Consider the following 288358-nt stretch of genomic DNA (forward strand, 5'->3'; position numbering starts at 1 on the left):
GTAACCTCTCACTTCCACCAATATGATCACCTCCCAGCTTCCAGCTGAGTGTGTACATGTGTGTGTCTTACAGTGTTAATACAGTGTTAATAAAAAGTCACACATATACAGCATCTTGTATATCCATACACTCAGAGATAACAGGAGAAATAATAAAGACACTGATAGCATAGATGCAAAGGTTCTCATAAATACCATGCACAGCATAGGAATGCATACAGTGCTGGGAAAAACTATCTGAATAAATTTAGTGAGACATATACACAAAAAAGAAAAAATGAGGAAGAGGGCAAATACTTTTTCACATCACTGTATATTTTGCATTTATATTTTTTTGCACATTTTTCATTTTGCACCTAAATATCTAGACCCACATTTAGCCTAAATCATTTTTTGGTAATCACACAACATAATATCATTAAGATAGTAAACTAAATAAAACTGCAAACAGCAACAAGCAGAGACCAAGGTGAAACTGGGTTAACTCATGTAATAGTATGTAAGCTTGGCTTATCATTTTGGGAGGGTGTTATATCTCAGAGATAAAACTGCAGGGACCACAGTGCCTGAGTCCTGGACAACAATAATTCTGTAAAACAGAGAAAATGTATTGAAATGTAATGAAATGAAATGCTGTAAAGTAAGAAAGAGGTATGTCATTTTAAGTATGTTATTGGCATTATTTCACATAACCAAATATAATGTGACACAGGTTTGTACCCACAGCTGTTGAAATTCATTAACACATTATCTGTTCAGAGAGCATGGTTTACATTTTTTGCATGTCCTTTGTAAAATATGTTTGAGACCCCCAACTACCTTGTTAGAAGCAATGTATTTACTTAAATACATGAATAAATGAGAGAATGAATGAAAGGCATGACTGGTGAAACACTCACTGGTTTACATCACTAAAAATTATTAATTAAAAAAAAGGCATATTTTCATTCCAGGTCTGTCCTTGGCTACACAGCAGCAGCTCACCACTGCAGAATCAGACGCAAACCTCTTCCTCTTGATCTTTTTCAACCTCTGGAAGGAGGAGTCAGTTTCTGAGCCCACCTCAGTGGAGGTTAGCCACGGTGTGAATGGGTTGGCTGTCTGAAACACAAGTCAAATAGAATTACTTCTACTTGGTGTGGGTTAAGGGAATTTGCTGTCTCTAGTTTGTCATTGCCAACCAGACTGTGGGAGGACCGTCAGCAGGCACCCTGAAATATTGGTCTGGGGTTCATTACAAGCAAACTCTTAGACTGCTACACACACTGAAGGTCTGCTTTTGCGAGTCATTGAACATTTCACATAGCTTTACATTATGTTTCATCATATCTCAATATATTACATTTAGTACTTTGACAAGTTCTTCAGCTTTTCAGTTAGATTGTAAATGTGCACTGCAAAAAGTTTCTACCATTTCGCATCATTTAAATTTAATAAAATTGTGCTTTTACTCATTAATATAGTGACAGGCTGCAGAAATGTACAACACTTTCATGTATTATTGTACATGTGTTATTTTCACACTGGGTTGACAGCAGACCTTTAATGTGATTGTCTACAGTTTAGCTGTTCATCTGGGGAAAAAATGTACAGTAATTAACGTTTCAGTAATTTTACCAACAGCAGGTCAGTGTCCAAGATTGTTACAGTTTGTTTAACACTTCATTTTGTTTTGCCACTGACAGCATTCTGTTTCCATGTGATCATATCACTTCAGAGTCAGGAAATGTGGTGGGTTCTCATGACAGCACTATTTAATTACTTAAGACACAGACTCAGGAAAACAGTTAAAGATTCTTCTAATCATCTATGTTAATGCAGTCTTATTCTACAAGGGAGGTTGAGCAACGCGTTATACGTGAGAATATGTGATTTATTTGATGCTACACCATATTCAGTAGAACTGAGCTGCCTTTAAGAAATGCCCTTTTTAACATAAATGTGATGGTAATTTCACACCAGAACACGAGTCACCTTACAACTACTAACATTTAATATAAAATTTCCTGCACGGTACGAGTCTGAATTAAATGTCGTCAGATTAAAGGCTTAAGCAGCACAAGGTTAAATATGCACCAAGAGAAATAAGAATAGTGTAATAAGTGTATTCCTTTAATTATCACTTCTTACATACAAAGTGAATTCACATTCAGAACAGTAAAACACCAATGGTTTCTTATAAGCAATCCAAACGTGTTATATATTAATTGTGTCTTATCAAAACTCATTGAACCACACACGAACATTTTTGTAACATCATAAACCTCTCATTTTTGTCTGTGAGGCTTCCTTGTATGTTACAATGTTCACCAAGTTCTTTTAACTGTACAAAATTGGTAATCACTGGTTCAGCCTGATGAATGGCACCCGTTCATGAGGCAGGTTTGTAAGTATAAAAAAAATTACTCACCATTTAAGACTACCTACACCCCTCTATTTGTGGGCAAGTTTCATTCACAATAATGTTGCAGAGTTTACTCTGGGTACTCTGGTTTCCTCCCACAGTCCAAAGAATATATGCATGTTAGGTTGACTGGTGACTCTAAATTGCCCATAGGAGTGAGTGTGAGTGTTTGTGGTTGTTTGTCTCTATGTGGCCCTGTGATGGACTGGTGACCTGTCCAGGGTGGACCCCTGCCTTCCACCCAAAGTGAGCTGGGCTAGGCTCCAGCAGATCCCTGTGACCCTGGTTAAGGATTAAGTGGGTATAGATAATGGATGGATGGATGGATGGATGGATAATGTTGCAGAAATCAAGAGAGATGGTTCAGAATGAAAAAAAAAAACATTTCACTTAAGCAAAGCGGCCCATGACTAATATGAGAGAAAGACAGTGACAGTTGGGGGGATATTATACAGAGAATTTTCCTGACTACTGAAATACAAGTTGCTGTGCTGAAATATGCCAATAAATATGATAATATGTTAAAAAAAAAAAAAAGCCAATAAAAATGATAAAATCTAAAAAAAAAAATTTCAGTGAACTAGCAAGCCATGATGATGAAAATATGGTGCGTGGAATATAAATTTTCCATTAGGTCTAGCTTATTTAAATAAAATCTATCTTATTTAAAAATACAACTTACCTAGTTGTATTTTAGTTATATCCAGTATCCTACTTAAACTCAAGATTTCAGGTCAATTGAGTGTTTAAAGAACACTGATCTGCACTATACATTAATTTTGTTTGTACTTAACAGAAAGTACAAAAAAACAACAACTGGAGAATACCACTGATTCTCCTAAGCCCTTAAAATTTATTGGTTTTTCTTGTGGAGCAGGGTAAGAAAAAACATGGAGTAATTGTAATAACCCTCCGACCACAGCTTGTGCATTATCAGACATTATACAGTAAAGTAGGCAGCAGAATTAAAGACTTAATAGGAGATTCAATAGAGAAGCGGGGGCAATAATTAAGGCTTCAATTACAAATCATCACTAATTCATCCTGTGAGAGAAGTAAACACAGTTTTCTCCTTTAATACCATTTCTTTACAACTCATGGCTGTTCTCCAGCAATGCCATCACTCCTCACACACCAGATGCCAAATATCATGCAAGTATTATGGCTCTTCCCATAAAGGTCCTGTCAAATCAGAATAAAGCAGTGAGGGACATTTACAAGTGACAGAAGCCATCACTTAAACAGATAGACAAAACAAGCAGTATTTCATATTCCATGTCTAACAAGATCTTTACAGACCTATTTGCACAAGAAAATGCATTGCATGACAGACACTGTGGCTTTTTCTCTGCCTCTATACACAACTTAAGAGCAAACACTGACATTTCTCATTCAGTGACAGACTTGTGACAGTTTGATCATCAGCTAGTTATAAGATGTGCGTCCTTAATTTCAGTATTTCAGTCAGTTAATTTTAATCACAAGAATTACAATCTGATTTGTACATAATTAACACAAATATAAGGAAATGTAAAATGAATTACACTGGTCTCATCCATAAAACCAATAAGCCAATTACCTGAAGTTTAAAAGGGATTAGTGTAAGCTCCATAAACCTTGGTTTTGGGCCATAAATGTACATAACCTAAAGTATCATTTGCCAGTAGTGCCACTAGTGCTGTGCTATAAAATGTTTTCATTTGAGTAATTGATAAGTCATTTGAAAGACACAGTTCATCACTTGTTTATAAATTACAATTTTCTGTGGTATCACTGATGCTGTTTGTATAGTTAGACATGGACATCTGCTGCAATGCACTAGAAAATACAGTATAATATGATATAACTGTGTAGCAGTGGTAAGTCACTAACTGGTTTTAAAGATTTTCAAGCAATTTTGCACTTGAACATGCCTATAGGTTAAACATTATATTGGTTTAAAACTGAAAAATGAGAGATGTTGAGTTCTAACAGCAGCTGATGTGCATCACGCCTCTGTTTGCAAGGTGCTGTAGGCCAATGAATAATTGAAACTGTGGATGTACAGCCACAAAGTGTAGCACTGGGCAGGCTGTGATAGAGCCTGGCTGAACAAACCGAGAACAGCAGGAGTGTTTTAGAAGGCTGGCTGCCACTCTGCGATGCCACCTCTAGTCTGGCAGGGACAGATCGCCATGTAACGAGCCTCATTAGAACACAACTCCATCGCCACATCAAAGGCGTCTCTTTTTGTACCAGGAGTGGGATCGCAATTCTTGGGATATTTCAGCACCTACTCCATCCCCAAACTACACACCTCCCTCTCTGAGAGCAGGTAGGAGGCAAAGTCAAAGTTTTGGGTCATTTTTAGATCTCTGCTGCTGGGTACCAAAGGTGTCAGTGATTAATACAAAATTATGATAATGATCTGGAGGATGGAAAAAAGGGCAGATGAGGCTTCTTATTATCTCCCCCTCTCAGCTGATGATGGATCTGGGCTCTGCTGTTCTCTGACACAGGGATGGGACAGACATAGACTTTTTAATTTTGTTAACTCAGCAGGCCTGAAATCAGGAGGATGTTTTTTTCTGGACTAAAGCTGCTGTCTGTTTTTTGGTCAGGGCATTCATGCTAGAATCTCTCAGTGTGAGGACAGTGTGACCTCGTTTCCACCTGGTCTTCCCCAAACACACACACGTGTATCTCCTTCACTGTTCTACATTATTCTAATAGGAGATCAGAGTATGCAGACATTGTCTGAAACCTGCCTTCTCACCCTGTCTGTGTCTCTGTCACACATTTATTTCTCTCTCCCATCTGTCAGTGTTCAGTTGAATTGAATTCATCGTAACTAGCTGTTAGCTATTTGATTTAGTTTTTTGCAGAAGTTTGATGAGGGTGTTTGAGGCAATGTTTCCCTAGGGAAAGTCAAGCAGATGGATTTTTTTCTTTGAAACAATTAGTATATTGCCAGTGACTACACTTTTTCCTGTGCCCTTGATCATTGATCAATGAAAACCCAAGTCAAGCAAACAGCTATCTCCAGCATTCAGGCATGAACACCACAGTCAGTGCAAACGTTCCTGACACAACAGTTCCATACTCACAGCAGAATCTACGAACGCTATAGAAAGCATCATATTTTTGGAATGCTATTTATAGAAACTACTACTTGCACTGTGAGAATCGTTAACAGTGCATCTACAGGATTAAACATATTTTTCACAAGTTCAGTTTGTAATGCGATAACACATTAATCATTTCCAGATGGAATACAGAATAAAAGAGTCAAAAGGCTTCTCTTGTGCAACACTAAATCAAGAGCAATTAGTTAAACATTTGTTTCTCGCCTTGAGTTCACACATCACAAACCAATCTGATGGCCTTTAAAATAATGCTGTGGGGAAATCATTTTGCAAATGGCAAATGAAACTGGCTAAACGTTGCTATAATTGGTCAACACGCATGAGTTGATTCCTTTAAAATTTACTAATCATATATGTTGTTCAAAGTAATTCACAAAATCAACCAATTACTCCTGCGTTACTGCAAAGTCTGTCTTTTTTAAAGTTTTCCATAATGCACTAGCAGTTTATTAGCTTAAGCAGATGTTTCATAATGTAGGCGCCTTGGTGCACGGGGACATCAATTAGAAGAGCACAACATCATACAAAGTAGTAGTAGGTCAGTTAGAGGCTTAGAGAAGCAGCATACATTCAGTGTCATTTGATATATTTAATGTAGGCCTAGTTGTTAATGCAAAGCACCTAAAAAAAATATTTTGATTATTTCTACAAGGTCACATATTAGTCTTTGTTCTTACATGAGTCATCAGGTAGAGGTTTAGTGACTTGTTTCGCTACACTAATTGGAGGATAGTTATGTAGGTTTAAATTCTTGGCCAACCTTCTGAACTGCATTGCACTGTGCAATGAGTCAGGCTCACTCAAGATTAAAATTTTATTGTGTATTAAAACTAGCGTCACTGTAACTGTTTTTCAAGCTACAAAAAAATTTGCATAGATGTTGGGTTTGCAAAATTAGCCATCTGCCAATTTTATATCAAAGTCACATTTTATTCTTTGCTGTGTCTTGAGATCATTACACTAACACATGAAGTTGTATTCAGAAGATGGAAAACAATCCAGTGATGGCATATGCGATATAAACTGTAATATGACTTTAACATTTAAACCATTAAAATTTATCCAAATAATTCAATTGAAGATAAAATATAAGTAATACATAAAACTACCAAAAGCAAAACAAAGTGAACTTTTTTCAACAATCAGGACGATCCTCTTCTCTCTGTCCTGCTCCCCCTGTGCTCCTCTCTCTCTTTCCAGATCAAAGTAGTTGCTGTAGTCATTCCAGTGATGTTTAATGAACATATTTCCAGTCCACCCACATGCTTATTCACAGCCACCCACATCAAAGAACCCAGGACGAACCTTGACTGTTGCTGTGATGAAGACTAGGCCTACCGCTCTGTTATTCCAGCTCTGCCTCAGGCTCCAGCAAAAGAACCTGGAAGTGCCTCAGTTCAGCGTCTTCTTTCCTGACAGTGGAGAGGTCCTCGGCCACTATTCACACGGCGTGCAAAGATTTTCAGAGGTAAAGTTGTAAGCTTCGGCAGAGCTGGGAAGCAGCAGGTGTTAGATAAACTTGTCCAAGAGACAACAGAGAAAGTTGTGGGAGGTTACAGACAGTGAGAAACAGGGCTGCAAATTAACTTCAAATCTAGGTTGGCAATTAAACAAAAAGTAGAAGGTCTTCAGAAACACATGGGAAAAAGGAACAGGCAGGGTAGTTTTTATAGGGATCTGTATACAGTAAGTCTACCAAACACAGCAGGTGAGAAGTAGCATTTTGGCTAGAACTAGAGGAAACTATAGACTTAGACAAGGACAAAGAGTTAGGTTTACACTTGGATATGTCTTCCATTGAGACAATAGATGATCCACGTTAAAGCCCCAACTTTGAAAGAGGCTGAAATTGTAATTGCGTGAGCAAGACTGGCATCAGCTTCTAGACCTAAAAGGTGTGCCCTATAGGCTGTATGAAAAGGCTCCAGGTGTGTTGTATGGAGCATGGAGGACTCAGTAGGTGGGATCTTTAGTCTCAAGGAGAAGGATTCTATGGATGTCAGACAGGTTAGGTCTATTTGCCCTCTCAGTGTAGAAGGAAATATTGGCACACAGGTTTCATGCAAGCTACATAGAAAGAGCCCAGCCTCCCATCATCTCAGTGCAGTGAGCTGGAATGCCAGGATTTTCTGGATTCCTGTAGCATACAAGCATGATCTTGCATCAAATTCACTTAGCAAAGAAGGAAAGAAGAAACCTGTGGTATTCTTAGATTTAGAAAATGCATCCAGGTCTGTACCACACTGCTTACTGTGAGAAGCTTTATTGTATTTCAAGATACCAGACATAGACAGAGGGCTAGTAAGGGAATATTTTCAGGACATCTAGATATGTGTCAGAGCTGTGGTGTTTGCTACAGTGTGGCAAGAGGCATCATTGTGAAACCCACAATCTCACCTTTAGTTTTTGTCATGGCAGTGGAGGTTATTATCAGGGCATTTATGTGGGTCGTGGGAGGAGAGTGGCTTGAGTCAGGTCAGTGCCTTGCACCCATACAGGCATACATGGACACACAACATCCATCACTACAGTACCATGTGCCAAAGGACTATTAGATTAATTGAACACCAACTTAGTGGGCTAGGATGAAAGTTATGCCAGAGAAATCACAAAGTATTTCAGTTCTAAAGGGCATTCTTCAGGTGAAAATGTTTTGTATAGATTAGTAAGCAATTCTAACAGTGTTAGAGAAGTGAGTTTAGGTAGGTAGTACAAACGAGGCCCTTGTGATAAAGAGCAGATCCAGGGCCTGAGACAGCAGGTAGCGGCTGGCATCAAGAGCATAGAGAAGTCGGGCCACCCAAGCAAAGTCACACTGTGATGCCTGCCGTTCTGTCTGCTGCCACAGTGTATGATTTGCCTGTTTCAAAGGTAGAGAAGGTGGCTGGGAGCCCCATGCTGCATCAGCCATGTGGCCCTGTATGTAAAAGGGAATTTTGAGCTCCCAGTAACCAGTTTAAGAGAGGATTTTATTTGTGCAATAGAAAAAGATTGTGCTGTCAAAGTCTAGGGATGTAGCAGTACAGCACCAACAGTCTCAGTAGGGAGGAAGTGGAACCCGAGGGAGACAGTTTTTCAGTAGCAGTCAGACGTAGAGACATTGTAGGGCAGGTACAGCATGGATGAGGTGGATTTGGTCAAAGCATATCACAGCGTACAATCAGGGAACAGCAGCTGACAGGAGGAAAGTGATTTTAAAGGAGATTCAGAGCAGGAAAAGGCTGCTAGATGCACAAAGGCAGTGAGGCAAAGCAGGGCCAGTGGCCGTGTTGGGACAATGTATAAATAAAGTAAAAACTTAGCTGGGACTTGGAAGGAGCTAGAATTAGATTAATGTTAGGAGCTACTTATGATGTACTGCCGCATTCCCAAAATCACAGATAAATCATAAATAGGCAAGGACCTAATGTCCTTTGTGTTTAGGAACAGCTTCACCTCAGCACTTTCTGTCAGGCTGTAAAACAAACCCTGCACACCTGGAGTCACAGAGACTAAGTGTTTAGATGTAAACTCACTAAGAGGAAACATGATGGGATTTTGTTTGTTCATGAAGTTGAACAAGTCAGGCAGCAAGCAACTTTACACAGGCATATGATAGGGCAGCTAAATGCAAGGAGGGGCTATGAGAACAGAGCAGAGGTCCTCAGCAGGTAACTTTTACTGATCTAAGACTAAGTCTGGTTTTCTGCTCAGAAACTGATTGGGTTGTGCATTTGTGGAGCTCAGGTGGTAGGACAGAGTGAAAACTACTTCTGAGAGGAAACAGGTTAATGTGCAGAGGGGTGTGGTTAGAAATCAAAGGTCCACTCAGTCGAGGGTGGTGGGAGTTTTGTTGCCAGATCAGTCTGTTAAATGAAATCTGTAGAAGAGAGTAAAGCTTAATGCAGGCAGCGAAAAACATGGCTGACACTGCAACCATTGTGAGTTACAACAAAACTGAGTGACCGGAGCAATAAAAGGTAAGTGTAAACCTTGTAGTGTGACCTCAAGTTAGTTTAACCTCCTATGACCTGACATCACATTTTTGGTTGTGTGCACCATAATACTTCATTCTGTCTAACTGAAACCTGTTGTACATAAATGTGGATCAACTGTTCCCACAGACAAAAAGGACATTCCTAGCTTGGAGTAGTAGTTTTGAAGTGTTACAAAAAAACAAAACAAAAACAAAAGCAATAACAAAACATTGTCAAGGATTTTGGATATGTTGTGTGTTTTGTTTTTCCATATCCATGTTCAGATGTTGAAACAGTTTTATATGCAGCAATGAAAAATGTTGGAAATAAAAGAGATTTGCACTTTGCTACACAATGGTGTCTTGATAGTGTTCTGAAAAAACTCAGACCGAGTGTGTCCCCATATGTGGACATTGTTTATTTTAAAGAAGTGCTTCATGTTGAAAGATAATATCTGGCTATTATATCTATTGGTTCCACCTAACCCCAAATAGCTACAAGAAATCTAAAATGCAAGCCAAACCAAAGCTCAGGTCTTAGGAGTGAGCATGTAGTGAGCATGGCATGTTGCTAGCCTGGCCTGCTAGCTAGCTTAATATGCTAGGTGTTTTAAATATGTTGTTTAAATAGATCTGTTGTTCTTGACTCACTGCTGAGCCTTCTTTGTGTTGTGTGCTCTTTAATACACACCTATTTGTGTAGCAGCTGTTGGTGAGAACAGTGGAGTTATACAGTGATTATGGTGGGTCTGGTTTCCTGTTGGTGCAGCCAGAGCAAATACAATGTAGATATAAGGCTGTTTTATAGGTCATGACATGGGCCTGGGGATGGATAGGATCTAAGAAAGCTACAAGAGATACACGAGCACTAGTTTTCTGAAACATTTGTAACTAGCGGTGCTAGACGATTCACTGTGCAGTGGCATTCAGATGAAAGCCAGTGCCCAAGCATGTACAGTGTAGATATGGAGCTGGTTCAAACTGACAAATATTTGCTGTTTTCCTAGGGATGGTGGACATTAAAGGCATCTTTAAAGTATGATAGGTTATTTTCAGGCAACTGTATTCAGGACTATAAAATAGTGTTGACTGTCTCAGCAGTTTTTGATGATGTGGCCTGATATCCACTATGGGACCCATCAAAACATAAATAACATGAATGGTTCCATAGTACATTCACCCACATTTTCATAGGTTTAACTGTACTGTTTTATCAGCTGGAAACCTTAAGAACCAAGTACATTATGATTAGATGTTAAGTAAAGATCATATCTGTATATCTAGTTCGTGTTTATACTCTTTATTTACTGAGACTCTAATAAACCCAGCTATTTTGCTCTTGACTAATTTAAATTTCTAGTCTGTGACATTTTATATCAATATTTCATTCATATTTGTCCTCCCAAAAAGATGTACATTCAGTATTGTACTCTTGTCTAAATGGTAACTTACTGTAGATACAGAATGCATTTAATGAGAATAAACAGGAAAAATAGAATTGTAGCTTGAAAAATGAAGAGTTTATGCAGTAGCTTCATCAATGAAAGTGCAGGAACTCTGATTTTCAATGGGGTACCATGGAAAAAGTAATGGATTAATCACAGAGAGGAAATCAAGCATGCAAAAAGGGAATGGGACTGTCTCAAAGCCAAAACTATAACATTGGTCTTCCCTTTCCGAGATGAAAACACAAATGAGAAGAGACTCAAGAAGCTGTAGATATGGCAGTCTTACTACACATTGCTATGTATAACTGTGCTCAGCTCAGTCACTAACAGCTTGAAATATTGACTTGGACGTGGCCTTGCTGGTCACGGGCCTGTCTACATTGACTTTTATTTGCTTCAAAGTAAATACTGATCTGATTAAATGATTTCTTCTACTGCAGTATTGCATGTTTAACACCTACCATGCTAGTTTCCTTGTGAGTTTTCTGTGGATATGACGGCTGTCAGAACTGTCATCAGCAGAGCTAAGGGTTTTAAGTGAGGAGGTGGTGGGAAACTCACACGTTCCTGAAGAATCTGTCATACTTAGCGCTGAATTCAGAAATAGCAAATAATGTACCGTCAGACTAAAACACCAGAGGGGCAGATGGCTTTTCTCATGAATCACCTTTCCAACATGCTCACGACCAGATGGTCCAGTGGCATCGACAATCCACAACAGCAATGGTGAAACTGAGTACAGTTCTTATGAAAATTAAATTTGACATGGCACTTTTTTGTGCCGCACCCCGTAATCCATGGTCCAGTTACATGGGTGTGTAATGTCAATCTTTCTGCTGAACAATAAGTGGAAATTTATGGTGGATCAGAGAAAGAATTCACACTCTCAAATAAGACAAAAAAATAAAAGTACAAGTCTGAAGTCTTCTGTAAGTGATAATATGCTGTTTTCAATTGATCATCACTGATACATCCAAATGTGTTGATTTCATGTAATATAAGATTTAGTTGGATAATGTTATCAGCTCAGGCACCTACGCTATATTAGATGTCACTGTCATATGGAGTGCATCTTATACAAGCAGAGTATTTCGATTCACTTCATCTGTTTTGCTGACTTAGTTTCATGAGTAGTTAGCGTGCTAATAAAGCCAACAACACAGCTCTTTGTTCATGTTAACTGAAGTAACTTTTTCAAGTTGCAAGTGGGAGTACAGACGATACCCAAAGATGAGTCAGTTCACAGTATCAGAGAGGGCTTAGCTTGGAAAACAAGTTAAGCAAACATTTTTATCCCTGTATATTTATGCACAGAAATTGTTGTATTTGATTCTCAATAAGGTTAAGCTTTATAAAACTAAAGCTGATAGAGAGATAAAGAGCTTGGTTGAAACACATACATGCAATTGTATAAATCCTGTGTCTGTCCAAGTTTGGATTACGCTGCAGGGATCTGGGGTTGTTAAACAAAAAGAGATGAAGTGCAAAATGTGTTGTTTCTTGGGTGTGCATACACTGGCCCCAAACTGTGAGTATGTGTTGAATATGGGATATGAGCTTGTGAAACTAAGCAAAAGGCTGCACTTGTGGAATAGATTTACTAAACGAATTATTAGTTATAATTCGTCTTATTAATTTTTATTAGTATTGCTTAATTGTTAGAGGGAAAGGAAACTTTCAGAATCTGTAAAACACAATTTGTCATGAAAAATGGTTAGAAGAGCATTTTAGCTTTGACATATTTTTAATATAAATATATGAATTAATGCAGCTTTAAGGTAAGAATAAGTGTCCTAGATGGACTCGTAATTGCTTTTAATTATAGGGGATTCATAGTAACCCTTGGGTTCCTGTGCTGTTTTATATATCTGCAGAAACAAAATCAGCTTTGAAACTCCATTAGTTGTCATCGTCTGGTCTGCTGGTCTGCTGGCAATTGCTTATCCTTGCAGGCAGTGCTTCACATGCCTCAGCATGGAGCATGTGTGCAGCAGACTAGCCAGAATACTCTTTCTTGCAGAGAAGAGCTGGCAGTGGTACAGATATTGTGGTTACTTCCTGGACGTGCAGTTGGAATACTGCGATAGTGACAATGTTGTTTGCCAGAAAGGATGTGTTCAACCTATCCCCTGACAAAAACAAAAAAAGATGACTCCAGTTAACCCACTGGATGATTGACAGTGACGATCTTGTCTGACTTTTCATGTAAAGTTATGCTACTCTATTACTCCAGCTTCTTGTCTGGTAAAGGGAGCTTTTTTTCTGCTAAAAGCAACTACTGATGACAGGACCTGTAGACCGTGATATAGGCACCTGCAGCTTGTTTTCCTGCCACCCTGCATGCCTCAGCTGCTCACAGAATGGGCCTAAAGACAGGTGACAGAAGTGAGGCCTGTCTATTGCTACCCCCATCATGACTGACATATGGGTTTGGCCTTCTGCCAGATTTTCAGTGGCCCCAGTGATATGTACTTGCTGTACTGGTTTTGATTTATACTCTTAGTTTGTTTATTTGCACTTTAAGATTTGACTCGTTGATGTTCATCTCAAGATTACATTGCTTTAATTTCTTCTGGCATACAGAGTGCCGATCAGTGGAAATGGATTTGGTTGATTCCTCTAATACACACAGTGCTATAGCAAGCACTGAGGATACTCAGCTCATGTCCTCGGTGTAGTTTCTGGGGCTGTGGGGGTTCCTATAACTTGAGGAGTTTAAATTCTCCTTGACTTGAAAATCAGAAACAGATTTAGTGTTTCTGTACCAAGGCTAGAGTCCTAAAGAGCTCTGTCACTACCAGCACAAAGGAGGCTCAGAGTTTTCTACAATGTGTAGTAATATATTTGAGAAGGTGCGAGGAAGTCTTTGTAAGAGGTTAGCACAACACCTCAATAAAGAGGTATAAATCCATCTTGAGGCCACTGTCAAATTCTGGTAGATGTGGCTTGGTTTTACTGCATTTTACAGTCGTATTTGTTTGTTGTAGGCAAACAATTCATTCCCTTGAAGGATGCTGAGGGTTGTGAGTAGGTGAAGGTGACCTGTGATATGTGGCATCGGGGCAGAGCTCTCATTTCTTTGGAGTCATCAGGTGAGTTTAATATCCCACAGCTCTTTAAACTTACCTTGAACTTATCAAACCCACATAATGATTCAATTAATGATTTCCTAATAAAGTTCTTTTATAATACATAAAGTATGTATTCCCCTTGGTTTGTGTGAGAGGTTTAGATAATATTGTTGATCTTAGAGAAAGATTTTCATCATATTGCCATTCTTGTCTGATTATTAAAAAATATTCTGCAAGGTAACTGTAAAAGGCCTGCTTTAATTTTGTGTAGGTGCTTCTTAATGTTTGGATTATTCCTCCTACCTCACATCTCAGAGAAACAGCATAATCAAGCAAGTCACAATGCAACTGCACCTTGTACCTGTCCACCAGTGTAATCAAATTTTAAATCTGCTTGACACAAATCAGTAGCACAAGGTAACTACTTGGATGAGTTGCCCTATTTTAAAAAAAAAAAAAACAGGCTGTTTTTTTTTTGGGGGGGGGGTTAATGAATGTGAGTTGGCAAACACTGCATAGCAGGAAAGGAGCGACATGGCAGTCACAAGGCAGTTATGCACTGGGTCTGGTTCTTTCTTTTCTACAGTATGTAATGAAGCAATGGTATTTAGAGCAACAACAAAAACCAAGATACTAGTACCTACATTGCCCACAATGCAACCTGAATGAGGTTCAATTCTCCTGAACATCTGGGTGTGTTGCGTTTGTTCCATTGCTCCCTTGTAAAAATGTGTACATACTGTTTTTTTTTTTTTTGTCAGTGCAGTTTAGATGAATAATCACTGACAAATATATTTAACTGCCTATGGCTTCACCACACAAGCCACTATGTGTCTGTCCAGTTAAATGCTTTTAATAAAAAGTAGCAGGAGTAGTAAATGTTTATATGTTTGCATTTCCATTAACTTAAGACAGCTCTGATATTGATGGTAGTAAATGGTGCCACTATTGCGTTCCTTATTTCCTGAAAGATCTCCCTTATGTTTAAAGGCATTTGAGTCCTGTACTGGAATAATCAATGAAAGCTACTGTACTGTACTAATAAGATGTTGGTATGGAGTGTATATAAATATAATGGCTATTGCTAAAAAATAAGTTCTGTCCAAAAATGGGTTTGATTTTGTGTTTGGATTACATCTTTAAGGTCCCGTGTCAATCAGTCTAGCAATGCTGCTCAGTTTGATGTGCTAGCAGGTGGCACTGACCTAAGAAGGCAGATGAATTCCAGGCAGAGGCTGAGGGAAATACAGACAATAAGTCAAGTAGGGTTAAAAAAAAAAAAAAGAAAAAAATCTGGGGCTGGGATTCCCACCACAATCAAAATGCCTAATTTTCAGCTTGGATGATGTAATCAGCTACGCCTGTATTACAACTTTTCATTTTGCACTAACCAAGGACATCTGTGTCAATCAAAGCAACATCCAGATTTGATTTAAAGTGGAAGAAAAGGTTTTGTCCCCGATTTAACCTCATAGCTGAGCAAAGTGTACATGTACAGTGAGTCCCCTCCAAACACCTGAACGTTTATCTGTATTACTAATAGCTGTGTTGTAGACGTTAAGCTATTCTCACCTTTAGAGAGATGGCATGTGATAGTATTGCAATCCTCTGGGCTGGATATTAGCAGCAGATTTAATAACATCCATCACTACAGTCACATTGACCCAAGTAATGACATTCAGAAAAAGTCAAGCCCTGTGCACTTTTCTCACACATATCAGGTGTGCATTAAAGTACTTTCCAAGTACTTTTCAGTGCAAATTGGAGTTGTGAGGTCTCTGTGTGTGAGACAGTAGTGCTGCATGCACTTTAGCCCAAGCCAGTCGGCTGCCATACAATCCTTCCTAATATAATAGAAACCAATTAACTGAGTGGGTGGCTTTACCCAAATCTTGATTTAAAATGGAGCTTTATTAAAAAGAATTACAATGTGGCAGCATGCTTAACCTGACTGGTGGCAGAGATATGATAAGGAATGTAATCCCTGAGGCGAGAGCTGATTAGCTTATCCAGTCAGTCACAGCTAGTGCAGAATGAAAATGGCTGCCCTCTTGGGGAAAAAACTGTTATTTAAAGTCTTAACAAAAAATAATTTTTTGTTTTCAGGGACTTAAAGAATGACATAGGCATAGTGTGAGACAGAGCTCAGCTGAATAATAATTCATTATTAATTCATTGTTTACCATAGTGTACCTGTTTTTATAAGAGCACAGCAGATTCCAGCCTATAAATATACGTTTGGTTTCCTTTATTTAATCTCATCTCCTTTTGTGTGCAGGTTTATGAACAGCTCAATTTGGACTTGACCACCAGCAGCAGAGTTCAACTGGGCTCCACAGGGACAATTTATTGAGGTATTTGTGAGATTGTAATATACCCAGGGTCACCGGTCAAAGGTCACAGAAAGAGCATGTGCACTCATCTGTCTATCTATATCTGTCTATGAATGAATGGGAAATAGTCGTGATATTTAATGTATAACAATCCCTCATGCCTTATTTTTGTTGCTATGAAACATGCTTGGGCTTGTATTTTATCCTTGTCAGAGCCCCTCAATGTCAGTGAAACTGTTAATGTAAAATGTAATGTAAATGGAGCAGTGGTAGTTGCTTGGCTAGCACTGTGTTTTGTAGGTACACCCATCTTTTACTCCTGCAGGCTTCCTGTTTGCTTGCTCCTTGTCAGTGTTTATCTATGGATTACACCTTGTCTGCTTGTCTGCATGTCGCACTCCAATTGCTGCCTTGTCGTCTTGCTGAACAAGCATCTCTCTTGGATGGGCACTGCAGTGCAAATGGGGATCTTTTTACACAAAACAGGGTTTATGGGAAAGGTGTTTTGGATTTAGTTTTTGTTTTTTTCCTCCTACAAATATAATTGTCTTACCAGAAAGTGGCAGTAAACCTCTTTAAAGATGGAAATGTATGCAATGCAAACATATGTGTTTATTTGTGCAGTGTATTGATTTCTTTTGCAGAGATTAGAGAGGCAGGTTGGCTTGTTCTTTGAAATGGCTGTGCTCTAACATATCTTCCCAGTATTTCAAGGAATAAGGCCTGTATTAAATGATTCCACACTTTACATTTCCCTAATTAACTTATACTTAACTGTATCTTAGCCATAGTTTTTTGTCATCATCTTTGCCTTAAACTAATCATACTGTAAATGCGAATTGCAGGTATTGCAGGAAGCAAGAATTTTGTAAACATGTCAACAGATTATTCCTGCAAAATCAATTATATTTGTCACTTTGCATTATCCCTGAAAAAGGCAAAACATTATGAAAAATAGCATGTAACGTCTTAGTATTATATTGCATTTATTATTATGTAGTACTTTAATGCTCAATTTCTTCTGAGCATGGTCGAAATTGCATACAAGCCATCAGCCATTATGCAAACACACTCTAAATACAGTCTTTGAGTTTTAAAGTAGGGACCTTTTAGCCTATGTGTTTTAATTGTAGGTATGGGATGGCTTGGGTTTGGGCAGGACCAGATTTCATCCATCCATCCATCCAACCATCCATCCATTTTCTATACCAGCTTATTCCTTAACCAGGGTCACAGGGATCTGCTGGAGCCTATCCCAGCTCTCTTTCTGGTGGAAGGCCGGGGTACACCCTGGACAGTTCACCAGTCCATCACAGGGCCACATATAGACACATGAAGACAAACAACCTCACACACTCACACTCACTATTATGGGCAATTTATAGTCACCAATCAACCTAACATGCATGTTTATGGACTGTTGGAGGAAACCAGAGTACCTGGAGAAAACCCACACAAGCACAGGGAGAACATGCAAACTCCACACAGAAAGGCTGGGTTGCGAACCCACGAACCAGATTTCATTATAGACATTATTGCAGGTAACAGGTGGGTCATAGTACTTGGCTTTGCAGGTGTGGGTTTGCAAAATTTGACATATGCCAGACTCTGCAGCAGCAGGTGCCCTTAAGCAGAAAATTCACCTATACTGTACCTTCTCATGCATTATTAGTTGCCCCCCATACAAGCTTATATTGAATAGATCACAAATGTACAACCAGTGAGGCCCTAACATCACTAAAACCATACAAGATAAACGTACAGGTTTTTGCTTCCTGAGAGACTGGAGCGAAATCCTAGAGCCAATTAAAAATGGGTGATAATTACTGTAGTTTAAAAGAAGGCAATGTAAACAACATTAACAGCCTATAGCTGTTCAGCATGTAGGAACAGCAGTGCTTTTAAATGAATGCTAAGACCAGCAGGCCAACATTTTGACAAAGGTAATGCCACTGCACTGCTAACAAGCTGATGTTTGGCTAGTGTCATATTTACCATGCTCACTTCAGTTTGACAGCAGCAGACAGTCAGACCACTAGTTATGCTATGTCTATTTTTTACAAATATTTTCAATGCAAACACATAAAAAATTAACCGAAGCACAACATCTGGCCAAAAACATGGGGAATAATGACATTTTAAAGAAGAATTACTTGTTTAACAGTGAAAATAACATATTGGCAACGGCATATGTCTTTCATTTTGCTATTGCTCCTTCAGCCATGTATTGTTGCATAAGTACTGCCTGAATGTATCGCAGCAAGCCTCTATTGGACTCTAATTTCAGTTATCGTGGTAACAAGAAGCCACCACTGACTGAATAAGGTCATGACTTTTTTTATGTCCAAGATATAATTTTTATTTATTCTCTTCATTTCATTTGGCTCTGGTTACATGTAGCCTGCCTATGCAAGATAATTGTTTAGTTGCTGCTATAGACCAGGATAATTGCAGACTGTATGATAGGAACCAGTCTACTTTATCTACAGTGGTGTGAAAAAGTGTTGGCCCCCTTCCTGATTTCTTATTTTTTTGCATGTTTGTCACACTTTAATGTTTCAGATCATCAAACTAATTTAAATATTAGTCAAAGATAACACAAGTAAATGCATCATGCAGTTTTTAAATAAAGGTTTTTATTATTAAGGGAAAAAAAAATCCAAAACTACTTGGCCCTGTGTGAAAAAGTGTTTGCCCGCTAAACCTAATAACTGGTTGGGCCACCCTTAGCAGCAACAACTGCAATCAAGCATTTGCGATAATTTGCAATGAGTCTGTTATAGCGCTGTGGAGGAATTTTGGCCCACTCGTCTTTGCAGAATTTTCCCAGTATTTTCCCAAAAGTCTTGGGGATCATCCAGATGTGTACTGGCCAAACTGAGATGAGCCTTTATGTTCTTTTTGCTCAGCAGCGGTTTTCGTCTTGGAACTCTACCATGCAGACCATTTTTGCCCAGTCTCTTTCTTATGGTGGGTCATGAACAGTGACCTTAACTGAGGCAAGTGAGGCCTGCAGTTCTTTGGATGTTGTTGTGGGGTCTTTTGCGACCTCTTGGATGAGTCGTCGCTGCGCTCTTGGGGTAATTTTGGTCGGCCGGCCACTCCTGGGAAGGTTCTCCACTGTTCCATGTTTTCGCCATTTGTAGATAATGGCTCTCACTGTGGTTCGCTGCAGTCCCAAAGCTTTAGAAAAGGCTTTATAACCTTTTCCAGACTGATAGATCTCAATTACTTTGTTTCTCAGTTGTTTTTGAATTTCTTTGGATCTTGGCATGATGTCTAGCTTTTGAGGATCTTTTGGTCTACTTCGCTTTGTCAGGCAGGTCTTGATTGTGAACAGGTGTGGCAGTAATCAGGCCTGGGTGTGGCTAGAGGAATTGAACTCAGGTGTAATAAACCACAGTTAAGTTATGTTTTAACGGTGGGGTGCAAAAACTTTTTCACACAGGGCCAAGTAGTTTTGGATTTTGTTTTCCCTTAATAATAAAAACCTTTATTTAAAAACTGCATGATGCATTTACTTGTGTTATTTTTGACTAATATTTCAGTTAGATTGATGATCTGAAACAAAGTGTGACAAACATGCAAAAAAATAAGAAATCAGGAAGGGGGCCAACACTTTTTCACACCACTGTATATCTATCTATCATCTTCTTTCTTTTTGGTACTTTGTGATAGAAATCTAGAAAGTGTCTTATTGTTGGAGATAAAACAAAAGAAAAATATACATTTCTCCCAAAGGAGAAAGAAACATTCAAAATCACAAATCACATACAAAGTCAAATTTTTGTACTGACAGGCCATTACTTAATGAAATATCTGCTTGACAGAGGCTTTATATTGCTGATGCTCACTTCAACGCACAGGGGGCTGATTGCAGGGAAGCATGGTGGAATGTTGTGTGACATCACCTGCTGCGATGCAGGTTTCACAGTACAACCAGATTTCTACCATCTGAGAGAGAACAAGGTCACTGATTTATTTTGAAACTTAAAAAAATTCTCTGTTTCCCAGAGTGGCCCTAATAGTTTATTACTCCTTTAAAAACCTTTAAGATTTAACTTTAGATTTAATCTCTATTACAAGAAGCCATCCAGCACAACAATTAAAATAATTTACAGCATGAGACTTTGGGGCCATACGGTAGAAATGTTTGATTATATGCAATAATAGTTATATATTCCTGGTATTATTGCAAACTCTGCTGTAAGAAGGGAGATTAGACATCTGTTAATACTGTTTATTCCTCAAATATGAGTCCAGTAAAATATCCTCACATAAGAACTTCATTTCACCCTCCAGCAAAACACTGGTTGTAACATAATGTGAATTAGCGGTGGTGTGGTAGCCCACGGGTGAGAAGCAGTGCTATGAATACTGACATTCTCTGACGGAGTTGCACATAGTCAACAGACTCAATAATGTTTAAAAGTGTTAAAATTGGGAAACAAATACTAAACACTTTTGTTTCAAACATCTCCTTAAAATTCTCTCCATAGATTTGACATGTTTTGGGTCTACAATATTAGTAGATCACTTCTTAGTATTGTTTAGCAATGACAAATTAAAGATAGAAAAATCAGATATTATATTTATGTTTCTCTCATGTAATAATTTCAGAAATATTATGGTCTCAGTCATCATTGCTTCTCATAGAGCTGATGTTTTTATCTGCAGCCATTTTTCACCTCTTCATTGACAAGTTATATTTAAGTAACATGGTCATGCTTCATGTACATCATAACTATTTACTTTGGTCCCATTTCAGTTAGTTGCATTTAGTTCATAGTACACCAACTGTTCCACCCCAGTCAAGCCTACGAAGTCTCTTTGCCCCCCCAATATCCAATGCACAAATTGAAAATGCATATAACACAGCTACACGGAGATGCTCATAAAGGTGGTGGACTGTACTTGCTGCTTCTGACAGGCAGGGTTCATTACACAGGCTGCGTAGACATTGTGTTAGAGCTACTACATTGGGACCTGGGTCTGGTCCCAAATGGTCCTTCTTTAAAAAACCTTTTTTTAATGGACAGGTAATGAGATAATGGGCCTCTGGGCATATATGCATTATCATTGGTGGTCAGGTGACCGTGCAGTTGTATAGTTCACATTTTTTCAGCATATTTTTAGAGCATGGTGTTAATACAGAGCTAGGTTTGAACATTGTACACGGAACCTGAGGGGATAAATGTTCACTTTGAAAGTGTCACTTATTTTTGTGACTAGTATGTTTCCTTCAGTTTGAGAAAGACTTTTTGCCCCTTTACTTTGTTATAAAAATATGCTAATTAATAAGTCTGTTTTTACAGAGGCTCTGACTTAAGGTCCCCAAAATGCCTTCGGCCCCTCTTCCTGCTCTTGGTAGGCCCATTGGGCCATTCATCCATTGGTTCTTTGAAGTCAGACCAGGACTGATGAGTGGTTGTTGGTTGCAGGAGAATTGTTTCAAGACATCAGACTTCCTCACCCACCTTGTGAGACTGGTGAATGAAACATTTCATTCTGATATGCATAGTTATTCAAGAAAACCCAGACCTGCGAACCTGTATGCATTTTGCATAGCAGGAATGCATTTTGATAATAAAGTACGCTAGTATGATTTCTTACACTGAAGTATGCAAAACGCTGGTGATGCCTTTTGAGACTGCCAGATTATGTAGTACCCAAGTCTACACCATGTTAGATCATAGACAGAACATCAGTGTATTACAAAGGTCTTCATATGTCAATGCCTTCTTCTTATGCTTTCTTAAAAGCAAAAGAAGTAGATTTGGGCCAATCACAGTACTGGATTCATAACCCCTCTGCAAGGGCAAATGAACTGAGGAGGCTGTGTAAAGAGATTGCAAAGTTAAGATAATGTTAACATTTCATTCATATACCCTTTCATGCATATCGTTCATATATCATTCATGCATTTGCAAGGTAATTTGCTTGTTCACCAGTCATTTAAGCTCTATAAGTACATAGTCCATGTGTTGCAGGTGGTTTAACATGACTTTTCATAGTATTCCAAAGTATAATATGAAAACGTTTTACAGCGCCATGTAGAAAGCATACTTTTTTAAAAAAAATCAAATCATATTTGTAAAATTGATGGATATCTCATTTTGGAAAGTGCCCTAAAATTGCACTGCTGCCAGTGCTCACCAGTTTGTCCTGTCACTATCAGTATGTTGAAGCGTGGTGAAGGTGATGGAATCCACATTCTTGCCTCACTAACTCACACACTCTGTCTCATGGATTTGACTCTAGCTGTTCTTCCTGCCTTTAGTTCCCAAGGGTGAATGTCCTTAATCATTGTCGAAGTGGCACATTTCACTTGACGTCTGCTGGATTGCTACCCCACTTTGCCTCCGAGAGGAAAAACAAAATCTTATTCACTTTTCACATGCAGAAATTTAGAAGAAATAGCCACAGGTAATATTGTTTGAGAACCTTGGGGTATTCAGTATTCAACATTCATGGGGAAATCTCTACTGTATTTGTACAAGCTATGCAGGAGCAACTCTACAAGCATGGTAATAACCTCCTGAAAAGAAAGAAGTCCATTCTGGGTCTTTGGCCATTACAGTGCTCCCTCTCATTTCTCCACCGTATTGCTTGTACTCTCAGCTGCCTCCCTGCCAGCCAGCGCTGCCTCTTCCACTCCTCTACACCTCCTGCTATTCTGGCCAAGCTGAGCCACAACTGTCCCACATGCCATTTCTGTTGGATGTGTGAACAAAGCTCGGAGGGAGCGAGGCGAAAACAGACCTCTTAAGTGAGTCGAACCTACTCAGGCGGGACGGCTGGAAATGTCTTCCCCTTTGATTCCTCAGGGAACAGAGACAGAAAACAAATGGAGTCTGACTCGCTTATTTTCTCAAGGTCCTGGTAGTGACCTGCCGCTGCTCTGGAACATGGGCTGGAGCGCTGATGTTTGCTGCCAAGCTGTCCAGTGGTCTGTCAGCTCGACACAATGGAGAAGGCCCTCAACCCTACCCCTTTCCTAATCCACATTCAATCCCAGTCACAGACCACAGCACAGCCAGTTCAGTGGCATTGCTGACAACTCAGTTGGCCTGCTCGCACTACGATGACCTGGTGGGTAATTGGTCGATAGAAGTCGGCAGGCATCGACTTGTGTGGCTTTGCAGGCGGTGATGAGTCATTGTGTGTTCATCCTCACTCACCATGTTGTGGACATAGAGTCCTGCTCCAAGAAAAATATGAGATCTGGAGGGATAAAGCAGATATTCACACAGTAGTAAAAATAGCCAATGAATAATTAATGCAACAATAACGGCACACATGCACTCACATTTATCTAATCATTCCGCAGTGGGAATGTGTACATAATAAGAATATTATCTGTCTGCAGTTTGGCTGCCAGCAGGCTCGGCCCACTTGGCTGCAAGCTAACAGGAGAGTTTGGCTACCAGTTATCACACTGCTGCATCTCAGCAACTGGATAGCTGATTCTGGCAGTTAAATACAGGATTTTCATCTTAACACATCAGAGCATTAAGGCTGAATTCAGCATTGAGTTGTTGGTCCAGATCCAGAAAGAAGACAGGTTCAAATATGGTTTCTTTATGCGCATACAAATAAACATGCACATGCTGTATGTACACATGCAGATACACACTCTTTCTCATGCTGGCACATAGACTCCCTGCAGGATGATGAAATACAGATACAGCTCTTCTGTTCTGCACGGTTTAATACAAACCATGTTACAGAGCGAGACACAATATAAGCTGCACTGTCGTTACAATACAATATTGACATCAAAACACAAAATGGTGTTTCAACAAACCAATACTTTGTTTCGGAAGAGCCTCAGTGATTAAATCGGTGGTGCTTGGACATTATACATGATTGTATTGGCACAAACTCATATTTGGCTTGTAGAAGAAGATTTTATTTCTAAACCTAATGTGACCATTACATAATCGTAACCATTTTTGATTGTTTGTATTACAATAAAGGTCTGATGAGCGTGACGCTGGAATGGTCCTATGGGATATATTTTAAGAGAGGAATGATTGTAACATATTGTCGTTTAGTTCGGACAACTTGTTGGAAGTGACCTCTTCAAAGTGCTTGTTTTGTTTAGCCATCAGTCAGAATCTTAAATACTATACTATAACAGACAAAAAATATCCTCACATTTGGTGTTACAAATTATTTGGCATCTTTGCATGAGAAGTAATTTATGAAATTATGAAAACAGTTTGCAATTAATTTTCTGTCATTTGACTAATCAATCATGTAATCATTTCTGCTATTCTTGTATTTACTGTCAGTTAAATTAAAAAAACATCCTCTTTTACAAGCTCTTGTGATGTTGTGCATGAAATAAATGCTAATTTGTGAATTCAACTTAGTGGAGTAAAAGGTTTTTCCCTCTGAAACATATGAGGATAGAAGGAGAACACTGCATTAATGAAAAGAAAATGTAACATGTGTCTCAAATTTGAACAGAGGTACAGAATTTTAATAATATCCTTAATTCACTACATTCTAATTCTAATTCATGTCTCTTAAATTGAAGTTCCAGTCTGCAGATGGTTAGCTTGTGTGGCTCTGTCAACAGGGTCCATAACAGAAGCTACTAACCAGCACCATTTCTTGGTACAGCGACTTCCTTGTGACCTTAAGACCCAATTTTTCACTTCAAAACAGCTTTTTGTAAGAATAAAAAAAGAACTTTTTAATTAAGGTGAGTGGATAGATGGATGTTGTCAGCTTGAGTTTTGGCAGAGCCTGTCACCAAACCACATCCCTGTAACTGTTACAGTGAATCTTGGAAAAGCATGGACAGTGAAATTATTCAGGAAGTAATTATATTTCCTCCAAAAAGCACGTCACCATTCTATATGATATGTCTTTTTTTGACGTGTTTGTTAGGTAAAGCATTGACAGCACTGCACCAATGAACACACATACTGTTTCAGTAAAATGTAGGCTTTATCCACAATGTATTAACCAGCATACTGTAAAAGATTGCTACTAACTACCAACCTTTTTTTTTTAAAGTAACCTCTATAATTTGCTTCATGCATGTGCTTTTGTTTTTTTGACCCAACCATGCCCGTTTCACCGACAGTTCTACAATTTCACACCTAGATCTGCCCAGTATGACCACAGTCATTTTACATGCAACTACAGAAACGATAACACTTTCACTGTTCTCTGATAGGTGAGTCATTTTAATGTTAAAGTCATTGCTTAATGTACCCTGACAGGAGACGATTCTATGATGAGGGCATTTTGTTCCCATTTTTCCAGCCTAAATTATCACAGCAGGTAACGCATTTGAATACACAACCTTTTGCTCACAAATCCAGTTGTTAGACTATTTTGAGGAGCTCTGCACTCCAATCACACAGCCAATGAGCTAATTATGAGCCATCCAGAAATCACTTATTCAGTTTTTATTTTATTTCTTCCACAGTAGCCTCCAGGAAGGATAAAGAGCAGTGTGAACCCTGCAGGCACAGGAACTGAATGTGGAGCATTTTGACTGCAGTGTCAGTAATACTCTAAGTTGTATTGGGCAAGTTGAGAGAGTATGTCAGGCATACAAATACACTGAGCTACTATGGATATGTTACAGATAATATCAGAAATGTTTCTCTGCGCTCGTGTCTCTACTGTGGAGCTCTGTCCTGTGGAGGAAAGTAGTTCTTTAGACAATTTAGCAAATCATTTTTGAAGGATGATAGTTGTGCAAAAAATGTGCATACCCTGTTTTTAAAATTTAACCAAATACATGAAAGAATCTAATCATAAAGACAGAAAAGAATGATTGAATGATCTGAATGATCATTGACTTTAATGGTCACATAAATTAAATACATATAGCACCATCATCAATGTATGAGATATAAACACAGGAATGGATTGAGAAATGTTATACACAGAGTAACACTGGTTAACAGTTAATTAATGTAGTTTCATTTATTTCCATTTCAAAAACCTGTTGAAATCATTTTTTATTCCATCAAGATGTCAGGCATCAGGCCTGGCAAGGACGTTGTTGCTGTCACCAGCTTAAACAGAGCAAATGAAGCTGCAGTGTCAGGGCTCTGCTAATTTGAAAGATCTAGAAACCTTTGTGCCTTCTTCAAATCTATCAACGCCTGTGATGTAATTACATTTTAAATAGGCTCCCGTGATAAATTGAATCGCTATACTGTTCTGCCCCTAACCAAACTTGATTAATCAATTTTTAATCATTTGGTGACAGGGAGGGGCCTTGATGTTTCATTTAACCAAGGCTGACGGCCGAGACAGTCATGCCTTTGTCAGATGAGTCCTGCTCAATGTTGGGACCACAGGTTGGAGAAAAAGGACAAGGCTGAAGCTTTTATAATGACTTGACCTTTGTTCAAAACTCATTTGACACCCAAGTGTTGTTTGTGTGGCGACAATGAATTCTTATGGCTCCCTGTGTTGGCCATATGTTTGTGTTTCCACATGCACATCTTAAAGAATGGCTGCTATAAAGCAGCCTGCATCCTTCAGTTAACTGCACAATAGGCCAGTGAGATTACAGTCTAGCTAAGGAGAATTGCTCCTAATTATAGATGATGGACTCATTCCTCCAGTGTTTTCCTCCTCCCAGTGCTGGGAAGAAAAACGCCTTTAAATATAGGAACCTTTGCCCTGCCATGTTGCAAAATAAGAAGCTAAATGCGATACAAACCCCAGTGATATACTGCAGCATGTACCAAATACAGAAAAAAAACCTTTTATTACTAAACTGTGACAAAAGGCTGTAGTTGGTCTACACTCAGTGATGGAATTCAACCAATCACATTCATTGAAGTGCTGTGCTTAAAAACAAATTTAATGTAATGTAATTTATATCTTTACTTTGCTATACTTCAAAGGAAATTTCTCCAATATCTGTGCCATTATAAGATTAGGACATAGGTAGTTACTATAGAAATTAAGGTTTAATATACAATGTTCGAATTAAGTATGATGCAACTTTTGCATTTGTAATAATTTTACAAAATGATCATCTTAAAAAGACTATAACAGTTGAACAAGTGGAGAATAAGACCTTTGCCTCCATTCTTGTCCATGGACTTGTAAAATAAGTCACAGCCCTACTCTTCCAATTCACAGTTCACATCTAGCCACATCCAAATGACTCAAAGTGTTCTTGCACTGTCCGTTTTTGGGAGCTGACTTGTGTGGACTTGAGACAGCCAAGTATCCCAGAAGGCAAGGGGAATAGAGATTTGAGCCAGGCGCAGAACTACTATAAATCTTATCCTGCTCTTATACCACTATATAAAATTTTGTCAGACAAAGTGAAGACGTACACTTCAAATTTGTGGCCGATTCATTAAAATAATCCTTATTTAGAAATATGCCTCAGTGTTCTTGGAGCTGCAGGGTCCCACAGGCTGACTAGCTGGTTCTTTTGCAGCCCTTTGAATATTCCTTCATCCCAGAGAGAACAGTCTTATCTCTGCTTGCTTCTTGGTTTGTCTGAAAGATAGTGTTATTTACTTAAGAGATTCTTGCTTCAATCTACCAACCAGTTTATAGAAAGGGCAAAATTAGCTCTACATCAACATTAAACTATAACTATTTCCAGATTTTCTGCTCAATATAACTGAATAGTTAATTCAGGGTAAAGACTGGATCTGTAAAAGTAATGCTAACTCAGTTGGTGCAGGCTGGAGTCGCAGCCAATGAAGACTGGACCCGAAACACAAATTTTACCATATATTGTACCACACAAAATCCACATCCGTACACAGTGACTTTGTAGCTAAAAACAGTGTTTAATCCATTTCTTACAGTTGTACTCCAGTGGTTTTGGTTTTAGACAGGCTAACAATTATCAAGTCGCCAGTTTCATTAATTTAAATGAGAAAGTTGATGATTCAGAAAAATATGATCCTTATTCTAGTTAAACTGCAGTGTGGTTTTCAGCTGATGATTACATACTGGCTTTGTTTCTCTGTGACCCTGGCTCTTTTGAAGAAGATGGCAGATGAGTCATGCATGGCTGATGTGCAAATCCAAGTGATTTTAAGACTACAGCTTGTCTGCATGAGTCCAGTGGTGATATAAAACCACAAAAAGAAAAATCATAAAATCACTATTCCCCACCAAGAAACATAGTGTGTCATCATTCTAGGGGGGATTACATATTCCTCCTCTGCAAGAGAGGCACTGAATGGTATAAAGCCCAGGTCATGATGACAGTGTGTAATACACCTTGACTAATTGTCTATAACGTTTTTGAATGACAGGAACTTAATGGATGTGAAAACAGAGGAACATTGACTTTATTTACTGTAGTTTGTGGACTGCTGGAGAATCACATTGGTATATGAATTGATGGAAGGCAAAAATATTCCTCCTATCCTGTTATTGTCAAGCTGTTCAGTCCAAATTTCCCGTCTTCATATCCTATTTGCTCCCATTCCCAAATTTCTGACCCCCCCACACCTTTTTTTAAACAATTATTATTACAATGACTGAATATTAAGTATTTTCAAGAACATAATACAGAAAACAGTTTATCTTTTTGTCTTTTTCTTTTCTTTCCCGTTTTTTTTTTTCAGATATGTTTTCTTCAAAAACCAGTTCATGGAACATACAGTACATTCATAATTTTACAGTTCTCTGAAATGGTACATATAATAAAACACTAGTGACTAATCAGTCCTCTTTTCTTTCATCTGGAGGCCATGGATTTGACTTTTTGAATGAAATGTTGACACAAGCTGCCCTTCAGAAATATAATAAATTGGAAAACAAAGAAATTGCGCTTCAGACATTTGACTTTAAAAGCATCTTTATACAATACTGTACAGCATGTTTGGACCGAATGAATGAACAAGAACTGAATAAACGATGTCTGTGATGACACAAAAAGGTGGGAATGAAAACTTCCTCTGAGCTCAGACATTTAAAACCAAAGGCCTTGCTTCTGTTTGCACAGATTAGACTTTTTGGTCATTAGTCGTGAGAGCACACAGGAAAATAAATTTCTTCATCTTGTTTTTTTTTTTTTTTTTTTTTTTTTTTTAATGAATTGCAGTTGTGATGAGTTGGCAGCTAGTGGTAGCTTTGTGTTTACTGTATAAACCAGAGAAAACCCCAGCAATAAAGAAAATAAATATATTTCCAAAAATGGAAAACCACATCTTTAATATTGACATATCTGCTGATACAGAGTCTGAACAAACACTGATTTTATTATGTTTTTGTTCATTTATAGCTGTGTGTGCGATGCTTTAGGCTGTAGTAATAACCAATAATGCTGGTCAAAAACGAACAACTGAGTATTTTCTACTGGTTTTTGCAAGTTCGATACAAATTGAGTTTACACAGAGATGATCTGCCTCCAGAAAATAGCCATATGCTCACACTCTACAGTTGGTTGCTGAAAAAGCTTTACCTTCTCATGTCTAACTGCCAGCCATTTAAAGTAAAGCATTTACAAGCTAAAATATTGTTACAGACTCTTGTTCCAGCCCCCCTGTGACTCTCTAGGATAAACGGTATAGATGATGGATGAATGGACACTTGAGTACTCTTTGAAAAAGTTTAGCTTGCTTTAAGCCGCGTGGTAGTTGACTCCCCTTCAGGGATTACCATAGCAGTGTGCACTCACTACTCAACCTCCTGGTATTACTGGAAGAAGTTCTGCTTGGTAAAACAGAACTTGCTATTTCCACTATTGTTTTACTGCTGTTTTACTTTTTTTTTGTTGAGTATGTGGAGAAGTGTGATATTATGGATCAGCTGTTGCAGGATGGTTTAACCAAAACGTTTTAACAACAGACTTTCAGAGTTAAAATGAACTCTTGTAAAGAACTACATACATAAATAAATAAATAACAGGATGGCCAGTACTACTGTAGCTAAAAAGGAGAGATTTTATATCTTTGTCCCAGGGGTCCATTATTTCCAAAGCTGTCCATACTCATTCGAGAGACTGTAACCTAAATATAACTTGGAAATGTGCATCAACAGCCTCCCTGCTTCCTCTTTGCAACTCACCCTGTAAGAAAAGAAAAACCAAATTCCTTTAATGTAACAGGATTAATCTGTAAGGAGGTAAATGGCACATAAATTTGTGTAATGTCTGCTGATGGAATGCTGCAGTTGGGGAAGAGAATAGCTAGATAGCTTGTCTAATATTTACAGTATTGAAAAACATTCTGTAAAGATCCATAAAAGCTTATTCTTCACTCCTGAGGTGCTTTGTGCAGCGCACAACAGAAGACCGTGAACTAAGAGCTACAGAACATTGTAACAGCCTGCATGTAATAACGAGAAGCAGTTTGCTTTTACAGTTTAACAGATTCAATTTAGAGAAAAATCACACAATGTAATGACAAAGAGGCAGGAAGTAAGGCCACCAGCTTTATATATATATATATATATATATATATATATTTATATTTAATTCCTTTGATTTTTTTTTTTTTTTGGTAGGGGCAGTATGCTTGCAGTACTTCCATAGACATTTTGACCTCTGCAGCTGTCTCATGTCATCTTAAATCATGAGCCAATTCAATTCAACATGCATCTCCTCTACTACAAGCTGAGCCTTTTATGGCATAAACAAGCACTGAGCCCTGTTACTTAATGGCAGTTGTAACTTAGCATCATCATCTGTAGTTTTTTGCACCGTGCCTCCTAGCCTGTTGGCTCTTTTGATATCTGCAGTTCATGTCATCTCTTTCTTACCAGCAAAGCTCAGCTCAGCACATTTTACAGTGTTTGATTTAAACAATAGCTTTTTTTTCCCCACTACACTGAAGATGCAGCATTTTGACAAACAAAAAAGTCCACAACAGCAGCAACAAAAAAATCTCTTAATGCTGGGAAAGCTTCAGCGCAGTAGTCAGCCAGTGGGGTCAGATGCCAAGCCGAGAGTTTGTCGCTTATTCTGCTAACAGACAGACTGAGCCACAGATTTTCAGGTTATGAGCTTTAGAAATTCCACAGACCAGTCCAGAAAACTATGTGGTCTTTCCTCCGTGGACATATTACTCTATACAGCAACACCCTTCTAACCGGTGGCATTGGTATTGTTCCAATTGTTACGCTACTGGAGAGCAGAGAAGACTCTAGAGACTTTAGGGAAATATAACTTGTAGGAATTGTTGTCAAGCCACATGAATGTTGAAATACCATCATGCGCTACTTGAATTTGGTTATCACATACAGTGCAATCCTACTGTGACTTAATTTATTCCCTGTATTGTAACTACCACATGCTGCGGTTTCAGGAATCCCATTTGAGAACTCGAGCACAAATCGGCATCTTCTATGAATTTGCAGGTTAAGAAAAGTAAAGAAACAAGTCTTGAACGATAGGTAAAGGCAAGTGTTGAGCTTTGTTCATACACTGTGGACAGCCGATGTGCACATACAGCTGTTCTTACTGCAATCCCAAAAACACTGTTGTCTCATAACATGAAGGTTTCAGGTTTAAATCCCACCTGACACTGGGTCTTTCTGTGTAGAGTTTGCATGTTCTCTCCGTGTCTTTGTGGGTTTTTTCAGGGCACTCTGGCTTCCTCACAGAGTCAAAGAAATGCAGATCGGGCTCATGTAAACAGTAAACAGAAGAATTGTCAACAAAAGTTCAACAAAATTTACTTCACACTGACCCACACAGCCAGGAGTGGAGCTCAGCCTTCCCTCCTGACATCCAGTCTGGTAGAGCCCAGCTCCATTTATTCCAGTGTCACAGCATTGGCAGTTCTCACACTTTTGCCTTGAAACATTCACTTTGTGACCAAACAAATGTGGAATGTGGGGTCTTTTCTGAGGGGGGTGCTGTGAGCGCAACACCAGTAATGCCATTGCTTATTTAAATTGTCACTGGGATCATACAGCAGCCTTACTGACCTCAGGTAACTAGGTAAACACAGGCTGGTATTTACTCACTAAAAAACAGAGAACAAAATGACTGTCCTGAGAATGAGACAAACACTGTCAAAATTGTTGCGACATTTTTATTCTAAGCAAAAGTCCAAATATTGTTTTCTCTGAAGAGTCCTAACATTTTTTTTTTTAGTTTGTTGGAATTAGTGCACACATGACATTTATGAAATCCATCCATCCATCCATCCATCTTCTATACCCGCTTTTTCCTGGTTCAGGGTCACGGGGATCTGCTGGAGCCTATCCCAGCTCTCTCTCGGGTGGAAGGCAGGGGTACACCCTGGACAGGTCATTTATGAAATCACTTAAGTAATTAAAAACAGTTAAAAGGCCTAATAATATATTAATGAAAACACAACTTATTGAATTCAACTTACACTGTATGTCAGTGCAGATAGTTGTCTTATGGAGAAGAAATGTTTATTTTTATGTATGGATGTGGAATTAATAATTTAGTGAGCCATAAATTCAAGAAGTACAACTGAGAGCAATGGAATTTAGTTTGTTACAGCATTAAAAAAAAATGCTCCCATGAAAACTGTTGAAAGTTTTGATATTTTCAAAACAAAATGTTAAGAGTAGATACTTTGTATGTCTTACAGCTCCATGTAAATACTTTTTTCCTTAAAGATGCCCCGCCACATGTTTTATGACATGTAAGAACAAATTGCTCTGAGTAATAATTTATGTCTGATCTGGTTTTTCAAGACTGAAGCTCAGTTACTGAGTGAAAAATGAAAAAGAAAATTATAGTTTTTCTCTCATTAAAAATCCAGAGTCTATGAATATGCAAATGTAAATTGCATTTGGAGCATGACTGGCTCCAAACTAGTTGTGATTCACATTTTAACTTCAGGTTTAAGGTGAACATAGAAACTTTCCCAATTCAGCAGATGCTTTTAAAAAAAGGCTTCATTTGCACATGCATCAGTCTGCACAGTGAAGCTCAAACATCTAACTCATATTTAGAAAGGGGGGTGGACTATAAAGACTCAACACCACCTAAACACCTTGTTTTCCTGACCTCTAGTGGTTTAACTTCATTGCTTTTTTTTTTTTTTTTTTTGTTTGTTTAGCCTGGCATCAAAGAACTCTTGAAATGCACAGATGCTGTTACTGCAGATTATACTGTTACTGGTCTGTTAAATAAGACTGTATCATTATAGATCCTTAATTTATGCAGAAACACATTTTAATCTGTAGCATTGTTGTCTCTACATTTGCATAAGACCCTTATGACCCTGTGCTTACCAGACCTTTGTCAATATGCTACTGTATCTATCAAAAACACACAGTTTCAATTATAGACCTATCGCACTTTTATTAGATTTAGGCACAAAAACAACTTGGTTAGGTTTTTGGGAATAATTTTAGTTGTCATGGTTAAAATAATAAACATTTGGTTAAAGTTTTGGAGTGGTCACGAATTTAAAAAACAGGTTTAACACAGGAATTCACCAACAGTTTATTATGGAAAAGTCCTGTGTTTTCTGATTCCTCCATGCCAACCTTCTAACATAGACTTTGTCACTCTGTATACATCACCCAACTTCCTCCTTTGCTTATGTTTATGTTTTAACATAACACATTACTGTTGAGGTGGTGTTCAGGTTACTGTTGGAATAACCTGAAAGCTCAAATGATTTTTACAAGAAGACAGTGTCTCTGCTAAAGTTTCAGTCTGATTTGCTGATCTGGTTCTGTAACACAAACTTGCCTATCACTCCGTTCTCTGGTGTACAAGAGATCTGAGAGGGCGTTGTCTTTTAAGTCAGTTTGGCGAGATTCCCTCCACTTAATTAGTCCTCAACAACTCCATGCTCTGTTCATGCAGCCCTTCATCTTCTTCTAGACCCTTTGAAGGGTGTACAGTTATGTTGGGTGCTCCTGATTGGTTGTAACAGACTGGCTGAGCTGCTAAAGAATGTAAGGGAGGTGCATGTCAGAGTAAACACATTTTAAATAAGGTAGACCTGTGCAAGGTTGTTCATCAACAAAGAATGGTAATTGATCGAGCTGAACAAAGTAAGATTGAGGCTCAGCATCCTTCCCCGAGAGAGGTGTAGTGAGGGGTGACAGCCACACTGATGGCAGCCTGTTTGACTGGGGAAGTGGAGACAGTATGGGAGATCGAGTGATGGCCTCAGAGATTCTGAACCCCGGTGATGACTCCTAGAGGTTAAATGGAACGAGTGACACCTTCACTCATGCCCGTTTGATCAGAGATGGAAAGCTGTCATGTCCTCAATACAGATTTTCGTGACTTTTTCAAACTTCATTATTAAAAATATTTCAAAGACAAGGACAAATAGAACTTCAGGATGGGATCAAGGGACCGGGTGGCATCTGAGAATCCAATCCCGTTTTGATAGAGCTCTGGATGACAAATGAAAAGACTGTTCTCAGAGGGCATTCATATGTGTTTAGTTTTAAAAAGATGAAACTTCAGCTCAAATTAGGTCAGAAAGACTGTGACAGGTTTTTGTTAGAGCCAGCCCTCTGCACAAAGAAGATTTTTCAACCAGAACTTTCAGGTGAAATTTAGAAACATACTTTAATACATTGTTTAATTTTTGTAAATGTTTGATAAATTATAGTAGTAAATCTAAATAATGCAATGAAATAAAGTGTAACACAATAAATAAGCCAAAGGTCTGCCACTTTAATGTATAAGGTAAAATAAATAAATTCATTGAATATACAGCACTAATGTCTTAGTTGTTAGTTGTTATTTTTGAAATGAATAAATACTTACTTTTATTTCTCGCTGCGTCCCATTATATACTGGCGAGCTGTCCAGGATGTACCATTGAACCTCCAATGAGCCTTGATAGAGAAACTCAAACCTACAGCCAGAGCCCACAGACCCAGCATAGGTATGGGACAAAGCTGGAACCAAAGGTGCAGTCATGAAAGTGTTTGCACTTCCAAATATGCAGCATTAGTTGTTAATGGGCAAGAAAAAGAGTATTAACCTTTAGTGGAAATCCAAATTGTACTGCAGAACCACTGTAGAAATGGCCTATCCTCAAAACTCAGGTATCCACTCCAACGAGTACTATCTAACGTTGCTCAACTGCTTCATATTTTATTGGTGTTCAGATCTCATTACCTTTATTTCTATTAGAAGTTGAATTAACATGCTTGGGCACATCATATAATGGTCTAGTTTCAAGAAGAAAAATTTGTCATATTAAGTTGCACATAGCCAATAGGAAGGCAATGGATAGTGGCAGTTGAAGATTTGAGGGGAAATAAAAACTGGTATAATGTTTTCCAATACATTAACAGAGAAATTTGTAAGATGCAAACAATGAGTGTCGTATTACGATCTGATAATTGTACATAGAGGCAAACAGCATCTCCTAAATGCATCCACGATTCTGTTTATTACCCGTATATTTATATAATACTATACATTTTTTAATTGAGTTTGTGTTTTAAAAAAATAAAATAAATTATGTAAATCACACTGTATTACACTATAAGAGCATCAGTAGAGTTTTTATAATGGCACTCTGCTGGACGATTAACTGTTTAATCTATAGTCTAAAAACTACCTAATTACATTTCAACATTAAACCGTTTTCATGCTGCCTCAATCTGAAACTTTGCTCTCTGTCAGAATAATCAAGTCAGGAGACAACCAAACAGATGTTCTATCTCGTTTTTCAAAAGCAGAATTTTAATCAACCCTGCATTACTTTTCATTCACAAGTTTGTCATACATCCACGATTTTATTTGCCACATCAGGTGTCACCATGGCCAGTTATACTGTGTTCCCAAACACTACACATGCAAATAGACTTTCAGAAATGTTTCATACCTTAGACTTAGTTCATTTATTAAACTTGAGATCTAGGATATTAAGAAGATCAAGGACAGAAACGATGTACTTCCCTTAATCCATTGCAAAGAACCTGATGGTTCTAATAACCATTAGATTTGCAGGGGTGTGACAGTGTAGAGGGCCCACAGAGGCTACATATGTATGAGTCCCAGATCTGTTTCAAAGGGTTCATTATTTAAACCAATAAAACATGGCAACTACATAAATATATGATTGCGTGGTTTATACTAAAGTTCATTCTTTCTTTATGTAAAAATATGTTTTAATTGCCCATTTCACAGGCGGTCTCCTTTATGAGAGCTGAGTATGAACACTCCTAAAGGGGGTGGGTTTGTTTTTAGCCCTGTGGTCTGTTTATGTTGACAACTTTAAAGAAAAAATGGCCATAACTTGTTGTTTATTTCTTGTGTTTTCTCTATAGGCACTTAGTGAAGTTTTATCAGCACAGATGCAAATACTTTCCCTGTTAACGGTATCCCAAATGATCCAGCTGAAACATCTTCATAGCACTACATGTTTGGTCCTGCATTCTTTGTTTATATTTTTATGCTATCCTTTGTATCTTGGTCCTATTTTATATTGGTGTTGCTGTTTTAACAGCAGTGCTCATATAGTTGTAATCAGGGTTGATTGCTTGCAGTTTCTGCAGGTGTCAGTATGGCTGTGGTCGGTAGGAGGGACTTGATGCTCCAACTTCTCATTTTGTGTCTCTGCTCTCCAGCCAGTCGTCCTGGTCCTGCTTGGAGAGAGACGATGACATCGGCAGTACGGTATTCTGGGGAAACACCATGCGTCTTAGGCTGAAAAGACGACTGGAGCCTCACCTTATTTCGTTTTCTTATTTTTGATTTCCGTTATTTTGTTGCGTCTTTTATTTCTCTCCCCCCACCCCCCACACCCCCTCCTTTTCACCCAATCTCTGACGCGCAAGGACACTACAGCATCCATCCACGGCAGAAACGCTCACATAGAGCATCCTCTGTACAGACGCACCACCGTCCTCCTCCTTCCTTCCTTCCTCCTACTCTCCTCCTCTGTTCTGTGCTAACCCAGAGGACATCAGGACCTCTTCTGCCCCTCTCTTTGCCCGGAGACATGGATCTATGGTTTCATTCGATCCGGATTTGTTGGTGGAGGGTTTTGTTTCTTATGAGTGTTTTCCAGGACTATCTCAGCTCCATGCTGGACTGTCCGCCGACCTGCAGCTGCTCTCAAACAGAGATCTATTGCAATAAGTCCGACAATGGCAGGTTTTTCCCTTTACTCGCCCTGCAAGATACTGGGAACAATGGGACCAGTGTTGATATAGCAGAGTTATTCAAAAACATCACCTCTATGTAAGTAGATGCGGATCATCCCGTGCGTTTTTGAATCATTAATTGATCACATCCTCAGCAAAGGCGTCTATGCTTTCAGGGTGTCTCTTGCTATTTTTTTTCTTTCTTTTTTACACTGATCTGACTTGTTGACTGGTTATTTTTTATTTCGAGACTTTTTGCACTTCAACCCGTCTGTTTAATGGCCTTTATGAAAAAGCAGTCTTTGATTATCGGTCCAGTATGGAGGGTAAATGTGCTTATTCTCTCTCCCCTGCACAGTAATGCACATCTTTTGCAACGTTGTTAGGCGTGACAACAAACGACTTAATCTCGTGCCTTGTTTATTGAATGATGGCATTTTTTTTTCTTTGTGTGTGTGTGTGTGTGTATGTGTGTGTGTATGTCCCCATAAAGTTGCTCCTCCGCAGCGGCACCGCAGGCCTACATGGCTATAAATGACAGAAGGATGTTGCGGGAAAAAAAAAAAAGAAACCACACATTACCCACTCACTTGATTCCCGTCCTCATGTAACAGCAACTGTTTGGACAGATTGTACTAAGTGGAACAGAAATAAATGGTGCATTATAGGGTCAACCAGATACATTTCAGCCTGCGTCCTCAGAGACCGACGCTACCGACAAACTTTATTATGTCCAGATGATGCGGGGGTCTGTCAGAAAACGTCACTTGTGGCTTTTTCTTCCCCCCTGTACAGATTGGCATGTAGCAGGATGCTTGGGTTCAGAGGATTCATAAAGGGTTTGTTTAAAACAGCAAAGCTATGACGGCAGGCTCTCCAAACCCCCCTCACCCACACACCCACACAGCCCAGAAGTACATTTTCATTCGGCCTCCTCTCTCTCTCTCTCTCTCTCTCTCTCTCTCTCTCTCTCTGTCTCTCTCTCTGTCTCTCTCTCTCTCTCTCTCTCTCTCTCTCTCTCTCCCTCCCTGGCATCGATCCTTCCTGCCAACATCAAAGCTTTCTTTCTTGAAAAGTCAGAAAACCAGCGGAGCTAGGGCCCTAAAATCAGACCCAGTGTCGATTAGACTCATTTGCATATAAAATAAACACCTCCTGTTAACGCACTGGAATTCCCGGCACGGTTTCCTGCGCGTCGTTTTACGCCACAAAGGTCTTTTCCTCCCGTCAGTCCTGCTATCCCGTTTACCCTTTATCCCTGTGAGGGAGACAACAACTTATTTTGTGACACGGTTCATCGCTTTCCTATGCCACTAGAGGGTAGCCTGGTACCCTCTATACACCGGGGCTCCTTCCAACGCTCCAGTCATTTACGTGACTGTTTTATCAGAGCGACTTTTTAGTTAAATCAGGCAGAGAATATTGCACCAGTTTAAAGCTCAGCAGCATTAAAAGCCAAAGGGCTGGAAAGAGATGAAGGGTCAAAGGTCACAGCACACTATTGGTGATTAGTGTGACCCTTAAGTGACCCTCTAATAAAGATATGTGTTTTTTGTTTTTTTGTTTTTTTGTAAAAACCTGCTTCATTTATATTCCAGTCATTTGTCATATGCACTGGGATCATCAGTAGAATTATCTACCTCTTGGATTTTCGCTTAAAAATGTCAGAATTTAGTTTAAATTAAGCCCTGAGCCACGCATTGATTGCCTTTTTGCCTTTGAGAACCCCTAATGCAATTGACCCAGGACTAATTGTGCATTTCATGGCGCCTCGCCAGCAGCCTGGTTGTTTTCTTGCTGCTCAGCATGGACAGCAACGTCCACCCAGCTCCACCAGCAGTTCAGTGGCAGCTTATCAGGAGCTACACGCCCAGTGTCACATCAGCTCACATATCAGATGGCAATTTATACATTCAAACCACCAACACATATACGTTCTGTAGAGTTACAAGTTAAATGTTGTAATTAAAATGACACATTAACATTAATATTTAGTAATGACAGCATTAATATCATACATAAGCTAATTACCTGTTTGGCTTAAAACAATAGTGCAGAATCTTTTAACTGTGTCTCTAAATATATAGTGTGCTAATTAAAAACAATATGTGAATAAGTCTAATGAATAAAATAAGTTAATTGCTTGCTGGCCAGAAAACATATTCTTTAAAAACATCAACCAGCATCTATAGTAATACAGAGCAGACTGAGGCCAGATACACGGCAAACTGTCCTTGGTACTCCACCTCTTTGTGAGGTTTTAGATGTGTCCATTTTGCTAACAAGAAATCCATTTCATTCTTCATGAGGGAAACATGGAGGGATGGGGACAATTTATGGAGATGGAAAACTCCTAGCAGGACCTATGGGAGGATTGGACAGCCAGAGAAAACTACCAAGTCCAGATAATAGTTTTCCAGTTCTCTCACATTAGAGATTCATCAAAAGAGGTATCACAGCTTGAAGTGGATAAGATAAGACCTTGCTGTGATACTTGAAGAAAAAACGGTTTTGTGAAAGTAGCTGGAGCATTTGACAGGTGTGTGTGTAAGTGTGGTTCTGACTGCAGGTATGCGTTTGTTTTGCTGAATCCAATCAGCGTTTCCACCTCTGGTGATGACGCTCGGCCTCATTTTTGTTTTCTTTTTTTGTACTGTCAAGAGGCTGGTTTTCAAGGAGAGCCTGAAGTATGTCTGCATCTACTGCTAAATGCCTGCAGCATGTATTTAGAGAATAATCACCTCTGCAACCACCTCCTGTCCTCTGCTTTTAGAGGCATCCAACCGTTTAGCTCATACAATTCTATATGTATTTACCTGCGTCCCTACATTCACAGTCACTTCTAAAACTGTTGCAAAGCATTAAACTTTTAAATCAATTTGTGAGAGTTTAGTAAAAGTACATATTTGAATTGTCTATTCATAATCTGTAACTTTGCCTTAATTTGTATGTTCATATAACAATAAAATGGTAATATAAAGTAATAGGCTTATAATAATCCTACAGAGACTTGTCTGTAGTCAAATTTCATCAGCTGTAATAATGGAAGGAACTGAGCTCCAAAAGTCCTGAAAGATTATATTTTTCTAATGCACACAAAGAGTAATGTCAGGATATAGAAACACCAGTCTCAACCAAGACTTTGCAGGAGTCAGAATTTTCAGAGAAGCTCAAGGTTTCCTGATGCTGCAGGTTTTATTGGTGTAACATTTTACAACTTTGTCAACAAAAAATAAGGTTAACTGTCACAATTTCCTGAGCCAGCTGAACTTTTATAGTGGCAATATGACCCTGTTTAGCACTGGATGGTAATTCACTATAGAGTAATTCCTATAACCACCTCTTCAGTTTGTCAGTACCCTCCACATATGTTTAAAGACAAAAAAAAACAAAAAACAAAACTCTGCTTTGAAAGATAAATCCCATCTGTATTGATTGTCCTCAAAAAATTTCAATGATCTTATTAAATTTTTTAAGAAAATTACATCCTCTGCTTTTCCCCCATCGGAATCAGTGTAAATATTTATTGGTTGAAATATACTAGACACAAGATGCCTCCTACTTCTCTGAAAAGTTCACTTTCAATGTATGTGCACTAGAGGTTACTCATTTTTACATCATACTTTGTAAGCTGCACACTGAGTAACGATTGGCAGTGTAGTTGTGATGCCACAAAATGACGCTCATGCGCATGTAGCATTCAGGGTTGAGGTGAGCACAGAGAAATTTTCCCCCTTCAGCAGATGGCTGCAAAATCAACCTTCTAGTGTCAAAGTCTGCACATACATCAGTCTGCAGAGTGAAATTCAAACATTCAAATGATGTAACAATATGCAAAACACATTTTGAGAGAGGAGAGAGCATTAAAGATACAATCCATGATTTAATGTACTTATAGCCCCAGTAGCACTGCAGAACCCCAGCATTTCTCAACTCAGTTCACAGATGAATTTCTAACATCCAGCTATGAGGAAATTTTGAGATTTGGCAGTACAGCGTGTAGAAGGGTACATTTAACATCCACCCATACGTATACGAGCTCTGCATGCTCCTTTAATTTCAACTCTTTCTTCAATCAAAGAGATTTATGTGGACTTGTAAAACTGCCATCTGTTTATCTGCAAACAAACAGCGTTCCACACTCTAAAATGGTTTACTGTTTATCCACTCTCCCAAATATAGCTTGAAGTTTAGCATTTAATATCTTTAAAATCTTGATGATCCAGTCTATAAAAGTCTGTGTCTTCTCATTTCCAGGGACTTAAACTATCCTTTAAAATGTGCCATAATATGATATTTACTGCAATTTAATCCTGTACTTACGGAACATGTCACGTTCAAATGTTAGAAGTCACGCTTTGGAATAAGGCTAAATCAGGTTCAGGATTTATTTCAGTGACAAAGAACCAAAAGCAGTTTTTAAAGGATAAATGAGTAGTACCCTGTAAAAGACCTTGATCTCTGACTTCAGTTATAAAATGCCATATAATTGGATTGCAGGATGGAGGGTGTGATCTAATGGGATGGAATATATAAATAAAAGCTGTCACATCCATCCATTGACTTCATTACTGATGGTATACTCCCCCTGCCATCACATTCGACAATAATCTAAAATCTTCAAATCAGTATGAGTGCACTGCTTCCTTAAAAATTGGTTAGATGTATCTTTTTCAAATCTTTTTTCTTTTTCAAATTTTAAAACAGTTCAGCTCCACTTGAGACTATTGATCTTTGGATACCTTCAGCTACACATTTTGTAGGAAACCTGCCAGCTAAACTGATGCTGCCAAAAAAGCCTGTTCCATACAGGAATGTTTCCAAGGTCTGCTTAGGTGACATATGTGGGCTGCAAATGTCTCCCAGTTCAGACACTGAGCTTACTGTGTTACATAAATTCTGTGTTTTCTCTCCCACTTCAAACTCCTGTGCAGCCCACATACTGTATGTGTGTGCCACTGCAGTCAGTAGTGCCTCCAACTCCAAATCTCTGCTTTATAATTATAATGCACGGCTTGTGAATGGAAGCAGTTAAGCAAACCTTTATAGAAATTCACCAAAATTGTCAAGAGAGGAGTATTTCCTGTTCAGCTGAACTAAAGTGTTGGAGTACTACTTGAACCCACAATAAAAAAAAAAGATCTTGTGCACATTTAGATCATGCATTTAAAGAGGCACTACAACAAATTTAATATTGCACTTCCATAAGATTGGGGGGCGCTTGCAAAAGATAAGTTTAAACAAAAAAGGTTGAAATTAAAGTAGCGCACGCTGGGCTTTGAATTTTATGCAAGATCCTACACTTCCCATAATGCAGTTCCATACTGTCATCATTATGGCCACATCTTTTAAACGCCACATCGTTTTTAAGACTTTCTACTTACTACTCAGGGTGAAATTGTCCTTTGAGTTTTTTCTGATGCTATAGAAAACAGTATACACCTTCTCCACCTTGTCTAAACCTTTGTAGGCTGTGAAGTACGCCTCTTGATGACTGTCATTTGTAACATATTGGAAAATTGCCCCTTTAACATCAGGATGCATAAATATATGCTCAAAGAAAGGCTTGGTCTTATTAATGGAAATGGAATTAGTCAGACAGTGAAACATATTTTAAAATATGTTTTTTTTTTTCTCAGCCTTGGGGCAATTTTTGAAGCTGCATTCATCATATCAATGCATAAATTGCTGAGTAGAATGAAAGTGCAGGATTTTTCTAATATCGCCAGAGATATAAAGCATTCTAAGATAGATACCCATGATACTCAATATGAGACAACAGAAAATCAAAAAACTCTTTTTGGGTATTTTATAATTAAGCTGATTTACTTGATAATAACAGATTTGCAACAGTCTATATGAATTTCAGACACAGAACAAAGATTTGATTAATTTCTTTTGGGAAAATTACCAACAGCTTCCAGGGTTTCCCAGGCACAGTGAGCTGGAAGCCAGTCAAAGGGGTTTGTTCCGCCCCCTAATCTGGGATGTCAGATGGATGTACGGAGTGGTGTACCCCCTCCATCCACATGCACTCACACACCTTCATTCTCACTGAATCACTCCTCCTCTTCCTGCCTCACTGGTGGTATATTTATTTATTTATTTTCTCACCACCTTCCTCCTGTTTTTTTTCCTTCTCTGCTCTGTGAAGTTTTGATGTCTGGGCTTCTGATGCCCAGTTTCTGTTTGCAATCTTGATTTATTTTTCTCTGCCACCTTGATGTTTCTCTTTGTTGTTTCCATTTTGCTCAGTTTTTACTTTTTTTTTTTACTCTTTTTACTCTTTGCTCTTTAGGGGGGAGATGTTTATAAGACACTGCTCGGGGTTCTTTGTGTGATCTGCAGATAGTATAATTTGAAGACACAATAAATTATACTTAAGTTTCACTTACCCCCTGTTAGCTGCTCATGAAGAATGTAGCTCAGAGCTTTACACCTGTCTGACATAAGCCCTGGGTATCTGCTTTAGCAGCTAGAAAGCAAAAATCGCACTCTGCCATATTATTACCACATTACTGCTGCACTGTTACTCCTCCACCGAGGGAAAATATTTGGAAACAGGTCAGTTCATTGGCTTTTTTAGCAGGAGTGGGTAGCGTCAATACCTGATTTTTGGCACTAGTAATAAAAAATCTTTTTTTGAATATGGATGTGCTTTTCTTCAGACTCATTTTTTTTAATTATTTAAGTCCAACTTTTGGTAAATGTCAAAACCCAAGTGGCCATACACAAAATTCACTAACGTAGTCCAAATATAGCAAGTTTGATTTGATTCAGGAACTGTATGATCCAATAAAATGAGGTTTGGTATTTGACACCAAAGGGCACTTCACAAAAATGACATGTTTTGGCGTATGCACCAAAACTACACAGTTAGTTAGCTTTGCCCAACAATCTATATGTGGTTAAATTATCAAGAGGTTAGAGAGGAAAAAGTATATGGTTAGGTTTAGGCACAGATACGACTGCATTAATTTAACTATGTTCTCCACTGGAAACAGTATTTGACTCTGTGAGAGTAAGAATGGTAGTAAAATGACCACAGATGAATGCATAGATGCAACAAGGACACTGTGATGAGTACCATTCAAATAAATGTTTGACAGATTTTTACAAGGACTGATGTTTTCAAATGTGGTTTTGAATGATGAGGAGACACACAAGGTCTTTATCTCAATAAAATAAAATAACAGGGAATTAGGAATTTTGGGATGCATTCAGTACCAGCTTTTTATGCATGATACACTGTTAAGGACCCATTGTATCTGTACAAATATATTGAGTTTCATCATAAAGGCAGAATTTTGCTCCTTTAGATCTAAAAAGGATTTTGATAATAGCAGGATAATAGATTAAGTGCTGTGGCTATCTGCTTACTCAGCTCCTCACATAACTACAGTCTCCAGTGGCTACAGGACTAGTACAAGGAGGACGTTTTTATGTCTGTCACTGTGGTTTTATAACAGAGCTATTCGGGTTCATCTATTAATGATTGGCCTGCCTTAGGCTATAAAATAACTTGGAAATGAACTGTTATGCTAATGAGCTTCAGGTGAACATAGCAAATATCAAAACCCTTGTTGCTTCTCCACTCCCACACTATCTCAGTGTCATCTCTACTAATGTTGTTTAATCATCCAAGACGGAGTTGCGAACGTACATCCTGCCACTTGGTTTTTACCATACAGACCCCTGCTGACTCCACATCGCAAGGCTCACCTCAGGCAGTGCATGACGGGCTCCTCTGTTATAAGCATATCATCAAGTTTGCATGAGCCTGTCTTTGTAGAAAGTAGGTCACGGCTGCCGTCTGAGAGTTAGGAGGAAAGAGTGGCGGTTTCGTTAAGATCCTCTTCTTGCAGGGATGCTGTGAGAAGTCCTGGCTATGTGATTGACCCAGCTTCTCCCACGCCCCCACCACCTCAATTCCTGCATCTGCAGGCAGCCCTGGCGCCTTAAAAGATGCATACTAATGAAGCACCTTCCCCCCCTTTAACAATCAAAAGATGCATTGAGGATAGAGGGGTGAAAAATACTGAAGGCTCTGCTGTTTCAGCCAGGATTAGAAAAAACCCTTTAAAGCCTTGCAGCAACATTCCAGGGGCTCTCTTCTGACATTTAGTTGAGCTTCAGTTTTTATACAGCAGATTATGAGTCAGTGTCGCCGTTGTATGCAACACTTTATCATGTCAAATTTAGGAGATTGAAGAGAGCAGAAAAAATCATGTATCCACCTATTTATACTGCGGTTCGTTTCATGCTGGCATGAAAAAATATAAAATAGACCTGACTGAATTTTTTTTTCCTTGTGTATAGTCAATCAATTTACATCTGTTTACATGCGTTGCCTTTTGCTGGGTTTGGTTATTTATGCTGTGCTATGTGATTGCTCAATAGTAAGCAACAATTATCAAGTACCTGCTGCTGTTAGATATCTACCGGTGAACACAAGGGAGGCAGTTTTTTGTCTAACCAGCTAGCATGAGCTTTTCTGAAGGTTTATTACAGTTAATCATGTTTAAACATGGTATCTGTAGGCTTAGTGCAGCCACACTGAAAGCAGCATTATAGCTAATTCCTCCTCCTGTATGATATTGATGGATGATTCATAGCGTGAGGCGTTGATGTGTGATGGTGGTGGCTCTTTCTCTCTCCTCTGTTTCTGTGACTTCGTATCTCTCACACACACCGTTAATTTCCTCTGAGATAACCTGTTCACAGTTGAGGATGTACCTGTACATCTGACCCTCACAGTGTCCATCACTGCGTGTCAACTCCCACCAGACATCACCGTAAACCCCACCTTCCTCGCTCCTCTCCAGCCTCCAAACAAAGCTCCTGCTTATTATTCATGTGGGATGTTTTGTATTTCAAAAAACATCAATCATCATGTATTATCAAGTAGGATGAGTCACCCCACTGTCCTCCATGTCAGCGCTGACTGGCAGAGCCGTGTGAATAATGCAGCTCTCTCAGTTGCAGCCATGCTCTCCTGTGCTGTATGCATGTTTATGGATGCTATTCAACAGCGTTCTGTCTTTTCTTTCATGGAAAAGGGGCTGCATATTTTTTTTTCAACAAAGTTCTGCTTTAGAAATGAATTGTTCGTCCCTGTGCATTTTGCATTCATCAGCAGTCCTGTGTTGTTTGTAATTGCCTGCATCAAAGTGTCTCAGTATGACCTCAGATGGCCTTTGTTCTGGGTCATTTTAAGCCTGGAGCTTATCCCAGCCTCCTACGATTCTTATAATTTTTGTTATTAATTTGATTGTTTTTAAGGCCACAGCCACTGCAAACATACTTTCTTTGAAAGCCTGAAAAACTAGTTGCTTTTGTGTTTTTGGCATTTCCTTGTTCTGACAAAGTAAATCAGTACATCATCCAGATAAGAGTGGAGTGAGCTGTCCTCCCCTGCTCTCAGCGCTCCATCGGTTTTCCATCTGTACAAGCGCCTGAGATCTGTTTGAGGCAATATGTGCACTGATGTTTGGATGGTAAACCCTCATAATGAATTAATGGCTCTAAAATCCTGGCTTTTTAGATTTGACCAGCAACATTATCAGAGGTGAGGACAGTATAAAACATTGCAGCACAAATGTACCTTCATATTACTGATATATATAGATATGTATTGGCCCTGAGCACCATAACAGCCTCTATTTATTTATCACCTTAAAGGGCCTGATATCTGTATTTGCTCTGTTCTATGGACTATTGGTATATTGCACTACATCAAAACATTATGGACCTGGCAGACCATTCAGCCGTACTCACCGATCATTCTCAGTGAACCGAGGACTCTCGGTGGCCGTACAGGAATCGAGAGCACCAGGAGGCTTTTTAAGACCCTGTCAGAGCTTTGTGTCGAGTCAGATGAGAACACATTAAAAGTAAATGGTCCACAGGGACTCAGCTCTCCTTCCTACTGGCTCCCTATTGGTACAATGACCTTGGTTCTCCAGTCTGAATATCACATTCGCTCTCCATCTTCCTTAATAGGGTAAAAAACTAATCTTTTTAAGGGGTTCCTGACATCGGACTCTTTGTGCTGAATCACAACCTCCTCTTTCATATTTCTCTCCTTTAATTTGTGCTCTTCTAAAACTTAAAAAACCCAGTCGTTGTTTCTTTTAGTCCATTCCTGCAGTTGTGACTTCACACAGGTCAAGATGTTTTAAATGTTTTAAAGCCATGGCATCCTCCTTCATGGTTATGTTCTTCCATGCACACATGTGCGTCACATATATCACATGACACATATGGACTAATATCAACAATAAGTCAAATATAATCAGATTTGCAGGAAAAATTTGAATTTAATTAAGGTAATTAGCTTTCATTCTGAGAGTGGCCTGTTTTGAATCTATATCGTACCAGCTGTTTTAACAGATGAGAGAGGCATCAAAGCAAATAAGTGAAAAATGACATCAGGCTATCAGAAATGCACTCATCTTGTCCTGTAGGATATTCAGAAGTTAAATTTGCTTACATTTTAGGTGTTCAATGGCAAAAAGCACACACAGTATACTTTGAGTCTGCTTTTCACTTGACTTACAGTCACTCAAAATATCTGACATTTTTTCCATGCTGACATCCTTGTGTGATAAAGTACCTTCCCCTCTCCACCAATACCTATGAGCAAAGTATCTTTCACTCTGGTTCAAGTTTTTTTGGTCAGCTCAGGTTCAGACATCTGCGCTTATATTTATATAAACTAATCTTCTATTGGTTGCTCAGGCAGTTTCTGGCTATTTTTGGTTCAAAATGTGTGTTTGAAAGCATGTTGGATTATTATGCCAACCAGCAACCATGAACTGCTTTAGATGTTTTAGCTGCGTCATGACAGCATACCATATGGATTTTTTTTTTATCTGCAGTGTCACATTTTTTCTTAGTAATCTGGGTATTACTGTGATCAGATAAAATAAATTAAGCTAAATGGACAAATGTTTGTGGCTGCTACTGTGACTCAGATGTCCTTTAGGGACTAAGGAGGTTATGAGAGGCTTCACTGCAAAGATGTTTGTTGAAATTGGAATATTTGCTAAAACAAATTTTAATACATACATTTTAAAGTGAAAATGACAGAACAAATGACCTTCCATGCTGGGGTCTCTGATTTGGTGCCAATTAAACTATCATAACATGCTTTAGCACTGATTAGCTTTTTAAATGTATTTTTGTATAATTCAATATTTTTATATTTTAATATATTTATTTATGATGATAATCATGCTGATTATATATTATATTGCTTACTATTTTCAGTGCACAATTTAGCAAAGTAAATAAATAACAAACCTTTGACAATTTTTGACCTTGTCAGGTATATTCGAGACACAGAAGATTTCTGCAGATTTCATCATCCTATATTTCATGCATGAAACACTGAGATCAATGTATAATTTATTAGTAACACAAGGTCCTTGCATTATATGGGTCAATGTCAACAGAGTGAACAGCTCAAGAACAACAATCACAAGTTTACATTTTAATAGCAGGCATGAGGCATGACAGCTATAAGTCAAAATCATTTGTTGCTTTGGTTAAATTAGCATCCAGGAGGAAAACTGGTATGTCATGTATGACAAGACTTTGATGGAGAAACTGGCTGGCATGTCACTCAAGAGAAGTGACTTGCAGTGACAGCTGTCTGCGTTTGATACTTTGAACTGTAGAGGTTTCTTATTTCCAGAGGAAGCCATCACCTGTCAAGCATCACTAATGTGTTTATTGTTACTGGAAAGATCAAGTTGTTTCCCTCTGGTTATTTTAGAGGGCAGGCAGTGGGAGTGTCTGGGATTGAATGTTTTGTGCAGATTTCTTATTGTTGAAATGCAGAGTTTTGGAGTCCTAACTTATTGTTCCTAAATAATGATTCCACTTTTTTATCTGAGTCTGATAAAATGCTTTATGGACATGGGTGGATTATGAGGTAGGCCCTCCTACATACAAGCTCAACATAACTACTGCATTTTATTTGTAGACAGTTTGTATCTCCGTATGGTCATTTCTCTGTTGTGGCCATTTTGTAGTCATTAAGGGTGTGTTTGTTGTTGTTTTGTATCTTTTTAAGATCATTTTGCATCTCTTTTCCCAGCTTTGATTTTTGTACTCATTTTGTGTCTCTTTGTAGTTTGTCTCTTCTGCTTTGTTCTGTTCACTTTGTTTAGTCATTTGATTAATTTTCCAAAAAGAAATTTTACAGTAACAGTTATTTCAGGTACAGGACCATGTCAGTGGTGGAAAGTAACAAAGTACATTTACTTATTTAATCTATTGTACTTAAAGATAATATTTAAGCCCTGCAATGGACTGGTGACCTGTCCAGGGTGTACCCCTGCCTTCCACCTGAAAGAGAGCTGGGATAGGCTTCAGCAGATCCCCGTGATCCTGGTTAAGGAATTAAGCAGGTATAGAAAATGGATGGATGGATGGATAATATTTAAGTATTCTACTTAAGTTTTTTTTTTTTTCCATTTTTTGCTACTTTATGCTTCATCTTCACTATATTTCAGAGACAAATATGACCTTTCTCTTAATAATGCATCAAGAATCGTAAGGCATTAGTGTGAAATGTGCTATTCTGCATAATGAATAATTTTACTTTTGGTATTTTAAGAATGTTTTGAAACCAAATACACATGATAGGTTCAGTAGCACTTGTAAAACATGCACAAAGGGGTGACAGCCAGCTGTCAAGCCTTTATATTTTGAGGTTGACTGATGCAATGTGTCCTCAGGTTACCCTCTCTGGCTGGATGAATTAGGAGTGAATTCACAGACCCTCATTTTGTGAGAGAGTGTGTGTGTGTGTGTGTGTGTGTGTGTGTGTGTGTGTGTGTGTGTGCGCATGTGTGTGTGTTTGTGTGTAAGTCAGGGAGTGTGTTTGTATGTGTGTGTATGTCTGAGCGAAGCAGTTACTTAAATAAAAGCAGGAAGAAAAATAGCAAACAAATCAAATATTCAACAGCCTTGAGCTCCATCTCTCCCCAGTTCCATCCTTCCTGCTGGAGGTAATTGGTTGACACTATAGACTTGTGTGAAAACTGTAGTATGTGAGGACTAGATGTTATTGCATTTCATGTCTCAGTCAAAATACAAGAAGACATATGTGCAAGGAATTTAACAAGAACCTTCTAAGATCGAAGAAAGTTGATGTTTATTGATTTGCCCAGGTAAACAGATTTTGTAAAGGTGTAGCTCTTTAGACCTTGTGTATTGTCTAATAATGAAAGGATCCTTCTGCCAAACCATGACAGTGTCAACCATATCGAATCTGCAGTCTAACTTTCTGAATCATTATTAGGACTGTACCAGTGCATGTACCAATGGAACACTGAAGCCATGAGATATGATACCCTTAAATGCTTATTTACTTTCTTGCCAAGAGTTTGATGGGAAGATTGACACCGCTTGTTTTGCTTAGCATTAAAACTGGAAACAGAGGAAAACAGGTTCTTGCAGAGATCAAATATCTAACTCCCCTCTAAATCTCATAAATTAGCATGCTTTAGTTAATTAGTTTAATCAATGCACAAACTGAAATGTAAATAAGGTTTATGTTTGAGCTTTCAAGTGAATGTTTTTCCACCTGCTGCCAGTTTTAATGCTAAACTAATTGATTCCTGGCTCCAAGTCCATCAGTCTTCTCATCTAGTCCTCTAATTCACACAAAAGCAAACAGGCCACTGAGTGACTGTTTTTAATTGTTAAACCTGATGAATTTTCAAACGATTTCACAGCTTTATTCCATTGTTGGAATTACTCCTTTGAGTGCATATATTCTTAGGGGTTTCATTTGTATAATCTGCTGTGCATTATACCTACATTATTTTATATATATATATATATATATATATATATATTTTTTTTTTTTTTTTTTTTTATATTTGAAGCACAGTTAGTACAGAAGACTTAAAAGTACGCTCACCTGTATACAACCCAGCAAATACATCGCCATATGGATTTTTAAAATTTTCAGATTTCCTTGTTCTAACTGAATGTCATCCTTTTTCAGTCTGTCCTTTGTACTCACCTCAATCTGCTCCTAAGATAAAATGACAACAACAAAAAAAGATGTAAGAGGCAACTGTAGGCTTCTGAGCACAATGCACCAGATAACTGAAGATTGCTTTCAGAGAAAAAGGAAGGAGAGGATGAAAGTAATTTGGAAGGAGCCATTTTTATATGTTTTTTATAAATAATCTGAAAATTTGAAGTGTTTTATTAAAAGCCTTGTGATAGTTCATGTTATGAAACAAAATGCAGCCCACATGTTGAGACAATTGTCACAGTCCTGCAATAAAAAAGCCAGAACAGACAGATGTGGACTGGCATGAAAATACAATTCTGAAATCTGCACAACACTTATGTGAGAGAACTGATACATATAATGTATGTTTTTAAATAGTCCATTAAATAAAAAAGGACTTTTAATTCAAGGAAAATGTACATATGGACATGCCAGGCCTGAATCCCTAGAAATGACATTCGTATTGAGATTTTCTGCAAGTCCAATATCAGTGTAGAATCATCCAATATCCATTATTTGTCTGTCAGAATGGTTCATACCTGTAATTGGCAACTTAGAGATCATATATAATAATTTATATTATTATGAAGTGTAATTCTGTTATTTTCAGGTGGCTAACCTGTATGCATGTTGTCACAGTAGAATATGAAACAGAATGTACTAATGTAAGGTACACAGTGAGAACAAGAGGATCATGAGATGTAATGAATGTACTGAGTACAGACATACTGTACCCTGCTGTAGTGGATTAGGCATGCTAGTGTAGAATCATACATATCCTGCAACTTTCGCTTCCATTGCCTGTATCATTTCATACTGCATCAGTTTCTATGCTCAGGTCAATCACGTCAGTTGAAAAACTCCAGTTCATCTACACCTACAGGTGGTGTGACTAATATGGCCTATTCAAATTCAAACCACTTTTAAGTATTTTACCCAACTACTTAAATGCCTAGGAGCCACTCAGGGCTAGAATTCATTCAATGACTGTCGGACCATTGCACCAAGTTGAAGAAGACATTAAATCATTACCACTGCATCCTAAGTGAGATGGAGGATTTACACTACTGTTCTAATTTTAACCTTGTTGTACGTCTCAGGCAAAGCATGTCATCCAAAATGCTTACATTTCCATATAATGACAAGTTTGAGTTTAGTACAAGATCATTCCATTTCAGTGTTGTTACTACAAGTGTGAGCTAATGTTGTCCGACTTAGTGCATCTCTGTAGGTCATGAATAAGTTATTCTGGTTAATTTTTGTGGTAAGTTTTCTCCTACAAGGTGAGGGTCAAAATGCTTATGTTATTTTAATGAATCTGTTAGTGCTCCACAGGGACACAAACATAACTTTGGAAAGAGCTGCAAAAGTAGCCACTAAATATAAACGATTGATGGGAAAATAAGATGATTAATCATAAATTTGGTGTCATATTTTAGTACTTAGTAGTAAAGTTTTTAAGCCAGAGTCAGGTTTGTACTTACATTTCAGACATGTAGTACTCTAAGGTGAGATAATTACAAAAGGCATCGAGTTTTTATTTTCTGGATCACAAACATAACAAACAACTAGTATTATAAAGGTCAAACTATGGAGCTTTTAGACAGCAAAGGGTGATAAAACAAAATGGGTGATAAAGAACTGCCAGATTAAGAGATAAAAATAAAAAAGAGAAGTGAAAGGATCTCTAAATGCCAGTTTCCATTGTTAACTGGAAGATAGAGACAGACTTCTTTCTGGATGCTGCAGTGAAGTGCAGCGAAGTGGATCTCAACCCAAACCTAATAATTACAGTTTTTTCTTCTCAGCTGGATAAGGAAGGTGAGAGACAGATTATAGCTTTTAAACCCATAAATGCTCAGAATTTCTATCTATCACTCCTGCATCGAAAAAAATGCAGTTAAAATGTTTAAAATTGTAGAACCTCAAATTTAACTGTACAGCAAAGCTTTTAGCAACACATAATGACAGTGGGCTTGAATGCTAAAACGTTTGCTTTTTGGCTTAGGAAGAAGATGTTAGGCATTAAGTGCTGGGTTGCATCTTAATTCTGATTATACTTCTTTCTTTGACAGGGTCTAAATGAACATTGTATAACCTGGTTAAACAAGCTGACCTGGGATAACCTGGTGCTATTACATTAAGTATATTTAACCCAAGTCATTTTTTCATAATTGTGATAATGGTTTCACCTTTGTCACGTAATCTCATAACACAGATTCTTATCAGAAGCTATTAAAGCTAATTATACTATTTATACCCGCACGATTAGGTACATCCTTGAAACTCACTTTCAAGACTCTTAACTTTGGATGAAGAATCTGGACATGAGCCGAATATATACATTATGAAACCAGTACAAACAATATTGGGACATACATTTGCTAAATGTTCAGTTTTTTGCTTTATATGACTGCTTATTTAGCAGTAATTGACACAGTCCCGTATTCTGTTTGTGCAGACACAAATCAGAGATAGGCCATTCAGACTGCATTTAATTGTTAAGGTGTGAAGTAATTACAGAGAAGAGATATCGATCAGGGATGGGATCCATCAAGTCTTGTCAGGTTTGATAAGATCATAAAGTTCCCTTAAAGGTTATTTCAGCATGTTGACAGGTGTCTGGAGTGTACAGGCACTTCATGCCCCAGCTGCCCTCAGTCCAGACCGTCACTCATATTTCAATTCAGTTCTTCAATCTTCTCCCCTCTAAAATGATGCCCAGCCTTTTGAGAGTGACTTTAAGAAGAGGATGAACTCTGAGCCTGGCTAGTCAAATCAATCGAGTCACGGTGGAGGAACGGAGCAGTTCATTACTGAGAGGGTTGAGGAGCTCTCCGATCAGCACTCTAATATCACTGTGATCCTCTTCTCTTTTCTTACCTAATTGAATTCTCCAGAAGAAATGCCCCTCAGCTGCAGATTTATCATATCCTGAAATTGGAGGAGACTAGCTCCATGAAGGACGTGTGCAGAACATTTAATCCACTCCTCATGTTGTAAGCCGAGTGCCGTAGTCTCTGCCAGGACTTGAGTTATCCCGCTTCTTCTGGTCTCAGAGAGATGTCTATATTCAGCATTGACTGAGATGCACAGGAGCAGCAGCAGTAGATGCATACATCCTATTTCAAATATGCTGCCTGTCAAATACAGTATGACCACCAATCACAACAGATGGCATTGTAATCTGTAATCAAAGCCCCTTAAATGTAGCTAAGTGCACAATAAATCAGTGTACATCAAATCTTTCTTTCTACCACTAACTTTCTCTCTCCTTGCAGTGCAACATTTAGCATATCCTTTCCTTTCTATGTTGTAGTAATAAATGTTTTTTGAAATTAAAGACAAGACAACCCGGAGGATGGTTTTGTTTAAGTCACTTCATCAGGAAGGTTTAAATTGTTGAGCATCATGTTACAATTGTAAAATGACATCTTCCCATGTCAGACTATCACTATAAGGACATTTTTTTCGTGGTATTTTTTGCTTGTAGTATTTTTACATATTGCACCCTATATGATATCCCGTCCTATTCTATTCTGTATTCTGTCATGTAATTCCCTTTTCCATCCTGTCCAATTCCTATTCATTCCTTTCCTATTCTAATCTATCCTGTCCAGTTGACATATCCTATTCTATCATATCCTCTCCTATGCTATTCTATTCCTATGCAAAACATTTTCTTATCCTATTCTGTAGCCTTTTGTTTCCTATCCGGTAGTTTCCTGTTCAGTCCTACTTTTTTATTTTATATCCTATGCTATTCTAACCTATCTTCTGTCCTTCCTTCTTGTTCCATCAAACCCTGTCCAATGCAAACCAATGGTCTTCTTTCCTGTCCTATCCTGTAGCTTATTATGTCCTACATTGTATTCTAACATATTCTATCATACCTTGTCCTACCCTGTCCTACCTCTCCTCATTGCACAATACTTTCCATAATGTAATTATAAAAATAACCGTATATGCCATAAATTTATAGTCTTAGAATTGTGTCAGAGGATGGGAAGTTTGAACAAAATCAGATTTATTGCTTGAATAATTATTCATGGCTTCAAATGGGATGTATTTTATTAGTGATATATGCTCTGCATGTACAGTAGTAGTAGTGCACTGAAGGTCTGCACACAGTACGGTTTTCTGGCAGGATTCCAGTGCTATATGATTACTTATTTGATTAAAGATTATCATACTCAGCAGGACAATGGAGCTGCAAGAAGAGTTGAGCTATAACTGCAGACAGCAGCAGAAAGCCCTGTAAATCATGCTAAGGTTTCTTTGTGGTCATCAGTGGTTTATTTTGTGTGTTTGAAGTAATTTCTTATCTTTCCTATAAGCTTTGAGGTTAGAAAACCACTAACAGCAAAAACTATCCCTACAGTTTTATAGCACTAGTTAACTTAAAGCTGCACTTACCATTGGGTTATTTTTTATATTAACAGTGGCTCAATGGGCATGTGAAGAGCTGCATTTGACAAACCCTCAGAGAAATATGTACCAACCTTCCCTTATCTCCTCAGAGCATTTTAGTGTCTTTTTCCTCATTGTTTTGGTTTTACAGTACATCAAGATTATGTTTACATTTTATTCTGCTGCCTCCCATGTGGTGAAAAAATCTGTTTATTGCTGCTTTATGTTGTTAGTTATTATGAAAACAAAACAAATTGACTCTGTTATACATACATTTTAAAATTTGTCAATGAGGCACTTAGAAGGGCGCTGCTGCCCTGTGAAAACGGCCTTTACTTAAAATTTAAAGCATTTAATAGTGTAATAACTGTGGGTTGACAGCATTGATGTACTCTGCTTATTATCCTGTGCATATGGAGGTATACAGCATTTAAAGTGGCATTTGATGATTTGCAGATCCATAGCTTTCGGAGCTCCTGCTGAATAACTCCAACAGTATGGAGTCAGCTGAATTCAGAGAGGATCATAGCCTGATGACACTTGGCAAAATGGCATACTAATTATAGTCATTTTCATTTTGGGCAGAAATGGTTGAGCTTAGTCATGTGCAAAGCGTTGATACCTTTCAAATCACGGACCAATGCTTCCACGATGTTTAGCACTGCCAAATCTCTGCTGTGGATTGGCTGAGCCTGTAGCGAGCGGTGACACTCAGAGGCTTAGGTAGTTTCCATCCAGGGCTGAATCGGCAAGGCGGTGACACAGAACAGTCTGGGGACAGCTGTGGGACAGCATCCTGGGGGGGGGGGGAATATTAGCAGTGTTAAAACATTCTGAGCTGATAGCTCTGGCATGATTTCAGAACAGCACAGCCTTGTCACACACAAGAAATGAACTGAGTGCTAAACTGGCCGTTATTCTCACTTTGTACAGAGCTGCAAGAGATTCATTTTTAGACATGGAATGAAAATAAATCACTAGAGTCTCCAAGTATTCAGTTGGGTTTCAGTTCATTATTTTCACACAATACAGTCAAGAGACTATAGTTTAGCTGATGCTGATTTCTGAAAATCAATCTCGCAGTTCTTGCCTGACCAAGCGCACACAAATGTATACACACAGAAGCAATACTACATGCTGCTACAATAGCTCAGGGCCGACGGTAGTGCCTAAAAAACCCTCTTAACAAAATGAATGGTCAAACACTGTGAGACTTCGGGTATGTGTGTTTCTCATGACTTAACAACTTGAGCTAATAATCAGATATTATACTGTGCTATTCCCTAAGACTATTACCAGAAACTCGTTAACTTCAGGATTGTTGTAGGACAAGTAGTAGAAGTGCAGAAAGCTATTAATAGAATGAAAAGCTGTAATTGTATCATGCTAAAAGAAGTTGTTAATGTGATTGTTATTGACAGGTTTACAGTTAAGAGTTGTAATGGAGAAATGTAGGTATCATTTACTACATACTAATATATAGTGTTGTAGTCTAAATAAAGGATGGTCTACAGAGATCAGTAGGCTACTTAGCAAAAGCAACTGTCTGGCTGATCAGCCCATCACTCGCTGTTTCTCGCCGAGAGGATCAGTCCCCGTGAAACCACTGATAACTAAAGCAATCAATTTAAATCTCATTCCTGCTATTTTTTTTCATTTTGCTTTGTATTGAACTGAAATCCCTTTGTTAGACTATTCTCTCTCTCTTCCTCCATTTGTCTGTCCCTATGGATTTGCAGTTGGAGATAGTTCCTTGGAAAAATTTGGCTTTATCCTGAGTGCTGAATCCATCATTCTATGCAAGACATATCATTTTTAATATTTCTGTAATTTCTGCAATTTTGCCTGTCACTTTTCTATCGATATCATATTCTCAAGCTCACGGTGTCTGCTGTTAGTATAATTGAGACAAACTATCACAATTTGCTCGTTTTCCATATTTTTCGAGTAAAAGTGCAGGAGAGAATAGCAGCGGCCCAATTTTTCCACCTGCCAATGTAGACATTGAAACATTATTTTTAATTTTAATCTTTATTTATCAAAGGAGGACCCACTCAGCATGCATGATCATTTTATGTTTTGTGACTAGATTCCTTTCTCCACCCCTATGCACAACACCTACTGTTAGAGTGCACCTGCAAAGCAGTCCCCACCTAGTTCCTCCAGTAAAGCTCCCCAGTGTCCATCAATGTGTGTTATTATATTAACATGGAGCATGCTCCCTCTTTTGAGAAATGAAGGTGAAAAATGTACACCCCCCAGCCCTGATGGCTGTTTTGGGAGGCCTTTTATAAATGAAATTTTAAACAACAGATGGACAGATATAATTTCATACTGTCATACAGTAGGAAGGGAGCTGGTACATCTGTCTACCTATGCATGTGATTGCATTTGCATAGTGGTAACAGGCGTAGGTTTGCCTCAGTGAGCGAATCCTGAGAGATTGTAATTTACAGGCTTTGAATGCCAAACGCCCTCATGATTGGTTTGGAGGATGACTTGTTCCAGCCTACCAGATGCAGAAAATATTGAGAGAAATAGCTTCCCTTCCTCTGTTTTTCATCATTGGTACTTCTTCTGTGTCCTTTTCATGTTTCCTGCCTCATCCTTACAATGAAACCTGCAAACACTTATGAGTCAAGTATAGACAAAAAAAAAAAACAGAGAAAAACAGGTTATCTGATTGATGTTAGGCGTGTGCTTTAATCTAGAGGAGTGCTACTTCACCACAGCGTCCCCAATCTGAAGTGTTTGGGTTGTAGAAGAGTGCTGCACTTCCTCTATGAAAACAGAGAAGGAGGCAGAATGTAGATCAATATCCCAGGAACACACCAGAGACATTCTATTTTATTTAACATTTTCCCATTAAGGTGGTGCTGCAAGTGTTGTAGATCATCCCAACATAGTCGTAAATCACACACAGACAGCAATATTGGAAACAATGGCCAGAATCAGAGGAGATTACCAAGGAACATAAGATATTTGGTGTTTCTGATACTGGGAGCCACGTGTATCTTGTTTCATATTCCCATGTTTTTCAATGGGGGGAACACTTTGTAGAATCAAACTCATATCATGTTCATCACATCACAACATATAGTACAAATTCACGGTACAGGTCTGGCATATGTTACTGTATCCAATACAAACTAAAGGATCTTATAAGGTACTTAAATGTATTATATGCTCATTTTATTTTATCATGATATAGGATATCAGCTCATTGTTTTGGTTTTACAGCCCGCAATTTTACTGTTTTCAGTTTAGTCTCCAGCAGACCCTTGACCCTAAATAAGAATAAGGGGGTATAGACAATGGATGGCTGGACGGATGGTTTAGTGTCAATACAGTCATTAGTCTATAGTAGGGAAATGTTTTAGCAGAAGAAAATAATAAAACTACAAAAAGCCAACCTGCACTAAAAAGGCATACATTTAAAGATAGCAAGTAGCTGGATAGTGGAACTAAAGCTTCAGATATTGCACTAAGAAGCTGAACGTACTACAGGACACTACTTCCAATGTATGCAAAGTATGCTCACCATCTGCTGGATGTGTGAGCTAACATGCTAACATGTTTGCTAACATGTTAGCCATACCAATTTTGTAGGGTGTTGAAATGTAATTGTCGTGCTTATAGTTTGTTCTGGTGCCCGCAAAGCCAGTGATTAGCCCTTTAAGGGCACACAACTATATGTTGATCTTGGGTAATATTTTTCCATAGTTACAGTCTTCTAGCCACAAATCAGCTGAGGTTGCACATACAGTGTAGACTTACACATAATGCACAGTATGCCAAGTCCTACTGTTCTCTGAAAAAATACGTCTGTCCCTATAATTCTTTCAGTAAATCAAAACATCAGTGTAATGGCTTTCTTTCAAAATTATTTGAAAGCACTGACAAATCTCTCCTGACATTTTCTCAAATCCTGAGCAGAGCAGTAATTACTCATCAGATTTAGTATTTGCTCAATAGTTTTGTCATTAATAAACCATTCACACATCATTAGCAATTGCAAAAAAGAAGAGCAGAAAGCATCTCATTGGCTTTTAATCCAGAGTTATCAAGTTAAATGTTAGAACTTCTCTTTATTCAAATTCTGTCTGTACGCCTACTCTTTTTCCCTTCTTTTTTGTGTTCCCATATTAAGAAATAGTTATATTCACGGAAGCTCAAAGCAAGAGAAAGAGCAGGTATGGGTAGTCCAAGGCCCTGGTAGCTCAGGGCCACTTCAGCACAACAGATGGTTGTTGCTGGGACTGAATCTGTTACTCTTTGGTTCCAGGGTGTTCTCCTCAAGCACTGAACCACCCTGCCACCCAATTCATATTGTACTTGGTTGGAGGCCATTTTACAAAGCAGATGGAAGGTGGATGTAATTAGACTCTTATGTTAGAGAACAAGCTGGTAGATTTGTCTGTAACAATTTGTGCATCTTGAACCTTTATGTTGTTGTTAACAGTTAATCAAGTCATGTGATGATCGATTTATTTCTAAAGCACAGGGCTGTGTGTAATATTCAACAGAGAACAAATAATATAAAGACAGATGAGAGGAGAGAGAAATAAGAGTCAGATCCATGTCGTGCTGTCAGATGAAAAAAAAAAAAACTCACATCCCCCTTTTTTAAAATCTCCTTTCTTCTGTGTTATTCATTTTGACAACGTAGCAATTTAAAATTATTGTACCGACTTCATCATTGTAAGTCTGGGTGAGAGTGTCTGCTTGAATGGCTGAAATATAAAATATTAACATCTCTATTACTTTTCAAATGATGTTGATTTTATTTTTGCAGCATGTTATCTGTGCATCCTCCAAGGATCTGGGAGGAACAGGATAGAGATTGAATGCCTCTGTATTATCATAGCATCTTTGTTATTCATATCCATCTTTTCACAGCAGTCTAATCCACATGCATATTCAATGTGCCGTGGACAATCAGAGGTTTTGAGCAGACGACATGCTCTGGTCCTCAGGGAGATGTTGCCTGCTTCCTCAGTGCTGTTTGTTGACAGCAGCTTGATGAAAATGGGGATAGTACTAAATTACACCACAGCATAAAGCAGTACTGGAAATAAAAACATTTTGCGCTTACACAAATTTAGCCTTTTTCATATCACAGTATTGCATCAGACTATACAATATTGTTGAAATTATGTCCCATTGATGCAAGGCAGTCATATTTGCTTTATAAGGTTAATCACTCTAGCTGCCACATTTCTGTAAGAACTTTCCAGTGCAGATAGAAACAATATCAAACATTCACTGCTCGTTAGATGAATAAATACAGCTAATAACAAACCTTCGGGGCGTCACATGATCCTGGCGAAGAAACCCTGGCTTTTTTAAAAATAACATAGTTATTCAGTTTTTGTTTTCTAAGGTTGCTTTTAAATTAATTTCTTAAATGTATTGTTTGAAATTTCTTTGAGAGGTGCAGTATCTTTAGACGGCAGCCAAAAGTGACTAGTCCTCATTAGATAATTGACAGGCTGATTGATTAGATTCAGCCATATTGTGGCAATTTTAGAAGCTGTGCATTTTCACTTTCTGTAAAATAGCCTGGCAAAGGAACTGTGCTGAAGTCTGTTGGCTGAATGAAGTGCACACCCTGTTCAGGATGTACCCACCATTGACACAAGTTGGCTATTTTTTCAAAAGTCCCGGTGGTCCCAGGGCCTTGATTTCCTGTGAACCAGCCCTCTCTCCTCATCTCTGGGGCATCATAGCTCAGTAGTCCTGTTTAAAAGAACTCCTTCATACTTGCTTGCAGGTTGCATTAATGACTCAACTCCCTGCCTTTAGATTCGTCCTCCTTCAGTTTAGCACTGATCTCAATCTCAGCAATGTTACTACTTCTCACACTGCTTTCCTTCTCAATTAAATCATCTGTGAGTGGGCCTGTTTACACAATACATGCACATCAGCTTCGCCCTGAACATTAGGGCTACACCAGCTTCCTTAAGCCTTCTGCTTCTGTCAACAACTTTACACACTGAAGCTACACCCCGCGTCAACTTTATAGTGTATGAATATGTCAGTGTGTGTCAGTGGGTCAGCGAATCCTCACTTTGACACCGTTCTTGTGAGCTTAGTCTACTAAAATAAAAAAATAAAAAAAAACATAAAAACATTCAGATGGCAAATTTTCATTTTAAATTCACCAATTATCCCTGATACTGGTTAAAAACAGCAACATTAGTGACAGTGGTAGGCCAAAAGGAGTGGGAGTAGAAGTTATTTGTGGCACACTCTCAAAAATGGCCAGGAACATTTAGAAAATGAGTTACATTCTTTATAATGTAATAATAAACTATATATTACCAGTTTGTTCACTGTAAGAAATAGCTAATACAACTTTATGCATTCTGATATGAAATAATATCAATAAATAACTACCACATGTATCTCCTAATAGGCATAAACAATATGAAAAGGTGGTTCTAAATTGAGATCTGAGAGCTCAGAGAACTGAGATAATTTTTTATTTAAAGTGGTGTAAAGCTCTGTCTGAATGATAGGTGTAGAAATTATTAACTACTGTGTGAATTCAGAGGAAGTTTCACCTATTTCTAGATTCACCAGTCAAGTTGTTCAATGCACAAATTTTAAAGATGTCTAATAAGATCTTCTTTCAACAATGACTATATATTACTATATTATTCCAGTAGAGAAATACAAACTGAATCTATGTGTAATAGCTTTCCAGTCTGACAGGAAAAACACACTGAAAGTGACAGATTGTTAGAGGATTGTATATGGGCTGGTTTGATTAAAAAAAAATAAAACAAAAAGCACCTTGTAATTTTAAAACACACAACACAAAATATAGAGGTTCAGTGAAACACAGATAACACACACACACACACACACACACACAGATAACACACACACACACACACACACACACACACACACTCACTCACACACACAGGATAAGGATTGTGCTCCTGAGGCAATGCCTGAGAGTTGCCATCCTTGAGTCTGTGTTTCGGTCAACAACATGATGATAGCCATGTCTGTGTTTGGTTCACAGACCCACAGTTTAACGACAAATCTAGTTTAGACCCAGTTTACAAGAGACAAGTGACTGAATGAAATGCAGATCATCCTCCAACAGGTTACACTGGTCCAGATTTAATGAACACCTTGTATTTGTACTTATATTAGTGTATTAGTTATGCTGTGATCTAAACAGACCATGTTGTTTGTTCATGTCAATGAAAGAGCAGAGATCTGTGCAAGCACTGACCAAAAACGTTGGCTCATGCTGTGACAATACAACTATATGGTTGACAGGGAAACCTTCTGTCATTGGCATGCAATGCATTTTGGGAGACTTGGCTGCCCTTAGTCCACACAAATCAGCTCCTAAAGTAAAGCAAAAGCAAGCATACTTCCTGTTTTTGATCTGTACGTGTTTAGATGTGACTTCAAATTGAAACAGTTCTTGGACTGTAACTGGTGACATTTCACAAATCTATAGACAAGAACACAGGGACAAGTCTTGATCATTTCTCACTTAAGCAGAGTGAGACATCCTCACTGGTAAAATCATCAACTTATCCCATCAATTCAGTTCAACAGCTTGAATGTTTTATTCATATCATGTCAACAAATCAAGCAGGTCAACTTTTGGTTCTGAATCAGGACCTTCGGTATTTGCAAATCTTGGAAAATAAGGTGTGTCAAAGTTGGTAATTTGTAAATGTGTAAACACAAAATCAACATTTGACATCTTGTGTTACTAGAATAAGAATCCAATGTATTTATTTTTACTCTGTATACTGAATGGAATGTTTTTTGAGGGGATGAATTAAGTTCAGTAGTATCTCATTTTCAGGTTGCAGCTACAGGTTGTGACAATTAAGTTGCCATTGAAAACAATAAGAAACAAATTCAGTACTCGATTTAGTCTGAATAAAAAAAATCTAGAATCCCAAGAATAAGTTTAAAAATACAAAAATAATACACTGGCTGTGTGGCGTCTGAAAAGAAATGCCTTCATCAACCACAGTGCATTTGTTTGGTCCCAAGTACATTTATTAATCTTTAAAATCCATTAGTGTTTTTTAGTTAAGTCAGTTTTCTCCTGTGTGTTTACACATACTTGTGTTTAATGTTAAATGTTCACTGTTGGTAAAACAGGCGCGTTTTGTTAACAAAATGTCCGTGCAAGAGGATGGAACAATTCAATTTGGACAAAATCAAACACATCCAGTTTTAAAACAGTCTCAGTTGCCAGTGCATCTGCACAAATCAAATTTTTGTTTGCACTTAGTTCGGATCTCCCAAACCATATGGCAAATCTGAGCTCAATTTCCTGTGCCTCAGCTCACATTACGATCGGAAGTGGTGATATTCTCAATGTAATCTGAGTTTTAAAACTCATTTTCTGGAAAAACATTCAGAAAGAGCATCATGTTCATGTGCTCTGATCACTAACTGCTCCCACCTGCCAACCTCCATTATAAAAAAAAACAAACAAACAACAACAAAAAAAAAAAAACTGGCAACCAGGTAGCCAACAATAAAGTCATGCACCGTGGAGTTCCAGCAGTGCTGGTTACATTTGGCAGACCTGTATCCTCCTCCCCACCAGAAGCAGGTGATACACCCGGGAGTGCAGTACACAAATAAAGAGAATGCCTCAGATGCTGTGTCATCATTGTACAGCAGATGCACAAGAGCCAAAAGATATGCTACCGGAGCCCAAGTTTTGCCAAAACCAATAACGGGAATGTAATTTTCCTGCTGTTGTCATAAAACACAACTGCTATCTGATCACAGAAGTAGTGCTGAAAGATGAAGTGTGGGAACACTTCAAATATTAGGTTTAGGCTGTACGTTTGGCATGTATGTGGGTGTATGGATGTCCCTACATACAGGTTTGCTTAATAGCAGCTTTCAAATGAACAGCCAATCAACTATCATCCTGCGATGAAGAAATCCTTGTCTCACTGATTGCTGTGTTTATGGCATTGATTTGAAATTTGACATTTAGGCTAGTTCCCTTTAGCATTTAATCATATTTTCCTCTTTGCTAAACAAAGCAATAAAGCCTTTGCCATGTCCTCTGCTACATCTCCTCATTTCCCTGGCTTAATTGAAACCGGTGTGCCCTATTTGTGTTGACTATTTCATTTCCAAACCATAACAGACAAATCATTTATAAGTGTTCTTTTTCCTCAAGCTAATTTCTTTTCTTCTTTTATCCCACCACATAGACCACAACAGTTTTCCCTGGGGGTCTGATAGTATTAGTAGACATAGAGTCATCTGCAGTATTTATTTGGTCTGTCCCCCTCACACTTCCCCTCATATAGATTAAGCTTCAGAAGCCGCCTCTTGGCAATTAAATCTATCAGAGGGCAGCAGTGAGCGCTCTGTCAGAACTGCTCAAATAATTGCAATTTAAATGAATATGGATTCAAAAACTTTGACAACACAAGTTATTTTGCAACTTGGGACTGAAATAAGAGTTTTCTTTCATGTCCCCTGGTTTGTCTTTCTTTTCCTTTGGATGAACAGGGAACTCTCATTTATTATTCTTTCGTTCTGTTTACAGACACATTGAGAACTGGACGGGATTGCAGACTCTGAGAGATGTTGATATGGAGCTCTACACTGGACTGCAAAGACTGTGAGTATCATTGTTGTTATCTGGTGGGGAGCAAGGTGAGACAAGTGACAGACACTTCACTGTCTCTCAGTCCTGCTGTGTTGCAGATGTGGAAAGGGGCAGTGGAATGTGTGCTGCTGTTAATCCTTGGTTTCCATCAGGTTGCTTGCCTGCTTACTGCAGAGGCCGATTGTTTTGCTGCAGCATCACCAGATATGTCCGATATGTCTCTGAACGTGACATAATCCAGGCTAATTCTCAGAGGAGGTGGCACGTTGTTAGCTGGGTTATGCAGCGAGAAGAGCGAGTGGTGGGCGTGTTTCACAAGCTGGTGTTTAAACAAGCTTCTAATTCTCAACAATCACATGCTGGTGGAACAGCCCCTTCGCTTTGCTTAGCCACTGATCAAATAATACTAAAAAGCAGCAGGGGAAATTGAATTAGGGGTTGTTGCTGTAGTGCTGTGATTTTTTTTTTTTTGTTTGTTTTTTTTTTTTTTTAATTTTCATCTCCTCACTTCATAAAGCCATGTTATGTTTCTTTCCTGTTTTGCTGCTCTCCACTATGATGCCACATCCTTTGCATTCCTCTCAACCTGCCATTCCTCCCTCAGCCGCTGCCACCTGACCTCCTCTTCCTCTTCATTTTTTTTCTCTGTCTCTGAGGAGAATCGTATTCTCCCTTGCCTTCTAAAGTCAGAGCTGGCCTCTCACCTGATCCTCTTGATCCCTCATCAGGGAGCCAAAGTGCAATATCTCCACCACTAAATTAGCATTTTTCTCATTACCACTGCCTGTGTTCTGTTGCCTTGAGTGGGGACGCCGGGCCCTTCCCGCCTGGAGACGCGCCTTCCAGGGAAGGCTGTTATCTTGTGTGATGCTGTCTGGTAGGAAGCGCAGCTGTAGCTGTAGTTACCCTACAGGACATTGTTTTCTGTTTGACCTCATTCATCTGTGTTTAAATAAAATACCAAAAAAGAATCAATTCATTAAAACACTTATTTAAATCTAACTACACATATCCAGAAAAAGAAGCTGACTGCACTGCTCCTACTGTTCATTGTTATATTCTATAATAATCTTATGGTATTACCTGGGTCTGAGTACTCTCTGACCTCCATAGCCTTTCTGTGGTTCTTAGCCCCAAGCTTGGTGATTCCTATTGAGGACAGGTGACAACTACTAGCAGGTCACAAATTTATACTTTCATTTTTAGACAAGGCTAGATAAAAAAAAAAAAAAAAAAAAGAAGAAAGAAAATCTGCAAACAACAGCAAAGAGTGTGTTTGTCTGGGACTATTTTCAGCTGCCGTTTAAAACACACTGGCTGCACCAGTGAGCATTTACAGCAGGTGGACACTGCGGGACTGCGGGTGTTCATAATAATGTAGGAACATGGCATCCAGTGCATGAGGGTGGGTCACTGATGTCCTTTTAATGGTTGTTCGACAACAGTGGAGCTCTGGGACACAGAGGAACAAGATATATTAATTAATTGAGAGTTTGGTAATTCAATTAGATTTACTGACATTAAGAAAAATCTATAATATAACCAGACACACCTGTGTTATTTTTGTTGCATCATTGTGCTATGTGCTAAAATGTATGCCTTTATTTTAGTTAGCTACCAGTCATTTTCCACAGTTCTATATGTTTCTGTTCATGATCAAGTAGATTTTAGATGTTTTTTTATCTATTTGTTTTTGTTTAACAAAACCAATAGTCTATATTTAAAAAAAAAAGGATAGGCAGTGTGTTAGTCTCAGAAGCATCCTTCAGGTGAGGTTTTGTGGCCTTACAGTTGGTTCGTTGTGTGGTTAGGAAAAATAAATAATCAGTGTGTTTTGGAGCAGCCTCCATAACTAAATGTGTGTGTATAGTGAAATTATTGTTCATTTTTCTACTGAAACCATAAGTTCCCAAGTACCCTGAAAACCCTCTGAAGGACCCTTGGAGATCTCAGATCACCATTTTGGGAACTTTTGGAAGATAAAATGCAACATCCAAGCCAAACACCGCAGAGGTGTGATGAAACTTCTAGACGGTAATTGGCACCAACAGCTGAGTACAATCAGCACACTGTGTTTTGATGTCAATGACTTCTTCAGAGAGAGACATCTGTGATTACACGATTAGAAGTCATCACCATTGTAGCCCAGAACACCGGTTCCCAAACTGAGGCTCTGGGAATTCCAGGACTCCATAGTTCCCCCAGAAAAATGAGGATTAGTTTAGTTTTTTTCACTCCATACCAGTTAATACAATGAAGGAATCTGTTAGAACGCTCTAATCAGAAGTTTCACTCGCTTTGCAGAGAAGACACACAACTTCACAAATCTTTTATTAAATGCTGGTTCAAAGTGAATTTCCATTTCACTGTCAGCTCCACTGCGTGTATACATGCAGAATGTAGTTCAAATAAAATGAATATCTTGTGACTTGTTCAAGTCGACTACTGAACATTTGACAAAAAGATGTAAAAAGGTTTTTAAATAGACCAGGGCTGCATTTGTGTTTCCTGATTATGAGACAATCATTTGTTGTATTTTTTTCATAGCATTTGCCATTTTGTCTTTTTACCCAAAAAAAAAGACAAAAAAAGAAGCAAACCAACAAAATATAAAACAAAATCAAGATGAAGAGCAGAAATGTACAAGCACAACGAAATAAAAAAAATGTGGAAAAGAAAAATACCTTAATATCCTTGATGCAGTTGGGCACATGACCGTAACACTGTGATACTGTGTGCATATATTTGTGTGTGTCTATGCCTGGAAGAAAATAAATGTATTTGTTTATATGGTTTCTTTAGTTAGGTAGTTTCTTTAGTCACCTGGATTTTATCATTCTTCATTTCAGAACTATCATGAATTGCAACCTGAGGGTGATCCAGGCTCGAGCATTCGCTCAGAACCCACACCTACGCTACATGTGAGTAAATATTCCTTCTCTGACAACCATGTTTCCCCTTCCTTACGAAAAAAGATTTTAAGATCTGCCATGTTTGACAGCTTGTAGAATATACCTGGAAATGTGTTGGGCAGAAGATGATGCAGTTCATAGAGACTGGCTTCAGGAAAATTGTTGCACTGCCATTTATGTAGCAACAGCCGCACTTCTTAAATGAGAGATCCATTATTTGCCTTGGATAATTGGATTCCTATCTGCTCCGGTTCTTTGTGCTTAGGTAGAGTAACATACAGAAGATGCTGCTCCATTTAATCTGCACTTGCCAAATGGTCAATTTGTCCAGGAGGCCAAGCATCAGAGTGCTGGGCAAAGAGCAAAGTAATTTCCTTAACAAAGACTGATGTGTCACCATATGACAGCCTGTTATTCCCCAATTTTCCAGGAGTAAACACAGTGAGGAACCCAGTCACAGTCTTTTACCTGAACATGTTGCCATTTGCAATTTCCAGTTGTTAACAAAGAGGCAGTTTGGTCTCTCTATTCTTCTGCAAATAACTGCTGTTAGGCTTAAGTCTGAGCACCTTGCACTGTGTGTGTGCATGTACAGAAGGAGGCAACAAATAGAAGTTCATAATGTGGATGTTAAAGCAGATACAGTGTTTGTCACCTGAGAACTTAATCTTCTTTGTTACTGAGACAGAAAAGACTAGTCTGATTATCATACTGACGTTGTCTCACAACTGGGCATCTGACTATATATGTGTGAATCCCTCGGTGCACACAGTTCTTTAAAAAAAAATGTTCGCAGTGCCTGTCTCTTTATCTCTTTAGGTGATTGGTAGAGCTAATCGAGCTCATCAACATTTAATGAAGGTTATTTAAATCCTGCCTTCTCTTTAATTTTCTCTCCAGAAGATGGATTTGCTAACACAGGCCCAAAAAACAAATAAATGAATGTAAACTTCTCATTTCTTCCTCCCTTTCACTCACTACACTTAATTGCTGTGAACTGGTGGGAGACTGTAAGAGGTATAAAAGACATATAACAAGAGCAGATGAGCAGTTGATGATGCCCTTTGTGTTTTGCCTGTTCGCCCCTGTGGTATCATGGGGAATTAGACTATGAAGTTCAGACCACAGACAGTGAGCATTAAAGCCAAAAATAAAATCTTTTGTTAATGTATTCTTTTTTTTTTCCTTTAAGCATCCCATATTGATTTTGAAATTCTCATGAGATTCAGGATAAAAGTGCAGCAAACATTATTCTACAAATAGAAAAGGTACATCAAGTGAGTTTCAGTGGATTTACCCTGTGCGAGCCCCACCTCAGACAGCACGACAGGCCTCTTTTGTGGTCATGTTAATGCAGTTGGATTGTTGCTAGGTGACACTGAGGATGATGGTGTCAAAGAAGATTAATTATTATGCCTAAGCTTAGCCTCAGAAGGCCGACCTCATTGATGTCTGTGTCAGACAGGTCTGCTCAGAGCCTAGCCCATCAGACACTCAGCTGGTTGCTCCTTTATGAGGGGAACTGGAGCAATTCTTTTCATCACATGTTCAGGCCAAAACAGGCTAAATCACACACAGTCAAAATATTACTGAGCCAATGTGTGGAAAACCTAATGGCTCTAAGCACCAATCCTGGTAATGCTCTGTTCTAATGTAATATTATTATACTACGTGTTAATTACATGTATCACATATGGTTTTCTGCACATACCTGTACTTTATATGTTGTGTTAAACACCTTAACTTCTGCTGTCTTACTATGTACAGTAGCGTCTTCCAAGGTCAGCAACTTTTCATATTCCATTATACAGTGTACAGTATATTCAGCACAGCATGTAGTTGTTGGTCTGTCTGTATTCTATCTTTATTTTATTCTATGTATCTATATTTTTTATACTTTATTTAGTCTATTTATCTGCAGGTTCCCCTTGGGAGTAATAAAGTACTATCTATCTAAAAGCTTTGTCTAGCACATCCCCTTGTAATATTTATCCGCTGTGTGGGAGCTGGTCCTGAACATTGTCAGAGTGCAGGCAAATGTTAGATGTTTTGTCCTTTTTCTAAGATTCTCATTTTGGGGATGTTTAGTCCTGCAACCCGGGTCAAACAGTGACAGTGGTATCTTTGCCAAACACATCAGTCAGTCTATATCCTTTGAGGCTTTTCTAGTGTAACGTTGAAGTTCATATATACAAAATATAATATATATTCATATATACAAAATATAATATATATTCATATATACAAAATATAAAACATACATGTAACCTCTGGCTTGTCCATGTATGCAAGGCATTTTAACACACTTCATGTATGTAGTTATAAAGCGCATGTGAAAATCAACTTACAGCCTTTTTAAGCTGGTCAATTTTTTTAAAGCAATTTTTTGTTTGAAACTGACTTCAAAAGGTGAAAGTCTATACTGTAGCTATATTTAACATCCTTTGTAGACTTCTTTATTTTCTTTGCAGCTCTTGTCAATGCATCAGTGCTATCATTTTGAAGTGACCTCTGTGGTCTTGTTATGTTTTATTTGAGCCCAAAATAAACCTAATTACAGTATATTGTACCGTAGCCTGAGAGGGTATTTTATTCTGAGCAGCTTGTTTTTCCATAAGGCAGGTGCAGAGACTGAATCCATGCATCAGCCAGCTTTTTCACTAACCCTCTATCCTGCTGATGTGTCCTTGAGCAAAGCACACGCACGCACACACACACACACACACACACACACACACACACACGCACACACACACACACACACACACACACACACACACACGTGTTTATTTATATTATATTATTTCTTAAATGAAATGTAAATAACATGAACTAAAAGTTAAACCCTTTGAAATGTTTGTTTCTAGATTATATCCATGTCCATACATAGGCCTATAACTGTATTTAAAATTCTAAAGCACTAAGGGAAAAATCTTTTTCAGAATGGGTAATGTCAGGGCTGAGAAAGCTCTGTTGCAGTTTGTTCAAACATTTGAAATTTGTCTAATTTTGGCTCAATAGAGTCAGGGAAATAGATTTGCCAACTTAACCTTTAAGTGCAAATTACTGGCCCAAGTTTGCAACTAAATTATTTTATTAAAATGAATGTGAAAACTTTTTCTACTCAGGCAATTTAAGAACATCTCTGTGGGATATCTGTCTTTAGAAAGACCACTCATCAAGGAAACATATTAGTGTATTTGTCTCAGTGGCACAAGTGACTCAGCAGCAAATCCCATCTCACCAATTGTTGTGGCTGAGAAAGTGATGAAACAGCCTTAGACCTCTTAAGTACCATAAGGGGACATTAAAGGACCGATCAGTAATATTTTGCACTGTCGCCGCAGAAAATGACCATACTCAGTGCCATTAAGTCCACAGTTACATTAATGACTGCTGAGATTTCTGGACTTGTAAACAAGAAGTCTTGTCTGTACTTCTTAATTTATTTCATGTATGTCCAGCCTGTGCTCCCAGACTGCCCTGAATATGTGTCAGCAAACAAAAATGTGTGGAAGAACATAAAACCACCAGACCACAAAGCTGGATGAAGAGACAGGTTTGCCAATGTAGTGTTTTATCTATTATGTTCCACTAAAACTCTCATTGATTGTTGCTGCAGTGGAAATGTTGGCTCAAGTGAGGCTTTTAGATAAACATAAACTCATTTTAGTGTAAGAGAAGGTGAAAAGCTCACTGAAATAAATGTTACTGTTCAATATATTCAGGTAAATGATGAATTTTTTTAATTATCTAAACTTTACTGTTAAGTGCTACCTTAACAGCAAATATGTCTTTATTTAATAGTAAGTGTATAAAAGCTTTAAACTACCTAACACACACACATGAACACACAAGTTTTTCTGTAGCATATCCAGTATTGCTACCATACCAATAATCAAACTAAAGGACATCATCATTGCTGCTATGGAGATTTATTTTACAGGAATTCATTGTGGTATCTCAGCATGGCAACGAGGCTGTACTGAGTTAACCTTATTATTATTAAATCATTATTTTTTTATTAGTCATCGCTCCACTTCAGTGTCTCCCACACTTGCAGTACTGAAGTGGTGCTAGGGACTCACTTTGCTTGGTCAGGCAGGACGAGGACGAGCAGTGTTGAAAAATGGTCACATCAAGTGGGATTGTGCCTCAGCTGCTTAAAATGCACCACTCTCACCTGGGATGTGTGAGAGAATACGCATCCACAAATAATTTTCCTGTGAAATCTGTGTGTGTACTTGACCTTTCGACCCCTCATTGGACCTCAATTTCTGTGTGCAGCTTGGACCTTGGAATACCACATTGACCAGATGGCTAATATATAAGGTCTGCACATGAGACTAGAAGTATATTTGTCATCTTTTAACATGCAAAATTGCAATGAGAAATACTTCTATACTTCTATAGGGCACTCTCCTGTCAGGCACTTGAAGTAATCACAATGTTTTTATCTTGAAAATAGCTTTTTTTAGTTTGCCTCTTTAAGTCTCTCTCCATGACATTCTGTGACAGTGGTAATTTGTCACAGTTTAGCAGATGATTTAGTCTCAGGTCAGTTTCTGCATTAAAGACGCCTGGAGACTCGTTTTCGGTCTACAGGGAATTATTTCCTCTGTGGCAGCAAAACATGTTGCATAAGATGTAAGGAACCCAAGCCTGAAGTGGGGTTACTAAACATTCCTAAGCAAGATGAACTCTAAACAGCACCTTGTAAACTGACTTTAAGACACCTGCTAACCTTAGCAACATTTAGGTTACCAATAACCCACAATGCTGTGCTCTGTTGGAGATACACTGGTACTTCCTCCATTTATAGAGATTAACTGCTGTTATTAATATGCAAGTATCAAAGCTTCATTTTATTAATACAACCCCAAATGTTTTAAATGTAATTTCTCCCAAAAATATTGTTTTTTATTTGGCTTAGTATGGTGGGTTGACATTTTGGGAAATCCACTTATACACTCTGTGGAACAGCTTTAGGAGAAGGAGAAGAAGAATAAGAAGAGAGATTAAATATGAAACTTGAGTCCAAAAGGGTTAGCTTAACATAACATTAAGCCTGGAATAATAACTAATAATAATAACTGGAGGAGAATAATTAGTCTTTCTCTGTGCAAACACACACACACACACACAAAAAACTGCAAAGTTTTGCAAGTAAAAAAAAAAAAAAATAGGTCAGTATATATAAAACCACAATTGTTTACATGTCCTTTTTTCTTTTTTGCTTTCTTCTAGTCTCTTGTACAAATTAGATATTGGAAAATATAAAATGTTGATTAGTGAGCTTTAGATTTGCAAAGTACAGTTACTGTTTCCAGTACTTGCCCTACTGTAAGTAAAGCTAACTGACTATTAGCTCTAATTCAGTACTAGTCTACATATATGAAAATGGGATTTATCTTCTTACTGTAATTAACTCTATAAAACAAAACAAATTAGCATATTTGCCAAAGTATTGGGCTATTGTGATTTACCTTCAATATTAGCATGGTGACTTGTATTTTAACTAACACTTGACAATAATCCACACTACATAGTCCACACTACATTGGGACTTGTCATTGTCTCCCATTTCCTTTGATCCATCCATGTGTGTGGGTGTTTACTGCCCAGTGTCCTGCTCTGTTATTAAGACATTCATCTCTTGCACATTTATTTTACTTATTTATTTATTTAAACACAAAGGTGAAAAAAAATGAAGTCTGTCAACAAAGGCACAACTTACAAGGTTTTGGCTTTCAACTTTCTGACATGTCCAGTTTTCTATTTGATGCTGTTGGTCAGCCAGGCGTCATACACCTGCCTGTCCCCGCCTGAGTCAGATTAAAGGTCAGTGTCTGGATGGTGAGGCGACTCTTCTCTTCTATTCCAGTGCGGCCAAGGGAGAGGCCCAATAAATCTGGAGGGAACGTTGTCACCAGGGAGTCGGAAAGGTCACTCCCTACAGGGAGAGGGAAGTGAAGAAACACTCTCTCATTAAATCTTCCTGGCTGTGTGTTTTTTTTTTTTTTTTTTTTTTTATTCTTAAATGTCACTTTCATACTCAGGTCAGCTGGCCACCTAGCCTGAGACCACCTTTAATTAGAAGTCTGATTATTCTCTGTTTACTTTGTCTAGGCTTTTAAACTCTCCACTTTCTCATTCGCGTGTCTTCAAACTAGACTCCCTTTACTTTTTCTGTCTTATTTAAAAAACTTCGTCCTTCAGGTGGGTTAGTAACATCAAGTGGTCGCTCACTGGGAGATGAAACAGTTACCCAGACACATATATTATCAGTAATGCTTCGTGATTCCACAGTCACATAAAAATAAAGTAGTGATCTTTAAGATATAAATGAATGCTAAACCCTGATGAAGCCTGCTGTCTGTGTCAAACATTCATGTTCAAGGCAGTTAGTTCACACTCTCAGTCCAGTGTAATGCTGCTTAACCCGACATAGTGCTGGCTGATGCTGAGGCTGAACTTGTGACCTTTTTTGCTGCAGCTATGATGTTACCCTGACGAGTGTATCTAGGTGAATTGTCGAATAGGAAATGTTTTTAATGTTTCCCTTTACCTGATCTCAGAAAAGACACTATTTTCCCCTTATCTAAGGAAAGGGATTTGTTGGGTTTACATGTAAAGTGGCGCGAGATGTGATTTAGCAGTATGCAAATAAAATTGAATTGAAATGATTCCAAATCAGTGTTAAAATTAAAAATTGTCATAGTTGTAAAATATAAAATTAAGGTTGAAATAGCCCAACAGTTTGAAAAGTGGGGCATATAAAAAGTTGCCAGAAAAAGTGTCATTAAAATACATTTTGTACAACTATCCATCCATGCATCAATCCATCCATCTATCCATCCATCATCTACCACTTATCCTGGCACATCTAGGGACACAGTGGGCTGGAGCCATGCCCAGCTGTCAATGGGCGAGCGACAAGATATACCCTGGACAGACTGCTAGTGTATTGTAGGGCTGACACATAGAGATGAACACTCACGCTCACATTCCTATGGGCAATTTAGAGTCACCAATTAGCCTGACTCTAACCTGCATGTCTTTGGAATATGGGACGCTGGAGTACCTGGAGCAAACTCATGCAGACACGAGGAGAACATGCAGACGCCACACAGAAAAGCCCCTTATTTGAATGAGATTCAAACCCATAACCTTCTCACAGTGAGATGACATTTCCTTCAACTACTTCTACTCTATTAAATTTACTTTCATCCATCCATTAAATATGTTAAAAAAAGATGTTTGCACAACCGTAATAGTAACTTCATTTTTTAGTCTCTATATGTCCTCTGACTTCTTTGATGCCACATCACTTCTGATTTTTTAAGAACTGCACAATGGCTGTTTATTTCTCCCTGTCCTATCGTTTTATCATTCTCAATATAGCATTGGTCTGGAGGAAGGCTTCCACCTACACTCAGACTGTACATTTTGGAGACCAACACTCCTATATATATATATACATATATATATATATATATATATATATATACACACCTGACTTAATCATGCATATGTTTTTGATAGAAATGAATGAGTATATAGTGTATACATATATATATATATATATATATATATATATATACATATACATATATATATGTATATATATATATATACATATACATATATATATAAATTCTTGCCCACCGCGTTCTGTGTGGGTGCATTCCTGCTTTTCGAGTGTGTTAAATTGGAAGTTGGCGTTGCTCCACAGGAAAAGGTTACATGGACCTGACTCCCTCCCACAGGCGGGCTTGCTACTCTGCTATGATGCCAGGACTGAGGCCATGTGGCTGAGAGAAATACCTGATGGGGAAGTGAAGGGTACTTCAGGATCTCCCTCTAATGTTAGATTTCATAGTAGGCTGCCCCTACCATTTTTCAAAAACCTCACCACCCACTTGTCTTCAGTGTAGGAAAAAGGCCTTGGGGTGCATTGCTGGACCTAGAGTAAACCTAACTGGTGGTTGATACAGTCCTTGGGTCTCTAGTTGGCTTTCTGGAGTGGGGGAAATGGATTTTACCAATATGTAAACTATAACTATCCCATGAAAAAAAAGCAAAAGTCAACAACAGGAGAACATTAGATGCACCGGTTTAACAGCGCATACAGTGAGGCTTATTTCCCAGACATGGAGGTTTGAGAAAGCAAACAAGCAGTTCAAATTGAATCAGCATGTTCATAAATTCATACTGAGTTCAAATTTACATTCGGTCCTCATGCTTGGGTGCTTGGATGTGCGTGTGGCTAATCTCACTGTAAACACAAACACATTGGCTTGCCATCCCAATAGTGGTGTCATGGAGCATGGTATCTGCTGGTTGTGTGGACTGCAGAGAGAAACGCTCCACTGCTCACCGGCTGACTATCTGCCACAGCTTGACCACTAGGATACTCGCTGGTTGTGAATGGAGTGCATGAGTCTGTGCTGTAGGTCTTTACTGGTTGTATTTATCTGTAGAATCAGCACTGTAACCACACAGAGAATGTAGCAAGCTTAAATACATGTAGGTTGATGCTGACCCAGTACGGCTCAAAATACAACAATACAGACTGTGACTGTAGTCCTCAAGAGGAAGGCTTGTCATGCATGGTGACAGGCCTGTCTGCTGTTGACCCACTAAAAGACATGCCCACTCCAGTTTCTAAGCTCATAAAGCTCCAATTCTTTTTTTTTTTTTTTGGCTACATATGCATGAGGGTCAGTGTGAGAAATCAAGACTGTCTGGCCTGTTATCTGTGCTGACAGAAATCTAGTTTAGACTACACCAGTTCCTTAGATGATGAGCAAGACAATATGCTATGATTGGTCACCGTCAACAAACCCAAATGAAAGACCAAAATGAATAATTAACTGATCTAGTAAGAGCTAGTAAGAACTAGTAAGAGCTTACTAAGAACCAAAACGTAGACACTTTATACAATAGAATTTATATAATACAATTTGCATTGTTTCAACTTGATGACTTTAAAAGTCTTACTTTACCTAGGTCTGATCATCCCTTCTATTGGTTATTATAACACCATACCCACAGGATGAGATCTGGGAACACAACATTGCTAAACGCCGTTAGTGTTCAGACGACAGTGTTGTAAGATAAAACCATATCATTTACTTCAATCACTAATAACCGCTTGTTCCACTGAAAAACAGTATGTTCTCACAGCTTCTGTCTAACTGTGCTGGTGAGAACAGTGTTATCAAAATCAATCAGAAATAATGTCCAAACTTAGAAAAATAAGATCCAAATTCCTGTGGGTTTGTTTTTGAGTGTTTCTACCTCCTAGTGGTCCAAAATCATTAAATGCACCGTTAAGGTAAAAATTGCTACACGGATTTAAGTTGCCAGTGTGTGTTTTAGTGTGTGCGGCTGCAGAGTTTTTCTTTCAGGTCTTAATTACCTTTTTTTTTCCTTCACTCAGTCAACGTCCTGAAAATTGATGTGGGAGTGATGCAGGTCTATGATTTGCCCCAGCATATTTTGCATGATCATTGTATAATAATGCATTACTAACAAAGCACTATCCTTTAGTTTGATATATGGCTATTTGAGAATAAAGCAGACTTTGATACAAGATCAGAGGACTGAATTAGTGAGAGAAAATCAGAGACAGATGAAATATGGTCAAAGACAGAGATACAGCATCAAACCAAGCATGAAAACTGAATGAAAAAGAGAGAAATTGGCTGTGAAAGAAGACGGATATAAAGAGATATTTGGAAATAGAAACGGTGAGACGTCGGCTACAGTAGATAATGACTGGAGGAAACAGCAAGACACAGAGAAATTAGGCATGAAAGCACAACTAGGGGAGAAGGAGGCCTTCACCTCAAGGCCCATTCAGGGAGTCAGAGTATCCAAGCTGTGCGGGAGATCTGTACATCCATAATCACAGCACTGTGACAGAACCTGATACTTTATGATGGCTGTGCTGGTCCCAAGACAGTGGTGGGTGGTTGTGGGTCATGGTGAGCCACAGGAATAATGGCTTCAGTTAATCTGCACTACAGGACAGTCCCGAGGGGCTCCATGTCAGCTGGAATGACTGGATCAATAGTGTCTGTAACACCAGCTTTCTCCTGCCGCCTCAAGTTCAAACCTCCCACCGACAGTTCACTGCATCCTCACCTTGCTGCCTTTGCTTTCTTGACGTCGCTTTTGATCTCTTGAGTGTTGAACAACCAAAGGGAAAAAAATGGTTGAGGCAAGACAACATTTTCTTTACCATAGCTGAGAGAACAGCTAAAAATAGTTGCTTTCATCTCTGTGAAGGATTGGTTTTAGGTGGTGTGTGCAGGAGCTTGTCTGTGGTGCTCCATCCTTTTAGCCAAGATGCTGGAGTGCTTTCAAATTGTGGTGCAGGGTCGAACATGCAGTATCATCGCACTCTCACAGCCTGAGCTAGTTGTGTGTCTGGCAGTGCTAAGACTAAAAGCTGGAGCAGCAGCAGCAGCTCTTCTCTGAGGCTACCAAATCCTGCAGGCCAGATGAGGCTCTCTGATTCCTGAGGCAGCACTTTCCCCAGCCACCCTTCTCTCCGCTCACTTCCATCCTCCCACATCACTCGCCACTCACTCTGCAACCTGTGCACTGACAGACAGTTGTCTGGCTGAGGCCTGACATTTGGTGTACACAGTGCGGAGCCCTCCGACACAGGCGCTGTCAATCAAACGACACTGGTGAGAAACCCTTAGATGTGTTTGGACAAGAGGATGAGGATTTCAGCTGTGCAGATTGCTATTTACTGTGCCACAAGTGAAGGAGGGGAGAGAATAAGGCTTTTTCTCCCCAGCCCTGTGGCTCCACCACCTGTCCTCTGGATGGAGCCTCAGGCCTCTCATACATGGATGCTGCTTGGTGCCATGAGAGCGTGGCAGTGGACTGATTTCCCTGTGACAGAGATAGATAGAGGAGACTGACTTTGATAATGTGAAAAAGGAAATAAGGTTTTCCCCCCTATGTATCCAGCAGGGCTGATAAGATGACTGTTTTGAGCACTGGAGTTACAGTCTCTTCCATCACTACAATTATCTGGTTAAGGAGATTCATAGATTCATAGGTTTCAGCTTTAATAACACATTGTGAAAAAAAATTATTTTATTTCCAAATACAACCATGAATATCAAATACAATCTGGTTATACAGTTGTGTCCATTATCATCTGTACTAGGGGCAAACAATCAACTGTTAATGCTAGAATGACCATTTTTATTATAATCCTACATATGTCTTTAAACATGGTAACACATTGACAAATGTGACAGATTTACTCAGCTATATTAGCTTCATGTAATTCTGTTTGTTGTTTGAAAAAGTAAAGTCTGGCTCTTTTTTCTACAAAAACTAAAATGTTTTAGATGGTAGTACAGGTAGTGCAGCTATGCAGTTGTAAATAACAGGTGTACTGACTTGGCAGACTCTCCCACTGAATTTTTAAACACATCATGTCATCATTCAATGCTTAGCGCCATGAAAGCTTTGAATTAAGACCACAAGGAGTCAGAGCTGTGAGGCAGCTCATCCTGTCAGTCTGTGAAGTCACAGCACAGAGCTGCGAGCTTTAAGACGTGACCGGACGCGTCGTGATTATCCGAACTGGAAAATTACGTAGGTGATGTTAATAAATATAACAACATTTTACTGATATACCACTAATCCAGTATCTTAAGACAGGTGGGATAAAATTTCCAGTTACACAAAAATAAGGCAAGTTTACATACGGTAGATCTTCATGGGCACTCACAATGACTAGATCAGCACTGTGATTATGCTTGTTCAATAATCATCATTTAGATTGTAGTTGCAATAGTGGTCAGAAACACTGTGATAGAGATAAAGATATTTTTTTCAAATCAACAAACTCTAATATATGATTTGTAATGTAGAGTAACATATACAGCAATCTCCAAAGGGGATTTTGGGGTTTAGTTGATTGATTGATTAGTAGTTTGTGTGTATGCTCTCATTATGACTTAATTTAAAATGTGATCAAATGAAGTGTGCCCTCAAAGCCGGCAGAGCGTGTATAAATTATTGGGACTCCACATTAAAGGGTTTTACAGTCTCGATGGCTGTTGATCTTCAAAACAGCTGTTACAGTTCACAGAAAAAACTGTATTTGAGCCTCATTTGATCCACAGCAATGAGATAGCTCGAGTGAGTGATAATTTTCTGAGGTGCTAATGCTCTACTTCTCTCCAAATGTCTAAAAGACTCTGAAGTGATGGTAGCAATCGCAGCTTAAGACTCACTGAACCCTTTGTTAATCAGTGGAGCCTTCTCTCACAAATGTCACCATGAGTGTACTGTGCTGCACACATTCACTTTTCATTATCACTGTCCACATCAGAGCTTTTTAATTTCATTTCCTTTGCTCGTGCTGTCTTTTTTTTTTCATAGTTCACAATTTAATTTAGACAAATTAGTACCAAAACAGATATTGTCATTCAAAGCTGATTTGATGTGATTCTTACTTAACTGGTATTTGATATATTTTTTTTAACTTTTTTAATAATGTACCATAATAGAAGTGCTACCAAAATTAATGAATAAATGACGCAGCCTAGAGATTTGTATGCAGAAGGCTGACATTTCTTTCTACTGAGGATTTTGGTGGAAGTCTTAAAGCAGACAGGCACAATGATTAGGGAACGTAGGGAAACATCAGGTGGCATACAAAACACACTCTAAAGGTGGAAATTACAAAACATTTACTAATCTGAATTGTTTTGTCAGTTTAGTTCAAAGATTTGTGGTCAGTGGCTATGCCATTCAAATGCTCCTACATACTGACCACTTATTGATGCATGACCTCATATTAAATCCATTCGCATGTCTTCCCATTAAAAGCTCAGCAGATAAATATTTGTTAAAGAGATTTGACATGGTCAGAATTTAGAGTTGTGCATCATCCAAATCTGACATCTATGTCACTTAACATTTGCAATTATTTTTTTAATTTTTTAATAATTTTATTATTCTATTGTTTTGTCCACATCATTTATATTAATCAGAATTGGCTAAAAACTGTTATTTAGTTTTGAGTACATTTCTTCTTTGGCATCTGGACTTGAGTGTGACCAGTCCATCACACCGCTTCTCCTCGACAAACCATGTTTGCTTTTGACATTCAACCAATCTTTCCAGGTGCAGAACTGATGCAAACCATTCGACTTTTGCTGTAATTAAATCTTTTTGACCCAATTAAATCTGGAGAAGTTAAACAAAGGCTATGTCACTTTAATTAAGTCATGTCAGAGGAGAGTAACACATTGGCATATCCATCCTTGGCATCACAGTTGACTTATTGGCTAATTCAGACTGGAAAGGATTGCTATGGCTTCTGGTTTGTTGTGTTCCTATGTGATAACAGCTTTAGACTTCTTCTTGCAAAGCTTGAGTCCACTTACTTTCATGATCTTTCCACTAATCCTATAGATGCTCAACACAATAATCATTTTTTTTAAAGAAAAAAAAAACATTTTCCGTTTGATACCATGTAGACGCTGTTATGATTGAATCCAAAATTACACAGAATGCAGGAGGAAACAACAAAGCATCATATAAATGAAGCAGTAGGTCACTATGGCCACTGTGGGGGAATACGTCTGATAGGGTTGACAGGTAGTAGATACTGAATGTTCTCTTGCCCTAATTGGTGTGTTTTCATTATTTCCTTAAGACACTGACCAAAGATGGAAGAAGCACCGATGCTTTCTTGACCTGCCTGTTTGAAACATTCATTAAGTGCAATTACTGAAGTTTTTTTTTTAAATTGAAATTTTACATTGAATTTTTTAAATTGGAAATTTAAAAATGGCTGGTGGTTTTGCACATAGATCAAGTACTTGGCGTCAAAGGTCAGTAAGAGCAGACATTCAAATATAATTTAGTATATATAATTTGGATTTACTGTATATGTGAAAAGTGATGAAATTTTTTTTTAAAATAGTGATTTCTAATCATGCTAGTGGCAGAGCTCCATGGAGGGGACTCTTGGCCTGTTCCTGCTTTAGTTTAGATTGAAATATCAAAAACTATGGGATAGATTATGGTGGAATGCTGCAGGGGCATTCATGGTGCTCAGAGGATTAATCTAAATGCTTTGGTCATCCACTGCCTTTTCATCTAGCACCAAGGACAACACTTGTTATTGAACATGACAAACATTATAGCCAATAAACATTAGCATGTTAGCATTGTCATTATAGTTGTATAATGTAGTGTGTGAAGTGTGTAGCATCCTGCATGAAACATACACAAGATTCTCATTCATGTCTATACCACTTATATTAGATTATAACAATATTGTTTGCTCTGCGTAGTGCAGATCCATATTATGAAGCTGTTGTTAAATGATAGAGCACATGTTTTAATGTGTTTAAGTGATGTTTTTCTTAGTTTTGATGTGAATTTTATTTCAAGTGTTTCCTCATTTCCAATTTTAAATGGTAGGGTGGAAGGGTTTTTCACCACTGACCTTTTCTCTGTCTTTCTTAACTGATTATTATTATAAGCAGCATTAATAGCTTATGCTCATATTCATCAGGTTGTTGCATTTATAGGCAGCCGAAACTGAACCTAGCCAACATGCACAAAATTGATCCCTTATAGGTTGTTTGGTAGAATGCTAGCCAATGTCCTAGGGGCTGCCGGGGGCCTGGGCTGTCTTCACCAGGCCTGGGTCTGCATGGCCCACGGTGCTGTGTCTCCAGTGGGGTGATGGGAATTAAGATCTGGCAGGCTTGGCTGGGTCAAGGTGGCTTCCTGCTGTCTGAGACTCGCAGGGATGCCCGGCTCGATGCCAGCCACGTCACCCCTGCCAGTTTAACGCTGCCATCTGCCCCTGCTCCTCCTTCCGCTCAGCCAGCCTCGTCAAAACAAGTCAAGATGGCAGCCCCAGGTGGCTATGTATGACAGCTACGGCAGAGGGGATGCTGGGAGATGCTGAGAGCCGCTGTGCAGTAGTGGCAGTCATCCAGGCAGGCCCAGGCTGGTGTTATACCACATAACCATCTCAGCACCTTCACAGCTACAAGACAGTGATGTAGAAACATGCTGCCCCCTCCATTAGACACAAACCTGGTTGGGGATTTCAAGTTAGCTTTGGGTGGGCTCACTGCCTGCGCTCTGCATCACTGGGGCTGCTGCAGTTTGATTTCTAACTTTGTTTCTCTGATTGTTCTTTAAGTGTTAAGTTCTGGGAAAACATTAATGAGCAAGGAGTTGGACATGTGAGATAGTTACAAAACTTGACAACCTGTGTGTGTAAATCTAATTTTCTCTAATCTCTTTTTAAGCTAAGCTACGTTTAGAATATATACCTTAATATTTCATTTTTATAGCATTATTGTAGTTGTAGAAAATCATTGTGATATGAAGTGGTTATTATTCTATATGTTGCTGTTAATTAGGTGTTTGATCCCTATAGAGAATAGTTAATAAGAAGAATACTTGTTTAACACATGCCGAACTTTAAGGAGCAAAGCTGGCTCCAGTTGAGTGATTGATTTACTAAAACCTTGAATTGAAATTATTGAGAATAGACTGACAGTAATGTTGTTTACTTTATACTCTGTTTGGACCATGTGGAATATTGTGAGTCACCAAATGCGCCAAATAGAATTACCAGGAAAAAGTCAATTAACGTAGTAAATAATTTATTACGTGTTGGCATAATCCAAAATAAAAGATTCAAAACAACCTTTGTAAAAAAAAAATAAAAAAAAATAATTAGAAATCAATTGTAATGATGAGGTTAGCTCATATTCTTCCACAATGCATGTGTTTGCATTCAGTCTCATACACAGTTTGATTCAATGGAAATCTATGTGTCCTCTCTATCCCCACTCAAACAATCACATTTTCCTGAGACACTGTCACCTCTATTACAATCTGGCACCAAATTCATTTATGTAAATTACTTTTTGCACAGTTCTATGCTGTACATATTAACAATGTTAGATTTGAAATATTGGTATTTCTGTCTATCACCTACTACATATAGAGGTAACAAAAATAAATCAATAAATACCTTCTATTTTTCTTTACAAAGTAAAATTAAAATCAGGAAACTATTTCCAAAGATTGCTGATGTAGTTCTGTTGTCACCAAAATATAAAGAAAAATCAATTACACACTTGTGGTCTTTTACCCAAAACATTGCTCAAAAGCAACATTTTGCTATTAGCTGCTGCTGCTGGAAAGTGAAAGCTGCAGTTTTAAAAGTTGCCATCTTATGGCAAATAAATACAATTTAAAAATGAATGTAAAATAAAAAATACATTTGTATTTTTCCAACACCTTTAACCTAGAGCACCTTAGATTTAATTAAGAAACCATCACTTCATTTTAAAAGTTGAGTTTGATGTACAACCTACTTCCCTCTGGCCATATTTGTGCTGTGATTTAGTCTGTTGCTGTTTCATTATTCAGTAGCATACCAGCCTTATGCCAGGCTTAACGCAGCATTCTCAGTCATAACTAATTATAAAATATATCACAAACCTTACTAGCTTTCTGTATCTTCAGTTGGGATAAGAGGCTGAAAGTTCCAGGTGTGAGATAAAAAGGTTCAGCTGCTGGCCTAAATGATTCATTTCTTCACAGGTGATGCCATCATTGTCTACTCTTTTCATCTCACATCCCCCTGTCTTTCACCCTCCTTTTCTCCTGTTGTGCTCAGCAGGGGTTTAAGTCCTGCAGTGTGATTACCTCCTCTTCCCTTCTTCGTTAAACCATTACTCATTACTGGAAACGCTGAGGAGACGCCACCTGGCCAAAGTTGCCCTGATGTATGATGCATGGCAAAGTGATAGTATTATTGTTGTAGCTATTGTGCGGTGTGATGAAAGAATAAATGGATCCTCCAGGCTAATGGAGGGAGGCGGCTCAACCTGCAGCCTACTGAATGGAGCCGGCTGTAACCGAGCTAGGAGGAAACTCTCCGGCTGGGCAGCAGAGCTGTTTTTCATGTTTTGAATGTCACCATGCTCATTTTTGCCATCAAGAGCGGGAATGATTTGAATGTCACCTGCTAGGGTTATGTTTCTGAAACACTAGGTCCATCCACCTGAATTTATCATTGTCATTCAGCTCACAGCCTCTCTGCTTCGCTCCCTCTGCAGAGAGGCTGCAGATGTTAGACATGGCAACTCGGACTGAGCTGACAAACTGCCGCTGTTTGCTAAACCTCTTTTTATATTTACTGACCATTAAGAAGGAGACACTTTTTCCTACTTAGAAATTGATTTGCTGCAGTGAGGAGGCACGTTATGTTAGTATTACCTGTCATCTTTCAAATGACCAGTATCGTTGTTTTCACTGTATAGGCTACTACTAAAGTATTTTAAACAACCTTTTATTTAAATTTCATTTGGCATCGGGCAGACTGTGACTTGACTGGAATGCAAAGTTATTTCAACCAAATTAATCTGCTCTTATTATGCTTTTATGAGCAATTCTCCGCATTATTGTGGGAGTTGGTCATGTAATTACTTCCAATTGACTGCCTCTGGAATATTATTCATTTAGATGCAGTTCCTTGGTGAATTTCACAAAATGCCTCCTATTGGATTAATATTATTATTTCTTTTTAATAGAATTCCAAAGGTGCTGCCTCACTAGAAATCATTTAGGCTACAGCTCATTTTGTGCCAGCTGTGTTATTATTGCAGAGGTCTGTATTAATAATTGTCAAGGCTATCTGTCACTTCTGCTACCTATCACAGTTTGTAAACTTACTTTGCTTTCAGCTCAGTTTGGGGAAAATAGGTCTCATTGTTTGCCAGTCATTTCTTTCATGTGCTGCTGTTTTTTAACTGTAGTGCTGAGCTTCTTAACATGAGCTCTGGCCATACATCTCCATGTTATGTGTAGCTGTCAAGGTGTGGGTGGCAGGCCATCACTCAGATAACAACACATTATGTAAAGATGCTTATACAGTAAATCTTTATTCCCACCACCTTTACCTGCATTTCCATAAATTTGCATCATTGTTGTGTAAGTAAGTGGGTATTGCAAAGTTGAGTGTCCTTGAGGCCAGTGTTTTTGAACTGCCAAGGAGAACCCACTCTTCAGATTGTTTTTCAGATTCTTTCTTTTCCTTTTTCATGGAACAGGAAGGAGTACAGACCGTCCTTTTTTCATGCATCAGATTGTTAAAATACTTGAAGGTGCTAAAGTGTATTCACTTGACACCTTGGGTCCCTGTTTTCCTAGCTTTATCTTGCATGTTATATGCAGTTAACAAGCTGTTTGGACCATATATGACATGCACAGTGAGCAGAAGCTGTGACAAGATACATACTGTTCTGTCACCACTGTTGGAACTATCTAAAAGCCATCTGAAAGCCAGGTGAGCCTGGAATAAAACCAGCTACCTTTTGAAGTAATAAGCAGTGTACTTTCTGAACCCTTCCTGTGATGGTAGCAGCTTATTTATGTTGTGTGTGTCTTTTCTCTCAGGCAGAATCAGAGTTTTGTCTCCTAGAATTGCTTTGACAAATTTAAGTAGCTCTAAACTGTATTTTAGTATTGCTGCAATTTGTTGTTGGTTTTCACAGTAACTGATCTTACAAACGGCATCTTGAGATGCACAGTGAGAGGCAGAAGTTGCTCTGCAGCCAGAAGGAAGCCGTCCTTTAAAATTAATGAACATTTCTCCATTACCACAAAGTTCTGGTGGAATATGTGCTGGCAGTGTATCACACTGGTGTGGCATTCATATTACATTCCTGATAGAGGAAACCGAATACAAGTCACAGTTACTGATGCATGCATTCATCTTCCTACAGTGCATTTAAAAAAGTAGAGATAAAGTTGCTGTTGGTTTACGGATGATATAAACAAATCATAAAATGAGCAGTAATCTTCATAGACTTTTATGTCCACTTTACAAAAGATGACACACCTTTCAATATGACAGATTGCAGAAAAGATCATTTGTAACCTACTGCTGTATTTTAGTGTCTTGCTGTAATTTGTCAAGATGTGGAATATGCTCGTACTGTAGAATAAAAAGAAATTAATGGGATAGTATACAACAGTGATGGAAAGTAACTGAGTGCATTTACTTTCTTTACAAGAACGTTTTTATTTTAAACTTCAGAGAGAAATGTTCTACATGTTACTCCTGTTATTTAACAGCTAATTGTTACTTCCTAAACTAACGTTCTGCATGCAAACCATATGTAAAATATACATTGTTCTCAGTTTAAATCCTAAGTATTACAATATTTACAATGATCTCCACTCCATTCTCAAATGTGCAATGTGTAAAATGGGAATATAATGATTCCCTGTCTCAAGTCAGTGTTTGGTTTGTCCATTCTGGGCTACTGTAGAAACATGGTGGCACAACATGGCTGCATCCATGATAGGAGACCTGCTCCCTATGTAGATTTAAAATGCTAATTTTGAGACCAAGAAAATGCAGCAGTTGGTATTTTTCTGTGATAACACACTCATGACAACATATTAGTGAATACTATATTCCACATATGCTAATGGATCACTCAAAACACTACACGTTGTACCTTTAATTGCTTCTTACACATGAATGAAATTATGAACAAAACATGGTAGTGCAACATAGGGGCTAGTTTTCTGCAGATGTAATTTTATGTTGGGTGTTGATGATAAGCTATGTGCTATAATCCAACATTAAACTGTGTTTTTATGTTTCACAGCACAATAGGCACTCTACATGGTATTCCCATTAATCCCTAGAGGCAAAGGTGAACAAAATTAGATTTTTCAACCCATTTCTCCTGGGACTAGGTCTTCAGCAACTCTGCAGTAAATGCTGAGATTTCTACAAAAGTACACCCTACAGCTTTTGACAGCAGATCATGATTCCCCTGGTCCACATCTAGATGGTAAGAGCTTTAATTGCTCAAGCCTTTAGTGCTCTACAGCGTTGTGTCCATTTTCTTGCAGCTCCCAGGTCTGTTGTCTCTGTTATTTGTAGGGAGAAACAACCACTGTGGCAAAGACCAAAACTAGGCCCGGGTCTGTGACTCAGTAGAAATGTTTTAATTAACTGGAACAATCTGGTCCTCAGGACACTGGAAATACAAATGGGCACATCAGAGGACCAGTGCTGGATTCTGGTCTGGCTGCCTGCGCCAGGCTGCAGTGGATTTGGGTGCAGGTTTGCTTCATATGAATGCCTCAGTGACTTTTTTCTGAAACCTCTGGATTACGAGTAAAATGCACTCAGCTGGTGAGGCTCACAGCAAGGGATTTATGGAGCCTTGCTTTGGGGTTGGTGCCAAAGACACAGTCATCTTCAATTCTTTCCCCTTGACTGTTTTCATGTCATGTTATTTTCTAGATGGAAATTATTGGAAGCCCGTGTTATTTTAAGTCTCTTGCCAAAATTACTTGGTCAAAATTTTGAGGTTCATCATTACCTCTGCACAAATACATTGTACTTTTCCATTATGGTCTCAGATGTTTTACAGCAACACAAACAAATACAAATACGGAATGTATTTACTATACTCATGCTCTGCTGAGTTGCTTGCTTGGTGGAAACACATTCTGAGAAACAAGGCCGGCCGCAAGAGAGGCTGAAAATGTTTCTTGCAGTTGTCTGAAGAAAAAATACCCCAGGGTATCTTTATTGGTATTTTAATCAACTCTAGCATTTTATTGATTTCAGCAAGAGGCATTTCATAAAGCAGCAGGCCAGAACAGGTTGGCAGTGTGTACCTTCAGCTGAACAAGCAGCAAACTTTTCCATGAGAACCCTGAGCCATGGTTCAGCATCAGAAAATGACAGTAGTGCTTCTCTCCCCACAATCTGTGTTCCAGCACAAAGAATGTTTTGCATAGCATTTTGTCTGCGGCTCAGTGAATATTTCATCTCCATAATTAACAAACGCCATCAGAATCATGGCTAAAAGGTTCAGGTCTACCTGTGGCAATGCTGTCAGCCCATTGGCAGTTCTGTTCCTTCTTGTCTCATTAGATTGATGACAAGTTTCATTACATTACTCGGTCTACATTAACATCTCCACCCCTATCTGGAAAAATAATCAGAATCATGGCTTAAATCCTTCGTTCTCTTGTGTCTTGGAACATGACTCACATCTCCCCTGCAATCAGCAGCATAGACGGATGACTGTGCACAATATTGCATTGCATTAATTACAATAACAAACTAAGACCTGACTTGATACTACAGGAATATACTCCATATGTGTATATATATATATATGTATATATATGTATAATAGTAGTAATTTGACTTAATGGAGCTCAGGTATAGTGGTGTGCCTTTCATGGCTCACAACTATTTGCATATCCCCCTTTTTCAGTCATCCTACTACTCTTTCCTATCAACTAATGCAGAAATATCACAAAAAGTCTTTTTAGAGATTAAAATCAGCCAAACAATGCTGCTATACAGAGACTAATTTGTTGGTGTTATTATACTGATAGCAGGATTCATAAAAAGATACTGAAAAGGCTAGATTAAGCCCTTATTAAAAGTAATCATTCCTCGTCATTCACAGCTGTTGCTGGAATGAAACTAACATGTATTATGGGGGCTGTTATTAATGTTATGAGTCACCATAAGGCCTTTGTTTACGGAGTAGTTACTGAACTGAAGATAGTCATCTATTCTAAAATACTGAATAATTTAGGTAGTTTATCATTTTTTAATGAAGAAGCAAATAAAATACTTGGGTACTTTTATGTAAGTACAATATGTGGCTATGCTTGAAGTATGATGGTTGGTCATTCTTATCAGGCAAAAATCTCAAAATATTTTGTATTGATTAGCTTTCATCTAGTGCTATCAAAAGGTGGACATTTTTTGGATGTTAGAGGAATGTTTTGACAACTATTAAATCTTTTGCTGTACAATTAGGGGTATTTATTCATGTTGTCTGGAGAGTAAATCCAAATTCTTCTCACTTTCCATCTAGTACCATTAACAGTTCAAATTTTGCTCACAGCAGTAGTTTTGCATTTTGAGAGATGCACTTTCTGTGGGAGAACTGGACAAGAAGGTCGATATCACTTGTACAAATGCATAGTGAATAAAGATATATCCAGTAGCTGATTAGCTTAGTCACAGCTAACCTCTGGCTAAAATGAACTAATTCAACAATTTAAAGATTAATTAACATCATACATTTTATTTCTATAATTCATACAAAACCAAACTATAAATATGGCAATTAGCCATGCAGTCTGTTATTCTTTGGTATTATACAGATATGTTTCACTTTATTTCTCATAGCCTCATTATATACATGGACAAATAATAAATAATAAAATATTCCACTAATTTTATCTTCCAGTAAAGACACCTCTGTAAAATGATTTTTAAAAACCAAACATAACTTTCATTAAGAGAATTTACTGAAGGACTGTTGGATTAGACTGCATTGGTTTTAGCTTGGTGTACCTCAAAAACTGCGGAGTATGGAGGGGAAAAAAAGTTATATACAGATTCACAGAGCTGGCTGTCTTGATTGCCTGGCAACATTACTCCTAAAACCTTGTCACATATTGACACAGCCAGGTTAGCCTTCTAAGGTTTACAACACAGACATAAGAGTGGTTTTAGTCTTCGCATTTACGTGTATGTCTCTGCTGGGGAAAAAAAACAGTGCACAAATCCTAAATGTTTAACTATTGACTCTAATCCACTGGTACCCAAACCATTTCTACAGGGACCCACTTAAGTTAAGAAGAAGCTTCAGATTGACTAAACAGCTGAAGGTAACAGCAGTGTGAAGGGCAGGGACAGTTGAAGCACAAGCAGAGCAGTGGCCTCCAAAGACTAGAGTTGCCCATCCCTGGTAGAGGTGGTAATAGTTTTGCCCAATTTGCCAGATTTCTTTTCTCTTCCTTCAATTTGCCCTTAATCTATGACTAAAGGTTCATGAAGTGATGATATATCCTTCATCATCAGCTGTATATTCTGTTTAGTGCTTAAAATGCTAAACTGCTGAACTGCGATAATTAACATATAACCAGTGTATGCTAATTACCAGCATGCTAACTCTGACATCGTGAGCATAGTATTTAGCAGAAAGCACCACAAAGGCCTCACAGAACCACTAGTGTGCAATCTGAGGCAAATGTGCATGAAGGCACATCATAAACATATGAAGACGAGAGGAAAAACGAGGGAAATGACCGAATTAATGGTGTTCCCAGGTGCTTTGTGAGCTCAGAGGCTGCTGTCACTCAAATACACATAGTGGTTGTATTTCTGCCTAATTTACAGCTAATGTGCGTGCATTTGGTGCATTAGCTGTCCAGTGGTCAAATACAGTACATGAGGTAATAATTAACTTTGTTTTCTGTCTGAATACACCTTTAGTACAGACTGTTTTACTGAATATCCAATCCTGTTATTTCACTTGACAAAGAGTTGGACTCATTGAAACATCTGAGGGCTGTGTACCTGGCTGAGGGTTACTTTGATAACAGTTTCATGTTATTTAACCTGGTTGGATGTGGAAGAGAAATAAACAGGTTTAAAAGCAGATGAGAGGAATTCTGCTGTGAGATTAGCATGACATATGCACACACATATACCACAAACAGAGGATTTCTCTGAGATTAAACAATCGTCTATTTTTATACCTCTTCCCCAGAGCCAACCTTACCTAAGCTTGATGCAGATTTGGGGCAAATCATACTCTCGATTATAATGAAGACGTTTGAAGTTTCTCCTTGGCTGTTTTGATTAAATGAGGTCCATACTGTACCTCCAAGACAATTTATCGAACACCACTACACTTCTTTGTATTTTCAGTGATTGAACTGTCTGAGACTTGAGTTTAAGCACAGTCATTATAATTTTTTGAACAATAAAACAATAAAAGGGACAAACACTTGGTATAAAAAATGCCAGTGTCAGCTTTATATATTGAGATTTGAAATAATGGCAGTGAATAACTATTATTTATATCTTTAGTCACAAACAGTAATCACACGGTCAGTGCATTAATGTTTATAAAGGTGGTTTGTGTGTTGGTAGGAGCTGCAGTGAATGACTGACATGGGTTTAGATTTTGGAAATTAGATGTGTTTGCCTGATCTTGTGTCTTTATTGGTTCCCTCTGAGCACTCTGGCTTCCTCTCCCAGTCCAAAGATATGCAGGTTAAGTTAACTCCTGACTCTAAATTGTCCTTACGTGTAAATGTGAATGTGAGTGGTGTGTGTGTGTGTGTCAGTCCTTGAGAGACTGGTGATCTGTCAAGGGTGTGCCCCGACCTTACCTCGACAGGGTAGGATAGATAACGGATGGATGGAAGTTCCAATAAGACCTAAGTCATAGACCATAACTTAAGCCCCCATTCAGACAGGATTAACATTACAGGGGGGAGGGGTTGAAATAAAATATTGAATCTGCTTCTCCATAATTAAACCTATTGTTCCTGAAAGCATTTCAACTAACTGTAAATTACAAGATGTAGCATGTAATAGACATGGATGTTCTTCAGGAAAAAGCCAGAAGAGGAAGCCAAAAGCTTCCCCAAGGGGTGCGGGAAAGATGAAACACATTTGTATCATTATCTCCAGTGTCTACTGTCAATAAACAATCCACTTAGAGCCTGTAGAAAAACAGTGTTTCAGGACCTGCCTGGGAATCAATACATTGTTAAGTTTCAATATCACAGTAGTAGCGCAGGTAATGTTAAAATAACCCCACTTCCCCTAAAGAAAGAAATCCAGTCCGACTGCAGTTTAAAAGACCAGAGATGTTTGAAAAATACATTTTCAGTCTGTGGCAGAGGCATTGCTGGTCTGGCTAAATATGTATATCAACATACATCCAGCACTCTATCTGTGTGCTTTCAGGCAGGATGCCGTAGGTTTCAGCTGAGGAGGGATGGGCCAGTGGACCAGAGGATGCATAGTTACACAGGGTGGGATGAAAAGCATGAAATAACTTCTGAGCATTATCAGTCAGAGACATGCAGAAGGTTGCAGTAGCAGAGACATATGCACACATTATTAGAAATGTTAACCTGTATTTTTAACCTTTTTTATTTGTCACCTTCCAGCTAAAGGACAATCCTGTGGTTGTAGTACATTCACTCTACAAATAGGATGCTATTTATTTTGGTAATAACTGTTGTAAAACAGTAATGGCTTTAATAGCTCAGCATAATAAATACAGTAACTGCAGAATAACATGTGGCATGACACTTCATCTTTGAAACTCTATGCTGATGTTCACTCAGCCCTCTAGAAGAGAGTGGATCCAGGTAAAGAGGATATTTTTCTGGATGTTTGGATGAATGAATACTTGAATGAAAACTTGACTGTAGGCTGAATCATTGTTTTGTTGTATCATTCTGTGATAGTGAGAAGCAGAATAAATGTTTTTTCGTAAAACAGGTTTGAATTTTTTGAATTATTTTTAAACAACTTTCTTTTCAAGACTGACACCTTGGATATTTTAAAATTATATTTTTGAAAGATGTGCTTTTCAGCTTATATTCATCAGTGTTACATTATTATCCTTATAGTATTTCGAAGCATTTAGTTTGTGATACCACAGCAAAGCATTTGCCCCTCAGTGTGACAGATGATGACTAGGTTTCATGACGGCCCTGAATTGACATTGCAGATCTCCCCTGCACTCAGACTGTAGCTACCAGTGATGCTGCACTAATTAGCCAATTCTCTCGAGTAGCTGAGCCCTCCCAATGGCATCTGAGCCAAACAGAATTTTTAAAGGACAGAGGCGTTGCACCTCCTCTGCAAAGGTGCAAGCATCCAGGTTCACTTCTTCGCCCTCTGGCTTGACATCATTATTAACACCTACATCTGTTAGTGTAACGTATATGTCTTTTTTTCTTTCCCAAATCAATCAGATAATTAGAATTTATTATTCAAATGAGAGGTGTTTAAGGAGCAAAGAGGATTTGTGGCTCAGGCACCGAAAATCCGTGTTGATTCAGTTTTAGAGTTTAGTCAAGGTAGTGGAGGTCTTCATGTATGTGTGTGTGTGTTTGTACGCTGGTGATATAGAGTATGTCCTTTTAGTTGTGGATGCAGAGCTCCCTAGCTTACAAATAGATTAATTTTCTATACCACAATTTTTTTAATTTAATAATGACTGCCCCCACCCCCCACCCCCCCGCGTCAACAGCACTTAGCCTTCCTCACCTCCTGTCTTTGTGTATTCCATCAGCTTTGATGGCTTATTTGCTAATTTGTTTATATATTTATTTATTCATTTACCTCCCTCCCCCCATCCACTTTTAGCTGACATTTCTTGTCAAGATACAAAGGATGACCTTTGAAAACAGAACACTTCCTGCCAGAGATGTGAAGGAGGTCTCACTCTCACTCAGAAAACCTTCCCATTCTTCTTCCACATATTTTCTTTTGCCACTAAATAGAAATACTTATAATTATTTATATTATTATGACTTTTCATTTTACACTGTAATAGTTCAGACAGTTCAATTAAACAAACATGTATGAAGAAATGTGTGAAGAGAATAATGTAAAACATTGGTTGAATGTTAGACTAGAAAGCCAGCATTTTATAATAAAATAGAAACTGTACAACAAAACCTGTGGGTCTGAGGGTCTGTGAACTATCTGAATGTTGTTAGTTTGGAGTTTAGTGACCTAATGTCATCCATATATATTTGGAAATCTTTGGTTTTAACATGTGTCTATTTTAGTTATTTGAAGTGTGCCTATTTGTAGATCTGTGCTGTAAGTGTGAGTCTATTTTGAGGTGTGTGATTTGAAATGTTGAGTAGCCCTGATGTACATCACCTAATGAGCTGCTGTTTGCTCGCCCACCATTTCATTTTCTCTCCCCAGTAATGTATTCTTTCAGTGTATAATAAAGTCCCAGTGGGACCATGAGTTTTCTTTGGAAGGTGAAATTTCATGCACCATCTTTACATATTCTCACACACTTCCTTGTATTCAGAGCAGTAGTATTCGCACTGGCATCCAATTTAAGTAGACAGTGTTTAACCAGTGTCTCTGTGACTTTGTCAATCACAAACACAGAAATACGTGTATGTGTATGTGAAACGTGTGTTTCTGCAGGAGTGCGTTTGTTTTCATGTCCATCTGTGATTGCAGGTGTGATATCACAGGATATAAGAAAGACCTGCATCAACCGTACGTCCCTGTTGCCATGGTGACACTTCTGGTTACAGGAGTAGCTTATGGGCAACAGAAATTATGATCTACTGGTTGCTTTTCCATTACTATATACTCTATTTGAACATATTGACATTTTCATATATTTTCAACATCATTTATTTGTAATATTTATTTGGGTTTTATATTGTAAAAATAAAAAAAACAATTTTCTATCTATCTATGTATTTAGCATTTGACTTATACCATATAGTTAAAATGCACTACTGTGTATATATGCTGCATTATATCCTGTGTGAGTCCTTGCTGCTCATATGGATACTGCTGTTTTGTGTTTTGTGTTCAATACGACCATGATATGAATGTTAAGAGTGATTACGCGAGTCTTTACATCAGCAAAACAACAGATCAGATAAAACGTCACCCTTTCAATTCTCTCTCATGATCTAATGCAGCACATTAATGCTGCCTGGACTAATAACAGGGTTTGATAGTGTTCTTTATGACAAACTGCTGTGTTAATGCCCTCACAGAGATGCTGTATTTCTTAATAAGTGTATAGACAGATGCCTGATTATTATATTTAAACTGATTCAAGGTTCTGGTCAAACCACTTCTAAGTCTCTGGTGATTTGCTATTGAATTTAGTGGCTTCCTGAGCCGCAGGGGTCCCTTAGGTCAATTGAATTATTTGACTTGAAAGCGGTCAACTTTCTTTAATTGTGTTAGCTCAGCCCTGGAGCCCCACACAGCCAGGCCTGTTTCCCTTTCCTTGTCAATTGTTCTTTGCCTTATTTTTAGCCATTAACATGGGCCTATATATCTAGTTTTCTATAAACTTGTTTTATTTAATTAAAATTTAGTTTGATTTATTTTACTTGAAGAAATACATCTCAATGCCAGAGACAGAAGCACAAAGTGATGCGTGGTTGAGACATGAAAAGCCAGACACTAAAAATTTTATTTCCCCTTAAAAGGAGTAGAAAACTATCAAACTGAACCAGTTGCTAATTGTATTTCTGAAACTAGAAGTGAGAAAATGTTACAAAAATAGGACAGACATGTCATTAGGAAAGATACATAAAATAATTCCATTTAAATAATTCAGCTGAACTTTCTCTTTGTTTTTTTTCCTCTGCAGAAACTTGTCAAAGAATCCTCTCACCACTCTGTCATGGCAGCTCTTCCAGCACCTCCAAATTTCCGAGCTGTAAGTATTTTTCCCTCATCTGATCTCGCTCATTGGCTTTTGTTTGTGTTGTGTTACAGTAATTTATCATCACTGCCTGCACACTCTCTGCCTCAGTACGAACCATCTCCCTGTCTTTGTTACACTAAACCTCTAATTTGTCTGAACGCTTGTGAAAGACTCAACCTACAGGTGGCATAGTCACACTGTGATCTTATAAGTCATTTGTTGACTCAATTAACATACACATTGAAAATGTACGGTAATGGTGTGGTGGGAGGGGGGAATGTGACCCCATTTTCTTGTTTGTTATGAATATTTTAGTGATCATTGTGTCTATGTAATGAGTTTCCTCTCTCACCACTGGGGAGAACATTGTAATGTCGCCCGACTTGTAATTTACACATCATTACACCTGTCAGCGCTGTCCATCATTTGAACCTTTGCTGTACTGTAAACACTGTTGCTGCTCCATGAAACTTCTGGCATATGAAGCTGAGGTATAGCAGGATGTGATACAAGAATGTTTCGAGTAGGCCTCCTTATTGTCCTATTTTCAGAGGTAGAAGCAGGGCAGGTCCTCAGAGAGCGCAGCACAATGCTGATCTGAGGTAGTCCTGCTGTCTTTGACTCCAGGCAGCAGAGTGCAGGGAAAGCCCTGCTTACATTGGCACTATAGTTTTGCATTTGGGGCTTTTAGCTTATGCTGTTATCCTGAGCAATACTTACCCGTTGAACTCTCACGAACCACCAGTATTGCAGAATGGTTCTTCTTCTATTGAGTGTAGGAAGTAATTCACACCAGACCCAATACCAGTGTTACACAAGTGTCGTCTCACTATGGTCCCCCATCAGAGGCAGATGGGTCTCTGAATCCCTCATTGTGCCTGTTATTGGGTTGTGAATTTCATTCTTCACTGGATTGTAGAAGTTCTGTGCTTGTTCTCTTACCAGCTGTCCATCTCAGCTTATGTGTTAGTTAGTTTAATTTCTCTTATTCCTGCTGTATTTTCTCAGCTTCTGAACTCATATTTTCATATGTATATACCTTTACAAATTATATTTAAAAACATCATTTCTTAAAGAGCGTCTTTGTATGAGGAATGGATTCCTACACAAAATCCTGTTACTGTTATTTCAAAATTTTACATGAGACTTTTTATGTTTGTCTGTGCTTTTCTCACCAATCAAGATTTAGTAGCATCTGAATTTGGTCACTCCAGCTTAAATCTCATCAATGTGTTTATTTTACTCTGATTGCTTATTTGGAAAATCATATATATTGTTATAATGCAGTAACATTGTTATATATAATATCCCCCTTTCAGAGTGTTGTATTAATAAAAAACAGTTAGTTACTGTTATTATACTGCACTGATTGTATCATATACCACTACAGCTCACAGAGCCTGATTTGCATTGATGTGCAGTCCTTTGTCTTCTTAAGAAACCACTGTAGATCTGAATAAATGTTATCTTTGTTGTTCTACATAAAAAGCAGGATCAGGGTGATGCCTGTGTTTCCTAGTGAATGCTGATGAGGACTGAGGGTTTCTGTCTATTCCATTTGGTATGTTTGGTTAAGAGGTGTCAGTTGGAGTGGCGTGGCGGCACAGACGTGGGCCGAGGCATTATGCAATAAGGAAGCCATGTGGAATCAGGCCGTGCAAATAGGAAATGAGTCACTCTATCATGGACAGAGCCTGAGACGTGGCCCTGACATCATTACTCACTTTACTGTGTCCACATGTTCAACCAAACCATATTAGCTTAGTAAGTGCCAATCATTCAATCATGCCAAATGAAGCGCACTCACCGAGTGCCTATTGCCTTTAATTACCAGAATAATATACAGTGCATTATCAATGATAAATGTTCCACAGAACCACATTTATATTATTTAAGTCGAGGAAGATCCAACCTGCTGAAATAATTTCCGTTTTATGGGATGAAAGGTGTGTATAGTCCTTTGCCGTGATGCCATCGCTACACTGTGTTATCTCAGTCACTCTAGGCACTGCTGTTAAAACTGTACTTCTCTTTTAAACAATAAAGGAGCATCAGTTTTAATGCTGCAGCAGTGAAAGTGACCTGCAATAAATATGCCCAAATATTTCTTTTATACTGGAATTATACCCTTTCACCCTTTCATCAAAACAAAGATTTTTAGATTGAAAATCATCCTTCTGAAAATACAGTATGTGTTCTGACTTCTTTGTAAAATTCAGTTTCATGGTGAAAAGTGAGGAGGGAAAAAGTAGTTCCTATCAGTTATTGTACATCAAGTCTGTTTTCCCGCTTATCAGGTACTTCATATCAAGCCTAGTAAATTGTAACTGCAAAACAGTTGCTTGGTGTTGCAGGTTCATTGCACAGATATTTCACACCCCCTGTAATATCTTAATATCAGTAACAATGGCAGTACTATCAGTGAAATCTCAATAATCTCACGTCTTTTGTGGCTCCTGAGAAAAGGCCCCAACTTCACATTGAAGCTTTACAATAGACATCTGTTCTGTGCTGCCTCTGGATGACAAAGATAATCGGCTCTGCCTCTTTGTCTCTGTGCCCTTTAGCAAAGGACCAGAGCTACTGCAGTGGTGGTGCACAGCCGAGGCAATCACAAGCCTCAGAAAGGCAGCAGGGTGAATGGGGCGGCTAAATGGTAAATCTGCCACTGTGGCTTCCAGGGTGATATTATTGGGAGCATCTGAAGCAGAGTTAGTAGAAGTCACCAATACCACCGTCTTCGAGGAAGCTCATTCTGTCTGGTCTATGAAAAGGGGAAAATATTCTTCTTTAGGAAGTGAAGTGATCTGCCTGAGGCAATGTGCATCTAGAATCCCCTTATTCTGTTAGCACTTCTTTAATCCCAGCTCTCTGGGAAGCAGTGGCCAACGCAAAGTCAAACATTTACGCCTCTCTCTGCAAAACGGATTTTCCTTCGAATAAGGAATGAATATGAATAGATCAAACCTATAATCTGATATGACTGCCAGTGGATTAAGATGAATTAAACATTAAAATCCCAAGGGTTCCATGACAGGTAAATTACTAAATTCAAGCCTTCATTTTATTATGGCCCAGTTGTACTCAGCGCTTCCCGAAATCCATGATAATAATACTGTACATTATGTAGACGCTGACTTGTAAGTGGAAAAGGATGTATTAAAATGTTTAATGTGGTGGAAAGAGTGGAAGGAGGGCAGCAGTGGGCTAGACATGCAAGAGGTCACCAGCATGAAACCCACTATATAAATCTATAGTATATGGGGAACTGAAGTTGAAACACACTAATTTTGTGGAAGCAGCCATAAGTGCAAAAGCAAAGACAGGACATTTCCCATTAAAAACAATATTCTTAGATGCCATTTACTGATGGAGACAGAAGAAGCTTTACCAACACCTAAAACTTTAAATCCAGGATTCACAAGTTTATTTGATAAATTAAAAAGAAAAACTTACCACATTATGACTGTGAATTCAAGATAGAAGTACAACTGCAAAAATTATAGTGACTTGTACATATACACATCTTCTTGTAGTTTTCCTCACTAAAATAATTAGCCAAATGTGTGTATGTTTACTTGTGTTCAGTTATTATATGAACTCCAAAAGTAGTTCCATGGTTGAATGAAGTGACAGCTCACGTAATTACCCAGATATGTGCAAAACATCAAAGCTACGTCTACAGATGGAGCTCTGGTTTCTCTTATGATATGATGATCACATGAAAAATAAAAAGTAGGGCCTCAGAGTATTCTACACACAGCAGTGGGAACTGCAGATGTACAGTATGAGTTGATGAGTAAAATATATCCTTAATGCATTATTAAGGATTATTCTTTACCTTCTTTATTCTTTACCTTAAATGTAGCTTCAGTTAAGTGTTTGGGTTGCTCTAGATACAAATACCATAAATGATCATATAATATTGGAGTGTGCCTATCTCAGCCAAATAGTAGGGGGGGGTTTACTAAAGGAGAGGTTATTACACAACACAAATTTGGTGTAATGTACATTTTTGCAGTACTAATACAAACATTGCCATGTTATAAGTTCCTCAGAAATATGGTTTTCATACAAATAATGTGAGTTGTTGCCATTTTGTGTTTGATATCAAGCTACTATTAAGGCAAAACTTCAGTTTGTATCTTGACAATGTTTGGGAGAATATAGTTAAATTGAACATCTGACATGAATCTTGCTGTACTGGTGAATTAGTGCTGTGGAAAGGGACATTATACTGAATTTATCAAGACTACAGGTAAACATGAAGGAGGTTTTGAGTTTGTATTAAATGGATGACAGGGGAAATTAGAACTAATGGCCTGGTGCCTTGGAGCAAGGCCATGGTTGTATAGGATTTTGCTGAGTCAAAGACTTTTAGAAAATAAAACTGAAAGTGAAAGCAGACAAAGATAAATGGACTAGTATATTCCTTTAGTGTGTATTGTATCTGTTGTGGACAACTGGTCAGCAGTCAGGCAGACACAACAGGCTGTAAAAACACAGCACTGACAGATTATTAGTTGATTTGGCAAACATGCTTGCAAAGATGCCTACACTTTACTGTAGGAAAGCGGTTGTATTGCATATATGACCAGCACTCTGTGTCTATTTATTAAAAGAGAATTGATCTGACTGAAAGCTGCAAAGTAACAATCCCTTAAATTCACAACAAAATACTCAATCCATTACAGATTATAAATGGACTGGAGTATATCATCCATCCTGAAAGTACTCTATTAAAACACACCCAAAGCACCTCTCAAAACATTCATTCCCTGAAAATGAAAACCAAAAGTATATAAAGAGTCTCTGCTAAAATCTTTGACTCTGAAGAAAAAAATTGCCTTAAGCTCCTGCTCACTTTCTTCATTTTTTCTACCTGGAGCCTTCCCTGACCTGACTCGGGTGTCCCCTCTCCTCTACATGATTGCAGTGCAGGTGGTGTTGTCGATAAGCCAAAAGTCAGGGCTGGCTCTCAGACAAATTATGCTGTAGTGGTTTAAAAAGAAAAAGTCAGGCAGTGAGAGAGCCTGCAGGGACGCTGACTGGCCAAGTGGCTGCAACCTTACAGGAAGCAATGATGGGACATAATGGTGATTTATTTATTCACAGCGTGCCACTTTATCCATGACATAAGCAGAAGATGCAGTGTGAGAATGATGGAGTCAGTCCAGCAACAACCAGGAGTGTGGTGAAGCAATGATGCACACTTTGTACTGTGTGGTAAAAGCAACTGTTTAGCAAATTTAGCAGGATCAGGAGAAAACACTTATGTGGTAAAAGCACTTGCTGATCAGAAAAATAAAGTTTGACATCAGTTGAGTCAACTCAACTGCATTTCTTTTCCCTGATTGTTTTAAACTGTTCTTTATTAAAATGCTAATGTCTCAACTCCTACTCTTCAATTAAAACTGAGCATAATTTGTCATTACTGACAGGGGCAGAGTAACACTGCAGCAGTGACTGAAAACGCCTGCAGTAAAAATGAGACCAGTTCATTGCTACATCTGTTTATTCAGCCCGTTATGAATAGATGTCCGACTGTCAATCAGCTGCTTCAATACTCTAGAAGCCAATCTAATAGCATGACAGCTAGATTATCTCTTTTCCGCACTATAATAACAATGACAGTACTGGCCACAGTATTTGATTGACAAGTGATCTATGGGAAGTGCAGTTCAGAAAAACAACAGCAATACATGATTTGCATCAAAGATAAATCAAAGCTAAAAAAAAATAGGGGGGTATGATTAAAAAACAGGCAATAAAGTACAAAAAAGAGAAAGAAATGACAGTTTTCTAAGCACCACCCTCCTGAGTTATTGTTGCTGTGCCTGTCAGATTTTCTATTCTAGTAGGGCACATACAGTATGCAGTTTATTATGATAACAGTGGCAGGTTCACAGTTCTATTTGAAATAGTGGGTTTTTATTTCTAAAAATTGCTGGATAACCACCTATAGCTTACTTTCAGTGAAACTGGCTAATTTGTTTTAAATCGAAATGTTCTGTAAAATGATCTTGAATCTACAAGTCAAGGTCCCAGTCAAAACGTCAACATCCTTACTAGTTGACCCATTTAGAAGACATGGCTATTAGAGGAAAACACTAGGTTCGAGTTTTCCAGCTAGATTTATTTTTTAATGTTTGCATTTAAAATGGATTTTTTTTTTTTTTTTTTTGTGCTGTGTGCTATGTGATACTAATGAATTTCCCCAAACCAAATAAAGAGCATGGAAAAAGCTGCAGTCTCTAAACACTGATACACAATTTGGCTCCCACACAGAGGATGTTCCATTTCTAAACAGGTACTTTTCTGAGATAACCTACATAATAATATAATATAAGTCATAGCTTGTATCTAGTGCTAAGTTGCTACTATTTAGCTGAACATGCTAATGTTTGCAGCTGACATTACAGCTGATACACATTATCATGTCTTCTTTACATTACTGGTCTGTGCCTTTGGTTTTGAGAAGCATTTCAATTTGCCGAAAAATCCAAAGGCTGACAGATCTGCTGTGGACTGGTTCCTCGGCTAACACTATAAATAGAAAATCATTGTTTGGCGAAGTGTAGAAACATATATATATTTTATACATATATATATATATATTTTCTTATCAATATGCACTAACTTTTGGGTGTATCTGACTCTATAATGAAACTTACAGTTTTGTAGATAACTGTACATAACAATGTGAGAAGCAGACAAAAGAGAGTACCTGAATGTAACTACACATCTTTTTGCTGAATCACCTCAAAGCCATGCATCACAGGAAATGCAGCATATAGTCTAGTCTCACCCCACTGTGGTAAAAATAAGCCAAATAATGCTATTTGTTAGTCACAGAGGATTTAAAAACCTAAAATAATTTCCGACAGCAGTGTAAGGAGAGGAAGCAATGCATTCAAGCAGAGATCAAAGCATGTGAGCAGCAGGGCAGTATATAGCTTATTGTTGCTTGTGATCCACGGCTCCTTAGCCAAAGCACCTGTGTGTACATTTCCCCGAAAAACAGCCTCCGGTGGTGATCATTACCTCTCCTCTGGAGTAGTGGGGTGGATCGTTAACCAGCTTCAAGGAAACATCATGCTGTTAGCTCTCTCTATCTGGGGTCACACTGTTGTTTGCTTTTGCTCATTTCTAAATCTAAGACATTTATCAACTTCCAGCTGTCAGCTGTTTTTTCCCCCCCTTTATTTTATGTCTTGTTTAGATGCATGAACTGTACTCTACTGTATACACTGGACACACATTGGAAATGCACAGGTGCAGCTTTCTTTTTTTAAGTGTAATATTCTGCTTTGTTCAGCGTGTTTTTTCTGTATCTACACAGCAGCAAGTCAGTACTGACCAGCTCTACCCAGGGAATAGTAGGTAATGTATGGAGGTTGTGTTCTTATTAACAATTACCATAATTACAGTATAAGGGGGTAAGCCTAGGCTGCCCTGCTCTGGTGAGTTTTCATCCCTTGTGATTCAACTTGCTCAGCATTAAATGATTTTGCAGTGAAATTCTTCTCTGCACTGGCATGTAGGGAGTTATCTGTCTGTGGAGTGAGCTCTCTGTACCATGCATATCCTTTCATATTCCACATAAGGTTAATAAGCTGATGGTGGTTAATGGGCATGTGCTGTATATATATATATATATATAAATATATACAGCACACAGAGAGAGAGAGAGAGAGAGAGAGATACACAGATACAATAAAAACACAAACTGCAACATCAGGGCACAATGAATTTGTTGGCTTTTAGATGTATTGTTTTTCCTAAATAATCCATTGAAAAAAATAGCACAAGATTAGACAAACATTTTTCTCCATAAGGTGAAAATGAAATTGGAATGAAAATTGAGTTTGACTAAAATGGAAAATGTGTTGTTTTTTTTTTCACCAATTAATTGGAGTTCGAGATGTTGGCTATGATATTTAGGTTATAATTGGTATAGAAGTAATACAAATACTGACTGCAGTCGGAGCGCACTTGTACAAAATAATGCATATTCATTAATAAGATAAATAAGGTTTCTACAGTAATTAAAATGAAAAAATTGGATTGAAATTATTGGATTGTTGTTGTCTTCCTTCCCTGGTAAAGCATGAGCTGGCTGAAAGAGTAAGCTGTCATATAGTGAATGTGAAAAGGTTCTAACTCTAACTACAGTATCAGATCCAGTAAAGAATCTGATAATAAGCAAGGTCCACCTGCGGGAATCTATTCTCATTACTTTATACAGCATAGTGGCCCTACCCTATACATTATTCATGCTTTCTGCAATATATTATTGGCCTCTGTCAAGGACTTTTGGATGGGCATTCGTCTTAAAGAAACTGGCCAATCACAGTCTCCAAATTGGACATATGCAAAATGCAGAGGGGGAGTAAAATATTCAATAATGTGGCCATGTGCTACACACTGCTGTGAAAATGAAAGTGTGTGCACAGAAGTCTGATGATACCTGCTTGCTCCTAACACAGCTTGAGAGTGATAGTCTCACTACTGCCTCGACCTTTGACCTCCTCACATTTGAATGCTATTGTCCATGCAGTCATTGTTTTCCTCTTGTCTGCTGGCTTGAAGAAAATCCAACTATTCTAAAACATGCATCTCTGGTGACTGTCATATGTTGTATACCAGGATCCTTTCTTTGACCAGTCACCATCATTACACTGTATTGCAGATTTTATTACTGGCACTGTTAATTATATTGGTATCACTCTATTGTAACAGGTGTTGCTAATTAAGTTGAGAGTGTTGTCAGTAATGTTTATCGTGCAGCTGATGACTGTTACTGGTTTGTGTATAATCTGTTCATTCAATCATTTTATTCAATCTGGAAAAGATAACAATAGTTTGGAACATTTTTAGATTTGACACTGCGATGCCTGAGTTCAGCTTTTACATGCTCATAGCAGAAGTTATCATGCACAGGGTGTACCCCTGCCTTCCACCAGAAAGAGAGCTGGGATAGGCTCCAGCAGATCCCTGTGACCCTGGTTAAGGAATAAGCGGGTATAGAAGATGGATGGATTTATTTGATTAAGAAGTTCAGATGAAAACACAAAAACATAATTTCCCTTACCTTGTTTTCCAGACTGAATGAAATAAAGAATGAACAGATGATGATGACGTTATTGCTTCCTTTCTGTCTGTTTCTAATGAAAAAAATGTGTTCGCAGCTAGTAAGAAGCAGCTGACTGAAGCTTATCTTCCACAAAGTAGAATGAATGAGTTTCCTGTGATTTTAAAATTTGAAAAAACATCACTCTTCTCTGGTATTTGTAGGATTTCCTGCTAAAAATGGCAGCTGATTGTAAACAGCACAATTGCAGATAATTAATCATAAAATCAAAGCATTTCTGATTTCATGCTTCAGCGTATGTTGTAGGAGAACAATTATTCCACTTAGAAGCATGCTGTTCTTGAGGTAGGGAAAAGACGCTCTCTGGAGCCTGATAGGAACGTGATTGACAGTTTGTTTTCATCCGACTATTGTATTATTCTATTATTAGTTGTGTTACTTTCTTTTTGAATAGCTGAAAAGATCAGACTAGTGTGGAGTGTTATATATGTTAGACTGGGAAGATCTGTGGAGTGCTTCCATCATTATCATTATGGTTTGAGGTCATAGATCTGATATTTAAATGCCTGCAGAGGTTATATATATAGGCTGCCATTTTAGCTTGGAAAACAAGTGGAATGAACTACTGCAGCAGAAATGAATGAAGTTAAGTTACTGTACAAAGAACATCTAAGTTCTATCTAGTCTGAAACTTAGATGTTCTTTATCTAAGTTTCAGACTATGGCTATGATGGTTGGTGGCATCAGTGACGGTGTTTGTTTCATGATATTCCTTAGTATGTATTGGAGAGACACATGCAAAAAATACTGGGCTCCCACAAGTATTCTTCCTGGAAAATAGGAAGGGATTTTGGCAAGAAGCTCCTAAGAATTATGGATAAAATGTTCCATTATTCAACTGTAAAAACGATTGTCATAGTAGTGGATATTAAGAGTACTACTGTATATGTGAAATAAGACATAAGGATGATAAATTGCCTCAATAATGTAATTTGAGTAATTTGAGAAAAAAATATTGGGGGTGTAAGAAAAAGCTAATCATATTCTGTTACCTTAACACACACATATTTTTAATCAAAATCTTGGCTGTTGAGCTGCATTGTGGGTAATGTAAGTGCTGGATTTTACAGAGGAAGAATAATGCAGGCGAAAAATACAATGATATCTCTGGTAATGTTCCATTGATTGTGATACTTTTTGTTATAAACTGCCCTTCGTGAGTCCAGCAATATTATAAGAGTGCAATACTAAATAAATTTTCCATTTTGTTGATGTTGTTGAAGAGACTGGGATGTGACTTCAACTGTGTTATCATAGCTGTTGCTTTCATAGGACAGCAATATCATTGCTAATATTGATATATTTGTTGTTGTGAAGGCTGTTTATGTTGCTGAAGAAGTGAACTGGATGTAGCTTGTTGCTGCAGTAACACTAGTGCCTCTTCTTCTATTGCTTTTGTGTTTTTCCAGATAATGGAAAATGGAAACAGTTTGGTAGCTGTTCCTTGTGTCTTAAGGTAGTTGGGCACTTTGGTTATGGTGGTTGTTGATTGTATTGTTTCTTTGTTGTGTCTCTAGGCGTCTGGACGGCGTGGTGTTCGACTGCGGTTGTGATATCCGCTGGATCCAGTTGTGGCAGCAGAGAGGAGAGGCCGGACTCCACACACAGCAGCTGTACTGCAGGAACGGAGCTTCCAAGATACGACTGCACAACATGTACATCCACAACTGTGGTAAGAGGTGTAGGAGGCAGCAAGGGGGGAGGGTGTGATGGTGTGAAGGAAATAGAAGAGGAAGCAGTATGGGGAAAGTGGGAAAGGGTAGAAAGGCAGTGAGCACAGGAGAGCAAAAAAGTGGACGGTGAAAAGGAGAATGGCTGACACAGGGAAACAAGAAAAGCTGGAGAAAGAAGGAAACGGTTAAAGCTAAAAAAAAAAAGGAAAGAAGCATGGAGCAGGGAGACAAGCCGAGGCAAGAAGAGGAGGAGATGTGAGAGAGTTCAGAGGGTGAATCTGATGTGTTGATTCTGACAGAGCCTGTAGACGCTGCAGTATTATCTCCTGGTGGTGACTCATCCCTGTGACATCTAATGTGTGTGTGTGTGTGTGTGTGTGGATATGTATCCCATTGCTTCCTTTGTACTAATTTTATTACATTAATGAAAAGTGATTAATTGATTTAGTGTGAAAATATGTAGACAAAGCCAGTGACAGGAGTATATTAGCATGAACATACACTGTGTGTATTTGTATGTGTGTGTTTTCAGACCTACCAGAGATCAGTGTGAGCCACAGCAGTGTTTTGGTGATGGAGGGCGAGAATGTGACGGTGAGCTGCAATGGATCAGGATCACCGTTGCCTGAAGTGGACTGGACTGTCAGCGGCCTGCACTCCATCAACACACACCTGGTTAGACACACCAACACACAAATAGTTGTGAATCTGCTATTATTGCTACACTTACAGCTACACAATTGCAGTAATTAATAAAAGTCATACCAAGATACATAAACCAGTTTAAGACTGTTAATAGTCGCCATTAATTCTGGTGTGGGTAAGTTAAATATTGGCAATATAAGGTTTTCACAAAGGGTTCATATTGCTTCTTTTCAAGTTTGCTCTGCTTTTGTCCATTTCTATGACCATGTTCTTCTTTTAGAGCTTTGAATGCAGTTTGACAACTGATTTGAATTGATTTGTCAATCCTGGTCAAAGTTATCTTGCACTTTTATTTTGAAAAAAATTGAAAAATCCAACCATAAATAGAATACACTGAACAGGCTGACTGCTGATTATGTGACTACAGCTGCATTAGGTGAAGTAGGTTTGTTGGGAATCTTCCCAGCATGCAGTGGGGCAGTGGATTAATATGTCTTCTTGCCATTGTTACTGCTCTTCTCTTTTAAAATGTTTACACTGTCTCTGCACTTTCATCACTGGTAAACAGTTAGACTTTGTAATTTGTTCAGGGACTATAGATGAAAAATAGCTTTCTGGCTAATTCTGGCATGTTTACAGTAATGTTTATTAATATGGATTGTCCCTGTTAAATAAACCATTTAATTAAAAATTAAAAAATTGGATAATACCAGTGAATATGTTTAGACTAGATGTGATACTGAGTGCATGATCGGTGGGGTTCTCAAATGCTGAACAATGAAAATGACATCTCCACAAAAGCAGCTTTATTTATGTGACTGACGCAAATAATCATTAACTTGATGTTCCAACAACAAATTCTCACTTTAATATCAAATTAAATGCATTATATGCTCTTTATATAGTATTTTTAAAAGTCAAAATTATTTGTAATTTGGCTCATACATGCTGTTCGTGTCTGAAAATGAGTTCATGCATGGGGTTGTTAGCTGGGCTTGTTGCTCCAACAACAGAATAACAGATACATTTAAGAAAAATGTATACAGTATGTACTTGTTATGTCAGTAAATTTAACACCTTTTATATGGTATTTCGAGATCACTCAAACATTTAGTTGAGGATGGAGGATTTGCCCATTGCCTCTAAAACTGAATTTAGTTGTTTTTGAAGTGTACCTCTTTATTTTGTGTGCATTATCATTTAAATAAAATCTTTGAAATAAACTAATTATGATAAAATTCTCATCTAAAAGCACAAGTTTATTAGTATGTGCTCTATTTCCCCCTGTTTGAGATAAGCCAGTTTTTGTGAGAGGCCTGAGCTGAGCTCGCTCACCTACTAATCTTTCTCCCTGAGACAGGCTCCAGGGACGTCACAGCAATAACAGCAGAGATAAACAGCAAGAAAGAGGAAACAGCAGTTTCTGAAATTGCTGTGTGGATGTATTTGTCATCTGTGTCCTTAATGCTTGCAGTGACTTTACAGATGAAAGTTACCTCTGCCTCAGGCTTGATGTTTTTAGAGTAGAATGATATTGGATGAGTGAGGTGTTGGCCACCTGGCCAAGTGAAGGAAATACATGCATTATGTTTGGCTGCTTAAAGGTGTAAAGTTGTTAGTCACTCTTCACATTCTTGCTGCAATTATAGTAAAACCAGACTAAATCACTTAAGTAATAAAGGTGTGTGCTGTCTTCTTTGCTTTATTCTGTTTCTTTCCACAGAATTGTAACCAATAAATAATTAACTTTGGTTTTAATTAAGTGATTAAAGATTTAAACCCCAGTAATATAATGGTATTTGCTTTAGTGTACCCTTCATGTACCTAAACAGCTCTCTTATTCTGCAATTTTACCTTTCTGTCTATAGTCTAATGTGTATTGGCCCAACATCCACTCGATCAACCTGACTCTTTTCAACATCAGCCGAGATGACAACAACTTTCAGCTGACTTGCATTGCTGAGAATGTTGTGGGGATGACCAACTCCTCCATTCAGCTCAACGTGCAGTGTGAGTTGCACTTTTCCTCTGATTAAATTTTTTAGGTAAATATAAATTTTCACTGTAGAGGTGAGAGGAAGACTGAATTTTAAGCCAGTGGTCGACACAACCAGTGACATTTCAAACACATAGGATCTCCTTCATTTTCTAGTTATACCTTATGTTTCTGTTTGCTTGACTGTAATAAACACTATTCTCTTTTTACTCTGTAAAGCTTTACAATCCCTGGTCGAGCAGGTTACTTGTATGTATTTACAGTCATTTGCTAGTAATTTATTTGTGAGACACATACTACTGACCTAATGGTGATAAGCTTTTGGTCAGAGCCAAGACAAGGTGGCCTGGCTGAGTTTAAAGACAACAGATAAGCTGATAGTGAATATGACAAGCAATAGCGACAGCCAGTGGTGCTGTTTGAAAGTCTATGCCAACTCTGTGTCCTAAAATGACACCATTTATATATATATTTCTAAGTTTCTGCAGCATGATTCTTATTGAATGCAAACTGAATGGCCACCACTGACTATTAGTTTAACTGGACACAATGAGGTACACAGCAAAAAGCAATAAGCCAACAAACAAAATATGCTCCAAAATCAGTAGGAATCATCGAACACTTGCTTATTTATTTATTTATTTATTTATTGTTTTAGTTTTAATTATACCTTCTATCTGTGATGCTGAATTATGCAGGTACATTTAGAATGCAATGAGGTGTTGCACCTCATTGGTTACAAACCAAGTGAAATTGATGTAGCCAATTAGTAAGAATATACCCTCCAGCCCACATGAAAGCTTGGTCTTGATCTGAGTGGAAAGAGAGAAAAAAAAAAAAAAAACATAACCTTCAGCAACGATAAAGCAATGATTTGGTAACCATCAGAATGTTCCTCTAATATCCAGACCACAAATTACATAATAAACATCAGGTCTTACAGCTTTACCCTGTAGACTGGCTCTGGGCAGATTTGGGACAGACTGTATTCAAAGTCAATATCTATCAAGGTGTCTGACATTTTTCTCTTTGTAGAAAGCTTACTGTTGTAGAGCACAATCTATTGTCGCTGTTTGCAATGCATCACACTACGGGACAGGGTAGATTTGTCACAAATTCAAACACTCCCTACTGGAGCAGAGCTGCTAAGATCCATACTAGAATGACAGATTGACTTTGCAACACCTAGTCTTCAGGGTTTCCTCCACACGGACACTCTATGGATATATATCTTTTTTTTTGTTGACACTCTCTGCTGGTTCTGCAAATTAACTTATTAATTTTTCACCACATGCTCTGATGGTAATTACATTTCCTCCCCTGTGCAGCCTATTGTCTCTGGAAATGTCATAAAATAGCTTAAACTGCTGCTCTGATTAGGGAGTAATCTGATTGACAGCAAAATTACCAGCCGTCAAATAACATTCTCTGCATTCAAAGATGAGTTCCCTATTTTAGTGAAACGGTAATTAACCACAATGCAAATTCTGCAGACCCATTGTTCTGCTACTGTTTGGAACCGTAGCAGCTCTACAGCACTCTAATAACTTACCATATTTTTTTCCCTTAGTCCTATAGGCAAGGTGTGGGTCTCTGTTAGGAACACAGCACTAATTAACACCTGGATTAGAAGTTCTCTTCTAATTAGGTGATTTTACCCCCTCCTGAGACTGTACTTGTACAACACTGTTCACTCGCACAGGTTAAAATCTTAATCACAAGGTTGAAATATCTGTCCCATAAAAACCGTTGCCTCCCCTGTCACTGCAGGTCATCATGTCCTATCAGTAGCAACATGGCATTTGAAATATGCCACCTGTGTTACCACCAGATAACATTGCACAACTAGCCTTGTATTCTTACTGATCAAAAGCATCTACAGCGGTTATCAAATCTTGTCATCTTTATGTTGTTATAGACCTATATTAGCCATGTTATGACATGTATTGTATTGACTGAGTCTGGGCTGACAGCCATGCTGAGGGGAAAATGGATCAGTCCCTTACTGTCCATCAACAAAAGAATTTTAGTTTTTTTTCTCCTCCTTTCTGTCTGTCTCTAGGTTGTAGCGCTATATAGGTTGAACCGCCCTCACTCTATGCCTATCTTCCTCCCTCTTGTCTCTTTCTTTATTCTCATCTCTGTTTTTTTCCTCTTTCTTTCTGCTCAAAATCACAGCCCTGCACACGCCCCCACACTAACACGTTCACACATAGACATGGCTTAGCCTTTAGTTCACTTGAATGACTTTATTGTCACTATTGTCTGGCAGGAACACTATCACCAAAGCAATTTATGAAATGACAGCTTTCAGACACCAATAAATAAATTATTCTCATCTTTACTGGATGATTATTCGGTTTGAAAGCATGAGCTATCTGTTGGTACACAAACAACAACAGGTATAATCACCAGAAATGTACAGTAATAGGCAGTTGCTTTTGTTACAAATTTATCTGACAATCATCTTAAAATTAATCATTTTAGTCTATTACTATGGAGAGAATTCTCAGTTAAGATGACAGATGTATAATAACATTCTACATTACAAATGTTACAAATTCATGCTGTTCACAGAGATATTATTCAATCCATAAATAAATATTTGAACAAATGTAGAATGTATGTTTGCACGCTCAGAGATAATAATAATAGTTATTATTATTGATTAATAATTAATTAATTATGTATGTATTTTTACATGAAGTGTTTCAGCATTACTGTATGTGGCTTTATCTTCACTGACTTAAATTTGACTTCTGAAGACTGCAGATTTTGTTACATCCATAGACTGTATATCACCTAAACTAAAGATATACGGTTGTTGATCTCATATATTGGATAATGAGTTGTTTGTGTGCTTTCCCACAAATCACCATACACTCTATAAATCTTGTTTTTATTTGTAGATCATGAAATGCACATTTGTTCCTGCTACTTAGACTTGTTTCTCTCCACTTATTACTGTCTCTTAATTATAAAGCAATTGGAGTGTTTACAGTTAGGGCCGTATTATATAGAAAATAACTCATTTAGTATGTTGGCTGACCATGTTGGTCAGTGAAGTTGGCGTGAATTTCAGATTGTTGGTTTCAGAAGGTTAGAAATAGTCAGACGTGTGTGTGTATGTGTGTGTGTGTGTGTGTGTGTGTGCGTGTGTTGTGGTTGGGGGTGTTGGGGATTGTTCCAAAGATTTAAACCATCTGACAACAATTCGGATAAAATGCAAACTGGTGGTGTTACAGTGAACAATGACAAACCACTCAGGGTGGATTATCAAAGCTGGAACATAAAAGCTCTAAGTTCAGTAAGTACTGTTAGATTGTTTGTAATTTAATGAATTGCCTGTTTATTTCGCGCTTCGGATCCTGTCTTATAGAGCTCTTTATAGCCATGGCAACAATCTGTTGTGTGGTTGGCCTGCCAGTTTGGTCCAGAATAAAACACATCTAAAACTATTAAATGGATTTTGGAGTATAATGGATCATGATCCTTAGAGGATAAATCCTACAATGATCCCTGGATTTTTCATCTAGTATGACTAGCAGGTCAGCTTTCACAGAGTGAAACCCCTTAATGAAAATTTCTCTGCATATACTAGATGGGTTGTCACCAGAGGATGAATCCTGCTGACATTGATGATACCCTGACTATTTGTTTTAATCCACCATGAGGTTCAAATGAGCTGTTTTGAAAAAAATGTCTCAGCAACTATTGGATAGATTTCCATGGAATTTGAAACAGTGTAGGTATTTGAGCCATACACTCCACCTACATTCCCATCAGCCTCTGCTTGGTGTTTGCTGTTAACACGATTAACTGAAGTTATGAACATAATAAACATTAGACCCATTAAACATAAACATCATTAGTATGCTGTCATTCTGGTGATAATATTTTGCTCATTGCCTAAGTGCAGCCTCACAGAGCTGCTAGCATGGCTGCATTGTGCTACTGTTGTGCATATTTCAAAATAAAGTTTTTAATCAAACTGTCTCAAACAAATTGACAAAAAACTCAAGCCCAAATAGCATTCCAAAATAGGAGTAGTGTTGGATGATTGGGCAAACAATAAAGCTGCCATATTGTCTGCTTTGTGTACTGTTCTTACAGCAATAGGAAGTTGGAGGAAATATGGTACAAACACAATGCACAGATGGTGGAGAGAGTGATTAGGGGCCTGACAGCAACTTTTGCCCTGAGCTTTCCAAACAGGCTAAACCAGCTATGCAAATCCCCCATTTGCTGCTTGAATCATAAAATATTTGCTATTTTTTAATTTATAAATTACAGAAATATTATTTCTTGATTAAAACTTTAATCAGAAAATATACTATTTAGTAGCACATTGCATGAAACAACAAGTGGGGATTCATTGTAGCAGCTGCAAGGCTGTGTGAATGACAACATAACCACATACAAAGAAAACCCTGGAGTTGGTTATATAAATAGGATTGCTTAAACATGCCTATAGAAATGGTAGGCTTCATTGAGATGCAGCAGGAGACAATGTGATTGTGCATGTGTGTGTGTGTGTATTTGAGAGAGAGTGCTGAGTGTGTGTGTGTTCGAGAGAGTGGTGAGTGTGTGTGTGTGTTTGAGAGAGAGAGTGGTGAGTGTGTGTGTGTGTGTGTTTGAGAGAGAGAGAGAGAGTGGTGAGTGTGAGTGTGCGTGTGTGTGTGTGTGTGTGTGTGTGTGTATTTGAGAGAGAGAGTGGTGAGTGTATATGTGCATGTTGGGGTGGGCCAGGGCAGCTTGTATGTAGAACAGACAGAGAAAGACACTACCAGATAATACCGTCTGCCAAATATTTCCTTTGATGACGTAGCTACTGGAGTGACTCACTGCAAAGTTAAATCAGTGGATGAATTGTTTATGAAATGTATCTGATGTTATTAGAGTGATAGATTGCCTCTTAGCCTGGCGCTGTTGTGGATTCAGAGTTGTGCGGCTGCATGTCAGCAAAGAGAGCTTGTGTGCTTGTTGATGCAGGGGAGATTCCTTTGTCTATTTCAAACTGAGGGGTCCCTCTATTTGTTTGTTTTCCCCACCATCCGCTGTACTGCGGATGTAATATGGTATGTAACACCCAATAAATGGCTCATTGCCACTCCCAGGCAAGAAACCTGCCTCCTAAATGCCATATTTCCCTGAGCAAATCCAAACAGCTTTGTGTTTAGTCTGCTGCTGCGTTTTTGAGGTTATTCAAAGAATTAGGAAAGGTTTTCTTCACCCCAAGGGTTGTGGAACTTTCTTAACACATAAATGTCTCTGTAATACTTACCACAATACTCTAATCATTATAAAACTTGTGTTTGAACAAGGGAAAGAGGACTTTTGGAATTGTGCTTTATCTGTTCTTTCCCAGGTGCTCACAATGCTGTGTCAGTGCACATTAAGTGTTGTAAAAGTTTTTTGTCATGTTTTTTTTCTTCTTTCACGGCAGTTCCTCCAGTCATCCTGAGACTGGCTGAGCCTGAGCAGCGCCACTATACCTGTATTGAGTTCACAGTTCGGGGTTACCCACACCCCAAGTTGCGCTGGTTCCACAAGCAGAAGGAGATCGTCCAAAATGAGTATATCCGAACTGAGATGGACTTCTACCAGGACTATCTGGAGGGCTGTCTGATCTTTCAGAACCCAACGCACATCAACAACGGCAACTACACTCTGGAGGCCAGCAACCCCTTGGGAACAGTCACCAAGACAGTTTATGGTCACTTCCTCATGGACCCGGGCATCATTGATGAAGGTAAATTGATCATTTTTGTTCAGTAGCAATTCATCGCTGTGCTGCTGTGGTTGATGAGGGATATTCCATTGTAGAGCGTGACACAGGAGTGTATTTTCTCATTCCATATAAAAATATTCATGCCCCCTCCCAGTCCTACTGTATGACAGAATTAAATCCCACTCCCAGAAGAATAATTCCTATCCTGTTCATGTTTTGTTTTTTTCTTGCATGTCTTACAAACACTTATGCAGTTTTAATATCTTCACTGTCAACTTGCATAAAAGCTGTTAATGTGATAGATGGATCATTGTGCTTCACTCTGACTTATCTGAATCCAACTTCATGGTTTGCGTTTGTTTTTGTTTTTTTTCTTTTTCTTTTTTTTCCCCATTATGTTTTGGCAGCAGCACCATGTATTAATCCACAGACATGATGTGGTGGTCAGGTGGCTCCCTGCAGCCAACCAGCAACCAGAAGAATCAAGCGAGAATAAAAACACCACAGAATCACTAGCATTATGTTCAAAGTAAAGCAAACAGTTTTTATTCATATTAGAATGACATAATTATATTAAAAAAAACTGACTTATTGTTGTGTTGTGTACTCTGCTGCTCCCATTCATTTTTTCCTGTCCCATCCCAGTCACCTGCTGAATAGTGAAATTCACTCAGGAATCCCATGACCCATTAGATCACTGAAAAAATCTTGGGCTCTCTTCTGGCAGAACCAGTGTCCCCACAGTCATAACAGAGAGTAAATTGGTTTTAAATTTGTTAAAATGTCATTCATACAAGAGATAAAACACATTTTCGCTATATAAACATTGTCTTCATTCTTCTGGATTTAAATAACAATAAAAACACAGGAGAAAAAAAAATGCTGCTTAGTGGCCTCCTGATTCCCGTGTGAGCCTGTGCGACCCACTTTTTAGGAGAGAGCATCATGATGGAAACAGGTCTTTGACTAGTTGAATTTCTTATTTAGCTACCTGTTATATGAATGGCAGGTCTCATTATAAGTGGAAGAACTATTGGGGCCTTTTAGTTTTTATTAAAATCTTGCTTCACAGGGTGCAGGCTGTGGAGCTGATCCCTGCTGGCTCGATACCAGCCAGGGTTCATCCACAGTTCAGTCAGGTAGATTGTTCGCCTGCAGTTCACCCTGAGTTCACAAGAGGAGGAATGAACCCACAAAGGCTGGCAAATTTCTCCCCATGGTCAATATTCCAAGGTTAATACCTTGTGTCAATTATTGACATAGCGTGACTTTCTCTGTCTTCTCTTTTGCAGACATAGTGGAACTAGGTGAGTGTGTCCGCTTTTGAATTGAACTCCTATTTTTTTCTCTCTCTCTTTTTGTTTTGTTTTTTGCTATTTGTTTGTTTGGCATCAATGTGTGCACACAGCATTATTGTTGGAGTACCGCTGGTAACACAGTAACCATGGAGAAATTTGATCACTTTGTGTTGAAGTTCATAAAAAAATAAATAAATCTTGGCTTTGCTGCTCAATTTTCCTAAATCTCCAGGAAGGTTTTGGCAAACTATAGACTATGGCTTAATTAGGGCCAAATCAGGCTGTTTGAAAAGGGTTACAGTATTCATCAGTTGTTTCTGCTTGGATCCCCCCCTCCCCCCATGGAGGACTTCATATGCCTTGGTTAAAAACATGCTCATTGTCAGGTGATTAATAATTAATCTTTATACTCCTACATCCTGGGAATTATTACTCCCCACACTTGTTTTAGTTTTTTACAGCCCCACAATTGTTTTAGTTTTTACAGCAGAGCAGTGATATTTGTCTGCCTTGTTTTATTTTGGAAAATTTGATGCTTTTCATTTAATGGAAGGGATTGCTTTAACGATACCCTGCTATACCATCATATATTTCCATACATTATACTCTGTGTGGGGTTTCCTGTACAAGCACAGTGTACCTCTGGTGGCTGGGAGGCAGTTCTATTTGAGCAACTCAACTTTTTTATTGTTTCCTTTTTGAAAAAAGTATTAAGTTAAAAAAAGCGAGGAGCAACTGCTGTTGATTTGTCCTAATGCCTTTTCTCTACCAGAAGCTAAAGAGCTTAATTACCAAAAGACCTATGTGAAGGAAAGAGACAACTATTGTACTTCAGCTTAGATTTAAAAAAAAAAACAAACATTTTTACTGATTGTGTTCTTCAGCTGTAGCTACTGCTCTACTCATGTTGTCTAAAGGATTATTCAGGAACATCCATAAAGTGGTTTTAAAACTAATTCTAACTGTGTCATTAGTTAAGAACTAATGCTAAACGTTTTTTTATAATGATGAGTCTAAATTTGACATGATGTGGTTGAGACAGTCGCGTATTTAGTTTGACAAATCCTATCAGCCTTGGATCAGCAAGGCTGCAATGAGGAGTTGAACATGCACTGATTCAGAATGTTGAATATGCAAGTGCCTCTTGAGATTGTTGTTGTTACCCTTTTTAGACACAACTACCTTTTTACATATATTGGATCTAGCTGGATTTTAATAACATTTTATAAAGTGAGCCCATACCTTCAAATGTTTTGCCCTCTCTGCTATGATTGGAGAGCACATAATGACATGAATGCAGAGCCAATCAGAGGCATGCCAATGCCACACAACACAGGGTGTCCCTCTTGTTGATCCAACCTTTGAAAATGCCAGCTATTTTAGAATTAATTAACATTACATACCGATGTCTTTCTTTAAAACAAGAAAGAAACAAGGCGGTACAACATCCAACCCAGGTCTCTGGCTGGAACCAAATCAGGGAGACAGCCCAAAATTGGATATTTTAGTATTGTGTTGTGCTTGTCAATATTTGGCTTTCAGGACACCCTGGGATTCAGTCATTCTCTTAATTGGGAAATGGATCAGCAACCCAGCATACATAAAGCTGCTTCTCTAACCTTTAAATAACCAGCCTTGGTGGAAACAAGCTAGTTTCCCACCTCGTTAGCTGGTGATGTGTTAGTCCTCTTGAAGTGGCAAGTGCAGTCATAGTGCTGGAACAGTGCTTTGGCCTGCTCTCACAGTGCGTAGTAAATCTCCTGTATGTGATATCTGGTTTGGCCTTAGGGTGTTCTAGTGGTCTGGTTGATGACTGCTTAAAAAAGTAAGCTGGTTTGATCTTTGACCTTCATCAGTCTTCTTCTATCTCCATATAAGTCCATTCTTTCTATTCAGCCATGGATTGTAGTTTCGCAGCATGGCCACGGATGGAGACAAATGGGCGCTAACTACATGGCAAGCTGCATTAGGAAAGCAGTGACTCCATGCTGCCACACATACACACTCACAGTTTCTGGGAATGAGGCAGGTGAGGTTGAGGTGTTTAGGTGATGAGACTGTGAAACATTATAGGAGCGGTGTGTGTGAGGGAGTTCAGCCATAGAAAGGAGACTGACAAGCTGAATGATACTAATACTGCTGAGGAGAGATGAGGGCAGACGGAGGGGAGGAGAGAGGGATAAAGGCTGGGAAGGAGGGACAGAGAGATGACAGTTAGGGCGAACACAGTCACACACAGAGCAGTGCACTTTGGTGTACTGTGTGTGCCTGAGCCAGTGGCAGCCAGTCTACCATGTGGCCATTAATTTGCCCACAATTACACTCTGATGTCCTGGCTGGAGGCCTCAGACCAGAGTTTCTCCAACACCAGTTCATTTTGGTTTATATCTCTGTCTTTGTAATCTTCTCTTTCCACTCGTCAAACCTCTGCTGTTTGAACAACATGTAACATTTTAACATTGGGATAGACATTAAGACAAATATTGTTGATTGTAGAGTTCTGCTGCTTTATTTGAGTGCAGAAGTTCTGTGTGAAAACTGTCAGATATTTTAGATAAAATTGTCAAATTTAGTTGGTTGGATGCATTTTCAGTTAATTTAATTTGACCTAATTTAACACTTGGTGCTCTAGGTTATATGAGCTTCTTTTCTGTTTTTCTGCTTGCACAATTTGGCTCTAAAGCAATTTGGTTTTACTTATTCAGTGTCTGTGTTTAAGCATGCAGTTGCGCAATTGTAATGAAAATTCCACAATGTCTTTTCTGTTACTTACACTTGAGACTTGAGTCTAGCTAAAACTTTAGATAGTAAATTTCCAGCTTTGATATAGGAACCTTGTGAGAGGTTTCAGGCATGAGTGTGCTTTTAACACTCTGCAGACTTCTTAATTAAAGCCTTTTATCTGCCTCGACACATAAAAATACACTGTACATCAACCCTTTTACGGCACAAAACAGGTGAAAGGCAAAGTTCCTCCTGCTTACGTCAGTCTATACACATACACACATTTATTAAATAGTCTATACACATTTCTTAAATTCTCAGGATAATCTTTTAAATAAAAGGAGAGACACACAAATGAGGAACGCACAAAAGAATATTTTAAGACCTTGCACACAACATTAATAAAACAATTTGGCTTTGCACAGATGCACAAACATGCTCTCAATTATGTAATGCAAAGAGCGCATCGGGTCATCTTATTCTAGCCTGTTAGGCTGTGCATTAACCCATGTAAGTGCTACATTTATTTAGTGTTAATGGGTGCATAAACAGGTTCATACAGTAAAATGAAACCATAGTAGATTGAAAAAACTATTTATTCTAGCATAACCACTGTGTTGTATTCACCATTAAAAAAAAAAAAAGTGTAAAACATTTTCAGTTTATTCTGTATTTACCATAAATGAGTGTGGGAGTAAAACATCAAACCACTGAAGGTTTATTCTTATTCCCTGCCACTGATGCCCTTTTTTGTTTTTGTGTTGCAGTTCCTTCGACGCCGTCAGATGGTGATTCAGGCCGACCAGATGAAGATACTTTTGGGGTGAGTTTTACTCCTTAATGATGGTGATGAAACAGTTGCTAAAGATGTTGCCTCTGGATTCAGCAGAGAGCTGCTGTGGATTTCAGCACAAATGTAAATTGTTTTTTCATTTGTCAACGGACCCTTATAGAGGTTTACACTGTGTGTTGACATGCAACGCTGAACAAAGACTACAACACACCAAACAATGTTACAGTCATTTTTCAAAGCTGTATGTTTAGACACTAATGATGATGATAATGATGCTAACACTCTCCTGTTGTGGACGATGCGATTTTTTAAATGTTATGTAAGATGGGGGATTCTGTTTGGTTTTTGAAACCAGTGCTGGTGAGTTATTTCACTGCGGCTCAGCAGACAAAAAGAGATGCTAGTGCTATTGTGTTTAATGGGCTTTTTTAATGGAAGCACTTTTACATGTCACAGCAAGAAAAAGCCCAGGTGTAATCAATAACAGTAATGTGGCTGCAGTCATTGAGGTGTGACAGTTCTAGTTGCTGGGGTATGTGCATCATTGGCATGGCTTAGTGTGATACTAGAATAGAACTGAGACATTGTTAGTGTTATTAATTACACCAGTATTTTTCATGTTATGACAAATGTAAACATCTGCTGTGAAAAGGGCTTGTAGTTTAGAGTAATACTCATGGTCCAGAGGCAACCACACTGAAAGAATGGATGTGGATGAAACTGAATGTAAATGACAGGTCTTTAAGTCCTGCCCTTTTTAGTTAAAGTTACTATGTCAAGTTTTTCTTTCTTACATTGCAAATATGAAATGTTTACAACAGTTTTACAGCAGATTTACAGTATACTTGCATTCAGTATTCTTAGTTATTTTTGACACTATCCTGAAATGGAATGATTAGTATATATAATGGATGGATGGATGAAAACATCCTCTAAAAGAGATGGTAACTATGGACTTGATGGCTTCTGACATGAAATTGATATGAAAGACTGAGGCTAAAGCGCCATTATTTGCTACTGTAGTAGGAAATGCTATTGAAATTATGCTGTGTTACTACTTTAACCAGCAAATTAATAAGCAAACTGGCATTGTAAACTGGGAAAACACATTTGTCCATGTTGTTATTTATATAAATTATTCATCCATATCCAGATTAGATTAGAAATAACTAGTTTGACAAAACTTTCAGATGCAGCAGTGTCACGTCACACACATAATGTAACTTTAAAGAGGCTTTTGCACTTTTTCCAAGCTGCACTGTGAGTAAATGTGGGTGCAGATGAGGATCATATTTAAATAGCATTCTGTCAACTGGAATATGTCACAGTCAAGACAGGTGTTTAACATTTGTAATCTATGAGAAAGCTGTAGTGACAATCTAGTGGATTATTCTCTGATTTGCAGTATTTAAAATGATCAGAAATCTGGAAAGGATTATGATGTGAACACATTTTTCTGATTACCGCACGCATCTCACAGCATTTTGTTTCTCCCAGGTTTCCATCGCTGTTGGTTTGGCAGGCTTTGCTTGCGTCCTCCTTCTTGTCCTTTTTGTTCTCATCAACAAATACGGCCGGCGCTCCAAATTCGGTATGAAAGGTAAGTCCATACAAATACCCAGCCAAGCAGACAGGCAGGCAGACATCTTTTTTTTTTTTCATTTTTCTGCGAGTTGCATCATTTGTAGAATCCATTCCCCTAGGTAGTCTTATCATTAAAACCTTTGATTTCTAGAAAATGTACATTTGCAGCTACTGTGGGAGTCCTACTTTTGACTGCATGTTTCCTGACCCACTAATGTACTTCAGCCATATTGTAAAGAGGACACATATGGAAAATGCCTCCACCACCCTCCCATCCCAGGTGATTTGAGGCTTTACATTTGCACTCATCCATACACTCCTATGTAGACAGCTAGATTGATACTAAAGGGTGGTGAGCATGCAAACATGGCCTATGCACTGTACATACACCTCATATGTTCCCTGTGTCTTATGTAAAGTGATCACAGAAGGGATTCTGAATTAATTAGTGCACTCAGTGCTGTCGATCATACTGAGGAACTCAATAGGATTAATGTGGCTTTTGTACATGCTGAGCTTTCATTTTGGGTCAGCTCCAGGTTTTGCTTATCTCTCTGGAGTTGGCATTGTAGGAGAAGCAAAAGCTGTCACAATGCTGATCTAGGAACAGAGAAAAAAGGAGAGTATGGATGCAGCTCATGGTCCTTTGGCTCAGGATTAACTGTTTGTATCAGTTGATGGGCTGAGGAGTGACATCTGCTTGTTTCTGTCAGTTTCTGGCATGTGCTCCTTTTATTTTCTATCAGAATATGTTCTAATAACATGCCACCATCATGTTCTACATATCATATCATAAGCATGGCATAGAGTAGTATTAGCCATGTCTTAATTAGCTACTTTACAGGATTAGAGTTCGTTACTTACCTCGGCAAAGAACTCTCTGCTGTAATTATTTCGGGGGTGGCAATTATTGTGTTGGCCTAAAGCTGGCTCTAATCAAGGATGAGTCTTCTAGTTAATGAGGATTTACAGATGTGTTTGTAATGTCATGGCAAGTCATATGGATTTAAAATTTAAGCAATGCTAACAAATTGGTCTGACACAAAGAAAACAAAGTTACAAAACAGAGCATAAAAAGGAAATAATTAGTTAAGAAATAAATAAGTGGGATACAAAAAAAGATGCAAATAAGAAATCACATGACCTTGCCATTATGTGTGCTACTAATGTGCAGTAACATCCTTCCTACAGTACTATTGTCACGTAGGTGAAAACAACAGAGTAGTTTAATTTTTATAATTTTCCATCTACAACAATGAGTTGTATAATCCAGGATATGCAATGTCAGAGAATCAGTATGGTTCTGGGTGGAAAACTCATCCTACCAGGAATCTGTGCTCCAGCCATGGCTTATTTTTAGAGCACACACTGAATCTCTAGAAGTCAACTCTTTGCAAAAGGGTGCTTCAAATGCTCTCCTGTATTACTCCTACTACTACTCTCCTGCTTGGAGAGTAGTGAAAACAGTGAAGAAAGTAATTTATCTCTTTGATGCCAAGGTCCAAAGTTCTTCTGGACACTGTATGGTGTTTTTTAAAAATTACACTGCAGGACCATCTCATTGAGTATTGCCTGTCCAGCAATACTCACCGCTGCAATAAATTAAGATTTGCCTGTTTTGCTCAAGGGCACGTCACCTTTTTTTTTGCTTAGTGACTGAAAATAATTTTTCAAACATTATTCTCTTCTTAAATTTTTCCCAGAGTTTAACTGGTTACAAATAGCTTTATAAATTACTTTTATAGCACAGGAAAAGAAGCATAGGGGCCTATTGAAGGTTGTGCAAATCACCAGGTTGAGTCATTACCAGTTCAGATTTTAGTTGTTTTCCGGTTTTCACATAAATGTCAGTGTTGTGTAGAGGATGTGGAAAAGAAAATTCAGTAGTGCTTCTACTCTGTTCTGCCTTACTGTTGCCATAATGCTTAGCTCTATGTCTTCAGGCACACAAGCCATTTTTGGCAATCACAAGTCAGGTCTCAAGTCTCTTATGCTTGAAATGAATGTTCTGTCATTTGCTACGTGCCATCTAGAATGTTTAGAAAACTGCATTGATATAGCTAAAAAGCATCTACTGCATTATCATCACTCCTTCATCTATTAGTATCAGTATCAATATTGTTTAGTACAATGGCTATTGCAACATGCAATATGAAAAAAAGCACACTTTCCAGCTATAAAATCAGGTAAAATCTCCAACTATTTACCTGATTTAATTCCATATCTGTAATATTTTCTTTGTCTGCCATCTTAGCACTAGTTTACTTTAAATGCATGCCCAGTGTGTGAAATTGATATATCTGCTTGATGAATTATGTCTGTAACCCCATGACGTATTTGTCACAGTCAAGTCACAGTTGGGAATGACATTCAGCTCATCAGACATTTTCTTAAAGTTAATGATCTAAAAAAAAAACACAAAAAAAGTAAAATAAGGTTTGTTTACAAGCCCCAAATCTGCAGTCCAAATCAAGTCCCAAGTCTTCTAAGGACAAATCTGAAGTCAAGTATCAAGTCACTGTGCATGTGGCTTAAATGCCCCCATCTCTGTCATGTCATGAGCAGTGTTGGTGCTGCCATAGTTTCACTTCTCATTTTCTATCAGGTAGTAGTTTGTACCACTGCTCTGCGGATACATAATCCAGTTCAGTTTAAATAGCTATGCTGCTGTCACTGTGATTGAAGGTATAGAAGACTTAGAGATGTAATGTCAGTGTGGACTCTTTCAGGACCTCATGCTGTTTGGTACAAGGGCTCGATTTGTTCAGTATGTGTGAGAGAAAGAGTGTGTGTGTGTGTGTGTGTGTGTGTGTGTGTGTGTGTGTGTTTTCTCCTCTTACTCTTGTTGTGGAGAATCAGCTGGAAGGCCTGAAGAAGTCATTACCTTTGGATGGAGCAATAATGGATTTTTGCTCCACTAAATCACTGTGGGTCTTTTGGTTGTTAGAGTTTGATCACTGATCGTTTCTGGGCATCCAATAAAGATTCAGTTTTTATTTTTTCTTTTATGTGACTGGAGTGTGTGTTTGTGTGTGTGTTGTGTGTGTGAACTGCATTCAGTTGATCTGGTAGAATTTCAAGGCCCTCTGTCGGGTCTGTCCATAGACTGCCTTGCATTTACAACTCTGACTGATGCGCTGCTGCTCAGTTTATGTGGTCGTAAGTGGAGTTATTTGAAAGATACTTTGCTTATCTGTGTGCATGTGTGTATGGGTGTGCTTATATGGACGCATTTGAGTTCAATACTAAGCAAGGACATTTTGTGGATCCTCACTTGTCCACAACACTTCTATGGTTTGTTTTAGAGTTAAAGGTTTAATGTCTAATATTCAGAGAGATCTATTAGCAGATGTGCAATATAGTATTCTTTAAACATGTTGCCACTAATGTGTAATCACAGGAAAATACCAACTGTTGCATCTTCTTAATATTCAAATGTGTCTTTTAAATCTACATAGGGAGAGGGTCCCCTTTCATGGAGGCAGCCATGTTGAGGCGCCAGGTTTCTACAGTAGCCCAGAATGGACAAACCAAACACAGTGAATTGTCCACTAGATGCCACTAAATCTTTCATTTTACACATTCCACCTTTAAGATCTGCTTTAGCGTTAAGGTTAGAATTACGTTAGCATTAGGGTAAGGGGCTAGAGAATACATTATGTCAATGACCTCAAAATGATAGATGTACCAACTTGTGTGCATGGATTCTGTGTGCATTTGTGTGCATGTGTGTGTGTGTGAAGCTGTTGATAACCTGTTGCACTGATCAATATGTTGTCAACTTACTTCACAGTTAAAATATCTTGCAGCATAAGCAGTGGGCTCATCTTTCACATTGTGATTCACACCAGTGGGTTTTGAAGTGTCTTTCACACAGATTTTTGTCAGCAGGGAATCAATAAAGCTTCTTTAGGCTCAGCATGTCAGTAATAAGTATTGTGCTCCCCTGTCATTTTTTCTTATGGTCTGATAGAAAATTACCTCACCTCTTTCGCTGTAAATGCAGCCAATATACAACAAAATGTATATCATTTTGTCACTTTTCCCATCTTTTCAATAAAACCTCCTCCTCTCTAAAATAGAGATCCAGGCCATACTCGTTCAGATATTCTGTCAAAAAAAAAAGAAACATTATAAACTGAATCATGAATCAGATGATTTTTTTTCCAAAATGGGTGCATACTCTTTGAGAAAAGCTAGTAAGAAGCAGTCACTAACTCACCTAAAAATGAATTAAATAAAGATGTAATTAATACAATAAAAGTGTTATTAAAAAACAAAAAGGAAATTAAGTGAACTTGACATGTTCTCTAATTCTCATTTGGGATTCTTCCTCATAAATATTTTTGTCATTACAATACAGTAACTTACCCATATCTGAATTTTAAAAATTCATTCTGAGGGTCCCCATAGAATCAATTTTGAGAATCAGTGCCAAATTGTGCTGCATTCTGGGTATTTCTGTGGCTCATCCACAATAGTTATTGGCAGCTGCTTTGCATTTACATAAGGAGCAGATGTTACAGGCACTATTTTTGGCTACATTTCACTACACAATTTTGACTGAATATAAAGTGAACAAACAAAGGCTGAGGTAACATGTCAGGAGGAGAAATGATTGAAAGAATAGCACTGAGTGGCATTCATTTTGGGAAGGCAAGACACTGATGTTTATTAAAGCACGACAACACACGACTGTGGAGGGCTGAATGTATCTGAAACAAATCTGGTTCTATATGAGACTGGAAATGCAGAGAGAAGCAAATGACAGACCTAGGCACTAGGGGGTCTGGGACAGATGAAGCAAAGTTAGAGGGATCAGGTTGGAAGTCAAGTTGAATGTGTACAGTTCACATTTAATCACATTTAGCCATTTAACCGTTTTTTAACACTGCTACTCAGGAAGCACAGACCTGTTCTCAGTGATCAGTACAGCATTTTGGGTGAACTGAACCTTTAAAGACTTGTACTCATTCTTAGGACAGTGGCCTGATCACTCTCATTAGGATTTGACTTAATCGCTATAGACAGTGCTCAGGTTTTCAGACACACAGACAGACATGTAGGTAAATTGCAGAAATGCCCACCAACACAGTGACACACACACCTACACTGACACACAAACAAACTATGCCCTGCGGCAGCCTGCTGGCCTCTGTGATCCAGGCGTGTGTGTCAGAGCGGCTTACCCTTCTCTCTGCTACATTACCTGAACCAGGCCTGGGGATGATCAGCCTACGCACACATACTCACACACACACACACACACACACACACACACACACACACACACACTGCAGCATTTACTGCATCACTGCCTCGCTTGGCCTCCAGTGGCCAGGGTGAATTGTGCCGCCAAGCAGTGAGACATGTCTGTCTGCAGACAGACACTCTTGCTATGTGACTGTACAAATGTCAGACAAATTTACAGCAAAAACTTCTTTCAATTAAAGGAAATTTACATGCCTTCCTAAATTTGGACTTGCTGTTAGGTCTTGTACCTGAACTGTAACTATAAATTCACACTAAATCACAGACGGCAAAACGACACATTAACACTCCTACTAACTGTGTGCAGATGGACACTTAAATAGAAGAAACTAAATATTTGGCTTTTCTCGTTGGGGACAGATGTTTTATGCACATTTCACAAGTCTCTGTTGAACTATGGTGCATGTAACTGATTCGCATTTCATGCTGCTACATAATTGTTTTTTGTGTTGCTGTTCAAAACATAATTTTTTTTTTTTTTTTCTTTCCACAAAAGCCTTTGTCTCAGTCAAACATAGGACAATTTATAAATATTTAGAACAGAGGTAATTTTCTAAATATTTTCCATCTGCATCCAGCTTTTCCCATTTAAAACATCCAACCACATTCAATATATCTGCATCATCAGCAGAGTCACAGCGCTACAGCTCACAAACCTCTTGTCTTTCCTGCACAAATGGTGTTTACCCTTTGCTCAGTTGCCACAGCACCAGCCATCTTAATTGGCTGTAATTCATTCCTCTGAACACAAGCGGCAGATGGAGACTGCCAAGAAAACAGCAACAGGCACACTGGGAAGTCCTTCTTTCTCTTTTTTTTGTTGTGCTTCTTGTTATATCTCTTCCCAGAAAAGAGAGTAGTTTTTAGGAAGTAAAGTTCATCTTCCATCATCTCTGTTGTCACATTGTGTTGTTTTTCAGGCTGTCTCTGCCACTGATGCCACAGACTGCCAGTGCTTTTAGTGAACCCTAAAAGGATTAAGATGCTGCCTGTACCCTCTCAGCCACAGCATGATCTCACATGTCTTTCCTTAGTTCTTTTTGCACTTTATATGGAAAATGAAAATACAAAAATGGGCTGTTTACTTATTTATCTCACGTAAAATTTGCATGAGAGTCTTCCCTGGGAGTTTGGCTGTGGTGCTATGTGTCTCTGGATGGATATGCAGTGCAGGATGACTGGGGCTTGATTCTGCAGACATGTGGTCCTATACAAATGGGATTGCTATTTTTTGTTTTATTTTATTTTTGACTTTGGTTTGTCAGCACTAGACTACTAATAGCTAAGTGCCTTCTGTCCTTTTGATGCCTTTCTGCAGACCCAGGCTTACAGAATGGTCTCACTGAATGCACTTTGACTGGGTGTTTGGAAGATTCTTCCCTTTTAAGTCTGTTCTATCAGTAGTTCAGAAAGTTGTACTTAGGCCTTTTTTTCTTGAGGTTTAACTATAGTTTAATATAGCAACTACAAATGTCAGGATGCGGTGAAAAGCAGATGTTGGAGTAGAAGAAGAGGCCCCACTTTTCTGTCATAGGCTTTCTGAGCTGCTGCAGCAATTTGGCTCCATCCCAAGGGGAAATGTTCAGAAAGTACCACATTTGCTCCATTTTTCGGCCAAGGAATGTTACAGCAAGAACTAGCCGTGTGAGAGACAAGCATTTTGTTTTATAATGAATACAAATGCAGATGCATTGTAAACCGTTTACGAGACAGGGCTGATTTCAGTGCAGCTGAACAATAGGTCCATGAAAATGCATCAGGGTCAAGTTCTACATTTCCATGTTTCAATTAGTATTGATCTGAAAAACTCTGCAACTGCTTCTCTGTAGTTATTTTTATTGTGTGCTTTATCTCAAATTGAGAAAAATTGTGGTGTGAAACTGAACAGTACATCAGAGCTTTTGTCCCAGTGCCAGTCCAATCAAGTATATTGGTACTGCAGTGAGTAGAATGTTTAATTATTATTTTATTTTTTTTTCCAGTTTAATTTAAAGCCTTTTTTTTAGCTCATGGTTGTGCCACATTTCCTAATATTCATTCTGCACAGTACACCCACAGTGATTTTGTCAGCCATTTACTATTGGCCATTTCTCTTTTTGAGGGCCTGGATTTGGTTTAAATTCACATTGACAATGGGCATTTTTTTCTTTGTGAGAGGCAAGAGAATCCCTGTAAGTAATCATAAACACATTTATATCTGCCTTGAACTTTCATTCAACCTCCCAACCATACAGTAAATTCCCTGTCCCGGAGGACTTCGCTAATGATTATTGCACTCATATTTTCTGCAATTTACATGAGGCCTTGAAATAGACTCATGCTGTATACTGCTGATGAGTTTCTTCCAAGTTAATGAACATTAGGGGACTGAGTCTCTCCAGACAAGCACAGCACAGCGAAGTCAGCTTGGACACTGCTCCTCACATCTCGTAATAAAGGACTGACTGTTCCCTGTTGGCTGCACAGTGTTGGCAAGGGGTGTTTCTAAGTGTCATCCTTGTTTTAGCCATTAAATAAGTAATGGTAAAGGCTGGTTGTGGCAAAAAATATATATATATGTATATGAATGTGCTGCTAAAACTGTAGAAACTCAGAAGCTTTTCTTCCTGAACTGCTGCAGGCTATAACAACAACTCAACTACTAACCAACTGACCAGAGAAATAGTAACTTGCACTGTAAAACAAGCCCTAGAAACAGGCTGAATGAAGACGTGTAGCTCAGTCCTAAACCACCAGCCTGTGCAGCTCAAGAATTCAGCCCCCACCCCCCGAAACCTTTGGTTTGACTCCACTTTGGATTTTCTACTTGTGGAGGGTGATGCGCTGCTTATTATACCACACCAGAGAGCATCCGAGGTGAGAAGGCGATTTTCAAGGTCTGAGATGATATTCCTGCCAGTTCTTTTTACTTCTTCTACTTCTACTTCTTCTTCTTCTTCTTCATTTTCTTCTTCTTTTTGCAATATTGGAAGGAGAAGTGTGCTTTGAAGGATTTTAGTCTCCACTCTAATCACTAGTTAATTCTTTGTGAATTTTAGCCACCAGCCCAGCAAACAGCTCATATTATGTAACAGCCAAATGTAGGGTGCTGAATGCTCACTCCTACGCTGGATAGAGCTGTGATTCTTTCACCCTGGCAGCTTTAAAATACAACACATCACAGTGATTTCTTTGCTAAGTCAATAGTGATGTGACAGCATTTTTTATAATGACAGCATTCCTTATCCAAATATAATCATGATATATTGTAAACAATGCACAGTAGGTTTAAAAGTGATGGACTTCTATGATACATATTTAATAATATCAGGATTTTGCTATATATTGCGCTGTCATTGCACAGTGTTATAATTATAGCATGTATATGATAGTTACATAATATTAGGTTATTTTTTTCTGCCTTTTTCTGTGACTTTTGCTTTTTTATCTTGTGAAGAAAAAACTGCTTCTATAAACACTTGAAAAAACAAAAACATTGGGGACAGATGTTCTAATACATTTTTAGCCATAAACTGCAGTTATATATGAAGCACCCACAGCACCAACATCTAGCTACAGTAATTCCCTGCCTAAATCTTGTCCAGCAGGCCAGTAAGCCTAAATTCGTGGTCTGGCTGCTTTCCTTTTCGTAAATATGGAACTATCTTTTCATCAGCCGCACTTACCATCTCTCCATATTCCCATTGGCCCATGTTCCCATCAGCCTCTCCTCAGTTTGCATTAACACACCTCTGGGACCAGCAGACCACATCCTCTGTTATAGATAGAGAACAAGCCTCCATCTTTCATAAGGGTGGTTAAATTTTTAGCTCTAGAGAGTAATTGTTGTGTAATCACAACTAGGGGATTAATTATTCATAGAAGTATGCATGCATACACACACACACACACACACACACACATACAAACACACTCAAAGCGAATCTCTTCAAATCTGTTTTTGCATCTCACGGTCTTTTTGCTCTCTTTTTCTATTTGCACCTCTCTCTTAACCACTCTCTCCATGTCATCTCACTTCCTCTTCCTCTTTCTCCCTCTCTTTTTCCACACTAATGGAGTTAGTGAGCACCAAGGATAAAACAATTAAAACTAAATTCATTTGAATGAATTAAAGAGCAGGGAGCTGCAGTAGCTGGCACTTCTGAGGCAAGACAAATTATCCTGCATGGCTGGTTTAGAAGCATTTTACAGTGGCCTTGTCCCACCTAATTAACCTGTGAATTAACCCATGAAAAAGCCATTGTTAGTACACAATAATGCAAAATGGATGAGAGATAAATATGGGAGAACGAAATGGTTACTGCTCTGTCTTAAGTTTTCTTGGGCCCTTTTGAAGGACTTGGTTAAGTTACTTGTAATCCTTCAAAGACAGTTATCTCCATGTATTTTCCAATATTATCCAGTAAGCAGTAACAGGAGATGCATGAGATTTGCAGGCTGACTTACGGAAGACTTCAGAGGCTGTTAAAGAAATGCCAAGGCCATCTGTGCTGCTCTAGAAGGGTGTGAAATGAAGATGGAGAGTGTGTCACACTGCGATGAGAGGTCATTACTGGCTCCTCAAAGGCAGCACATTATGTCAATTTTACAGGTCACAGTCTTATGGGTCACTACAATTTTTTATCCTCTTCGTATCTGCAACACCTTAACACTTGGTAATGAGTCTAGAAGTGTCTAGAGTTCAAATGTGCCTAGAAGAGCTGTGATGCTCAGGAACAGCAGCTAAACGGGTGTCGCTGGAGATGATTAGATGCAGCCAGATGGCGTCAGGATGTTACTTCTTGTGTTTGGAGGCACTGCAACAATCACTCTCTACCTCCTGGCAGATTGTCACTTTATGTGTTTATATGTGGCGTAATGACTGAATACACACTGCAGGTTGTACATCTTGCTAGCGTAACAGTGCCATTTTCATTTGACTGGACTGTAATCCAGAGTGTTGACAATGCTTAGTGGTTCTACTGTGTGTCACCCTGCTGAAGTGTTTGATACCATGCTCAGCCCCGATTCTGTCCTGTTGCTCCACCTGACCTCTGACCTCTTTGTTGAGCTCTACTGACAAAAGGTACATTAATCTCTGTGCAGTGTTTGTTGGTGATGCACTAATGTGTACACCTATTGTTGCCAAAATTTGTCAGAAGCCTCTAGTCAATCCAGTTTGCACTTGAAAAAACATTCACAGAGTATTTTTAGTCTTTCTATGCCTTTTTACATAAAAACCTGAAAATCCAATAGGTGCTGTGATATTTGTAATGTTACAGTAGATTGTAGGTAACATATTGCATTGCACTGGCTTGCTTTGTTTATTTAAAGCAGCTTTATTTCTGTGTCTGGGCTTCATAGCAGCTAACTGGCAGGGAGATAAACTCTATGTAGCCCAGGGGAGCGTTATGATGATGAGCTAAATAAACAGGCTAACAGTGCTACAGCACTACAACACAGCATGTTCTTTACGCACGAAGAGGAAAGAGTGAGATGAAGATGTGAGTTAGGATGGTAGAGGAGGGATGATAGAGGAGAAAGCATGGAAAAAGAGAGAAAATGAAGAGGAGGTGGTGGTAAGGGACTGCTGGCAGGCTGGCTCAGCTGTGTTATAGCTAATAGGTGAACTGGCTCCTCTGCTGACTCTCCTCTGTGAATGTTGGGATGAACCCCTCGCTGTAGTAGCTCATATCCAGAGGAAACTGAGGGTCTGTAAAACATGTTCCTGACAGATGTCAAGTCAGATTATAACAACTAATAATATATGATCTATCATTACCATCAACTCATGTTGCTCAAGTTTTCTCCAATAGATCTGACATTATTCACCAGACATTTTCAGCAATCAGCCCCTCATTAGAGACTTCCTTCTATAAAGCCATGGGACCAATCTGCCTCCATAGATACCAAACAACTGAATATTTAATGTTTAATTCTGAAATGAAAGGATGTTTGAGATAGATTACATATTTTTCTAAGGAAAAAAAACAATGTAATATCAACTCCTACGCTACATATTAATAATAATTACTTTTTTGTAAAGTTAATTATGTCTACTTGTAAAGAAAGATGCAGAAACATGTAAACATGCAAAAAAAGATGCATTGGCCACAGTGTCATCACAACACTATGGTGTGGATTACACAGGAGGCAATAAATTACATGCATGATGTGCAAAGCTGCACTTTTATTCACAACATGTTTACACAGTGTTACGTACTGTATGTATAGGTCTAGTTTATGTGTTGTGATGCACATAAGTGTTAGTGTGGGTAATACAACCTCAAGGGGAAATGAGCTATGATTTAAGAGTGTCTTCGTGGCAACCACAGCAATATGCACTTTCTGGGTCTTGTGAGAGATACCATCCTTTAGATGTATATATCACAACCTTCACACACATATTGAATGTGGCTAGGCATTGCACTGTATGTGTGTACACAAAGAAATAGAGAAAGAGACACAGGATAGAGCTTGTATGTGTGTGTGTGTCTTTGTGTATGTCCAGTACCTTTGCTATGTCAACCGTTGAAACCTATTTCCACTGAAAGAGGTGCAGCAATATGTTTTGGGCTAATGCTGCAGCTGAGATAAGATCCACACTGCAGCCGCCAATCTGATCCTGCCACTGTGCCAGAGGGCAAAATCCAATTTCCTCCTCCTGCGAAAAAAGAAATGCAAAACAAGAAAAGCAAAGCATTTTTTTTTAATCAGTGATTAATGCTCTGCAGGAGATAACTATTTATCTTTTGCATATTCCAGTAGGACAAATTGTAGAAGCTAATATATTATTTGCACTCTCAGTACTCTTGACTAGGTTTTTGGCAAAATAATTGTATAAGGCCTGGCACATCTTTAACCTGAGCTTTTGTGTCTTCCTGGCCTTCCTCCACCCAGCCATGTTTGCCTTCTCACAACATGACATTTGGAGCGCAAATTGCCTGGCCTTTCAGAAGCTGGACTGTCTAGCTCATACTGACAAGACAGACAAAACAGTCTCTCAGATAACTGCTCCCTCCTCAATTATTAGACTTCTTTGAACTGAATGTTCCTTGCACTGTGCATGTCTGTCATCTGCTGGAGATAAACAGCACAGCCCACAGTGCAGCTACAACTCTGCTGTTGATTTGCTACTGGAGTTTGTCACTGTGTCACTCTGGGTGGGGCGAAGCACTTGCCCACTGGTCAGCATGAAACTATCAAACCAAAACATCAAGACAAACTGTATTCACCGACAGGGCTGACCGTTTGCGGAACACCTCCTCGGAAGAGCATTTTGTCTAATTATCATTTAGCAACCCAAACTAGGCTCAGCAGGCCTGTCAAGCTTTAGATTCCTCCAGTTTACACTCCAGCAACACTGCAGCAACAACCCCGTCAACATTATTAGAGATAAAGTTAATTTGTCAAACACTAGTCCTCATCTCTTTTCTTCAGTAATGTTAAAAAATTAAACATGTTGTTTAAGAATTCACAAAATAGACCAAAAATCTAAACAGCTGTAATGCTTGTCCAAGTATGCAAGCTAATCACCTAAACAGTGTTATGTTAGCATAAATTAACAGGCTGATCTCATATTTTCACTTGTGCTTGCAACACCAGCTCTACACTGCAATACAAGAACATTGATTTTTCCTCATTTCTATGTCTCCTCTTATCTTTGCTTTGTTTCTGCTACTTTCTGCATTGTAAATTAACACAGACATCAAAAACCTGAAATAAAATAGACAGTTAGTTAGTAAGCAAAAAATATTTAAATAAAAGCCAAATGTGGTTTTAAATTTTGATAACAGCTTTGCACACTCATTGCATTCTTTCACCTGGAATCCTTTTCCAACAGTCCTAAAGGAGTTGTAACATGTGCTGAGCATTTGTTGGCTGCTTTTGCATCACTCTGCAGTCTAACTGGAGGTGTGTTTTGGATCATTGCCCTTCTGCAAAACAAATGATGACCCTCCTAAGCACAAACCAGAAGGGATGGCGTGTGACTGCAGAATGCTGTGGTAGCCAGGCTAGTTAATTGTGCCTTGTATTTTGAATAAATGGATGACAATTTCACCAGCAATGCACCCCCACACCAACACACCTCCTCCATACATCACTATGGAAACCACACATGCAGAAGCCACCTGTTCACCTTCTCTGCATCTCATAAAAACACAGTAGCTGGAACCACAAATGTCAAATTTGGACTTATCAGGCCAAAATACAGATTTACACTGGTCTGATGTCAATTTATTGTGTTTCTTGGCCAAAGCAATTCTCTCTGTCTTAATGGTCTCCTCCAGTAGTGATTTCTTTAAAGCAATTCGACCATAAAGAGCTGATTCATGTCGTCTTCTCCAAGCAACTGTTTTGTGTATGCTTCTTGAACACTGGAAAACACTGATGTGGGCTGAACTCTAATGTGCCATTGATTGGCGGTTTTCTAACAAACTCATTCTCTGCATCAGGGGTTCTTGAGAGGGTCATGGGATGGTCCTCTCGAGATGCCTTTTTTCATCATATCATTTGATGGTTCGTGTGACTGCACTTGAAGAAACTTTCAGTGCGGTGGAAATTTTTTAGATTCTCTCATCCTATTGTTTCTCATTACTTGGTTGTTGGGTTCTTGTCTTAATATGGATTCTGACAGTACTCAAATAGGGCTATATGTAACTTTAACTTTTAGAAATCTAGATCATGACATATATTTTGATTTAATTGGTTTCACTGATTTCATTGGAGAGACAGAGATGGGAAGGATGTGCAGCAGGTTAGGGTGATTAAGGACAGGGATGGAAATGTGTTGACAGGTGCCACAAGTGTGATGGAAAGATGGAAGGCATAGGAGTTGATGAATGAGGAAAATGTCAGAGAGCACAGAGTAGAAGAGGTGACTGTTGTGGAGCAGGAAGTAGCAAAGATCAGTAAGGATGAAGTTAGGAAGGTGTTGAAGAGGATGAAGAGTGGAAAGGCAGTTGGTCCTGACAACATACCCATGGAAGTGTTTAGGACAGGTGGCAGTAGAGTTTTTGACTGGGCTACTTAACAAGATCTTAGAGAGTGAGAGGATGCCTGAGGAATGGAGGAGAAGTGTACTGGTGCCCATCTTTAAGAACAAGGGAGACGTGCAGAGTTGTAGAAACTACAGAGGAATAAAGCTGATGAGTCACACAATGAAGTTATGGGAAAGAGTAGTGGAGGCTAGGCTGAGGTCAGAAGTGAGCATTTGTGAGCAGCAGTATGGTTTCATGCCAAGAAAGAGAACCACAGATGCAATATTTGCTTTGAGAATGCTGATGGAGAAGTACAGAGAAGGCCAGAAGGAGCTGCAATGTGTCTTTGTAGATTTGGAAAAAGCGTATGACAGGGTGCCGAGAGAGGAGCTGTGGTTTTGTATGAGGAAGTCTGGAGTGGCAGAGAAGTATGTTCGAGTGGTGCAGGACATGTATGAGAGCTGTAAGACAGTGGTGAGGTGTGCTGTAGGGGTGACTGAGGAGTTTAAGCTGGAGGTGGGACTGCACCAAGGACCGACTTTGAGCCCCTTCTTGTTTGCTGTGATGATGGACAGGCTGACAGATGAGGTTAGACAGGAATCTCCGTGGACCATGATGTTTGCAGATGACATTGTCATCTGTAGTGAGAGCAGGGAGCAGGTGGAGGAAAATCTAGAGAGGTGGAGGTATGCTCTGGAAAGGAGAGGAATGAAGGTTAGCTGCGGTAAAACAGATACATGTGTGTAAATGAGAGGGACTCAAGTAGAACGGTGAGGATACAGGGAGTAGAGGGTCAACAGTCCAGAGCAACGAAGAGTGTGGAAAAGAACTGAAGAGACGTGTGCAAGCAGGTTGGAACAGGTGGAGGAAAATGTCAGGTGTGATGTGAGACAAAAGAGTGTCAGCAAGAATGAAAGGAAAGGTGGACAAGACAGTGGTGAGACCAGCAATGTTGTCTGGTTTAGAGACAGTGGCACTGAGAAAAAGACAGGAGGCAGAGCTGGAGGTAGCAGAGCTGAAGATGTTGAGGTTCTCTCTGGGAGTGACGAGGATGGATAGGATCAGGAATGAGGACATCAGAGGGACAGCTCATGTTTATGAGCATAATGTATGTGCATAATAATAGAAACAAACCACTAAATGAAAAATTGTGTCCAAACCTTTGACTGGTGTTACATATAGCTGTCAAGACCCTTTATAATACTGCCCCATAGTTTGGCTCATTCTTTTGTGAATTTGTTGCTAATGCTATGTTACAAACGATTTCAGCTACATAGCAAATAAATCCATGTAACCAAATAAACAATATGAGGCAAAATAAGAAAAACTAACTTGATTCAAATTGTCTGTGCAGCCAAAGGGCATTGGTAGTTCATTAACCATGTGGCAGGGAGATGCTCTGCTACAGTAGCGCCATCTGTATGTAATCCTCTGTTGATCAGCATGTAGTGCTACTGTAGTTTTCAGCTAGCCAGCTCCTCTTGTTGCCCCCAAAGTCTTAATCCTTCCTCCGCCTGTTGTGTTTCTGCTCCACTAGGGACCAATTGCGCCAATTCCACTCATCAAGCTTGATAATTAGTGACAATTGTAAAAGTAATTTACAAACTCAAGCAATGCCATTGAGCAAATGGTGCCAATTAACTAGAGATGCTAATGTGGGCAGAAACGCGGAAAAGCAGCATCCGACCTCTATTACAGTGAGAGGAGAAGGGCCAGGAGGCTGTTCTCCGTGTGTCAGGGAGAATCGTCCAGGGAAGAGAGGAGAGGCAATCCACCTTGTTGGATTGGACTTGCCACCATGCTGCAGATTAATCCCTCAATACAAGAACAAGTATCGTGACCAGGGCAATAACATTTCAATTTACATTTGAGACTGTTAGCTGATGCCCTTATGTACAGTCAGTGACACTCTAGGAGTAGAATATGTTTCAACTCCTTCATCAGCATTACAAATAACTCAAGTTAGGCTTTATGGAAAAAATATATAAATTTTTCTAGCTGAAATGAAAAGGCTGTGTGCACAAGGAAAGGCATCACTATGGCAAACAGAAACAACAACAAATTGTTGTTGTTGTCAAATGTGGTACCTGGTTGAAAATCTTCCCCATACACATGAAGTTAATTGTTAGATCAAGAAACCCCACTTCCCTAATCTTGAGTAACTGGTTTTTAGTCCTGTGAGATGATTTATGAAATGTGAAAATTTTTTATCATGACCTAATTAATATCTGGAGCCTACAGGTTTTTCCTTCAATTAATCAAGTAAAACTGCCTAGAAATGGAAACTAAGAATCGTTTCGCTTAAAGGTTCACCGCTTGACCATTAGCTGTGTTTTAAGTCTTCAACAGGAGGTCATGAACTGTAGTGAAATAATTTCAAATCACTACTTTGCAATTCTATGTTAACCCTTTGGAGTCTTCCCTAAGCCACTGTTCATACCATGATTTGCCAGAGGGTGGTAGACTCCAGAGGTTTAAATAAAGTAGATACAGCCCACCTGTGCAGAATTTTTATGTGATTATATAATGAAGTAGCATCATGCTTTGCCTTTTTTAGCCTCTCTAGTGATGTGACTCCACAGATGCAACTGTTATTTTCTTGGTCCTCTGATCCCCAAAAATTCACAATGCCAAAAAAGATTCAATTCAATTCAATTTTATTTGTGTAAGACCAAATCACAATAAAAATCATCTTAAGGCACTTGACATACAAAGTCCCTTATGAGCAGGCACTTTGCAACAGGGGAGAGGAAAAACTCCCTTTAACGGAAGAAACCTCCAGCAGAACCAGGCTCAGTTTGGGCGGCCACCTGCCTCGACCAGTTGGGCTGAGTGGATAGAGGAGAGAGAAAAGAACAGCAACAAGAAACAGCAAATAAACACTGCAGGGTGGTGGGGCCAGTAACTGCACATCAGTGATATACATCTCCAAGACCAGGGACACCTGCACACGACACAGAGTGAGAGAGAAAGAGAGAGAGAGCACAAAGTTAGTGGCATTCAATGGTGGCATATACATGCGAGGGGGGAGCAGAGGACAGGAGACGAGGAGAAGAAATGAAAGTGGAGAGATGTGAGGAGAAAAATCCTAATGAGTTTGATGATTACCTGACTTTTTTGTAGTGCAGGTTAAAGTTTTGACTTATCCAGTGAAATACATCAGCATCTACCAGATGGATTGGCACAAAATTCTGCCTTTGTTCCCATTCCGAGCTTAGGTCTGTTGACTGTTCTGTTGTGTGGACTGAACTTGAGTAATGTGACTAGCTACCATCTGTATATATCTCTGATGCATGACTCAGAGTGGAAAGATGTTTCCTGTTTGTTAAACAGCTGCTTTTGTTGGGCACTTGCTGGATGGGTTGCTGCTCTAAGATCAGACCTGGGTACACTTGAAAAAGTGCAGCAGCAACCTTATCATCCATATGTTATCTCTTCCAGTGGGTGAGGTGTCTGGACTTACTGTCCCCACAACCCTCATTATGAGAGACTCACTTGTGAGGTCTGTGGTGATCAGTTTTCCTGGAGAGGCCATCTGGCTGATATCAATCAGCATATTAGGTATATGTGAGTACCATGGGTCATGTTGTCATTAATGATGTTGCAGCTGATCAGTTTGTCCTAAACTTTGTGTTATATACCTACAGCATCATGGTTTGGATATTTTTAGCCACCTATATGCTCTGGACTCTTGTCTGTGTAAATGATCCCAGAAAACTTTGATCTCTTCTAGTCGCCTAATGCCTTCTACAGTCCTGTTGTTCTTTTGGTAGGTCTCTATCTTTTTTCCTGGTGGAAACACACTCCTGTATTTTCAGTGCAGTAACCCATCACCTCTTGCATGTTTGAATGCTTTTGCTCCATGCTCATCTAGCGCTTGTTTTTGGCATATTAAGTGTGTGTTAAGCTAATTGGGAAATAGATCATTTTGCAAATTCTTATAGTCCAAAAAGGTAATTTTCTTTATTACTGAAAGATGCTCAAGTCCCGGTGATTGTGCCACATTGAATTAAACTTGTTAATTATTCATTTGAACGTCTCTGTTTTGTGTTCAAAAATAAGACCCTGTTAAACTGTGCTTTAATTTACAACCCTCCAAATTCTCAAGTCTGGTTTTATTCAGGAATTCCACTCACTTAAAGGGCCACATCCTATGCATTGTCCTTTCCCTGCTTCTAATCTTGTAGCAGTGAAATCTGATGAGAGTTTTGTAGCACAAAGCAATTACTTTTAAGGATCTTCTTCCATCTACTTCTCCCACAGAGACTACCTTAGTTTCATGTTTCTTTGTTGATGTGAACTCTACTGACAGTTTTCACAAGGTTTTATCAGGTGTTATTCCACACAGCACTATGCAACAACCCAGCATGCATCAAAGATTTACCTAACAATTTTAATAACACATGCAAAGCAGTCCCGGATTTTAGTAACACCGTTTGCAAGATGCTCTGGCTAAACAACTCTGCCAGGGGCAAATGTACACAAGCTGAACGAAAATAGAAAAAAGGGCAGATTGAATGTGTCATTTGTATTTTTGAAGGAACAGATGTCCATGTACTAAAGCTGTCAAAGATATTACTGTAGGTTCTTCAGTTTCTCAGGCACCATTTTAACATGTTTTCATAACCTCAGAGTCAGTCAGTCACAGTCAGTTCTGAATTTCCGCCAACCCCCAGCTCACATAGGGAAGTGTCTTCCATCATTTGTGAGCATTTTTTTTTTTTTTTTTACACTTTTTACCACCAAAATGAATGAAATCAGACTCTACTATGTTACTGGAGATGTCTATACGTTATGATCTACCACTTCTACTGAAGTTCTAGGCTGTTTCTTTATGCAAGTTAACACTATTAACACTATTAACTCTCATCAATGACAGTGTTGACCCTATTATCCTAACCATCATAAATAGCATTATTTCTACTGGCTATTTTTCCTCTCGGCTTAAGTTTGCCTATCAGTCTATCTTCCATTAAATTGGTTTGTTTTGTTTCAGTAGCTGTGATTCCGGTTGTGATTGGCATGACACTTTATAGTTGAAAAACAGACAGGCCACTATTCCCTATCATGTACCAACCAAAATATATGCTGATATTCACATAATAGCTTATATATCAGCCTGGCATATATACTGTTCATGGCGCTAATACAAATCCACCCACACAAATCCACCTGAGAATTGATCAGTGTAACTTATATGTCAGGGGTGGGGACCCCAGCAGGGTACTCTAACTTAGCAATGTTGATTCACTTTGTTTATATCCATCCAAATATTTTTTTGTTTGGCTCAGATCTTATACAGTAGCTTTCCCAAACCTGAAAAAGAATCTGTGATGTTTCTAATTCAGTGTAAGCCAGAGGGGGCCTCCTGGTTAATAGTACACTACACTTCTTTCCTCTCCTCACCACCTTCTTTTCTATCCTCACTACTTTCTCTTTTTCTACCCCCACAACTGGGATTAAAAACAGGGGCTGTATTCCCATTCTGTCAGTCATATTCACTCTTCCTCTGATGCCTCAGCCTCTATCACTGTAAACAGAAGAGGGGAAGCAGTGTTTGGTGTTTTCTCCTGTCTCTAAAACCTCCTTTTGGTGTCTCTTTGATCCCGGGCGCTGGAATAGTAATTGCTATCATTTATGAAACAATATGACAAGCGCTGCCAACAGCTTAGTAATGCAAATACAAAAGAAGAGAGAACAGAGAGTAGTGGGGATAGAGGTCTATATAGGAGAACTGATGCTGTCAGCTTGGACTGTGTGGAGGTCCTGAGTTTAGTGGTGTGGCAGGCTTTTGATTGATTTTGGGAGGTCAGGATGATCTGTGCTTTTTTGGCACTAAGTAGTCATTACTGTTTGCTTTTTTCTGCACTATTTCAAAGTGCAGTGACTCTGGATCCTTTGGATGGAAAATGCCTTTTGCATAAACTGGATAACTCTAGCTTTGATTGAAAAACAATTTTTATTGTCAGTCAAATAGAGGAATACAGACTCTGTTTCCCCACATGCTGCTTTATTGTAAGTGTACATGTTCAAATCCAGCTCCCCTTTGTGTCCCTATTTCAGAATAAAAATTAACCAAGAGACAAGCATGTCACTGAGCCTGCAAGTGAGCACTGAAAAAAATGTCTATATTATAAGAAATCTTTCCAGGCGAGTAGAGAGCCAGCCCTACTGGGAACAGAAGTCTGGCCATTCTGGCTTACATAAAGTAGATGCAGCCAAAGCAGCAGTGGTGATACTGGTTATTCAAACAGCATACAGAAAGAGAGAAATGAAGAAACTGGATGGCTTCTGTTCCCTCTTTAAAGCCAAGAAAGTGGATATGCCTCTGGTGTTATTCACAAGCTCCCTTTGACATCTTCTGTTGATGTTTATTTAAATGGAGCTCAGATCGGTGTGGAAATCATCCCATTGCGAATGCCCAGCAGCACACAAAACAGCTGGGCTCTGGAAGGGAAACAGAGAAAGCAAGAGCGATAGGAATATTGCTGAAATGACAGAGGCAGATAAAGAAGGGGGGGGGGGGAACTCGAAGGTTTTATGTAAAGGAAGGGATTTGTATGAAATGTATTTTGTGTAATGAGCCGCCCCAATTCTGCTCTTTGAAACAGCGTTACCTAGAGCTGGAAAATAAAAATCTCTCCTTTTGCCTGTCCCCCGTGAAGCCGGTTGTTCTCGGCTTACACTGGGCCTTTCCTCCATCTCACGAAAACACTCCAATTCTGTACTTTCCTAGATTTAGTCATAAGGAGACGGTGTCATTTCAGAGCTCCTGCTAGGAGATTGTTCTTTTTTCTAGGGCACTCTGACACAGACCATTACTAATATAACTTTCCTGTCATAGCACTCACAACACAGCTATCAACCCCACTGGTCATCAGCAGAAATATCCATTCACTGAATAAGCTGCTGATTTCTTCTGCATTTGTTAGTGCATTTCTCCAGACTTAGTGTGGTTTGTTGTCTCTGCGTGGAAGATGCTGGCCACCCATTTTGCTCTTACAACATGGGAACACTGTTTTCATCATTTGACAGTCCCCTGCCTCCGCATCCTCAGTATCCAAGCCCTTTTACAGCCAGCTCATTCACTTTATTGCCTTTTGCTGATGGCAGCACTTTGAAGTGTTTGCTAAGGGCGAGTGAGGGCTGGTGGTGTGGGGGCAGGGTTTAATTGGCTGCATTAGTTGGTTTGCGTCTCCTATTCTTTCTCCGTGCCCCCCATGTCCCACCTGGTCACAGTGAGCCGGCTTAGTCGGCCTATATTCTAGTTTAGATTTTTTTTTTTTGAAAGCCAGATCTTCAATCTGTGTTACCAGTCTTGGTTCTTTGACAGCAACATCTCCAGGCACAAGTCCACAATCCTCTGTGTTTACATTGATGCGTTTAGTTATTAAGGGAGTGTAGTTAAATTTAGCAACTTGGTCCCTATATGCTCAACACTGATTGACAACCCACTGTGAGAAATGATTTGTTCCGTTTCACAATGTGTCACCTACAGCAGTTGCCCTCTGAGAAGTTTTGATGTTTGTTTTGTTTGAAATGCCTATACAGTCTCATACATCTAGCCTGACATCTCCTGCAATGTGTTTAGGCTGGATGAAGCTTCCACTTGGAGAACAGCAATGAAATTAATAATTTAGAAGGACTTGGAAATTTTGAGGCTGTTGATATTTGTTTTTTTAATACCTCAATTTCTGTACTCCTGTCTATGTGCACTGTCATCTGATATACAGTAGAGCCTTTTTTGATGGAGCTAAAATAATTGATTAGTCAATGAACAGAAAAAGAATCAGTAATTAATAGCAATTAATTGTCTGAGAAATACTTTTAAAGTATAAATGCCCAAACTGTACTTGTTCCTACTTCCCCAGTGTGAAGAATTTCGATGTTTTATATCATTTCACTGACAAAACAAGCCACTTAAAGCTATTACTATAGTCTGTTAAAATGGGATAGGTATTTATGATGTTTCCTCACATTTCATCGACCAAGCAACTAATCAGTTCATTCAGATATAGTCAGAAGATGAACTGATATTGAAAATAATTAATAGTGGCTGCCATAGTGTAAAGAACAACATTAGAAAGGCACACACTACTATACTATATCGAATCTATAGACTGGTGAAAACATATAGCACATGACACATCCCAGGTTTTCAGTGGATCCAATCCTGGTAAACAAACACAGAGAGTAGATTTGTCCTTTGAATGCACTCACTGCACACACTTAAATATAATGAGTTTCCATTCAGTTTATTTTTGGATCAATTACAAAAAAAAAAAAAAGAAAAAAGATGTTTAAATTTATACTTAACAAAATCCTCCTAATTCCAGTTTGTCACACATACTATAGCACTGAGCTGACAGATATACCCCTTATGGTCCTGTAAAAACCCATTAACACCTTAGGAATTCTCAATATTAAGAGGTTTTAAGAGCACTTAATCCTAAATTTACCAGCTGTATATTATATTTCAGGCATTATGTGATATGGAACTCCTACCTGAACTAAATAACCTGTAAAGAAGAGATGTCCTTTCTCTGAGTGTAGCAGTACCGTGTTCAGGTTCAAATGAAGGGAGGTTGATGTTATGGCTAACCTTGGCTATGCGCCCTGCATGGGTGCTCCTGTAAGCCATCAGTCTGCTAGGAGTATGACTGAAATATTAACAACCCTGTCTGCTCGCCTGCTGTAGCACCTCCCCACTGAGCACCCTGGGTCTATATAGTCTAGTATATGTCATGGATTTAGTAGGTATGTAATGGATGAAGACCAAGGCTAGGGAAAGATTATTCTCAGTTTAACTGTCACTCATATTACCGTCAGTCCATTGATATATTTAGCTATGCATTCAGGACAGACATGACCGTCCTACTCTATATTACATTTGTTGCTGATAGGGGACTGAATATATCCTGTTATTATGAAAATGACACCCTTGTAGTGTTGAGAATAAGATGGAAGCTGCCTCTCCCTGCAGTAGATCACATTATAGCACACCAGACTCTGTAAGTGCCAGCTCTGATTTTGTTCAGGCTGCATATGCAGGATTATACGTGTATTGGTTGATACATGGCCTGTAGTACAACAGCCAAGTCATATTAATGTATTTCACAAACACCTCAGTTTTTACACCTTTACTCAATGATTCTGCACCTTGTGATTTACACCCAGTTGTCAGCATAGGAAGTGTGCCATTTATGTAACAAGATGCAGTAACAATGATCTGGTGGTTGGGTTGGTGGATATGCAGGAGTGTACATCCCATTACAAACCCTCCAGCCAATTTGACTGTTGTCCTACTATTGAATAAGTGTCACCCGTGTACATCAGTTCCATATGCAATAAATATATAGGTCAGAGGCACCAATATATACACCTACTACAGGCAATAAGAGTCAGCATTCAGTGGAAAATAGCAGTATTAGCACTGACAGAAATGTAGTTGAGGAGATTGTTATCATCGATTACTGTATATGTGGTACGTAGAGACCCATGGTGGTTGTAGACAGATGGAATGTAAATCGCAATCTTTTCCTAAACCTAACCAAGTTGTTTTAATACCTACAACTGAGTATCTTGAGTGGCTAAAGCTCTCCGAGACATTTTAATGCCTAAACATAATTGAGATATTTCATTACCTAAATATACAGTACCAATGTTTGTTCATTCATTATTTAGAGCAAAGATCTTTCTCTAACCTTAATCAAAGTATTTTATTGGCCTCACCGTAAACATACCTTCGAGGCATGTGGAGCCTGAAAGGCTTAACAAGTCCATGAATCTGAAGACTATGATATTTTGAGACAGAATTGTATTAATCCAAATGTCTTTAGAATAATGGACCAGAAAGAAGAGGCCTTATGACAGTGCTAAATTCAGGCTTCGATAACAAAAGCATTATAGTTAGGGTTGATGGTGTTTTGGGGTGGATGTTAAGTTGTGGCACGGGATACAAGTGACCTCTCTAAGCTTATCCAAGTACTGTGAGTTGCCTGAATATAACCGTTGGCGCAGCTGATTGTGAGGTGCAGTAGTTGCCATGAGCAGATATTGTATTGTATTGTAAGAGCAGATACTGTAGAGAAAACAAATGAAATGCATTATCACTGAACATTTTGCTGATACAGAATTTATGTAACATAATTACCAATGTTTCTGTATTATGCTAATAGAAAACCCAGGAAGCCTTTCTTTCAAAATGCACTTGCAGTTGCAAATTAGTAAGTATATAAACTTAATTTCTAAGTCATCAGGTTGGTTGTAATGTATTTCAGTCAATCAGTTGCTCATTTTGTAATGACTTAATATAATCAATTTGCATTAAAGTTTATACACTAAGCTCTCAGGGTCAGTCTTTGATGACATTTCAGAGCTTTATTACGCTCCATTTCCTTCAGTCTCTCTTTGTAACAGCAGCAACAGCACAAAGCAGAGATGGTGCCCACTATGTTAGAGCATTATAGATAACGTTAGACAGGGGAGTGTGAAGGTTGATTTGTGTTCATGTGTTCATGATATGTAATTACAATGACCCCCCCCCGTGCGCAGGCATGTACACACACACACACAGAGGCACACACTCTGTACACACACCTCCTGCCTCCTCCACAAATCCGTAGCCTTGAACCTTCCAGTGGAGGGAGGTGGTTGTGAAAGAAATGAGGCAGGAATCAAGACCCCTGGGGCTAGAAACAAGAAAGAGGAAGATGCATGGGCAGAACGAGACAATAGAGAGAGATGAAATAAATGATGAGAGTCTTTTTTAAAACAGCTCCTAAGTTATTTTGAAATGGCAGTTGGACAAGTAAAACATGCTGACAGAGGAATTTAGGTTTTGATCAATGTTGCTCTCTCTCTCAGTGGAATTTCATTTACTAATAATGTCAAATATGATTGGGCAACATGGCGGTGTGGTGGTTAGCACTGGCACCTCTCAGCAACAAGGTTCCTGGTTTGAAACCCTGCAGCCTTTCCGTGTGGAGTTTGTACATTCTCCCTGTGTCTGTGGGGGTTTTCTCCAGCTTCTTCCCACAGTCCAAAGACATGCAGGTTAGGTTAATTGGTGACTAAATTGGCTGTACATGTGTGTGTGACCTGTTGTCTCTATGTGTGAAGCCTGTGATCGACAGCCATTCAGTCCAGAGTGCACCCCGCCTCTCAGTAGGATAAGCAGTATAGAAAATGAGTGGCTATTAAGTAAACTCACTTAATCCCACTCAGATTTTCATCACAATTGGCAGAATTTATCACAAAGTCAAATTATATCTTATCAGCCCCTATGACTAATAATTTGTTTCTTCAAACTGCCATCACCACTAAAACACCAGTAGAAGACACATGTAAGCGTACAGAGGCTTTACTGAATGTGGACAGTCGTTTTGTGTGCTCTATCAGCTGAATGACTCTCAGTCTCTGTTGTGATCTCCATGAAAACTCTGCCACACGCTCAGCATTAGAGAACTGTTTCATATTCTAATGCATGACAAGAAATATAGCTGTGAAGCGTGCAGTTGCCACTGTGCATATGTTTGTACTGTATGTGTGTATGCTCGCACTGTTGACTTTACTGCTGAGTTTATGATGCAAACTAGTTTCCATAACAATGCCACCACAAGCTTTTCATTTGGCCCTTTCTGATTACATTGCCACAAGAGAAGAATGAAACCCCAGAGTGGAGACTTGTATGGCTCTGAATATTTGCTCAGATTGCTGTATGTTTTGTTTTCAATTTGTGTTTGGGTGCATAACAGGTAATGAAATGTAGATCCTGGTTTTGGTAAAGATCCTGACTCCGTCGTAGTCATAAATCAAGGAACAGACCTGGGACAACTCGGCTGGTAGATGATGTCATTTTCCATCACTTTTCTGACTTGTGTAAAATTGCTTCGTCTATCTTCAGGGAGCTTACAGGGTAATGTGTTGTCAAAGATATAAAAGCTGATAGGGCACTGTGGGAACAGAGTCAGAATAACAATCTCTGTGTTTTGTTTTATTATCATTCTGAGCATCAAGACTACAGATATACAGCAACACACTGTAATTGGTTCAGTGCTGTGTCACTGCAGATAATGTCTGGCGTGGGGTAGACGCTTGATTTTAGAGGACATACAAGTGGCTTCAGATACAGTGACTGATTTACAGCAGATTTCAAATGCGTGTTTATTTCTGTCACGACTCAGCTGTCCTTCCCCTCAGTGTTATTGTTTTATACCATAATAAAGAGAGAGAGCATTGAGCTGCGAGGGGCAACTGTAAATTGTCAGTTGCCTATACTGTAGATGACTACATATATTTGCAGAAAACTGATAAAACAGCACATAGTCTGATGCTGCTATCTCAATATTGTGAGAAACAGTGTCTGCAGTGGGTTTGCAGTCACATGTTCACCTTGCTCGTCTCTGAACAGGAGGCTGATTGAGCATGTTGAGGGCATTTGTCCGAAGAGCAATTTACGTCTTCTTCAGTGCAGCAAGGGGAGTTGTCATGTAAATTCACTTAAAGAGACTAGATTTAAGAAGCTGTAAGATGTTTTCTGGCTACAATGGCAGCCATATATCAGTAAATTAACCTGCTGTATAGTCACAGTACTGAATAGCAAATTACTACTTTTGACAGATTTATGAAAAACACTTCAAGCACTGTGACAGTTGGTTAATATATGAGTCCCGCAGAGCTGATGTCTTTCCTTCATCACAAACCTGATGTGTACCTTGATTTCAGTGTTTTGGACTCTTCCTACTGCTGGACTTAATTTGTTTCATTCATCATTAACTAGAAGCAAAGCCCTGCCTCAGTAAGCTATCCTTCCTGTGTTCACTTTTTCATTTTACATGTCCTTAAATTAATTCCAGTCTTAATTAACTACCTTTGAAAGGAATCTGTACGATAATTGCCACAAGGAGGCAGAACAGAAGCAATCACACAATTTATTTCCCACCGCAGGGAAAACCCTACGGTACCTGCTGCTTTTTTGTTTTGTGTAGGTTTTTTTTTTTTTTTTTTTTTTGCTCAAAGAATCATTTTCACCACTCATTTTTGTAGAGAAACTGAGACACAAATAATCATGTAGCTCCATAAACACCCCTGCTGGTTTTTAGTCTGGTCTGGTATATTTGCACAAATAATAATTATAATGAAAGCACTGAATAGAGAAATGGGAGCCGGTATAAATGAACTGCACAGGTGAGACCAGAAAAACCCAGAGGCTGTTATAAAAAATGTTTCTGCTGCAGAGAACAAGGGGGGGAAAAATGAGCCGACAACTAATAACAGGAATAAACTCATAATAATAAAAGAGGGTGCTGTGGCTGTGCAGTGGTTAGCACTGTCACCTCAGAGCAAGAAGGATCTGTGTTCAAATCTCCTTCGAACATGGGATCCTTCTGTGTGGAGTTTGCACGTTCTTCCCATGTCTGTGTGAGATTTCTCTGTGTACTCTGGCTTCCTCTCAGAGTACCAACACATGCAGGTTGGGATTGGACTAATTGGTGACCCTAAATTGCCTGTAGGTGTGAATGTGAGCATGTTTGTGTGAGCCCTGTGATAGACTGGCGATCTGTCCAGGGTGTACTCCACCTCTCGCCCAGTGCCAGCTGGGATTGGCTCCAACCCACCGCAGCCCTTGATGTTCCAGGATAAGCAGTAGATGATGGATGGATGGATGGACATTGCTGTGTATCTTGTTTCTTTAATCTATATAGAAATCAGAGTTGCTATGTTTGAATATACATATTCTGAATGTGTTCAATTTATTCACAATATTTTTGCACTTTAAAACTGTACAGCGAAACAAAAATGCATTCTCCATTGCTACAAGTCCCACAATGCAACACAAAACATTCACGACACTGGCATGTCCTGGAAATGCAGAACTTAAGCTAGTAAAGCCACATTGAGTAACACAATCCTTAGTGAGATGTCTCCTGGAGGATATGGACAAATCTTAGCTGTAGCGACATATTTCAAATGATAGAAGGTTGTTGGCTGGAGAAATGCACTGGGTGGTAAAACATAGAACGATCTGAGCGCTGAGATTTAACTAATCTTCAAATGACGGCATGCCACAGTGATCTAAGACTTCCAGGAGGAATCCCTGGATAAACTGGTATCTGTTACTCAGAAAATGTTAAATAAATCAGTCTTTGCTTGTGATGCCATGTTTTTATATTACATTGTTGGCAACGTATGTAAGAGATGCAGATGTGCATGGGGCAGGTTGTAAGGTGAGAGGGGATCCATTCTGTGTAGGCTACAAAGGCACATTTTAAGCACTGATCTTCTGTACTAAACTAAATGATGTGTTGTAGTTTTTCACAGACTTTACAGATATAGTTACTTTTGGATATAGCCAGTTATCTCCCCTTGTTTTCAGTGTTTGTGCTAAGCTAAGACAACCCAGCTGCCAGTGGTAGCTGTATAATTATTGTTCCGACCTATAGTAAAAGTAGAAATGTGTCTGTATATGTTTTTCTGTATCAGAATGTCACGATCTGATGGTAACGAGACCTCAAACAATCTATTTTCCTGATAATTCTATGATCATGGCTGTTCTCACTTGTTATCTCTGCTCTCTATTAGAACAGATTTTTTATTAGCCACCAGAGTGTGACTTAGTGCTAGTCAAACAGTGGCAGAATAGCCATAGCAGGACAAGACAACAAGGACCCCAGTATTTCAAGCTCTGGCTACTCTGGCCGTGACTTGCTGAACTGTTGTTAGTGAGCGGCTACTGAAGCACAGCTAGTTTATGGCTGCTGAGTAAGAACATTCAGAGCGAGAGAGAGAGAGCAGGCCTTTTATGTGACAAAAATTCACTACACTGATACTGGACACATTATATTCTCCCTCACAGGCCAGCATCAGCTTTATCTCTAGTATTTGTTAGTGGTGCAGAGGTTATGTGCAGACAGGTAATGTCAGACAGCTGAAATGATCTGCATGCTATTACATGCTATATTAATATTCTGCCTTTGAAAAATGATTTGAACTATTAACATCATTCAGGTAACATTTTAACCACATGTATCGAGTGGATTCAAGTTAGATGTAAGTGACCTCTCATCCCATAATACTGTGAAACAACTGAGGAATAGAGTCGAAGAACCAGGATAAAACAAGTCCTCAGTCAAGGCCTGAATTAGACTTGAATTTAGCCTATGTATGAACCAAATTACTTTTACAAAAGTTGTGAAAGGAATGAGATATGAAATGAATGGGAAAGTAGTCAAAAGTCGGCTTATTCCATTTTCCAGTCCTATAAATAAATCAGAGTAGGTTTAATAGAGAGGAACTTTACTCTCAGATAGACATTTGGGGGGAAATGTCCAGTTCTGAATCCCATTCTCTGCACGGGCAACGTCTCAGATGATAAAAACCCTCTCAGAGGCCGTTGGGCCTTTTCATCACTCAGGTAACACAAATGCAATTTTTAGGATGTTCTCAAGTCAAGAAGTCCAATTTCCCCTTCACTCCTCAGAAAAACTTAATCTCCTAAGGAATCAAAAGGGAGGTTTTTGTGTAGTTTTGAGCGCTGTGGTTTGGAGCGAGGCCAGGCGTTCCCAGAGGCCTCATCGATCTGGCTCTGGAGTCTGATCAGATGGGTTTTCATATTGTGTTTAAATGCAGAGCCTAATACTAGGATCATTTTGAGGAATCTTTTCAATTTTCTTTTTTTTACCCATAGCTCATCATGACTTTCTATGTAATGATTTCATTTCAAGGGTCAGGATGTTTGAATCAGGATATTCCACATATATCTTTCTGCCTGTGCAGTGGAGGATCGGAGGCTCCAGCAGAGATTTAGAGCAGTATCATGCCACTTATCCCCAGTGGTTGGGTAGGTAGTCGCCCTGTGAAGACCTATGCTCCGCTGTGCATGTCTCTTCAATAAAGCAGCAGCTCAGGTTTGAAAACCCTGCATAAGAGCAAATGCTGTAAATAATAACTGCTCACATTTGTCACTTCATCACACCCCACCTCCACCTCAACCCTTTTGCAGCTGAGGGTCTATAATTTGATATGACTGGGTCTTGATTACTATTTACTGTGTTGTCAAGGTGAGGGAGAGACTCAGCTTTGTGGGTAAACAGATCCGCTGTCACTGCTCCACTGAATCAGCTATTCTTGAGTTTATATCCACTTGCTGTTTCCCATCCCTCCCTCTTTTTTTCCTCCCTCCATTCTGAAGATTGCATTTGTCAGAGCTCTGTGTCATTTTGACACGGCCATGATAGAACAGAACAGCAAAGTGGATCACACTGACTGACAGTAAATCATGCCAGTGACTTGTTGGAATTTTAATGAAAGAAAGGAAAATATGCTTTGTGTTGTTGTGTGTGTTGCATGACACCATAACTTCATCCAGCACAGACACCGACACTGGTGCACTGCCAGAACTGACAATGATGTAAATATATATAGTTATTATTATTTGCTAATACTGTATACCATAAAATAATAATGAAACAAATGAATATTATGTTAATAGTTTTACACTTTCACACACTGTGTATTTGGACTAAGATATCAAGGAATCTGTTATGAACAAAGCCACCACACTGAGACTGAAGAAAATGATATCTAGTACAGATATGTGGCTTCAACATAAAGATAAAGTCCTGTTAAATGTGCCTGCTGCTTGTTAAGTGTCAAGAAAGTGATCTTGTAAGTGATCTCTTTATAAGCAATGTAAATACACAAATGCATAGTAACATTTTTGTGTGAACACAGGGATTTTTTGCTTGGCCAAGTGTTTTGTGCTTGTCTCCTACTCTGTGAATTCCTCAGTTCCTCATTAAAAAGTATGCAAACTGCAACAACTACACAGTATTGTGTACAAGACACCATTTTTTTTTTGTCCTGTTTCTACCCAGTCGCCAGTCTTTGAATTCTCTAGTTGCTGACTTGACTAACAACCCTCATAAACATTTATTTCTTTGCAAGCTTTTTGTCACACTGGACAAACTTAATAAACACATAAAGCACAGTAAAGTGCAGCATCATCTGTTGTCGGTCAGCAGAATTTGATTTTCCCACGTGGGTCCATGTAGCCCTGATGCTGCAGGATAACAGTTGCCAAAACTTTCCAATCAATTAGTTCCTGTCAGTCTGTATAATTTCATATAAAAGTAAAAGAAGACTGTGCGAATGTGCACAGCAGCAGAAACAAATACAGTATGTATCCTTTGTCTGAACCAAATGAAGCAAACTGTGGATGTAAAATTATTTTGTTGTGGTTTGTGTACAGGCAGCTATGGTAAATCCAACCCTAAAAATGTTTTATTGTTTCATATAGTGTTCTATTATTATGAGAGGCATGTTTAGAGAGAAACAAGATCTCACTTTCATTGTACCGGAACTTTCACTTCTAACTTATTTTCACTGGCCTGTGGCAGCAAACTGAAAATAAAACACCCACCTCCCCAGCAGTTACCCATATGCTACTTGATTAAACGGACTCATGGACAATTAGTTAAAGATCCCTTCCAGACATGTAATTATTTGTGTCTCTCAGATGGTTTTTCACGAAGTTCAATTACCGTGTTAAAAATGATTAAGATTCCATTCTTCCTCAGTTTTTCGTCATTGTAAAATTATAAATATATTGATATGCAAATATTTTTATTACAAAAAGTTTAACTACTATGTGCCAAATGCCTCCTATTTTACTGTGAGGTGCATTTTCGGTGTACTGTATGTGCACCACAGGCTTCATGTTTTTGTTTTTGTGGAACTTTACACAATTTATGATGTCACATATTCGCACTTATTTGTACTCATCTCAAATGCAGTTTTGTGATGAGCAAAGAAGAACGTTGCCGTTTGAGCATCTCCTTAGTGCCAACCTTTAAAGCTTAAACAAGTGGAGTAAACACTTCTTGAGTGGAGGAGGTCTGACATACATGATACCTCACACTTTTGTTTATCAATGATCCTCATCAATAGTATTAAGATATGTTGAAGGAAGCTTAAAGGTGTATTAACTAAGATTTTACACAGTCATAGGTAGAGTACCTTTAAGCTCCACATTTACACCTTGAATTGTAATTGTTCTTCTGCTAGGTCCAGTAGCTGTGATCAGTGGTGAGGAAGACTCTGCCAGCCCTCTTCATCATGTCAACCATGGGATTATTACCCCCTGTACTCTGGATGCAGGTCCTGATGCGGTTGTCATAGGGATGACTCGTATTCCTGTAGTGGAGAATCCCCAGTACTTCAGACATGGACACAACTGCAACAAGCCAACCACCCGTAAGTACCATAAAGTTACTCTTTGTCTGCACTCCTTCATGGCGATGTGTTCCTCATATCTACTTATGACCATTGTCACACATGGTTTGATCTTTCTTTAGTGGAGATACAAAGGGACCTTTAAATTGGTGTTGTTAAAGCATGAGACTACATATACTAACACTGTAAGCCGTTCAGGCAACACAAACGCTCACAGAATATAAAGAAGATTGCAACATCTGGTCAGAGATAGCATGTCTTTATGAGGTTCATTTCAAACATTGCATGGCCAATACAATTTGGTGTTTATCTTTACAATGAGAAGTGCTGGCCCCCTCAGGGCAGTAGAATAATTTAGTGTCATCTACAGTGTCGTTGTGATCATATGGTGTTAGCATCTGGTGGCACAGTTCCAGGCTCTTCATATAAGGTCTGTTTAGACAAAAGGAGCCTTGTGTATAACAGCTACTGATGTTTAGACAGCCATCCTCCAAACCCCACCTCAACTGCTTTCCCTCGGGACTCATGTTCCAGTTTGGGGAAAGACAAGAGCACTTTAAGGCCTAATTACTTACAATTACATCAACTCCTCAAGAGAATCAGCAGAAAACAACTGTGCTAGCAGCCAGTTGCAGCCTGTTGCCTCCTGCTTCTCCTCCAGATGATACCAGGTAAACCTACTAAATTTGTCTGGGGAAAAGACTCTCCTCCCATCTGAATGGCTGCACTTTCAATCAGTCTCAATGTTGGTCCTATTGGGCCTTGATTTGCATCGTATACATTATATATCTTGGCTTGCCCTCAAGATGCCCGTTGGTCAGACCAGCAGTTGCTGACTTCTGAGTGGAGCCACTGAGAAAGAAGGAAATCCCATTTAGAAGTGATAAATAAATGACGCGTCCTATGTATTATGAATTGCATGAATTGTTAATAAGCAGCCGGTGACTGATTTATATCGTCTTATGCCTTGCACAGGAGAGCTGATTGCGAGCTAATGAATAAATGACAGCAGGCACAAATGAAACTTTGTCCCGATTACTGAGCACCTGGAATTGAAAGTCAGATCATGTATATGCATAATGGCAGCTCTGATGGAGGCTTTATCGAATGTTCTCCTTTTGAGAATTCAGCATCCCTTGTTGTTTTTTGGATTTAATTCTACGTCCATGCATGAAAAAGGAAAATATAGGAAATGAACCCTGAATTCATCACACTGTCATAATGGGCACTTCTTTCTGCCATGAGCTGGAAAAACAAAATGGCTCTGAATGGCTTCTGCCTCTGCAGATCATTCAATAAATATGAATGTATTCTTTACCCTGAGGACACACTTACTGGGAAAGAAAACATCTATGTGTATTCATGTGTATATCTACAGTAAAAGCATGGGTGTATGACAGTGACAGTGAAAACGTGTAGGCATGTGGATGTTGGCATTTTGTGTCTGTCACTTCGCTTTCCTTCATCTCTCCTATGGTTTGATAGGTGTATTCAGTCATGGGTCCATTGCAGCCATTGTCCCTGGGATCCCCTTGGGTCACCATTGTCCTGCTGGCCCTTGCTCAGCCTGACTGTATTACAGCTTCACGTGTCAGCCAAAGAGCTTCAGTCAGCTCACATGGCTGCTTTAATGATGCTCGGCCACCAATCCATAATATATTCATTCATTTACTTGAAAGCTTCTTATCCAGGAGACTAGCTTGCTGGCACAGTGTCTCTCCCCCCCCCCCCCCCTCACACATACACACCCCCAAGTTCAGTCCTGCAGGAGTTACACTAGCACACCCATAAATACATTTAAACACCCCCACACTCCCCTTAACCATGTCCATCAGGAGTTTTCTAATGTGATGGTCAGTCCCAGTCATCTTCCACCACCAGTCTTATTGGTAATTTATGGCTTCCATTGCTGTCTCTGTGTGTGCATTGTGAGATCATGTCCAACAATAAAAGTGAGGAGGAGGAACAGTCTGTTGCCATTCTGGCGTCTGTGAAAACAGCTGCATGTAATGGGAAGTCACCTGCTACAATACTCACACCCTCACTCTAGTGTGTCTCACCAGATGTATTATTCATGACTGTTGATCTTCAAGTCAATCCCGGGAAATATATATATGTGAAAATAATATCAGTTAAATGGTTCTAGTCACACAACAGAGAACACACTATCCTTGGCTGGCAGAAGTGTTGCTGTCATTCCCCCACTACAGGAAAAAGCAAGAAGAAATCATCCAGTTGCCGTTATCCTCTAGTTGAACCAGAGACCTGAACACAAGCGTGAGCATTGTTGTCATTCTAATGCTAATTTAAAAACATGAAGTAGCATCGTGAAATTGGTTCATCTTCCCGATGAACTGGTGGCCTCGACTTTTTGCTGCAGTAAACAGGCGAGCCATGACAGATTAGGACATTCGTTGAGATCTTTTTTTTTTTTTCTTTTTCTCCAAGCCGAGCTGGAAAAGGCCAATCCTGGGGAAACATAGCCGCATTAGGGAGATAAAGGCAGAAAAGGCAAAGGACAATTCTTTAGCCTAATGACAGATCCATATCTTGCTGGATTCGCTGTCTCCCAGCAAGTGGCTTTGTTGTATCACTCAGTTTGCTATTTTAATTAAGGATTTGTCACATCCCACTGGCCAAAATTAGACAATAGCTTTTGATGTTGGAGTATAGCGTGTAGCCTTTTATTACATCCATGTTATTAGGGATATCATACGTGGGCATGGCTTGGACAAACCACTACTTTGCGCCCACTGCTTTTGGTGTAACCGAGACATAATTATGCTCAAGAAGATGTTTTTGAAGATTTGAATGTTTCCAGCAGAGACAAAGAGCGACTAATTTCACAGCTTGGAAACTCTAAAATGAATGGAGAGGCAGAGTGGATTGACTGAAAGGTAGCAAACATGTTACACAGATATGATTCCATGAAACAAAGCAGCCCCACAAGTTAGCGATTTGTGAATTTAAACAACCCACTTATTTTTATTTATTTATTTGTTACTTTAGAAATTCAAGATGAATTCCTTCCAGCTCAGCACAGAAAGGAGCAAAATAGAAAACTTTGTATGAAGGTGGTGCCTGGTGGTAACTGTATCCAAATAGACCAAAACTACATTAATATTCACACAATATCAGTCAACATCAAAATTGGCAGAAGTACCTTCTTCATTCTACATACAGAGTATATTAAACTCATTGCATTTGTAAATACACACAATTGGTTTGCAAACATTTCGCAAACCAAAGAAGCAGTTAGATAATAACTAGCTCAAGGTAATTAAAACACTTAATTTCTTCACATTTCCTGGCCACTAAAACATGAAGTAAGAAAATGTCTTTAGAATAATGTTTGTTGTCTTTATTTCAAATGTAGTGCAGAGTTGTACATCAAAGATATGTGTTAAAAACAACAGTGTTAACAGGTCAGCACCATAATCAGTGCTTCATTTTCATTGTAGTTTCTCAGCATAGTCAGTTTTACAACTGCAGAATAGAACAAACCCAGGAGGTTTACGTGTTGCCCAAGCAAATTTGCATAAAGTTACTTCAATTGCCATATTTTATAGAAGCATATTTCATGTTGTATCAACTGTATGGAGACTAACAGCTCAGGTTGGTTGGCACACCGTTTTTTTAAGGCGTCAGATACTTTCCCTGAGCAGCAAGTGTACTTAATACTTAAGTGTGCTTCAACTTTAATCCAGCACTGAGGTTGTGTGGGAAGCCATTATCAAAAAGAAATCATCATTTTATCTTTGTCGTGCTGTTCAGTATTAGAGCAATAAATAAGGCAATATGAAATAGCCATCTGATTGAATTTAGTAGAATATTTAAATAGACAAATAATGAATAATGTAATTTTGAAACGTCATTTTATCTTATTTTAATATTAGAGTTAAGGTTTCTACATGCTCCGTTTCACTGCAGTGTTGTCTCTAATCTCCATTCCCTCATTATTCAGCCAATCTTGTTAAACACTTTGGGATTCTGTGCTGTAGCTAGACATTGTCTCTCTAGACATTTCTGATTTAAAAAAATGCCATCAGAGTGTGTTTTGGGTGATATATTTTATATTTTAGCCAGCCAGTTATTCAAACAGAGCATTCACAAAGGCCAAGCGGCAGCAGCAGAAACCAGGCCGGCAGTCAGCCAGCTGCAGCAGGTTAGCAGGAGATACCCACTGAGAGTCAACAGTAAATGCTGGTGTTCATGTCACAGTTGCCCAGCAATGCCAACTAACACAGAGCCCCTGTGCTGCAGTAAATGTAATGGCAGAGAGCTTTTTGTGTGCTATCAGCTGCTGAATAAGTACCTATTAACACCCTGTGGTGCTCTGTTTTAGACAGGCTAAACTATAAGTACACTTTTACTTTCCTTTTGATTTCTTTCTAAGTCACAGTGACAATCCTTTGTGTTGGTGTTTGCGTCATTAATCAGAAATTGTCTGATTGTTAACCAGTCATAGGCATTCAAGTGGCTTGAGTTTAATATATTTTCATCTAATAATAATGTTTTTGAGTCCTGAACTAATGTGATAGTGTGTTTGCGTTATTCATTTTGAATGTTCATTAAGAAAACAATTGTGAAATATAAAAATTGTATCAGTAAAATAACCACTATAAATGTAGAGCCTTTGCAGGAAATAAGAATTTGTCAGGATGTCCTAAGCATGTTTGATTGAGCTGCCACTTCTCAACATTAAAGCATCAATGTTTGTTGTCAATGACCAGAAGCCATCAATCAACCCACCACACACACAGGGAAGCTGTCAGAAAAATACTCACATACACACCTGAGAGGCAGAAACACACACATGACTGCACATCGTTGGCAGGTAGTCGGGGGAAAAACTCTCAAACACACACACACACACATACATAGGTACAGAACAAAGCCCTCCAAACATCTGTGCTCCCTCGCAGCCTGACCTGACTAGCTCAGTAAATCTTGCTGCGTTGTATCTCAGCCTCCAGGGAGAATGTTTGCTGGCGTCGAGGCCTCAGGTAAGTCAGGACAAATGAATGATGCTGAGCTGCAGGATAGAGATTTAATCTCAAGGCTTTTCAGTGTGTCACTGTGGGTAAATTGGCTGTAGGATGCAGCCCAAGTCCACCTTCAGAGGAAAGGTTAAAGTAACCATTCCCATCAGTGGGGAGAACAAGGTGGCCGGTGCTTATTTAGCACCTGAATGGAACGTGAGTGAAACATTTGCATTTGGGAAATATGGAAAAAGGGGCAAATGGTACAAATGGAAAGTTAAACAGGTTTTCAATTTGATGCTTTCACACTAGAGAGAGTGGTATCCTCTGGAAAGCTCCTCATTTTCTTTCATTAATTTGCTGCAGTTGTGCAGATATTGTCAGTTCTCCAGTCAATTACCAGTCAGCTGTAATACAAATCAGGAATCTCTTTACCCACTCACCCAGCTGGGATGATAACACAGTTGTAGCGATACAAAATGTCATACTTTTTTTTTACCAAGCTATGTTTGCAGTGTGCTGGCGGGGGCGTTGTGTCAGGAATGCAGTGTTTTAACCTGAACAGGTTAAGAAAAAAAAATTCCACCATGCAGTTCTCCTTACTGCCACAAGGTGTCGCAAAAAACTATTAGACTGTTGATGAACAAACATACAGCTACTGCAGCAGATAAATAATTACAATCTGTTACACTGGGTTCATGTTTCTAGTCACAATCTATTAAACACGGAGCACAACACCAAGTTACTAATAGTATGGGCCACCACACTTGGCCAGTTAAGTCACTTTCACTTTCACTATGCACGGTTTGCTAGAATTAAAACACATTCTCATTTCTAATCTGATATATCACACAGCTGCTGTCACAACCATATGTTGTCTTTCATTTTATCAGCAAAAATACTGTCAACTGAGCTTCATTAAACCTGACCACAGAGAGGTCTACTTTTTCACTCACCATGTGGCATTTGTAAGAAACAGCGGTGTAAAACTGATTGTTGTGAAGGATAGCTACAAAGCATACTAGCCATATACATATATACTGTGTGTATACATATATATATATATATATATGTATGTATGTATGTATATATATATATATATATATATATATATATATATCTATAATCGGCACCTTCGGGGCTGTGACCCCCAAATTGGGAGAGTGGCGCCAACAGATCCCAGGAACAACATCAGCGCTCTCAGTCCAGAAGAGCTCTGTGCTAGGAACAGCTAAGATACTGCGAAGAACCCTCAAACTCCCAGGCCTCTGGCAGAGGACCCGAGATTGAGGAAGACACACACACCACCCATAGGGGTGAGAAGGGAAGTTTACATAGTTATTTACTTGCGCGCTGAACACAGATTTGAATATGTAATCCTCTAGGTATAGTTAATGTGACGATGGATGAGTTCAGTTTTATATCCACATCCTCTTACTCTTAGTGTAGTAATATGTTTCTGTTGGAGGCTTATACTGTTGGAAGGGAGTGAACTATCCCTCAGTGTGTATCAGCCAGTTTATAATAGTCTCTTTTTTCAAGCAAAGTCCCTAAATGTGTTTGAAAAGTTGCCAAATCTGGTGACAAAGTTGCTAAGTTGGCAACAATTTTCATCTTACTGGAAGAACAGTGTCACTGTTGTTCTGCTGCCTGATGAGTCCACATAGCTTGTCAAGCATGAGGGAGTTCTGACTGGCTCATCAGTTATTCCACTCCGTTACCTTTAATTCTTTTTCTTGACACTTTTTGACTCACACAGTGATGGCACAGTTTGAATATTCTGACTAAAATGTAACCTGTAATGTACCAGCTCATTTCTGATGCCTGAAAGAGAGCAGAAAGGGATTTTACAAACACACAGAATAAAAGTGCAAAAAGAGTTCATCCAGCCTCCAGTGAAGGTACAATACCTGTATGTGTTTATTCCAATGTGGAGCAGGCAAAGTAAACATGTCAGGCACTGGAGGAAACAGTTAAAATAGTGAAGTTAGTTTAACAATTAACGTGGATCAGTTTAGTTCATTTACATAATGACAAAGATAGATGATATTCTGATAAAACTGATAATATGTGATTAAAACAGATGCAAATTTGCACGTCAGATAAGAAATCCAGCTATGAAATATCACCTCCCATTACTGCAAAGGGAAAAATAAATATAAAGTAAAAGTTAGGATAACCATCAAGTTCTAACTTCTGAGGAAAAGTTAGAATATATAAATATTTTGTGCTCTGGGAGTATGTGGTTCAAACAGTCTATAAGTCCCAACCTGCTGATAGTTGACAGCTTTCACATTTTTACATTTTTTGGCAATTTACTATCTCATCCAGAGAAGCTCAATGATGGGTACAGCAATAGAATAGCTGGATCATCAGTATGACAGGCAACCAATAGTAGGGGACACACCAATCCTTGGATGATGGTAAATGATGGACGAGTGTATGGAAAGGAATAAGAGAAATATTTTCCTATTTCTTAAAGAAAGTATAATAGTAGAGATCTGGGATTCAGTGGGGAATAGATGTACGTCTGGAAACTTTTCAGACACAAGGAAAAAAATTGCTGCTCCTTTATCAGCTGAGAAAATGTCAGAGACATTAGGTCTACGAAATTCAGGCAAAACACATTCTGAATTAAAATGTATGTGTATCGACTTAGGAATGTTTTTCTCAAGTCTTAGAAAGCAGGTTTTTAGAGGATCAGTCTTTGACAGCAGTGATGTATTAGTGTCCCTGGTGGGGCTCTCACCCGGCAAGTCTGCAGACACTTCTGTTCTGATCTACATTAAAACTGGAGCATTTCTTCATATTTAACACTGATTTCAGAAATAGTGGTTAAGAAACCATCCGATGGGACACCAGTGGAGTAGGTGACATTTTTAAAAAATCACCTTCTCAACATGTTCATGGCCTGATGGTCTGGTGATTCTGAATTATCAAAAACAACATACACACACACACACACACACACACACACGCACGCACAATAGAATTGTTAGAATGAAGTAGAAATCTGTGTCTATTGATGAAACATTTAAGAGAATAAACCATTTGGTGAACTTTTGACAAAGCCACAATAAACATTACTAACAGTAGGTGATGCCACTGCCTCCACTGTATTTTTCCATAGGACATCATCATTTATAAGCTGCATAACAAAAGAGGTGTCAAGGCAGTGCAGAGAAAATATTAAAATAAATGAACTATGACGAAACCAGGCACTACAGACAGTCAAAATATGCAACTATCAGCCTATTCACATAACTGAAGAGTTTGTTTGGTGATCTTTTCTTTTCTTTTTTCCTTTCTAAAACCTAAAACTCAACAGTGTAATTGGCAAAGTATGAGAAATAGTTTTAATTATCTGCTCTAATTTGGATGTCGGGCTAACCAGCTAACTAGTGGTGATAGTGTGGAAGCCATAGTTAGCGGCTCTGTCAGTTATTAAATTTAGGGACATTTATAATCTAGCAACCGTATCCAACCATAGGCAAACTCAGTATTCAACAGTACTTTGATGAACACATTGGTTAGTCTTAAATGTAAAGCTACTGTAAGTAGAAACACATGATCATGGTAGAATAAAAATGAGTGTGATTTTACGAGTGACTACTGTACATTTTCATGAAGCTCATGTTTGTTCAATCAACTGGTTAGTTACAGTTTAGGTAAATCTATAGTGACTGTTGAAATTGCAGACAGTCCAACTAAAGCTTCTTGGATAGAAACTGTTTTTTTTTTTGTTGTTTTTTTTTTTTATGTGTATCACTGTCTGGAATCAAGGATCAATTGTTCCTGACAGACACAACAACAGTAACTTGGAGGAGGGGGGTTAAGGTTCAGCAAAAGGTTAATTGGAAATTAGGCTAAATGTAGAAAACGTAGCTTGTTCATCAGCAGAGAAAGATCAAACTTCATTAGGTCTTGGGAGGAGCTGAAGAAACGCTGACCTGCCTCTGAGTTTCAGGCTGTTGTTGCTGATGTAAGAGCTGATGAGCTCTACAGATGTACTGGCATTTTCTCAGAATATAATGTTGTGTGCCCTTGAGTTCTCAATGACATATTTTCTATGATATGTACACAATCACGAAGCATGATATAAAAATCACAGAATGCGCAGATAGAGGGTGGATAAAGGAAGAGGAAGTTCAATTCTTTACCCAAGGACACGTTGAACTTGGTGAGCTGGTGTTAATATATGATGTGTCAGCTGCATCAGAGGTAAGAGACAGTGGAAAAAATAAACGATTGCACATAATGACATACAAAAATCAGAAATTCAAGGCGTGTGCAGTCAATACCTGCCGATATACCATACACAACTCCTTAGTAATGATAAAAGCTGCTGATCTGAGTCTTGAATGTGTTGTCATGACTGCTTCGTGAGACCAATATATTTAGCTTGATTTTAAATGAGATTCTAGTGCCTGTGTTGAATGCCTAATGTTGCTTCATTTATTTACCGTCTTTAAAGTGGACACTGATGAAACCTTGCAGTGAAATCAGACATTCATTAGGGTTTTGGACAGGTTAGATACTTTCTTTTAACTTGGCAGCATTAGTAGTGTTTAGACAAATATTAAAGACTGAATGTAGCTATTACATTTTTATTAAATTCAAAATTATATATACATATATATATATATATATATATATGTAATAGTATTTTCAAATTTATTATTGAAGTTAATATTTAATAGCTTTGCTTTGGCCCTTCACCTGTAATTTTATGTCATGTCTGCTTGTTTCATTCATATTTTAAAGCACAAGAGAGCTGCTGTACAGACCCAGATATGATGCACAACCTTGTAGAGTATATTGTAGTGTAAGCACACATTACATATGTGCCTGTTATGTTTATCTACATGTGTTTCTATAAACTATGCATGTTCACATTTATAGAAGCAGCACAGTTTCCATGGTAAACCTACAAGCTGTCATGTTTTATTCAGGGCGGTTCTGTTTAGGAGCCAGCAACTCCTACACCTCCCCAGCTCTTTCATACTGAGCCAAGGGGTGAAATCTTACCTGCAGTACCCACAGTACCTGGCTTCATACTTTATTTTCTGTCTCCCTATTTCTTCCAACTCCCCCCTAAGATCTCTGTCTTTTAGGCTTCTGAAGGCTTATGATTAACCTAACTTGCAAGATGGGGCAGTTTTCTTAAACTTATCAAGAGAAGAACCCACTGCACTTCTGTGAGCACAAACAAGCAAGCAGTCACAACTAGAAAGTAAAATGGTCAGATTTTTGTACACTGTGACTCTAAAATGATCCTGTTAGTGAGTTATTGGAAAAGATAGAATAAGACTTATAAAAAGAGCCAGTAGGACTTTTTTCTGTCAGAGAATTTCTAAGCCTGCCCACAGAGATTTTGCAGAAATAGACATTTTACAATTCTGTTCTTATTAGAAAACTGCTCCCTGTGTTGTTTCAGTGCCAACAATAAACCCAAGGAATCCAAATAGGCAGCACAGGTCCTGTGTCATCTTGAAGTTTATTTGCACTTCAGAGATTTAAAACGATATGAACCCTAATGTTGCCAGTGCTCTCTCTAAAGTAGCTCCAAAGTCAGATAAAACATTTTTGTACACCATTTGACAACATCACATATTCTGTAACAGCTTTTTTTTTAGCATTTCAGTGCAGTTTTATCACATTTATATTGAGAGAAATATTTAAATATTCAAGCTGCATTTTATGGATTCACTATTACATCAAACAGAGAATTTTAGATGCCTGTATCATTTTGTACACACATATTTGATACTGTATCTTCAGAAACCTTAAGATCTTCAGTAGAATTTAAAAACTACAAAGTATCTACACCCACAGTGTAGCTGCACTATACTGTATTTCTCCCTTACGCTTTGCTTGTGTTCCTACTTCACTTTCTTTTGCTCTCCTTTTTCTCTGTTTTTTTTTTTTAGAAATAATAAGATATTTGAAGATGAAGTCTTTCTACTAAATTTATTTTGCAGCACAGATTTTGTTTCCCAAAAAATGTGCTGTGCAGTATCTTAATACCTGAGAAAATGTTCTGAAAAATTACAGTTTTTCTTTCTCCTCCCTTTCTTTGGCTGCCTGTCTGTGTTTTAGTTGTCCAGCATATAAAGCGGAGAGACATCATCCTGAAGAGGGAGTTGGGTGAAGGAGCGTTCGGTAAAGTCTTCCTGGCCGAGTGTTACAACCTGAGCCCCACCAAGGACAAGATGCTGGTTGCTGTCAAGGTACATCTACAGCTTTTACACTGAGAATGCTCATATCTGCCTGCTAAATATGAAGCAATAGCTGGTTTGGTTAGCTTAGCATGAATACAGGAGACAAGGGGGATCAGCCGTAGGTTTTGAATCCTGTTCGAACCTGCGGCCTTTCTGTGTGGTTTTTGAGCCTACGTGGCTTTTCTTTGGGCTCCTCAGCTTCCTCCCACAGACTCAAAATTGCCTGTAGGTGTAAATGTGAGTCCCACAGTGCAATATGTCACATTTCATAGATGGGAAAGTTACATACATATATATTCATATGAAAATTCAGTCCCTATTACCTACGATCTAGATAAATAGAAATAAAAGCAGAGCATTCTTTTGGGCAAGATCTCTTCTGCCTGGGACTGTGTGTGCAAGCCTGTCTTTGTACCAATGCACCCAAAACCTAAGTGTCAGCATTTACTGTCATGCTAAGTTAATACCCCAGTGAAGAGGATACTTTGTTTTAAAGAACATAAAGCATTTATTAACAGCTAAGTTTCCTTAGGAAGCATTGCCCATGTGGCGGCTCTTAATGTCTTCATTGTGCTCAACATTAAGTTGCGCTTGGCAGCTTCCAATGTGAATATGTGAAATTGTATGAATGTAAAGTAGGGTGATACTGAATAAGAGGTTGCAGCCTCAGCAAATCTACTGAGGAAGCGTCAGAAACCACTCTGACCTTGACAAAAGAAGTACTGGAAGAGTTAAAATGAAGATGGATGGAGTGGCTTTCTGTCATGTCCTTTTCTTAGTATTACGGAATTAAGCAAAAAAAAATGCAATTTGTGTTATTATAATTATTTTAAAAACACAATACAGTGTGCATTTTCATCTGACAATGTTTCTGTCTGCAATAAAGCAAAAAGAGCCTCTCTGAATACACTTAAAGGTCAACAAAGGGAAAATTCATTGCAGCACTTTCCCTCAATTTATTGTAGTTGAGCACTTGGAGGTATTGTTTTGGAGGGATTCCCAGACAGGAAACATTTCCTTAAGAGTGCAGTTTGATTTGGTAATAGAATTTTATGGTCATTTTACCTACTCTGCTGTACATCTCTACCACTCCCAGCACTTCACTGCAAGAACAGCACATATGAGTAAATGTATTTCCATCCCAAGGTCTTTCCATCTGTAATAAAATCAGCAGCAGGCTGGGAAAGCAGAACTCAAGGCCAAAGAGATCAAGAAAAGCAACTTGTTGTATTTTCCTGTTGCTGATGAAATGTCAAGAGTCTCTTTTTCCTCCAGCAGAGGCTGCAATAAAGCACAATATTGCTGCTATTGGATTTTTTTTCTGATACTAGCAGTTTCAGCAGACATCCCATCAAGATTTGATATTTGATGTGTATTCCATTTCAAAGGAGTTCAGGCCACTCCCTGCTTGATCCGGTTACCAATCAGATCAATTTGTTTTGTGTATAATTGCTGTAGTGATTGGGTTAAAAATTTTGTACAGGATTATGTTGAGGATATACCGAATATCCTCCTGATGTATATTGGATTAGTAAACAATCAAAGAAATTCTGTTTCAAAGCTTTATTGATAAAGAGATTTCAGTGAATTTTATCTCTAAAACGATAAAGTTAACAGAAGTTAATCGCTTCTATTCCCATGGCGGCTTGGTCCTGGTGAAGGTGGGCAAACAAACACCTTAACAACTGGCTGGAGGCAGTGACAAAAGCTGTGGATATAAAAGGATGCATGAGATTTGACTTTGCATCATTCACAGTAAGGACAACTAGACTAAAAGTGAACTTCCATCTGGATGAACATGAGAACAAATCTCTAATTTTTAACCAAAGTGGGGAGGTTTGTGCTGATTAAAGCAAAATGTATAGTGACAGATGAAAACACCAGAGTGGAGACTCTAACATTTCTTTAAATTAAAAAATGAAACAAACAGAAATGCTTATTTTCCACCTTGCTTATCACCATTTGAGGTTTGACTGGGACACTTTTAATTGTGCCATCTTGTCGCAGTCTATTCAGTGGGTTTTATGGCACCTGGCTGAAAAATTTCATGGCAATCCATGTAATTGTTAACCAGAGTTTTCAGTCTTGGTCAGAGAACTGACCAAATGACTGACCACTACTGTGGAAAAAGAATAGGTGCAGGGTGTGACTTAAAGGAAAAATGAAAAAGTGGAAAAAATGAGACAATAGATTGTAAGTCAGGTCAGGACACAATAAACAATAGAATGTAAGAAAGTAGTGGGTCTAAAGCAGGGGTCTCCAATTCCAGTCCTCTAGGTCCACTGTCCTGCTTGTTTTCCAACTATCCCTGCTGATTACCTGGATCAGGTGTGTTCAGCCAATCAGAAACTGTTGGGGCAGGGATATTCGGAAAACAAGAAGGACAGTGGACCTCGAGGACCCCTGGTCTAAAGGATGTATTTGTTTAGTCCTTTAAAGGTGGAGATACATAGGCTTTCATTTTGGTCTAGGACAGGTCTTGTCACCAAACTGTGTAAACTACTCACTGTTTCCCCTTTCAGACACTGAAAGATCCCAACCTGTCTGCAAGGAAGGACTTCCAGAGAGAGGCAGAGCTGCTGACCAACCTGCAGCATGACCACATTGTTAAATTCTATGGAGTGTGTGTCGACGGAGACCCTCTCATCATGGTGTTTGAATACATGAAGCACGGAGACCTCAATAAATTCCTCAGGTCAGTTTTTCTTTGAAGGTTCAGTCATTTTAACCCTAAATGTATCAGGATGGCTGAGCAAATCAGAAATTCATCATGTGAACAGATGAACAGTAGCAAGCTATTGAGAGTAAAAACCCAGCTTCAGTGTCAATGTGTGTGCACATTCTTCCTCACAGATGATATGAACCCTTCATGTAAAATGTCTGTATAGGCCCAAGAAAACTAAAATTCTTTTGTCAAACTCCAGCTGCTGATACAATATCCAGACAACTTCACAGCTTTTTGGGTTCGTGAACATGAGTGCTTTAGTGCTTTTGTTCCATAATGTCAGGCTGTACCGAGGGAAGTGACCTCTGATAAGCCTCAACAAAAGCGACACGATGCCGGTACAGTGAGCGCTTTGGTAATGGGAAGCTTCACTGGAGCTGATGTCAGTGTGCACAGGAAGAGTCGGCAATAGAAGTGTGCTATTTCAAGTGCGCTGACAGCAGCTGTGTGTATGGGTGTGTGTGGTCTATCTCATTTTTGAAGTTTCAGCAGTAGTTGAAAAGATGACATGTTATGATTTAGCATGAATGTGTGTGTGTGTTTATGTGGATTCACAAGTGCGTGAAGACTTTCTGTTGGGAAATCATTCCTGAAATGAAAGGCAACGTGGCGAATGATGAAATTCTTTCATGCAAGGTGCAAGACATGGTTGCTTTTTGATCTATTGGTCCTGTTGGTCACATTTAACAGATGACGTGCAGGGAATCAATAGGAATGAATAGAGGATCTGATGCACAGGTCCATCTCAACCTTCAGATAAACAAAGGGTGTCAGTACTCACTCAGCCACTACTACATGTGTGTGATGTTAAATAGAGGTAGATAGACAAAAAGACACATTCTAAGAAACAGTACTACTAATCCCCTTACACTTGAACTGAATTATTACACACACTTAAAGCAAAGCATATTGACTTGCGCTAAAATTGAGAGATGGATGAAAACAGCCTGAGAGAGAGCGAGGCATGTTCTTCCCTGCGTAGTCCCTGGTCTGTAATCACAGTGACAAGAAGGTGAAGAGAGCAGCAGGAACTTTACAGGAAATGACTTTTTTGTCACCACCCAATGCCAAACAGGTACAGAGCTCACATCCTGTACTGTATATGTTCTGATAAATTCACCTTGATTCAATTCTTGATTCTTGGTTCAAATTCCTGACAGGTTAGGATACATGAAGATGATGCAAAAATGGCTTTTAAACCACAAAAGACTCATATAACAGCCACAGAATGAATAAAAAACAGTCCAGACACTTAACAGTTTATCATTGCAATTAACGCTGCCTAAGTGCTTGGAGGTTATTATTAATTTAATATTTCTAACAGTCTCTCTTTATTATGGTAATTATCCTCAATAGAAAGAAAAAGGCATCAATACTGCCAGCGTAAGGGTTTATTAGTACCATAAGGAGCTTTGGGTTACTTATTAAAAGGGTAATCAGGTTATATAGGCTGCCCTGCTGCAAAAAGGCATTAAAGGTTCCTAAATGTAGTTATTAAAGCAAGACTATGAAACTTTAAAAAGAGAGATAACACAGTCTTCTTGGTGCAAATGAAAAGTTGAATTCATAAGCAATAAAAAGTGCATTTGCTTGATTCAGTGCATTCAGTGGATTTTAAGCTACTCGGTGTGATATGACCACGAGCTAATGGTGGCTACTTGTGTGACTGTTAACTGCATATTTACTTCATGCTGTTTATTTGTTGTTTGTATCATGCCACAGATGCACATTTCATTATCCTGTCATTGCCACTTTTGGAGCCAGTGGCTGCTGTGAAGTGAAAGTTTCTGTGAAAGAGAACTCTGCCATTTATATCACTTCATCAAATCAATCAATACTGTTCTTTGTAACCCAGAGCGCACGGCCCAGATGCCATGATCCTGGTCGATGGCCAGCCACTGCAGTCCAACGGAGAGCTGGGCCTTTCCCAGATGCTGCACATTGCCACCCAGATTGCCTCAGGCATGGTTTACCTGGCCTCCCAGCACTTTGTCCACAGAGATCTGGCAACCCGCAATTGCCTGGTGGGCAATGGCCTGCTGGTTAAGATTGGAGACTTCGGCATGTCCAGAGACATCTACAGCAGCGACTACTACAGGGTAAAATTTCACATTCCTTATTTTAGTTGCTGTTTGGCAATAAAATGATCTACTCTTTTGGGTTTTTTATACTCTAGTTAAGTAATATGTGCCACAAATAATTCTTCCATAGTCACATTTCCCCTACAGTGTGTTTAAAGTAACTTTTCTGTGAAAAGTACATTTTAGTTGTGGCTGTAATATTTTTGACTTGGTAATTGTGTCCAGAACAACACTAAATGCATCCTCTGTGGCTGTTACATAAAAGATCATTTTAAGGGGTGAAGAATTCTGCACTTTCCTGTGTCATTTTTTGTTTCTTCTCTAAGGTGACTTAAGAACTCTTCCTCCCCAATGCAGCTCCAAGCCCCTGCACCAGGCCCCATATAGTCAGGCAGGAATGGACAGGTTTGGTAAAGTGGAGGGAGATAAGCCTGTTGAGCCTTCAGTCTGACACTTAGAGGCAATTCCGAACACCACAAACCAGGTAGCAACTGCTGGGGTGAAGAATTCAGCATTTTGCTGAATAAATAAGTGGATAATATGGAGAGATGCCTGCTACTGATCTGACTGCCTTAGACAGGCTGGTCTTGTGAAATGACTTTAGGTGCGCCTGTTTCTGTTTTCCCAGCATGACAGCTGGGCTAGTTTGAACTGCTAGGGGCAATGCCAGCAGTTATGAAGTACTTGCCTGCTGGGTAAGCTGCTCTGCACACAAAAAAATAAATGTTAGAAAATTTGAGCATGATGTCTTTACGGCGTGATGCGAGGCTCTTCTATGCAGTATCACCTGTGTGCTATGTGTATTATTAAGCTCTGAATATTATTTTTTGATTTTTGAAAGAATTGTGTATTGTTCAGTGCAGATTGGCACCATGGTTGAGTGTGCATTAGTATAACAAATCTTACTAACTGTTTTGGCCCTAAGTGGATATGACAGTGTCAGGTTGCCAATGAGGTGAGGCCACTTCAGTGGGAACAGAAAATCATTACCCTGATATTATTAAAAACACTCATGCATAATGCTGTTTAAAGATCTCTGATCAAAGCAGATTATCAGCACTGGGATCAAGCTTATTACAACATTAAAGTTTGTACATTTCATGCATAAATTTCAAAATGTTCTTAATCTAAATTCAGTTCCAAAGCTGAATTGAATTTTATGTTGCAGATGTGAAAATATTGAAATTACAGAATATTTGAAGACCTTTCTCATGTCCTGCAACATACCTCAAAATTCATTTTCCAGCCACACCCCTGGAATATAATATTCAAAGCTGATTGGGTGTTTATCATCAAATACAGGACTTACAGCCCAGTGTACTCATTATGAGTTCATTGTTGAGGAAAATCATTTGATATTTAGACACCGGCAGCTCCATGCAGGCCAGCTTCATGGTAATCATGTCAGATTATTATGGTACAAATCTTCCATATAGATTGTGCAAGTTTTGTCTCAGTTTCTGTCTCTGTAAGTGTCCCGGGCAACCGAGGTGAGCCTCTCTGGGCAAGGCTGAAGGATGAAAGGATGGCACTCCTTGTTTTAGCCCAATGAACAGTTTTTGCTAATTGTCTCTGAAGACCAAGTCACACCTAATTTAGCAGTAAGATACTTCTCAGCTGGAAGATTAAATGGCTCAGCTGATTGTTCTGGTCTGAACAATTATGGCCCTAAAGTGTAACTGCTGTGAGATAACTGTTCTGCAAGAAGTTTATACAGATATGACACCTAACAGGTCATCTAAAAGCAATGTAATCTGGGATTTGTATTGTATTCACATGTTTTCTATGTGAAGTTGTCAGTCAGTGTCATGTGGAGGGTAAAGTACTAACTTAACACTGCAGGAGTCCAGCTTCCACTCTGGACTGCAGGCACTATTCATATGTAAGAAGCTGCTGTGGGATAATGTCCTTGACACTATGCTAGAGATTCTTGCTGGTTGTTCAGGGTGTCTCTGCAGATGGGGGTTGACCCTAGGACAATAAAGTGAACCTCCACAAATGTTATGCTCCTCACTGACGGGGAAAAATAAGCAGCTGGTGACTCGATGTGTAGCTCTACAATCTGTGCCCAGTTAACAACGTGAAGTGATCAGTCCAAGATGTAAAAAAGGAGAAAATCCAGAGATATTCATGTTAAAAATGTCCAAAAAAATTGCTTTATTTACTTTCCAGAGCTGGTATTGTACTTGTTTCCAACAGCCTGAAACAAGTTGTGTGATTACAATAAACTACAGTACATATAAAGAAAAAAGTTAATAAGACCAGTAGCAGCAGTGAATTTGTAAGCAGTTTGTCAGTCTCAGGGAACTTTTTCACTCTAATATTGGCTCCTTCTGTCAAACTCAGTGTTGAATTTATTGAGGAAATTTTACACAGTTGAATAATTTATTGAATAATTTACTGATTCAGTACAAACACACACACACACAGTGCTAGCGTGTGTGTATGTGTGCACCTAGTATGAACCTGGATCAGATGCACCTCGTAAATCATTGAATTTTTTGGTGATGACTTTGCGTAAGGTTTGTGAAAGGTTAGGGTGAGGTTAAGATTAGGGCAATTCTTCAAGATATGAGTGTAAATCATTGTAAAGCCCTCATGAGGAATAAAAACAAACACGTACCTATGTGTGTGGCGTGGCTGGTGTGAAGCTGGCGTTTGCTGCTTTATGATAGCATCACCCACCAACAAAAGAATTGACAGGGCCCATAGATAAGGAACCCCTAACAGTACTGGACACTTTCTGTGTGTTGAGTGATTATAAAAAGCTGTGTCGTGCCAAGAACACAATCCTCGCGTTGCTGACTAGTTGCACTGACGCTTGTTGCCCTCTGGGACTCCCAGAACACTTTGCAACAAAGGGAACAACTTTGACTAAGAAATGAATATTGTCTTAAATCACACCCATCTGTCATATCCCCCCTGTTCTGTCTGCACTAGACATACTCTTGTAGAGATAAATGAAGAACCTGCACATGCCAGTGGCAGTTCCATTGCATGCTGGGAAGGTGTTTTATACCACTGCCTCATGATATGTATATCAGGTAATATTTTCCTGAGTTCAAAGAGTGAAGCACTGAATTATGCATATTTAGGTATGTATAAGTGACTGTGAATGCAGTGTTTTTATTTTTTTACCAGAAAATTTTGTGCAGTAGCATTTTGAGCATATATGGATGAGCAGGAGCTCTGCCAACCTGCAGGTCTCAAATATCATTCTATATACAGTATATAATTTGGTCACAGTATAATGAAGGGTTACTTTGTCTTGCATTTTCTTTTTAATAGAAGAGAAGGTTGGTAGAGTGTGAATTGCAGTAATTTGATGGTCCTTGACTAGTAATTTCCTTGTGTCATATTGTACATTTGGTCAATATTCATCGGTTATGTTAAAAGCTGCTCCCTGATTTGTTAAAGTAATTAAGTCAAGTTGTGATATTTCTGTTTCTGCTGAAATGAAAAGTTCAGGAAAAGTTTTCAGCTTGGCATTCAGCAAGCTGCAGGTATTCTCTGGTGTTAGACAGCGGTTCTTATAGACCAGGAGAAAAATGGCCTCAAAACAACTCATTACAGCCAAATTATGAACAGTGGCATTACAGGTTCCTGTCAGAGGATAAGATGTAGAGGCTTACAGCTTCTACTTTTTCGCTACAGAATATTAAAAATCCTCAGACTTTTCTCCTGAGGTTTGCTTGCATTGTGAGTGTTTTCATTTAGCAGGGGCAAGGTATTGTTCTTCATTTCAATGACTCTGGGTTTGAGTCTGAATGTAAAGCAGGATTTTGTTACCCTTGGTTGGATGAATAAATGCAGCCAAAATTGCCATATTCCCTTTAGTGTTGGGTAAAAAAATGGAAAAACCTTTAAAGCCAGAATCTGTGATTTTTAATCAGGACAAATGACCATCAAACATTGTAATAACGTCATAAAACAATGAATTAGTTTCAGGGAGTAGGAGTTTTTTGTGAGTCCGCCAGGAAGCCACTGCTCACCTGCACTGCTTTGCTTTGAAGAAAAATGGTCCCCAGGTTTCTACTGTTTCGAGGATCAAACAGGCGTTGCACTGCTGCATTATTTATCAAGCACAAGCTCCTCAAAACTGAATGCAGCTTGGTGCTAATGAGCACACAGGCAATATTTATTACTGCTGCATGAAAGGATGAAAAAAGTCTGTTTTGCCTCTCCCCTTGGGTCTTGTTTTTTTTTTCTCTTCTAGCCGAGCACTCCTGTCTTACATGATCACTCTGTTACTGAGTAATAAATCTAAGAAATGAAGGAGATGTTACTCTTGACCTCATAGGAGGCTTTAGAGGGCCCAGGAAATGCGGTTTTTGCATTCTTTGAAGCTAGTTCAACATTTTGTGATATAAGTTGCTGTGAGTAGTTGCTTTTTGCAGAGGCTAGATGAGATGATTGATACCACTCTTATATCTGTCTTGTAAACATGATGCTACCACCAGCAGCCGGTTAAGTTAACTCACCTTCAAGACTGAAAGCAGGAGGAATCAGCAAGGCTGGAACTGTCTGAGCTTCGCAAAATCTCTTCACTTTGGTTCTCCCCAATTAACATGTCATCATTTGTTTGTTTAAGCCATATGGAAGTGAATATGGAAGTGGGCTTCTCATCTAACGCTCAGCAAGAAAGCAAATGAGAATAATTGCCAAAATATATTTGTGCAATTTGTATTTTCATAGCTGTTTTGCTAATCTCATGTTTCTGTATTATACAGTGAGTTTCAACAAAAGCTGGTCGATGCACAAGGCTCTCCAGTGTGCACTGTTTCAGGACACACAAATTTGACCAGTATTGCAGGGCTTTACTGCTAATAGTTTTATATTCAGCCTGCAGTTGCACTAAGTCAGCAGCAACACTAAGGAGGTTACCTAGTGTAGCTACACATGGCATTGTACAAGTTGGTCTTGAGAGATAAATATTTTGCATGATAGCAAAAGTGCAGTATGTGTGTATGTGTTTTGAAAACCTTTAGAAACTTTCACCACCCACCGGCATGCAATGGCCAGAGTAGATACCACTTTATCTCCACTTGGCAGCAGCGCAGCAGGTAGAAACCTAATGGACATCATAGCCTCTAAAAGTGAACTTATGTTCACTGCTGTCTGAGCTGGGAGAGCAGAGATAGCAGCATGTTTAGAGCAGGGAGAGAGAGTGTCTTGATGGTTATCAGGGCCCTTTAAGATGTCTGGGGCCTCCCAGGGCTCCCTGTAGACCACAGAGCGCCCATCGAAGAGCCCAGCTGGGCCAGTAATCTATCCCCCTGCCATGCTGCTGTGCTCTCCACGCCGTTAATCCAATCACTCTCCTGCCACGGTGGGACAGGCAGAGCACTAATCCAGTTTACACAGCAACAAAAAAAGCCCCAGACTCATTCCTCACTCCCTGCAGAGCATTGCCAGCTTCTCAATATGACATTGAGTGAGAAAGATGAGGATAATTACAGAGGCCATTATTTTATTTTTACTATGTGTTCAGCCTTTTTTCTTCGTTTCCCCCCATGTTCCAAGCTAATTGCCATGGCCTTGTCACAAAAACCCAAGGTGATAGCATGCAGTCAACCAGAATCAGCCAGTTTTAATGCCCCTTGTCGTGGCAGTGGCAGTTGAATCAGTATGCATCTGATGAGGTTTGGCCTTGCATGCAATGGACAGAGTGGACCTAAGATAAGTCATTTAGACTAACAGGAACTTAATTAATTCTGTTTAATCCTTATAAAGCTCCACAGGGGAAAAGTTATACAGGCCCTCGCCAACTCCTCACCTCGCTCTCAGCCCACCTAGCTTGACTCAACTCAGAGATTTTGTACAGCGGAGGTGGTCTCAGCATCGATATTGGCTTAATGTTGTGTACAATACTAAAACATGTCATGTCTAATGAGACCACGTGGGGTATAAGTCAGTGTGTGGCTTGGCCATTAGCTCGAAGTGGAACCCCGGCAAATGAGGTTGGAGAGGGGAGAATGCAAAAGAGAAACCTACTGTCAACCTCCCCGTGGGATTGTCGATAAATAGTGTGCGTGTTAAAGTTGTAAGGGAATGGATACCTTATTCGAAACACATCTCAAATGTATGTTTACCTTAATTACCAGTTTATCCTACCACTGAAGAAAAACAACAACAGCTTCATTTGTCTGCCGGGGTGGTGGGGTATCATGCTTGTTCAGGCTGTGGCGCAGGCAGAATGAGGTGTAAAAAAATTAGGAGGCAAAGGGTTTTTCATGTCTTTGAGATTCTGCTAATACATCTGATGCCCTTGGGCAAGTTATACAGAAGCAGAATTTTGACTGGAGGATTCTTGGAAAATGACACTTTACAACTTGACACTGATATGGAGTTGAGCAGAGCACTTAACCCCTGGTGGGATTAGCAGAAGACTGTAGTTGTACTGGGGTAGCTCAGAGGTGTAAATGTGTGTAAATGTATTAATGTCAAGAAGATTTGGGCTGAAAAGTGTGTGCTCACTAAACCGTCTCTGGACTTTTTAATAATACAAAGAAATACAAATCTTCTAACACTGTGCTTAGGTGTAAACGGTTTTGTCATAACAAGCTCAAAATCCAAATTATATGTGTTTAAAGTTTCACTTGCATTTTATTGCTTTTTCAGAAAGATGAAAGGGTTAAAGGCTGACTACAGTATTAAATGACATTTCTGAAGCGAAGGAATTGAAGTGAAAGGATGCCCTCCATTTGTTTTGCTGAAACACCACCCAGATAAAAAGTTGGACATTCTGGAGGTTAATGGAGTGTGATTTTGATTCATGCTCAGTATATAGGTGTTTTAGAAAACTGTTTCTAACAGTCTTGTTGACCTCCAGGGCATGGGTACAAATATTGATTTGTGTTTAATATAAGGAAATAGGAGGAGGAATACCTCTTCATGATATAGCTGTGCACTTCACAGTACCATAATTATCGACTTACTCAAGACACTCAAAACAAGGGTTTACACCAAGGAGCTTTAAGGTCCGAAACAACACAAAACATCTAGAAACACAGTGGTATTCAGAGGATACCAAATACCTGAGGCTTTTGTTTATGAGGTGACATTGTTCTGTGATGAACATTTACCTATTGGATGTACTGCCAAGGCTTATGGACTGTATATGCGGCAGTTCTTCTTGAGTTCTTGGAGTTTTTCAAAGCTTTTTCTCTTTGTGTGACCTTTGGTTGACTCCTGCAACCATTAGGAGCTGGTTGCATCAGCTGCCACAAGTGGTGATTTCAGGATTCAGGACTGATCATTAAGCCAACTGGCCTGACTAAAATGTTGTACAACTGTAGTATAAATAGTAAAGAGCCACGAAGACAGCAAACTAACAGAAATGTCAGGTCCACAGCAACATCTATCTGACGTTTGCTAACATCAGGCTCCACAAGCTACTATTTATACTAGACCAAGCAAGGCAGTAGCATCAGTAGAACATTAGATTGTGCAGGCATGTCTATTTGTAATTTAATGTATTCAGTGTTGTTATGTTGCTGCCTGATACTACAATTATTTAAATTCATTTTTTTCTCATGAATCTACACTCAGTGCCACGTAATGATGATGAAGTGAAAACAGAATTTTTGGAATGTCTATAAATGTACTAAAAAGAAAAAAATTCAAATATCACATTTGCATAAGTTTTCAGAGCCTTTACTCAGTACTTAGTTGAAGCACCTTTGGCAGCAATTACAGCCTGAGTCCTGGTTATGCCAAACTTCTTCCATCTGAATTTTATGGAGGCCACCGTGCTCCTGGGAGCTTTCAGTGCAGCAGAAATTTGGAGCACTCGGTGTAGATTAATTTGAAACAAAAATGAAATGAACAAAACAAACAAATAAAACAAAGTCATAGTTAAATTCTAAAAACTTCCAAAGGACTAACATAAACTTGGTAAAGGAGTTACAAATAGCTGGTGCAAATGAAGGACAAGTAAAGCTAAAAAGGCAAGCAACTAGAGGCCTCATGCTCAGCAACTAAATTTGATGAAGTGTACAAACCAGAGGACATTCTGAATAAATGCCCAGGAAGGAGCAGCCTTTTGGCAGATTGACAAATCTATGTGTTTTTTAAACATCCACAAGATTCATCTTCTATGTCAAAGTGACACAGGAGATTGTGTTTGACTTTCAAAGGAAATGTGCAATGAGCATGCTACGGAACTAGGAGGTAATTAGTAAGACATGAGTTGATCCCCCCCCCCTCCAATACTTAAAATGCCACACAGCGTTCACAGCTGAAGGCACACAGATGTTGGAGCTGGTAAATGGAGATGAGAGAAGAGCTTATTATGATTAAATGAATCTGATTGTGTTGTAACCCAGAGGTACAGAGCTGAGGAATCGTGTTAGGGTGAATGCAGCTACAAGCTAAGAGGTTTTCCTAATGATGATTTTAGAGCTAGGTATGTAAGGGTGTGTATTGGATTTTGCTTTTCCCTTAAGCACAGAAAATGAGCTCGGATTGATGGATGGATAGATGGATGAGTGGGTGGGTGGATGGATGGGTCATGTGCTGTAGTAGTACAACTGGGAGATCAAAACATTAAAGGGGCTTAAAAGTTCATCTTATCCTAATGTTATCCTGACAAAAATGTCAGCAGCAAAAGCTAAAAGCTAGACTAGATGAATGCTAGGTAACAATACAAAGTGATAGGACAACAAATTCCATACAACAGGTTTTGCAAGTGTTACACTGTATTTTCAGTATTATAAAATTACACAATCACAATGAGAATCAAATCAAGGTCTACTTTTTTTTTAGCTTTCAACAACATCTCATGGTCATGTCCTGCAAATGATCACAGCTCATGTGTCGTCACGTGACCTAAATGTGCAACTTCAATCATAATGGTCTTCATGAATGTCATGATGGTTATCAGTTACCTAGACGAAAGCTATAGAGAGTCAGTACAGTAAGTTGCCATGAATTCAAATTTGTTGTGTAATTTTTGTAGGACAGGAAATAAAGTTCTACTGGTTTAACGGTCAAAGTTATATAAGTTATATGTTCATTCTTTTTCTAGCTAATCACTGCCATGATTAAAGCACAGCCACTGACATGAATGGGAAATAGATTTTAAAACAATGTCTTCTAATGGAAGAAAAGAGCAAGGATGATTAATGGATGATTTTTTAATCAATTAATATCCTGTCTCGGAGGATTTATAGCAAGAGAGACTTTATTCCAGGTTCTGCTGAAATAAATGGCTGATGGCTGATTGGTTGCCTCTGCTGTTACCTTGCTTCATGCACGAGGTGATTATGTTTATGCTACATAGTACTGTATATACTGCAAATAAGAACAGAATTTAAACATTCACATTTGCATTGGAAATCATATGAAATTGCAGCAGTTTTTTAACCCCTTGATTGAAAGTGACTTGTATAAAACTGATTAAAGCACCTCCATTTCTGTGCTGTGAGACTGATTTTCTGCTTAATGCTGGTTCTTCTGCAGAGAAGGGATTGCAGATTGGTATTTTTCATCAAGAACAAAGGGGTGGATTAATACGCTAACCTGAAGAGTTTCACATCCCACGATTTAATACATACAGCGCACGTGGCGGATAAGTCAGTGTTTTCCTGTGTTGAATTTTTCAACCTCCAGCAGCACAGCATTCATGAGATATTTAAGCCCATCGTATCACTTACATGCAAGGACAGTTAATCCCCAGACGCCTGCTATTTGTTTTGATGGCTGTTTTGTAATTTCAGTTTTAGCAACAGCATTTCCATTTGCAGTAAAGAACTCTTCTCTCCTCTCTTTTCTTCTCAGGTTGGAGGACATACCATGCTACCTATTCGCTGGATGCCCCCAGAGAGTATCATGTACAGGAAATTCTCCACTGAAAGTGACGTCTGGAGCTTTGGTGTCATCCTGTGGGAGATCTTTACCTATGGAAAGCAGCCTTGGTTTCAGCTGGGTAACAATGAGGTACATAGCACCTCAAGGGTCTTGATAAACCTCCATAGATATATATATAGTATATATATATATATATATATACTATATATATTATATATATATTATCAAAGGCTGTGCTGCAGACCTTCATGTACTGCAGACATGGAAAAGTATAGCTCCAGGTAAAAGATTGTTGCTGTTTCTATTTGGAAACAACAAGCAAAGGTGTTTATTGCAAAACACATAAAAACAATACACTCCAGTTTTAAAGTGGAGATAAATAGGATAAAATTGAATATTCATGACCTTCCCTCACAGAGCATTACGGGTGAGGAAATACTCATATGCTTGAGCTAAAGTGAAACTAAAGTGAACATTGCCATTTTGGATCTTAATCTACTGCCTCATGTTGTTTCTTTTCTCTGTTCAAGACTCACTTTGGCTCAATGAGGTGATAAATTGATGCCACTTTTCCACCAAGACAAGATGCCGCATTACATAACACCCATGACTGGTTTATTTTTCAATTGATGCTCTGCTTTGAATCAATAAAATTCAATTAGGACTACTCTTGTAAGGCGAGCATATTGAGAAAATTAAATTGACCTAAAAGAATAACCTGGCATGTGGCTTGCGTTGCACTTATAAGTATTTCAACTGAAAGATCAATATAATGTTGGGCTTTGACACAAATTGGGGTTTCCACATTTCTATGTATGCAGAATGAGTTTTGAGACACTCTAAATGAAACAATTAATTGATTGAACTTTATTGCCAGAACCTTATGTGCCCAGCATTGTATAAAAGGGCAAAAACCAACCATGTTTCTTTTCAATATAAATGTGCCTTCAGAGTGTTAAAGTGGAATACTGTACTTTTTATTCAGTTGTTAAAATTTATTTAACACATCACACAATGATATATTATGACATGAATTATAAATTGTTATCCATGACAGTGATAAATGATTACCAGGGTGTTGTAGGAACTTTTTTCAAACATGCCTCATCCTTCACTGGGCTCTACCCTGCCCTCCTATATGAAGCTGCACAAAGTGCTACATTGCTAAGCACCTCCACAAAATGATAATAAATATTAATCGACTTTCCTAAAACACCAAATATGCATGAATACCGGATAAACATATATAAAATGAGAACATAATGGTGCAATCATAAAGGCAAAGGTTTGTATATTTCACTTAGTGTAAATATCATGTTGTTTCCATGAAGAGAACAGTCTGATCTTGAAAAATGCATATGATATACAGACTGTGGAATAATATGATTTGAACAACCTTAAAGCAACTGTAGAGGAAACAAAAGGGAAAAATGTCTACTGTATATTACCATTTTTGCAATAACACTCTGCATGTGGTCAAGGATGTTGTGCCTGCACCTTTTCTGTTTAATGTTCCTCCTGCCCAGGCCTCTAAAGTGCAGGTGATCACAATCCAATCAGTTACATCTGCCTATCATGATCAGCTCCAATTGCACTAGGATGACAAATCACGCCCCTGATATAACTCACCTGTTTATTTGCAAAAGTAACGATATTTGCAGTAATATTAGATCTACAAATGACACACATTACACACTGGCAGTCTTTATTATGTGCCTTTAAGCACCAGCACTTCTACTTTGCTCTACAGTAAACACTGACAGAGTAAGTAGCTTTGCACCTGTTAAAAATGTCAGCTTTGGCATCCTGAAGAATATCCAGCAGTTACCATTTTTCACATTGCTATGTAAATTAGTGTAATACTGACTTAGTGTGTGGTGTTTCCATGCTTACATTCATCAGAAGTTGCACAGCGAGGGGCAGAATAAAATCTGAAGTAATCCATGTTGGCTTCAACTAATGGCCTATTATGTACCTCCCCTGACCCTTTATTAAGAAATTTATTTTTTAATTCATCTCCTTTCTCTCATGTACACCCATTGTCCTTATTGGCCACTGTACTGTATAACATATAAATCAGGACATGTTTCCCCTTCTGGTGTAATTTATTCTCGCTTTCTCTCACAGGGAACAGTTACCACTTTAATACTTTTCCACCAACTGGGAGTACTGAAGAAAAGTATTTAAAGGGGAAAAATGGGCTCATTTTTAAATTGTTTAAATTATTAGAATTTATAAATATATCGCAGTGGGCTCTGTGGAATACTAACAAAGAGGAAATAAAGCTAATGTCAACAAAACTTAAATCTTAAGGAAATAAATGGATCAGGATGTATGAAAGGTTTTGGACAACTAAATTATATGCTGACAGTGTAATCATAGGGTATGTTTATTATTTGAGGTAACCACTGGTTGATTTGAATAGTTTGTATTGTTTCAGATTTGTTTGAACCACAGCAATTTAAACATACCTTCTTTCCAGAAAACAAGGCTTTATAGAGCAACAGATTATCCCATGTTGGTATTGGTAATAAGTAGGGCTCTCCTGATCCGATCTTACAGATCTCTATCGGGGCTGATCGAGGCATTTTTCACCTGATCTGTATCAGGTCTATTAAGCACAGACCTAAAAACCTTTGTTGAATGTCACAGGTGGTGAAAATGGACAAGTAAAATGTCTGCAGTGCAGAAATATTTTAAATTAAAAAATGAAACCTGCCCAGTAGCCAGTTGTAATGCATCAGTACGAGCATTTCACCTGGTGTTAGTGAAAAATAAACACTCTACAGAATACAGTGAGTTCACTCATTACATTTGACTATAATGTGTCTCTAACAGGAATTTTATGTGTTTTTGTTGCTACTGTGACTGTTAAAGTTAAGCTGTTACAGAAGTAGGATCGTTACATTACTCATTTGAAGTGTTTTACTACTATAGTGCTGCACTAAGTGGAAGTGTGCTATTGCAGACATATTTTAGGTTCTTTACTGGGATATTTCGTTAAAAATCAAATGAAAACTAATCTTACAGTAAGTGAAACTGTCATAAGAGACAGTCATAAAATGTTTAGTTTGTTTTAGTTGGTAAAAAAAAATTAAACATAAAGGAACAGCTTGGATGCAGGCATTTTTGTTCTTATTGCATTGCAGAGCTATTCAGTTGTCAAACATATACACTGGATTGATTTGACCAACTTTACTGTGCAAATGTATTATCCAGGAAAATACAAGTATCGGCTTGGGAGTCATCGTCGAGATCGGGGGAAAAATATTGATCAGGACATCCCTAACAACAAGTATCAAAAATCTTATGTGTAGATAATGCTAAAAGAAAAAAAAAAGGAAACAACACCTTTTCTTTGGATCCACAGTCATTATACACAAATAAACTCCAGGCCATTCTCAAGTGGCCTGGAGTTTACGTAGTAAAGTCAAACTCTTACAACAGCAGTGAAACGTGGCTAATTAGGGCACAGGTCCAATAAAGAAATGATCAATCAGCCTGTTAGCAACATCTCAAACAGCCTTCCCACAGATATTCAGTATTATTTTGTGTGTAGGACAAAAAAAAATATTGTTTCCCCTTTAATATTGCACATATTTAAGACTGAATGCATTCTGTTTATTTCTTTGATCTCAGTTTCATTAGTTCAAACCTCAAAGGACAGTCTGCTCAGTGTCACTGGTTTCTCATTATGAACAAACCAAAGCAATCAGTCAGAGAAAATCATTTGTCTCACTCCACTGCCCTCTCTCCTCTGCAGGTTATTGAGTGCATTACCCAGGGTCGGGTTCTGGAGCGGCCAAGGATTTGTCCTAAGGAGGTGTATGACATCATGCTAGGCTGCTGGCAGAGGGAACCGCAGCAGCGACTGAACATTAAGGACATTCAGAAGGTCCTGTTCGCCATGGGAAAAGCCACGCCGGTCTACCTGGACATCCTGGGCTAGCAGATGGTGGCTCGTTCCTCGCCAGACAGATCGACAGAGACATACAGACAGACTGACCCACACAAATCCAGGAATAACCAAACCAACCTGCTCCACTGTCGACAAACACCTACAACATTTGGGAAGGACTTAAGTGCCTGCAACACTTTTGGATATAGTGGATAAAACGTATTCAAAAAACACGCACTTTTACATTTTGTTTACTTGCGTATAAGATGTACAGATTTGAAGAAGATTTTTTTTCCTTGGAAAAACTGCAAAAATACACAAACATGGAGACTTGAAGGGAAGCAGTGTGGACTGGCAAAAGGAAAATGGCCACAGAATGATTATAATATAGAGTGAAGACATCAGAGTTAAAGTCTATTCTGGGTTTGGTTTTCTGAATATATATAGAAATATTACATATATTTTATATTTATTTCTTTTTGTCAAGCTGTTGGAGGGTCTGCCATGTAAGTTGCTAAGGGCTCGGCCCTGTCCGAAGACGTCACAGACAAACTATTGGCAGGGACTTGACGATGGAAGCCTTACTTGACTCTGATTGGCCGGCACTGAGCTTTTAGTGGGAATGCTGCTTCTGTGGAATAAGACTGGATGGTATTAAAAAAAAAAGGAGCGCTCTCTAGAAGACCTATCCAATCAGACAACCGACAAATCTATTTTAATTTAAAAATAATGTACATATTGTAAAATTCAATGTGTCAAACTTATGTTAACTTATTTTTTCGGACGTTATTTTGGTTCCTTTTCTGACTGTGATCTGGTTGGCTAAAGTATAAAGCTATGGTATTTGTTTTCATACTCTTCTAGAGGAAATATTTCTTGGGAATTACCTGTGTCAGTGCTGGCAAGTTGTCTTCTGTGGTGAAGGTGAACAGCGGGGAATAAAAAAAAGAAAGAGAAAAAAAAAAGCCCACTGACACCGAATCACAGAGACTTTGAAGAATAGGGGACGACTCGGAGCCATGGTTCAACACGACATTTTTTTTAAAGAGGCGATGAAGTCTACATATTCACTTTCCAGTTCATTTGCTTTTTATGGTGAGAATAGTAATATCTTACACCACACCTCTCCAACACACTCATACTCTCGCTTTGAGAAACTGTTTTATCATTTTCAGGCTTTTTGGTGTGAAACTGCTTTTCCACTCTAAAGAAAACATTTTTGTAACTGAGAGTAAAGATCATTTGTTAGTCACAGGTGTGTGCCTACCATAGATATGCTAAAAAAAAATGTAAAATATTGTGCAGCATTTTTGGAAACATGAATTAATAGTATTTGTTTTCAAGCTGAGAGTTTGATTCACTCATTATCTGTCAGCTAAATATAAAGCTACACCCAGGAGATGCTTACCTCAGTTTAGCACAAAGATTAGAAACAAGGACAAGCTTAAAAGAGGAAACCACCAATTGCAGCTCCAGAGAGCTGGAATCAGAACCTGTGCATTCTGTGACAGAGGTAAGAAAAAGTATTTCAGAATCACACTTATGGTAACACAAATCATGACAAAGCAGCCATGGGACAAAGCCTTACTCAGCAATATGTTGTTTGTTCCACTGTAAATGGTGCTTAAACAACAAGATCTAATGTAGAGGATATGTCTGTAGTTCAGTTACAGCTACGTTCACAGTCACATAGTCCATTTAAACGTCATAAGTTGACTAGTTGATTTATTACCGCTGAATGTTGGAAAGTGACTATGAATGAACAGGGTGAATATCATGGGTATATGGACAAAGATAAGTAAAAGTGATGCAAAGAGTCACACTGCTTTGCTTAGAAATGTTTTCATGAGAACTGCAGTTTTGTTTGTTGAACGCTAACTCTCTTCTAATAGCAAATCCTAGATTTACTTGAGATATTGAAACTAAAACCCAGAAAGCTTCATTTTTACATAGAGATGGATGAAGGAAATATTTTGTGAGAAATAAAATTGAAGATAATTTAACAGAGAGTATTCTGAATAAGACAAACTAGCTTTAATACCTTCTTTATTTATCTGTAACAAAAGCAAAATGTGAAAAGGTTCTGTGTCACCAACTTTGTTGCTCCCTTTGCAAACAACATCTTGATTACTGAGCTTGAAAGGTCCTGTTTCCAGAGCCAGGCCTAGCTCTTTCCCCCTGTTTTCAGTCTTTGTGCTGACCTAAGCTTACAAGCTGCTGACAGTAGCTTTGTATTATCTGGACATATATGAAAGTGATATCAATCTGCTCATTTAACTCTTGGCAAAGTAATTTAGCATATTTCACAAAACATCAGCATTACTTTCAGGTCTGCTCGGTGAAAACCATCAGGATCCTGCCACTTCTCATGCCATGAAAAGAAGCATGATGGCTTCCTCCCATGCATTTCATTTAGAACAACAAAATGAAAACGTTTTTTTTTTTTAGTCTGATTTTTTTATATCAGATGTACACGACTCCTGCATGTTTAGCGATGACAAGGTTTTACACCTGTCTGTTGCTTTAATAAAAAAACGCTTATGCTGTGACCAGAGAGGAGGACCAGAGACTTCAGCAGGTAGATAGTTGTGATCATTTATGGATGGTACATCAAAAATAATAATCAATGAAGTGGACCTGCTAATTGTGTTGTACTAAGCATTCCATATTTTTGATAATCACAGTGTTTAATGAACTGGACAACATGAAGAGTTTTGTTCCAAAATGTGACAGAAAAATACAACCCCTCAAAAAACTGCTATTACTAAAGTAAAGATTCATAATTAAGTGGAAAAAAATGAGGCCATGCATACAGAGTTGATCCTGTAGATGTGTCACACACTGAATGACAAACCTCAGGCAACGATATTTTTTATGTTGTATCTGGAGCTACAGTGTAGTGTTTTGGAGTAGAACTCTTCACATCTCTTCCTTATTATCTTGACATGAATTCTCACAGTGTTGTCTCTGTTTTCCTTGGCTCTATGTAAATCATTAATGACTGTTCAGTTACTTCCCGTATTTTGTATGAAAGGCAGGATCACGTCCAATGAGTTACCCAAAGCATCGAGTTTTTGTGTATTCTCTTGTGGTAAAGATAAACGCTTAAAGACATTATGACACAGACCGTGAGCATTTGCAGGGTATTGTAATCCTTTCATGTGGAGTTGAATATTGTTTAAAACTTTTTTTCTTTTCTTTTCTTGGATGAACTAACTAAACACTTTTTGAAGCAAAGTTAGCATATTACCATGTACACATGTTACAGATTATAAAAATGTGGTATAACAACTGCAGTATATAAAATACTGGTATTCCATGATAGATCTTTGTATTAATGTGACTCTCTTAAGAAAATGTCTTCAAACAATCAGATGATCTCCTTTTCCATTTTGTCCTGTCTTATAAAGATGTGTGAATTTGACTAAATCTCGTCTTCATCTAAATCTCTTAGAAAGCTGAAGTTTATAAGTTCAGTGATTGTGTTTTCTGCATTTCTATCCTTAAGTGACAAAAACTTGTTTTCCCCCTGCAGGTCAGAGGTCAAGACCGGCCACAGATCAGCAGCTGTGAAGTTTGTCTGGCGTTAATGTTTTTCTACTTTATCAGGACAAACATTCTAAGTATTCTATCACAGCTTTAAAGACTGTGTGTTTGTTTGGTTATGGGTGGTCAATTCTGAACACATGCATCATGCACATATTACTAAAATCATAATGACATACATTTTCTAGTGATGTTTGGATCTCTAATTATTATCACAGATAAATGTCCATCAATCTTGTACAAAATAATTACTTCCTTCAGAATCAAGAGTATTCCATTTAATTTTTGCCTGTACATCAATAGCACAATGTTTTCTATAACAGCTAGGATAAAAACAACTGTGGCTCACACTTAAAGCTAAAAAAATGTCTCTATGCTAACATAATACTTCCTGTTTATATCTCCCAGTGCATACTGTCAGTTTTAATCCCCAAAGTGAATGTGTTTATTCCAAATACAAAGAGGTAACAAAACAGAAATGATCAAATCTATAAATATTAGCCTTTTGTTGCTGTTTTCACTAACAGGACTTCATTTAGACTCAGTGTGTCCCATCGGCCTGATTCTTACATGTATTTCCCTTTTATCTCTTCATATACAGATATTTGTCATATACTGTATCACCAACCAATAACCATATAGCCAAAACACTGAAACAGTTTCAAATGATGTTTTCTTAAAATGCTTCCTATGACGTGTGGGGTACCATTCATATGCAAATTGTTGCATTTTTGAGAAGCCCAGCTTACCTCAAAACGCTAAGAAAATAAACATGCAATAAGAAATAAACAGAATATTTTAAATAAGTAAGTAAATAAACAGGATATTTTAAATAAATAAATAAATAGAATATTTTAAGCACAGAGTGCTTTGGAGTAGGCTAAAGTTTGTAGTAAACATTGTCAGGTAGCAATAATTTTAAGTAGGGTTACACTACTACCCATAGATTGTGCCCATAGATATGAACCATATGTTCTGTAATGAACATGAAACATGACAACTCCAAATTCTGTCAGTACACAAAATAAAAGATTTGGGGCTTAGGGCTACATTGGTGAGTGTCCATATACATGTCATCCCATTGTTGTTTTAGCTCCACTCTTAAAACAGTAGGAAAATGCAGATACAGTGCAGAGGGATTTGAGGTCAGTAAGCAGTGTGTTATGATCATGGTACTGTAATTGTTTATTGATTTACAATTACACAATGTTTTGTGAGTTTAGGTTGCCCTGAGTGAGTGTGAATTTGTGTGTGTGCATGCCTGCTCATGTTTGTGGCCTGGGCTGTAGTGGATTAAGTGTACACTTTCAGCTTCACTGTGGTTTGACTGCACCCTGTAAAATCAGCTTGAGAACAGTCATCAAATACTGCCTCATGAATGCATTTGCTCACCACTAATACTAATTAATATAGCTGTGTCAGGCAGCTATTGAAGAGCACTGATTATTTATTGCCCTTGTTTTCAGATCCAGACACCAATCTGAGTTCCCAAATGGCGGTTGAATTAGCCAAAAAATTACAGATTACCATTTTACTTACTAAGGGAAAAAGTGTCATATCTAACTGCATCACAGACTGTGCAACAGAAACACTGACCTCAAATAAAGAGAGAAAGAAAGACACATACTATTTATTAAGCTCACACCGTAGGCATGATACAGTATGTGTTGTAGAAAGTCTCTATCTTTAGTCATAGTGAAATGTGTTACAAATGAGTAGCACAAACACCTCTCTACTCATTTCTCGTGTGAGTAAATTCCTAAAAGTCTTAGACTGACTAAACAAGCCAAACAAGATACCTAAACTGTAATATTTGGAAAATCAGGTATGTTTTACAGACACTAAATAAAAATCACGTATGGCATGTTGCCACTTACACAATGCATTATTATAATGCAGCCATTGGCTTCCATTTATTTCAGTAATATTTCCAAATAGTTGCCAATACATAATGCATCACAGCAATCCACACAGACTGCTCAGCATGGCAGCTTTTAGGACAATATCATCCATGAATATATTTGTGTCATTAAATATGTTACCAAAAGAAACCTGTATAATGCAGACCTTAGAGGGTACTGGTAAATCTACAGACATGAGAGTATAAGTACATTCAAAGCACTGGGTTGCAAACTGTGAGTCATCGGTCAGTGTGGCGCAAGGAGTGTGAGGCAGGGGTTCTGCAAACAGGAAGTTTGTTACTGTAATTTGAACTGAGGATTTGTCCTGCTCATCAACACAGTTATCTGGGGCTGATGCAGTTGCTGTGACACACAGCTCACTGGGGCAAATTTAAGGTACTTTAAAACCATAAGCACCTCATTACTGCAGTTTATGTGAAAAACATACTCCTTCTTGGAGTCATAACCCAGTCGGATCTGACACACAGTCATGAAATCTATATTTTTAGATTCAGTGTGACTCATACTCTACAAGGATATCACTTCTGGCAATCATGAATAAGTGTCGATAAATTTGTTTAGAAATCAGAGAAAAGCAACACACCATATGTGACGCCAGAGCTTGCTTTAGAATCATGTTATTAGGTTTGCTTCAATATCATAATATTGCAGTGATAATTACCTATAAATTCATAGGTGCATTGCAAACAAACTGCTAATTGATCAATCAGGAAGAATTTTAATAGGAGCAATTCACCTACACATAAACAAATATAGGTTAAAGTAATTAAACAAATTGCCCTGTAATACATAGAAAGTTATTGCCCATGGTACTTTCTTTTCTCCCAAATCCCCCAACTATTTTATAATAGAAACAGTACCCAAAACCCATATTATCTTTCAATATATGGAAGACAAAGAAAAATCATAGCAGAGACAAAATTCAATTATATTACCTTATGGATTTCCTAAATATGTTTCTTATACGTGTGAGACTTTGGCTCCTGAAGATCACCGGTGTGATGACAAATGTTAATATTGCTGATTAACCTGAAGCTACCGCTGGTTATGCAGTTGCCAAACAAGATTTGTTTGCTGAACTTTGTGTTGATTAGTAATTCCTTCTCATACCAGCCGAGTGGTGAAAGGTCCCACATGCTTGTGGTGACATGAACGCACCTGCTGAGAAGATACTGAATGCAAATACTGTATATTGTGTTTTTCACAGATTGCTTCTCAGTATTCCAGCAGCACTCGTCAGCATCAAGTTCTGAAACACACCCAAGCCATTTGAGTGACAATTCAAACATGTATAGAAAAGGTATCATATTGAAATTGCTTTAAAAAGTGCATTCACCTTCAAGTTTTTCAGTTAGAGTATCTGACTCACCAGCTTCTGTGTCTTTTAAAAACACAAAATGACTACAGGGAAATGATTCAGTCTCTGCACTGGGGATGGGCTGTCTTCTTTTGACAGAAATAATCCAGAACTGCATTCAGCTGTGTCAGCTTGCCATGAATAAGCAGGTATTGAACTTCATCAATAACTGTGTCTGCTTTATAGAAAACACAAGGCCAGGAAACAGGGGCTGAGGGTTCTCTGCATCTACTCTTTGGCACAAAGATCAGGAGGTGAGCTTAAGCATAAGAAGGTACAAACAAAAAAGAAGCTACACTAATGCTCATTATATTAACCAATACCTTGCTGTTTTGTTACCTACAGACAAGCAAGCAGATGTACTGACCTTGAATGTAAATTGGCTGCTGCTATTTGATCAAAAAATTGTTCCTTCCATATGATACATTGAAAAATCATAATCTGTTCTGCCTCAAAGCAGTCTCCTGCACTATCACAATGTAAACACTGTTTTTGTTGAAGTACCTGAACCCAGTGCTACCTTCTCACCACCTAGGGAGAATGCCTTTGACTAATTCCCAAGGCTTTCTTATCAAGTGTGATTAAATGGAGCCTTCAGTCCCCAGAAGACAGCCTAACCTTTATCTTGCCTATTTTCTATTTCTGCATCTCTTTCTTTTCTCTACACAACAAGGTGTTTGTGGGAAAAGGAAACCTGTTAACTGTTTACCCACTCCAATATGCACATTTATTCCCCAGTGGGCGTGTGTTTGAAACATGAAAGGCTGTGAACAAAATGGAAAATTTCCACTCCATTTGCCTTGCAGCCAATCAGTGTGCAGTGACCCAGATAAGGAGTGTGATATTGATGATGACAGCAATAAAGACATATTTTCACCACAAGCCTTCCTTCTAATTAGGTTGATCTGTGGAGAAAATAAATGAATTTTGACAAAATGCAAAAGAGGTGGTGTGCTGGGAGGATTAGACGAGAGTGTGACAGGAGGAAGGGGGTGAGATTCAGAAGCTTTCTGGGGGTTAAGTGAATTCACTGTTAGAGAATGGGTGACAATTACCACTGAAATGAGATTTTGTGGCTTCAGGTGCCTCCTAAATGCAGCGGTTGGTCAAAGTAATTGTGCGGGGTCAAGTGGGTGATACCCATCGATGATGCTTTGGCTGTTTTTGCATCTCTTGAAGAGCATCTCCATTTCAGACAAGCTACAGTGTGTACATCATTAAAAGTGTATGCACTACCTTTTCACACTGCACATCCACTGCAGATGTATTATACAAAGGAATTCTCATTACAGCTGAAAAAAGGTGGTAGTAGTCTAGAGGGCAAGTGCTGATGCTGATTAGAATACCAACCTGACTTTAAAAAGAAGCATGATGAATGAGTATTTAAATCTCCCTGCAAGAAAGAAGGGAGTAAAAATTTCCTATAATCTACCTTCAGTGTTCATGTAATTCCGTAGACTCTTTTTAAAAAACATTTTGTGCTGGCGGTATTAATATAAAATTCAATATTTTCATTGGGAAAAAAATCTATATAGACACTGATCACATATAATCTTTAAGATTTTCATCCAATCAAACCGATCATCCAATTTTGATACCCATTATGAAGGCCAATTAGTCTACTGTGGCAAATTAAATGTTTTTACATCCTTAAGTTAGTGCTCCATATAATGGATCAGATTGTCAGTGGCAGGCTTCACTATGCTTGTACTGGATTCAAATGCTCACAGACAAGGGATTCATAGAAAAAGGAGCATGAAAGTATTGGAAATGTATGTGTCACTTAATCATGTGACATCGTAGACTAGTGAAAACATTTAAGATGATCACTCCCAGAAATTAAAAAAAAAAAACATTTGTGTCTGTACTATGGGAATTGTGCTTTTGAAGAGAACAACAGTTGTTCATCACGGTCAAACAACTACGGAAGCAAAAACAGCCCAAAGCATGCATCCTATTTACAGTGGTTGATAATGTGATATTTCAAATTAATTTCTCCAACATATTCTTAGCATGAACACCAATAACCACAGGTGTCGCTAAACAAAAAGTAACTGAAATCTTAAGTATTATAACATTGCAGGAAAACAGCAAAAAACTGTGAAATAATTGAGTAAAAAACAATTGTAATTAATATAACTCTTTCTTCTTGTTTTTTATAGTTCCATTGTGTTTCAAAAATGCAATTCTTACACTATAGTAGAAGCTTTTGATTGATATTGCTGAATTTATATCATCCTAAAAGATGAACTATTCAAGTGCTTTTGAGCATCTCATGGAGCAATATGGTTCAGTGGATAGGAAACAATCAGACAAACACTTAGGGTGGTCAGTGGCCAAAGTGCCAGAAAGAATAGCACAGAAATGCCATCTTCTACACGTCTTCGTGTAGGGGCGAGGAATCAGTTGCTGCATTAAATTTCCACAGTGGATGGAAAGGTGGGGGATATCCCCACACAGCAATCTGCTGCACTCTCAGCAGGTGTTGACATCTAGATTAACCTTGGACTGATACGAGTTCAATTCCTTTGGAAGTCAGTGTCTTATTAGAATGCACAGAGAGCTTGTATCCAACCCTTGCTTTCAAAGCTCCCAGGTACAGTCTCTTGTGGCCTTTCAGTCAAGCGGTCAGAGGTCATCACAGAATTGCTGCAGAGAAATGTGAAACTTAAAGCTTGCTGGGACTTTTAACTCGACTGTGGCTGAATCCTTCCTAATTCACATTCATTTTCAGGGTCAATGCAAAAAGGTAAACTCCATGTGAAGTATATAACTCTCAATACTGAATATTTTGTAAACATACCCACATAATTCAGATGGTTAACAAAATATTTTTTTCAACTATTTCCAGTTATTTATTAAATCAAGCCTCTTTTTATTTGAGATTAACATAAATCCTATAATTAAAGAAACACACCATTTTAATTTAGCATGTTAGCATGCTATAGACAGCTGAGGCCTTTGGGAATGTAGTTCCATTTTCTGCTTTTGTGTTTCAGTTCAGACATACGTCTCCCCAGCAACGTTTTCCAGCACCTCCTGGGGACCGCAGGGTATCATCAGGTCAGCTGAGATATGTAGTCTGCAGTGTTTTCTGGATCTACTCTGCATTTAGAAAACCTCCAATGGAAGGTGCTCACAAGGCATCCATGCCATACGTTCTAAATTGCTCATAGACCAAAATGTTGGAGAATTAATTAAATTAAACACTGAAAGGGCAGAAGATACAATATGGGCCACAGTTTAGAGCTTTGGAACCAGGCAAGTGAAATATGGACCTTGATAGATATCTATTTACTTAAATACATGTTATAATAGTATTATAGGAATGACAGTGTTACTCCAATGATGATACCATGATGATGAAAAACAGTATATATTTTATTAAAATAGAGAGTATAAAATACAATGTATAATATACAAACAAATTGAGGTGAAGATGTTTTCTGGTGCTAACACATGACAGAAACGTGTGGAGTTTGATTAAATTGCAAAGATTAAATACAAGATTAAAAAGCATATGTTTTAGTGTAAACAAACACAAGGCAGGCAGACATGGAGCCTTCTCTGTATCTCACCCACAACTCTGATTGGTTTGTACAGCAAGATGTTAGACATTTCCATGGAAACTAACAGCTCTGTTTTTTATTCACAGTATAACCGTACATCTGTTAATTAATCCATACATCGTGAACCAAATACCATTTTCCTGCAGATGACAACATGCATGTTAACTTGAATACTGAATTAATATTCTCTGGTACTTATGAGTCCCACAGTGGATGTTGCACAACCTGTTGCCATAGCAACTCAGAGAAAATGACATTTCAGAAGAGTATGCTGATCAATCCTGATAAGTATGAACAGCAATGTGGTTTTCTACATGAGGATGAATAAAACATGATGACAACATTGTACTTCTAAGCAAGCTTAGACAGTATGTTCCAATAAAAAAAATAAACTCTGTTTCCTGTAGTTACAATAAATGAATGTGAATTTAGAGAAATACTTCTTGTGAAGAGAAAGTGATAGTCACATTTTTGTCCAGTGGTAGCCTGTAAAAGCTCTGTGAGCTCAAAGTGTGAAGAGTAGATACAATACAGGCCCTGACAGACACATTTGTCCTCATAGCTCTGGACACAAGCACCTTTTACCATCTAAGCAGTTAATCAAAGCTGTACACCAGTGTTATTAACAGCAACAATGCATTTAGCAGGCAGGAAGGGTCTAATGAAATGAGGCTGCTGTTTGTCGTATGGGAAAAGTAGGAGCCAGTGTATTTGGAGATTTATTAGAAATTTTTCTGTCTTTTTGAGTCCCTGAAATTTAACTATGTGCAAAAATATAATTGGAGTAGCCCACTGTGCTGAACCAACATTACTTTATTTCCATCCCATATGAGGAATGCAAAAAGAGGAGGTACTCTAGGAACCACATGGTGCCAGACACCCCTGGCCTGTTTGATGGCCTTGTCTGGCCCATGTACTTGAAACACAAGACCATCACTGAGGTATCACTCCATGACTTTTTAAAATATGTATATTATTGCAACAATCCTTAGAGCCTTTCCTGGTATTATTTTTATTACTCCTATTCCGATCATGATTATGTTAGTGAGGGTCTAAACAGAGAAAATGTTTATGTGTTAACATATTAGTTTCATTGTAGTTTCACTGACTAATTTCTCAATTATCAGCTAAAATAGACTATGTCTCATGTGGCTCATTATGGATGGTAGAGCTTCAGTATAGAGGCTTATAATATACACTTGGTTAGAAAGGCCACTGTATTGACTTTAGTTCATAAATGTTTTCATGCTGCAATACATTACTAGATGAATCTAACCATCAATAAATGGGACGTGTGTAACAGTGCAGTTAGGCTAATTTCATTAAAGGGCCAATAAGTCTGCCTTTTTCAGATTTGCTTTGCACCGGGTAGTGTCAGCAGTATTAAACATGAGTGGTCAAACAATTGGTCAGGCCTTTGAATTCATCTGCAACAGCCGTGTTTTGGACATCTAGGTTACCACACCAAAGGAAACTATAGAATTCAATATCTGTTTTTGCAATTCTTTGTTTTTATTTGTACTATCTATATTTCTGTCATTATTACTTGGGCTTGGTTATATGTGACCTGGGTTTTCACCCACAAATGACATTTTATGACTATGGGTTTGTAAAATAATCAATAATCATTTTGTTATATTTTGACCATAAAACAACTACAAATGAATTAAACAAAAGCTTGACATCCCCGTCTCTGTTCTCTTTCTTCTGTCCCACACTTCCCCTCCCGGCCAACAGGTGTCGCTGTCTAAGGGTTAACTAACTTTAGCGCCATCGAAGTCTTTGCTACACCTGCGGTTTTCAGAGGAATTAGGAGACAAACTCGTTTCATTTTAAACAATATCAAAGTGGAGGAAAGCGCAAGAAACTTTTACTCACTATGGACTTACAAACAAGGTCAAAGACCACGGAACTTGGAAAAACCTGAAGCCGAAGTTGAGACATCTCTGGAGGGGACGCCTGTAAACAGGTCAGCTCAAAGGTAGGACATTTTCTCATCCTGGGTTTAATATTTGGGTCAAAACCTAAATTTCTTCGTTATTTCTTCAGCGTTGGCATTTAAGATTTTTTACTTTGGATTTTAACACACGGCTGCACGCGTTGTAGTTTATGTTGCTGAGAGATATAAATCACAGAACTGGTCGGCATGTTGCCAGACGTGTTTTTTCCTCTGGTTGTGGGCCTCTTTGGTATTGTATTATGATCCTATGCGCAATTACTGGGAGTGTTCGATGTTAAAATAGTTAGAGGGACTGTAGCAGTGCTCCCTGTGTGTAAAAAAAAAAAAAAATGTTTTACTTTCATGCAGGATATGTCCTCTGTTTTTGTTTTATTTAAAATGTAGTCATATATTTTGCAAACCCACAGTGTAATTCAAACCATGTCTTTAACCTCTTCTAATGATGGTCTACATGTCATGGCAACAATCTTGAGAATTGCTTTTACATTAATATGAGCATGTTTTGGAGCATTTCAGCTGTGGTTCTTCCCATTTCACCAAGTTTAGATTTAGTGTCTGCACTAACCGAACTGTCTATATGTTGATGAGCACTAAGCCCATATCCAGACCTCAGAAATCTATGGTTGACATCCACAGTTTGTTACTCTCCCAGCTGATTAGTGTCTTATTGACTGTGGTGAGTTCACTCAGAGAGCACTGACTGTCCAAATTCTGACAAATATAAAGGAAGGCAGGTTTGAAATTTTTGATGTAACTATGATGGGCACTTGGAGCAGTTTGTAAGTGTTTAGATTTTTCTCAACATTCACAACATAACATGTTGTGTATATTGTTCAGTAGAGACCAGGGCCTCTGATCAAATTTCTCCAGGATTTTTGGGAGAAATGCCAAAAATCAAACCTCCATTGAGACAAGTCAAGTTTTAAGTGTTAAAATGATTAAAAGACCCTGCATCTGTCTTATTTTCAACCATAACCTGACGTGCTATCCATATTTAACAATGTTGTTTAATCTGTAGAACAACAAACTCTCCCCTTCTGAAATTTCAGAACACTTTCAAGCCAAATGACCAACTGTGACACTAAGACCGAAAGGAGAGATGAACAAAAAATTTTGTTCATAGTGTTTTGAACATTGAAGGTAAAAAACTAGTGCTCTTTTAAAAGAAAAAACACAGTCAAAACACATTTATTAATATCAGCATGCATTATGTCTTTTCCTTATTGGCAGTGACACTGTTAGGCCAACTATCATTAGTAAACACTAAAATAAATCTATTGGCATTGCTTGTTTTTTTAGTGATACTTATATCAGTTGATATAGTTAATTAAGCATTTGGCACTCACTGAGGCATGTGTGAATAACAAGCGCTCCGCCGCTATGCTGACTGAACCCTGATTAGCCAGCTGAATGTAGATTATATTGTGCCAAAACACCGCAGGCACGATTGGCTACTCGGTCTGTGAGAGCATGGCATGGGTGATTTCATAGTGGAGTCAAATATGAATTTGCAGGAAGGGTTCAATTCACAACTGACATATCAGATGATCAGAAATTTGATGTCAAACCCTCAGCTTTCCAACACACATCAAAACACTGTCTCAAGGCAGTTTGTGTGTTGTCCCTACCCCCTGTTATATTTCAGTATCGGCGCATCCATCCATCAATTTTCAGTACTGCTTGGTCCAATTCAGGGTTACAGGGGGGCTGGAGCCAATCCCAGCTGACACTGGGTGGGAGGCAAGGCAGGGTACACCCTGGACAGATCACGAGTCCAGGGCTGACACAAAGAGACACACAAACATTCACATTCACACCTACAGGCATGTCGGGGTCACCAATTAGCCTAACCCCAGTCTGCATGTCTTTGGGCTGTGGGAGGAATGTTTGGAGTCTAATCACACTGGTCTTAAATGTCTGCTCAACTTCATTACTGTGCAGAAGGCCTTCAATTTATTAAGGCATTTTGATCTTGGCTTATGAATATGTGATGGAAGGATTAAGACACATTTAACTTGGGGGTTGTGAATGATGATGACTTTTTTTGTCTTTCTTCAGCCAGTACAAAGTATGTACTGTATGTCTTAGTGCAAAAGGATGTGTGTGTATAGGGATATATATATATATATATATATATATATATATATATATATATATATATAAATGGGTGTATATATATATATACCCTTTTTGATAGTCACTGGGAACTATTTGAAAATTATTCGAAGATCGTGACAGGTTTTTATATATATGTATATATATGTATACATGTGTGTGTTTGTGTGTAAATATTTTATAGTTCATTAACAGTTGAATTTTCAACAAATAATTTCTCAGACCTCAGACAGCTCATAGGAATTTATTAGATATTCTGACCATCTTGGCATGTGTGTGCACACTAAAATGTGTATTAGTGTGTGTGCATGCATGTTTGTGCAGTCTGCCGACTCTGTATGGCGTTGAAGGCACTGGTTCGTACTTTGGGTGATATACAGATTAGACATGCTCTAAATTCAAATAGCCTCATAGCTCAGTAATTCCAGCATCTTACCCAAATTCACACTTGTGTGTTGCAGTGTGTGTGTTCATATGTTTATATGTATAAGTATAATAAGATTTTGAATAAACTATAAATTTCCCTTTTTCCCGTGACTCTCAAACTTGGCTGTGACATTGTAGTAAATCCTTCAGTACTGATACAGTTTCACTACATGTACATCAGACTTGGACAGCCGGCCATCCTCCTCAGAGCCAAAAACACCCCCACCGCTTACAGACATGCAGGCGCACGCACGCACGCACACTTGCACAGATTCTTTTCTTTTATCCTCAACTGCCCACTTCTTTCAGAGATTGAAATATACAATCCAACTTTTCTTTTGTTAGAAAAGAGAATATGCTTTCTGCCACTGCCAAAGTGAGCTGAATAAGAAAATATGCAACAACCTGACAGCACCTTCTGCTGCTGAAAAGAGCCTCTTTTACCTTTTTGGATTGAATTATGTATAGAGGTTTAGAAGATACCACGGTGGTGTCACTCTCCCCATTTTACTTATTCAGCATGTCGAACCTTAGGCCCCATTAAGTAGAGCATTGGAGAAGTAGAGCTGTTTCTTGAGCTCTTGATGTTCAAACACAGGGCCACCACAGAGGCAGGAGGTGGAAACCCGCTGTGAGTCATATGGCCTTTGTCTCTGTGTATTCTGTCTCCTGCTCTGCCTGTTTCTGCAAATTAAGGCAAGATTTCATAGCTGTAAGCTACAGATAGCATGCACTGCCATAGGCAGTAGAGTCCCAGGGTTTGCCATATTTGTCTAAAGGATGTGACATTGTTGCTTTGCACATCTTTGATGTGTCTTGTCTTTTTATGTTAGCTTGTCTTTGTGAATTAGTAATGGAGAACAGAGCCTGCTTATTTCTCTAGAATGTGTAGTGCTCCAGCCATCACCTGGATGAAGTGATTTGTATGTACTGCCTCTGCACATATCAAGTATAACGCCTTGAGTGTTAATTTCATATCACGAGCCAAAGCCTTGTATAGCACTTGAATTTGCTGCATTTGTTATTCTTTGTGTCTGCTTGCCTTTGACATGTTGTCAGCGTGGAAATTCACGCACCCGCCACTCTTCCCCCAGCAACCTCTTCGTGTGCCACAGAGAGAGACGTGTCATGAATAAACATGCTGATGTACAAAGAGATGAGTGTTGGTTGGAGATGAGATGGACAGTTTACATGTGTTTGAAAGGGAGGGGTTGCAGAGCAGGCAGTGACAGGGTCATGAGGCTCAAATTAGAAGCCAAGCTCTGAGGTCTTTTTTTTTTTTTTTTGTAATTTCAGTGCCTAGCAATGGTTGAGACATGCTTGCTACTCTGCATGTGAGTCCTGCTGCTGCTCTGCGATTACTGCAATCCTGTCTGTAGCTCTCCTTTGCTAAAAGTTAAAATATTTTTAACTTCTCGAGCTTGGCTCTTGGTGGGGTGATAAAGGCATTCTGAGCTCTCGGCATTGTCAGGAACAAGCAACAATACCTTCTTAAGGAAACTATCTGGAAAAAAATGCTAGTGCTTGCAAGTGAGAGGCTCCGGGGGCTATGGCAGTATTTGGAAGCTCATACTGTTGTCAAAAAATCTGTAATCTCATGTCAGAACTCAAGGCACATGTGTTGTTTCTCCTGGGCCTGTAGTCCTTGGGACAGTGGTAGCTTAATGAGGACAACACACAAAGTTGAGTTTATGTGTTGATGCACATATACATCACAGACCAAGAACAGTTGATAAGCCTCAAAGGTTATCCTAACTCCTTGAATGGTGTCCTTTTTAGCTCTTCAAAAACCAATGTCAGGAAAGTGTAAATGTAGCTTACTACCTACAGAACTAACCATAAGCCCTTATCCACTTCTGCTCATGCACAGCAATATCACCTGGTATAGTATTAAAAAACACAGCCACATATTGAGCGGATTATCAGATGAGTGTCACATTCAGCTGCTTTCACATGCATGTAGCACATTCTCTCTTATCCTCTGTGGCTTGTGAGTGAATAGTATGGAGTGCTGAATAGCAGCTGCTGAATGGTATGGCGGCTAGCAGAGTGGCAGGGAGATGTTATCAGGGGGAAAAATAGTCTCTCCTGGTTGATTTCCTAGTCATGTCTTCTTGTCTGACTGCACTATACCAGATAGTGTCAGAGGGACATCAGAAGAGGCCCAAGGGATTGTCCGCTAACAGATCAACCAAAAAAATAAAAAAAGAAGATGTTCTCAATGACATGCTGCCTGACCATGTGTGATTGCTCTCAGTGTTTCACTGTGACATCAAAGGTGATTTTTTTTTTTTTAATGTTGTTTCTTGTTACTTAAAGCAGAAGCAAGGCAAATTTGTATGTATGGAAGCACTTGTCTCATTAAATAAAAAGTTTGGGCTGTAACAGAAAAGTATTCCAATACCTCTGACTGAGACGCAATTGATTAAGCCTGTTTGCCTAAATTAAATTCAGGTATGGACACTGATACAACAGGAAATCTGCTCCCCACAGGAAATGACATTCAGTAATTAGGAGTGAAATACAGGCAGTATTCTGATGAGCAGTGAATGAACCACCCACCCACAGAAAGCTTTACTGACCGATGTGCTGATTCTTTCTCATCCCTTTTGTCTTATCTTTTATACAAAGCATTGGTTAATGTAAGGATGATGTTAACACTTTGTCTTAGTTTTCATTAAGCTTTCTGTGTAAGATGGCAATGGTCAGGTGTTTATCCCAGCATGCACTGGGTACAAAGCAAAGGGGTACAAACCAAAACATCCTGGGTTGGTGGGAAATCTATGACAAGCAAACGCATATTATTTTTTAAATGTACAGTTAACTGTTCATCCAATATTTATGGCTCTTGGAATGTGAGAAGAAATCAAAATGCCCGGGGGGAAAAAACACACAAGGAAAGAAAAAGCAGAGAAGGGTCAGAGCAGGGCCTGGCGGGGTTTGAGTCTTCACTCTGAATTCAGTTCTGATGTATATAGTGTTCTAGAGAGCATAAGGATGAGATGGTCTTGTATATTGGATTTTGATATTGGAAGATTCTGCAAAAACTTGGATTCAGAGAACATTTTTCAATATCAGTGGCAACAGTTTTAAATAACTTTCTACAATATCTGCACATGGCACCGACAGCACAGCTGAGGTTAAGGAAAGATCATGGTAATAGCAAATAAAATATGGTTAATGTATGGTAAATAAAACACTTGGTTAAAATGGCTATGGTTCATATTTTCATTATAACAATGTATTAAAAGTGTATGTGAAGAACCGTGAAAAGGATCACTTTATGAACTGATACATATCACCCCAATACTTCAGCTCTCCTCAGCTTTATGGAGCTTTTCAGCTTATTGTTTAGCTGTTAGGACAACAACTTTCCTATTTTGGTTCGCTCTCATAGTGTCATTATCGGCCACAACAGGCAGCAAAGTTCTAAAAACATGGAGCATTTAGCAGCTAAACAGACGGATATTTCCCGAGTTGATGGAGACCAAAAAGCATAGATAACGGAGAGGGAATATTGGACTTTCATTTCAGAGATAGACACCAAACATGACTCCAAATGAAGACTGCCATAATTGCTGCATGTGTAAATGAGTAGCAAGGTTACCATTTGTGAGATGTCAAGTTACTCAAATGACTTAATTCCTGGGAATAATGAACTGTTTTTACTGTCCCAGGTATTTCCCTGTGAAATGTGTAGGACTGACAAATGATGCAAGAAAGAGGAAAAGAAAGCGCCTCAACCAAAACAGAGAGAGGAAGCATGGGAACTCCTGTCCTTTAATGACTTCACTACATCACAGTTGATGTGAACACAATTCTTTGTGCTTGGGGGGGGACATTAATAAATGCGTCCTAGTTTTTTGACATACCTGGATTTATGATCAGGTTTGTTACTTACTGAGGCATTATAAAGTGTATCATTGTACATCTACCTGGGGCAGTATTTATACTGTAACTGCTCCTTTTTGCAATGCTGGTTGTGTTTGACTCATTCCCTGATGAGGTTTGCAGCAAGTTGCACAGTGATTTCACTGTTGCTGTGTTGTTTACCTGGTTGTTAAATTGAAATGCTGTTTCTGGGTGACATTTGCCCTCATTGTAGGGGAGCTTGGAGGTTGTCGGCCCTAGAGTGAAACTGCTTTTCACTGATGTGGGATATTGTGTCATGTGGTCAAACCTACCTTTTTTTCTTTAATCTTTGGCTTGGTTTTAAGGTACTTCGTTCCTTTATCCACACATTTTAAGCTGTTTTGCTGGTCATTGTAGTGCATTTTTATTCAATTCTAAGTAGCTAAACTGAAAGGATGTTACCTCTGTATGTTTTTTTGTTGTTGTTGTTCTTTACTTTATAGTTTTGACAAATTTTCTCATAAGTACTGCTATGTTGTCTTCTTAGTGGACCCAAACTACACATCTCTAACACAATTCTTAATATAAAGCATGACCTGAATCCAGCCCAGTCACATAACATTTGTTATATTTTTCCTCTGTTCCATTTCCTATTTTCCCTTACGCAGTTAGGTATGGTTTTTCTAATTTAATTTTTTTGCTCTGCTGAATCAAATTATTTTTGCAGATTCCAGTTCCTGTTCAGAAATATCAAGTAATCTGCTTTGTATTTTGTTCTTTAATCTCAAGAGCATTAACATGTACTATGACACATGCATTTAGGTACTTAATTGTACTTCCGTTTTTTATTTGGGATGGTGAGTTACACTGACTATTGAGGCCTACAGCAGCATGATGAGAGAGCAAAGCTTTCCAGGGGAAGACAGTCAAGTAACCAGCTGAAAGTCAGTGTTGGCCTGAAGCATGCTGGGTATAGAGGCATCATTAATGTAAGACCTCATCTCTAAATGAAACCAGTGAGCCATTGGGTAGGACAGATGTCCAACAGGGAGATTCTTTATTCTCTCTCTATGCTTAATCCAACATTTTTGAACAGAGTACTAACAACTTACTGTACAGGTGGTCCTTTCTCAACTTTATAGAAATTTAATTCCAAAGAAATTAAACAAACCATATGTGATGACATTAAAATGCATTAAAATGATAAATGTATGTACCCATACTCAGTTTATTGGTCAGTTTTAAATATTCTTGACTCATAATAATATTCTTATTATCCAAGTGTGGATAATAAGTAGTCACGATGAATGCACAAAACTTTGTCTCATTTATGGAGAAATAGACGTCAGGATTTCACTTCAAATAAGGGTGTCATTTGTTAAAAGCTCGCATCAGAAACATTTTAGATCTGCTGGGACTCGAAGAACCTTGTCTATCCTTCACCAAGGCTTAGAAGACACAGTTCACTCATTGTAAAACCAAATACTCAGGTCAAGATTAAAGTAGTGAAGGAAGATGAGAAGAAAGAGTTACAGATTCTTAGCAGTACTCCCTGGTGAGGGCTGAAACTACAGGCAGACTGGGAACAGCAGCACACAGACTACCACAGTCTGTACATCAGTCTTATTCCCTTTGGTTAAAACATTTTCTTATATTTTAGCCACATGCTTTTGTAAAAGTTCATTGCAGCAGACAGATAAGTGTGCTTCTTTTCGTTTACAGACATTTTCAGCCTCAGGGACACATTTGTTATCATGGCCTGTGCAGTATTAGTGCTCTGTTACTTTGAGTACCAACTTTTCCTGCCACTTAGTTTAGTCTGCTCAGTTGGTTATTTTACATTTCATAGATTGTTCAAAGTAAAGGTTGAAAACTTTTTTTTTTAGCCAAAGATTAATGTATGGGCAAAAGTTGATGAATGCAACCATGAACCTTTTCCTAAAACATAACACTTCCTTTAGCAGTGCTGCATTTTTGCCTCCTTCATGCATCATATTTCATATGTTTATGTTTATATTCAAGACCATGACAGCTTAAGTGCATTTTTTTAGATACAATTTTTTTTTTTTTTCCTGTGGCCTATGTTAGCAAACCTGATTGGCCAAAGTGATAAGCTGGAAGGCCTGCCTAAAATAGTTCCAGCAGGTAACCCACATAATTAGCTAAGACATTTCGGTTTATTAAAAAAATAACTATGTGTTAATTAGTGATCTAGTGGTTAAAGACTAAAGCCACTGTGTGGGATTAAAGTTGTCATATTCGGCAGCTGCTAGTGGTTGTATTGACTAGGGCTGTGTCAAATATTGAATTTTATGTTGCATCGCAATAGATTAAGGTTGATCTCGATAACAGCTTGCCATTTTTTTTATTTGATATTCCAACCACGCAGCAAAAATGTTAGACTGGGCAGAGAGGCACAAATTTAGCAGTTATTGAAAGACATGTCCCAAGCCAATCCATAGAATATGGTCACTATTAGCCAGCAAGTAGTAGTGTATAAAACATTAAGGTAGCAGCCTTTCATTTTTTGCTAGGCCCGACTGCAGCAATTTTAAACAATGCAGGCGACAGGTCATATTAGCAGTTGCTAATTAGCTTATTCCATGACTAATATGATGACAGGTCAAACTTAAACTTGGCTGATGTTGGCTTTGTGTGCTTTCTGCAGCTGATAGCAGCCAAAGATCTTTTGTGAGATCTTTGTGTCAGATACATATTTAAATACCCCTGTATATCTTCTGCTGCTATCAGCAGGTACCTAATATTAAAGGATTTAAATTGGGATTGAGGCCAAAAAAACTTCAGGACACTGTCACCAAAACCAATTTTCCTAATGAGCATTAACACAGAAGCAGATGGGTTTAAAGGATTATGGTCCTGTTAGTTCCTTGAATTAGACTGGGAGTGTTGTTTCCTGGGGGAACATCTGCTTTTCTACCCACATTTGTCCAGCTGGTCTGTGGGTTCTAATTTGAGACATTCTCACCAGTCCAGCTCTCTAACATAGAGCCACCAACAGGCCGAAAATACCGCAGTCAAGTTAATTGGACTGGGCTCTACCAGCGTGATAAAGGTAAACAGATATACTGAGTACACAGTTTTATGCTTGTGTTCTGTCAAGCATGAAAGCATTGTGTTATTAATGATAAAAAAAAAAAGGTGTTTGCATTTTTCTGTCCTCTTTCTACTTGTATCTTGCTTTATTTGTAGGTGTTGAATTCTAAAAATACATACAGAAAAACATGTCCCCTGAAAGGTGTGAGAACTGTTCCACACAAGTGGCAGGAGACAAAAGTCAAAGTCACCTTAACACCAACTGCTGAAGCACTTCCTGTCATTTAACTATCAGCACAATACAAGTGTGCTTACACACAGCACGAGTGTGAAACAGGGTTCATGCTAAAAATGTGTTTCATGGAAAAAAGTAGATGGTAGATGCAGGTTGAAATTTTGATTAAAACTTCTGTGGAAAAGTAATCTCATTTTGGAAGACGATATAAAGAAAACAATGTAATGTATTAAGGTGCTTTGCATAGGCAGTACTGTTATTGCAAAATCCATTTACTGTACTTATATTGCGTACATATATTTGGTGTGTGTTGCTTTTTTTGTTTGTCAATTTAAAGCATCCATTACTGCACTGGTTTGACAAGACTAATAGTAAATGTGATTTTTTCAATTGTTGTAAATGTACAAATATTGTTGATTTTGAACAATGGCTAAACTGATTTTAAAAATGGACAGTGATGCAAATTGAAAGGCAAAATATGCACAGTTGTAAGAAATGCAATTTTACCATAAAGGGGGAAATGTGGCTGAGTCAGAAAATCAAATAATACAAAGTCTATTCCCGTTTCAATATCCTCCTCGATAAACATCAGTTGAAGAGTCCTCGTTTTCCAGATGGCATCTCATTCAATCAAGTGCTACCTCAAACCAGAAGCTGAGCAGTATTTTTTTTTACTGTTTATTTTGCCATAATATGCTGCAAGGAACATAAGAACAAGGAAAAAAACTGGCTCATTCATCAGGAATTACATTTATACATTTTTAGACCAATGACTCTGTATCCACCATTATAAAAAAACCTCCCCAAATTCCATGAAGATCTCACACACACACACACATATATATATATATATATATATATATATATACATATATATATGATCCTGTACATAAATGTTTTTCCCAGTTCACTTTCTAATAGCACTACCGTTACTACTAATAATAATGCTAATATCACTACAATAATAAAGATGCTTTATACAGGAATCTGTGCAGTTTTCATCCTTCAGCATTCAAAGCGCAGATGATACATGTGATGGCAAACCTGCCTTCATTAACCATGCATGTCACAACCATGTCTTGTTTGATGGATAACTTCTTGGCACCTCAGTACATTTCAGCGAAGCACTTGACCTTTATCGATACAGCCCACTTCAATATACTGAGCAATCAAGGGCTCCTTCAAGTTAATGCATGATTGGTTTCATCAAAAGCTTGTGCTGGGCATGAGGGAAGATCTCTTTAGATTTATGTGACAAGCTTGTTGCTAAATGAAATTAAATGAACTACTAAGATGAATAGAATGTTAAACAGCAGCAGATGAATAAAACATTAACATTTACGCCCACAATTAATGCAGGTCAATGATTTTAACCCATGCTTTTATTTAGACAAATCCTCATTTTCATTGTCATTGACAATTTGACTGGTACATCAAAATAAAGAACCAAAACTCTTTATTTTCTAAGTAAAGGTAAACATTTAAAATTTGTGCATTTATTCTCATAGCTGTGAGTGTAAAAATACCTGGGTTACACCAGCGAGTAGCAAGGATGGTGTTACAATCAGCCAGTGTAGAGCATGAATACAGAGAGGTGAAAGTCTGTTATAATTGGTTGACTTTGATCTCTGAACTCTGCAGGAGGCTGCTTATGATCCGTCCCTGGAGAAGCCTCCTCTGTGGGCCTCCAACGGATCCAAAACCTCCTGGTTCTCATCATTTACTGAATCGAATACATTGCACCTGGCAGCCCATTCTGATGTAAGGGCTTTTCTGATATTTGAAGGTCAATAACTTACACTGGCCTGAAGCGTGTTGTATTAAATTTCTTTCCTCACCGTCTTAGGTGGGACTTCCCAGCTAGGGTTGAAAAAGTTATTTTTTTTTTTTTTTTTTTTTTTTGCCTGATGATGTTTACATTGGAGTTTTTCCTATTAGCTATTTTTCTCTCAAGAACTGCAATGCATTTATTTTCTGAAAAAAAAAAAACCCCTCTGGGGCTGTAGTTGTGGTCTACATAGTTTTGAATGAGACAAAAGAAAGATAAAATGCTGCATCTGCTTTGTTTGACCTTTTTCAAGGGTCTAGTTTTCCAAACAACTGAGTTACTTGTCATAAGATTTAATATCTGACTGACCAACCCTAATTACAGATGACAGTTCTGCACATTAAGTGCTTAGGCTAATGTTAACAATAGCTTCACATATCTAAATTCTGGAGATCACACGTCATATTTTTAAAGAGACATTGAAATGTGTATAAAGGTTTGACAGAAAAGTTATGACAACTTCGACTATCAGGTGCCTTTAATTTACAGTCGACAGCTCTGACAGCTGTCTGAAAACACCTGCTACTACATATATTAACAAGGGTGTCAAGCAGTAAGACATTGCAGGTGTCGGTGATGTTATTACTTTATTATGTTGCAGCAGAGATGCTCACAAGTCATTTTTTAGAAGTCCAAATCAAGTCCCAAGTCTAAGTCAATTCTCAAGTCTCTGGTCACAAGTCCAACTCAAATCTCAAGTCCCAAGTCTCATGGTTGCAATATACAATGTTTGTTGCATGCTGTGCAGACTGCAAAGCTCTACAAAGCTAGTAACAAGCTAATGTTAGACAGCTGTTGTTGAGATAAACCGACTGACAAAGTCGACTGACTTGACTTGTGTGGGTGCGTTTTGCAGTGCCTGATAAATTTAGATGTGGTTGATCCAGCGTATTTTATTTTTGGCATGTAAATAATACCGCATTTCAGGAAAAGAACATCATACCAACAGTAAAATATGGTGGTGGTAGTGTGATGGTCTGGGGCTGTTTTGCTGCTTCAGGACCTGGAAGACTTGGTGTGATAAATGAATTCTGCTGTCTACCAAAAAATCCTGGAGGAGAATGTCTGGGCATCTGTTGGTAAACCCAAGCTGAAGCGAACTTGGGTTCTGCAGCAGGACAATGATCCAAAACACACCAGCAAATCCACCTCGGAATGGCTGAAGAAAAACAAAATGAAGTCTTTGGAGTGGCCTAGTCCAAGTCCTGACCTGAATCTGATTGAGATGCTGTAGCATGACCTTAAACATGCAGTTCATGCTCAAAAACCCTCCAATGTGGCTGAATTACAGGAATTCTACAAGACAAGACAAGTGGGCCACAACACAACTCCTCCACAGCGCTGTAACAGATTCATTGCAAGTTATCGCAAATATAAAATAGTACAAGTAGTAATATTTGTGACAAAACACAAAATAAGGTAGAAATGTGAATCACTGCTGGCCCTGTGACACAGAGATTTTATAGTCATTGACAAATTCTACAAAGACAAGTGGGCCAAAATTCCTCCTCAGTGCTGTAACAGATTCATTGCAAGTTATCGCAAACGCTTGATTGCAGTTGTTGGTGCTAAGGGTGGCTAAGGGTGGCCCAACCAGTTATTAGGTTTAGGGGGCAAACACTTTTTCACACCACTCTGTGTGTGTGTGTGTGTGTGTGTGTGTGTGTGTGTATATATATATGTATGTATGTATGTGTGTGTGTATATATATATATATATATATATATATATAATGAGAAACGATTATAGTTTCCAAAACACTTCTTCATTCACAAAAGGAAATATTATTGTTCATTATATATTGTAATTCTGACTCGCTAATAATTATGAGATCTCATACTTATGTCCTATTTCTCAGTGACAGTCCACCAGTTGATGCTACTTCTTAAATGCTACTCACTTGTGCTTTGGACTTGGCCCTGCAGGGATTGGTCTGTTTTTGTCCCAGAGGGAGGGTCTGTCATTCATAGCAGAACTGTTTATTTTTTGACCTTTGCATTCGTTGTATCCGTCTGTCCTCTGGTTGGCTTTGCAAGCAGAGCCATGTCCTTGGAGGCAAGGCAAGGAGGATGAGATGAAAGATTCATATGAGCACCCGCAGTAGGAGAGAGGTAGAGGGAGATCTCCACCAGAGAGAGTTAATTAGGATCTCCCTTTCCTAAGCAATCACTCTGCTCTTGACATTTCATCTCACTTTTTCCTGAACAAATTTCCCTATGACTGGAGACAGGGAGAGAGAGAGAGAGAGGTGGGGGCTGAAAGACAGAGAGAAAGTGCTTGACCTTGGTTAGGTGTTGTGATGCATTTCTGGTTTTAGCCCACATCAGTCTGCCTGCCCATGATAACGTTCAACATGAAACATTGGTATAATCCCACAGCTTTTCAAGCACCCTGTCTCTAACAGTCTGTCTCCTTTCACCTGGAGGAAAGAGCCCTTTCTTTTGTCATCCCCTGTGCAAGTACATAATTTTGTTGAAAAAAGCGCACACATAAATGTTCCACAGACCCATCTCAGAAGGCCTAGGGTTTTCCTGCCGCAAAATTAAAATGAAGAAAAACACATACATCCACAAATCAGTCCCAGTGGTGAGGCTAGAAGGAGTGCAGTGACACAATAAAAGAACAAAACAGACCATCAACACCCATAATTTTTTTTTTTTCTTCACAGGACAATAGAAGTGGGAAACAATCATACTTTGGCTAAATTGAAACCTTTCAGTGTTCAGTGTGAAGGAGATGTATCTGATGATCGAATTGCATCTGATGGCCTGAGAGACACTGAGATAGAGAGATCATGTGTGTGAGAAGGTAAAATGTGTTTATTGTCCTGTCTGTCATTTGAAATTGGAGAAATCAGACTGTATTATTGGGCACCAGTGCCAGTCTCAGCCAATGAGCTGCCTCTCTGATAGATCTCTTTAATGCACACTTTACAGCTGGCAATCCCCTGCTGAGGATTTTTCAGAAAGCTGACAGAGTGGTTATAGGTAACCTGCTTGCAGAGAAAAGGGAAAATTACTGTTGTGAAATTACTTCAACCCAAAGCACAAAGCGGCAGCCTGTCTCTCAGTCTCCAGGACCGCTCTGGCTAGGCTGAAATAGCTGACTGAATTTCCTCACCTCTCAAAGATTTCATCATGATAAGAATAAAAAATAGGACAAGTGGGAATATTTGTGACAAAACACAAAATAAGGTAGAAATGTGAATCACTGCTGGCCCTGTGACACAGAGATTTTACAGTCATTGACTCCTACTTTTGTGTAGTCACATACAGTACAGCCATTTTTATTGCAGGGTGGCTGAAGTGTTACCTTATTTTATACAATATGTTTTCTGTGCGAGCTATTCTGTAAAATGTTTCTTTGATAAGTAATGCAAATATATTTTAACCCCATCATTTAGTTAGATCGTGCAGCCTTCTTTAACTATGCCTTGATAATTACGGCTGTGAGCCACAGGTCACATGACAAGAAAATCTCAGGGATCATCCAATCAGTGATGGGTGATCGACAGCCTTTAGCAGAGGTTGGTCACATTATACATTCACTCATTAAAAGCTTTGTATATGCATAAGTCAGCTGGGTTCTGTCAGGTGTCAGTGAGATGAATGACTCTGTCACAAATACACACACACACACACACGCACTTCCAGCCTCACCACCCACTGAGGGCAGCCACTGCCAGTAGGAACAGTAGTCATGGAAATGAGGGTCGCTAACCCTGCCATGGTTAATTCATAAATCTGCTGCTGTGACTGCTGATGAAGCCACTGTTTAGCTGTAGAGATTTACCAACCATTTGTTGTTTTTTGTCCTAATCAATATTGATGTCAGTCAAAGAATTGGTTTATTGTGAGGGGTTTTTTTTGTTTGTTTTTTTTTTTAAGTCCAGTGTATCACTTATCTGACAGCTCAGAAGTTAAGTGTTAAGATTTGTATATTAATAAATGTCCATGTTTCTTTTTTTTGCAGCGTGTTTGAGGAACACCACTGTCAGATTGATTTTATTTACATTGTTGACCTTTAATTAATGGTCTCAATACAAGCACAAAGTAGAGAAAACAAGATGTTGACATTTCTTGTCATTCTTGACATATGTTGTACAGAAATAGCAACCGACAGTAGATCTTGGGTGGCAGGCAGCAGAGATACTTACCAGTCCTAAAATGTAAGCCCCTGATTTAGTTTTTATCAGATCTACTTTTCATAATGGCATGAAATTAAAATGAAATGAAATTATTTTAAAAATATGGTTACAGGCAATAAATTATCTAATATTTTAGGAATACGGTAGAAAGTGAAGAATAAAAAAGGAGCATGTTATGTTTTCACATGGATATGCTAGACTATTTCTTAGCCAGACCCAGTAATTTCCAGGGGTTATTTGCAGTGACAGAAGTACTCTGGGATTAGTTCTTTTTCTCCTATATAGAGCCAGATTAGCTTTTTGCTCATTTCCAGTCTTTATTATTAAGCTAAGTTGGCCCAGCTGTGGGTTTAAATTCAGCACACAAAGTGCTATCAAACAGGATAAGAAAGCAAATAAGTACAGTTACCACAATTCATTTAATAAGTTAATATCTTTTGGTCATATGACAACAGCAAACGTGGATAGACAGTTTTGTGTGACATTAAAACAACAGCAGCATTATAGCTAAAGACTGCTGCTAACATCAGAACAGGGATTTTATAGACCAGGATGTACTTTAGGTTCTATCTTAAATCTTCTTCTGAGGTTTGTATTTTTTTACATTCTGTATACAGTACAGTTCTTCTGTTTACCTTAGTTCAAGGGCTTTAAAGTCACCGAAACCAAGTGTGTGGTACAGATCCTTTGGAAGATCCTCTCAGATCCACTCAGTTTGTTGTATTTGTTGATTCAAGGTCACACACCTGTGTGTGAGTGTGTGTGTGTGTGTGTGTGTGTGTGTGTGTGTGTGTGTGTGTGTGTGTGTGTGTGTGTGTGTGTGTGTGTGTGTGTGTGTGTGTGTGTGTGTGTGGGTGTGTGGGTGTGTGGGTGTGTGGGTGTGGGTGGCAGAAATACAGTGTCACAAGACAAGAAAGGTTTGCCAAAAACAGGATGCCTCACTTGCCATTCTTGCCATTCAAATCAATCCAAAAAAAGTCTATTTCTTCAAGGCTGAAATATTCATCTTTGGTCAACATATACCTGACTCCTGTCTCAGGTCTTTGATTGCTTCATTTCTACATCAAGAACATTCCTATAATAATCAGGGCCTTGTCATAATGTCACAGTGTATTTCATTACAGTAGGGCACTCAATTCTATGAAAAAAGAAAACCGAAGAACTGAAAAAGGTAAGGGAGTTATGCTACGCAGATAATAGCTTATTAGAGGGAGTACAAGGAGGAGATAAGGGGATATGATTCAGTGGGGAGAGGAGGACAAGGTCGACATGATTTTATACAACTAAGAGAAGATGTGATGTTTGCAACCAAAAGTTAATCATCAGGTTCTGTAAGATGTGCTTGAAGGCACTGTAGTGAAGGAAAGAAAACGTGATACTATTTTAGAAGCACAGAGTTCAACTTAAAATAATGATTATTTTTCCCAACTCAATTAAAATTATTTTATTCTAACACCCCCTCAATTAAAGATCCCATTCCTTTTAATGTCACTTTCTCACCATTTATTTAGTCCCTAGATTTAGCTGCTCTTTCATCACCACACAATGAATTATTTTCATCCATAAAGCTCAGATCTTGATTAGGCATCAGACGTTTGTCCAGAGACATTTCAAGCAATCCCCGTCTTGAAAGAGACAAATTATTATTATCAGCTCGCCTGCAATTAATTAAGATGTCATTTGTATCAAAATGAACTGAAAAAGAAATAACTGGCACACTGTGAAATGAGCTAAATGTCTCACATAATGATGGACTTGGTGCATGTACGACTTTTTTTTCCCTTCTCATTCCCTTTGTTGTCTTTTCCATCACCAGCCATGTGTTATTATGAAGTGTCCTATGGCCAAAAACTGAACCCATCTGCTCGCTGTTGTAGGCTCATGCATTAGGACATACTCGTCCCTTTATTAATACCAATTTCACCTAGTGTCAGTGAAGAGGTGATGCCTTGGCAGCTGTTTATTTAGTTTACTCAGCAGAGTTGCTATCATCCCGCCATAACCTGGAATATCACTGTGATGTTTCAGTCTCCCCTGAACTACACCTCCTTCTACTTGTCTTCTGTGAGTTTTTGGTATGTCACCATAATCCTGTCTTGTTAACCAAGGAAATAGATTTTCTCCTTTTAAATATAATGTTTCCTTTGCTCTGCTGTAGGAAATGATGCTTAGTCTTACCCCTGGAAAGTACAGAATTCACTTTTTGTGATGCCTTATTTATTTTCCTTATTTTTCTTTTATTGAGAGTACCTATCCAACCTATTTTTAGTCACTTTGGTCCAAACTGAAGTATCTCAACTATTAAATAGATTATCGTGATTTTGGGCTGTCTGTTCCCTAGAGAATGACCCTGCACTTTTCGACAAGATTTTTAACCTCTTCAATTAAATATCTCAGTAATTATTGGTTGGATTGGTTGAACTATTAGTTGGAATCCCCGACTCTTATCATCAAGTGAAAAATGTAATTTGTTCAGTACTTTGGTTAGTGTCTAAACAACTGCAAAACTAATATAATTAGCAACTGTCAGCAGGTTCACACATTTCTGATGGTGAACATAGTCAACATTGCACATACAAAACAGTACTCATTTAAATTGCAATTTTTCTTTGACATTGCCCTTATTGCCATGTCAGACAGCATTTGTACATATGATTAAATAAGAATTATAAAACAAAACCAGGCGTATGTGGGGCTTTATAAATCTGACAAAGCATTCATTTAAATCTGTCTTAGTATGTGCAAACATTTTCTGCCTTGAATCTACAGTGTTATACATTTGGCCTTGGTGCCCATGTTTGTGTGGTTGTTGCCAGAACTTTTATACATCTTATTTACGGTTTAGATGGACATGATTACCATAAAAGGCAAGTTAGTGGCGATAAATTAATATTACCCACGTCAAACCAGTGCATTCTACAGTATTGTAATGTAGAGAACCGTGGCTCCCTAGTGATACTCATATATATATATATATATATATATATATATATATATATATATATACTTAATAAATTGTAATGCTTGCTGAGAGTGTCCTTGAGCAAGGCATCATCACACATTTTAAAACATGAGCTGTGCCTACCCAAGATAGTTTTATTCTCTCTCACACACACAGTATCCCTGCATCCTAAAAAGCTTCCTCCAATTTTGGATAATAATTTAGCACCACACCACACCCTAATGATTATTGATGTGTATTATCATTGAATGAAATGTGCTTAGTGTGCTTGAAATTGAATTGGGAGGCGTACATTTGCTTTGAAACCGCAGGGCAAATACCAAGAGTCATTAGATGCGCTTCTTAGATAAAAACGTGAACTGTCTTCAGCTGCAGATTCAGCTCCCTCTGGCTGATAGAGTCTTCTTAGGAAAATATTGTTTGACTTGTTCCTTTGCTCTGCTGTACAGTTATTAAAAAAAAAATGTATAAAACAACAAACGAGAATAGCTTCAAGTCAGGAAAGGCTGTCTGTCTGAACTCCTCTACTGTGGAAGCTCGCAGTAATGGTACAGTAATGCATACTGACATAATCACCTTATAAAGCTGCTATGGCAAGATTGTTAGAAAATGGGTACCTATTTACACATTCACTAGACGCAGAGCATGTTAGCATGCATTTGGAATTGTGTTTGTGGCCACCTCATGAAGCTAAGTTCAATATCCACTAACTCCTAATGGAAATATCTTAGTCTTTGGCTGCTAAATGGTACACTATAGTTGCTAACTAAATACTCATTTTGTTGTAGCACCCAGTGGGTTTATAAGAGTGTGTTTTGTGTCTTGTTTGGAGTGTTTTTCCTGTTTTATTTAGCTGAAAACACCTGTGTATTAGGACTGGAGTATGACTATTGATTAAGAATCTGAAGAGGCTAAAGAGTGAAATAATCATTTTTGGATGTCAGTCACTATGAGTGAACTCTGTCTCATTACACGGTCGTTTCAGCCATTTTTAAAAAAAATAAAAAACATTATTGCAGCCTAATGCCTGCATTTAGTTCTCTCATCCCAAAAAGAAAACACTGGCTGAATTTGAATATGTACACTAGAGCAAGTGTACAAGCTGACATCGGATGTGTGTAATGAGTCTCTTTGGGAGCAGTTTATGAGTGACACATTGGGAAGCAGTACATATGTTAAACAATAAACCCTGCTGCAAACACCACTGAGAACCATCTATTCATCCAATATCTGTACCGCTTATGGTGTGAGGGTTCATGGGAGGGGTGCGGGTTGGAGCTGATCCCAGCTGACATTTGGCGAGGGTGGTGGATTGGCTCCAGCCCCCCAGTTCTGTGTAAAAATCCTGTAACTTTTTTTTTTAAATTTATTTATTTCATATTGTTAAAGTACCTACCACAGAGTTAATTCAAATTCCATTTTAAAGTTCACCTTTATCTTATACTAGTTTAAGGTACAGACCTGATGATCTGAGATTCCTCTATTAGAGTCCATATTTTTTTCTTTTTCCTTTACCAGTTCTTAAATTTTCCTCAATTAAACATTATACGCTTTTATTAAAACTTAATGTCATTCAGTATTCCATTTATGAATGATAATAACACCACAGGAAGCACTGCCCTGCAGAAGTATTTCTTGGACATAAAATCAGGGAATATTTAATAAAATATTCTTTAACTGCATGTAGTATATTGCCTCACTTTTCCCTGTAAATGATTTTGCAAAGCTGTACCAAGAGATGCCTGAAAGACATACTGAGTGAACATAAATATGCAAACAGGTGACATTTTGCTGAACATCATAGATGCAATGTCTCCTGAGGGTAGAAGGATGGTATAGAATTTACTGAGCAAACTGTCAGAAAATGAAACTGCGTAGGATGTGCTGCAAAGGGAAACCTAGTAGAATTTGATACCCTACTTTTCTAGTTCTGAAGACAGAAGTATATTATAAGACATTTCTATAAATATCTGTCCCTTACCAATAGGACCACATTATTTTAATAATGTGGCAATAATAATATGACATGCATGATTTTTCTATCAGTTTTTTACCACTATTCCTGACTAAAGGATTTTAATCTACAGTGGATTCATACAACTTAAGCTATGGGCTTTTTCTGGGCTTTTCAAGGACACAAGCCAGCGTTGTCTTTGTTGTATTCTTCAGATCATTATTATGCTCAAAGGTAAATTGTCACCTCACACCTGCACACTTGCTCTGTGTTTGGCTGCATTCATTCTTTCCTCATCTGTAACAAGTCTCACTGTCCCTGGTGCTGAGAAGACCTCCCCCCAACATCATGATGCTGCCACCAGCATGCTTCACTGTAGGGATGGTTGTGATGAGCAGTTCCTGGTGTTCACCAGACATAGTACTTGGAGTTTTGTTCAGAGTTTATTTCTCGGGCAGTTTGCTGCATGAGTTGCTGGTGGTGTGGAAAAAGAGGGGCAGGAAAAGAAAAACGTTTTGCTGTCTGATGCCTCAAAGTGTTCAAAAATAACTGACTTATTCAAGCAGCTTGTCAAACGTAATGGCAATGAGACTAGCAAAGTGGCAGGCATCAGAGGAATTAGTGTCAGTATAGTTTGCTGTGAACATAGTGATTTGTCTGAATATGCAATTTAAATATTGTATATGCCTATAAATTTAGTCTGCTGTTTCTGATATAGTTCTGTGTTGAATAACTGTTGAAATTTGGTAATATTTCAAATATTTCTGATGATAAAAGTGTCTTATGTCAAATTAGGTAATCATTAAATGTTACTTTCTGTAAACACAAATCTGTTGTATATGATATAAGCCTAACACAAACTATATACAAATTTAGCAACAACTTTAGGTTGTGTTTTGTTAATTAGTGATTTCTTGATCAATGCACTTGCAACTGTCTGGGGCAAATATGAGGCTACTTGACAGCAAATTCCCAAACTGCTTTTTGTTGCCAGTACATCCCTGAATACTGCTGAAATGGTCAATCAGCTCTGAATACTTTCTTAAGGCACTTATCTTTACTTCTACATTTTAAATCAATGGAGGATTTATAAGAATTTTACTTCAAATCATTACGTTTTATTTACTACTTTTTTAAACCAACAATAGTATACATAGGGAAGTATACTATTGTTGGGAAGATATACCTTTTGAAGATAAATACCAGTTGACATTTACCAAGCAGCCTCATTTCATATTACTGTTTCTATGAATGTATAACATAAACTGTGTACATGTGTTAGGTGAGTGTATGTGGTGAAATAAGAGAACTGTTATCTAATCCACTATCTAATACACTGTACCTGTATTCCAAAACCATTAGCAAGATATTTTTCACTGTATGAAGGGAGTAACAGCAGACGAACAGTGCATTCTCAGTGCTGTGGGCTGAGGTGACACATCCTTCTGGAAGCTTATTAGCCACCCATGGTCGCCCTCAGACAGAGTCAGAAGGTGATAGCTGGCTTGTTAGTATTATGGTTGGGTGGGTATTGGTGCAAGAGATCCTGGTCCAGAGCATTTGTATAAATTGACTGTTAATATTTCTTGTTGTAAAGTTCAACAAGCAATTACAAAATGACTATAAAGAGAAACAAAACAACTACAAAAAAAAACCATCAACTGTAAAGGCACCAAGAAAAATCACTACAGTAGGACATGTGAAGTGGCCAAGAGCCAATCTCATATGACATTGAGAGAGGGGGTACAACATGGACATCTATCACAGAGCTGACACATAAAAAACAGACACAGTAAAATTTACAGTCACCAGTTAACCTAACCTCAAACCTGTATGTCTTTGGACTGTGGGAGGAAGCCGAAGTACCCAGAGAAAACCTACACAGGTACAGAGAAGGCTCTTGCTTGATAAGGATTTACACCTGAATCCTTCCTACTTTGAGGCAGCAGCGTTAACCACCATTGTGCTGTGCCATCCAGAATAACTAGAAATACATGCAAAACAACTATGAAGAGATGCCATACAACTACAAATAGACCCAAACAGACTCAAGATAACGCATGACTAAAATGGGCTTGTTTACATTTAGGGGAAACTGCTGATTTTCAACCAGATTCCCATATTACAAACATGGGGTGTTTATATCAATGAATAACATGAAACTTTATTCTGTATTACTTATGAATCTGAATACATCATGTACTGTCTCTTATTACCAAGACCCAGAGCTTTAAATGTAAGTCAGAAACATTTAATAATAGTTTCTGCTTCCTTAAACCTGCCCATGAAAATGACCCCTACCCAGTTTGAAGGTTTCTACACCCACCCCTAGGCATTCTCAGTGTGTTGCAATGTGACTTTTCCAAGTATTCAACAATTACATTTACCTCCTACAGTGTGCTTTCTGTTTGATTGTTTTGTATCTACTATCTAGCTGTTATAAAATAAACAGTCACCAGTGTACAGAAATGGACTGGCTGCGTTTTGTCCTTTTGCCTAAACAACTGCATTAATCATCTCTGGTTTGATAATAGTTTTGCCAGAAATAGCTACAGAAACAAACCCTTTTAATTGCAGTTTGTGGCAGCAACAAACATCATGCGTGGTACAGTCAGTACAACCAGTAGTGTTACAGATTGAGAACAAGAGACAAAATCCCATTTAGTTTTTCATAAATAAACACTTCAGTCTTGTGGAGGAGGCACAATAACTACCAATGTGAAGTGGTACCAGGTCTAACTCGTTCAGTTTAAGGTCAGTGTCGTCTGTGGTGGTGTTCCAATTTGAGTAGGTAAATTCACATTACCCTGCGATGAATAAAGAGATCTGTGAGAAACAATATCAAATATATTTTCAGTATTTTTAGGAAAATTTCATTACACACTTTACACATGAGTGATTCAGCTGATTCAATCTCTGCCCTCTGGTAAACTGAAATGTTGAATGTAATTTTTTCAGACTCAGTGGTGACATAATATCACTTGATCGCTTTGTATCATCACTTTTAATAGCACTCTTAAATACTTGGCCGGTACATAACCAGTGCAGGCCTCCTGCAGGTGTTGACAGGGTGCTGTCAGGGTCAGTGCTGTAATCCATTATGCCTTTGTTCATTTAGATTGATAGCTGTGTCTGCACTCCTGTATGTTAAAGTGATAGGACCTCCTGTCCTGTAATACTTCCACACTAGTAATTGGTGACATACAGTAAGAGGTTGAAGAAATGGCCTGGACATATGGCCTTTTTGCCTGTATTTTTAGCTATGCTTGGCTGTAGGAATAGCAGTAGTGGTATTTTGGTTGGTCAGTCCATCACTTTGGTGCAGATTGAAAAAAATATATATGTGGTATTAAAAAAAACAAAGGTCTGTTTGGGGAAATGAAATTGCAACACAGAAAGTGTGTGTGTAAAGAAAGAGAGTGTGTGACATTGCGTGTGTATTCTCCATTAGCTTTTCTGCGCTGACAGCCAGCCAAGATCACAGTGGCCATAAAAGCCCACAGGTGAAGCAGCCATTTTTATGCCTAAAAAGGTCTTCAATATTTCATTGATGGCAATGTCCCTATTACCAGTGGATGTGCCATATATATTTTACATGGCCATTTTAAGCAAGTGTTTTTAAAAGTGGAAGTTGTCTGTGAAATGGGTGAAGCTGAGTGCACTCTATAAAGAGGAAGGGATAAATGCTCTTGGTATATTAAGTTACCATGAGCACACAAGAAAAGTATTTTTTAACTTATAGTTTCAGTACAAATGCTTTGAAAATGAATATGTATCCTGGTTGAGGCTCACTTTGTCACATCTGTCAGACTACTCCCAGTTCAGGTGAAGGATTCTGATCTTAAAGCTCTGTAGAGACGTTTCTGTCCCCCAAAAACACATCAGCACTTCTCATTTTACTCCTCTATTTCAAAACATGAGTAATTGCTTCATGCTGCTGTTTTATTCATTCATACAGCTAGTATACGAGATATATAGACATACTGTACAGCTCATAAGAAAGATTACTTGGTCCTATTATTATTCACTGATTTTTGTAGGCTGTATCACTTAGTTTGGAAACTTCCTCAACATTCATGTGCTGATAACTTTTGGAGAGCTCAGACACCAGCAGCACATCCCAGTCCTCCTCACTCCCTGTGGTTTGACTCGTAATAACAGTGATTTGATCCTGTAGAGAAAAGAGGCACAGGCATCTGAATGAAACACTAATTAAGAAATTCAATCATGTGTAAACGTGGCCATGCATGTCGCATTCAAATGAAGTCACTGCTATCACCATTACCTGGCTGCCTCCCATCAATCAGATAAAGCTTTACACCTGGGAGGGTAGGACTGTTACAGTGAGGGAAGTTGTACTATTGACTCATAATATTTGTAACTGTAAAAGGGAATGTAAGAAAGCAGAGCGTAGATGAAAGAAATCAGGTCTCCAAGTACATTATAGGGACCCTACTGTAAAAGAGATTTTAAAGCCAGTGGAGCTTTTACCTGGCAAAATAAATAATACATAAAATAAATGAAATGAGGGACTTCTTCATCCCCTGTAATAATATGGTTAAGGATGTGAGAGCACACTATTTCTTTTTATTTTAGAGATAATTTGGAGCCCATAATTTTCTTTCTCTTTGTCCTCTGTTTTTGTTTTTTTTTTCTCTCAAATAGACTGAATCTGGTGGTCTGTGTTTGCTGTTTTTCTATAGAAATTGTGCCCCTGATTTCTTACATTTTTTCTTTTATTATTTATTTATTTGAACTTTTTGAACCGCAACTATGAATACACTGGTTAATAACCCTTGGGTGGATCCTATATGTGCAGGCCTTATACTTCTGGACCTAAACGCAGCGTTAGACACAACCAATCCCAGTATTGTGTTAGATAGACTGAGGTTATGGGTGGGGATATTGCTAGGCTACCTTTTTAAAGTGTTTTTTCTTCTGTCTTAGGACTACTGTATATATTTTATCTGATGTTGAACATGGTGTACCTAATGGGTCAGTTATGGGACCAATTTCATTTTCCCTGGGGCACAGTATTCATAGAAAATATCTCTCTTTATTGTATACTGATGACACACAAATCCGTTTGCCTGTGAGATCTTCTGACCTTGTCATGTTGAACAATTTCCAGTTTGTTGATTGAAAACTACTCAGTTTCCTGACAGTTTCCATTGGACTCTTCCCCTTTGTTTGGATAGTTGTTTCTCATTGATATCGTTAGCTGTTTGTCTGTTTGTTTGTCATCGATCTGGGTGGTTATTCTTTCCTATGTTACCTGTGTTTTTGAGGTTTGTCTAGTGTTGCCCTGGGAATCAGTCTAGATATCTGTTCACTTGTTCCCTTGTCACTTAGTTGTTTGCTGTAGCCATTTCCTTAAAGTAATTGTGTCCAAAACTGACCACTTTTTCCTTACTATTATCCAAAGTCAATCACATCTTTTCTGACACATTTTCTAGCCTATTTGTGGGGATTGTTTTCAGTAACAACCATAATGGTTGGAGGCAGTAATGTGCATATATTAAACAATTTTTTTGTCAAATTTCATGTTTACATAGATGTTTGCTTAGATTTTTTAACAAAAAGGGCATTGATAAATTAAAGCCATGAGAGAACCTGAGTTACTCTTGAATGTTGCTCTTTCCCCCTCTAAATTCTGCATTTATTTTTACTATACTCTGAAACTCCACACACGTGAATGTGTTTTTTAGCTAAATTGATGCCATTTTGTCTAGCCAATGAAAGCATGGGATAATGTAACAAAATAGCTAGGAAGTAAACAGGTAAGTAAGATGCCTGGATAAAAGAGACAACTTGCAGTCACTGAAAGACAAAAATTAATAAGCTTTTACTGCACAATCTCTAAGCAGTGCCATGTGGATGCAGCAAACAAATGCAGGTGGTCCAATTTGGACATGGGCTGTTAAAATAGCTTTGGTAGGGCGCTTTAATCAGCTCTGGTAGCAACCAATTTTAAGAAAATGATTTAATCTATATGTGATTTGAGAGTGAATAAGATATACTTGACTTACATCCTACTGAGCCAGGTGGAAACATTGTTTCTTTTAGTATTTGAGGTAAAAGTAAAGAATATTACCAAAAAAGCAGTCTGATTTGGACACAGTAAAACTACTTCTTAGTGTCTTTCCGTTTTACCTGTGTTTCCATATCGTACTTTAATATTATGTTAGTGTTGGACCTTGCTTTATTTTTGGGGTCTTCTAGTTTTACCTTTTGTTTAGTTAATACTAATATAATATACACCATATGTAGTCTGCTTAACAGTGTCCCTGTTTTTCCTATCTGCATCCCTGTCATTGTGTTTCCTTATTATAATCAAACTTTGGTCAATAAAGTCCAGTTTATCCCCACTATCTCACTCTGGCTCTGTGTGCAATTTGAGTCCACACTAAAATATCTTCCACCTTAACAGCAGATAGGGTGGCTAGAGGTCACAGAGCTCTAATATATTACTGTGAGACCAAAACGATTATGGATGATGGAGACAGGAAAGAAGACAAAAGGGCAGAGAAATAGGGATCCATGTTTAGTGAACATGACAGGGTTGGATATAGGAAGGAAAAGATGACAGGAAATAAGATGTAACTTAGAGGAGAAAAGGACATCCCAAAGCTTGCAATAGAAATGCATTTTCCAGTTTAGGATGGAAGATAAGTCCTCTGTTGCCTGAGGTGGTTCGAAAACAAAAATTAGTCTGACATGTGACTGTGACACTAACAGAGAAGTGATAAATTCGAGTGTATAAGCTTCAGTGAGCATGTTCAATGTTTTGCTCAAAAGCACTTAGACACACTACTGTTGAAGGACTAGTACAGGGATTGAACCCTTGACCTTACATTTACAGGATGTTTGCAATTGCACACACTTTCTATAGAAAATGGACATGAAAGAACTTGTGTTCTTTTTAATGTAAACTGTTTACAGAGGATTTCTATATTGTTCTTTTTCAATCCATCCATCCATCCATCCATCCATTCTCTATACTGCTTAGTCCATTTCAAACTCAATGGGATATAGCCAGTCCCAGCTGAAACACGTTAAGCGGCAGGTTACACTCTGGACAATTTGCCAGTCTATCACAGAATCGACATACAAACTCTCACAGTCATTCACACCTACAGGCACTTTAGAGTCACTTTTATTAACCTAACTCCAATCAGCATGTCAGCTAGCTTTATCTGGTACTTTCACTGGCTTCTCTTGATATTATCAGCATATTTTTTTCAGTGATTAAATTCCATGGAGTGATATCTGTTGACCATGATATCCAACTGAAAACTCCCTAAAAAAATATTCATGTATTTTTTAAAATTGTAGTTACATACTTATCCTATTTATGTCTATGATAAGGGAGCTTGAATGCTATTAAAATAAATATATATTTACATAAAATCAAGAGCAGTATAGGAGGAAAATTTACTATGTACAAATTTTAATATATATTTTATTTTCCATATTTAGGTTTGCTTTAGTTATTTTTTTTAATTTTTTGTACTTTAATTAGTATTTTTCTTTTATGTATTTAAATACCATTGGATTATCTGCACATCATGTTTTAATTATAGGTTGATTGTTGAGAGTAGTTGCCTGTCTTTAAAGAAGCCTGTATGTGTTGTTCCTGTCTGATAACGTAACAACTCAATTTCCCAGCAGGGATTATTATATAATCTAATCTTATAGGTAAGGGGCTCCAAGCTGATCCACTAAGCTTTTTTTTCATTGTGCTTTAAGCTTTTAGTGTGTGTTTGATCCATTGGTCTCCAGGTGTTTAGCAGATCTTTCTTGACATGGCCAGCATTTTCAGCAACAGACCTCACATCAAAGCTTAGCACGACTTCTCACTGTTTGGTTATTTTATTGGACAAAAATAAAATGCCTCAACAATGCAACCGTTTTATAATGCAGTTCAAGTTTGGCAGTAATGAGACTTTACATTGAAAGTGGAAAGTCAGGAAAGACAGGAACCAGAGCTGATGCTTGGCTGCTCTCCGAGATCAATTGAATATGAAATCTTTATAATTCAAAGATAAGTTGGTTGACCTAATGTACTTTACAGCATGAGTAGTCACACATCTGCTATTTGTTTGATTCCTATATTCCAATAGAAATCAAACCCTGTCATCTTAACACTCATTCAAAGCTAGGGTACATCAAGTTTACATTTACATACAAGGATCAGAACAAACAGGCCACAAATAAAACAGTTCAGTATTTCTTCACAAGAAAAAGAACCCATGATGCTTTCATGATCTCAGGCAGTCAACTCAGTGATTATTATATATTAAAGATGATCAAGGTTTGACTTGCTTATCCATCTGTTCAATGACAGATTTATGTAGAGATGTTTACTCATAATATTTTAACTGGTTGATGGACTGACTGATTGAGATTACATGCAGGGCTCTGCACGGCTCTAAAATATTCCTCCAAACTGTAAGAGGTGTGTGTGTGTGTGTGTGTGTGTGTGTGTGTGTGTGTGTGTGTGTGTGTGTGTGTGTGTGTGTGTGTGTGTGTGTGTGTGTGTGTGTGTGTGTGTGTGTGTGTGTGTGTGTGTGTGTGTGTGTGTGTGTGTGTGTGTGTGTGTGTGTGTGTGTGTTGTTTTTAGAGCTGAAATTCATATGAAGACACACTTAGAGCTTCCACTGGATGCTTTGTTGAACAGAGAAGTCTGATGTGGAGCGTGAGAGTCTAAGGCTAAGCTGTAATTGAATACCAACAGGAGTGGTGTGTTCTACTCAGACCTCTGAAGGAGGATCTGACCTTGAGACGCTACTGCTGATAGACAGGTAACACAAAGGCCCGGCTGGCTAATTAGATTAAAAAACATGGATCCCAAGGGATGGAGATGTGACAAGCACATTGATTCACTACATCTCCTCAGTTTGTTGCCATCTCCCACTTGCTCCCTCCTTTTCACTTCCCCCCTCCTCTCACCACATGCCTCATTTTATCCATCTCACTGTGCTGTAGATGTTGGCTCAGTGTACTTTCTCTCAGACTCACAGTTAATATCTTAAATTTATACAATAATGAGAAATGAATCATATATATCACAATTAATAGGTGAGACTGACAGAAATGTTTCAAACTAATTTTTTTATAAATACGGATTGAAACATAATTTGTCTAAGACATCATATTATTGCCTTATGCAAGATGTGTAATTGGTCTTACAAATGGTTTACGAGCATCACAAAATTTCATTGTCAGTAAAATGTCTGTCCATGATGACCTCCACAAATGTCAGATCTGAAATCTTCTCCATATGTAATGCCAAGTTGTTGTTGAATGACCATGACCTGGTATACTATTATATTGATGAGGGCATTTGTCGATCTGCTGCCAGTGTTGCAGTAAAAATGTAGCTAAGGTTACTGACTCCACATATACTAAAACAAAGAATAATTAAAGTACACACAATCCTAATGAAGACCTACATTTTAAAAAAGTCACAAATATATGTGCATATATCTTAAATGTTTGAGGATTAATAGTATTATTAATAATAATATGATTAATTAATGTGGGGCAGTGGTGAGATTTTAGCAGGAGGATATTGAATTTTCAGTGGCTAATTCAAAGTTTCACTGCATCCAGGAATCTATGAGAAAAAAGTATGATATATATTATTACATATCAAAGTGCTCAGAAAAGAGTGGACGGAGCTGTGAGATGCAAAAAGTGAAATGATATTAATATGTTCAATATGGCAAATGTAGGCACCAAGTGGCTTGTAGAACACAGAAAAGGACTGGAGGTTTGCGTTGGTTGCATGTTTCAAGCTTGTACAAGCTTGTACAAATATGTAGTGAGGAGGTACCTGATTACATAGACCACAAATATATCAAAAATATGAAAAAAAATGTTACGATGCAGTGCTTCATCCAGAACTATGCACATAACAGTTTAAACAAGGTCTAATTCCTCATTAAACCCAAACCTCCTCATTTGTGAAATGTGGCTTTAAGTGGTGTTTCTGAATGTTGCTCTGGTGTTTAATCTTGTGTAAGCCAAAATATTTTATACGCTAGCAATAATGCAAGTATCCCATTATGTTTTAGAGATGTTGAATTTTCTTTCTAAAGATGCAAAAAAAGGCACATAACTTAATGAGGAGCAAAGAGATGCAGTAACTTTCTCTCCAGTGGTAACACCTGCTTTGTTTAAATCAGCATCTAGTTGGTTTAATTTCAATTTGCAATAGCTAGCAGGAGCTCAATCTTGTAGCAGTTGTTGAGCTTGCAAAGAGTGTCGGGGCACATGTAATTAGTTGAAAGGTGAGGGGGCAAAGACTTGAGACAATCATATTAGAAAATAGTGAGATTATGAAACATAGTTTGTTCATTCTTAATTTTGGTTTTTCCATTGGTTTTTTTGACGCTAAGGAAAATATAATTTGTCACCAGGATTATCCTTAAGTAGTTCACTTTGAATACACAAATACCATGACTACTGTGTGTTTTATACAGCTCTAACCAGCAGAGAGGAGCAAATGGTGAATGGAGCCCAAGTTGATGTGAAAAGTGAGGTTCAGGCTGGGTCAGAGCAGCCATGCTGGCATTGGAAAGGGCAGAAGCATCAATTACCAAGGGGGGGGCAACTCGAGATAGAAAGCTGAAATACATAATCATCACATTCCCTCCCTGGTCCAGCTCTCTAATTAAGCGATCTCCTGTTAGCAACGCTTCAGGCCCCACTCTCTTTGGAGGGATATACTGAAAGGACACCATGCAAATGCCTGACAGTTAATCACTACACTCTTAGACATCGATCACCAACCAGGGAAAAATGTCAGATAAACAAACAGGATATGTTTACTTTTCGGATTATATGGAGAGGCCTTGATAAATATATGTAGGGGATTATTTTCAACATTCCATGACTGTGTTAGTACTTTATGAAATCTTTTGCCACACAAATAGTAGGAATAGCCATTCAGACAAGGACTCAAAAAAGTACAGATCTTTTTTCAAAGTGGTGTATAATCCTGATAAAACATGCACGTCCTAAGATCGTATTTAATGCAGGGAGGGGAGTGTAATTCTCTCATCATCTTTGTGCATACTGAATTCCTATCCATACTCAAAGGAAAAAGCAAGAGACATTCATCTGGCTGATTAACAACTTCAGTCATTGTCTTCTTTAATTACAACAAAGTCAACAGCTCCATTACTTCCCCCCTAGCTATCTTTCATCCCTGTGCTCTCTGAGAATTGTGATGTTGGAACAAAACAGAGTGGGCCTTAGTCTCATCTGTAGGCCAGCGAGAAGGTCTGCTCCCACACTGGAATGCAATCAGCATTCAGAGGAACGCAAGGAATCGAGACCTCCAACCAAAACATGTATCTGTGGCTCCTGATGGTAATTAGTGCTCCTTCTGCCAATTGGGCTCAGTTCTCTACCAAAGCAACTGCTGCTTTCCTTGAAATTGATTTGGGTCACGTCCAGTGAGCATGTCAAACCTGCAGCCAATCAGCCAGCCAGTAAAGCAATCACAAAGTCAGTCAGTTGCTTAACTATTCAGTAAGGCAAGAGTGTCTGTTGGGTAGTCAACCAGCCAGGCAGCTGCTAAACAAGGAGTTCAAAAGTTAGTCAGCCGGTTAGTTGGTGGATAAACAAGTCAGACAGCTTGCCAGTCAGGCAGTCCATCTACAGTTACGGTCAGAGAGTGCTACAGTGGCTGTTCTGAAGCTGAGACAACCCACACTAATGCTCTGTAGTTTTAGAAAGGGAGTTGATTGATGAGATGATGAGCATAACAAATGATCTAGTTCGATCAGAGCGGTTCTAAAGCAGCACGATGAGAGTTACGTCCTGTCATTAATGATAGTAACATTTAACAAAAGCTATAATATCACTCAGTAGTGTGGATGAAACCACATTAAGTCTGATAGAGATGATAGTGGTAATTTACTTTAGATTATCTCCCAGCAGGGGACAATTTTGGACATTATGTTTTATGTAAAATTGGGCAGCTGTGCAGTAGAGGTTAGAGAAGTAGTTGTACAATTGGAGGGTCAGAGGTTTGAATGGGAAATTCCAGATGGGAAAATGTGGGCAAGGAAAGTGAATGAGGAGCAATCTCAATTTTTGGCTAAAAGCGCCCCTGAACATGTTACTCAAGCTAGGCAGTTAACCCTAAAATGCTCAAAAAGAAGATTGTTGCACCAAGAAGCTTCTATTTAATAAGCAATTTAAGTGCATAAATCAGCTCCATAACATTTCACCTGATTCAATAAAGGCAGTGAGATACTCCTACTGTGCAATGTGTAGAATCACTGCAGCCTTGTAGAACCAGGCACTTACATAGTGAGGCCAAAAATGTCTCTGTAGTGTAAGTCATTATGGCTAAAAGCACCAAATAGTATAATGCTACATTATTACATATTATAGTTGGTCTCCTCCATCACTCTTTAGATGCATTGAAATGCCAAATACAAAGCGAGAAATAAGAACTCACTGGATATAATGGCATATTTTATTAGGCCATATTATTTCCTAACCCCAAAGCATATGCTGGAATACCAATACTGATACTGTGGCAAACCAGTATTCTAAGAAAAATGTTGGATGTTTCCACAACCATGATTTACATCCAGTGCCATCATTCCTTTTGGGTGAAGGGAGCAGTGTGTGCTGAAGCGGATGGGCATGTTTTCTGTTAGACACAGAGCAATATTAGCATTGACTCAAAGTTGTGTTTCTGGACTCTTGAAGAATATGAGTTCATTTTTTTTCATGCGAGTAATATTAAGAATAGTTTTCTTTTTCTTTTTTTTTTTTTAGCTAACATTACAGATTCCAGGAAAATAACAAATCATGCCCCACAAAAAGGAAACTGATCTGGCTAGCAGTATTATGCGCCCCATGACATTGCTTCTCAGCCATTTCTTCTTCCCTCAGTTGTCACCATCAGGGGCGTAGCACGAAATTCTGGGCCCTGTGTATAAACCCTCTTGGTGGGCCCCCATGCTCACTTGATCAGTATCTCTCACGCATATTTTTCCTATGGTATAAGACAAAGATAATAAATATGTTTAACTACTATATTGAAAATTAGAAGTTTAAAAGATGCGATACAAAACACTCTTTTCATTCCAGGCTTTGTGAGGGCCCTAGGTAAACGGTACCCCCCGCCCCAGTCCGCCGCCTGCGGTCACCATCATTGAAAAACCCCACCAAAATGAATTCTGGTTTAATTCCTTCTTCTTTTTAGTTGTAGCTTTCTGAAATACAGTCTTCAATTTGCGAACAAAAGCTGCCGTGGGAACGTTCTCTGACATACAGTAGCTCGGTAGCTGTAGTTATAAACACATACTTCTTTCTTTATGGTGTCAGTGCATTTAATTTATTTCCATTACAATGGAAAGAGATATATATATATATATAAATGTGCCAAAAAAGGCTTCTGAACAAAATTGCCTACCCTACCTTTATCTGTCAGGAACACTTAAAATTCTATGTTTTTGCAATGTTGTCTGTGTGCCATGTTATATTTGTAGCTTAGGTAACCTGTTCAGTGTGTTTTGTTGAATGTGCCATGAAAAGGGCTTGCACTTTGCCGTCTGTTTCATTATGTATGTGAATGAGTCATTTGTTACATTTGCTCATTTTGCAATCTCTAATTAGATTTGGAAAACAAAGCGGGGAAGTATGGCTAAAAGCAGTGGCACAGGCTAAACCAAATTAGAAAATGACAATGTGATTGTAAGGCCTCTGGTGTGGAACAATTAATGAACTCTGCTCTCACTTTGATAACCAGAAAGCTAATGCCGAGCAAACAAACAGAAACACTTCTGACTTCAAATCAACAACACGCTTCACCTTCCATCCTGCAGTAAACAGTTTAATGAAAAACATGTTTCTCACAAACAGTAAAATGTGAGCTCTTGGAGAAAATGTAGAAAAAAGGGTATAAGGTCAATTTATTTATCTGTACACTCCATAGTGAGGAATTTTAACACTGATCAATTCAGTTCAATTCATTTTACTTCAGATGATGACTATTTACTTCCTTATTGGCTAGTGTTGGAGTAATATAATTACCAATGCTCCTGCTCACACTATTAACATTGTTAGTGTTTCACCTTGATGGTGCCTGGTTATCAGCAAACATCTGTACACCTTTGGGTGTCTGAACAGATGCACAACAACAGTTTCAAAAAACTTTCTAAAAGCTGTAAAAAGGTGTAATATAACTTTAAAAGGAATTCATCTCTTCCACCTTTGTTCTCTCCTTTAGTCTTGCTCAGTGTGAACTAATTCAGCAACCTCAGAAAAGTAATGAAATCTAATGAGAAATGAAATAGGAACCAAAGAAACAGTAGTTCTCTGTATTCCAAATACAGAACTTCTGAATCGCTGTGTTAAAATGGATTATGTGTCCTTTCACTACCTGAGTTTTTGTGTGGCCAGGGCTCCTGAGTCAGCTCTCTGGTCGATTCCTGACATTTTCTAAGGCAGTGAATGCAGATCATGTTTATCAATGAGCGATGCTCTACATAGAGTAGGAAGCATATTAACTCAGCCTCCCCTCCCCTCCCCTCTCCTCTGCTCTGCTCAAACTCAGAGACCTGAACTAACAGTACAGAGCCTCTAGGCCCTATTTCCTATTGGCACTGAGTCTGTGCGGTGAATCACCCAAGCCTCAATTATACAAATTCCCTTCGGCATGTGATGTTATTGTGATTCAGGTGGTCATTCTGTTAATGCTTTTTTGTGTTTTGAATGCAGTTATTTTTTGTCTCAGACATCTATCATACTGAATAGAAAGTTAAAGTATGCAACATGGTCACAGAAAGGACAAAATGGCTGATGTATTGCCTAAAGACAAAGGGTGTATTTGGTTTTTGGTTTTGTTTTTGTTTTTGGTTTTGTTTTAGTTTTTTTTCTAATGAGCTTCTGGTTTTCATATCAAAGCTTCAACCAACTTGGCCCAAGTAGCATCTGCACTGGTTGTATGTTTATATTGATAAATATCAAAAATAAGCTTGTTCCCAATGTTAATGTTCCAATGGTGATATTTAACAGTTATGTTAATTAGTGAAATGCGAAGTATAGCGGAGGCAGATGTGAATGTCATTAGTACTGCCAAAGTCATTACAATTCACCAATGCAAATTTCATAGCAGTCCATCCAATAGTTGTTAATGTAATTGTAGATCAGTCTGCACCAAAGTGATGAACTGACCCAGCCGATCCAAGTATCATCACCTTATCAAATGGTTGTTATCAGTTGCAATGAAGTCCATAATTATACTTTGGTATGGGCAAATAAACTGCACATACCTATAGGCCAGTCAACAATGCAATTACAGAAAATGCAATACAATTAATTATGTCAGGAGCAACTGTCACCATATATATATATATATGTATATATGTGTTTATATATATATATATATATGTGTGTGTGTGTATATATATATATATGTATATATATATGTGTATATATGTATGTATGTATGTGTATATATGTATGCATGTATGTATGTATGTATGTATGTATGTGTATATATATATATATATATATATATATATATATATATATATATCAGCCCTCATAATCTCAGAAACAAACCATTTATCTTTTAATGACTGCTGTGGATCCTAGTTAATGAATACAGACTTGCTGACCTTGATGTCATCTGTAAAGGTGATGAGGGTGTCAGTTCAGCCTGCAGTAGTGTCCATATTCAAAATGAGTGGACATACAGCAGAGCTATTTTCATTTGTTAGTAATGACAGCTTTGATGAGCATCTACGTCAGCTGCAGACCTAATCAGCTGGATGTGTCTGCACAGAGACATAAACACAGACCTGTTTGTTTAAAATATCTATTGACATTATGCAGGGATCAATCCCTGCTTCCACTTTAATATTCAGACAGAATTAGGGCAATGGACATATAGTGCATGTTCATGCTGGAGAATGTAAATGGATATGATAGTACCACCAGCTGTTTAGAGATGCACTCAACTTAGAATGCTTGCACAATGTTGGTGGATAGAATTCATATTTTTTCTGCACCTCTTTATGGAAATTTGGATGAAATCCTGGCTGTAATACTGATTTTTATTTCCCCTCTATTATTATTCTTTTTCCAGTGTTCATTTCTCCAGAGACCATTAACAATTATACAGCTATTCTTTAGACTGGGATGGGTTCAAATACAGATCATTATATTACAGTATGTGTATACATATGAGGAATTTGAAAACACCTAAACAGAAAATATGTACAATATAGTGTACATTAACTTACAGTATAAACCACATCTGCCTTCTGTAAAATCTGAATTCACTTGAAATACATTTTGTGACATACAAATGGGACAAACAATCTGCTGTTTCTGCAACACAAAATAAGAAGAGATGAGATGAGCCTTAGCTTTTCTTTCATTTAAGTATTAATAGCATGACAAAAATATGACACGCATTATTTTCAGAATTTGATCTTTGACACTTTTTAATAATGATAAACCAGCATAGCAAAGACTCAGATCTCGTTTGGGGTAAACTGAATGTTTCTCCACTTTCAAGTAGAATTTGAGCAGATGGCTCTCAGCCATGTGCTTTGGGAGGGAAGTTGTTTGCCAACAACCTTAGGGACATCAGTTTGTACAGGTCTAGTTTCATTTAAGGTTATTTTTACTGGGTTTTTAAGAGAGGATAGAAAAGGGGACTGAATTTTTACTGGTGTGACTGTAAAAATTACTGGCATGCCCGATATGGATGGGACTGCAAATACAGGTGTAGTTAATCCAGTCCAAATATGACTTGAGAGTTTATGCATTTAGCTGCCGTTCTTATCCATGGAGACTTCCAGAGAGTGCAGTAAAATAAGCCTCAATTCTCTTATTACCAGGAAAGAGCCAATAGGAAGGAGTATAAGGCTTTTTTTTTTTTTTTTTTTTAGAGGTTCAAGAAATATTTTCAAAGGAGATGTTTTTTTTTTTCAGTGCAAAGCACTAGAATAACCTCATTGCCCTTAAGGACAAACTGTATATTATCTACAGAGCATTTTGATTTGAGTTCAACAGGATTTCTCACCATGTATAAATCCCACTTGAAATAAAAGTTTGTGTACAGACCTTTGTACAGTGAGACAAGATCATTTATAGGAATTATCCACCATCCCACTGTTGAAGCAGTCTTTGCTCATCCTCTTACATTTGACATTCCCTATTTTAAGCTCTACATGTCATGTCTCTTTCATTTGAAATTAGGCTTTGATGAATATTGTATGACAAAGAACCTGCTTGCAAAGAGACTGACCTTCACAGCTGCTTTGCTGAGGTGTTTGAAGTATTGTCAGGTCCTGTGGGCTTACGAAGACACTTAGACTAACAGACGTAGAAAGTAAAGGACTGCAAAATATTAAAACTAACGTTGCCTTGATTTGAAAAGGCTAGCCACAAGGCTCAACATGCAAGGGCTTAATCACCAGGATGGTGGTATTTGAAACAGCACTTTAAATGCCCTTTCTCCTTGTTCTATATTGGTGAGCTGTCTAAGTTTGCCCATTCAGCTGTATAGCTGTGAAGGCCCTGTTCCATCCATGATAAAGGTTAATCTGTCCATGTCAGATATCACAGTGTAATGGCTGTCTTTGGATTAAAATAACAAACCAGGAGAAACCCAATTTACACACACACAGGGGTTATATCTCTGTCTCCATTTGGAATTTTTCTGTTTTATTATCTTTCTTGTCTGTTTGTGCCCTTTAAAACATGTAGTGTTTGCTAGAGGCACTTTATAGCTAAATATGACTTGACTGAATTTTTCCCTTAAACAATCTCGTGGTCTACTTCACTGCCACCCATCTGAAGAGTTTTGACTAAATAACTACTGACTTTTTAATCAAAGACACTGAGGCTTATGACTCCACCTTAACACACATGCCTGAAACATCTGGGTGACCAGCTGCTTCTTTCGCTAATCCGATCAGCTCCTTAATGTTCTCTGAGAACATCTGGCAGAGCCTCAGCTTTTTGATTCATCTCACCTGGCAGCACATTGCTATTTGGCCTTTACCTTGCTCAGTAAGCATTTTATAAACACACTTTGAAAAATGGCAACACTGCTGACTAGACTCAATCATCAGAAATGTGAACAAACAAAAATACATTGAAATTAATTCTGTGGTGCTAGGGTGTTTTTCTGCGAGGCATGCTTACACCTCAGCCTCAGGTGACATTATTCTGCAGCTCATTTGCTCTATTTAATGTGTCACTGACAGTTCAAATTCAGGGTTATAGGTACCAGCGGCTTGTTAATTTCTGCCACTGTATTGCAGGACAGAAAGGCTGGAGGCTCCCCTGTCTGCGCACCACATCCCTCACTTCCCTTCTAAGCAGAAAAATTACACCACTGTGATTGCAGAAGGTGACCAGGATGATTACCCCTGTAGATCTAAATCAAACTTCTGCACATGATTACCTTTCAAACGGATGTAGGAGACATGCTAGGAATGTCTTGAGAAATAAATGACACTCCTAGATAATGTTGTGTCACCATTAGTAAGGATATTATAACCAAGAAGATAGGGGAGTAACATAATTACAGGCCCATGTCCTTAATCAATGTTGACTACAATACAAGACTGATGACAATGAACTATCTAATAATACTTTGCAAAATCCAATAAAGTATTTTATTTCAAGCATAATTTAAAAATATGTCACAAATTCAAGGGTACAGTCTGAGGCTCTGTCGCCACAAACTAAACAATAAATATGCTAAATATCAGGACAGACGTCCATATGCGGAAAATTTTGTCAGACAGGCCTATCGGGAAGCCTATGCAGTGCTTGGCCTCCTTCCTGTTCAAAACCTGGGCCGCAGAGCGTCTGTCAGGGCAGCTGTCCAAACTACAGCCCAATCAGGCCCTGTTCCATCTATCTGCAAATTCCGCCTCAAGCTGTCAAGCTCAAGAAAGCTCTGACACACTTGTGGGAGGTGGAAATGGCAGCCATTTAGTAAAGAAACACTATCTTGGTAAATTTAGATGGAGTGATGTCGAATAAAGCTATATATTTGCAACATGGAGTCTCTTGAAGTAGCCTCATCATAATGAAATTGGCATTTGAGATACTTAACAGCTGCACAGCTCTACCTGTAGACATCACAAACACCACTGCTCTCAACCTTCCTTTTGTGTCTTCCTCCCTCTTATCTAATCCATGTCACACTGCTGAATACCTGACCTAAATAAATGTTGAGAATCTGTCATAAATTGTATGCCGTTTGCACTAAAAATGTCTCTTTTCTTAGATGTGCTGCAGATGAGATGCTGGTTTCACCCAAACCTCATGACTCAGTCCTGTACTCTTGAAATTGTCCGCTGCAGTCGTTTCGCCCACTTGAGTGGAGGTTGTTATGAGCTCAACCTTGGCTAATAAACACCGCAAGGCTTCTCATCGCTTCCTTGGGGAGATAATATTATTGGATATCATGTGATAAATCTTGATCGTCAGCAATCTGCTTAGAAAAGATTTGGAGGAGAAGGGGAGGTGGGGAGCCTTGATCAATAATGTGAGTGGTCTGATCATCCCTAGGGGGCTGTGCAGTTGCTGTTGTGTCACTTTTCAAATCAGTAAGCTACACAGCCATTGCCCCCCCCACCCCCACACACACACACAAAGCCTGTCCTTCTATTCCTTTTCTGTTCTCTGTCATAAGGCACAACACTCAATTCACACAAACAGCTGTCTTCTAACATATGATAAGGTGGTCTTAAAACATAAACCAAATCGAGATATTCTTTCAGAAAAGTGATAGTAACTTTACTTCAGTACCCACATCTTAACTTCGAGCTCCCCCGGGATCAGGCAGGACAGGATTTTTGCAGCATGAATGTGCTTCCAAAAAAAAAAAAAAAAAAAAAACCTACAGCAACTGTGTCCTACAGCTGAGCCACAATGGACAGCAGTCCCTGTGAAACAGCTTGCTGAATTCAAGTCTCCAAGATGCCAAGACGGTATGTACATTCAGTGTATAATCAGTGTATGTACACTGTCTGTCTTTCTTGCACATGTTGCAGCTGGTCATGTTTTGTTCGTACATAACCAACTCAGATGACTTAACAGAAACAAAGAGAAGCAGATAGAGTAGATAAAAGGAGGAAAGGGAGAAGGAAAGCAAAAAGCAACGACAGCATGCTTTGGCTTATTTTCCTCTTGCTCATGAACAGCTCTCAGCTCTCAGCACATGAGTTGTTTTTACCTAATTAATTAGAGTGCATGAGGATGTTGAGGTGTTATTGTAAGGGACTGTAATGATCTCTCATCTATGCTGAGAGCATGATGTGGGTCTGATTGACCATGACACACCAAGACAGTCACAGGGGCACAGATTTACTTCTGCAGGATTGTTGTGGCTGAAAATTATGTATAAGAGTATATAGTACTTTATAGTCTGTACTTTAGCACTGCATAAATATCAATGAAGTCTGAGTATGTACAGTTGAATTCTTCTTCTTGACAGCAAACAAATAGCATATAAGAGCTGTAAATTTTACAGATTTGCAAGGTGGTGTCTGATGCAGCTAATATTATGTATGTAAAAGTGTAAAAGTGCTTTTTTAGCATCCCTTTTGCACTATCCTCTATTTTAAAACATAATAACATAATACAATTTGTAAACATTAAACAGCTGGAGAAAGTAGAAAATTGTTAGTTTAATTAGCTAGCTAGCTAAATTGATCAAATCTGCCAGCAACACTTATCATTTCATTGTGCAAAAATGGTTGCTGACTAAAAATGAGAAGCCTGCTTGTATCCACACTTGTCTCAAATCACTGAGCCATTGTTTCAATAATTACTGTGACTTCTGAGTGGAAACATCTGCCACCTCTGCCATATTTGTAAACTGAAAATGTGCAGTGCAAGAACGGAAAGCTTTATAGATGTAGCGACTGTAAAGGGGTCGACAGTAGCAAAGAGTCAATACCTATAGGAATGTATCGAATAAAGAACTAATACTATGTGGGATGTGTGTGTGGGGGGGGGGGGCACTGCCAGGGCTTGGGGAAAAATGGAAAAGGGAAGGTGAAATGTGTCTTTCTGTCACAATTCTTTCTACACATCATAAAGCTGTAGATAACACAAGAAGGCTATTTTAAGCCACAGGTCATGCTCAATCTTTCATCTTTTTGTAGAAAAAAATCTATCTGTGAAAAAGTCAGCCAAAGATACCTCCTGTGACATCTCAAACTGGGGCTGAACGGCTCCTGTATCTCTCCAGGATCACAGGTAATCTGTCATAGTAGGCAGGTGTTTTGTATTCTGTTCAGGGTTCCCTCAGAACAGCATCTGCTCCCTCCACATCCTCCCAATCAGCTGCCCTGTGCACACACATGCCCGCTCTATTTTAGTCAGCTGGTGAATCTCTTTGTGCTCTCTGCCCTCTCCAACCCTGCTGTTTATCTACACTCTCCCTGACACAGTCCCCCTCAACATAGAGGCGACCGACCTGAGTACACGCATTTTCTAAGGAGCAGAGTTTAGCCTGTCAGCAGGCTGACTTTGCTGTAAAGCTATGTGAATGCCTGACGAATCAGGGCAGTAGTGGTTGGCTGGGCACAGTAACAATTAGTTACAGTGGAGGACAGAGGGAAGCATCTCTGGCTTGAATATGCATGCTATGGCTCTCCGCTTTTTGTCATTGGGACCTCATAAAAATGCACGACTCAACAAGGGGCACTGAGCAGAAAGATTAAACTTGGCTAAGCTACCAAACTGCCTGCATCTCTTGAATTTTACATCTCATAGGCCTGGAGGCACAGTCTGTCCCTCTGACATACTCCAGTGGTCTTTCAAGCAGATCTGAATGCATGCACTGGTGTGTCTGAAGTGATACAGGAAGGCCTCTCCAATCTCCTCACCGATAGACTGGAACAATGCCAGGAGAGCTTACTGACACTGCATCTCTTCTCTCTATCTGGACAGGCCTCAGATAAGGACCACAGCGACCAAAGGATTCCTGACATGGGTCAACTTGGCAGCTGTAGATCCAGCAGGTCGAAACAGATGGAGGTACAATGACTAAAGTCTGAGTGGGACAGCCATGTGGGTATGCATTTGATAAGCGTGCACACTGACAACAAGATGTGACAGCAAAGACAGAATTTTGATGCAAATAGTAAGTAATAGGCAAGGTGATGGCAGTAAAATCCAGATAACTCAATCATGTCTGCCAACCTGGTAAAGTTCCAATAGAATATTTTTATATATCACTCAAAATGCATCAAGACAAGATGAATATTAACTGGGCTAATGACAGATTTGAAAGAAAAAAAAAAAAAAGTCTTATACACACTATTCTGTCATTTCTCGTGTGATGTGTAAAACAAAAGAAGAAACAATGAAAATATAAAGTTTGAATAAAAGTAAAACACACTTGTTTAGAGTTGGATTGTCTGATAAATGCTGGCGTATGATAAGATAAACCGTATTAATCCCTGAAGAGACTGAAATATTTTAAAAAGTGGATTCAAGAAAAGCATTCTCAGGCAGCAAGTAGGACCTCCTCTTTCATAGCAAGAAGCTTACTGAAAAATGCTATTTCCAGTTCCTTTAATATTTTGTTAAACTATACTAATGTCAAAATCTATAACCGTTAAATCCCATATGTTTTGAAGTGTGAAACTCAGAAATACCTGCTTGCCAAAGGATGATTTAGGTTATTTTGAGCACTGATTCTCCCACTCAATCATATGAAATAACGACAGTAGCAGCCTGTCTATGTGTGGGCTACCATCTGCTTCTCTTTCATAGTCATTGAGCATCATCATTGCAGTCAGGAAAGGAGGGATACATCATTTCCTCCCGGCCATATGTATTCATCAGTGGAAGAAAGCCTTCAGTTGATATTGAAAAAACAGTCATGTTAGTCTGTCAGCGTGTACTGTCTGATTTCCAGGCTTATTGTAACACTCTGATTTTCTCCCACTTTCTCCTCTGGTCTTCTCCTGCTTATTCCTTTTAAGTTTGTCAAGGAGCAAGGATTCATTATTTGAATACATCCGCTCTGTCGCTAATTTGTAGGAGAACGAAACGGAGATTGATGCCCTCTCTGACCTGAATCTGCCATGTCTAATTATGCCGTCTACCTTTTTTTAGGTCACACCTGGTGTCACAGCGCCACACTCCAGCAATGTTAAGTGGTGCTTTTAATGGGTTTTCTGCCACTGGTTCAACTTAAAAAATAAGGACCAGCATAGACTTCACCATATTAAAGATCAAATTTACCTCCAAGATGGGACAGAATCATTTAATACTGTATCTGGAGAATGAGAGAGGTGAGATGAAAAATTGAAATGAAGCAATTCCAGTCTCCCTGATGTTATATTAATAATTTCATTACTCATTTTTGTGTTACTGCTAAGTAATCTCCTAAGCTGCAATTTTATGTGTATATATATATATATGTGTATATATATATATATTATATATTATTTATATTATGTGTGTATATATATATGTGTATATATATGTGTGTATATATATATATAGATATATATATATATATATATCAAAATTGTATTTACCAGAAAGAGGGAGATTAGGTTTTTGTACATTTATGCAGTGACAGTACATTCATGTTCTCGTGGGTTGTGACTTTTTCATCCTGACTGACATTTTCTGTGATTTTATTAAATATCTGTATTTGCTTAGTCACTTTAATTACTTCATAATGTACAGAATACCAAGTAGCTAAGTAAAATAAATATTTTTATTGGTCTGACACTTTGAATATTTCATGTAAAGACTTATGTCTGAGTTAAATGCTGCAAAGCCCTATTATGCAAATTAAAAGGTGAGTAAACTGAGTTTAGCCTTCTTTATATCCCTGTTGCAAAGTGAATTTCAGTCTAACTCTCCTGACACTGAGGCTTTGCTTAACGGGAGGAGTTGAGACAGAAAGCCCAAGGCACTGAAAATGGACTGTTAAATAATTTTTGTCAGAGGACGTGTCAGACTTGGCTTCAAGCAGACAAGGCTTCAGCAACATGGGGTGTCCTGTGGGGAAAAGTGTGTGTCATGCTCAGCACCTTCACAACTCATTGTGATCAAGCTCGTTTACTGGATGGGCAGACTCTGAACAGAGTCAGATCCTGACACACAATATTTCACATACTGTATGTTTAAATCCATGTATTTTACAATGTACACACTTGAGTCATCTTTAGGTTTCAGGATCTGGCTTTTAGACAATAAACTACAGGCCACAGCATCTAAACTTAAAAACCATGCAACATTTCAGCTAGTACAAACTGCAGCAGCATACCTATCATGATCCAGTAAGATTCAAGTTCTTCAAATTTAGTCACCCTGCACTGGCTCTCAGATACTTAGATCAAAACATTTTATTGTTAACCTTTAACACCATGCCCCAATGCACCTGTTCATATTAGTATTTAATATTTGTTAACTTTAGCATAGTTTTAGTTTTCAATAGTCACATTTTGGTCTCATTTTCTTGCATTTTTAATATAAAAGCATTTTAAGGCTGCAGCTGTCGCCATATTTGTTGTGTACACTTGCCATGTTTACAAGTCTTGTGACACACAGCTCTGCAGAGCAGAAAAATAAAACATCCCTCTATGGTACAATGCTCATTCTCTTCAAATGCAAATTAATTATTATAGATGACTTGGATATATTACTTCTTCCTTCCTCAATGCTATATTTTTGAAAGATATTCCTCATATAGGCGGCTGATAACCTAACGAATAAAGAGCTGGCAACACACTATCAAAATCTCATAAAATAATGATTAAACTGGTCTGTATGTCACAGGACCAATGTACCGTGGGATTGTATCGCCTATGCTCTCTGAACAAGCTAAAGTAGAAGATATGAGAGAGGTATAATGTGGTTTGATTGAGCCATTATGTGTTTTTAAAAAGATGAGTGAAAAATTAGCTTGCAGATTCAAATTGTTTTGTTTTAAGTGAGATAAAATTTCAGGCTATGACAATATCTTGCTAAAAACTGTATATATTCAGCATTTATTGCAGGGCTGTATCATTGAAATAACCAACACATCTACTTAGACTAGCACCAAAATCTAAAACCCTGTAGCTGACTGAAACAGGTGTAGTGGTTTTGATTCCGGTCAGCTGGTCCAGTGATGTGGTGTAGTATATATGTACTGTATATCCTCAAGTAAGGGTCAGGCTTTCATGGTAAAACTCCACAATATCAGTGGTGGATGACATGGATGACATATCCAGTTGAGTGTGTTGTCTAGTTTCTAAGGTAAGATGAAAACAGTAGCTGTGCAGTCTCAGCTGTGATTCAAGGAGTCCATCCACAGGGTGGGTAGGGAGGGTTAGGGATTGTTTAGGAACTGAAGCTCTGGTTTCTCCTGGATTCATTTTTTTTCTTGTATGGATAAAAACCTCAGATGTATTGGGTGAAAGGGTAAAGAATATAAAAGAGTCAAGGCCAGACATATCACCAGAACCAGAAATCATGTTAAAGTTGGATCAAATGGTTTAACTCTTAGTGGATCAGTTGCAATCATAACATGTAGCTGTCAGTACTATAAATTAAATGGAATACAGATGATACTATAGTTTTCAAATGTGTAGTATATGTGGTCTAGTATTTTATAGTTTTTATGGTATGATGTAATTAGATACTAGAAACTTAAGAATAATCTGATTTACAGGTGTGGAGATGTGTGATTGTCTAGACGTTTTCTGTATCCACTCCTGCTTCTGCTAATGGCCTTTTGCTTTTCTGCATTTATATGCTAGTCATGCTGCTGCTTTCTCTGTCAGGTCTCTCTGGAAAAACAGCTTTAATCTCAATAGGCTTACTCAATTGTGAAACAAGGTTAAATAAAGGTAATACAAGTTAAATATGAGTTTTACATATATTGATAAACACTGTGCTATACTATGTTTGTTGGGGTTTCTCCTAGTTGCCATGTAGCTCACCTGTTTTGTATCTGGTGCATTTACTTAATTTAAAAACCCTGTTTATAGGGCATGCAGTGCTGTTAGTTATTTTTTGATGTAACATGAGTTTTGTTAACAAATGTAACCTGGCAGATAACAATGCTATTTAAATACTGATCTGCATCCTGAAATCATCATCAGTTGACTGGTACAGTACTTAATACTACTGGAATTGCAGCAGCGCTAATTACTGCTAGTGGTACTGCTACAATGCTGAAACAATAATTAGTGTTTCTCTTGTACTGATACTCCTAGTGCTGATAATACTGCTCCCTCAAGTGCTTTGTTACTTTTAGAACAAATGCACATCATCAGTGATACTGTTTCTACTGTTTCTATTACTATTTACCTCTGCTACCACATTGTACCATAGTACCACATTGACATTGTCATTGAACATTTTGGGAATAATGGCTGTTTGCTTCTGTCTGTGTCTGTACGTAAATATGAAATTACCACCAGCAGCATAGCTTAGCTTAGCATAAAGGCTGCAAACAGGAGAAAAACATGCAGGTACCCTCTTTCCAGAGGTTAGAAAAAACGTGGGCACGTAAGCAACGTGTAAAAATGTATATGTTGGGGGTTTAATGGAATGTTACTGCATTACGGTCTCTCTAGGCGAGCTTAATAACTCCTGGAGTCCTGGGTTTCCCAGTGTATTTCCATAAATAGGTCTAAGAAGCACATATACATGGTATTGTATGTCTTATGACTTTATGTGTCATCTAATGACACATCTAATGCACAATTACAATAATAGGGCAATATACTTAAAAAAAAAATGCTTGTCAGATTGTCATCAAGAATCTGAAACTGAATTCCTGCTGATCTTTCCAAAAGCAGAACACGTGGACTGTAATGTTTTAAAACGTACAGTCATATTTACACCCACTTCACACAGTGATTGGAAAAACTTCAGCATTTAATTAGAGTGCGTTTAAGCTTCAGTCGTTTTAAAAATGGCAAAATGTGATGTAATGATGGCAACTACAAGAAGTGTATGTATGCACCATCTTAGGACAAATAGTCGTATTTAGGTGATAAAATGAGGCAGTGACAATTCTTGCCATGTCAAAAATTAGATGAGTTTCATCTAAGATGATGATGTGAGATAAAAGACTAGGTGTATGGATCATTGCGAGAGTTCCTTCTATCTAAGTCCCCAGTCCATCGTTTCTTTCCTCCTGTCAGTGTTATTGGGGTGGAGAAAACTAATTACAGCTGTTTTCAGCAGATGAGAAACTAATATTTCAATCATGCTGCAAAAAAAAAAAAGATTAAGTGAGCCTCCTCCCCTGCTACATAGCATGAAAAACATCATAATGTTTCTTTGCTGCAGATGATGTCGTGTTTCTGCATCACAGAGTTCATCTAACTGGTTTCATACATGTCTTTCCCACATCATTAACAAGTCAACAAGGCGAAAAACTGTATTACCCTTCTCAAACAAACTGAGACAAGCACAGTACTGAACAAAATAACTAGGAGACATATGCCACTTTTCTCCCCTGGCCCCTTATTTCTCCCAGAATAAGGGTCTGACTTTCTCTACAGATTCTATTTTCAAGGCTTTGTGACTGTGACCCCACTGACACCTCTGAAATGCTTTGAACCCATAAAGGGGTTCTGTTTGTTTATTCCCCAATTTTTCTCAATCACCTTTTGCCACTTCCACAATCATTCTTTGTATTGGAGGAGGTTTCCTACAGGTCACACCAGAACCTCACATAGACAAACAGTAGAAAAGTATAAGGCTTTTATCACTGGTGATAAAATCATGTGTTGTTGCAAAATCACTTCGCAAATTAAGCAAATGACAAGATGTGGTTCTACTTAAATTTACGGTATTCTATTTTACAGCTTTAAAATCTAATTTCCACCTCCAAAAAATAGGAGTCTCATCATTTTATAATATTTAAGTGTTTTAATGGATGTTTATGTTGGTGACTATTCAATTTAGATTCATTTATTCAGAATAATTTCCTAGGATAGTTCGCATGTTATGTTTTTGGCCAAGACTGTAGAATGTTATAAGATTGTGCTTCATGACTTGAGTCTAGGATCTGTTGGGTATATCTCAGTCAGCCCATACACAGGGTATGTGAAACCCACCAGAATCCCATTAGTTAATTACTTCTTTAATGTTTAACTAAGTAGCATGTTTTCAGTGATTTTGAGCACACTATGCGCAAATAACGTCAAATTTAACATGCCTTTTTTTTTGTGCATTGCAGACGGTAAAGACATGAAAGGAAATGAAGGGAGAAAGAGATGGGGAATGATACATAACAAAGGTTTGCTGCCGAAGCCAAATTTGGGATGCGGGTGTCCCAGCCTGCCATTTTTACTCTTAATAAGGCAGTACAACATGGTTTTATGCAGGGGATGGTTAATTCACAGTTCATAACCTGTAGTGTTATAGGATCTGTTTGAAAAACATCTCTGAATGATTTTTTTTAAAAACATTTCTGCATGTTTGAGATGCATATTCTATTGTATGTTTCACGATACAAATGACTCACACAGCGATAAAGGCCCACTGACAACAGTCAAAGTGAAGATTTTCCAATATTTCGCAGTGTGCATGCTTTATATTGGGCATGACTGAAAGACATCAAGGACACAAACAGCTAAAATAAACTTCCTTTGCAGGGTGTCTGAGACAGGCTGATGACCTCTTATCTGAAAGGACCTCTGAATAGAACTCTTGTGAAAGCTAACAGATGAAGTCATTTGGGGGTCTGATCAGGATGCCTTCTGGTTGAGGTATTCTGGGCACGTCCAACTGGGAGAAGGCCCAGGGGTAGACACAACATGCTGGAGGAATTACATATCCCATCTAGCTTGAAAAGACCTTGGCACCCATCAGCAAGAGCTGGGGAACATGGATGGGAAAGGGGACATTTTGGCTGCTGCGGATGCTGCTGACAACAATGTTCTGTGAACTTCAAAAATGAAGCAGAACAGTTGTGGGGAAAAGTGCATTTTATTCCACTAAAATGAAGTCTTATTCTACAACTGTTTGGCTTACTTCCAGCTTCAAATCCTGCCTGATTTTGTGATTTTTTTTTTTTTCACTAAATCTTGTGAAACAAAAAAATCAGCTATGCATTTGATCAGGCAATTCTAGACAAGTTTCAGATTCAAGCTAATGTAAACAGTGAACATCTAACCACCAAAAATGACACTTTCTTACTTAAATGCTGTATCTATTGCACCTTTTCACACCACCACTAAGCCAAGTTAGCATTATGGTTTGGCTTTATAATTTATAATCTTTATTATTGTAAAGAAGAATCTACACCTGAGTCTCATTTGGTGAAATGATGTGAACCTACTGTCAAATATGCTTAGGACATTCTTCTCTTTCACAGGCCCAATTGTGCCTAATGCAGCTTCAAGAATAGTCAGAATCTTTAGACATTTTCCACATCTTTTGTGAATCTATAATTTACACCTGTACTTACTTCAGCTCTTCAAGGACAGCAGTGTGTACTGTGTGTTTAACCTCTGTTGCTGAATATAATAAAGTCTGCAGCATTGTGCAGTATTGTGCCTGTAAGAGTGTGATCCATGAAGGAGAGAACATTATAAAACCATCATAAATGGAAAGAGGCTGCAGATAACAGTCCCTAAACACTGCTGCTGCCTTCCTCCAATCCATAATCATCGAAGAAACGGTGCATTAAAGAGCATCCAAACACAATGCAGTGCAAACACTTGGTTGTTTAACCTTGACTTAACATCTAATTCCACCAACAGGGGAGAGATATTAGCTGTGTCATCCAGCAGAGAGGAAAGCAGAATGTGGAATTTGTTCCGCTTTTTAAGATGAGTTATTTTCTCATTTCCTGAGGAGAAAACTGAAGATCACATCAACTAGCATCCTGGCATTATTTGGTTTAATCTCATGCATACATATACTGCACTCATTGCTAATTTGTAAATGTATCTCAGTCATTTTAACTGCTGTAATCTAGCCATCATACTGTATAATTTCTCATTTCTGGTTTCTCTTGTTTACTAAGTTGCACTGCTGGTATTTTTAACACCATCATAATGGTGCAATCATTTCTCATGCATTTAAATTCTGGGTGAAGTTGCATTAGGCAACTCATTTGTGTATTGGAGTAATTAGGGCAACTCTACATGGAATGCTTTGTATTATAATTTAGACTGATGTTAAAATGTATAGAAAACATAAAAGCAGCTTCTAATGATGTTATGAGTTGTGTCCATTTAGAGGTATGCTATTTCATCTTCTGTTTTAGTATACTACACTAGATTTTTATTGATTTAGTTTATTTTCCTGTGCAACATAATTGTATCCTTGGAATAATTAAACATTCCTCTTTTCCTCTGGTTTTCCCTCCAATTGATTAACCTCAGATAATGGTTGATGATTGGCTGTAATTGTGACTGAGAGGTAGTAGGTGGGTTTAAAGGTGGCTGCCAGGCCAACAGGCTGCATGGTGCTGGCCTGGCAATGCCAGACCAGGCTGCAGATGAATAACAGATGTTGGCTGACAGGCAGGACCATTTGTCATGTAACTGTCCAAGCAAAACAGGCTGGAGGGTGTCACCATAAGTCAATGTCACTGGCTTGGATGGGAAGGAGGGGATCCAGACATTTCAATACTGGTTAACCCCTCTCAGCTTTGTGCTATTGTCTCTCATGGCCAGCTTCACAGCTCAATATGACCTGCTGTGTGTTTGCTCTGCCCCCCCCCCTGCACTATCACTGCTTATACGTGCTCCCCTTCTATGATCCTGATGAATGGCTGGATGTCCCATATCTCCTGAGGTCTGTCCAAAACTGAATTCATGGTACTCAGATAAAAAGAACTGCTGCACATTTATTGCACTGCTTTCTCTGTCCAATTTCTGCCAGTTTTTGTACAACAGAAATTTGACAACTACATTATGATATTAAAATTGACTGTTCACTTTCTCACCATCGTTTTGAATAATATCACTGTCAGTTATCCTGATGCATTTCTGATCAATTCTGATAGGCCTTCAAATTTCTGTTATGTTTTGTTACTATCTGCAGAGAGTAAACTAGCCTCAGTATGCAGGATGACACTGAATTTAATATTGCACTGATTTTTGCTGTGTTTTCAAGCACTGGCTTGCACGTCACTGAGATTTAGACACCAGTTTACACAATTAAAATGGTACCATAAAAGTAAATCATGATATTTTACTGGCTTGAAATGCAAAGCTGTTAAATTAAACAGCATTATGTTCAATTCTCACCCAACGCCCACTACTAATAAACAGCTGCAATACCTGGAGGCAGTTTAGAGCTACAGCACATGCCAAATTGACTATTAATAGTCAATAAAAAGCTCTGTTGTGTCATAATGAACTTTATTATTATTATTATTATTATTGTAGGCACTGTTTCAATAAATGTCAAAGACCTAATCTCAGACAAAAGCTGTGAAATGCATCCATCTGCAGGTTGTTCAGGTACAGGCTCCATGGTGTCATTGTTCTTGATGTTCTGCAGTGAATGATGGCTTCTTTTATTACCAGACAACAGCACAACAACATACCTCATGTTGACAGGACTCCATATTCACGTTCTGGGCGCTCACTTTGGCCATTTCTTCTACAGCTCAACTCAAGGTCACCGTATCCCCTGTGTTTTGTTTTCTTTTTTGTCAACTACAGCCAGATGTGCCTAACTACATTTGAAATTTGTCCTCTCTCCCACTACTAACAGCATGATTGCATGTTATTTGCTGCCACTGTCATAAAGCTGCCTGTAAACAAACAGTGACAAAATCCCCCCTGGAAAAAAAGCAGCAAGACATTGTGCCTCACGAACCATGATGCAAACAGCCAAATCCCTGTGAGACATTCTGCCCCGCAGCCACACAAACAACTGCATCAGTCAAATGCCTCCAACAGCTACATTACGCCGCTACCCTTAGCTACCATCTCAATGAAATTTCACCCGACTTATGGAATGAAGAATGAGCAATATTATTACAGCTGACAAAAAATATTGGTAGAATTTAATTGTAGAGGAGATTGGACACAAAGATGCTGTTGTATGTGGTTAATAAGAGACAAGCTGTCCAGAAGGCCGGCTTTAATTCAGTGGGACTAAGAGGATTGTATATTAGCAGAAAGGAGAAAGACATTCCCAGTTTGGGCATTTGGGATATGACATTATTATGCATGGTGACCGAAAAAGAAATGGAAAGAATAAGTAAAAGTGTTACAAAGATGGGGTGATAGAAAAATCAAGGGTTATGAAGACCTTTAATGAGAAAAACAAAATGAGTGGGAGAGACAGACCTCAGCACATCACAGAGTTGGCTGCTTTCTGAGGCATGTATTTGCAGGATAGACTTTTTACCTGTTTTTGAAAACCTCACGATTCCTTTTATAAATTAGACAAATTTCTTGATATAAGTTAGAGATTGATACCACTCAGATCCTTAAGTTAAACAGGAAGATACCACCAGCACACAGAAAGCTTAGCTTAGCACAAAGAAACTAAGGATAAGCTAAGCTTGTTCTGAATAGTGAATAGATGTGTGAGTGGTATCAGTCTCATCAGAAAAGTGACTAATGTTAATAATGTTGAATGACAGAACCACCATATGTATTTTAACACCACAAGCTCTTGCATGACAACTAAAATGCTGTAATATTCATAACAGAGTGTTTGCTGGACTGAATTGAATTGCAAAGGTGTTCTTGTACTTCTGTCCACCCCCTGAAAGTTGATATGGTTTAATTGTAGGCTGTTGGAGCCTACTGTCTATTAGCACGTTCCCTGTTTTCCCAGAGAATAGAGATTAATATCGTTATAAGTGCCCACATTTTTAAAGTGCTGCTCTTGATTAAGCAGATGTAATTTATATGAATCCTCTGAGCCCAATTTGGCATGCTGAATTGCTTTCTCTCTTCGATTGTTCAAAGTAATGTTTCTTTGTATTGTAGTGCACTCTTTAGTTTAATCAAGGATCAGTCTGTACATTGGGTTAATTCTTGAATCACTAGGCTTTTCGTCAGCTTATCATTTGTAGTTAGTCCAGGTCATACAGGCTCCTCTAAAAAGTTGGAACTTTTCTGTGCTGACTTTGGAGAAGCCGGACACAGCATAGCATCTCTTAATGTAGCAGTCACTTTGTGTTCACCTTGCCGGTCGTCACTCACTTTGATGCAGTGGAAGCTGTCCTAGTTTGAGAGATGCAGAATCATGTGTACAAGTTCTCCAGATGACCAGACTGTGAGGCGACAAAGCTGTAACAAGGCAGAGGTCATGAGGCGAAGCTGAAGCCATCATTATTTTTCAGTGTAATAGTTTAAAGTGACTTACTCTTTTGTCAGTTGTTAATAAACTTTCAAGGAGATGACTTGTTTGAGAGATCCTTAACAGGCAGGATAACACAAGGTTAACGTTACACTGTGATATTTAATTGTCAGAAAATATTGGTGAAATCAATAACATCACAACATAACAACCAGTGGCAAATCTGAGACTTGTTCCTGTATAAACACACAGAGCTAGGATTTGCAGAATCAATCAGGATGAACATAAAACCAATTCACTTGAAGGTGAGTCCCTGTAGTCCATGATATCCTGAAAACACTGCAGTCAGAAAACATATCACCCACGTCTCACTGTGAGCGTGGCAAGGGACGTCTAAACATAATTTGCATATAAACGTGGTTGGGAACTAGCATCAGCTTCTTCAACGTAAGCATTATCTATTTGATTGTATTGAGTAATTGTATGTTGATGTCTTCTCACTGAAGGTTAAGAAACACGTCGATTTGATGATTATTATATTACCATTTGTAAAATAAATTCTTACTGAGCATACACACACTTTGCCTTCACTCATCATAATTACACAGTATCTACAGCAAGTCTATTTTGGTTTTGTATCTTTGGTTTCTGTATTTTCATCCTATTATTTTGTCATTTGCAAGTGCACAGAAAGTTGCTTGTGTGGTCAGTACAAGCCACAGTTGTGTTCATGAAGTTAAACGCCCCTAGCACAATAATTTGAGCAACGTTGGCCATTATTTGGAAAACATAACTGGACATGGAGAATATGTGTGGTTTTTAAATTTCTAATGACAAGTCCAATTACGAAAGACACTATCAGACTGCATTTCTTATAAAGAATGGTTTTCTGCATTATCATTTGTACCTTTTCAAAATGGCCAGTAGTTCTCAAACTGTGCCCGGATGTGTGAATTTATTAGCACAGCTGTGTTTGGTCAATAATGAGATATGTATATGATGGAGAGTAGGTTAAAATCTTCATCTTTCACCTTACTCCCATTTGGTGTCGCCACAGCGGATCAATTGATTCACATTGTCAATTTGGCACAGGTTTTACCGGATGCTGCAGAGTATGTTAAAATAATCCTTTCAGAATTGCCTTTTTGTCATTAAATCATTACATATGCAAAAAAAGACCCACAACAGTGTAAACATAGCTTATTATAGGTTGTTGTAATATAGCTTTAATATGAAAATACAAGTAAAAAAACAACTAAATTAATCACCAATTTAAAAGTAAATTAATCAGAGAAGTTAGATTAAAAAAGTAAGAAATGTAATTAAGAATTTATACAATAATTATAGCATCTTTAGCTGAGCAATTAAAATACATTTTTCTTCTTTTGTGTGTGTATTTAGAGAGCGAGAGAGAGAGTATGTTTTTTTCCTGTATGAGTCAGCCATACAGTAACACTAACATTGTAGCATAAACTGTACATACTGCATATCAAATCAGTTAACACACTGAACAGTTAGTACAGTATGATCATTTATATGAAGACATTACATTAATGTTGTTACCTAATGTAGGGTTTACTGTTTACCAAGACAGGAAAATGCTGAAATGCAACAATCAGTGGCCACACTTGTACATACAGGTAATGTAACGTGCATTCATTGTATATCATATGCATTTAAGTATAGTACCAAGACAAGTCAAATTTATTTGTGTAGCATTTTTTCAGACAGAGGTAATTCAAAGTGCTTTAGGCTGCATAATAGAAAGGAAAATGAAAACATCATAACAAGAAGGACAGCATAAAAACATTGAAATGTAAATTTTAGAAAATAAACGGATGAGAGATATGAGATAAAGTATAAAATAAATACATGTTTATTAAGAATACTGCCAAGTTTGAAAAGTTACACACAATTTAAATTATGTAAAAATGACATGTTTATTAAAAGTAGTGGGAATCACATCGAGGATGTCATCATCTGTGGATATACTGTACCTCTGTCAGACAGCTACACTCCATGATTAGCATTAAAACAGAACTCTGTGTCCTAAAAGTTTTTCCCATCCCACTGTTGATGTTTTCAATCTAAACTGTGAATTGTTTAGAAACTGACTGCCACCTTCACTCTCTTCCCCTCCTGCAGTATGCAAGTACTGTAGCTAAGCCAAAGATGAAATCTTCCAGAACGGACTAACAAATCAGAAGTGCAATTTCCAATGATGTGTGTGTGTGTGTGTCAGTGCTGCCTTCACTCAAGGTGGTCTCATTATCAACTGTTAACATGATGAGACTCTCAACATGTGATTTGACTGTATGGAATTACATGCTCACCAAAAGGTTGAGGACTGTGGTGTCAGTGGACCGCTCTGAGTTGTGTGTATAACTGTGGTCCTCTTTCCAATTTTACTCCTAAGGTAATGATAATGATTTGAAAAATGAATGATTAAATCAACTCATCTGCAGTGGGCGTGTGGTATGAGAGAGCAGGGATGAATTTTTCCTTGTACAGGCAGGAAACTAATGAAATATGTGACGTCTAACAAATGCTTCCATTATGTGAGACATCACCCTTTTCTCTATTTCCCAGGTGTCAATAAGTGGTTTGCAGGGCTATGGGAGCCATCCACTACTCTCATTAGAAACCCTGTTGTGGCCCTCCCTTAAACATGTCATCTGCAAGCATCTCTGTGGAGCCATGCATAACTTAAAGAGCTCATTGATTGCTAGCAGAATCACTAGGCCTCTGACAGCGAGCCAGGCTGATGAATCCAGAGCGCCGCGGACATCCGCTGACTCCACCAGCCTCCTGCAGTTCAATTCCCTCCACATCAGCGCACAAGTCAATACCACTTTCTATTGATAGGTCGCTGAAGAGAGATGAATGGGGATTAATAGGCTAAAGTACATGCTGGTACTGACAGCTGTCAGCGTCTTCAAAGATAAAATCAAAATTACAAATAAATAATAACAGACCACATTGAAAGCAACAGACATCACCCACAAAGACATCAGACAGTATGTGTTTTCCATTAGTGGAGGGTCTAATTACTCGCAGGTAATTGGCCCACGAAGGTGATCGACTTGGCAGTTGATCATCACCAATCGTGAGGAGACTAACAGCAGAGGAGTGTATCTCTGAACAAGATGAGCAACTGTTGATGTGCCTTGGACACACTCAAGCAATTAGGACTGGCTTGCCTTCAGCTCCAAACAACCAGCACACCTCTTTTTGAGAAATTGAAGAAAAGTCTTTTGCTTTTCCCTTGTGGACCACTTTGGCATGGAAGAGATGCTATGTGATTGCATTGTTGTACCACCCTTTAAATTCATCTGGGTTCCGTAGTGCATCTATTAAATTAAAAAAATCCTTACTTGCTATGAGAGAGGGGCAGTGTGTCTTAGTGTACACACACAGTGCTGCTGATTGAAGGTGAATGCCGCTGACGGAAAATACGCCAACTGCTGAAGGAAGAGAGCAGTAGATAAAATGGGAGAGATAAATATCCCATCAGCCCCAGGCATGGGATTTAATTTTCCTCTATGAGCATTTCTACTTCAGCTTGGGAAATTGATCATTTATATTCCCATACCAGGTGGAAGAGTGGAAGGGCTTGTGTGCATGGAGGTGTGTGTGCGTGTGTGAAATTCGATAAAGAGAGAGAGAGAGAGTGAGTGGAGAGAGAGAGAGTGCATGAAAGCCTAACTAACCATACCGAGCCCAGAACAACGATTCACAGCGGCGATACAGTTGTTACTCAGTTAAATGATTCAGCAATAACAGGATAAACAGAAAAAACTAAACAATCGCAGCCAAGGGGGAAACGAACTGAAACTGACAGGTAGATTAACACTGTCCCACAGGCTCTTTAGCTCCAAAAAACAACATCATCATATTAATCATGGCTATTGATTGATAGCTACTCTGACATCTCTATCATGTAACACAAACTACATACTATACAACTACATACTAATCACTCCAGCTGCAGCGCATGTTTCACCACAGCATACACAGACATGGCTTGCTCTTCACCTATGCTGTCTTTCTGTAAAACATAATGGAGTTTCTAGGCACAGTATTTAAGATACACACACACACACGTGTAAACACACATGCAGTGTATTCAATCATGTCCTTGTCAGCTTGTTGCTCACAAATAGATGTCAGTACTTGGTGGGGTCTGTATACAGCGCTGTAGAAAATAATCTCTTCAGCTACGCACGGTGACATTAAGATCACTTGACAACAACACACAAACACTCCCACGGGGCAGAACATGAAAACACATTTGCATTGACTCAACTACTCAGCTGTAATACCTTTGAAAGCTTTAGGGCCCTGCTGGGAGGCAGAAGTGCTCAGTGTAGGTTTGAGATAATGACCTTGTTTATACTATGGTTTAAAACTATTTTACTTTAACGGTTAGAAAATAATTTTGAACACCTCTAACAGGATGTTGAAGTACTTATTACCACACTTGAAAAACTTTAACTTTAGTAGATGTGGCCTTTTGTTCTTGTACTATGGATTGTTATAGCAGCAAAAGAAAAGAAGGTGTAGCACAGGACATTAAGATTATAGCGATAGAAGACAAAAGTCAATGTAAACACTTACAATTGGAAACAATAGATCTAAAAGAGATGGATAACGGCAAGTAAACTTAACAGCTTGAAAAATACATTACCATTGAATTGAATGAGAAAGTGTGTCCAAACTTTTGACTGGTACTGTATATGCTACTTGAACATACCATTGCGTTTTAATATTTACTGTATGATGTGTTTAAAGATAATATGGCAGACAGAATAATCAAAGTCATCAAAAATGTCATAAAAAATGACAATGTATTAAAACATAGCAATGTATTTGCATGAACACTGGAGGGTGTGCAAAGGCTCATGTGCAGATATGCAGACATCCATCTACCATTTATTGCTGCTACCCAGGGTCACAAGGGACTGGAGCTGATTCCAGAGGTGAGAGGCGGATTGCCAGTCTGTCACAGGAAGGCCCCTTGGTCAAGTGGGATTCAAATCCAAGATGTCTGTTGTGAGATGACAGTGGTAATCACTTTCTCACTTTGCCAGCCTCTGCAGACATGTGAAAGGTTTTTTTTTTTTACAGTATATATATATACATATATATATATATATGCTATATATACTTGGACACTTAATACTGTCCAGGGTCCAGGTCATCTGTCCAGGGTGTAGCCAACCACTTGCCCAGTGTCAGCTGGAATTGGCTCCAGACCACAGAAACCCTGGATTTTTCTGGATTAGAGGTATAGAACATGGATGGATAGGTGGTCACTTAATAACAGTTTCTACTGCAGGATAAAGATCTATTTGGATATTTGCATTACTGTCTAATCACAATTTCAAAAATCAAATATATGCATTATATGGACATCGGGATGGTTTTAACTGTTGCTGTGTTACTGGTAATTTTAATATATTAATGGAGGAAAGGCAGTACAGTATGTTACATACTACAGTATGTTCAGAGGAAATGTCTCCTTGTACAGCAATGGGCCAAAGAAAAGAGAATCACCACTGATCTGGGTTTGGAAGAAGAAGATTAGAAAAATATAGCTTTTTTTAAAGGAGCATAATTTGTCTCTGCATCTTCTGATTGTGATTCAAGTGATGCCCTTGGCTGTGGCTCCCATGAGAGTGCCTGCTGGGGAGCCAGGCTAATCAGATCGCTTCGTTCTAAATTAGACCTCCAGGGAATAAAATGCCCAAACAAACTGAAACATTAAGTGTGTTTCTCTCAACAAGGAAGATTCCCTCCAAAGTAGTGCTGCCTTTGGACTACCTCATCTCCAGCTCAGTTTTCTCTTATCCTGTCCTGGAAATGTTTTTGGTACATTTTGTCTCCCTGTAACCTACTCCTTTTTTGTAACTCCTTAAAACACAGTCCTGTCTTGTCAGGCACAAGCAGCAGCAGGCTCCCACAGCTCCGGAGGTCCGGCAACAACAACAGACTCTCCAATCAGCTGTCTGTCATTCTGCAGCTGATACCAACAGAGAAGTGAGCTTTCCTCCCTGCCACTGAGCACAGAGGGAGCTGCCAGCGCTGCTATCTAACCATCCCCACTCAGGCAAAAAGGTGTAATTAGCTGCTACAAATTGCAGGATCCTGTTTCTAATTATGTATGAATTTTTGCCCCCGAAAAGGGCTTACATATTAAAGAGGAAACTTGCCGTTGTAATGCATATATTAATGATGTCCAAAAGTTACTTGGTAGAAATTGTGCAGAACTTTGCTAAATATCTTTGCTATGCTAATCACAAGGGATTCTAGACAACATGCAATTTGAATGAGATGTAATGATGTGAGTAAGTTGGGCTTCTGCAATACGAACCACACTCAAGGCACTAAAGACAAATTATATATATAACAAACAGAGCCAAGCTTCATTGTGTTAATTTTTTTATTGGTTTTACAATACTGCAATTTTTTTTTTTTTTTTTTTGACACATTCAGAATTTTCACCATTAATATTTTAGTGACATTCACAAGTGAGTGCAACAGCTGGGTTAAACACACATCTTTCTCATTGGGTTGAATAATGCTTTGGGAGGAGTGTACTTCATGTTGTTATCCACAGTAATATAGTACTGAAAAGCCACCCCCTGCAGTTGCTATAGTCTCCTCTAAGTGGCAATGGAGGAGGGAAGTAAGCAGCACGATATACTAAAATGCAGCAGTGCAGACATCTCACCCTGCACTGTATCTTAGCAGCTGTGTTCATGAAGTCTACGATCCCAGGCCCCCATCCAGATGTCAAAGCGTCCTTGAGCAAGACAAAATGGCCAGTAGTTGAATTGCACTGGACAGGCTGCCTTACGTAACACCTCCACCACCATCAGCACATTAACAAACAAAACAGAGACATAGCTGATAGCTGCACTGTACTGAAGCTTATTCCATGTTCAGATCTGACCTTTACTTTTAAGGATTATACATCTGTCACAGAAACCTGCCAGAGACCCATGGACTCTGTCAAGCTGGAGCTGAGTGGTGTGTTACATATATATCAGTAAAGAAGACATGAGTATGACCTTCCCTTAGCTGTGGCCAAGATGTTTTATCCCCCAAAACCTAAAGAAATCATCCACAAAAGGTGTAAAAGTCCACCTGAATGTATTTTAGTATGAGCATATGGTTCATTTAGGAAGGCAAGCAATCTATTTAGTGCTTTGGGTGCATGTACAGAATAAAACTCATCAAATCTAAGACAAGACAAGCTGCTACAAAGATCAAAGGGTGACACTTCCTCTAGTGATATTTTTAATCGCCACTCTACCATCCTGCCACACTTTTCTGCAGATCTACCAGTCTTGCAGATCTACAGCCACCAACTGCTGGGTTTCAGTGTAAAACAGAGGTCAGAACAATGCCTCGGAGGTTACAGGCTTAAACATTTGGGAAATTGGCCTTGCTACTTCATGCATAATTTACATCAGGACTGGTGTGAGGACAGATATGTGAAGAAAGATGAAAAGGTCCGTCAGCTCTCACATAGCCTGGCTCAAAAAAAAAAAAAAAACCCTCCATAATCTCAAAGCTAACAGTGGCTGTCAGAGACGGCTTGAGCACCTTGATCTTCATAATACTTCCCCTTTTTTCACAATCAGTGAGAAACCAGGTTTGATATGATAATTCTGCTGCTCAGCTCTCCATCCTGCCATATGCCTGACCTCTCTGTGGGGAGAGGAAAGCACCTGGCTCTTCTCACTATTAATCAGCCTGATGGGGGAGGTGGAGGGCGGTGGTTGTGTCTGTGGTGGTGTTAGGATGGGGAGGTACTAGCTGCAGCCGGATGCTGGCCAACATTTTATTACATTGACAACCAATGTGTACATGTGTGAAAAGAGCTGCTTCAGCATTCTTCTGTCCTCTTTCCTCACCTTCTTCCATTCTCTGTACCTCCTTTACTCTTCCTCCTCCTCTTTTCTTTTTTTCTCATCTTCCCTCATCTTCTTCTTTCTTGCATTTAAAATCCTCTAACATCCATCACCCCTCAACCCAAGTACACTCAGTACTGAGCAGCAGTGAGGGCCCAGAAGGGTGAATCTACAAAGTGGACAAAAATATGAGAAAACCAGGAGCTGCTACTGTCTCCATCAATCAGCTTGCTCAGGTGAATCCAGGTGAACACTCTGATCCCAGATTGATTTACCTGTTAAACCCACTCCGGTCATAAAGGAGAGATGGAGATGAAGGAGACTAGACAGTGTAACGAGCAGCATAAACCTGTGAGGAAACCTGTGAGATATGGATTGTGCCGCGATGACTCAGACAATAATAATAGAAGCAGTATAGTAAATACAGAGAAAAACATTAGTGTTAATAAATGCAGACTGGAGAAAATACATCTAATAGCATAAAGTAAACTTATATCAGTGCAAAGAAGGCAAAATCTTATTTTCATCTATAGTAAGGGGTGTTGGACAATACCATATAAAGTTATACTGAAATCCCATACAGATCCAAACTGTAATCAGGGTGAGGATTAAGGTATTATGATATTAAATTTCAGGGGGGTTGTTCCCCCCCTAAGACCTGAACTCCCCCAGGAGCAACAATGATTTAAGTTTAGGAGTTTGCCAAAATATCAATAATTGTAATAAAATTGTGTTTCATTAGTTTTAACCATAAAACAAACTATAAATGAATTAAACAATAAAAGTTTGACACCCCCGTCTCTGTCCTCTTTCTTCTGTCCCACACTTCCCCTCCCGGCCAACAGGTGTCGCTGTTTAAAGGTGAACTAACTAGCGCCATCGAAGTCTTTGCTACACCTGCGGTTTTCAGAGGAATTAGGAGACAAACTCGTTTCATTTTAAACAATATCAAAGTGGAGGAAAGCACAAGAAACCTTTACTCACTATGGACTTACAAACAAGGTCAAAGACCACGGAACTTGGAAAAACCTGAAGCTGAAGTTGAGGCAGCTCGGGAGAGGACGCCTGTAAACAGGTCATCTTAAAGGTAGGACATTTTCTCATCCTGGGTTTAATATTTGGGTCAAAACCTCAATTGACGAAAAAACCTTTATTATTATTATTTACAGTTTGTCAGGTTTTAGATTTTAGGCCAGCTGGGTTATGCTGCTGTTTCTTAAGCCACAGTGGAATTCAGTCCCTGAGTGATTTTTACATAATACATGTGTTTGCAGCTGAACAGCACAGTGCATGATGGGCCAATAAGCTTATTCAATGATATACGGCTTAAATTGAATTAGTGATGATTAACTACCGTCATAGTGTAAGTAACACGGTGTCTTTTGGCAACGGTGTTGGAGAGCATACCTTATGGCTACAGATGTACAGCCCATAATTACAAACAGCTGGGTAGAAAGAAATCTTAAGCTTCTTGTCTCAGAAATAGTTGAAGATAGAGATTACCCTGACCTGTTTGACCAAGTGATCCACGAGTTGCATCTCGAAATAACCGAATATTAAGACATACAATTCATTTATCTAAATGAAAAATGAGCTGTAGGCCTATAAATGAACCTTTACAAAATGAAACAAGAATGGCTCCTCCAACAATGTCATTCATGCAATGTTTCCAGAATCAGAGAAACTGGAGAAACTCCAAACTGTTCCATTTATTCTAATCAGGAGTATTCATGCCTCATTCAGAGATGGTCACCCCACTGCTAGCTTTAAAGCCCCATCATTAAATAGTCAAAATTAGCTATTTTTGCCTTTGACTGAGCGGTTTAACAAGTGAAATAGAGTTGATGTCGGATTATATTTCAATGTGACTGCCAGTAATTTAGGTTTTGCAGCCATTTTGCTAATAGTTGGATGACACTAGATGTTTTCACACACTGCAACTTGGAATTATTTTTTCCACTCAGTTGCTTGTGTTATGCACCTGATTTGACATGACTGACACAGGATAACCAGTTTTTCATTCATCCGTGTGTCTGCTGTGTCACAGTCTCAGCAACATGTGGTACAGGGAAGTGGCTGCCTCTATGCCTGCTGGTTAATTAGCAACTATCTATACTATAATTTTCTGAAAGCTTTGTTCAGGCTGCAACAGCTACATTATTTATGGTGTGACCAGTGAGACAGATGGTTAAAGCTTGGTTTAACGTTGCGCCAGCTTGAAAATGTATTTTGGGGATGTTTAAACCAGTTTCACAGCATCAGTGTTTTCATTTGTAACAGTAAGCTTGTCGTCTTGTTACTGTCTGAATCTCTGTTTTCAGGCAATAGGCCACTCCAGAGACTGCCCATGAATAAGCAGGGTAGCTATAAAGCACCTGTGCAGCCTCTGTATGGATGAAACAGACATTCAGAGCAACAGGATGAGTAGAGCGAGGATAAGAGAATCTAGATTTCAAAATGATTGAAATCTAACAAAAAGCTACACTGAAAGTGCCTCACTGTGTTTTCTGTTTTTATATAAGTTAGATGCCATAAAACCACATGAGGCTCATGTCGCAATGCTTTAGTTCATTTTATAGCTGACAGCACTAGAACATCAAAATGGACTCTGCTAACTCCTCAGTTCACATCAATCAGACAGGCTGACTGAGACACGGGACAGAGGGACACTGCTTCTGGATGTGTTCCACCAGCTTCTAGAAAAGCTCACCCGTGTTTTGCACTATTGGAAATATTTGCTTTGGGAAGGTGTCTTTTAACGGGAGGACATGGCATCAGCCTCAGGGTACAGTATGATGACAAACAGATGGTCTACTGTGATTTGTGTCTTGGCTGTTGGTGTGGAAATACAGTAGCTTTAATGGAATATGATAGGAGATGATAGGTGTTCTTGATAGACAGTGCTGATGCTTTCTGTGCGCTGTGTTATTTGTTGGTTAGCTTTCCCCACATTTCTATATTGTTACACTTTATTTTATTTTGTTATATTTATTCTACCGTGGAGTGGTTGATCCAAGACCCTGAAAATGAAATTTTCTCAGTCATCATTTTATTGTAAATGATGGAATCACACCACTTAAATCCAGCTTTAGTGAGGCATTTGCACCTGTGCTTCAGATGTACTGTCACTAGGCAGTTATTCATCAGCACAAAATATGTTTACTGTAGTAGATAGGCAGTTGTGTTCAATGTTATAAAAAATGCTTCAGATTTGAAGACCAGTTAAAATCTTATGCTATTTGTCATCTTGCTTTGTGTCTCTTTGTTGCCTTTCAGATTGCTCAGATGTGCTGCAGTAGTATGGTCAAAGAAAATGTCTTAGGGTAGTTCACACACAAAGGCTGGCCAGTTTGGTCTTGTTAGTACACATTTCACTGCTGGACTATTTGTGGAGTCAATGTTTTTCATCCCAAACACCTTACCTTTGCTGTGAGCTAGCTAGCAGCACAGACCATGTGAGGAAAAGTGCCTGTGCTTCTGTGCGTTTTATAAAACAGTTCAGCCTTTTGATCTCAGAACTCACCAGGAACTAAAGTTCTTTCCCCACTTTCTTTCTGTTACATTGCACATATAACACTTGACCCATAAAAAACAAAAAGATTTCCATGTCTCCACCTCCATTTTCAATTTATTATATCCACTCATGTCTTTAGATCAGCGATATCATCTGCTGCTCAGGTACTTTCTGTGGCAGGATTGTCTGCCACATTCTGTAGCCTGCTTAGTTTTTTGTTCTGGATTTTTTTCAAGCCTTGGTCTTTTTGTGAGCCTCTCTCTCATTTTTTTTTTACCTTACAGTCAAACCATGTCATGGTTGTTTGTCCTTGCAGTAGATTTTGAGAAACCAGACAAACGGCTCACATCTGTTTGAAGCCAAATCACCTTCATAAAGGTGGCACATTTCTAGTAGTCCTGACATGGTTAGGATTCTTCTCAGGGAAGGAGATATGAAATATTAACTTTGTTTTCCATCCTAATTGGGTGAAGCTTCAGAGAAGGTGAGAGGTGATTTTTGGAAAGCACTTTGAACGTTATGAGAAAGGAAAATAACAAGCGACATCCCTCCTCAGCTTAGAGGGCTTGGTTATGGTAGGGCACTTCATCTGGGAATGTAAGGGGTCACATTTGATTTGTTTTTTTTTTTTCTGAACAGTTCCCACTCTTCATTCATTAGACCGCTCAAGATATTTCAGTATCATATGTTTCTGCACCTCCTCCTGTGTCTGGGCTTACTAACCTACAGAAGTGTTCTCTAAAAACAATACATTTTTACTTTTCCTGTTGTGCTTTTTGCAGATTAAATTAGATTTCACTGATATTCAGTGGTTTGATTCCTTTTGGACTTTCAGGCATAAAAATGTATTCATAAGTCAAATAGCAAAAAGAATGCAATCACACCTGCCACTCAACATTTTCTTTCTTTCTCTGAACACAAACCCACACATACACAATCTCTGAGAATAAATGCATCAGCCCACTTATAGTCGGTTCAGTGAATTTACCCTTCATTTTTCATATCTAGATTTTGATTTTGAACTCTTCCATTCTGTTGACATTTAATAGTGTTTGGTTTCTTTCGGCATATTGGACACTTTTTTTTTTTTCTTTTTTTATGTAGGGAAGACTATCAGCCTCTAAAGGGTTTCTGTCTAATTTGTATTTTTCTGTCCTAAGGTTTTTTGTTTTTTTTTTTTGTCATTTGGGAAAAAAGAAGTAATGACTAAGCAGTGACTAAAACAGTTTCTTGGAATAAAGCACAGCATCTTTTGTTACAATACAGCCGGACCATGTCTGACAGTAACCATCTCAACTTGAAGAAACAATATAACTAAAGTAGATCTTTAGGTAAATGTTGTCTCAGAGCCTCACCTTTAATTGCACCTTGCTCCGTCTCCTGCACCACAGTACCATTTATTTACTGTCCTTCATCTTGAAATATTACAAGGGGGAAAGAAGGGAGCTATTAATTAGACAGGGATGTAAAATGTCTCAATACCAACCATTTGTCTTGCAAGTGATTACTTAGAGAAGAGCTCTTTCTCTGATATGTGGCTGAAAGCCACAGTATTCTCAGAGAGTAGTACAGGAATGAAGATAAAGGGATGGCATCATTCAAAATCACACAAACCCTAGGCCAAGATTGGTGTAACCAAATGGGTGCTCATCCATTACAAAGAAAAACAATTGCCACAAGCGGCACACAATTTAGTTGACATTATATATTTATTCCAATGACTTAAATATAGACAAGTTTGACACAGCAAGATCTTAAAAGATAAAGAATATTTAATAGTAAGTAAATGTCTGGGGTGCTCTGGGCTTGACATTGGTGGGCCTGAGTTGCCACTTTGCAAGGTTTCAGTGTGTCTGTTAGTTGGTCAGCCATAGACCACACAGCAGTGCAAATGCCTTTTTATCTCCAAAAAGTTGGCTGCCACTGCTGCTTGTTGCTCACATGCTTGACGTAACATGTCAGAGGTGGCATTCCATCTGGTGACACAGCCGTTTACTAATCTTTCCTTTTTTTAATCCATGAAGCTCCTGCAGGCGACTGTCTTAACAGAGATTTTTCAGAATGAACAGGAGTTTGCTTTAGTGTAAAAAGGGCTACATCAGTAGCTTTCACCACAAGCCTCTTGTGTGCTGTCAGGTTCACTGGGTGGGCCAAAAACAGGACATTAACAAGCTTTAAACTGTTTGGCGTTTACATAGTTCAGGGCATTGTCCGTGCTGACAGCTACAACCACTTTACAGGAGCTGTCAAATTCATGCAGCATGCTGCTGATGCTTTCTGCATTATGGGCAGCAGCGTGGCTTCCTCTCAACTCCTTAATACACAGTGCATAGTTAAGTTCCAATAAGTCTGAAGTACAGGCAGCACGGTGACTTCGTGGTTACCACTGTTTCTTCACAGCAAGAAGGTTTCTGATTTGAAACCAGCAGGGGTCTTTCTGTGTGGAGTTTGCATGTTCTGCTTGTGTGGGTTTTCTCTTGGATACTCTGGTTTCCTCCCACAGTCCAAAAACCTGTATATCAGGTTGATTGGAGATTCTATATTGCTCATAGGAGTGAGTGTGTGTGGTTGTTTGTCTCTATGTGGCCCTGTGATGGACTGGTGACCTGTCCAGGATGTACCCCTGTCTTTTGGCCAAAGAAAACTGACCCCAAATAGGAATAAGCTGTTGTAGATAATGGATGGATGGAAGTTCAGTGAGCTGTGACTGCCACATAGGAATTTGTAGCCAGCGATTTCCGTCCATCTGGGGTCAGAGGTGTCTCTTTCCTTATATTTTCCTATGTGGTTTCATACGACTGTGTGTTTGAATTTTCGGTGCAACCTGGACCTTTATATCTATGTTCCAGTGTATTCATAGATCCTGAAACAGTGGGCTGAATGTGACCTTATTGGTGTTCACATTTTTACAAGCTTCTGGCAGTGGTTCTCCTGAACTTAAGTGTGGTAGAAAGTAGGCAGTCAGTTGGAGTGGTTGAGCTGACATTGTTCCACTTGTCTGTGGTAGCATTAACCATGCTGCCTTCTTTGGTTGTCATGATTGCAGGTGAGTGCTCAGATTTGTTGATGTGGTTGAGTAAGGCAACTGCTTTTGGCAATGTTGAAAAATAGTTTGTTTGTTGGTAATTTTTCCATCTACAGGGTAGAGCCCAAAGTACTGCGCTACTCTCCTCCTGAGATGCTTGTATCCTCTCTTTCATAGCAAACATGTTACCGTCTTCAGAGGTCCAAACTAACACTCTGTGCACAACAAGGCAGATTATTTCAAAGGCACTTACAGACGTACAGTACTTTTTTGGAGCTGAACAGATAATTACAGTTCAAATATTTATTTATTGCATTCGAAAGTTGAATAGATTCTGAAGTCAAACACTTATGGTTGTGAATGAGGTAGCCAGTCATGTGGTAAAAACTTGAAGGCAGTTCCAGTCAACACAACAATTTACATTTGCATTTGATGTATTTAGCTGACAGCCAAACCCGGACTGTGCTCATCTAATATCTCTGTTTAATCACGTAAAAGCCAACATTTTAAAAACTCAAACATTATTTAAATGATTGCTGATTCGTTTTCCAAACTCAATATAGTGACTAAGCAAAACCTTGCACTCAGAGAACATAGTAGCTTTTTTTTTTTTTTTTTTTTGGTTGATTTAAATGTCAGCCTTTAATAAACTGAACACACACACACACACACACACTTGTTTTTATGTCTCTGAGGACTTTACATTGACTTGTATTCACTTGAATAACATGCCAGGGACCAGGGTTTGGTCTCTATGAGGATCCTGAGTCCCCACAATGTCGATGAGTAAACATGGTAGGAAAAACAAGTGCATACAGACTTACACGCATTGTGCTTCAGTGAATCAGTAAGCTGTGTGTGCAATAGTTACAGCTGCTCTTTTATTCATTTAGTCACAGAAATGAAGCATCAGTGAGGCAGGCTGTCTTACTGCTCTATTAGGCTGCAAAGCAAATACCTGCTTCCCTGTAAATCAGACTTTATCTAAGTCCTCTGCCTGATCATGGCTATTTGTAACTTTGATAGTGCCGTCGCTCGCAGCCTATAGCTGACTGGTAAAACAGATCCATCTCCTTAGCAAATGATTCCTCACTTTAACATACGTCAGTATCCAAAGAGAGCAGATGCAAACAAATGTGATTTCCCTGATCACATGTTTAATATTAGCTGCTGTTATTTTGCAGATTTTCTGTAGTGTAGACAGTCTCTAGTTTTTCAACATGACACTGCCATATTTACTGTAATTATGACAAGGATGAGACTTTGTTTACATAATTGCTGATTATTCTCATTGTCATTTATGCTTTATGACTTTGTCTCTGTGTGTTCATGTCCAAAACGTACCATCTGCCTGAAATTGGCTTTTTAGTCTTTGTTAGAACATGAGCACTGCTACAAAGCAGAAGTTCTAAACATGCCAATCCATTCAGAAACATTGATATTGCTTTCTCACACAGTAACCCTGTGTAGTACACACTAATATTGAGGGGTAATGCAGAACTGGCTTTATTGTTTCTAGATATTTAAGATATTTTAGGATAGGTTTTTCCCCATAGTAAGCTGAATGTACATGATTTTTCTGAGATCAGTTCCAAAAGTGTTAGCTTTGAAAAGTTTGTATACTACTAAATTGTTTGGTATTTGCTGCTGTTCATTTGTGTCCTAGTGCCTCTCTCTACCTTAGTTTTTTTTTTCTCTTGTGCTCACTCTCACTCTCTCACTCTCTCACTCTCTCACTCTCTCACTCTCTCACTCTCTCACTCTCTCACTCTCTCACTCTCTCACTCTCTCACTCTCTCACTCTCTCACTCACTCACTCACTCTCACACACACATTCACACTTTGTCTCTTTCTCTGTCTGGTTGCTGTGTTGCTATCAGCACCAAGTCAGAAATGTTCCTGTTATTGATGCACACCAATGCACAGCCTCTGACAGGAGCAGACAGCATGAAAAGAGAAGCTGCTGAAATAAATACATATGTAATGAGGGAAAAGGGGCCGCCAAATGGCTTGCCAATTTGTATTTGTCAAAGGCTGAGCTAGGGTTGCATTGACATATAGATCTATAATGGAGTTGCTTCTTAAGTCATTTAGAGGGGTCTGCATAAGGCTTCACACTTCCCCACCAGTGCAGTCTCTTTGGAGAGGTACTAGATTAGCGATGTACCCAATTTTCTTCATTATAGAAAATTGTTTTGTCCAAAGGAGACTTGAAGTCACTCTAAATGTCTTCATGGGGAAAATTACATGCCATTTCTGCTGCCATCTGAGGAAGGGTAAATGATACAAGCTTGAGCTGCCAAGTTGAGAAACAGCAATTCTTGTAATGTCAAAAAGTGAACCAGCTCCTCAAACTTTTTAGGAGACGTGTTGATTCAACTGTCTGATCGTTTTGGAAGAGGAACTTCCCTGAGAGGTGTTTTTATTTTGTCCAACCAATTCATACAACAGAGGCTTAATAAACAGAAGCACTCCTTTGTATAATGTTTAACAGTAATACATGGTCTTCAAAATGGTCATACAGGTGAATTCTCACCTTTTTAAAAGTTTCAAATGAACATCACCTTTACAAAATGAGGATTCATCCCAGTGCCGTTGAATTATGCCACATTAGTTTTAGCTTGGTCTACTTAATAAACATAGGTGAAGGTCAACTTTTAACAACCCAATTCCAATTTATATTCAATCTGTGTCTTGATTAATTTAAAACAAGCTGAATGTTCAGTCATGTCCTTGGGTGTACTTGCTTTTGTTTTTTTTTGTTTTTTTTTTTCTTTTTTCTCTCATATTCAGTTATTCTATTGGCATTAATGATGAACTGAAATAACCCAACACAGCAGTAGTGGTTTAAAAAAAAAAAACAATACAGTTGCGCTCATTGTCCAAAACTTTTAAAGCATTTTGTTGAATAGTTACTGTGCTGCATTTCCCTAGAGGAGTTACTTTTAAAAATGCAGGTCTTCTCTGTTTAGCACTGTGGTGTTGGCCTGGAGAACAAATGGCTCAGAGTTAGAGGGTACAAGAGTTTTGTTTTAGATGTATTTGGTTGTAATGCATGGCAGGAGCAGTGCAGGGCATCTACTATATTTGTTTACTGGCCTGTGAGGCAACACAAACAACTAAGCTCAAGAGCATGGAAGGTATTTTAGGCATCACTGTTGAAATTTCCACAACAGAACACATCTCTTACATCTGAGTGAAAAACCATTTTATGCACGCGTATTACAAATGTGTTTACAGCTGAACTTAATTCACTGTCGCACAGTTTTCTCAAAGATTCCATTTATTCTGTCTCATCATGGATCAGTGGCCCCTGTCATCTGCACTTCTCACAAATATTTCTTGAGAAAATAGAGGTAAACTAATATTTTCAAATAATTTCTCTTGAGAATGGACTAGCAGAAAAATATGGCACAATTCTAAAAACATATTAAAGTATCACAAATAAAGTTTTATGCTTGGCTGAGGTGGAAAGGTTGATGTATAGGTAAAAGAAAAATGTGAAACAAATAAATGGAATCTGAGTTAGCAAATGAATCTTGAAGCTTGTCACTTAGACATCCACTGAAGAGACGTAAAATAGCAGCAGACCAAAACAGATCTGTGTGCAGTGGCAAGGACAGTATAATGTTTCTCAAATGAGCACGAGACAAATAAAAAAGGCCATTTTCCATCATGTTTTGTTTACATCTGTTTTCACTGACGTTTGAAAGGAGCTCTTTTAATTACATTGACTTGTTGCATCCTCCTCTTCTGCAATCATTTAATGACATCTGACTGGAAAATTAGCTGCACCATCAGTTTGTAGTGATGAATAAACTCCTTACAATTAGATTAATGGTAGCACATAGAAATTAATATTAATTTCTGTTTTTTGATTTATTTATTTATTTATGTATGTTAAAATTTGCACTGTATTTTCATATAAACCCTCCTGATTTTCCATTAGATTGTTGCACTACAATAGTCACATCTACCAAGTGTGTTATTTCTACAATTTGCCCAGCAAGGAAATGACCAGCACTGCCACAGAAAATGGGAAATAAACACAAACACATAGCAGTATAATTTCCCATTAAAGCAAAACTAAGTTAAATGCAAAATATTTGAAAGTGATAATTATCTAAAGAAAAATATTTTGAAAATTTGTGTTAGAGCTACCATACTGTAGTACTCAGATCAGAACTGCAAGTTTTACCAAAAGAATCTGTTTTTGCGAGCTTTAATTGTTGTAACTTGCATATGTGAAACACTAAGTACGGGAAGGAAGCTTAGCAAAAGGTCACATGAAATCACTCTGGATAAGATGGTCCCAGGTTTAGGAGGCCTTCCTGTTCCACTAGGCCAGAGTCTGTGACAAGACAGCTTTTTTATTTATCCATTTTTGCAACTTGGACTTGCACATTCTCTCTCAAAGCCTATTTTTGTTCAAGCCGTCACAGCTGATAGAAAGTGCCTCTCAGAAACGCCTCTCACAAATGAGCTGACGGTGGAGTTGCCAGGGCAACAAGCACCATGATCCCTGATTGACGAATCACAAGCACAACCCAAACATCAGGAAGTAACTGGTGCTTCATTCGCACTCGCGAAGCAGCCATGGTCGTCCTCTAATCTGCCTACAGCTGTTGCACGTCCTGAGAATTTAAATTATGTGTTTGGAGCAAACAGTCATTTTTCAGAGTAAATGCAGTAAGCAACAGTGTGTATTTTTAGCTCTTAGATAATCAGTCAATCAGATATATTATACAGTTTTACAATGCAGCCCTGTCCATCTGGAGATTTGTATGGTTTACAAAGAGCCTACACTTTGCTTTAGTAGAGAGCGTATCGGATCCCTATGGACAGAGTGATGGAAAAATCACGCACACTCAAGTTCATATTATAGGCTTTGCAACAGTTCCTTACAAGTTTTTTTTTTTTTTTTTTTTTTTTCCATTTCCGCTAGATGGAAGGCAGGAAAAATACCAGAAAAAAAAAAAAAAACCAGCAACATTTCCTGCTGACGGTATTACTAGTCCCCCTCCCCTCTCTCTCCAGCTGTCTGATTATCTCTCCCTCTCTTTTTGTCTCTGCTCTTCTCTGTCTCTTCAGACATCAGCGAAGCATCGCATCCTCACCAGAAAGCCATGAGATAATGTTCACTGACTGGATCTCACGCTTGTGCCCTCATCACTCGAAAAGACCTGTCAACACACATGTAACCACACACACTCACTGTGATGTGTGCACATGTTTTACACCACCTCCCTTTTTACCCTGGCATTGTCATGCTATCCATCTTGTACAGGAGCACAGTGCATTGGGTTTCGGGGGGTGGGGTGGGGATTACAGGAGATCTGGGACCAAACTGCCTTCATTCATTCCCTTGGCTTGGCAGGAAAGCCCCAGATGCTGGTTAGAGTCCCTGCCTTCCTCTCTGCATGCCTTCCTCCTTGTCTGTCTCCCTTTCTAGCATTGTGCACTGTGTGAGCAACCTCCTAACTCCACCGCCACACTAATGGCAGCAGAGACCTTTATCTGGCAGGGGAACAGGATCTCATCTACAGAGCTGCCCCTGGCTACAGTACACACAGACATACATTAAGCCTCACCAATACACTCAGAGAGGAAGAGAAATAGAATTCAATTTAAAAGTAGCTCACAGAAAGACAACAGGGGAGAGTTTGTTTATGCCTTTGTTTGTTTTTCCTCCTGCCTTGTTATGCAGCACCTTGAATATCAAAATTATTAAGAAAACGTGATTTGCATTATGGTGGTCAGACACTGAAAACACTAAATAAGTTTGTTGATGATGAGCAGAGACACAGCCCAGTGTCGTCCTGTACAACACATTGCAATATGTCACAAGTTCCATTCAAATTTAGACGTGCCAGGCTAAAATGATTGGCTCTTTAATTAATTGCATTATCATCAGCAAACACAGTGATTTTCTCCCAGCCGTGAAAGCTCCTGAGAGAAGACAGATATAATGTATCTGAGGCCACTATCCCCTCAGCCACTGCAGCAGAAAATCAACAGGCTCGGGGCTGTCATATAGTCACAGTGCCCCCTACTGGCCAACAAGGCATCAACACCCTGACAGAGCGTTACCCTTGGCACTTCATCCAGTAACTAAAAGCCAAGGGGAGGATATTTGTGCACACAGCTATGGGACACTCAGAGAACGGCATCCCCTCAGAATATGAAAAGGATTTTCTGGCAAGTGTTTGGCACTCCATGCAGTGCTCATGCATACTCAATTTCAGGGTTGCATTTAATAGAAAACAGCATTACATGATAGTGGGATGTGAATGTGCTCCATTGAGATGGAAAATATTCAGCTTCCCATGTAAAGCATTTGTGGGCTGCCAGGAGGAGGCTCAGAAATAGAACAAGATTGTATCTGCGTTGGCAGAGGTTTACAATATACAGGCTGATATCGTTGTAGGTATTAAGTGTTTTCAGACTGACTACATATTTAAATGTGTAACTTTTTATTTACTCTATAGCTCAGCTTTATCAGAAACAGAAAAAAACTTGACATGAAGTTTCAGTTCATTGCGTTTGCGTTTTAGTTGCAAAATCCACTCTGTAACAAGATTTACACATTATTTTCTGTTCTTAAGCTGAGCAGCTGAGAGAGACTCTGCTGACAGGTCGTCTGGAAACAAATGCTGAAGCTGATCCATAGACAATGAATAATGGAACACTTGCTAGGACTGTGTGTTATAGCAGCTGTGGGGAGGTTTTACTGGGATATCAGGACATTTTCAGAGTCACAGCTGGAAGTGGCTCAGTCATTTAAAAGGATAGGATATCTCAAACTCAAACTTGATGAGGCAACAAGTCTGTTAGGAATTCAGTGTCTCTTACATACACTGTCGAGTTTTATTAGAACAGAGCAAGTTCAGTTAGATTTTTTTTTTTTTTTTTTTTTTTAATTTAACCTCTGCTTTCCAGGCTCTGTTTAGAAACTGTGACTGTCCACATTAATACTCCTCGAAACAGGCATGCCAGGCACAGACTTGTTGTGTTAAAACGATGCAGTTTGTTCGGAAATAGCAGCAACCGAATGGACATATGGTTAAACTGGGCATAGCATATGTCCCCCAGTATTCATGCTTGAGTCTATCTCTACAAACATGACAGACCCAGGCCAACATCCATGGGCAAAGAGTCTGCTCCTGCCTCTTTCAGACACCTCCCAAGTGTTAAAAGTGTGCACTGCAATAACAGCCTTTTGAGCGAGAATAATGGAGAGCAGAAATACTAGAAACAAAGAAGCTTTACTGTCAGTTGTGTGAGCTAAGCACCTAAAATGTAAAATAGAAGAAAAAACACCATGTCCAGAATACATGAATCATTAGAATAGCTGGTACTACAGCAGAACTACTTTATTCTGCAGACAGCATCTTTTATGATCGGAATATACATTTGCCCTCTAGGAAATATATCTTGAAATGCCTCTATCTTCTATAGGGTGCATTGATCTTTAAAGGCAGAGTTAGAGTGATCTCTGGAAAATGCCCACTAATAAGAGATGGGTTGCTCATACTGTATCATCCATCTGTTCTCCACTGAAGACTAAAAGCATATAACTCCTATGAAGATGTATGTAGCTACAGTTTATTAGCTAAATTATGCATTATTCATCATAAAAAGTTGTCTTGGGTTGTTTTATGTCCTCACTACTGAGGCTGAAGGAAAAGTAAGGCCCACAGAGGACTTTTTTCCATCTGCATTTATAACTGCTGTTTAGATGCAAGATGTTTTTTAATCAGTTATGAAAGAACAAAAGAGTTGTAGGAATAACATTTAACAGCTAAATGATGTTGAACTTGAAATGAGGAAACAAAGAGGTAGAGATGTGAGGTTATAAGAGCTGATCTTAATGAGCCCTCAGAACTCACAAGGCTGATGTAGTCGCATAATACAGAGCAAGCAAAATAATGTTGATGCTATTAAATGAGGTTCTAACAGTAACAACGAGTAGGGCTGGGTGATATGGCCAAAGATGTTGTCATAATTAAGCATATACAGTGTTTGTGTGAGTAAGAATGAGTCTAAACAACTTGTTTACAAGACATCTCCAAACAGTAGTACCTAGTTATCTCAAGTAAGGAATATATTTACCTTAAAGCTGCTGGACCTTAAATAAATCACAAGATTTGTTATGGTTCTGATCAGTCATTTATTTTTATATCTTAACATGGCAATAAAACCACACGAGAGACAGACTTGTTGCTAAACATACTGCATGCTGCTGCTGGGGTTTGACTGTCGAGGGGGAGGCTTGTTTGCAAGCTTTGCTATTACAGCTAGCAGTTTGGCACTGGAGAATTTGACTTTCTGTGTACTCACTGTGGTGGTACCCCTTCAAATGATTTGTTGTGTTTTCAGTCTTTGTTGGCACAGGTTGCCTGCATATCTTGTAGCAAATGTTGTTCTGTAGCTTATACTGCTTTAGAAATGACTGATGTGTGACCTCTGCACCTCAGTTTCCTAATCTACTGCTGACGTATCACAACCCCCCCCCCGTTGGCGCTACACATGCACATCTAGCAGCATCTCTCAATGCTGATCAAATACTTATATTAATCAAAAATCCCTTGTACATTTATCATCATCACGGAGGGAAATTTCATCGAAATTATTACCACCCAACTCTAACAACAATGATAAATTTGACATTGCTGCATTCACGTCATCTTCTCAAGATCAGGCATACATAGGTGTTGAATGCACTGTATGACTGGTAAGCTTTGTATTGGGTAGTAAATGTAAAAAACAAAATAGGCAAATCTGCTGTAGGAATGTTCTTCCATTTTTATCTTCTGTTTTACTGTATTCTTAATAAATACAGTTTATACACTATGTGCCCAATTATATTGCCCTTTATTTGTCTTGGCTTACAGGTGCTATACTATTAAACTGGCTATTCCTGTGTAGGCTGTTTCTGTGTAAATAAAGACATCACAGTAGTATGCAGGTATATATGTAAAATAAAAAAATAAAATAAAACTATATCATCTTTATGGGGCAGTGTAGTGGTTAGTGCTCTTACCTCACAGCCTGAAGCTTTGGGTTCAATCCTGGGACCTTGCTGTGTGTGATCTGGCCCTGTTCGTGTGGGTTTCCTCTAAGTACTCTTGTGGGCTTCCTTCCACAGTCCAAGCATTTGTCCTGTGATAGACTGGCAATCTATCCAGGGTGTACCATGCCCCCAGTAAGGTTGTGTGTAAAGTATATACTGTGGAGACAGTCCAAATAGTATGTAATATGATAGTAATGTAATAGTAGTAATGGTAAAGATGACTATGTGCTTTCTCGTTCTGTGGCAGCCAAAGCTGAAAACAAACAAAGCTAAGTTTCTGCATTACCCATAACATCTTAAAATTTGCTTCATTAGTGAAGTCAAATAATTATTTTCTCTCTCTTAATGTGCAGTGTTTTTGTGACACCTGATGCTTAGCTTTCACAGAAACTGTGATGTAGAGGTCGACCGATATAAATTTTTCTGTGGCCAATGCTGATGGAGATTTTTAGAAATCAGGGTAGCCAATGGCTGATATATGATGCCAATTATTTATTTGTTTTTGGCCTCCCCTCTTTGGGCTGGCAGCAATACCAAACTTAACATCCAGATTTCCATTGAGTCAGGGTTTGCCCAGTGCTTCAATTCACTGTCCATAAATATACTGTAAATATACTTATCTCATGGGCTCGCACCTGTGCAACTAAGTCAACTTAGTTAGCAATTTAACCCAGTGTTTACCGTCAGAGCAGTCAGCAACTGTATTTGCTTGTATTAACTTTTCAGCTTACTTGTGGCTTTAACCCCCCCACGCCCCCACCCCACTTGCAAATAAAGTTTGCAAAATCTACCATTAGCTAGTAATAGGCCTTTTGATTAATCTTTTTTTTATTATATTTTTATAATATTATATTTTATTTATATTATTTTTTAGGGGTGCTGAGATGAAATTTAGATGTGCTTGAGCCTCCTAGAATGGGTCTAGAATCTCCCCTGCTTAAAGAAACATTTAATAGTTAACTAATTTAATAGGGCTCGAAAAATAAGAATTTAAGACATTCTGTTTTCTCACATGCCATTCTTCATTTACATACATTTAGCCTCCACTTGGTAACATCCACTGAGATTTGGTTGACACTGAGCAGTGTCCCAACAACAACAGTGGGCTGCCCATGGATGCACCTGCATCTTAATCTGCCATCAGCTGATGCCAATAATGTTAAAAATGGCAAAAAATCGTCCTGATTAATCGGTCGACCTCGACTGTAATGGGAATTGATTAGATTGCTGCCAAAGTGACTATATTGTTCTTGCAGGCACTTGACTTTAATAAGGTATAAAATTATGTGAACTGGCTGGCAGTGGTTAGCACTAGAAGGATGGAGCACTGTTTAACCCAGGACCTGTCTGTGTGAAGTTTGCATGTTCTCCCCATGCCTCAGTCCAATGACATACAGTTTTGGGTTGACTGGTGAAATGTCCTCTAAGTGAGAATGTGAGTGTGAATGTTTGTCTTTATACGTCACAATTGTGATGGTCAGTTTTTTTCAAGTTACTACTTGGACCTGATATTAAGTGAAACAAACAGTCCTATTAATTATTACAATCAATTTGCCATTATCATCCTAAACTGTGGGACACTTCAGTGAAGTTAAGGTCTCTGGATAACAATAATTAAGGTAAAACCAAAGTGCTGAAAACACTGAATTATGGCTTAGAGAAAAAGATAGGGGGGGACTTCTTTGCTATTTCTTTGCGTGTTGTATGAGTAATGGCTCTTTAAACTGGCATTGTTTCCTGATAACTTTAGTTGTTCCTGTGAAACCACCTTTGCTATCAATATCCATACGGATGACTCCTTTATTCTCCTTTAGTTCTTCCTTCTCCTCTGCTGAAAGAGGAGCGCTGCTTCTTCTTTCTGTTTGTTCCAGTCAGCAGGTTCCTATGGATGCCTTCCAAAATCCCTGCAGTTTGCAAGGGAACAGAAGGTCTCTGCAGTAATCTGTTGCCATTTCCTTTACAGCACAGCAATTAACTTCACCCAGTGACAAAACAAAGATTTTTCTCAATGTAATCTAAATAGGAAGTGATTTTTGTTTTAAAAAAAAAAAAAAGAAGAAAAAAACAAAAAACACCCACACAGGCCCCCATGGGGATTTAAATGATATGTAATTGAAGTTTAATGGGACTTGGTGGCAATAACAAGCAGCAATGAATATTAATATTGTAAAAATGCAACAGTGCTCTGTATGGGTTCAGACTCCTACAAGATGCTGCAGTGTAACATACTAAAGACTGAAGAAAGGCATCTGCTAGCAGCAGTGTGACCCGCTGAGTTTGGAGCAGGAACACGAGAGTTGATTCAGACTCAGTGTCACAGTTTAGCCAAAGTCAATGCAAAAACAGATGGTGCACTTAGTGGTAGAGGCGACACACAGAGACACAGATAAGCCACTATAGCAGCCTTGCGCTCATATTCTTTTTTTAGAGCAGACTAATTATTCAGCAATTATTCAGATAAGTCAGCTGAGCTCAATGTGGTTTGTCAGCGTCGCCCTGCTTCACTTCGGTACATTTCTACACCTTTACACTGGTCAATGTCTAGTACAACCATGTGTTGCTCCTGTCAAGTAGAGAAGCAGGAGCAGGAACATCGAAGGGAGGAAGTGTTTGCTTCCTAAGCAACAAATCTGTAAATCACACCAGTCACAAATTTCCTCCTCTGATCTCGAGGGCAGTGTTTCCTAACCAGGGGTACCAGCAGTGGTTTGTGCAGTTGCCAGAGTCTACCAACTTATTTGGCGAAACAGAAATTTTGTGCCCTAAAAGATATATCATCATATTGAGCCATTTGTAACATCATGGCAACACAATGTGTTTTGACTCGATGTGAGTGAAAACTAGTGCCATTTTCCTTAATATATGTAAGTGGTGGGTACAGCTGAAGGGTTAGGTAAACAATTTTTAAATAACTAGGTACAGGTAATGGATGAACAATTGATATAGTTACTTACATGTACTGAGGAAAATGTTAAAAAGCTAAAAGTAAGGCATACATGGTGAATATATCTGTCTTCTCCCTCATGCTAATATCAGTACTAACTGTCCTAAAGATTTACAATTGCACTTGTATGAAAAAAATAGTTGTGGCAGTGTGTCTGACAGTGGAGGTTGGAAGCCACTGCTCTCGGTTGCTCTGTTCTGCCCAGAACTGTGGCAGAGAGGGTGCCAAGAAGTTTCAAAGGGCCTTAAAAAATTATTCTGTATCCCCACCTCCTGCCAGGCAGCACCACCTTGCATGCACTGAACTCAATTAAACTCTGCTACTGACCCATTTCCCTTGCAATGAGCTCAGGGAAGTATCTGGCAAATGCAGGTTCATGCCTCATGTGCCCAGAGGATTGTGGCTTCAAGGAACACTGTGAGATCAAAACTTGGAGGTAAGCATAATCACATGCAAATTTCTTGCACGCAACAAGCTCAAAGAAGCAGAGAGAGACAGAATTTAAAGGTTAACATCCCTTTGTTTTGCTGTAGTGTAGTACAGTGACTTCAGTTAAAGCTACGTTCTAATCGCTACTTAAATCAATGGGATAAATCAAACAGAGTAGCATGCACACTGATCACCAAGACAATAACTTGTACCAGTGGAATGTCTCTTTGTAGTCACAGGCTTCAAAGAGAATCTATTAGCAGATGAAGTGGTAAAGATTTTAGGACACAAGGCTATTAAAAGCCATTTTCTTCTAAGAGTCGATGAGAAAGCTGTTGGGTCTGTGGAGTCAGGTTCTGCTCCTATTCGCTCCAGTGTGGAAAAACAAGAGCACTGTGCCACTGGGACATTCCTGTGAGCATTATCAGCACTCCTTAACTATTCTAAACTGACATCAATTGCTGTGCCGGCTTGATCCCAGCGGACCTTGTTAGCTCCATTTAATGGCAAAATGAGCCAACTTCTAAGTCCTGCTCTGGCACTGGGAGCTGAGTCCTGGCTGCACTGCCATATTAGGTGGTGAATATAGAAAGATATCACACTAATTACTGAAGGGACACGTTGGAGAATGCTAAACGTTTGTACATTTGTTAGTGCATGGCACTAGTTTGTTTGGAGGTAACAGAAATACATCCTCATGTTATTATTGCATTAAAACATTTGAGTGGCATCTGGTGTCATTGGACCATGTGTTACCCAAGATTATTTCCATGTTGTCTAGATTACATAAACTGTGTAAATGGCATAACATTGGACCTGTGCTGTTATTGTTATTGTATCCTTATCGAGGGTGGGCTAATCAATGCTTCACACACACAGAGCAAAATAGAGAAAAAGCTAAAATGAAAAAATTAACCTAGGGGAAACTCTGCATGTCATTGGGATTGTGTTGTTATATAAATCTATTGCACCTGCTGTTGTTTTCCAAAGTAAAATTATAAATTCATTAATTAAATTAAAATAAAGCTGCATATACAGCAACTCATTTTTAGTCTTTTGGACCCATTTCTTAAGTCTTGTAGTGGGTAAATCATTTTGGGATTTAAACTATGGACATTTTAATGAGCATGTCAGTATGTTTACAAATTGCTAATACAAGGTGAGGACACTGAATTTCAATTTCAAGAAGAGTTTCTTGAGTAAGCTGTTTATCATTTGATGGTCTGAATTAACTAAAACAAAGCATAGTCATAGCACAAGTGAAGAAGAATCAAGAATCATCAGTCAGCAAACACACTGAAATTCATCAGTAACATCAGTAAGCATTTTGGTAAAGTTATTCATTCCAACTGTGACAGCAATGAGTGTTGTGCCAAAAAGCTGGACATATTTTAAATAATATGCATGTCTACAGGAGAGCCAAGAAAATGTGAAGCACATTACAAAAAATGAATGTATTCCACATAGACTTTAATGATTTTGCAGCCACAAAGTCTGTGTTGTCTTGATGTTAAGGCCCTTTGCCTTAACATGACACCTTGACACCTTCCTAACAGTGCAATACCATCCTGAATAACAATGTCATAATTTATGTGATCGGTTTTTTTTTTTTTTTTTAAATCACTATAATTTGTTGTTAAAACCTACTGATGTTAAAAGGAAGACACGTGAAGTGAGAAATAATGAAGAGCTAGAGAAGAGAAGTTATTGCTGCCTTTTGAGAGGCTGGCTGACATTTCCTCCACCTTGCCAATCAGATCAGCACAAATCCTGTCCTAGGGTTGGAAGCTTAGAAACTTTTGTCAGCTTTAGGTTGAAGGATGCAACACCGAACAAAAGTTTGATCAGGCACTTTGTCTTCACAAAGCACAAGTGAATTTTATCCCTAGATAAAAGTTTTTTTTTTTTTTTTCCTATTATAGCTCTTTAATGTGGACATTATAGGGAATTTATGTCATATTTGAATTTCTGAATTTCACATGTTACTCTGTGAATTTGACCAAACCAGTCTGAGGAATCTGATCTTTTGACTTGCTGTGGACTTTTCGATCTAAATGTATTTGTTCAGAACAATCAAAATGTTGATTTTTAAATACTGGCCAGCTGAATTCACATGGCTGGTAATATTCGAAGCTTTAGGGGTTGTGTATTGGTAAACAGTGAAAAGAGCAATGAAGAGCATTATTTCTCATCCCTGGCTTCTGTGTCAAGTAAAGCCAGGGACTCGAGGTGGGGACTTGAGGTGACACGGCCAAACATGTTGATCACAGATCAACAAGCGGCACCGAGGTCATCAAGAGCTTTTACAAATGAGACAGGCTATCCGTTACCTTGGCGACAGGCAACATCGCGAACAAGTATGAGATCCCCAGACAGTCTGAACGTGTATACCTGTGTGTCACGCACATATTTATGATAATATGTGTGGCTCTGAGATTTTGTGTTTATATTTTAGTGTACCCTAATTTGTATGATCCTGCGTGTGTGTGTGTGTCTGTACAAAATGCCTGGAGGTAGGGATTGTCGCCTCCATGTTGCACGTAATCTACATGAAAGCACAGAGCCAGCAGGACATAATATATAACAAGTAACCAAGTGAAAGTGGTGGTCTGTCCTGTTTGCACAAGGCCAATACCACTGGACACATAAAGCAACTTATAATTTTAAAGGATAGTAGTCCTTTTTTTTAAAAAAAAAAGAAAAAAAAAAAGATATCTTCCATGTCTGTAATTTAAGAAATCGATATTCTGGTACATGTTAAAATTCTACTTTATTGATGTGCCTTAATTACACATGAAGGCTGATGTCAAATCTGGAAAAGAAACTTCCAACAGCATTTTAGATTAAAAAAACTCAGGTTGTTTGTTGTGTCAGGTAGGGACTAAAGCCTCATTCTGGATTTACCAGATTTATTTGCTGTGATATTTTTGTTACCTGGTCCTCTGCTCATCAGTCCTGTCCATAGAGACACGTTGCATTTTAGGGCTGTATCTCTGAGTTTCTGAGTGAGTTTCAACAGCTTTGTGCACAGTAGCTGCAGTTACATGGGCAACATTTTTTCAGTCTGATCAAAATCATTCTAATTAGAGATGTTTTTGACATGCACATATTGGTTTAGCCTGCTGTGAAGCATTTAATGTGCTGGGAATACAACAGAGGAAGGTTTATAGTAGTCTGGTTCAGTGGGTTCAAACTTCATTTACCTTTTCAACTTGTGTTATTTCAAGCCTTTCAACCATCAAGGCTTTCAACACGCCTTACATTTTTTGTTGCATCAGCCATAGAATAGTTTTGTTTTACTTGTGGCATGACGTTACCGTCATGTTTGCCCCACATGGGGCACAAGTGCAAAAAGAATATCATTACTCCAACTAGAGAAAAATGATCAGATCAAGTGTTTACATGACTAATATTTTCCTTGTAAACGTTCACATCATTCCTCTCATACCAAAGGATTATTTTAACTGGATTGGGTTGTTATTCCAGTTATTAGTGGAATATTAAGGTCCATGTAAACACAGCTTGGGAAAACATAAGTAGACAATTGTCAGTCTAACATGCTAACTTGTCAACCCATAAATCAAACCATGCTTTCAGGCGAAAAAGTAAAGTTGAACATTAAAACCCCAACGGTTCATTGCACAGGCTGTTGCAACGTGATGTGCAATGATTTTCCAACTGTGCTGATAATAAAATTATTACCAATACTGGTAAATAATGCTAAAAATAATTAGCCACATGGATATTCCACAGTATGTCTTGTAATTTTCCAGAGGCTAAAAGTGACTATTGTTAGGAAGGAGGAGGGGAAGAGTTTTATTACCCACCTCCCTTTGTCACGTCTGAATGGAATTTAAAAAAATGAGCTCTACCAGCAGCTCTGTGAAGCTGCATTTAGGGGCAGCCGTGCTTTGAGCTAAAGGCTAACAAATAACAAATTAGCAAATAACATTTGCTAATAAACACTGAACACAGTTATAGCTGAGGGTGATAAAAATCTAATTAGTTTTGCAGGAACTTGGTCACAAACCACAGTACTGGGCAAATTCTGACATGATGGTGGTCCTAAATGAAAAGTGATCGGTATAAGGATTCGACCTAGGGGGAACATAATTGTTTCTACCAAATATCAGAGCAGCATCTAATAAATCTGGAAACATTTCATTCACAACTGTAAATGTAAACCTCATGGTGGCAGTACAGCAAGTCAGATGATCTCGTTTTTAGGATAGATTCTCAACGTATTTCACTGAATAGTGGATTGACACTCACCTAATTTACTGCATTGTATTTCTTACTCGATCATTGGTGCAAGTTAGTAACATAATAGTCTATTGTGAGGTGTATTTTAGCTCGTTGTACGTGGAGTCCTTGTATTCTAGTTTGTGTGTGTGTGTCCTTTGCTTAATTTTGACTGCAGTGTGACTTCCTGGCCACCGTGAGCCTTCTAGTCATGGGAAAAGTGTGTGCGTGTGCGTTGCGTGCTTGAAGGCAGGGTCATTGAGGAGTAATAGGATTGCTCAGTCCTGCTCCCTCTCTCGACACCCTAGCAAAGACAGGCCTCCTAAATCATCCTCACATCTCTGAGCAAGATGGAGGACCTGGCACTGTCTCACCCCGCCCTCCATCTCCACTGCAGCCATAACTGCTCTCCCCACCCACTGTGGTACAGCTACTGCTCGCAGCTGAGATTTCCGTCAAACCTCCAGGAAGACTGGAATAATATCTACTCAGCATTCTGTAAATATCCACTGGGACAGTGTAGTGTAGTTCATTGCAGCTGTGCCACAGTTACTGTGTATGTGCAGCCCTGCTCATCTTCAACTTCCGCTCTTTGTTCATGAACTTTTCATCTTATGACTTCCTAAAAAAGGAAGTGATGTGTGAGGTGAAGGAGCCTGTTCAGCTCTCTTATTCATTATTCATGTTCTATACTCTTATTCAGAAGCATTAATAGGCTCCAGTCACTTATACCTGTTTTAAACTTCGAGACAATGAGGATTTGTATTTTAATTATTTAATGTACTTTTTTATTCAGGATATTAAGTCCAGTCGAATTGGTCAGAAAGTTTCTTATAGAAAAAAGCAGCTGTTTATGTTTCATACAGAAGTACAAATGATTTTTTGCTTCCACCACAGTGACAAAACAGAAATGGATTTCCCTTTTCTAATTTTTTTTTCTTTTTCAGCAGCAGAAAAGAGAAGGTATATTATGAGACCAGCACAGTGTATTTGTGGTCCCAAACAGGGTGGAGTAGTACAGTCACAGCCCCGAGCACCTATCCCAGACCATAAAAATAATGGTCAGGTTTTTATATGTGCCTCTGCACTTCAGATGAATACAAAAAGTCCTGAGACACCAAAGTTTACCAAGAACAAGATGAAAAGAAGCCTGATTATTGTGGTACAAACTTTCCAAAACAGATGTTACCTAAGACAGTGCACAGAGTAGTTTTACTGATATATGCAGCTGTGTTTCAACACACACACACCTGTACATAATTCTTTTTTTTTTTTTTTTTTTTTTATTCAATATATGAGAGATGAGAGATCATTATCAGTGTGGACAGATACGTACCATTGTCCTTGTTTGGTGTGAAGTTCTAAACTCTTTTATGCATTAGTGGAAAAAAGCTAAGTGCATTTACTTAGATATTGAACTTATGTCATATTTAGCAAATAACGACAAAGATTTAACAAGTGAGCAGTCAGTAAAATGTAATGTGGTGGTATTTTATAGGTGGCAGTAGTGGATGAACAGAGTAGGCATAGATGTGAATGTGACAGGGTGGCGACCCGACCAGGGTGTACCCAGCCTCTCACTCAGGTCTGCTGGGAACTGCAATTCACCCTGTGATAAGTCTGTTTATTTGTGCACTGTGTCCCACTGCACAAGCTGCATTCACTCACATTTGGACTGAATTAGGAGACGCTAATTACAACAGTATTAAACCAGTAGCAAACTGGACTCATTCCTCCTGATTGCAACACATATGACTGGAAGTAGCTACACGACACATGTTCACTGATCTGACCTTTGCAGAATGTCACTGTGCTGTCTGCATATAGTAGTTTGTCTCATCGGTTTGGTTTGTGTCTCATTCTCAGTGGATTGTAGGTGAATTTAGTTCATAAACCAGTTTCTTAACTTGGATGACAGAACGCAGCTGGATCTGGCAGGTGGAAGAACCTTACTGCTCAGGATCTACAGTCTTTGATGACACAGATGCAGACGGTGATTGAATAAGATTTTTAGTTAATATGGTAATAATTTCATGTCAGTTTATCCGTCTTTCACATGGAGTTCAAATATGACCTTTTAAAAGAGCTGACTGGCTGTAGGTTTTTAGGTTTTATGCTGATTTATAGAGACTTTCTATGCAGTTAACCTATATTAATTACAGTGTGTAGTGTGTTCACAATTTTCACCTTCCTGTTTTTGTCCTGATTAAGAGCTGAAAAGTGTGTGGCCTGAACTGCCTGAGCTCTACCAGGCCAGTGTTTCATGTAAGCAATTTGTTGCACTAAAAGCAAATAGTTCTGTGATTAATGTTCTGGTTTCTGCTTAGAGTTTGTGGTTTTACTTAAGAGAACCCTCCTTCTTTTAATTTGAAAGTTTGATCATTTTCAAGCAGATTTTAGACTTCGCCAGTGTCATATCTTAGAAAACAAGAGCCGAGCTACAATTTTAGGTATTGTTTGTGTTTTGAGTGTCCCATAATGGCAAAGATTGATTGTTTTTGTGGTTGTACATTGAGTGATCTGAACTGGTTCTACTCAATTGTATTGAATGTCCTTGAACAACTATGAGATCTGACCTGAATGACTGGAATGAGCTTTCAAATGAAGCTGCAGATGCTGTGATGAAAAGTGTTTTAGTATTTTGTCAGTGACTGTATCTCTTTCCAGCTCAGGCCATTTCAAAGCTTCTTTTAAATTATCAGGCCGATTATGATATGACAATAATTACTGCAACAGTGTAAAATGTGTCTTATTTATGGCAGATGATTAATAAATCCTAGAGTGCACAATAGATTCTGAATGGTTTGCCATTAGTCACTCGAGCTTTACGGACTTATCTGCAAGACTACAACAAACGTTCTTTGAGGCCATTTTGGATTTTTTTTTTAATTTGCAGTAATTAGTAAATAGTCTATTCTCTCACTCTCATTGTTTTACAACAGCAGCTTTTCCCCATGTGCCTCAGTATCCCTATCACCATGACAACCAGAAGCAGATAAGACTAGCGTTTTGCCATTGCATCTCTCTGACAAACTTGCTGCTGTACACCATCTGATTTAGTGGAAATAAGAAGAGATAACTACAGTTTTACTGTGTTTTGCTCCAGCAAACTAAATTTACATTGCACCCTCTCAAACTACTGTCTCCCTATTTAGTCTTATCAGCTGATGTTTCTGTCTCCAGTGTTTATATAGCACAGTGGAGAAACATTTGAACGGGCTGAAAAGAAATCCCATGATTCAAATGCTAAGTTAGAGCTGGGGGGAGCCATGAGCAGCGATGGGAAGGTGGCGATCAAGATCCTGCAGTTTAGACGAAACTGTGACTCCACAGTCGAGGTTTCCAGAGGCAAAGCACTGCAGGGTTGAGCAGCCAGAACAGTCTGCAGCATAGAGAGCGTGGAGAGATAAAAGCAGCTTGTTCTTTATTCATAAGGAGGTACAAACACTAATATGTGCCTGCACTGCTGTCAATCCATCCCAGTCATTGTGAGCTTTTTCTGCTGGCGGTGCTGCTCAAACAGCAGTGCAACTAAAAAAAGGAAGCAGAAAATCAAACCATTCACAGACTTTACTGATTGAACTTTAATTGGCTCTGACTCCAAAGACTGGATTAATGAGTTGAATTGCTTTAAAAGCTTCCATACAAAAAGACCAAAAAGGTGTTTAATTGCTATAGTTAAGACTAGAACACAGAGTAGTAAAAGTAAAAACTGCACTAATGGAAGACTGGATTCCCAACTTGCAGAGTAGGCAGCTCTCATAAGCCCCTAGTTCACTGTGAGGCAGTGGGTTTGTGGTGATTTCATTTAACTGGACAGTATTGCATGAAAGGTGCTATATAAATAAAGCTGTTTTGTTGAACAGGAGCCTGATATCACACTCGAGACCTTTATTATAATAGTTGATATTGTGCTGAAATGGCACATATTCCAAAACAAAAAGCATGTAATGTACTGGAGTGGATGAGTCAGTCTAGATCAAAATACAGTTTAAAAAAAAAAAAAAACAAGAAACGAATTCCCTTAATGCCAGTGTAGAGTTGCAGTGAGAACATACAGACAAAAGCAGTTGTGTTCACATGAGCAGGGCCAGGAAACATAAGAGTTTCAATTAAAGTTACGATTATGAAACCATCACAGTTTCATTACATTTAAGCTCAGAAATGATTTCGTTAGCTTTAGAGAAATATTGTGGTTTGAATTAAAATCTGATATTCATTGGTTTAAGTGTTCTTTCAGTAATACATTTAGAAGCAAAGTTTCATTTCCACTGATCTGAAATTAAGATCTGCAACTCCAAATCCATCATATCCACTGCAGCCAAAGGTCTATCTAAATAGTGACATGGATGGGGGGGATAGTTACTTATGCAGATTTGTCATTTTTATTAGAATTCATTTAGATTCCTCTCCAGATTTTTTGACATTTAATGCTGTTTTTTTTTTTCTTCTCTTGATCAGTGTCAAAAAACTTTGATTTAGTGTTGTAAGACAGTATAACATATACAGCCAAATTGAGTTCATCTGAGAATCACTCTTTAGATACATTTTTGTGTCTATAAAATGTGAGGAAATGTTTTCCTGAGTTGATTTCAGTTGCTTGTCTTGTCTGCTAATTTTTAATCATACATGATAAATTCAAATAGACATAGTACATGACTGTTTTCCTTAGTATGATTTTTTTTTTCTTCTGCTAAAAGTGTGTATTAGTTTTATTCTTTTGATTTTTTGTTAGTTTTGTCATTTGTATCCTGCATTTTTAATGTTGACGCTTCCATTTTTGTTGTGTAGCTACCGTAATTGACTGACTTGACTATTTTAGTGTTTGTGGAAAATGTCCTTCTGCTGTGTACCTGTTTGAGAGGAGAAGTTAAATTAATTCAGTGTCTGTACAGAATATCTAGGGAAAGATTTACATGGTTGACTGGGGGAGACTGGGAGAAAGAGCAAAAACCAGGGTCATCAGTTCAGCTTTTGATTTACTTGTGTTAAAGTGATAGGATTTCAATTTGGGAGTAATTTGAGGTTTGTGTAATATGATTGCTTTGTGTTCACACATTAGCCATCACCAGTGTTATGCTGGATTGTCACATTCCTTGTCTTTTAGTTCAGTTTGTGTATCATTGCTTAACAACCTTTTCATTTGTCGTCGTGCTGCTGTAATGCAGCTGTAGGTCGGGACCCGTTTGTCCCAACTGGGCATCCGTAGATTATGTCTGTAGCTAAGAGATGGGATGTGATGGGAGGAGCTAAGAACAAATAGACAGCTGGTATGAGCTGAGTCTTGCTACAGCGTCCAGTGGCTGAAAAGAAATGAACCCACCTTTTAATGTTACATCCACATGCGCAGAACTTTGTTATAAAATCTCATCTTTTCATACATGCTCTTGTGCTGCTGCAGTTTCCTAGTTTGTCTGTTTGTCAGGTGTTTTTGGTGGTTTCTGGCTAATTCTCAGTGGATTCTATATGAATTTAGTTCATAAATGTGTTCCTTCCAGAAAGCAGTAACAGCAGATGACAGCAGTTACTGGTTAATGGTAGTGAAATGGGTCGTGTAGTTAATTCACATTTTGGCTGTTAGAGGAAACTGTTCCTGCAGATGCAGCAGGTCGTTGACTAAGATTTAGACAATATTGCTTCATTTCCCTTTGCCAGTCTTTCAAGTCCTCATTAAGCTTTTTTATTTGGTGGTGACAGAATAGTTTTTGATGAAATGAAGGGGTAAGGCCAGTCATTTTCTATATAAGAGTATTTTCCATACTCAGTAAAACCCACTCAATTAATGTCTGTCAGTCTTTAACCTGGATTAGTATTTGGCAGCACTAGATCTGTTGTTAAAAATGATTAAAAACACATCAGTCACAAAACATATGACCTGAATATTTGTTAAAATGACTGCCCCAAAGGTTAAGCCACTGTAGGTTGATGGTTGAAGTACAGGTCATAAATCCTGCTTTCTCCATGTTAGCAGAAGGGCTGAAACTTATTCAAAGTACAATTCAAATTTTTTTGCAAAGCTGATTTCAGTTTGTTTTTAATAAGTTATAGGAACAGTGTGAACCTTTGATTGGAGACGGACTCCACCTCTAGTCTTTACTGTGCAGGAACTGGTTTCAAAATGCATCACAAAAGCAAGATGATGACGTGTGTATTCACAGTATTTTGGCTTCACTTTTGCAAAGTGATGCATCATCAGTCTTTAACTGCAGTCTATGCTAAAATCTCATTGCTGTGCAGAGTTTCTGTTAGAGAAATGACAGCAGAAATGTCCATTATGATTTTTTTTTTAATTAGGAGAGAAATGACTTTACATTGTTAAACAACCCAAAAGTGAGAATAAAACATAAATAAAATATTCTTACAAAATGTTGCAATAAATCACGAGGAACAATTAATTTTTTTTACATTTGATTTGTTTTATACATAAATCATATTTACACATTTGCCCTTTTTTACATTAATGATAATTAAACACTTGTGTACCATTTTTATAGTACAAACATTTCCTTCTGTTTCAAAGCAGAGGTGTAAAAGACCTCCTCTCTCTCCTGAGAAG

At 38.5% G+C, this 288358-nt stretch overlaps 2 protein-coding genes and 1 long non-coding RNA gene across 17 annotated transcripts in view; 2 read left to right on the forward strand and 1 right to left on the reverse strand.

Annotated features, from left to right (window-relative positions):
• The first annotated feature begins 37212 nt into the window (after positions 1 to 37212).
• ntrk3b (neurotrophic tyrosine kinase, receptor, type 3b) lies at positions 37213 to 184516 on the forward strand. Of its 7 annotated transcripts, none has more exons than XM_026293844.1 (17): positions 37213 to 37454; positions 65374 to 65448; positions 68286 to 68357; positions 96629 to 96697; positions 107357 to 107511; positions 108045 to 108187; positions 110026 to 110167; positions 115600 to 115905; positions 116907 to 116930; positions 120692 to 120729; positions 122197 to 122299; positions 154581 to 154769; positions 165830 to 165960; positions 168474 to 168646; positions 170532 to 170775; positions 180538 to 180696; positions 184331 to 184516. In XM_026293844.1, exons 1-17 carry the CDS (start codon positions 37213 to 37215, stop codon positions 184514 to 184516), a joined length of 2451 nt encoding a protein of 816 aa, XP_026149629.1. The 7 variants fall into 7 exon arrangements, with proteins under 7 accessions (XP_026149629.1, XP_026149630.1, XP_026149628.1 ...); XM_026293845.1 differs by having other exon boundaries at positions 120704 to 120729; XM_026293843.1 differs by lacking the exon at positions 116907 to 116930 and adding an exon at positions 119539 to 119562.
• Positions 184517 to 196638: 12122 nt separating this feature from the next.
• LOC113122531 (uncharacterized) lies at positions 196639 to 247355 on the forward strand. The gene is made up of 4 exons (XR_003294866.1): positions 196639 to 196840; positions 239359 to 239445; positions 240532 to 240710; positions 245615 to 247355. It is a non-coding gene; the product is annotated as an uncharacterized LOC113122531 (long non-coding RNA).
• Positions 247356 to 288070: 40715 nt separating this feature from the next.
• akap13 (A-kinase anchoring protein 13) overlaps positions 288071 to 288358 on the reverse strand; it is a 96490-nt gene continuing 96202 nt past the window's right edge. For all 9 annotated transcript variants that reach the window (XM_026294195.2, XM_026294196.1, XM_026294200.1 and 6 more), the window contains one exon: positions 288071 to 288358. This exon is cut by the window's right edge and continues 2420 nt beyond it. The gene's annotated coding sequence lies outside the window, so the exon portion shown is untranslated.

The sequence above is a fragment of the Mastacembelus armatus genome, chromosome 3 (assembly GCF_900324485.2).
Source record: "Mastacembelus armatus chromosome 3, fMasArm1.2, whole genome shotgun sequence".
Classification (NCBI taxonomy): Eukaryota; Metazoa; Chordata; class Actinopteri; order Synbranchiformes; family Mastacembelidae; genus Mastacembelus; species Mastacembelus armatus.

Excerpts from the sequence above, each read along its gene's own strand:
- ntrk3b (XM_026293839.1), top strand. The coding sequence starts at position 37,213 with ATGGATCTATGGTTTCATTCGATCCGGATTTGTTGGTGGAGGGTTTTG. Across the intron at positions 37,455-65,373 it reads TTCAAAAACATCACCTCTAT|ACACATTGAGAACTGGACGG; the intron begins GTAAGTAGATGC and ends TTCTGTTTACAG. Across the intron at positions 108,188-110,025 it reads ACTCCATCAACACACACCTG|TCTAATGTGTATTGGCCCAA; the intron begins GTTAGACACACC and ends TTCTGTCTATAG.